Genomic DNA, 288,358 nt, shown 5'->3' on the forward strand with positions numbered 1-288,358 from the left:
TAACAATGCATGACTCAGAACCTACCCCACTGGTAAAGCGGCAGGACTATAACTGGGAGAAGGTATATGGACACAAGGGCTGGGAATCCAGGGGGTTCACTCATAATTCTGTCTCCCATCCCTTTCTGAGAGCAGAGACTGGGCCTCGCATGGGTTTGTTTTTTTTTTAACTCCCTGCCTTTCCTATCACAAAATCCTCGTGATGTTTTTGTTCTGCCATCATAAGTTCTGTTCACATTCGCATGTTTCAGTGATTTCAGATTTATGTTGAAGGCTTCATAAGGTGCAGGTATGTTTATGGGCTACCTTTGAAGGGTATTAGCCAATAGCTTATCCCCAGTGGATCTGAATTAGCATATGCAGGGTGAAGCCAGGAAGTTGCATTTTTAAACAGTAAATAAAGCAACAAACAGCAAGTGCTGGCAAGGATGTGGAGAAAAGGGAACCCTCGTGCGCTGTTGATGGGATTGCAAATTGGTGCAGCCACTATGGAACACGGTATGGAGGTTTCTCAAAAAGTTGAAAATGAAACTACCTTGTGACCCAGCAATTCCACTCCTGGGTATCTATCCATAGAAATCTGAAAAACTAGTTCAAAAAAATATATGCCCCCCCCTATATTTATTGCAGCACTATTCACAATAGCCAAGATATGGTAACAACTGAAATGCCCATTGATAGATGACTGGATAAAGAAACTGTGGTACATTTATTTATACAATGGAGTATTACTCAGCAATAAAAAAGAATGAAATCTTACCATTTGCAACAACATGGATGGACCTAGAGAACATTATGCTAAGTGAAATAAGTCAGACTGAGAAAGACAAAAAACATATGATCTCACTTATATGTGGAATCTAAAGAACAGAATAAATGAGAAAACAAAACAGAAATAGACTCAGAGATATAGAGAAGAAATCTGGTGGTTGCTAGATGGAAGGGGGGCTGGGGATGGGGAGAAAGTGAAGGGATTAGAAAGTACAAATTGGTAGTCAGAAAATAGTCACGGTGATGTGAACTACAGTATGGGGAATATAATCAATAATGTTGTAAAGATTAGGTAAGGTGCCAGATGGATACTGGATTTGTCAGGGGGATCACTTCATAGACTGTGTAGATGCCTGACCACTGCGCTACACACCTGAAGCCGAAGTTGAATAATATTGAATGTCAACTATAATTATATATATATTAAATACATATATATGTTTATATAGACATGGGATGTAAAGTACAGCATAGGGAATACAATCAATGCTATTCTAACAGCTATATATATGATGTCAGAGGGGTAGTTGATTGGCAGGGATTATCACTTTGAGGGGGGTGTAAATATCTAACTATTACATTGCTTTGTACACCTGAAACTAATATAAGAAAAGGGAAAACAACAACAACAGTACCATGTGAGGGTTAGGAGGTGGATAGTCCACAGGTCACTGGAGAGAAACAATTCTTAGAATGTATGTGCCTTGAAGGGAGAGGCCATTTTTTCCAGGGCTGCTGTGAGGCATTGACGGCACAAAGTATATAAATCTCCTGGCATTTAGTAGGAATGCAATAAATGCTGGTCCTTTTTTCTCTCTCTCTAATATCTAGCACCGTACCTGTCCTGTGGAGTGCACTAAATAAATACTAGTTGAGTGAAAAATTAATGTGTGTTACTAAGAATACTTTTAACTGTAAGACGCAGAAAACCCGACTAGCAGTGGTTTTTAAAAGCCACTTATGTTTTTCCCCACAAATAAGCTGTTTGTAGGCATATTGCTGCTGATACTGGTTCATCAACTAAATAATATCAGGGCCCTGGGCTGGTACCTCTGTGATTCTTTCTTTGTTTAAAGTTGTGGTGTTTTTCAAATCTCTATTGAAATATAATTTACATATCATAAATTTCACCTGTTTAAAGCATACAATTCATGGTTTATAATATAGTCACAGAGTCCTGCAATGATCACCATAATCTAATTTTGGAAGATTTTCATCATCCCCAAAAGAAACCCCCTACCAAAAGAAGGAAAAGAAACCCCGTACCCATCAGCAGTCAGTCCCCACATCTCCTCTCCTCCCCTAATCCTAGGCAACCACTGTTCTCCTTCCGTCTCTATAGATTTTCCTATTCTGAATATTTCATATAAATAGGATCATATTGTCACAGAAGTGACAATGAACACATTTATCTGAAAGAAAGACCAAGAAAGGTAATCTTGAGCACATTGCCATGCTGAATAAAATAGGGTCCTATTCCTAAGGGGGGAAAACAAAACCAGAGGGAAGAGATGCTGGACTGGCAACCAGCCTCCCAGTTACTGTTTACTGTGAATCAGTCTCAAAGCCTAGTCAACTACTTAGGGGGAGTTCCTCATTTTATTTTCAGCTTAATTTAGATTAAAGACAAAAAGGATGAGCACAGTTTCTGACAGCCTCTCTGCTTTTTTATCTTATTTTATTTCCACAGTATCCAATGGTTTCATTAAGCCCATTTGATAGATGAGAAGGTTACATCTCAGACTCAAGTGGATTTTTGCCCTAGGTTATACAGCTAGGTACTATAAGATGTCTTGACTCAAAAATCTAGTGTTCTTTATACTGAGTTACGGAAGCAATCAGGTGAATCTGTATGAAAACAAATGGACCCCGTGACAAGGAGCTATTTTGAGTATGGACGTTGGCAAATACGTATAAAATACCCTCTGTTTTACTTGATTATCCAATCTTACATGTCCATGAGCTTTTTCTTCCACGGCTAAGTTAATGATTTTGCATCCATTCTTCCAATGCGAGAACAGTTGGTACGACAGCCAAGACACAGTGGTGTATTATTGTGAGCATGGCCCAGGGCACTTTTTGCAAGGCATTCTTAGCTTTAGGCCATGGATTCTGTGTCAGCCCATTTGTTATCTAAAAGCCAAACACTGATGTATATTTTTAGCAACATGATCATGCCTCCTCCTCAATCCGAAGAAGCTGATCTCTTTGCTGTTATAAGACCTGTTAGTTGACCAGCTACCATACGAGCTCTGCTCCTGTCATCAGACACATTTTTCTTTCCTACGGTCGTTTTTAGAGGTGCCATCCTCTCCTGAAGCAACAGAAGTTTTACCAAATAATATACCCGAGGGAGATGATGCACTTGTATAATCATTGTAAACCTGATTAAAGTTGGTACAATGAAGATTTTTTCTTTGTTTGTGTCTTGAAATTAACATCATTAGATCCAACTCATCGGAGAATAAGTGGATCCTAACCCACTTTAATGGTAAGTGTCCTATGAACCAAACACGTAATTATTTGTATCAAAATAAAAGTATCCCATATATATGACCAACATCCAGTGGTACTGGCTTCTGAACATAATGGAATTCTTCTTCTTTAAAATATTTAACCAGTGAACAAACTGATGGCTGCCAGAGGGGAGGAGGGATTTGAGCGGCTGGGTGAAAAAGGTGAAGGGATTAAGAAATACAAAATAGTCACGGGGATGTAAAGTACAGCATAGAGAATATAGACAATAATATTCCAACAACTATGTATAGTGCCAGGTTGGTACTAGACTGATCAGGCGAATCACTGCATAAATTATATAAATGTCTAATCCCTATGCTGTACACCTAATATAAAATATAAATATGAAAATGAAACTAATATAAAATGAAACTAATATAAAATAATACTTAATGTCAACTGTAACTGAAAAAAAATTTTTTAATGGTTAAAATGGAAAATTTTGTTATGTATATTTTACCACAATAAAAAAGTAAAGCATTTTTTTTTAAATTTTAAAAATAAAATATTTAAACAGTATATAGAAACCTGCCCTAGTTCTGATGCTCACTTGTTTTACTTTCAGTAAAACCAATACATGTAATTTAGTGACTGTGCTAGTGGTAAATAACCGTATACAGATCTTCGTAAATCAATACTTAGCACAATTTCATCAGTCTGCTTTCAGGAAATTTATGAATCAGAAAAATATTTGGACTTGTCTAGAATAAAGTGATTTGTTATTTCAATTTCATCCCCAGACAGCCCGCTGATGGCCTCCCTTGCAGACCCTGATTCGGTCATTTTGTCATCATCTCTTCCCTCCATCTCTGACATAACTTGACTTCAACCCACACCATTTCCTGTTTCTCCTTTTCTTTGTGTCATGCCTTCTGTCTTTTGTCTGTTATATCCTTCCCTGGGGTCTTCCCCACCACAGATGGACCTTCTCAAATCCTACCTCCTCTGCAATGCTTTCTTTGATCCCCTAGTTGTAATTAATTTCTACCTCTCTCATTCCCCCAATGCCCCATCTTAGATATAGTTTGGCTATTACCAGCTCTACCTATTTCTTCCCACACACAGACAACAAGGAATATGTTGATTTCTCTTTTCAGCTTTCTATCCTTATAGCATTAAAACGGAGCTTTCAGTTAGCTGGTGCTGAACGATTCAGCATTGAGTCAAATTCTGTGTTTTTTTTTGTTTTTGTTTTTTTTCTTTATCAGCTCTGACCAACAAGGATTCAGAATTCCATCATATGGTTTTTGTAGATCTTGGAGTTAGAATGGCCTTTGAGCAACACTGGGAGAATGCGTCAATGTGTAATTGGGAAACGTAGTTTTTCGACCAGGAGCAAGATCACTAAATGAGCAGTGAGCCCCACATCCCAGAGGGAGTTGGAAACCATGCAAACTCATATCCCTTCAGAATGGACTAGTTCAATCCTGTCTTCCTCACTCTGTGTTAACGGTGATTTACTGTCCAGCACAAAGTGTTGGCCTTCTCAGTAACTTCATGGGTGACTGCTGGGCAAGGGGATTAAGTGGGAATTTTCCCCACAGCAGCTGTTTTTTGTCCTATCGTACATGATTGTTCAGTAGTTATACCACTAGTGAGTTAACAATGCTAGTTGATAATGCATTAAAGTTTTATTTTATAGTAAGTGATTTAACCTTTCCAAATCTCAGTTTTCTCATCCGTCACATAGGGTACTAGTAACTTTTCTAAACTTCAGTTGCTAGGATGATCAGAGATAATGTTTGTAAAGTGGCAACTTAACAACATCTGCTCTCCTGGTTCTTAGGCCATGGAACTCAGACTGGGGCTACAATTTGCTGTCTGAGTTGAGTCTCCAATTTGCTGACTCACCCTCAGATCTTGGGACTTGCCAGCCTCCATAATCACATGAGCCAATTCCTTATAGTAAGTCTCATTTTATATATGTAGCTTTTGAGTGTCACTGGGATATAAATATATATATATATATAATTTCTACTGTTGGTTCTGTTTCCTTGGAGAACCTTGACTCTAGGTACTATCTGAAGTAGAAAGAGACAAAGATTAGAAGCTCATTACCCATTGAAAAGAACAGGGATCATAGTTAGGAAATCCACCAGTGGCATTTAGGCAATCAGGAAATAAAGGAGTGACAGGATCCTGTGGTGAGTCATACAAGAGGGTGATTCCCAGCAAGCTGCCCAGAACTGCTGGCCATCCTCACTTCTGTCGTCTGTGGCAGCATCAACAATAGGCTGCCAGGGGTTGGCCGGTTAGCTCAGTTGGTTAGAGCGTGGGGCTAATAACATTAAGGTTGCTGGTTTGATCCCCGCATGGGCCACTGTGAGCTGGGCTCTTCTTACAAAAACAACCACCACCACAACAACAAAACAATAGGCTGCCAGTGCTGCAGGAGCAAAATGGCTTCTGTTTTGCTCTCATTTTCAAATATCACACCAGCACCTCTCATGGGAGGACTCTAAACCAGAACTCCACCAGTAAGAATGAACTTGGGAAATACAGTCTTTTGGCGTCCAGCCATTCTGATAAAGGACGAGCTTAGAAATTTTGTTTAAAAAAAAAAAAATCATAGAAAAGAAAGGAATCTATGAGATAAAATTCTGTTGACTTGCATAGCAATGACACAAACATTGTTCTTCCTCCCACGCAGCGAAGGGCCTCCAGTTTAGCTGTGATGGCACTAGCAGCGGATGTGCGGTCTCCTGCCTGTTGACTCTCTGAAGGCCCATGATTCCGGGAACCCAGCACTCTGATTCAGTGGCAAAGCCACCTTCTCCAGGGGGTCCCTAAGACATGGGCGAGTTTACTGTTCCTAGGTCAGTGCATTGGACCAGATGCCACTATGTTATCCTGATACTAACCACCAAAATGAATGTTAACCAAGTACAGAAAAAGAAGTCGAACAGAGAGGCCAGTCTAGGCAGAAGACTTTGCATTCACTGAAACAAGGGGACAAGTTCCTGGTTCTTGTGAATTAAAAGCTCACTTGTTTGAAAATAATATGCAAAACTACTAAAAGCACGCTCCAGCATCCTTTCTAGTGTTCAGCACATCCACAGATAGCAATTACTTCATTTACACACATGGTATTTAATAAACTCATGGTTAATAAACTCTGTTCATGACTAGAATGTGGATTTATAAGGCTCCACAAGTATTTATTAACCAAATATTTTAATGGGGTATAATATCACCATAAGAAGCATTGTAAAAGCTGTAGTATTTAAGACTCTAGAACTGAGAGGTAACAGGCAGTTCAGAAGTCAAAGCGTGTTTGATGGTCCTGATTTTCACGTCAGCTGATCATGAAGAAATCTGTTGACTGATCAATGTCCACCATGTCAGTGTTCGGCTGTTTTATGGTATCTAAGCAACGCTTTTTACTTCCTCTTACAGAGTGAATTAGCCAAATGATGTAGGTTAAGCTATGTCACCAACGATGCAGACATGAGAAAATTGGCGGGAGGGCGGGGGACTGGAGAAAATTCTATTCTAGTTAAACAAGCATCTCATTAACTTCATGAAATGACCCTTTAAGAAGAGTATGGAATGATATTATCCCAGTTCCACAGATGGTTATACATGGGCACAGATAAGAGAATTACTCACCAACTCAGAAGACCTGGTGTCGTGCGGGAGACCCTGCTCGCTGCGCCATTTGTCCTGCGGGGCGACCTGCGGGGTCTCTGCTCCCGCTCCCCACACAAGAACGCAGGATATGGTGAGGCCAAAAAGGAACACCCACGGAGCCATAGGTAGGGGAGTCATACCACTATGGTCTCACTGGAGGCTGGGCCCACCAGACGCGTGACCTGCCGTCAGCCTTTCCGCCAATCGACTGACCTACGACTCTCCTCCACTCTCCTCGACTCTGTTCCTCTCTCCCGCTCTCCTCCGTAGCCGCAGCAGTTATACCAGCGGCCAATCGGCTAACCGGCCACAGCCGACGGCCAATCAGCCACAGCCAAGCCAGCACCTTTCCACGTGAGGCCGAGAGCCTGTAAACTACTCTCTGGGGCTCTGTCCCCACACCTGGATTTGCACCTGGGTGTGCCTGACTCTGAAACCCACATTTCCAGCTTTATTGGTAAGAGGAAAGTACATTATTAGCAATGAGGGGGACTGTTAACAATGAGAAAGCACCGTGAACAAAATTCTAAAGTAGCATTCTTTTAATTATTCTTCTGGGGAGATAGGTGTTTGTTATTCAAGCACAATCACATATTCTTATTAAAATTGTCAATGTGTACATAAATAATACCCTGGAGAGAACTGCTGCAAATGTCAAGATGGATGAAATTTAAACATCTTCAAGGAAATTCGAATCCAGGATCATTTTGTGACACTCACTAACTATGGTAAGGAAGATTTGGAGGCCAAACTTGTGAGCAGATTTAATGATACCGGAGCCTGTCCTGTCTCCTCCCCTGCATTCTGGATTCCATAAGGTGAGAGACTGTCCTTTCTTTTTGTATCTAACACTGGGAGATGGGATTCCAGTGGACAGCACTACTACTGAATCGCATGGCGTTCCTTGTTTACACGCAGTGAATGTCAACCAAAGTGCTTCCGGGGCCCAGCTGGCAAGGAAGTGAGCAATGGAGGGAGGGTGTAAAATAACACAAAGTGGGGAGAATGGTGGAAAACGCCACAGTGATGCCCAGTCTAGAGAGACCAGCAGATACACCGCTCAGTTCAGTGTTGCCACAATGAATCATGGCCCATTGATATCAGAGTTTTTCTTTTTTTAAGAAAAGCTAGAAATCTACATTGTACATAAAATTATCTGACTTTTACAGGTTGACAGTTAACTCCACTTTTTAAGATTATGGGTGTGGACCAGGCTCTGAAGCCTCTTCTCTCAGTGTCAGTTCCGGCATGTCCGTAGCTCTGACTTTTGTCTGTAGACTGTGCTCAGGGAGCCTGGCAGCTGTAGGAATGCTGAGCGCCGCGCTGAAGCCACGCTGTAGCCCCGATTCTGAGGTCCTATATTGGCAGGGCTGATGGGTAGGGCCTTCGGACAGAGTGGGCTCCGTGGTCCTATGTGCTCAGGCCCGTTACAGAGTGGTCATTTGCCCACAGTGGACGGTAGTCAGAGTTACAGAGGCTTCGGCTAAAAGGGCCTTGGTTCACCTGCCCTTAACAATGAACACTGAGACCTGATGGGTTCCAGCACTTGCCCCGTGTCTCCACCCTGCACCCCTGGCTCTTCCCACCACCACTAGATGACATATTAGATCACAGAACTGGACACTCAAAAGCCTCCAGACCATATGTTTAAGAACATTTTTTTGTCTGTCAGGTGAGTTTGGCAGGGGTATAGTTAACTTTGTGAGAAAGACATGTACTGTGTAGTGGTTCATACCATCTCTTGGTAGAATTACTCATAATGATCTCTTTTATACAAACGGCTTCAACACCTGCTTCTCTCCCTAACCGAGCCTGGCCAGTCAGAAGAATTTTAAAAGAACAATAGAGCTTTTTAAGTAACTACCTGGGTGGACTCGGGCAGTTAGTCAATTTTTGTCTATATTGTTGTAAGTTAACCACCTGTCTAAGTTGTTTTTAATTACAAAACTAATACATGTCTGTGAAAATTCAAACAAAACTCAAGTACATAGAGTAAAAACAAAGTTCCTGTTAGCTCCTGTCCCATGCCAGATGGTAGCTATTGTTAGCAAATGGTATTCCCCCCACCCTTTTTCTATTTTGCATATGCACGCACATGCACACATATGTGTGTATTTTAATATCTTAACCATAAATGGCAACATGTTATACCCTTGCCCCATATTATTCTCAGAGTTGCCCTGTTTATTAGACAATGCACGTGGGAGGTGAACGTGAAGTTCTCCAACCACCTTTTAGCTTATGGATTTTTTTTATGAATTTGAATATGTGCATGAAGCATAACTAAAACACTTTATTCAGAATTAGAAGCTTATCCATAGGTAGATGAGGTTTTAAAATTTTGGTAACTAAGTGGTACAGCCCTACCCAGCTCTATGTAATGAATACAATCTTGGAAAGTATTATGTTAACTGAACTTGTAAATTGAATCATATTATAAAAGTGTCTAGGAAACTGGTTATTGCAAAGGACTCGACAGTGAGTGATATTAATAGGAAATGTTCTTTAGGAATAAAAGTGACCATCCCTAGTAGACCACTTGTGAACAAATACATTTTCTTTGTCCTAAGTTGGGGCACTCTGTATGTGAGCTTGACCAATCCCAGTGCAAGTCTGATGGAATTGCAAGAAATTCCCTTTTCTTTCTTAGATGTTTTGATGTTTTATCAAAGCGTAAGCCAGACAAAGAGGACTGACTTTTAAAAGTTGGTTGGCATAAGAGATCTCTCCCTTCCCCCAAGCTCTTAGGTACAGCTTGCTAAACTCTAAAACATCTCTTAGAAAGTGGTCCAAATCCATCAAAACTCATTGGACAAAACTATTTGGTCTCATATGATTTGATTCACCTGGATTCAAACCAAAGAAGTCCTGGCTAAAAGGCAAACTGTTAACCAATATTCATGGTTGTGAAAGCATGCAAACTGGATCATTCCTTGAAAATTTCCTGCAGGGGAAATCCAAGACTCCTACCTAGTCTGTCTTCTTATTGCTTTCCATCTTTCTGTCCCCGTTTGCAGGAGCATCCACCTGCAACTGTTTTATTTTAAAGCAAGGTTTTAAGCAGACATTGTTCTCAGCCTGAAAGGCTTTTTTTTTCCTTCCCTCAAAAACAGAATTTTATTATTATGCTTCATGATTTATTGAAAATGTCCAGATAGAAAACAAATGTCTTTCATTAGTTAGAGAAAAGAAAGGGGTTGCACCTGAACACACAACTTGAGTTCTGTGTTTTCCATTTCAAAATTTCCGTGAACTGGACAGTCCATGGAGGCTAGGGCTCTGATCGGTTTATCAACAAATATTGTCTCTAGTCTGTGAAAGCTATGAATCCTCAGGTACTTTGCATAACATATATGCAAAGATATAAATTAGCATTAAAAAAAACCCTGCCAGAACCAAATTCATATACATGTAGTTTGTAAATCCTGAAAGTGTTGTGTGCCCAAAGTTTGCTTGGATCGCAGAATGAATTACTATGTAACGTGACTAGATTTCTGGCAATTCCCAGGAAGCAATTTGATTCATCATGAGACGAAACATCGTCCACAGTTTCACTGAGTTCCAGAATCTCTTAGGAAATCTGGACTCTGCAGCCCTCTCCAATACCCCAAGGGGTGGGTAGGAACTGGTAATTTCTATGGCAGCAAGAAGCCTCCAACAGCAAGAAGTGGGTGGGGTTTTGGTGGTCCTGTGCTAGTGACATAAAGGTGGGAAGCTGCTCAGGTTTGAATTCTAGACTCTCAGTTTCCGTGTTCTGCCAGTTCCTGGCTGGCTGAGTTAAGCCTCTTCAGGTCACAAGTAACAGAAGCGGGAAATTTCTACCAGGGATTCAAGGGGATTCAAGGGTAGCTAAGGAACCCAGGGCAGGAAGAACCTCACAGGACTGGAACCAGGCACCGTAGGTAGAGCTGTCTCTCAGCGGTCATTCACGCACCTTGCCTGACTTCTCTGTATGTCTGCTTTATTTCTCCCTTGCTAAGCATATGGCAGAGTTGTCTGCCCCCCAGTGTGGTCTACAGTTTTGTTTTTCAAATTTTTGTTCTCTTTATTTTAACAGATACTGACTGAGGTCTTTGAATCCAAATTCCCCAAAAGAAAACATTTGATGTGTATAAATTTGGTCAAGTGTCCAGTCCAGGGTCAATTAGCCTTGGCCAGGGGTCTCAAACATGGCTGCCAATATCCTTTCCCATCCTACAGGTAGATAGTGGGTGCAGGAGGAAAGAAATTCTCTCATAAGAGCAGTGTGAGATAGCAGAACCCACAAAAGTACCTAATACATTTTGTAACTTTGGGGAAAATCACCTCACATCTCAGAGCCTCAGTTTTCCTCCTTTATAAAATGGAGAAAAAAACCACTTGCTTCCCAGGGTGGTTGTAGAATCTACATGCAACAGTTTCAAAATGGGTTGTTAACTCTAGGAGCATTAAAAACCTGTGAGGTTTTGCTTAGTCTAGAACAGCATTCACTGACTCAATATTTATTGAGCACTTACTATACACTGGGATTACTTTTCAATACAAAAGTAAAAAGTAAAGATCAATTCTGGGAGCAGAATGTATTTTAGTAATAAAGAGAACAAGTATTGGAGTCAGACAGATCTGGGTTGAATCATCCTTCTACTAGTTATTAGTTGTGTGGCTTTGGGCAAGTTTCCTATCTCTGAGCCTCAGTTTTCACAACTGTAAAGTGGGAGCACTATTTCCTATTACAGCCTATGCAGCCCTACTTGATCTAGCTGCAGCCCACCTCTCCCAAGTCGATCCCTGTCCTCAAGTGTCTCTAGCCATATTCACCTGCCTCCTTGTGGTTCCTCCATCATGCTGAGCTTGGGCCGGTCTCAAGGCCTTTACAACTGCAATTTTCTCTGTCTAGAATGCTCTTTTTCCTGATCTTGGTAAAGTGAGCTCCTTCTTTATTTTCAGGTCTCTGCACAGATATCCGCTTCTCAGATGTAACCATGTTACCTAAATACGTCTCCCCTGTACCCCATCCACCGTGCTCCCCTCTCTCCAAAGCACTTATCACTCCCTAAAAGCATATACTCATTTGATTTCCTATTAGCTGTCTCCCTTACTAAAATACAAGTTCCATGATGGAGGGGCTCTGTTCTGTTACACTGATGTTCCTGCAGGCCTAGAATAGAGCCTGACACTGTGTGCATACTGTCAAATACATGGATGACGAGTGGTTCCTTCATAGGGCTGCTGGGAGAAGAGGTGCTTCAACTAGTCATGGTATGAAAGTACTGATCACACACCTGGCACAGAGTAAGTACTAGTACTGGGTTGAATAGTGTGCCCTTCCAAATTCATGTCCATCCAGAACCTGTGACTATGGCTTATTTGGAAATAGAATATTTGCAGATGTTATCATGTTAACATGAGGTCACACTGGATTAAGAGTGGACCCTAATCCAATGACTGGTGTCTTTATAAGAAGATGGAGATTTGAACAGAGAATCACACAGGGAGAATACCATTTGACAACAGAGGAGGAGATCGAAATGATACTGCCATGGGCCAAGGACTGCCACACATAACAGCCTTATAAGGAAGATAAGAAGTGAGGCTTATTGCTTTATCAAAGGAAGAAACTGAAACAACAGTCACTGAAGCTGAAGTCAGTAACTGCTCCTCCATGGAGATAAAAATGCATTGTCTGAATATACATTTATTAGGCCTTATGTGACATGTGCCATGTTTTTTGCTTTGCATCTTTTTCCTAATTGGGAAAAAGGAAACTTGAAGCATCAAATTTGGGAGACACATCACTCAAGTGTCTTCCTGGAAGAACATGTTCCTTTACCTCAGAAAAAGAACAGTTCCTGACCTTCTGCAACTCCAGCTTTTAAAACTAAGCCACAGGGTTTGGTCCTAGTGGCTATAAATGACAACAACGTTGGGGAGAGACACCTGTGCTTCCAGGACTAGACAGCTCTGTGTGTCACTGTCATGCAGGAGACCCTGCTCGCTGCGCCATTTGTCGTGCGGGGCGGCCTGCGGGATCTCTGCTCCCGCTCCCCACATAACGCAGGATATGGTGAGGCCCAAAAGGAACACCCATGGAGCCATAGTTGGGGGAGTCATACCACTATATTCTCATTGGCAGCACTATACTCTCACTGGAGGCTGGATCCACACTGTCCACAAACCGCCATCCATGCTTGCCAGCCCAGCCGCCATCTTCTTGCTAGCCCCCATTCTTCTTTACCTCTTTCTGCTAGCGTAGCCACAGCAGTTATATTAGTGGCCAATGGCTCACTGGTTACCACTGACGGCCAACTAGCCACAGCTGATGGCCATGCAATCACAGTTGATGGCCATTTACTACCTGAGCCAGCACCTGTCTATGTGAGGCCGAGAGCCTGGAAACTACTTTCTGGGGCTCTGCCCCCACAGTCACACAGCTGGATTGTGACAACAGCTCTGTGCTTCTTCTGTAAGTAGAAAATGGTGTCTCCCAAGAGTTTCATTGCTCTCTCAGCCACCTTCATCTTGCTCTCTAGATGGGAAGGAGAGCGGAAACTAAGACATGAGGGAGACCAAATCATCCTTGAAAGCTTCATCCCAGAGACTTGTAGACTAAAAACCCAACTGGATAAACAAGGTAATGGCAGGTGTTTGTTGACAGTCATTTGTGTAAGCAAATGCTTAGTTCGCTACCAGGAAACGCACAGCCTTCTGCTGCAAACAGAAGACGAGGACTGAAGTGCTCTTTTGTTGCTGGCTGATGAGCTGGGCCCAATTTGTTGCCTTTCACTCCTTGTGAGAAAGCGCAGAGGCCCTTGTGTGCGATCTCAGCGCCCCTGCAAGGAGATGCTGGGGAGGAGGGAAAACCCGCCCGGAAGAATGTTTTCTTTGCAGTACTGAAATGAGCCCTAAAGTAGGCGCAGGTGCGGTGAGATGTCAAATCCTCCACCCTATCCTTGATCACCTTGTTCTCGAAAGATCTTGGTCTGTCTTACCCCTGCCGTTGTGTAAATGCAGGCAGAGCGGAAAGAAGAGGGAGGAGGGGCAAGCGTCACCTTTCTTAATGCAGGAAACCGAGAAAGAATCGGTTTTCCTACCTACGCGTCTAAAATTGTTGCCCAGTTGCCACACCACAAAGGCAGGGGAATGCAGAGGAAGACTCAGGGTCTACCTTGAACTGTGGCTCTTAAGCCAGGTCGAGAAAGTTCGGGACTTCCGCGAGACGTTGCATCACGCAAAGTTTGCAAAGAACTTAGGGATTTTCCCTAGGGGGCTCACTCTACTTGCCGGAAACGGTCAAAGGCAAGAGCAGAGAGCTGGGTGCGGGCAGCAGGAGGAGAAATCAGACCTCGTTTTGGGCTCAGGAGTGAAAGGAAGGTCACTGAGCGACCAGACGGCGAACTGCAGGACGGACACCCGCAGGCCCACAAGAGCTCCGCCGCTCCCCATTAGGTGGCACGTCTGCACCAGCCGGGAGCGAGTGGGGGCGCGGTCGTGCGCAGGGGGCGCGGTTTAGACACCTGTGCTCCTCCGCCCCGATCCGAGGTGGCAGACGTCCGGGAGCGCCCGAGCCCGCCCGAGCCCGCGGCGGGCGGACGTGGTCGGAGCAAGGTGGAGGCGGACACCTGAGCCTCTGCGCGCGAGGTGCGGACGCCAGGACTCGAGAGGCGCACCTATTGGCGGGCGCCCGGGGCCCCGCCCGCCCTCCGCCCCGGGAGCCTGACCGGCAAGTGCAAGGGCGGGGGGGCAGTGCAACCTAAAGGCACTGGCGCGGCGGCGGCGGACCCGGTGCACCATGGCCGAGCTGCTGTGGAGCCTGCAGGATTCCCAGCTCGTCGCCCGCTTCCAGCGCCGCTGCGGGCTCTTCCCGGCGCCGGATGAAGGTCCCCACGAGAATGGCGCGGGCCCAGCGGAGGGCGCAGTGCGAGCGCCGGAGGTCGGACATCACCCTGAAGCCAACGGCAAAGGTGGCTGGGGTCCGGCCAATGGGCTGCGGAGAGCCCCGGCCCCGCAGGTAACCGCGCGCCAGGTGTTCGCCAGGGTGGAAGGGAGGGAGGGGGCAGCTCTTTCCGCTGCCTGTCGACTAGCTGGTTCAGGAGACTCCGCGACTCCGGGACTGGAGTACGCCGCGCCTGCGGGGCCGAGAGGGCGCCATCCCCGCCAGCGACCCGGATCCCGGAGCTGTGTGTGGAGGGGAGAGGGAGGGCCTGGAGAATCCAGTCATTAGATGCCACCCTGTAACGCTGCCAGGTGGCAACCAGGTCTATTCAGACTTACAGTGCGCCTCCGAGCTTTTAAATGCAGTCTATTTAGAGATCTACCTTCATAAGTAGTTAAATTTATTATGTTCATGTATATTCTTCAAAATGTGCAAGAGTTACGTAATTGAAAAGGAGGGGAGACGTCCTTGGCATTTTCACTAGAGGCTTCCCTGGGGAGAAAATTTGAGAATTACCCCAGGAGTTTCCGCCCCATTCCCCCTTTCCTGACCCACACTAATGAGGTGGAGTGGGGGCCCTCAGTGTGCTCTTCCCCTTCTTGCATCACCAGCTCTAAGGACAGAACTTGAGGGTTAATTATTGCTCCTGGAGAGATTTGCAAACCTTACTGCCCTGTCCCCCCCCCCCCCCCCAGTGATGAGATCCTAACAGCGCTTCTCCCTCCTCCCTTCCCGAAAGTCTTGGGGGCCTTCCTGTCTGATGGGTCTTGTAAATTGGCACCAGTGACTTTCAACAGATGCTGTCAGGAGGGACGCTCACTACGCTCCCCTCTAGGCGGCCCGAAGTGTGGTTATACAACTCACTGCGGCAGTGCACAGACACTCCGGGCGGGAGGGACCAGACAGGATGCAGATGACCACGGGCCAGGGCTGCTGTCTGCCAGGGCGGAGCGCTGGCCCTGGGAAGGAGGGCTCTCTGTCGCAGTGAGATGCCCTGGGCACCCACAGAAGCTGCCCTTTCCGTGGGGGAAGTAAAAAGTGTGACACAGGAGGATAGAAGCAATGTATTAACAATCCCAGCTCCCTTTTTTGGCGGGCAGCGAAGGAAGCCACATTTTTTTGTTCCTAGAAGTTTTGGTGACAGGAAGATGGCATTTATGTGTTGATTTCTAGATCTGGTAACAAGAATTGTGAAGAACCTGGCTTCTATGTGGAGTGGAATATTGTGGGCATTGAATTACAGAATTCAGAGGGTGGGTGGGGGTTGTGTGTTCCACTCTAGAAGAATCCTCCTTTACAATGCTTTTTTTCTCCTTTTATTTTTCCTTCTCTGTCCCACATGACATCCACTAAATTATGGATGAGTTTGAGACACCCCTCCCTGCATTCTTGTGACTGGTCTTCAAAAAGTGATGGGATAAGAACTCATCGCACGCCTGAAAGGTGGAAGGGTGTTTCTGTGCACCCACTGTTTACACCCACAGATGCATGCACAGGCTGCTCTCTCCTTAAGCTTCTACTGTGTCCCTAATTCAGGAAACTAAAGAAGAGTGCATTTTACCACTGGTGCTTTGCAAACTCTTTTAAACATTACCATTGGTAACATGTTCTGGAAAAGGGCCCTCTTGCCCTTTAAAAGCATGTTAAGCAGATTTCTTGAGAGAGGTGTCTTCTTGCTGCTGGTCATTCAGTGAGCCAAATGGAAGGGCTTTTCTCCTTCCCATCCAACACACAACTCACTCACTATGGAGCAAGGAAAAGTAAGAGAGGGCTAAAAATAAGAAATCACCATTTTGTATGTGATGGAAAACAAAAACCATGAGAGCATTTGATAAAGGAGAGGTTAGTGAATATTTTTAAAGTTATGTTGGTTGCTAGTGATTTTGGAAGATTAATTTGCAAATACAGGTGGAGTTCCCCCCCCCAAAATTTCATACCTGCCTCAGATAATTGATGGGACTCGAAGTGAACAGTGGAAGAAACTTTTCTCCAACAGATATCCTTCCCTTTTGCCCAGCCTGTGGCCTGCCTGAGCTGCCTGTCCTTTCTCTACATAATTCACATTCATCCTTCAGTTTCAAAGGTCAGTTCCTCAAGAGACACCTTTACTCACCTTCCAGTCTCACCCATCTTTTATAGGTTCTCTTTGCTTCTTGGGTTTCTTCATTGGATTTTATCACACTGTGTAAAGAAGCCCTAGTGTGGAGATCTGATTATTGCCAGTGGTCTGGTGTGCTCATGATTTTCTTTCATGCCTGGCACGTGGGAGCTCAGCTGATTCTGTAAATAAATGAATGCAGATCGCAATGTAAAATCAGCCCTTTTGAAGCAAGACAAGCAGATTTCTTGCAGAGAGGTGTCTTCTTGCTGCTTGAGAATCCTGGGCCTCCCGTGAGCCAAATGGAAGGGCTTTCCACCTTCCCATCCAACACACGATTGCACTCACTGTAGAGCAGGAAAAACAGAGAGGACTAAAAATATCAAGACAAAGAATTGAAGGTTTTTCAAAATTTAAAAATAAATATTGAAAATCAAAAATTTCCACATAGCCTAGAAGGTCAGGAGACATTAGAACATTGATTTAAGACCATTTAAACAGTAGAGAAGTTATTTACTTCATTTGAGTGACGACGTTGTAGCAAATCTAATTTTCTCAAACTCTACATTTTCTTTAGTTATTTTAATTCTTAAAACAGGATGTGACTGAGTAAGGACCTTCCATTACAAATTCTCTTAACACCACATACTGCCAGCTTAAAGATTAACTACATCTTTTACAAACCAGGGCTGGTCTTGGCTTGTACAAAGCTGCCATTGAATAAGTCCAACTGGACCTCGGATACTGGTATGTCCTAGTAATCATGAATTTCACAGACAGAAGTCTGAGTTCTGAAGGATTAAATGCTTCGTTGCAAACTTACCAGATACCTGCACAGTCAGGTCTTTTGACTCTCAAGTCTAAACTTCTTGTTCTGATCAAGATGACAGAGTAGGTAAATGCTGTCCTTTCCTCCTCTCCTGACCACATCAAAATTACAACTAAACTACAGAACAACCATCATTGAGAATCACCTGAAGTCTAGCCGAACCGAAGTCCTATAACTAAGGACATATGGAAGATGCCATCTGGAGACTGGGACGTGTGGAGAGATGGAACAGGATGTCTCATACCTTCATGTGGTGCTTAAAAATTGGGACTATATCTCAGCAGTGGAGGTTCCCTCTGAGGAGTTTGGGGTCCCAGCCCCACACCAGGCTCCCCAGCCCAGGGTTCCAGTGCCAGGAAGTTAGTTTTCACAACTTCTGGCTATGAAAACCAGCAGAGATTGTGGCTGAGTGAGATGGAGGATGGCTGGAGTCCCAGGTGCTCCTCTTAAAGGCCCCACACATGGATTTACTCGCTGATGGACTCACTCATTCTGAGTCCAGTGCTGGGACAGCAGCTTGAAAGGTACCAGGGACGTATGGGAAGGAACTGAGTTGTCTGGCTTCAGGGAGAGGGGAGGAGGGGCAGCTTTGTCCCAGACAGAAGTGCTGGCAGAAGCCATAGTTCCTTTGTTGAGCCCCCCCACCACCACCTTCCTAGCATGCAGACGCAGGCAGCCACCATATCTGAGTCTCCATCAGCTTGGCTAATGCTGTTCATCCCACCCTGGTGATTCCCTAAGACCTCGCCCCACCCAAGCCACTTCCAGTGGCTTTTCCATACAAATGGCCTATCTTGGTTCATCCTAAAATTTCTCAAATGTTCACAAACCCCAAACAAGTAGCATCTGGCATTGGCATGCCCCGTACCTCTTGTTAAGCAACCCTAAGCACAGCACTGGTGGCAGCCAGCCTCAGTTTGCACCGTCAGGCACCTCCAAACCAGCCCAAGTGGCAACCATCTGCAGATCACATTGTAGCTCATACCATGTAGTCCCGGACCAGGCACAGGCAGCAGCTGACCTTGGCCTGCACAGAGCCCCTCCCAAGAGGTCCCAGAACCAACACACCTGGTGGCCAGCTTCAGACCACACCAGAATGCCACTCAACCACCTTCACAAAAAGACACACCCAAATGGCAGACTGGGTAGACACCCGAGCCCTGCTAAAGTGAATCCTGCTTTGTAGGGTCAGCCCCTACACAACAGCTTCTCCACTGTAGTCATGGCCAATCTTCACAACCAATCAGCCAGAGGGTCAATCCTCCCACTGACATGCAAACAGCAACCAAAGCTCAACTACAAGAGGAGGGCATACACAACCCACACAAGTGATACACCTGGAGCACCCAGCTCAGGGGACTAGGGAGATTGCACCACTGGGCCCCACAGGACACCTACTACATAAGGCCACTCTACCAAGACTGGGAGACATAGCAGCCCTACATTGAACATACAAACACAGGGAAACAGCCAAAATGGGGAGACAAAGAAACATATCCCAAATGAAAGAACAGAACAAAGCTCCAGAAAAAGAACTAAACAAAATGGAGACAAGTAGCTTTCTCTTCTGGTCCCAGGTATTTGGGAGCTATGAACTTGGTTGCAGACATGGCCAAGTCCAAGAACCACACCATGCACAACCAGTCCTGAAAATGGCACAGAAATGGCATCAAGAACCCCTAATAACAAAGATACAAATCTCTTAAGGGGGTGGACCCCAAGTTCCTGAGGAACATGCACTTTACCAAGTAGCAGAACAAGAAGGGCCTGAAGAAGATGCACGCCAACAATGCCAAGGTCATGAGTGCATGGGCTGAGGCTATCAAGGCCCTTGTAAAACCCAAGGAGGTCATTTGTTTACTCGTACAAATAAACCTGAGGCAAGACCTGTAAAAAAAAAAAAAAAGAGAGACAAGTAATCTACCAGATGCTGAGTTCAAAACACTGGTTATTAGGATCCTCAATGGTCTCAGTGAGAACTTCAACAAAGAGATAGGAAACATAAAAATGGAGATATAAAACATAAAACGGAACCAGTCAGAAATAAATAGTACAATAACTGAAATGAAGAATACATTAGAGAGAATCAACAGTAGATTAGATGAAGCAGAGGATTGAATCAGCAATTTAGAAGGTAGCAGAAAACACCTAATCAGCACAGCAAAAAGAAAAAAAAGAATGCAGAAAAATGAAAATAGTTTAAAGGGCCTCTGGGACAACATCAAGCGTACCAACATTCGCATCATAGGGGTACCAGAAGTAGAAGCCAGCAAGGAATTGAAAACCTAGTTGAAGAAATAATGACAGAAAACTTCCCTAACCTGGTGAAGGGAATAGACATACAAGCCCAGGAAGAGATTCCCAAACAAGATGAACCCAAAAAAGCCCACACCAAGACACATCATAATTAAAATGGCAAAGGTTAAAGACAAAGCGAGAACGTTAAAAGCAGTTACTTACCTACAAGGGAGCGCCCATCAGACTCATCTGATGTCTCAACAGAAACTTTGCAGGCCAGAAGAGATTGACTCGAAATATTCAAAGTGATGAAATGCAAGGACCTTCAAGTGTGAATACTCTATGCAGCAAGGTTATCATTTACAATTGAAAGACAGATAAAGAGCTTCCCAGATAAGTAAAAGCTAAAGGAGTTAATCACCACCAAACCTGTATAACAAGAAATGTTAAAAGGACTTCTTGAAGAAGAAGAAAGAGAAGGAGAAGAAGAATAAAAAATATGAGTACTAAAATGGCAACAACTACATATCTATCAAAAATTACTTTAAAAGTAAATGGATTAAATGCTCCAATCAAAAAACATAAGGTGGCTAAATGGATAAGAAAACAAAACACTTACATATGCTGCCTACAAGAGACCCACTTCAGATTGAAAGACACACAGACTGAAAGTAAAGGGATGGCAAAAGATATTTCATGAAAATGGAAACAAAAACAAAAAGCTGGGGAAGCAATAATTATACCAGGCAAAATAGACTTTAAAACGTTATAACAAGAGACAGAGGACCCAGTAATCCCACTTCTGGGTATTTATCCAAAGAAACCCAAAATGCTGCTTTGAGAGGACATGTGCATCCATATGCTCATTGCAGCATTGTTCACAGTAGCTAAGATACGGAGGTAACCTGGGTGTTCATCAGTGGATGAATGGATAAAGAAGAGGAGGTACATATGTACAGTGAAATATTACTCAGCCATAAAACAAGAAGGAAATTTTGCCATCAGCGACAACCTGGATGTAGCTAGAGGGAATTTTGCCTAGTGGAGTACGCCAGACAGAGAAAGACAAATGTCATATGATTTCACTTATAGAATCTAGAGAACAGGATAAATGAACAATCAAAACAGAAACAAGCTCATAGATACAGAGAGCATTTTGATTATTGCTGGATGGGGAGGATTGATGAAGGGAGGAAGGGGATTAAGAGGTACAAATTGGTAGTTACAAGATAGTCATGGGGATGTAGAGTATAACACGGGAACACTCATATAGTCAGTGGTATTGTAATAACTATGTATGCTGTCAGATGGGTACTGGATTTATTGAGGTGATGACCTTGTAAATTATATAAATGTCTAATTACTGTGTTGTACCCCTGAAACTAATATAATATTGTATGTCAACTGTAATTGAAAAATAAAAAGCATTTTTTAAAAAGTCTAAACTTATTTCTACTGTGCACCTTCCAGGGAAAAATTCTAAGGCTTCACTTTATCTGTCTCATTGAGAAGATGTGAGGTATTGGGGCTTGACTGGGAGCAGGGTAGAGATTTGGTAGAAAGAGAAAGAATTGTTTTTGGTGTGCAAGGGTAACTGGTTTGCAAGGGTAGACATTGGAGGACATTCCTGGCAGTCGTCCAGAGCAAGAGCCAAAAGCAAGATGCAGGGATTCTGGGATCGAGCTAGGAGGGCAAAGAACCAATCAGAATTGTGTTTATTTGTTTGGGGGTAAAGCCAGTCTTGGATATAATGGTATTTTGATTTTTATCATCCTTGCTTACTCAACACAGTTACATTAAGTTAGACTTTGTAGTGCTTTTTCCCATCATTACATTAGAACGAGATAATGTTTCCAAATTACACTGTGCTCAGTAAACATTCTTTGATAACTACCATGTTTCCCTGAAAATAAGACCTAGCTGGACAATCAGCTCTAATGCATCTTTTGGAGCAAAAATTAATATAAGACCGGATCTTATATTATATTACATATATATATATATATATATATATATATATATATATATATATATATATATATATATGTATATGTATATATATATGTCATATATTATATATAAAATACAATATATATTATATATATGAGATGTTATATTATATATATAATGTATATTATATACATGATATAATATATTATATAAGACCCGCTCTTATAGTAAAAAAAGACCGGCTATTATATTATATTACATTATATCATATAATAAAGACCTGGTTTTATAGTCAGATAAGACTGGGTCTTATATTAATTTTTGCTCCAAAAGACACATTAGAGCTGATTGTCCGGCTAGGTCTTATTTTCGGGGAAACATGGTATTTGCTGAGACATAGTTCTAAAGTTGGGTTGGGGAGGGGATCAAAGATAGGTTATTATTAGAATTCTTTGCTCTCGAAACATGTGGGCCCCCCACAAGTCTTTCAATCTAAAAAAACCCACCCTTGATTCGATTGGCTTGCTAAAGTGCCAAGAACCATCACAGGAATCTGGAGACCTGGATCTGGCTCTGTTTCGGTGTCGTTTTGAAGTTGTCTGGATCTCAGTTTTCCCATCTGCAAAATGAGCAGAGTGGAATAGAACGATGGGTTTCTAAGTGTGACTAAATTACTGTTAGTTAGAAGAGCTTTAAAATCAAAAGAAAAAGACCAGGATTCAGGTCAGAAGTGGGGACAGAGGTGGGAAGCTCTGAATTCTCTTCTCCAGTGACCCACCACACCCTTAGTGTTTTCAGGGTAAGGTGGTGATGGCTGGAGGCAGTGATCATGGTAGCTGTGACATTTTAACTTGGTTATAACTAAACTGGCTAACTGGTTGTACTTCAAGTTTTCATTATCTTTAAGATGGATGTTCAAATTTGCATTGGTAAAATCAGCCCCTTTGAAAAGGTACATTTTCATCATCTTTTTCTAGTTACAGATATCCTTGGAAAAATACAAAGACAAAGTTAGATCTATGCCCATTATACCATAGCCAGAGATCATTACTCGGTAAATATTCAACTTGAATTTTAATGGCGATATATTATTACTTCATACCATGGATATACCGTCATTTAGTTGGCCTATTGCTGGGCTTTGAAGTTGTTTCCAGTTTTTGCATTGAAAACAATATCTTTGTACAAGTATCTTTCCACCTGTCTTGATTGTCTCTTTATTTAATTGAGATATAATTGACATATAACATTATATTAGTTTCAGGTGTACAACATAATGATTCAGTATTTGCCTATGTTGTGAAATGATCACCACAGTAAGTCTAGTTAATATGCGTCACCACACATAGTTACAATTTTTTTCTTGTGATGAGAATTTTTCAGATCTATTCTCTTAGCAACTTTCAAATATGCAATACAGTGTTGTTGACTGTAGTCACCATGCTGTACATCACATTCCCAGGACTTACTTATTTTATAACTGGAAGTTGGTATCTTTTGACCATCTTCACCCATTTTGCCGACCCCCTACCCCCTACCTCTAGCGACCACCAATTTGTTCTCTGTATCTGAATTCAATTCTTTTGTTGTTGTTCTTGTTGTTTCTAGATTCTACATATAAGTGAGATCACACAGTATTTGCCTTTCTCTGTCTGACTTATTTCACTTAGCACAATACCCTCAAGGTCCATCTCCAAGGTTGTTGCAAATGGCAATATTTCCTTTTTTATGGCTGAATAATATTCCATTTTGGTGTGTGTGTATGTGTGTGTGTGTGTATGTGTGAGTGTGTGTGTGTATCACAATTGCTTTATCCATTCATCCACCAGTGGACACTTAGGTTGCTTCCATGTCTTGGCTATTGTAAGTAATGCTGCAGTGAACATGGGGTGCATATATCTTTTTGAGTCAGTGTTTTCTTTTTCTTTGGCTAAACACCCAGAAGTGGAATTGCTGGATCATATGGTAGTTCTATTTTTAAGGTTTTGAGGAACCACCATACTGTTTTCCACAGTGGCTGCACCAATTTACATTCCTACATTCTTGCCAACATTTGCTATTTCTTGTGTTTTTGATAATAGCTATTCTAACAGGCGCGAGGTGATATCTCATTATGGGTTTGTTTTACATTTCCCTTATGATTAGTGACATTGAGCATCTTTTCATGTACTTGTTGGCCATCTGTATGTCTTTTTTGGAAAAATGTTTATTCAGATCATCTGCCCATTTTTTAATTTAATTGTTTTGTTTTGTTTGCTATTGCATTGCATGAGTTCTTTATATATTTTGGAAATTAGCCCCTTGTCTTATACATGATTTACAAATAGTTTCTCCCTTTTGCTAAGTTGCCTTTTCATTTTGTTCATGGATTCTTTTGCAGTGCAGAGCCTTTTAGTTTGATGTAGTCCCACTTGCTCATTTTTGCAATTTTTGCCTTTACTTTTAGTGTCAAATTAAAAAAACATTGTCAAGACTGAGTCAATCTTTGAATCTCGTCTTAATTTAAGTTTCCAGACTTGCAGTTGCTGGTAGAAATATGCATATATTACGGCTTTTTTTTTTTTTTAAAGATTTTATTGGGGAAGGGGAACAGGACTTTATTGGGGAACAGTGTGCAATTTCAGGACTTTTTCTCCAAGTCAAGTTGTTGTCCTTTCAATCTTAGTTGTGGAGGGTTCTGTTCAGCTTCAAGTTCTTTCAGTCTTAGTTGTGGAGGGTGCAGCTCAGCTCCAGGTCCAGTTGCCGTTGCTAGTTGCAGGGGGCACAGCCCACCATCCCTTGCGGGAGTCGAGGAATTGAACTGGCAACCTTGTGGTTGAGAGCCCGCGCTCCAACCAACTGAGCCATCCGGGAGGCAGCTCAGCTCAAGGTGCCGTGTTCAACCTTAGTTGCAGGTGGCAGAGCCCACCATCCCTTGCGGGACTCGAGGAATTGAACTGGCAACCTTGTGGTTGGGAGCCCGCTGGCCCATGTGGGAATCGAACCGGCAGCCTTCGGAGTTAGGAGCAGGGAGCTCTAACTGCCTGAGCCACCGGGCCGGCCAGAGGCTATTACGGCTTTTAAGAGGTGTTGTCAATTTGCTCTGCAGAAAGGATGTACTAGGATACATAGCAATGAATGTGGCGCTTTCCACACCCTCACCAATATTAGGTATTAACACTCTCTTTAATCTTTGGGGAAAAATAGGCCATTTCAGCTTCTATTTCATCTCTTCTTCCTTTATTTCCAGCTGACATTTATTGATCAGCAGCTGCATTTCTAGGGCAGTCCTAAGCCTTAAGGATACAAAGATAAATAAAATTTAGCTCCTGCCTTGGGAAAGCCACAAAGAAAATGGTGCAATGCAAAAAATACTGGAATGGAAGGGTAAATACACGGTCGGGGAGACAATCACAGGAGTAACTCACCATCCCTACAGGAGCCCATGAAGTCTTGAGTTGGGGCTTAAAGAGTGAGTAGGAATTAAACAGACGAAAATGGGAGAATCTCTTTGTCTGGACATCTCATGTGATAAAACATAAAGACGTTGTCATTATGGGTGAAGAGTGACAAGTTTAACTTGGGTATAGTAAGGGTCCCAGCAGGAAATAAATGGCCTACTGAAACCCTTAAAAAGTGATTAAAATGGCAAATTTTGTGTTACGTATAATTTACCTCAATTAAAAGAAAAAAAAAGAACATAAGCTCTACTCCACCTTCTGGTGAAGGAAGTGTAACTTCCCTCTCCTGAGTGTGCGCTACACACAGTGACTTCCCTCTAAAGAGTACAATAAGGAAAGAGGGAGAAAAAGAAGAGTAATTTTGCAGCATGGAAACCTGGCAGGTGTGACTTCAGCCAGGTGAGCGAGGTTAACATCAACAGGGATAAGTCATGTTGACCGTATGTGCTCTTGATGCAAATTGAAATGATATATTCTTGATACGTGCTGAAAAGGGCCCTTCACCTCTGTGGTCTCCTCCCCAAATCCCGTACCTTCAGTCTAACCACGAGAAAGACAACCAAATCCCAGTTGAGGGACATTCTACAAAACACCTGACCTGTACTTTTCCAAACTGTCAAGGTCATCCAAAATGAGGAAAGTCTGAAAAACTGTCACAGACAAGTGGAGCCTCAGGAGACATGATGACTAAATGTAATTGTGGGATCCTGCAACAGAAAAAAAAAAGAACATTAGGTGAAATGTAAGGAAGTCTGAATAAAGTCTGGACTTCAGTCAATAATAATGCATCACTATTGTAGCAAATATATCATACTAATAATACAAGATATTGGTGATAGGGGAAACTGGCTGCAGAGTGTATATGGGAAGGATGTGGAGTATATGGGAACTCTCTGTCCTATGTTCCAAATTTTTCTAATTGAAAACTATTCTAAAAAATGAAGTCTATTTAAAGTTTTTAAAGAGGGGGTGGGTAATTGAAGAGAGTTCAAAGATGGGCTCATTTACAAAGGCGTGGGCAGCACAGGAGAAAAGCAACATGGGTGGGTGAAGCATCTTGCAGCAGGCAGCTTCAGCCTAAAGAAAGCAAGGAGAGAGGCTAGATAATGTTTTGGTAACCCCAGACCCAAGGAGGGTTCAGGGGTCAGAGAGAGGCCCCTGCCAGGAGCTGAGGCCTTAAGTAGAGAAACATAGCCACTGCCAGGCTGGAGGAGGGGGGGAAAGTATAGAGGGTGCCAAAAAAAACCAAAAACGTATATATATTTTAAGAAAGGAAAAAACGATTAATTTTAATACTCAATATATACCGATAACAAAAGATGAATACAAGTTACATTTGACTTCTGCAATGACAAGAGGTGCTCAAAGTGGTTACCTTCAGATCCAGACACTTCTGATTATGATGAACTACTGCTTGAGCACAGGTAACATCGCTTAAAATGTGTATACATTTTTTTGACACCCTTGGTATATCTCAAACTCTGTATGCCCCTCATATTCTGCCAGTGCCTCCCTTTGGCCAAATTCATTCAAAACCCAGGGAACTCGGATGCCTGGCTGATACTGTGCATAATGGTCAACCTCTCTGGAGCAAGGTAGAGATTGGATCTGGAAGGACAAACGGAGAGTATCTAAGCACAGGTTGCATAAAGAATGGTGTGGTAATTTAATACTGGCTGGAATTTGGGCTTAGAAGCAGAGTTTTAGGCTGAAGACTTAGGGTGGCGATCTGCAGAATTTGGATTTCGTCCTTTAGACTGGGGGATGGCAAATCAACTTCATCCCATGTGCCAACTCAAAATTGGCAACGGGGACACTGTGAAAGGAAAGGTTCTTGGGGTGTCACTGTGCTTAATGGGAAAGAGTGTGGGATGGAATGGCGATGCCTGTATCTAGAGAGTCTGACACTGAAGCATTTCGGAAATGGTGATGTTATAGTGAAACAGCAGACAATATGGGACTAACATGAAATCAAGCCTTAATATCTGTTTTGAGATTCTTGGTGATACTTTGAGTGTCTCCCTCACCCACAAACACCTTAAGAGGTAGGAGACCACAAATGGTTTCTTAAGACATAGATTGCCATGCTCTGAATAATGGGACCCCCATCATTATAGCTATAAGCTGGTCGGATCAGGGGTCAGCCCTTGAGTCAAAGGCAGCCTTCTATTGGCTGGTCAGCATCTTCTGAAATAGCCTGGCACGAGAACTTTGTTCAACTGGGATACTGCCTAATGGAGAGTGACTAACAGACCCACTCAGATTGTTCCCTGAGGGAGTCTGACTGCAAGACCCAGACAAAGGGACATAAATAGAGTGGTGATGAACCTCAGAGACAAAGAGCAGGCCATACACAGAAGCCTTGGAGACAGAGAAAGCAGTAGGACAGCAGACTCCCGAGGTGGACAGGAGAGCAGAAAGTCTGCAGTGATGGTAAAAGCAAAAGGAAAAACTGAATGGAGAAGGAAGCTGAGTCGTGAGTATGGTAGACTCCACTTCTGAGGGACTGTTGACTTTCAGGATAGAATGGCTGGGGAGGGAGAGGGGGAGGAGGGAAACGGAGGGGGGTGGCGGCTCAGGAAATGGGGCTGGACGTGTGGCTGCTGGCACTGTTTCCTTACTTCCTGAGGAATCCTGTAGCAAACTCCTCTCACTGGAGGGAACCAGGGTGGGTATCCCCTTGCGACCAAAATGTGCTGGTCCCTACTGCCCTGGAGACTTAACACATAATTGTGATTAAATCATTAGTTCTATCTCTTTTGTGTCATTGGGAAGAGGGTGGGTCACAGGGGCCAGATTCCTCTTCCTCACCTGTGCATCCCCAGGACCTCGCATGTGCCTGAAACATGGCAGATACTTATATTACCTGTTGAACAAAACATGAAGGGTGTGCTAAACTCAACTTTTCTTTCTTGGAAGAAATGTGGTCACCTACTCTCTCCCGTCACAACTGCAGTCATTTTATACCTGCCCACTTTTCCTGACTGTGTCTTCATTTACCTTAGTTATTTATTTATTTATTTATTTATTTTTTCCTAGTGTTGGCTCCTTCCTTTTTATCCAGGAAATGATGGAGGGTTTTGCTTAATGAATAACTTTTTTATTGCTTTGCCCTCTTCTGTTGGACACAGTGAAGGGAGTTTACTGACTGCCAAAAGTTGGTGGTGAAACACCTGTCAACTTAAACAATGTAATTAAATTACGATGTCTCAGGAAGGCTGTTGACAGCAAACCTAATCTAATTTTAACTTTCTTGACTTGTAATTAAGAGGTCAAAACTTTAAAAGTTTAAAAAAAGCACTTTCACTTCTGCTTTTACACTTTGTGTTAATGATTAAATCCTCTTGATAAGAATTATGTCTTGAGCAAAGGTATTTTATCTAGCACACAGTTTTCCTGGGAGAAAATACTGTCACAGTTTCCTGGGAGCACATTTAGAGAGCTCCTGTGTGTGTTAGGAATCGGTGAGAATGCTAAAATTGAGGGCATCCACTGGTCTTTATTATTCTCCTTACCTGGTGGGATTCATTCCACATATTGAGAAAGTGAGATACTGAAAAATCCAGTTAAGACTGATTCATATTTTTCCCCCCTCACTCTTGCTTCAAACACTGTATGAACTAATTAGCAAAGTTTTAAAAACAAAGCAAAAATCCTTAGGTGTGGGCAGGGTAGATGGAAGGGGAAGGGTCAAGCACCTGAGAGCTTGAGGGCGGTGCTTGGGACTCTTGGGAAGGGAGTAATGATGTCCTTGAACTATTTTGAATATTACCTCCAGCTCTCCAAATCCTCACTGGCAGTTTCATACCCTTTAGTTTAATACAACAAAACAAAATACCAATGCATTCTTGCTTTTGTCAATGCCTGTTTATTCTGTAATTATGCCTGCGGGAGAAATGCCCTTTCTGTCATCTCTGTGTATGTTTTGATTTTTCCAAGTGGCAAAAACTTTGTTCCCATAGAATTTTATGGAAAACAGCTCATCAAAGCAGGAACTCCTATGGGTGGGAGGAAGAGGGGATGATGGTGAGAGAATAAGAAGTCTCCTGGAGGTAAAATATTGGATGTTGAGAGGCCAGGATGTTATTGGTAGAAAATGGCTTAGGTAACAACAGCGTTTTCTTTTTTTTTCTTTTTTTTTAAAAATCATCCTTTCTTGAAAGGTGACTTAAATGGTGGCCATGGCATAAAACATCAAAGATTTTGTTAAAAGCATGACAAGTGAAAGGTGGCTCTGTTAGAAGTTGGTTGGGGTTTGTTCTTCGATCTGAATTTTGATCTTCTGATGCTTTTCAGCCAGGAAGATATCAAATGTTTTAAAATTAACTTTTATAACTTTCAACTATTAAAATAATACATGCTTATGTCAGAAATGGTGGAAGACATCAAGAAGTATAAAAAAGGAAACAAATACACTGTCATAATTTTGCAACCCATAGAAAAATATTAACATTTTAGAGCACTGCTTCCTTTTATTTCTATTCAAACATAAGATATTTAAGTTATGAACATGCTATATAATATTTTAATTAGCTTTTTCACTCATGAGCTTTTCTCCGTGTCACTGAATATTCTTTAATTATATTATTTTAATTATTATGTAATAATTTATCATGTGATTTCAACGTAATGTTTTTTAACCATTTCCTAATGTGTGTATTTAGATTTTTGCAATGTTTATCTTTGTACTGCCACATAACTCTAAATATCAAATTATTTCTGAGAGCCACAAGAGAAGCTTATTTTAGAATTCTTCACACTTATACTTGACACATTAGTTTTGGAAAATGTAGTATCTCAATTTTTGCTTCTAATAGCACTCTGTATATTTGTATATGTGGTCCATCACATACAGACGTCAGTTAACATAAGCTCACAACTGATATATTTCTCATCTTTCCTCGTGAAGAGAAAATTTTTGTAGCCTGAGGGAGAGAAGGAGATAAAGAGGGATTGAGATAACTCTGAGGTATCTGTGAGTGTAGATAATATGGATAACTCATGGCTGGTCCCCTGTCTTTCTCCCTGTTCCTTCCAGGTAAGGCCCATCATTTGTATCCTGTGAAAGGTGTGTGATATTTCAGTAACTTTGGGTGGGGGTTAGGGTTTCTGAAAGGGTTAGGGAAAGCACACGGTCCCTGGCAACTCTGAGCCAGGAAGGCAATATGTGTTTAGAGGGTATTACCCCCATATTATGATATTATAATAATGAAGCAGGAAAATGAATTCATTCTGTTGTGCATTACAGACAGTGGCAGACAGCTCTAGAGATCCCACCTGAGTCCTCCCAGGCTTGGTCTCCCCATTCTGGAGGATTCCTGAGGAGGCTCCAGGAATGCCTTCTTGCTATGCTCAGTTGTATCACACATGTCCTTAAACAGAAGCAATGGAATGACTATCCTCAGTATTTATTCAGTAGTGTACTTCTGAATAACCACTACTTTTGGAGAGGAGGCACTAACATCAATCACTTTATTTTGCCTCCATCTAAACCCATCTGAAGCCACAGTCATTTTTTGTCCAAAACTTTTGACCCTGAAGAAATTATCTGAATTTTTCCACATTGGGTTATAAAAGGTCTAGCCCTGATTTCTTCATGCTTACCATCCCAGTACTGTGGTTAGGATAGAAATGGGATGTCTCACACTCATCCTGAGCACTTCCTGAGATAGACAAGCATATCTGCATAGATTATCGTGCCCATGTGTTATAATAAGGCCCCCAAACACAATACCCCCTCTTGGATTTAGAATGATTTATTTGGTAATCAATGCTTTTTCTCTCCTCTTCCCAACCTGACCCATGACCAGTTAACTCACCACATAAAAAAATCTGTGAGGGAACAATGTTACTTTTGAAAAGAGAAACTTATTTATTTAATTTTTAAAAGTTAGTACTAGATATACATTTACTATGCAACCTACAATTTCACTCCTGGGCATTTATCCCCAAGATAGGAGAACTTATTAACACAAAAATCTGTACATGATTGTTCATAGCAGCTTTATTTGTAATAACCTTCATCCAGAAACAACCAAAATGTCCCTCACTAGATGAATGGCTAAATAAACTGTGATACATCCATGGAATACTACTCAGCTATAAAAAGGAATGAACTATTGACTTACCCAATTGCTTGGATGGATCTCAAGGGCATTATGCTGAGTGAAAACACCAATCTGAAAAGGTCACATACTGTGTGATTCCATTTATATAACATTCTTAAAATGACAAAATTTTAAAGATGGAAAACAGATTAGTGGTGGCCAGGGGTTAAGAATAGGGGAATGACTATAAAGGGATTATAATGAGGGAGGTATCTGTGGTGATGGAATAGTTTTGTAATTTGATGACAGTGGTGGTTACATGAGTCTACATGTGTGCTAAAATGGCATAGAGCTGGGCTGGCCCGGTGACTCAGGCGGTTAGAGCTCCATACTCCTAACTCCGAAGGCTGCCAGTTCAATTCCCACATGGGCCAGCGGGCTCTCAACCACAAGGTTGCCCGTTCAACTCCTCGAGTCCCGCAAGGGATGGTGGGCTCTGCCCCCTGCAACTAAGATTGAACATGGCACCTTGACCTGAGCTGCCTCCCAGATGGCTCAGTTGGTTGGAATGCATCCTCTTAACCACAAGGATGCCGGTTCGACTCCCGCAAGGGATGGTGGGCTGTGCCCCCTGCAACTAGAAAACGGCAACTGGACCTGGAGCTGAGCTGCGCCCTCCACAACTAAGATTGAAAGGACAACAACTTGACTTGGAAAAAAGTCCTGGAAGTACACACTGTTCCCCAATAAAGTCCTGTTCCCCTTCCCCAATAAAATCCGTAAGAAAAAAAAAATGGCATAGAGCTATACACATACCGTTCCGATGTCAGATTCCTGGTGTTGATGTTTGTTTATAATTATATAAGATGTTGCCGTTGGAAGAAAACAGTAAAGGTATACAGGACCTCTCGGTACTACCTGTGCAATTGCTTGTGAACCTACAGTGATTTCAAAACAAAAAGTTCTTTAAAAATCAATACTGCCTTCTAAAAATTGGTCCTGCCATCCTTCCCACTGCTTTTACAGCAGGTATTCTTTGCACACTGTGCAGGAAGCCCAGGAACCACAAAGCAGCATGCGGGAGATTTTCCTCTGAGGTGCCTCTTGAGCCTGCTATGCTGCTCTATTTCTAGAGCCGACGGGCTTGGTTGGAAACCACGTGCTCACCGGCCTTGGCTGCCTGCCCAGGGAGAATATGGAGAAATGTTTGAGGGTCAGAAAAGCACATTTGCCCTCAACTTTCATTCGACTGGTTTGCATTATAGCTGCAGGTATTTTGCATTTAAAACAAGCTTTTTTGTTGTATCATGTTTTGTTCAGCCACTTTGCATTGGTGTTGCAAGTATGGCAAGTTTGCACATCAAGAACTCAGTGTCCCCTCTGTTGTCTCTAAGTCTACAATACTCTCAATATCCTCAACCCCTCTCCTTACCCACCGTAGAACAGCCTCTTTCAGCCCTAGAATCTGACAGTCTTGCTTTTCTTTACCATGAGACACCTTAACAGAGTCATCTGAGATCTACACTCTATTTCTACCTTTTTCACCCATGTGTTTTTCTCTGTGGCCTGGCTTTAGCTAGTATAGTATGAACTGAAATGAAATAAAACCAGGAGAGAGTATTTAGCCTAAAAGAATAATTTTTGATGTTTACTTTTGCCCATGTGTAATTTCCTTGAGGGTAGTGGATTAACTTTTAAATCAAAAATTATAAAACAGATAATTGTCTCTGATATACATAAAAAGTAGATTCCTCTTTATTTCATTTCTACTCTGAATGCCAGTGACTGGGGCTACGGCGGGGGATGTGGAATAGACATGCACAAATTCACATTTTAATGGCTGCTTTTTTCTGGCCTCAAGATCAACAATATCCATTCCCCAAGTGGGAGACCCACTGCATCTGTTTGTTAGATTTTTGTTCTTCTCCCACGGGTAGTTTCTTTCCATCACCGTATCTAATTTAGCAACTATCTAATTGTAGAAACCTTTTTCTTCTATGTTCTATAAAGGGAAAAACTTAATCACATTATCCAAAGGATATCTTGAAAATAATTAAAATGCCATATATTTCTAAACATGAAACACGTCCATGATATATTGTTCAACCAAAAAAAGCAAATGTATAAGTATGACCCAATTTTTAAAACTTTTAAGCACATATTGGAACATATACTTTAAAAGGATCTAGTGTGATGAACCAAATGTTACCAGTGCTTCCCTCGGGACATTTAAAAAATTTTTTCTTATTTGTGCTTTTCTGTACTTTTGCTTTTTTTTTTTTTTACAATAGAAGTTTTTATTTTTAGAGGAAATGAAACCATTTTTATTTTATAGAAAAAATTTCTCCTATGAGGATGCTTTGTACTTATGAGGACTATTAGATAGTTACTGAGATTACTAACATTGTTTTATGTAAGAATTTTTAAAAATAACCGTTGACATCTTTGTAACAAAGTCCCAGATATTAGCTGTATTGGTTATGACCCTCAGTGAGGGGATATTTATTAAACATGGAAGTACTCCCAAGCCTTCTTAAATGAAACAAAAATGACTCCCTCCATGTCTCTGCATGAAGACCCCATGTGAACAACAGAACACTGTTTCCTACTCTGTCTAAACAACCACATGCAATGTTAAGAGCCTAAAATGCACAATGTCCTTTCGCACTAAAGGGAATATCTTAATGCATGGTAGGTTTAAGCCTCAAAAGATCTGTTCTTGGCCAAAGATGTATTTTTAGGGAACTCAGGAAAGTCTTATACAAAATAGTCCAGCAGTGTATGAATCCACTATAATATGACGGAGTAACATTGGAGGGATTTGTCTCAGGGGCCCTTAGCTTCCTCCCTCCTCAGAGCAGACCTTGCAGTTTAGTGCTCACTAGTCAAAAGATTTCGATAATAAACACAGCAAGAATCAGCAGATCCGTCAGAGTGGAGCCTGCGTGAACAAACCTGAAATCAGAGTGACTAAATATTGAATCACAGTGTTATGCTAAGGAACACCTCTGGAGCAGTTGGCACCTTTGCATGTAGTGACCTTTATAAAGCACTCACACTTAAAAGGAAAATGACATGTTTAGTCGTTTCTTCCCTAACAATTGTCATAATATTAAAATGGAAAATTTATCACCAGAATGGTGATTGTTTTGTGAAGCAGAAATACTGCATCTTAAAATGAAAGTATGCCTGTCTGTGCCCTGTGAATCTTTTTTTTTTTTAAACTTTCAGCTTCTGTTTTTCCTGGAGGAAAGGCTTTATGAGGGGCAGGGCTGGAGAGAAGGGGCGCCAGGCAATGGGCTTTTCTGTTGCTCCTCTCACTGTTTCTGCTTCCTGTAGTACCTTGCGAGACCAGTGCGATGCCAGGAGCAGGGATTGCTCAAGTTTGGTTTCCGGTTTTTATTGATTTCTTTTTTCACCATTGTTTTCGGTATTGTTGACTGAGGTTGTGCTCTACCAGGATGTGGGTTGTGCCAAGCGCTGCTTGGCCGCACTTACCCCTGGCAGCCAGGCCGTGTGCTCCACGTCGGTGCTGTACTATGGAGGACACAGCGTGACAAATGGGCTTCCAAACCGTGTCACCTCCCACGCATCCCATAAGCGCTCGCGCCTTGGTTTCCTTCTCTGTGAAACTGGGGAAATAGTTGCATACGCCTCCTAGAGCTCTGAGCTCTGAGGCGGAAGGTCAGAGGGTGTGCTGAACACTTTGTGTCGGGTATCTCCTGGTAAGCCCTCAAACGCGAACTATTTTCACCATAGTTTCTTCCATCCCAAAGCCACGAGTAATCCCAGTCCTGCTAATGCCTCTGCTGCTCTTTCTATCCAACTGGGCTTTTCTGGAGTGAATGTCATGTTATGGTGGGACATGGGTGCTGGGGAAGGAGTGTTGGACCATACAGAGCGTGTAAATCTACTGTATGCCTCTTGAGCATGGCTTCTACCCTAAAATGAGGGCCAATCTTATGCTTTAAACGGTTGCATTGAGGCATATTAAGTTTTGCATTCCTTCCTTCTGATAGTTTGTGGCACCCAGTCAGTTGCTTTAAAAATGCCTTCCTGGGTCCCGCTTCCTCTTCTCTGAATGTCCCCTTATTGAGTAATGGAAAGTGTATTTTCGAGTGTTCCTTGCTCTGAGATAATACTATGTTTACTTAATATCTGTGAAATCCTTAACAATACGTCAAACCCTGGATTAGATTGTGAACACTCAACAAGGATATGCCGGTGGCCCGCTGCTCAGCCCATCAGGGGAGACAGGTAAACAGATGAAAGTAGCACAGATGGGGAAAGGACAAATTCTAAGATCAGCAAGATTCAGTTGAACAGGATGTTCCTTTCTCAGACTCCCTCATCCCCTCACTTAGAAAACTCAGAACATTTTGAAAGAACTGGCTTCTACGATTTATGATGGCACCACTAAGACGATTTGAGACTTACTGAATGTAGAATTAGGACAGCTGATGTTTTCCGATTTTAGGCAATGATAAATGTGGACATCAGATGGGAAAAAGAAATCCTTAGAGGTTTTTTTTTTTTTTATTATGGCATATGACATATAGATTTCATGCTTACGGCTAGAACAGTATAAGTTAAGGGAATTTAAAAATGGGAAAAGAAATTGTGTGCATGTGTAATAAGAAAGCTTTCAGCATGTGGGTGTCAAAACTGCTGTCAATCCCTGAGCAAACCCCCACCCAGGAGAGCGTTAACTATTCAGTGACTGGGAAAAGGAAGACCTCCACTGATTCGGTGTTCTCTTGACTATATGCGGAGTTTTGAGAATAAGGTGACTTTTATAAGTCCCCACATGGAGAATGGTCATCCTTGTGGGGTGAGGATGGTAACTAACTGCCACAGCTGGGACCCACCCTTGCCTGGCATGGTGGCCCGCCTTTCACCACAAAGCAGGGATCCAAAACCAGCACTTGGTAGTCCAAATGTCGGCCCCCACATGCTTTGTTCACATGTGGTTTTACTAGTGAGATCTTTCTAGGTTTTCTGGCTTTTGTCTTTTTAAGAAAATGGAAGATGCAGCAACTCCAGCCTGTATTCCTACACAACCATAAGCGGTTGGTTTCTAGTTGCAGTTGCTTCCTTGAACCAGAGTAGGCTCCCTCGGTCCCCACCACCCCACCACGTCTCACACCTGCAATGGCTTTGCTCGTTTATGGCACTTGCTTGACCCATGTAGGCATTTGAATTGGCTGCTCCTGGTCTAGAAAATTCCAGAGAAAAGGAGAATAGCGAGGGTTCCCAGAGTAGAAGCCCTCAGAACACTCAGAAATGGCAGGAGCAACTTCTCTTGGGTGCTGCCACAAGCTATCAGAAGGGATGCAAAATTTAACATGTCTCAACGTAACCATTGGAAGCATATGATTGGGCCACATTTCAGGGTAGAAGCATGCTGAAGTGGCGTAGAAAGGAGCGTTGTACTACCTGATGCTATCCTTTGAAAAACTGAGTCGCTAGGACGTTCAGGAGGTATTGCTGTGGGCAGCAAGGAACCATAGTATCCCAGCCAAGGCTGCACAATAGAAGAGACGATTAGAATGACCACTGTATAACCCTAGGGGGTACCAAGGTTGTTAAATCGGACACAGAACCAACAGATTATTTTTCGAAGGAGGAAACTGTGAGAAGCGGGTAGAACTAATCTTTATTACATTTTACATAGGGAGTTTTATTTAATCCTCCTAGTGAAAACCTTGTATTACTGAGTACTTACCATGTGCTGAGCTAGGCACTGGGGTTAGTAGTGAATAAAGCAGACAAAGCCCCTTTGCTGTTGAGCTTGCAGGCTTGAGAAGGAGGCGAAACAATGACAGGGATTAGAAATAAGTAAAGAAATACAACTGGATAAGGGGATGAAGAGTGAGGGAGAGAAGTGTGCCTCCAGCACCACTGAGAAGCAGCTTCTGCCCTCACCACTCTACTGCTGGGGCCACTGAGGCAGGCAGGAAGTGACCAGATGGTATATGGGGGAACCTGGCCTCTGATCCAGGTCGGGCTTCAGAACAGTCATCCAGCTAGGACTGGGGGGTGGGGTGGGCATTTACTGTCTGTATCTAAGTGGAGACCCAGGAACTTATGTAGGACTCTGTGTATGAGACGAATTCCATCTTGGCGACATCAAGCTCCTTCGAATTTTTGCACTCTCTAGCTTCTTTGCGCTACGTAAGAAACACGGCACCGATTTTTGCCATGACGTCTTGGTCTCCACCGGTCAAGTGTGTTTGTTGAAACAGAGGGGCTGTGTTCCATGCAGTGAGCTGCCCGGACTCACCAACACCAGGTTTATGTTCAGGATGGGGGGCGGTTAAAAGGATGGCAGGCTCTGGACTCCAGCTCCTTGGGTTTGAACACTTTCTCACTCGCTGGTGTCTAAACTGGGGCAAATTAGCCTCTGCATGGCTAAATTTCCTTACCTGCAAAGCGAGACTAATCCTAACTCCTACCTTAGTGCCCCTTGCGAGGAGCATCTGAGATAATGCAGGCCATGAGAGCATAAGAAGCAGTTGACAAACGCTCGCTCTGTTTATTGTTTCTCTTGGTGGCTTTTAGAGAATCTTTGCATCGTTTGATGTTACACTCACATTGCAGAGCTAGCCTCAGAAAAAGTTTTTCTTTTTTTTCCATGCAGAAAACTCTCACACATTTATAAACGATGAGCAGCCTGGTGGCATGGTGAGGGGTCGTGTTCCTGTGAGGGCACATTTCTGAGGCACACCATGCTCAAAGTTGTATCTTCCTATTTGACATGCTTTTGCAGATGGCACAATATGGAACTGGTCAGACTCCTAATTATGACAGTGGTCCAGAGCCAGAATCCAATCATCCAGTTGACAAAGAACTTGGTACAGAGAACGGTGACCAGCTGTTCCCCATCTCCAGTGAGCAGAGAGTAAGAGGAAATGGGTTTAAGCTGCGTGAAGGATTTGGGTTATTTATGGTAGGATTTCCTGACAGTGAAGGTTGCTGAACATTAGGACTGGATTAGAGGGTGAGGTTGTAGAATTTCTGTCTGTGGGGATTTTGCAAACATGGTCCTGTTTGTGCGATTACTACAGAGGCTGCCTTCCAACTGCGCTCTGTCTTGTCTCTCTCCCTTTCTACCCATGTGGTGCTGCAGCCAAATGAATCTTTTCTGGAAGACTAGGGAGGAGGAGGCTCCCAGTACCCATCCAGCTTTCTGACTTACTGATGGCAGGCTTTGAAACTTTGGGGGTAGGAGGTGTCACATGAACCATGCACTGGTTTAATTAACCTGGGACTGAAAAGCTCCCCTGGGCCAGGGAAGAAGCAAAGATAGGCAGACTTAGGACCTGGATGACTGTGGGGAACACATGCCTCATCCTGAAGAAGGTGGCACATTCTGAAAACCAGCCGATTCTCGTCACAAGGCCTGTGGGAACGTACACGGTTGCCAGACTATGATTCTCAAAAGGGGTCTGAAATCTGGGGAGCTTGAAAACCCTGGCAATGAATTTTTAAACAGCCAGTTAATGTGGGGGCCACAGTGAGTGTATCTCTGTGGGTCTTCATTCCCTGTGCAGAGTGATCCTCTGTGACGCCTGCTCTGCCCAGTCACGTTGGCTCTGTCAGCCAGGAGGAGGAGGATCTCGCCAAGCTCAAACACAGACGTGAGGCAGCAGAGTTTGTCTGGACCTCTGCCTCAGTGTATACAAACATTGAATCATTATGTCGTCCTACTGAAACTAATATAGTGTTGTATGCCAATTATACCTCAAATAAAATAAATAAATAAAATGAGAACCTCTGTATTCGTACATTGAACCATAAGAAATCACTATTTTGATGATCAAAAATGATCAAATATTGTCAATTTCATATGCTTCCATCTAAAAGTAAGCATTCACCCGCTGAAGGAAAATAAGAGTATAAACTATAAACTGCGTTCTCTCCTACAGCACTGAAAATTCTGCCTGTGAGACTAAGAGGACCCACTTATGGCTCCCAAGCCCCATGTTATGTCCTAGCCAACCCTGCCTGGCAGATGGAAATGACATCACCCATCGCCTGGGTGGCAGCCAGGCAGTGTGGAGAGCCTGCCCTTCCCAGGACTTACTGGCTTTGAGGTTGTTGACGCCCTCCTAACAGGAGTGTAGGCATTTGTGGAAACTTCGCAAAGACATCAGCCTTTCCTTCTTTTTCCTCCCCGTCTTCCACATAGCTATAGGCTGCCTTTTATTACCCATTTTGGAAATCAGTTGTTATCACTAGCCGACAAACGGATTTCCGCTCTAAAACAGGAAGAGTTCAGTTTCAGCCAGGGTCTTGATTCAGGGTAAATCAAGTTGCTTTCCGATGGTGCCATTTTCTGAAACAAAGATATTTTGGGGGAGATGTGGCTGGCAGACGTCCTGATAGGAACCACGAGCGGAGGGCCTACCTCTGATGCCGTGGGTCGCCTGCGGCCCCCAGCCTGATTCCTGATAGGGAGGGCAGTGCCCAGCCCCAATCACATTGGAAGAGGAAGACAGACAGAAGAAGGACCTTACTTTTCTCTCTGCCTTTTCCATATGTCCTAGAACCCAAACGGTGATGGAAGTATTTCTTCAATCAGTTCTGAGAGCTCTCTGAATAAATAGGGTGACAGGTTTCTTTCTATCTCCTTTCTTTCTTTCTTTCTTCTTCTTTTTTTTAACCATTTGAGGTTTATTCTGTACTGATTTATAAATATCAACCCCTTTGCATGTTTCCTTCATAACATAGAAAATGTATTTTGACCAAATGTAAAATGGATTCTTGTTCTCTTAATTAATTAGAATTCCAACTCCCCTCAGTTTCTTCACTGTTAGTAAGAAGTAGCAAATGAATAAAAACCATACTAAATAGAAAGGGGGTGTTGGGGGTGGGGCCTGGAATCAGAGACTTAACATAACTCCCCCAGTAAAACAACTTTCTAGAATTAATTTTTAGAGTACCCACGAAATCAGCCATCTGAGGGATGTTTTAAAGGAAGACATATGCCCTATTGAATGCTTAGTGTATTTTCTTCGGGTGACCTAAAAAAGAAAAAGTATAATTTACTCCTCAACCCATTGATAGTGAATACTTTGAAAGTCATATTAATATTAAGAAAACGCCTATGACCACACGTGGCCCTATCCAGCTACCTCTTTATCTAGTTTAATAAGTGTGTAAAAAATTATTTTAATGTGCCCCAAAATTATTTTGATGAACCTTCTGTGTTATCTGTGACTGACTTAAAAATTGTAGAACAGACATCTGAGGGACTGAAGAGCTGAGCCCTGAGTTGTCCCATGACCCACAGCCACCTCCAGATACAATTGTCCCTCCTCTTATTCGAGAGGAAAAATCCAGTGCTTTCTCGGTTTTCCCATTAGAGGCTTTGTGCCTTTGGTTTATGATTGATGGCATTACAAGGGCACTAAAAGAAGATAAGATCAAATTCTTTTCAATGCTCCAGAGGAAGGAAGGGAAGGAAAAGAATAATGAGACATAGATTTTAAAATATTTTTCTCATGTTCACTGAGTAGGGTGGCAGGAATACATGGAAACTTACTGCCTGGTGGTTGTTGTCTAATGCCTGATGGGATGGAACAGTCATCATTATTATCATCATCAACGACTTCCGTTCACTCAGTACTTTCTATCTGCCAGGCACTGTTCTAAAGACTTCACATGCATTGATGCCTTTTCACAACTCTGTGAGGCAGGTATTTTCTTTTTTGTAGTTGAGGAAATAGGAACAGAGCCAGTGGCACACAGCTAGTTAGTGGGTGGCAGAGCAAGGATTAAAACCAGAGTCTTACGCGCGGTGCTGTGCTGCCTCTTTTCGGTAATGGTGCCAGAAGCCATTAGGTTATTTCCAAAAGAGAGCATGCGTTTTTGTGATCATTTTCTTTTAACACTTACCACTAATTTTCCTCTGTAATGAGGAGGTCCCTTTGGAGCCTCCAGAAATGAGACCTTTGCTAGTTCGTGTCTTGTTTGCCAATGCAAATCAGGAAATTTTCTCTCTAACCTGCCAGTAATCTCAAGATAAAGAGGGAAGGACCGGGTGGCTTTTAGTTTTCTGAAGAGAGAAGGGAAAATAGACCCCAGGTAACTCTGGATGGATGCTGTTCCTGTTGCCCATTTCCAGTGTTTTCTTTCTTTTTCTGGGGGAAGTCACTGGAGAAAAGCAGCCAAAGTGGAACGGGCTACAGCTCTCTGCCAAGGTGGAAGCCTTGATATTGGGAGAACTTGGGAGAGGAAGGAAGGGCGAACAGGACTATTTTGTGATAAACTTTGAAGTGGCCTGTTATGAAAGATCCTCCCAATCCACGTGCAGTCAGGAGCCATTGAAGGGTAGAGGTTGTTTTGTTTTGTTTGTTTTTAGAAATGATTTGGTTCTCTCTGATTTACACTACTTATTTATTTATTTATTTTAGTTTCAGGTGTAATAGTTAGACATTTACACACCTCATAAAGTACCCCCCCCATCTACATTTGAATAAGTTCATTTTGGCTGCTCTGTGACACTTGCCAAGGTGGATTTATGAAATTATTGCTTGATATTTGATCACTTAGGCTTTGTTTTTTTCAATTGAGATATAATTCATATACCCCCGAGTTCACCCTTTTAAAATGCATAATTTGGTGTTTTTTGGTATATTACAAAGAGCTGTGCAATGTTGAAACTGTGTAGGTAGTATGTCGCCATCTACTTTTAGGGTTTAAGAGTAAATTGCCTTAAGTTGCAAAAATAATAATATAAGAAATCATTGCACCAACAACAGAGTGAGTGAAAGAAGGCTTGACTGGGACGACAGAGAAAACATGACAATGCTCCCAGTTCAGCACATCCAATAGAACTTTCGGCAAGAATGGAAATGCTCTGTCCTGTCCCCGTTGGCATTCATCATGTCACATGGGGCTGTTGAGCACTTGAAATGTGACTGGATTTTTTATCTAATTAAATTTAAAAAGCCACATATGGCTACCATATTGGGCAGAGCAGCTGTATGTCAACTTACAAATTTGGTCTTATCTGAGCTCATTTTCCCCCACCTCCCCAGTTTCCAAAATGATTGAGATTTTGAAGCATATGCTATACGAATCGTTATATTTAAACTTAGTCCTCACTACACAAAAAAAGCTGCAGAGTTCCCACAAGGAATCCAGATGACGAGATTGGGGTGGGAGAAAGGCCCAGGGATGGGGGAGCCTATTCTGGAAATAATATCTGAGTGGGAGTCTATTTAGTCGGCACCAGGCATGGGTGACATCTGTGCGCTCAAAGGAGGGGAAAGGAAAGTTGTGAGCTTGGCCTCAGCTTCACAACTCACAAGGAATAAAAATAATTCCCAAAGCAGAGTATTTTGAGAGGGCACAAAAGTAAGTTTGTTTCTCTTGCTAAATTGTGGGTTGTGTGTGACCCCAAGAACTAAATCCCGGCTTTGGATTCTGTCACCAAATTATTAGTTACAAAGAATCAAAGAGTCATGAAAGATTCTTTAAGCTCTCCTGGTTAAACTCAGTAAGTCCTCTTCTCCCCCTAAAATTCCATTTAAGGTGTTTCTATTACTTAACAAAAAAAAAGTATCCAGTGACTCACATTGTTTTGTTTTTTTCCTCAAGGATTTGCTTTTTCATTCTTCAGAATAAGAAAAGTAGCCCAGGAGGAACCTTAAACTTTATTAATGTAAAATATTTAGTGTCTTTTTTTATTTTTTATTTTCTGTGTTTTTTCCCCTCTTTTTTTTTTAAACTACCTTGTTTTGCAAATTTGAAGCATATGTGAAGGCAAACAAATTTAAGATGCTTCTTTTCCTGAAACTTCCTATACTGTTTTGGAGCAAAAAGAAATCCTTGGTATTTATTATGTATGAAGTTATGAAAAGATGTGATAGCCTTGAATGAATAATTAATATTTACCTATAAAATGTGACATGTTAGGGACAAGACCAAAAATACTCACTTAGTATTTTTGACAAACTTAGAAGAAACAAATAATTGACCTCTAAAATTTCAGGGTTTTAGGGCAAGTGCACAAATGGAGACAGAAATTCCATAGGTCAAAATATTTTAAAGCTGTTTATTAAGCTATCAATATAACATGTTTTAACCTCCTGCCTTGACATGTATATACTTTCATGTGACCTGGAAAACTAGGTTCAAATCTACAATTCTCAGACTTCAGAGTTCCAGCTGGAAGGTAGCAAAGTCAGGGAACCAGCCTGTTACCCATCCCCTGTCACCCATCCATGGCAGCACAGGGGGCGCCTCCTGGGCCTGGGCCAGTCCTGGGGTCTGGGGGAGTGCACACTGGTGCTGTCATCCACACAAGGGAGCACAGATATGAGGAAGAGACCTGTGTAGGCCCCAGATGCAGGCTTAGGCATTTGGTCAGGGAAAGCTGAGGCCCCTGGTGCGGTGCTGGAGAATGATCTAGAAAACTGGGCATCTTCCCTTGCTCTACGGGGAAAGACACGGCTAGAATTTTAAATAAATAAGGCATTTATTTACATCTTTCAGCTTTATTTATATAGATACAATTTGCTGAGATACAATTCACATACCATGCAAATCACCTATTGCAGTGCTTTTGCAGAGTGTGCAACCATCATCACAGGCAGTTTTGGAGCATTTTCACCACCCCCAAAAGAAACCCATAGCCTGTAGCAGTCCTTCCTCTCCCTCCCACGTCAACCCCTAATCTGCTTTCTGTCTCTCTGGATGTGCCTGTTCTTACTGAGTGTTTTTGCACTTTTCAAGTACTTAGCGTCCCCTTTCATGTGTGCATAGGCCCAGAGAGAATAGTACAATCTTATACAGTCAAACATTTCATTTGTTTTCTCGGTAGATATAGATTGGTGCTTCTCAAACTTGAGTGTGCAGCAAATCACCTGGGGCACTGGGCTAAAATTCCCCATGTTGCCCAGGTGTGGGGTAGGGCCTGAGGAATGCCCATGATGCCGGTCCGGGACCACCACACATCAAAGGACAAGGACATAGGTGATGCTGAAGTCACTGTTTTAACCAGAGCAGCATCTTTGCAGAGTGTGTCAAGGACTTGAGATGCCAACTGGCTTGGTGTGGCAGGTTCCCAGCATAGCATAGAAAGGAGGGGGGAAGGAAGCATATGTGTGCATATGTAGGTGTGTGTGTGTGTGTGTGTGTGTGTGTCTGTGTGCATGTGTGTCAGGCAGAGGACGGGTTTTGCATACATGGACCTCTGTGTACTATTCTGGAATTAGGGCTGAGACGACCCCAAACATTCTGTTCCTCTTTTCTAGTCTTCAAATCCACACTCTCCTGATTCGCCGTCAACCTTGTGTAAGCAGGCAGTTACCGCGGGTTGTTGAATTTGGTCTGGTTCCCTGCCTTGTGAAGACTGCAAACCCATGTTTCTCTGACCATCTCTGACGTATGAGGGCCATCGGTTCTGGTCACACAGTGCTTTCTGGAAATTGTGTTCTGTGAAAAGAAATGAGAACCACATTTTCCACACTCTGGTATTTTCAGTGCGTTCTGCATCCTCAGGTATAGGAACCGCAGTCCCTGTTTAGGGAAGAGGCATCTGAAGCATGGGGCCCTCGCTGGGTGACAGAGCTTAGCTGAAACCCAGTGCCTGAGGGTTTATTCAGGGTAGGTCGCTGCACAGCCTGTGGCATTCGGTGGCCCGCTGTGTGAGGACTCACTTTCTCTGGGTTTCATCAAATTGTTTTTGTTCCTGTGGTTTCTTGCTAAATAACTGTATCATCAGATCCCACATGGCAAAACCAAGACCAAAACCAGAAAGCACGCTTTCTTCATCTTCCATGATGGCCCACAGAGATGTTCGGAGCGTCCAGCTTTTATTTCAGATGTGAAATGGAGCGCAGGCAGGCTCATGCTGGTCAGCTGAACTATGGATGGCAGAGGTCGGGTGTGTGTAAACCCCTCTACGAGCACAGTGTAAGATGGGATCTTCTGGGCACGGTGCAGCCTGTCTGTGACCTCTCCTTGGATACATGTGAATCTGAAAAAGATGGGAAATCACTGAGAAAGGACAAGAATGTTAGCATAGTGGTGGCCATGTAGACCACATCTCTGATCATGTCACTTCCTGGTCCAACACTGGCTCAGAGGCTCCCCCATAACTCACAGGTAAAACCCAACCTCCTATTAAGACTTTTAGGACTTCTGTATCTCTGGTCTCCCTTACAGCCTTGCTACCTACTACTCCACGTGGAAATACCTTACGCTCTTGCTATGCTGGGTACCCTTCCGGGAACACAGTACCTTGCTGCTTCCATCCCTTCCCTCATTCCGTTCCCTTCCGCTTAATGTCTCCCTTCCCTTTCTCTTTTTGTCACAGTTCCAGTCCAGTTTCCAGGATGGCTTACCTGTCTCCTCTATGGTGTCTTTGTTTTTAAAAATCTTTTTACCTTCTTCTCGTCCTCTGTGTTCCCACCATAGCTGGACACTTCTGACATTTTCTTGTTATGTATGCTGTTTGGAAAACATTGCAAATGCAACCACCATATATTGAGCACAAACTGTGTGTTTGATGTGGCATGATTTAGTTTATATAGGTGACTTCATTTCATCTTCCTAATGCCGCTGCAAGGGCGCAGGTATTATACCCATTGCACAGGTGAGGCTACATCCACTGCACAGGTTAGAAACGTCAGACTTCCTTAGAGTTGCCCCTGCAGATCTGTCACTGGACCCAAGGCTGGTAGACACCCAGAACTTCTCAGGTTCCATTATATCCATTTATCGCAGCCAGAGGTGGCTGGAGCTGATGAAGGGGGTCTCTGGGTCATAAGAACCCCAGGACTTCCAAAGCCATGGAGGACCTGGTTTCACCTGTTGTGAGATGGATTATGGGACCCTCCCTCTGCTTCAGCACAGTGACTGTCATGCCTGTCCCCAGGTCATTCTTTGTATCTTCAACAGTGTACTCTGAGCTCTGGCCCTCGGGTGGCCTTAACTTGTATCTCCAAAGGTTTTGCAGAATCTGGCAAAGAGACTTTATGTCCTTGGGAAACAAGACAAGCAAACAGCAGTAAGACCGAAAACTGCAGACAGGTTGTCACAGGGAACATGGTCGGTGTGGATGTCTATTTGGTCAGGTTAAGGAACGAGCAAGGTAGAGAGAGAGAGTCCGGGAATGGTGGCTCCAGGAGTGCCCAGCAGGTGATGTTAGCTGTCCTGATCAGTGCTGGAATCTGCCTGAGAATGGGTGAGTGAGAAGGTGAAGGTGAAGTACAGAGAAGGAGGAACTAAAAAGTTAAACAGTCCAGCTTGACCCAAATCATGATCTAAGACAATAGTTAGGGACCTATGGAAATACTCACAATACAATAAAATAATACTTGCAAAATTAAGAGTCAGTGGAATCTCAGTTTTGCTAACATACAGGCCAGAACACACACTCGCACAGGAAAAGACCAGTGGAGATATTCAAAGGGTTTGAGTCTCAGGGGTGGGCTAATGGGGAAGTTTTACTTCGTTTTATGTAAGTTTTGAACTCCCAAATGTTCTTGAGTGAAATGTGTTAATCAGGAAAAAACGAAACAGGTGATAACCAGATAACCAGAAAACAAACAAACAGAAATGAAGTGATATTAAAAAGCCCAAACATTTAACTCAAAAAATGAAAAGTGAAAAAAAAGAACAACAACCAAAAAACCCCAACATTCACAGGTACCAAGAAATCAGAGTGTGCCAGGGACAGGCTGGGTGGGGAGGACCATTGTTCTGTCTCAGCCGGCCTTTCTTCTCAATGTCCTTTTATGTGTATACACACAATTTCAAAGCTTTTCCTAAGTTTATTTTTGTGACCGGTGGCTTTAAACTTCCCCAGAGATAGCCTTCCAGAGAGGACTACCATTTGAAAGCATGGCAGAAATTGATGGAACTGCCCATGACTATTTCGTGCAGGACAAGGCTTAGGAGGAGAGTGGAGGGAGTGAGACCTCGGCAAAATGTCCCCCCTTTCCACCTGCCCCCCCTTTATCTGTCCCATCCCTCCTTAACTCTGATGCCCACCACCACCACATCCTGACAGCACCCCAGGGAGGGGTTGCCAGTCAAGAAAGGAAAATCATTCCCGAGTACAGTGTTTGTCACCTTGGATTTCTTGAGCGCTCTGAGGCGTAGAGAGCTGTATTTAAGAAATGAGAAAGGGTAGCATTTTGCTTCCTATTTCTCCATGTACACACACACCTACTAACATGATAATCTTGGATAAAGAAACCTCAAAGCTAAAAACTCTGTGCCCATTTCACCCGATAAAGAAGAAAGATGGAAGCAGGAAAGCCTTTGGATAAAATCTCCTTGACTTCAGTGGCAAACTTGTCAGACTTCAGTTTTGTTTGTGTAATTTCAACATTCGTTTTTAAATCTTTGGACATAAAAGATCACTGAGGAGAAAACCTTACATGTGCCTGAATAGCCTTCTTATATTTTAGTGGTGCCCTTTTAAAATTTTTCAACAAACTTTTTTATTGACGTATAATTGACATATTAGTTTTAGGTGTACAACATGATTCAATATTTGTATACATTGCAAAATGATCACCACAGTAAGTCTAACTTCTGTCATCCTACATATTAATGGCTATAGAATTTTTCTTCTTGTGTTGAGAACTTTTACGCTTTATTCTCTTAGTAACTTGCAAATATGCAACACAGTGATATTAACAATAATTACTGTGCTGTCTATCATAGCCCCATGATTATTTTATTTGTATCTTTTGGCCTTCTTCACCCATATTTTTGATGGTGCCTTTTAAAGCTTTAGAAAATATTTTTTGTGACAGGAATTAGGAGTGGTGAGCTCATGCTGCCAGGTTAGAGCAGAACTGAACCAACCCTTCCAAGTTCTGAATTCTGAGTGTGTGCATAGGGGCAGGGGGTGGAATTCCTGGATTAAAACTAATGAACCCAAGTTTATAAAACTTCTTGAACATCCTGTAGCTCTTCCAAATGTCATTTTGATAAGTTAATATAAATGAATCAGGAACATCTGCACCAAAAAAAAATCCCCCTGAACACACAAGGGCTTCACAATGAAATGGAAGAATGTTTGGCACAATGTGTTTCAGGTTTTAGCGGATCCAAAATGTTTTGAAAAAGAGTGAAGTTCTTAAGACACTTTGAGAATTTAAAGGGCAGCTGGTTCTCCCACCCCCTTGAAAAAAAAAAAATGGAATGGTTATGTCTGTTACTTGTGTCGACTCCGGTTGCTCTTCTTGTTCATGGAGGAGATGCTCCTAGCAGAGGTCCCCACCTCTAGCCTCTGCAAACTGCTGTCCTACCCTTCTCCTAGCCCAACCCCAGGCTTACTTACGAGGCAGAAACTGTGTGATTCAGGCAGAGTTCTAAAAGGCATGACGAGGTGATGATGTTTTGTCCAGTTGTAGGACCTGCTTCGAGGTCCAGGTGGAGCAAGCATTGTTGCCACCATCACTGTCTCACAATTTCAAGAAATACACAACTTGTAGTCCTGGTTCGGCCTTTCTGATGGTGCCCGGTAGGAGAGCTGGCTCTTGAGGAAAAGAAAAAGAAGATAGCAGATGTTCAGAGGATGAGCTGAAATCTAATGGATTGTCAGGAGAGCAACAAAGCTCAAATTGTGGAAAAGGCTACAACGAAAACTCAGCTGTAAATAAAAGCCACATTGGGTTCAGTCCCCTCCAGCCTCCCTCTTATTCTTGGACACAGACTGAGGGACCCTGACAAATGCCAGCTAAGCAGATGAAAGTGATTAATGTGCAGTTCCCTTTCAAGAGCTTTTATTCTGAGAAGTTGTCCTTCTATTGTATCGACTTTCAGTCTTGCCATCCTGAAATTTTAATCACCCCAGCACTGAGCAGACATCAGTGAGATCACCCAACTTGTAATTCTATCTGGACTTGAAGATGAAATAAGAAACCCTTGCACGGTCTCATTCCTTCTGTTTTCCCCTTCAAGGGGTACTGTCAATCTTTCTTAGGCTTCCTAAGTGATCATCGTTTAATTTCCTTTATAGGTTGGAAATTCTTGATTCCCTAAACTTAAAAATAAAAATAAGAGTAATTAAAAGTGATGGGGGCATATTAGTAAACAGACATGAATTTAGGAAACCACGTGTCTACCTCACTGGGGAAACAATGTGACTCCATCTCAGTTTAAGTTTAGCACTGCTAATGAATGATATTTTCCCACTAAGTTTAGGGGAAAAAAAAAAAAAAAAGTTAAAGCAGGGCTTCTTCCCACTATTCCTGAGCCAAAATGTGTTTTAGTCTTGCCAGAGTAGATCAAATCATGCTCTTAATATGAAACCTTTCAGTGACGTACCGTTGTTCCCAACCTAAATCCCAATCTTTGGCCTGATCTAGTTTCTGATCTTAACTTCACCTCCTACTAATCTCTTTGCCACTCACCATGTGTCAGCACAGACCTGGTTCCTGCTGAGTGTTCCCTCTAACACTGAAGGAACCAGCTCATCTCTCCCACTGGGGTTCAGCTCAAATAGCACCTCCTCGGAGAGTGTCCCCCCAACACACACACGGTATCATATTATCCTGCTTTCATTTCATCATAGCACTTACTGCTAAACAAAATAATCTTGCTTATTGTCAACCTCCCGTCACTAAGGTATAGACAATGAATGAATGGTCTACGTAGATATGGCCTCTGTTTAAAAAGATTTGCCATTTTCAATTTTTAACAAAATGTTGGGCATTGCTTGGTTTGTACTTGGCATGTTAACATGCTATTTGGTGAGTGATAATAGCTTGGATGGAATGTTAATTTTACAAATATTCCATCTCTGTGGTGTGTAATGGCGTGTCTGCCAAAGCCTAGTCTTTCAGAGAGAGGTGGCAGAACCCCAAACTTTGCAAAGTATAGGTTCTATTGAAAGAGGCATCAAGTTCCTTCGATTGCCCTTCCTGAGCTCTAGGCTCTAGAGGAATTCTGGCTGAATATATGCAGCTTATGAGAATCAGAAAGCAAGGCAATTGTTGAGTTTTAGTCCTGAATCTCCTGCCTTTTGGGACAGATCCCCTGACCATGGAAGATGCTTTTTTCTGGGGAAAATCCAGTCTCCATAAATGGCTGTCAATCTGGAGACCATTGGCTGATACCCATCTTCTCCCACAATCAAAAGCCCATGAAGACTTTGCCTACCTTGAAAAATGATACTGGACAGGTCTGCAGGTTGAATGTATATTATTAGAGCTGTACCTAGCAGTGACAGAATTTCCCAGGTTGGGTTTAAAAAAAAAAAAAAAAAAGTTTAGAACTTCCAAAAACCATTGCTCTTAATGGAATACTCTCCTCTTAGTTTTTAATGTTTTATTTATGTATGTATTTATTTATTTATTTTTTAAAAAGGCAAATTGCCACCTTCTTCTTGGCAGAGGACACAGGGACAAATGTTCTTGCCTGCAGTCAGAGAGCCTTGTTTCCCAGCCAGGATTCTGTCAGTGATGCAAAAGCCCTTTTTAGGGAAATGAGGTTTGTTTTTCTATATCGTGATGGTCTGAGAGGCTAGGAATGTTTTTCAAGGTCCATGACCCCTTAACTAATTTTGTATTTGTCGTCCAGGAATTTATGCAAACCCTTCTCGAATGAAGGCAAGGAGCCAGACACGGCTGATTTCTTTCTGCATAATCAGTTGTTTGTTTGTTCCATCTGTGTTCTGCGGGACCTTCTGTGGTCGTGGAGCTTGCCTGGGCTCCGTTCCTGCGTTTGGACTGTTTTAGGAACTTCCATGGAACTCTCTAACTGTTCCACACTTCTGGTTTGTCACCAGGATTTTTACCTGTCGCTTGGATCACATTATCTAAATCTCTTAAACTCCTGTTGAGGCTTCCTCTAATACTGAGGATCAAATGTAAGCCTTACTTTTGTGTTTAAAAACTCTTCACTGGAGTTTTTATCCTTGATCCTTGCTGCTCAAAGTGGTCCGTGGGCTGGAAACATGACAGCATAGGCATGACCTGGAAGCTCATTAGAAATAGCAGCCCTGCCTCAAGTGAACGACATCAAAACCTGCATTTTAGCAAGATCCAGGTCATTCAAATGCACATTAGAATTGAGAAGCACTTTCTAGAAAGCCTCACTGCTACTGTCATCTACAGCTGGAGGTCTTACCGAGAAGTTTCTCCACTAGGCTGTGAACCGAGTGTTTTGCATACACTGTCAACAATATGTGATTTAAAATCTTCCCAGCCTCCCTATGTGGTACAGACTAGTATCATTCTCATTTGCGGAAGGGGAAACTGAGGTTCTGAGAGATCAAGCAGTCGCAGTGAGATTATTCAGGTAGTAAGTGGGGGAGCAGCCTGGATTCAATCCGAGACATGTTGCCTCCAGAGTGCGAGTTCCCAACCACGGGGCTCTGCAGCGTCCCTCCTCCCAGCCCCTTCTGCTGGCCAGGTCAGTTCACTCTGAATTCACTTGATACTTCCTCACCAGCCTCTAAAACGTCTCTAAAACAAGCCACTGTGAATGGAATGCTGCTGTTTGGTGTGTTCTATAAAAGAGCATTGGGTCTCATAGTTATTTTTAAGTAAGGCTGTGCCATCCCCTGTGTAGATTTGAGCCCTCTCAGCCCTAGCGGATGAGCTCCTTCTACTGTTTCCAATTGAAGAGGACTGCTTAGAGCTGCAGATGTCCTCCGGACATGAACTCCTTTCGGCTCTGTCGAGATAGAGGAGTGACCTTTGGAAAAATACTTCCTTGTATAGCTCTAATCTATAGAGATAAAATGGAGATAAGTAATAAGACCTTGCAATGACTTTGGTCCAGAGTTATCAAATCCTTTAAAGGATTTGAATACCGATACTCAGGGCCAAAGGTAAATTCTAGGAAGGTGGTATGTGAGGGCTGGCAGAGACAAAGGTCAGTGGTTTCCAAACTGATTACTGAACTGCTCTGAGGGTGTGTCCCAGAGAAGGACTGGGGGGTGGGGTGGGGGAGGCCGGCCTGGCCTGAAATAGGGGTTCCCTGGTCCCCTCCTCACTTACAATCAATTAGTACAGACTTTCAATGTTATATCATGTTATATAATAGGCCCTGGGGTAACATTTTATTCTATGGGCCTTTCCCTACTTAAACATGTTTTCGTGTATTAAAAAGCACTTGAACTAGTCCTACTCCCTCCTTTGCAGCTGAGGCCACTGACAGTCAGAAAGGCAGACTGACTTCCCCAAAGTCACACATTGTTTGGGCTTAGAGCTACTTGTTTTCCTCCTTTGAAAGCTCAAAAGATGGGCCAGCCGCCAAGTCCTCTGGGCACTCACTCCTCTGCTGTCTGGGGCAGCCCTTAGTATATCCAGTGGTGCCGACCTGGCCATATTTCCTTTGCATTTGAACTTCTTGGTGTGTGTTTAGAAAACAAAACACTGTTCAGGTGGTTGGGGGCAGAGCTGAATCAAGAAGTCGTATATTCTCAGTATTCTTTCTCTTCCCGTGCAGTCAGTCTGTATGGCTCCCTCGCTTTCCTGATTTATTTATGTGTTGAAGGCGGCCTAGCAGAGAACATGGAATATTCTGGTAACGGCAAAACAGAGCAGCTCTTCTTGCACCCACAGGTTAAGTTACTGAAAGCTCCACTTGGAAAATGTGCATCTGAGATGCTTATGACCAAAAAGGGAGGATGGAATTGGGAGACTGACGTCTCATTTTTTTTTTATTTTTTTTTTCAAATCTGTGAAAACACTTTTGTTTTTTAACTTTCAGGAAAATAAGCCAAAACATAAAGTATACAAGTGAGAATATCAGTGACATTTTGCAGTTAGTTATAATGGATACATGGGTAATTTTCATCTTACTCATCCCTTGTTTACTAGAAGCCTCTTCACGTGGCTTTGCCACAGATGATAGGCACAGCAAAAAGTATTTTATTTCTAAAAGTAAATCTCCATCCACCTAAATGTCCAGTGCCTCCCTGATCTTCTGTCTAAAACATTAGCAGCTAATCCCAGCCTGCAAAGTATGGGCCCCAGAGATGCTGATTTCAGCCCCTTTCGCCTGGCCAGTTCTACAGGAATGTAGTGTAATCAGACTTCTGAGACTTGGTTTCCTTTCTCTCAGCTCTTTCCGTTCATCTTCTCTCTGCCCTTCACTTTGCCTACCATTTCTGTTTCTCCTTTTAACTGTTCAACACAGAGACTGGAACTGAAATTCTTATTATTTCCAAAAACATATTGAAGTCCTACACACTGAGGTTTCTTACAAGGGAGACTTAGATTCTTGTTCTGAAAAAGACAAGTACTTAACTGCTTTAATGAGGTCCATATAGTCCCCAAGCATTTGAAGGTAAACGTTGGCTCTCAAGCTATTTAATCACATATAGAGAGATATTCTCTAAAAAAGTCTTTGTGTTCCCATGTATATGCTGATATTTAAAATTTCACCTTTGCTTCCTCTGTTCCTGGAAGATTTAGAGAATACTTAGCTCTCTCCCAAAAAAAGAGAATTCCTAGGAAATTGTTACAAGCATGTCTAAAGATATTTAATTAGTAATATGCAATACTAAAGCAGTGTGCTGTCATCCTTGATGGTCTTTTCAATTACTTATGAGGATTAAGATTGAGCTTGGTCTCAGGTAAATCTATAGGGTAGGGAAATGGTTGTTGTTTGAGTATTTATAATTTCAATAACACTTGGGACCCATGAAATGACACAAGGGAGGGGTTTGACCCTTGTCAGAGTTGGCAAAGGTTCTCCTCATAAAGCTTCACTGCAGGACAGGTTACCAGGTGTACGTGGTAGCTGTCAGGTTAAAATAATGAATCTTTATGCTAAACAGGCTCTTGACAGGGTTTGCCTCAAGGTCAAGCCTGTTGGATGTAGGTTTATAAAACAGAACTCACGGAGATTAGTCCTCACATTAGATAATGAGAGAGGAGTTTGCCATTGTTTGTTTGTCCCAGTCTGTGTCCTTGTTTTGCAAATCCAGAATGTTATCTTGGCAGAGAGATGAAACTATACACGTCCTTATTTAATCAGTTTTGTGCATTATAGTCTTTCCTATTTTGGATGGATCTATTGCCATTCTCTCTTATTCGAACTTATTTAGAAGTAAAGGTCATCTCAAAGATGTACTTGTGGCTTTCACCATGTGCTCGCCCCGATGAGTACCTGTCTCCAGGGTAGTACCATGCATTGCTTGGCTTGAGGCTATATTCTTGAACTTTCTGTGACTGGTTTAGATGAATCCAGATACACCTCTGGAGCCAAGGGTAGTGTCAGCTTCCCCCTGAGTCACGGGGCTCTGTGGGGGAGGTAGAGATGCTGGAATAAAACCGGGAACCTCTTTCAGAGGAGAGAGAAATGCATAGTTGGTAGGCAGCCAACAGTGTCAAGTATAGTTATATTCTTGCAATTTCCAAGGTCATCTGTTTTTATTCTTTAAGGATAAGAGTATTCTTGGCCTTTTTCAGGGCCTCAAACACAATATTGGTCCTTTAAAAATTCATTCCCCCAAATATACTCTTTGGCTGACTCCCCTACCCCCCCACCAACAATCCCCCCACCCCCACCCCCCACCAGATCAGAGCTCCTTGAAGCCAGGTGTCACGCGTGGTTCTCCTGAACATTTTTGGCACTCAGCACAGATTCGGGGATATAGACACAGAAAGAATATTTGCAGAATAAATACCTATAACATTCTCTGAATCCCTCCAGGATTCAAGGACCTCAGCCTTTGTGTAAAACAAAACAAACAAAACAAAAATCCAGACCTACAAGAGCCTTGACACAGGCACCCCGGTGCAGGGCTGCCTCTTTTCCTCCCCATTTTCGGCGTTGGCATCTTACTTTGATTACATTTGGTCAAAGTCTATGATGACCTTACGTATAGCATGTTTTATTTCCCAACTCATCACTAATATACCATAATTTTTAAATAGATTATTTATTCCTGTTTTAACTCCCTTAAGCCTTGTTTTTTTTTTTTCCTGCCTACTTCCAGGATAAGAGGGAGGGAAAGGATGATAGAAAATGGGAGTGCATTTTAGCAGACAGACCCGCATGCATTTACTGTGTTTCTCATACCATCACTGTAGTGGGTTGACCTTACTAGTTCCATTTAAAAGGTAAACTGAAAATATTCACCGGCAACTAATTTTTCCAAAGTCTTCATATTATCTAATGCCGCTAATTACCACACACTTTGTGGCTTAAACAACACAGATTTTTTCTCTTATGGCTGTAGGGGTCAGAAGTTCACAACGGTTCTTATTTGGCTAAAATCAAGGCATCAGAGGGCTGTGTTCCTTTTGGAGGCTTAAGGGGAGAATTCGTTTCCGTACATTTTGCAGCTTCTGGAGGTTCCTGCATTCTGTGATCTGAGACCCCTTCCTCCATCCTCAAAGCCAGCAATGTAGCATCTTCAGATCACTCTCTGACTCTGGACCTTCCTGCCTCCTCCTTCCCTTTTTAAGGACCCTTGTGATGCCTTAGAGTCCACCAAGATAACTCAGGATAATATTTCCATCTCCAAATCATTAATTACATCCTTCCGCTATGTAAGCTGGTAACATAGTCACAGGTTCTAAGAATTAGGAATGGGTACCTTTGGGTGTATTATTCTGCCCAGCACAGTCATAGCCCAATACGATGTCCTAACAGTTCACTTCCTCTAGTTTCTGGCCTTCTGTATACACAGGAAAGGGTTTTGGCTTTTTGTGTGTGTTCCCTGGTATTTCTGTCTGGGATGTCATTTATTTACTTTTATGAAGAACTCACACCTTATCTGTGTGGACACATCGCGGTTGCTAGGTGTTCCACAACTGTGTACACTGATAGAAGTGATACCATAAGTGATACCGTAATTATAATACATAACGGGAGGGGAGGCAGCACCTTTGCTATTGAGACCTGTGAGTTTTAGACAAGAGGTTTTATATTCGCCCTAAGGTGACATGTTCAATGCACTCACAGTGTTCATACTTTTGTCTTGTAGGCTTATGTGCAGAAGTACATCGTGAAGAATTATTTCTACTACTACCTATTCAGATTTTCCGCCGCTTTGGGTCAAGAAGTGTTCTACATCACATTTCTTCCCTTCACTCAGTGGAATATTGACCCTTATTTATCCAGAAGGCTGATCATCATATGGGTTGTAAGTATTACTGTTACTTATGAATCGTTACTACTTCTGCAATAACTACCTGCTTCGGTGTTTAAATACATTGCACGTATCTTCTTCTTCTTTTTTCTTTAATCACTTTGAGTGGAAGTTTTACCTGGTTTACTCTGGCAAAATAACAGGAAAATTTAAAAAGCTCTACTAATTGTCACCCCAATACACTTTCATTTAAAAAAAGCTGTGAACACAACTTGTTTCCTTTGTAAAAAGTACACAGGCCGGTGGATTTCGTGTACTGTGGTGTGCACCTTCCTATGGGTGAATAAAACTAGAACGAGGAGAAGTGATGTGCAGAGAAGAAACAACTTTTCTGAGAACCCAGGCAGGGCCATAAAGTGCATCCTCCCACGAGGCTCATTTTAGTAAAATTGGATCAAAAACTGAAACTAGAGGCTGTTGACTAATAATTTCAAATGCTATTAAGCAACTACTCTATACACATTGGAGAGAGAAAAACATATAAGGCAGGGCACCTTGCCTGAGGGCATGTTTCTAGTGTAGTGAGGGCAGCTGGCAGATACACAAAAACCTAGTGACAATTCCAGTTAGAGAGGTGGAGCCCCTCTCTGATGTTTTACTGGAACCCTATTGTTTAACTTTTCTCAGGACCAAATAAGTTCTAATTTTTTTCAATGGTAGGAGATGGTGGATTTTTGCAAGGCAGCCAGGCTTGTTGCCAGTGTATAGGCTGTGGGATCAGATAGACCTGGGTCCAAGGGCAGCTCAGTCACTGAACTTGGCTGCGTGCCCTTGTACTCAGTCTTACCTTCCTCATCTGTAAAATGGTAATAATGCACATCTCCCAGAATTATTGTGAAGACGTACAGAGTACACTCAGAGCTTGGGCGCTGGTACCTAGGAGGACTCTACATGTCACTACTGGAGAGGATGGTACTCCATAGTGACTAGTCCGTGAAGGTGAAAGAACCTCCAAGACCAAATGATAAGGTCAAAGATTGTCTAGCTGGGAGAGGGAGCTTCAGTGACAAGACTGCCAGCACGGCTGGTTCCGTAACTTAGATTCTGCACTGGAAACAGAAGTTCACAAGTGCTTGGTTGTGTGTAAAGGAGTTGGGGTTCTTGTACGGCTCTGCGGCTGATGGTTAGGATTATGTGACTCTTCTCTCCTTTTTCCTATTTTCTCCTTTTCTCTGTAAAACTACAAGACACTTTTTCCTTTCCCCATCCCTGCCTCTTGACCAGCCGTCTTCTGAAATCTAGCTTCTCTCTAAATGTATGATCCAAAAATCTGCAAAGGATGTCACCTTGCAAACAGAGGAATGTTAGGGCGATGTCTCTCTCCCTGTCTGAATCTGGTTTCTGTACTGCAGGGAGCAGCTGGGGTGCAGTGGGAGACGGAGTGGGGAGCAGTCCTTCCATTCTTAAGACCTGAAAGTGCATGAAAGACCCACGGTGCTTGAGTTTCTTTCCCTGCCATTTATTTTTTTGGATGGATAGATGGATGATAGATAGATGATAGATAGATAGATAGATAGATAGATAGATAGATAGATAGATATGGAAGGGAGGAAGAGAGGAAGGCAGAGAGAGAAAGAGAGAGAGAGAGCCTAACTTTTATGGTGGTTGAGTGGGGCCAATGACATTAAGTACTTTTAATAACCTGGGAATATCGTGTAATATGTACATTCAGCTCAAGGCCAGGTATCTCCTCCACTGAGGATGGAAAACTTCCGGAGGGGCCCGGAAGACCTTTAGGCCTGATGGGAAGTAGTGGTCAGGGGACTCGGATAGTCATTATTGGTTGTTATTTTCTATTTTCGTGTCCTCATTTCAAAGTGCTCAAAGGATTTCCTGTTTGAGGTAGAATTACCAGTCTCTGGTCAGAGAGTGAGTAAATATAATTGAAACTCGCAACCTTTGAGCGTGCAGTTTGTCCTGAGCTCTGGTGACTTGTGACTTGCCTTTAAAAATGGGTGAATGGCCAGGTCCACAAGGCACCCACGCTGAAAGTTACATGTTATGTGTGATCAGGTGTATCTGTAGGGCAGTGTGTGCGGTCCTGGAATTTCTGGTGGTGAAATGGAGTCCCAGTGTGTGTGTGTGAGTGTGTGTGTGTGTGTGTGTGTGTGTGTGTGTGTGAGAGAGAGAGAGAGAGAGAGAGAGAGAGAGAGAGAGAGAGATGTGAAACAGACAGATAGAGGTTGAGAGAGATTGAAAGTTGAGAAGGAAGGGAGGGTGCTCTGTTCTACAGAGATAACAATGAGAGATGCTTGGTTTGGCTCCAGTGTTGAAGGTGGACAAAGGGAAGGGAAATGCTTGGAGGTGTTAGGGGTTGGAAGGGAAGGAAAGTATGGCAGCGTCAGCTGCTGCTTCTCAGCTGCCTGCTGAGACAGCCTCTCTCCTGTAAGGGATATGCCTGAATTAGTGGCTGCCTCCTCAAGGGGGAGGATTAAGAAATGCTAATTACCTAAGAGGCAGAGCTTGAAGTCTTATAACTTGAAACATTTTATCTCACCCCAAATTCTTTGGAAGGTAGCTGCATTCAGGAGTGCCAAACCTCTTGTCAAATTTTATATTAATTCTACAGTTGTCATCGGATGAAGTCCCAACAGGTTTTATTGCTTTTAAAAGTCATTTGTTATATTAGGAGTAACTCGTATTGTCTGCAGTAGCTTAGCAGAATCTGTGGTTCTATTAACTGCTTTCCCATGACAATCATAATTGTTCCTCCCCTCTCTTGTACATCTTTTGCTTTTATTGGCATCTATGTTCATTATCTCTTTTCATTATCTTATATAATCTTCATAACAATGGGTTAGCATCATTTTCATCATTTTAGAGATTGACATGGTAATACTTCCAGTAATAATAAGATGTCGTTGAGCCCTTAGTAGGTAAGCCATTCACTGAAATAGTGCTTTATGTATTTTACCTCTTAATCCTGCCAGCAATCCTGACAACTGGTTATTGCCAGCCCATTTTACAGATCAGGAAATTGACATATAGAAAGATTAAATGACCTGCCCAAGATCACATTGGATTAAGTGGCAAAGTGGATTTGATCCTGTCCCCTTCAGGCCTTCTGTGCCAGAAGAGGGCCATCGTTTTTGTTTCTTAGAAGAACACAGCTAAATGACATGAATTCACCCTCGACTTTTTAAAGAGATGTTAAAGCTGAGGCTTTAAGCATTAAAATGACTTGTCACTGGTCGCTTCTATTGCACGTTCATTATGGTTATGGTTCAGGTTTGCCTGTGTGTCATGTTTTAACTCTATTCTATCATACAAAGCGTTTTTTACATGCCTTTGTTGACAAATCGAAGGTATTTTATCCCAGACAATTTAGATAAGTTTCTGTTAAATTAGCTCTGAATGACATTAATCAAGTCGTTATTTGCTTTATCTGTCACTTATCAAGGTTTCCACCCTGTCGTTGGATTCACCAGAATGTTGGATATTGGGGCAGAAAAGGTGGTGAATGGGTTCTCAAATTGCATAAAAAGACATTGTATGTAGTGCTTCAGGAAGAGCCACTATCCAACTGAGGGACTGTCTGATCTCTTGACTGCCATTCTGGCGTGGTGACAGCCCCAGCCACAAAACAAAACAGAGGCTTTAAAATGGTATTGTTGTGTCTTAAAAAGGTGAGAGGCAATTTCATTGAAGCTTCATGGCGTTCAACTTTGTGACATGAGGCAAAAATCTCACTTTTTGCTCAAGAAAGTTGTTCTCCATTTTATAAAATAGCAACGCAAATATTGATGCCACAATTGATGCTGGAAGGCTCATTTTCTCTGCTCTTACGTGATTTCACTTATTTATATTCTGCCTCTTTTCACAGAGAGCTCATGATATTCAAGTTGAGATGCACAAAAAAATGGGGAAAGTAGGTAAAATCAAAATTCAGAGCAATACAAATAGAAGAGCTGCTTAAGGTCTAGTCTACAGTTAAATGTAGCCTGCGGATTCAAAGCTGAGCCACGAATTTTGTTCTCAACTTGGACCCAACCAAAATGAAATGATATTATCCAGTGGGAAATAACAGGCTTATTTGTACGAGAGGAAACATTTCCTGTCACATAGGATTGCAATTGATTGCATATTGCTAAATGATTTTCCTGGAAATATTGTTTGGTTTCAGTAACCCCTCGCTTATGCAAGAATACTCATTTTGACACTTCCTCATGAGATTTGTGTGTGGTCATTTTTTTTAATCATTGCGAATTTAAAAAATGAAAAATATCTCAGTTCATTTGCACTTCATATATTTTTAGTGCAGATAAAAACATTTTTCAGATTTTTATTAGCCGTTTGTAGTAACTCTTTTGTGAATTTGTCAGTCTGCCATGTAAGTATTTTTAATTTTTAAATTAGTTTTCACCAGTTGTTAATATAAAATGATGCTGAAGTATTGATTTTCCATGTCTCAGAGGAAGTGTGTCTTTATGTATAAGATTTTTAGAAGTTGAAGACATTAAGAAATGGTATATGACTTTTTAGTATCATCAGTAGACCTAAGATAGCCCTTTAAAATTGAATTGTGATGCTTTTATACTGTGTTTACTTTAGTTTAGGCACAGACCTCACCATTCCCTGTTGTCTTACCCTTTGTGACCTCCTTGGTTCTTTTAAGGCATTTGAATTTGGGACTCCTGTCTTTAGGCATTTAGTCTTTCTGGGCTGCTCTTTCCCTGATAATCAGATAGCTTAGTCAGGAGTGACCAGCCCTTAGAATACCTGGTTGGTTCATGCCGCCTTAACTACAATAAGGTTAAAATTTGTCTCTGACTTTTTCCTTGACTTTTTTCCCATTTGTAAAAAAATTTTTTACCTAACACCAAAAGATATATTCACCAGCATCCTAACCTATGTATGGTTCTTTTAAAGTAAATGTTATATCCAAACTGTTCCCTACAGTTTTTCTGATTGTGTTGAAGGCCTTGGTAGCTTCAGAGAATTTCCAGGTAGGGTTAATCTCTCCTCTGAAAATTCATGACTTTCGATGATCTTCCTGATCGGAAGCAAAGAGTGTATTTGGGGGCGAGGGGTCTGCTTTCACCTCCATCAGCAGCTTTGAGGTTTGGTCAGAGGTTTGTGGTCCTATAATACCATGAAAGGAACACCAGGCTGATGTTTATAGGTAGTGTCTTTTGGTTTCCCGAAACAGAGACCACTCCAACTGGCACAGGAAAAGGAGGATTTGTCGTAAGGTTACCAGGAATCCCATAAAAACCACAACCTCACAGGAACTGATGTCAGTAAACAGTTTGGTTGTCTGCTCCAATTAAGCTGTCACTCCACATATCTGCTTCTTTACCTCCTATTGCCAGCTGGTAACTTTCCAACCATCTTTTAGTTCAGATTTTCAAGATAATCTGACCCAGTGCATTGTGTAGCATGACTGCATCCATCTTGGGCCAGTGTATTCATTGGTTGTACTTGGTCCAAACAGCTGTGTTGGGGGGGGGGGAGGGGAGAGACAGTTAACTGGAGCACAGAGCTGTGGGTCAGGTTGCAATATCAAGAGATTTGTACTATCATGCTAGCAGCGAGAACTTGCTCAAGGTACTTCATGATTCTGGCCTGCATTGTCCCTAGCTTTAAAATGAAAGGACCCTACTAGAGAATCCTGGAGGCTTGTAACATGGTCACGAGACTTCCTATATTATCATTATGTGACACTTAAAAGAGGTCCATCCATGGCATGGAGTAAGAAAAGAGCGGAAGTTGGACGGGATGACATTAAAAAAAAAAAAAAAGAAGAAGGCATGTCATCCTTTTGCAAACTGAATGCTAATGTGGCTTTATTTTTTTTGTGTTGTGAATCCCCTCAGTAGTAGACCGTATATTTGAAATGCATATGAAATCCATTGCTAAATAATTGTTAGATTGTTTGCTGTTTTGTATTCAACACGATTGGAGGAATGCTTTAAACGAAAATGCTTAATCGCTTGGGGAATATATATTCCATTTATTTTGCACAATCAAAATCCTGGCAATAAGGAAGCCACAAGAGCAGAAGATTTCTTTGGCATGTTCTCTATTCCTACTCTTCCAAGCCAAGTGAACTGCTGTTGGAAAGCTCAAGCTGAAAATGGATTTCACATCGCTCCCGTCGCTCCCGTTCTGATTACTGCTGACATGTACAGGACAAAGCAGACCTAAAATTTACGTTTAAATTGTGCCTACCATCTAGAGCAGAGGGGTGTCAAAGCTGCAGTCCACGGGCCAACTGTGGGCCGCAATCCATTGGTAATTGGCCCACAGCAAATTCCAAAAATATATTTAGTTTACTTAAATAAACCAGGTGAGGCAATACGTACTTCAGTGGCCCGGCTGTTTGTGTATTTTACCGCATATGGGCCTTGGTGAAAAACGTTGAAAAAAGTTTTGACACCCCTGATCTAGAGAGTGTCTAAGTCCAGCAGAGTCTAAGGTATTATTTTATAAAATAGCCCCATAAATTGGTGAAGAGGCGAACTTTGTGATAGCCCATCAAAATGCAGTGGTGTCTCTGGATGTGGGCAGGCTGCCATCTGGCTGTGTCACAGGGAAATCGAGTAAAGGAAGAGGAAACAGCCTGCCCGGTCCCTGTGATTCACGATTCCTAGACTGGGGTCAATTTTAGTGCCAAAAGATGACTTTAAATGTGATTATCTCCTAATCCTCTGTTTAAACCAGTACCACCGTTCACTTCAAAAGATTGCCCTGCTTGTTAAGTTGGTTCTTGCTTGAGATTAATGAGTCTTGAAAAGTATTCAACAATGGCCAGATTGTAACCCTCCTTGACTTGCATTGAACGGAACAGAATTAGGCGTCAGAGATTCTGCCCAGTGCCTCTGAAGTAGAATCTTGTAATTTAGTCTTAGTTAAATATTAAGTGAATGTCTCTAGGGGGTTTGTTATGCAAACTGCATTGGTTTGGTTTTGAAGCACAAGAAGGAAATCTTTTGGTTTTAGTGTAGGTTGAAAAAAAAAAGAAAAAGAAAAAGCCTTTAAACTGAACTGCCATGGTGGAATAGATAGATTTGGGTCTCTAATTATCACCATCATTACCTGAAAAATTATTCCCTACCCTCTCTTTTATGATGATGACTGGAGAATGTGCCCACATTCTTTCCTAACTCTCCTGCCACACCGCTTACTGTCCCTGCTCCCCCAAACGCCTAAGACTGCGATGGTGGTTTTTGGTTTGGTTGGCTTTGATTGAGCAGAATTGTAATCCTCCCAGATAGAGACCAGCACCCTCCTCCTCCTCCCCCTTCACGCCCCCAAGCATCTCTTCTAAGTGCTTCCCTTAATTTACCTCCTGGGTGATTGTTTTCAAGTTTAGCGAGGTATCCCATTATTGGAAATACCACCGCTGTGGAAGCAGGATGTCTTGGATCAGCTAACATGATGCAAACACTGAAGCATTTCATACAGAGTTTGGATGTGCAGATGGTCCTTTCTCCTCTCCCATTGGTTGCATTGTAGCTTTTCATGTCTTAGCAAGAGAAACAAGTTGCATTTTCAAGGTCATATCCAGACCTGAAACCAAGGAGCACCCTGGTAGGTCAGAGTAAAAGTTCAGTTTATATATGAATTCAGCTGGAGTCCGGCTGGCATGTGGGACTGAGGCTCTCTTCCCACTGCCTCCAGGGGAAGAATCAGGGCCCTAGGGATCTTTACCGAGCACCCTGGCCTGGACCTTGTCCCAGATTCTCTTCCGTTCATTTATAAAAGAAAAGGAAAGAGAATGAGCTAATCATAGGCCATGGGGACCTTTCTTTCAGGTGAAATTCTCATATAAAATCTTAACCACTCTACTTTTTTTTTTTTTTTTAACCAATCAATTCCGTTTGCAACCAAGGCTGCATTCTTGAATGGATAAGATTCTTATTGCAGCTGCTTCCTGAGCCGCCTCTCTAAGCCAGATGCTTTTCATATAAGAACCCCATTTCACAGGTGAGAAAACTAAAACCCAAAGAGGTGAAGTGACACATCTGGTAAGTAGAATAGGTATTGTTAACATCTGGTTCTGTCTCCCAATGCCATCTGTTCCTTTCCACTGTGCCATCTTGTGTCAAATAGCTAAACTCTACATACACACACACACGCAGAGTCCAATTATTCAGAAATGTGCGTGGCCTCTTCGGTTAGAAAGGCTCTATATAGGCTCAGAGTCTCATTTGCAAATGTCCTATATGTACAACAGCCATATGTCACAGATTTCCCAGACATTCGCCTTCCAATTCTCTGTGCTATGGTCCCCACACTTGTTAGACTTCCTATCCCAGACTTTTTACATTTCCCCAGAAGGCCAGGCCATCCCACGGACCTAAGAGGGTGGAGAAGGGCTGTGGTGCCTTTGTCTCAGGGCTGGAGGCCTGAAGAGAGCTGCCTGCTAATCCTGTGGTGGCTTGTCATGCCTAGGCCCACGGCTCCACTTCCTTATCCTATTTTGCAAAGCAGCCAAGTGGAAAAGAAGGAGTGAGGATAAGAGTGGCCCTTTGTCCCGTAGGAGGTGGGGATTTGACCTAAAGGGGACTGTTGTTGCCTGAGGCCACAGAACCTCCTGGGGAAGGCCCAGCATTTTTCTTGTCAATGTGCCTTGTCCTTCCCAGGCTTCTCGCCACTGGGGGCCTTCATCTGCCCCTCTCATTCCATGCCTGCCCAGCCTCCTGTGTGAGGGATGAGGAGCCTTGTATTACTTAGTAGCTCTCCGGTAACTTTTGAGGATTGGGAAGTGTCCCCTATGCTGGGAAGGGAAAAAGAAGTCTTTTAAATGCGCTACCAGTTTGCATCTGGAGAGGCCATACTTTATTTTGGCCTCTGGAATTTTCTGGAAGCTTGAGAGCTACTAGACAAAACCCTTATTAATCTAGTGGCCGTCATCTCTCCTCTTCCCTCTCCTTTTGCCAGTGCAGCAATGGGGCTTCCCCAGAGGAGCCTTTTGTAGCCTCTTCTCCCCCATGCAGATAACATGGGATACTCTCTTTAGTTAGAAGGCCCTGCCCCCAGACACCAGCTTTGACCATGCCTTTCCTTCCAGGCCCAGCTTCCACCAGACGCCAGTCAGACCCGTTTGCTCCAGTGGCCTCAGTGGGCCTGCACAGTGACCGGAGGCACTGCATTTTCTTCAGGGAGGTTGGGCCTCAGCCATCTGTGGGGGCAGAGCCCCAGAAAGTAGTTTCCAGGCTCTCGGCCTCACATAGACAGGTGCTGGCTCAGGTAGTAAATGGCCATCAACTGTGATTGGATGGCCATCAGCTGTGGCTAGTTGGCCGTCAGCTGTAACCAGTGAGCCATTGGCCACTAATATAACTGCTGTGGGTACGCTACCAGAAAGAGAAAAAAATGGGGGCTAGCAAGAAGATGGCGGCTGAGCCTGCAAGCGGAGCAATGAAGGTTGAGAATTGCTTGGCTCCTGCTTCCTGTTTCTCCTACCCAGCCACCAGAGAGAATATAGTGGTATGACTCCCCTACCTATGGCTCCGTGGGTGTTCCTTCTTGGCCTCACCATATCCTGCGTTCTTGTGTGGGGAGTGGGAGCAGAGACCCCGCAGGCCTCCCCACACGACAAATGGCGCAGCGAGCAGGGTCTCCCGCACGACACCATCTGAAGGTTAAACTGGGAAACTGAGCCTTCCTGGCTTGACTGACTACTGGAGCACCAGCCCTTTCTCTCCGGGGATCTGACCTCCCCCTGGCCATGTGCTGGTGTCAGAGGCCCAGCCCTGGACCCAGCATTCTCCTTGCTGGGCTGAGTCCAGCTCACATGATGTTATTATGTCCCCTGTAAGGTGGAGTGAAGGGTTTTGAATATATAATTTTCAGGGCACCCCAGTATAACTGCTTATGAATAACTAGCATTCTAAAATCCATAAATACACCAGCACAGGTGGACAGTTCCTCCAATGAGCACAGCCTCTATGCCACCTTTCAGGGTGACGATAGCTCAAAGTGCAGCTGTAGCCAACATTGATTGAGTCTTGAGTATGTGCTACACATGGGGCTATGGGCTTTATAAACATTATTGAGTGAAGTATGGGCACTATTGTTATTCTCATTTTCAGGGTGAGGAAACAATGTGAGAAGGCCAGCCAAGCTGACGTGTCCAGTAGGGAGCAGAGTCGGGATTTGGACCCGTGACTGATCCTAGAATCCTGGCTGTGAATCCACTGCATTCTGTACTAGTCTTTTCCCTTAATGATGTTAAATACACTCTGGCTTGTTTGTGTGTATTAATGTGCTCAATTCATTTTATTTATTTTACAAGTAGTGAACCACATTAGTATACAATTGAAAAAGTTAGTAAAGTTCCCTAAACATATGTCATTTATTGGTTTGAGGGTAATTTACTTTTTCCATCTATTTGTCTGTCTATATCTATCTGTCTGTCTGTCTGTCTGTCTATCTATTCATCCATCCATCCCTCCATCCATCATCGATCATCTATCTATCTTCTATCTATCTATCATCTGTCTATCATTTATCTGTACAATGTTTGATCACAGCATACAGTTTATATGCTACTTTGTGACAGATAGTTTGATAAAAGATTACACATGACTTGAAGTTCATTATGAATACCTAAGAAAAAGAGAGGCATGGGGTTGGGCTGACTCAGGAATCTTTTAACCTAAAAGAAATCATTGAATCAGAAGATGGCTTGTTTACCTTAAGAATTAGAAGACTTGGGTTCTAATCCAAGTGAAAATCACTCCACCTCTGTTTATTTCACATAGCACACATTTTAGTATAAGATAGAAGGAAAAGACTGTGGGGTTGGGGCGGGCTGGGATGGCTCAGAGCTTTTTCCTGCTACAGGTGTGCAGTCAGTTGTAGTCTGGACACCAGCCAAGTGATGCTTATCTCTGGGCCTCGGTTTGAAACCTATGAAATGTGGAGTTGAGCAGAATGACTACACGGCCCCTCTTATTTAGAAAGTTTTATGATTATAAAAATATTGATGGTGATGCATGTTTTAGATTATTCATTCTTTTTAGTCATATGTTCTGGCTTCACCAATGCAACTAGCCCTTTAAAATTTCCTTGGGGTGACCTTCGACTGTGACTTAGTTGGTTCCTACCAGTTTTCTTGAGGTCCCCCAAGAGGCACAACAGTTAGTGATGGAGTCTCTGTGAAAGGGGTCCTTAGGTTGGTGGTTGGACCCACTCCAGGTCTGGGTCACTAACAGTCACAGCCTTGAAAATGCAAGCCAAGGGACAGAGGGACTCAGTGAGGGTTTAGGGTTGTCCTAGTCCAGGGACATAGCAATGACAAACATCAAGCACACAGGTCTTGCTCTGAAGTGTGTGTGTGTGTGTTTGTACTTAAAAATTCATTGTTTGCCTTGCATATGCTCAGATTTAACTAGAAAAAGATGTTATGTTTTTGTTTCTTTTAAAATTAAATTTCTTCTGGCATTCACAGGCATTGAGAACAGAAGGGAAAAAAATGTTTTGTTCAATTTGAAAATGTCTTTCAAATACATAGCAATTTGACTCTAGGGCATTGGGAAACAACATCCTGAAGGTTTTCCCAAAAACTCTTAACTTGGAAATTAGCAAGTTGTGAGCAGCAGTAAGTTTGCTTCCTTTTAAACGAACACTGGTAAACAAATAAAGATTACATGAGTGAAATAGGAGACCTGATTTCTTTAGTTAGGTCATAATAGAAGGCTCAGAGGAGAAAATTGAACTCTAGATTTAATACCCCACAGTAGATAGCACACCTGTATCAGGGCTCGTGGGATGTGAGCCCATCCCAGCCTAACCGTGTCCCCAGGAGGGCTTCATAAACCTGGGCTCTGTGAAATAAAGGTTGAGGAATTTTAAGTGTTTGTCTACATAATTGAAAAAAAAAAATAGCTAAAAAGAATGGGCACAGAAGAATGGACTGAAAATCTCCATTTTTCTCTAGCCAACAAAGATTACAACATGGCTGTTTAATTAGAATTTATTAAATTTTAAAAAAAGATGGAGGTTCACTCGCTTGGGTAAGCCTTCCAAACAAATTAAATGTTCTTTGAGCTTTTTGCCTGTTAGGGACTGGATCCAGAAATTTAAACCTAAATTTGCACTGTAGAAAGCTTTTAAAATGTACAAATCTGGATTTTATTCTCTCTCTTTTTAAAAGGCTACTAAGCTACAAAGAGTATTTGACTATTTGCCCTAGGGGGCAATCAAAAGGGTGTTTCTTTAACACTGAAAGGATTAAAGCATGAACACTCTGCCCAGAACCTGAGTTTCAGAAAACCAGGTGCCTGTCTTTATTCAAATTATTATAACTGCCTAAAATGATAACTAAGAGTATGCCAGTCTGCTCTCTAGTTCTCTTAAGGATGTTAATTTTGCATAAGCTTATACATTCATGAGGAATATATTTTAAGGAAAATTTATAAAGGAGATATAAAGTCACCTAGGGCCTTTTTACGGTGTCGCCTTTAAAATTAATATATAAAGAGTCACACATGGATGGACCCTCGTTCAGGAAATATGATTGGTAACTGGAACAAAGGCTTTGTGATGGAAATTCTCCTAAAAAACCCTAGGTGAATGAACACCCAAATAAACACTGGCAATATTAAATATTATTTTGAGGTCCCCAAGAAATGTTTTACCTTTGTAACCTGAAATTCCAAGGTTATGTGCATTTAAAGACTAGATGTTGACACAAGTGAGAAGTATAGTAATCTTTTGAAGGCATCGCCTAAAACACCTTCTGAATCTGTTCTCACAGCTACATCAAGCTTAGGCCTCCACTGTAGTTTTTTGCTTGGGGGTCTTATAGCTGTGAACATAATTCATTAGTTATTACTGCCAACACCTTGTTCCTAAACTATGTCTAGACGCACCATAGCACTGTCTGAAAAAATGTAAAAGAAGATTAAAATATTCTCGTCTCTTAAGATGATGAGCTTGTATATGAATATGACTGATCTCATGTCAGCTCTTCACCTTTACTGTGAAAACAGCTGGACATAAGCAAACTCTATAGAAATAGATTCTGTAGCATTTCTGTGCTTAAAATATGTCTGGAGCATGTAAGTAGGAAAAAAGAATGTAATTTTCATGAGTTAGTCATTGTTTCTAAAAATAATGTTTAAAAAAATATATGTACAACTCCACAGATGGCGTAGTGCTTCCAAATATATTCTTATGTTACTTAATTTAACATCAAATTTGTAAGATATTAATACCTACATTTACATGCGATGAAACTGAGGATGAGATATTAATAACATCCAGATCTCATTCTCAACCCAGCCCTTTACTGACTTCACAGTACTGCATCGAGCCCAAAATAAAGACTGTCTTTGGAGCAAATGAAGACTCTTTGGAAAGGGCCCAACAGGCTAGACTGTATGTGGAAGGTGTAGAGAAAATATCCGTGGATGACTATTTCATCCCTAATGAAAGTTCAAAGATGTTGATCTTAAAAATAAAAGTTATTTTACCAGCAAATATGGGTTTAGTCAGGAATAGCAGAGAGTTGCAATTCAAAACATACAAACTATGGCAAAACCATAGGTAAGTCTGGAGAACAAAGGAGAGGACTGATCTTTTATAGAGGAAAGAGGAAGTTGGGAGGAGCTGTTGTAAACAAAGAGTCCTTTAGAGGAAACGGGGAGTTTGAAGTGTAATGGCTTTTCATTGGCTGGGTTGTGATAGTCTCTCATTGGCTGGGCTGTTGCCAGGGGAGGAAAAATCTTCCTCTTTCTGAGGTAGTAGAGTAGAAAACATCTTCCTGTTTTGGATGCAAGGCGTGCATCTTCTTGTTTGGGGCAAATCATTTATAAGAAAAAGTTGAACCCTCCCCTCAATTCCAATCTTGGTTGAAGTCTCCTTTATTTATTTTCGCAAAGAAAATCAATTGTATATCTAGTCACTATAAGGTATATCTAATCAGGATTTAAAAACATTTAAGCATTTGGTAAAGATGACGTTTCATTTTTTTAATTTTAAAGGAAAGTTTGCACCGTTTCTCTCAATACTAGAAGTCTGGCTTTGCCTAGTGTCAGCTTCTCAGAAAGCTCCTGGCAGCTTTTCTTCAGCTTGCCCTTAACCTAAGGGTTGCTGATGGTTTGAGAGCCTGAAGGGGGCTGCTAATGTCAGAGCTGATCTTAAAGTACTTTCACCAAAGCCCTTTTTAAATCTACATTTTCTCTTGTAAATCAAAATCTGATTAGATAAAGCACTCAGTGCACTGTTGGCTTAAAAAATAAAAGAAAGAAAAGAAGGTGACTCTTTTACCTGAGCCCTATATGCCAGAAAAACAGAAACCATCAAGATATTCTTTCCACCCTTTTGTGATCCTGGAAGTAACTTACTACAAGGAACCATCCTTCCCCATATAACTTAGACAAACTCACAGATGCCCCCCTTGTTTACTTCTGACAAGACCCTGCAATTCCCACTCTTTGTGTTATAAATGATTAGCTGAATTTGGTCCCCGCTGGCTCATCTGGACAAAATACCTGCTACCTTGACTTGACCAAACTTTAGTTAAGCTTCTTTCCATCCCCAAGTGCCTGGACTTTGACCCACTCTCACCCCAGCCTGCACACAGCCCCTTGTGAAGGCTCCTCCTGGGAATAAGCTGATTTCAGGATAAATGTGCTCTGATCTCCTGTCCTATCCTCCTCCCCACACTCAGGGAACATCTTTCTAACCTTGTTCGTTCCTTCCTATAGAGTCCCTTCCTGCCCAGTCTTTGAATGCTTACAAATTTCACGATCAGAGGGGTCACCATATCGCAATGATCCTTTCCCCCCCCGTTCTTGCAATAATCCTTTCAAATAAAGCCTATCCTTACCTAAATCCAGATTTGTTTTTTTAATTTGACCAAGAAGCACAGAGAATTCAATGCTAGAGTACCTCTGCATGGCTGCTCTGTAGTTCTCACTTTCCAGTATCATTTTGTGGTAAAATTTACTTTTTGTTTACTCCTTTTATGTAACACACAATCTTTTGTATTGCAGAGTACCTTCTGGGAAGGCGTTTGAATTCTTTCTCTAACCAAAGCAACATAAAAATGACAAAGAAAAGGAGAAGGAGACATTTTGTTCAGGCTAATATTAGCATACACTTGGGAAAGATTGCTACTCAAAGGCAAAGCTTCCTAACTTCACTTTTATAATTCTGAAGGACAAGCGCTGGATTTCACTATATTCAAATGTAGCTACAAAAGCACCTCCCACCACCAAATATTAAATTACTTCTTGTGTTTTCTCTCACTTTATGTATTTTAGAGCTGACTTTCCCATGAGAACCATTGAGAATTTGCTGTATAGTATTTCCTTCTCAGCTGTGTCTAGATAATCTGTTAGCTTGTTTTATCTTTGTTTCTAATAGGTAAATAGTTCACACAGAATATGGGTGTTAAGGAGTGCTATATCATTTAAAAATAATACATGGAAAATCCATTTTAATTCTATCAGGACAGCTAAGCTATTGATGAACGCCATCAAAGATGTGTTCTACTTTATGTACCGGTTAATTCTGGGGCATGAACTTAGCCAATTGTACGATCAGGTCTGTAGTAATGAATCATACAATATTTTTTTCACCCCTGTAGTATATCGTAAATGTTATAAACTAGATGTCACATTGTGTTGAAGTTGCAGAGTATTTTACATTAGATTACATTATATTAGATAATTAGATTCTTAATTATCTCCTAGCGTACAGACTTCAAGTTGTAAATCCTAGGTTATTACCAATATAAATGACTTGTTTACTCTTATTTTTTCATGAGCTTGGTAGATTCAAAAAGCAGAACTTTTCAACCAAAACTTCTAAATGATCTCCCTTAACACAGGGAGAAGTGAAACAGAAAAGCTACAAAATAAGCACAGTCAACAGACAACAACAAAAAAAATCCATGTCCCCGAGGTCTTCATTTCTGTTTTCTAAAGTAGTGGGCAGAGTCTCGTTCTCCAGGGAGCCACAGTTTGTGCATTTATTCACTTAGTACAGATTTTTATTCTATACTGGTAACTAGAAATTTACATTTCCAACATGTCTGGAAACATTGCCTCAGTTCAAGCCTGCATCACCTGTCCTCTGCACCATCCCATTAACCTAAGTCGCCTCCTTCCAGCTATTCTTCTGACCGTCAGACTCATCCTCCCACAGCATGTAGAGTGACCCATGTTCAATGCAAATATAACCATAAACCACTCTTTGAAACATACTGATGTCCAAGCACCTTAAAATTACCTTTCACAATCAGTATTCTGCCTAAATCTCTACCTGTAGCCCTTCCTCCTACCCATTCTCTTCTCTAGAATCACAGAATTCCTGATGACCTCCCACTCCCACCGCACTCTGTGCACTTTACACACTTCCATCCATTCTTGACTTTACGCTTTCTTCCTGGGGTTGCCCGCTCTCACCTCCTCCTTCCCGCTCTTGTAAGTCTCAGGATGGGCATTATCTCTAGAAAAGCCACCCTGAGCCTTGTATCTACATTCCCTACTAGATAGTTCTTTATTATTCCTTGAACCTGGCACATAGTAGCAACTCAATGATAATTACTGAGTATAATAAATAAAGGTTGTTTCTACAAAGATGACTTCAGAGCTGCCCCCCTATAGGGGCAGACATATAAAGAAGTAATTACAGTTCAGGGTGCTAAAGATACATGAGAAAAATCTACAAAGAGCTAAGGTAGCATCCTGATCTTGTTAAAATGGAATTGCTCCCCCTCCTGACATGTTTCAAGGTTTTTTCAGTATGAAAGTAGTAATTCTATGTGTTTCTGAACTGCTGAGGAATCTTTGAACCAGAAGCCAGATTTTATTTGCTTTTTAAAAAAGCGCTTCAGGGGTTGGCTGGTTAGCTCTGTTGGTTGGAGTGTGGTGCTGATAAAACCAAGATTGCCGGTTCGATTCCTGCATGGGCCACTGTGAGCTGTGAACTCCTTAAAAAATAAATAAATAAATAAATAAATAAAATAATATAAAATATTTGGGGGATAAAAAGAGCTTCAGATCTTTCTTACCTTGAAATTAGTGAACAACAACTTTTCAATGTATTCATTCATTCATTCATTCATTCATTTAACAAACATCTGACAAGGGCCCATTATGGAATACAAGTGCTAGGGAGTAAGCAATGAGCAAGACAGACTCCATTCTGCTCTCCTGGGGTTTACTTGTAGGCAAAACAGACCGTAATAAGTAAATCAATGCAGTAATTCAACATTATATGATTATTGTTTAGGTCATGATCAAGGTGAGAACAGAAACCTACTTTAAAGAAGGTGGTCAAGAAAGAGTACTTTGTGGTAGTTTCATTTAATTTAAGGCTTGAAGGATATGAAGGATCCAGCCAGGTGAGGGGTTGGGGTTGAGAGTTCCGGGCTGAAACAGGTGGAAAGGGCAAAGATCCAAAACTGTACCAGAGACTCTTCATGACTCTGGGCCTCCAACAAGGCAGAACATCCACTCAGCTTGGGAATGAGCAGATAAAATAAAAATAGGTAGTCCAAATGCAGTCAGGGTAAAGTTCTATGAAGGAAAACGAAAACAGGTATGAGTAGAGAGTGGTGACAGGCTGCTGTGTTAGGTAAGGTGATCAGGGAAGGTTTTTCCAAGGAGGTGGCATTTGGGCAGAGGGCTGACTTATAACTGACGTATAGCTCACATTTAAATGGTTACCGCAAATCTAGATAGAATGTTTGAAATGTATCAGCAGTCCTTCTGGTTGATTTCTGTTTTCATTTGGAAACCCTGTTCCCCAGAAGTCTAACAAGTGAGCCTTTTAACATAGCTAGATTTTAAAAGTGTAAGACCACTATCTTGAAAACAAAACATTTACTGCATTTCAAATCTGGTAAGACATGTCATCAAATAGTTGTTTTATAAAAACGTTTTTATTGTCCACCATCTATGGGCCTCAGCCTGAGGGTGGGATGTGGAAATTGCAGAGAGAAGGGCTCAGAGAGAAGAGCATGAATGTTGCCTGTTGGCCGGGAGGCAGACGCTGACAGGCTCAAGTCAAGCCTCTCTCATTACAAAGGGTCATGAGGAGGTTACAGCCCCGTTTCAGTCCTGTTGGGGAGGTACTGACTGTGTGATCAACGGTCCCTCCTAATAAGAGTTAATCACTCACTGGACAATCAATGGCGGCCTGTTCTCTCCTGCTTCACTTTGCCTACGCTGTCGGCCTCCTTCACTGCTCCCTGCAGTGAACAGGCGTCAGGCAGGGGACCCACGGGGCTCTTGCCCTTCCTGCTCAAAGACTGGCTCTTCAGGAGGACAGTCATCTAACTCCAGGGGGGGATAACCAATTCTTCTCTGTCTGGGAGAAACCCCATCAGGAAGCCATCCTGCCAAAGATGAGAGGGAAGCAGCAATGACAGAGGGTAAGGACAAAGGACAGTCCTTGGAGGAAAGTCATTATTGCAGCCCAAATGAAAAGGAAACGAGAGAATATTTACCTGTCTATAACCACTTGTCAAATGCAGCGCAACCTTGGTTTTTAGAATATTTTCATCTGAAGGGGTAGTGAGTGACATTTTTTTTTGATTGAGCTCTACAAGTTGGTGTCGTGATGTTTTTACCCCCAACAGGCCATTCCATAGAGCTTTCTAGACCAGAGGTCTTTTGGCAAAAGCCTAAAGAATCAGGACATCAGTGCCCTGGAGGAGAACTTAGAATGTGAAGTTCTCACCTCAGGCCTGGCTAGGGGTATGTCTGAAGCCTTTGGTTGGCAGAAAGGTGTTACCAGCAGGTGGAATTGAACCCCAGGGTCAAGGGAGGTGTTCATTTAGTCTTTCTGCCTGAGAGGTTTCATTCCTGAGATATGAGGGCCTCTCTCTGTCTTCAGGGTTTATCTACTTTCTCACATGCAGAAGAGACTGTCACAGGGTTTGGGCATTGCCCAGGAGAGAGGTTCAGTCCCAGAGCAGGGCCAGTTACTTTCATGAGTGAAATGTGAAGTTTTGGGGGACGGTGCGCGAGGGCAGGGGTGCAGTGCAGTAATGACAGTGTGGAGCCTGACTTTCACCTGCATGCGTCTGTTTTCAGTTTGGAAGGAAGAGAAGCGATACCCATAAAAAGTTGGGGGGAGGGGTACAGAGTGAGGAGTAAGTAGGAGTATTGATGAGTGTACAGCTGATTGAGGGTGTTATGGGGCTAGTATACTGGGGTCTGTAGACGGTGGGCTGATTTTGGCACCCAGCCACCCTCATTTGCGGTCATCATGTTGACAGTTGTTGGAAATGAGTCTGAGATGGGCTCTGCCCAATGTTGATAGCTCAGCCCATGACATCAAACTCAGAATGGAAATAGATGTTGTGTGAAGACATGGGAGGGTCCATTTGGCTGTTCCCCCATTCATTGAGTAGATATCCAGGGCGCCCTCACTGAAAACCGACATCATCTGCATTGTCATAAATGAATTTTCTTCCCTACCTCCTGTGATTATGGCTCCCGTAATTTTATTAGCCTGCATATTGAGTTTTCCTTCTTGTGCATTTCCTTAGCTCTCCATTTCCTTTCCAACCTCTTAGCTGGTAATTCAGTTTGCTCATGGACTGCTGCCTGACAAAGCACCTCATCATGAAATGCTGCTTCCCCCCACCTATGTGCAGTTGTTCTGGTATGGGAAAGCAGCCAGTAGTATCATTCTTTAGAGACAAAGAACACTTAAACTTGAGGGTTTGGGGACAATCCTCTACTGTTCTTATCACCAGTTAGTTAGTTCAATGTTAAATTATTTGCCAGCTAAGAGAAGTGGGAAGATTTGGGCGTATGAAAGGAACCAAATCTAGACAGGCAGAATGCGTCGAGTGTGTGGTTTGTTTGTGTGTTTGTCTTAACGTTGCTTTCATGATTAGAAATGGTTTAATCCCTGAGGGTTACAGCAGGAGCAGTGTCAGCCCACACCACAAATCCCAATTTCTTTCAGTGCAGTACAGCTAACTGGTCATGTGAAAGGCAAACCATTGAGACTAGACTGACTGTCATTCAGAACTGGGGTGCCTGAGGTTACGTGGCTTCACTCCTTGGAATCTTTCATCCAGAAAGAAATATTTTTTCTTTTTTTTTAAATGTTTCTCGTGAGTAACCACCACTCACTTCTTTTCTGACATCAGTAAGAACATAGACTGACAGCATCACTGAGGCAGCCTCCAGCTCCCAGGGTTCTTAAACCTTGAAAGCCATCTCTTTACAACATGAAATGATGCAACTCTGACCAAGTGTATTAGGAGAGCCTGTGGTGGCCTGAAAAACTAGGTGTTTTGTGTTAACCTTTTGTCTAAAATCAGGCTCATGGTCTGTCAGGTCAGCATGGTGGCCTCCACCCCCACCTCACCACATTGAGACTTCCTCATGCACAGACGATGTCATAGAAAGCAGGAGAGTGGGGGTGCAGTCATGTTTTCTCTTTTCTCAGGCTAACTCAAGACTACACACTTTCTGGGGCTAGATATAGTTCAGAGTATACTGAGCCTGGATCCCATTTTAATGATATCTACGCTTTTTCCAGTCAATAATTTTTTTTCCCCAGAAAATTGAGACATGTTATAAAAACCTAATGGTTTAGTCTGCAGACCTGTTTTTGTTTTAAGGGTTTGGGTTTGGGAATGGTAGAGATAGGAGGGGACAGGTAAAAATATTTGTTTTTATGACCAGCGCTTTTAAGACAAATGCTTTCTCAGTCTTTACAATGAACACAAGTTTTCCTGGGTACCCCTAGGATGACTCAAGCTTTAAGAAAGTTCCGAGCCGATTGTCCTTTATGTCACCCTCACAAGTTTTCTCATTGGCGAGGTGCATTCATAGGACACAAGTGATAGAATTGTGGGAATTTTTGCGAAATATGGATGAAATAGGGAAATTAGCCTAGGGAAACTAGGAGATTTGCCTGATTAAATTTAAATAATATCACCAGGAATTGGGATGTGTACATGAAAAGATCTTTGGGAAAATTTATGGGTTACAAATTGGTAATGTAAATTTAACCTACCAGTATTCCCTTCTTATTGCATCTATGGAGAAAAATAAGAGAGTGACTTGTCAAGGTCCTTTGAAGGTAAAAAATAGTGCTTTCCTGAATTACTTCCAGAGCATAGCCCATATTTGCTTTATCATATTATAGGCTGCTGTTAGCCATGCTGGTTTGTAACATCTAAACAGCTCCTGAGCTGATGTATATATAAGCAAGTGATGGTTTAGAGAAAGGCAACAGCAGTTCATTATTAATGCACTATGCTGAAAAGCTCTGGCTTCCTGTTGCTGAAGAGAAGAGAGCTGGGGAGAATGACAGCTCATTTTGGAGGCCAATGTTAGAAATGGTTAGTATTCAAAATGGTGCCACTACTGAGCGAGTGTTTGAGACTTCTTCAGTTGCAAAGTTGAATTGCCTTATAAAAATATGAATGGAAGGAAATAAATAGTTGATGTACTCTGTCTTATTTCTAAACTTGTTGTTAAATGATATATAACTGGTTTACTTCTAATTGAAGAAACGATACCCAGTCAAAGGATATCACTTAGAATATCCCTCTGCCCTAATTATCCACTCGGAAACATTGTGCTTTGGGAAGGCCTAGGGAAATATTGAAACTTCATAATCCTGGTAAAAAGATCTCTGTTCAGACTATGCAACCCTCTCAGAAAAAAGAAAAAAAAAGAAAAAAAAGGGTGAGACCCAAGAGCATTGTCACGAAATACAATGAGGGATGGTCAGGAAGTCCTGTTACAGCAAAAGCTGTATATTGAAATGATGAATCGTAAATTTCATTTAAAATATAAAATATTTCAAACTTATTAGGGCAGAAATAATATAAAGACAGGACAAAGCAGGTGGTAAATTCTTGTTTTATTTTAAGTGTTAAGAACTATAGATTTATATTGGTTCACTTACCTTCAATATTCATGTCTACCGTCAAGAGAGATGTGAGGCTAACTGTTATAGGGCTGTTCCCACTGCAAGAGGACAGAGGCCTTATGTCCCTGGTAATAATTGCTTTGGATCAGTGGATAAATTAGAGACCATCAAAGCTTTTTTCTGTGGTTGTAATATGGGGGATAATAATGACAGCAATTATAATATCTATGTTATGTGTCCCCATCTGCACCCCTACTATGCACAGCATGGATTTTATTGATGGCACCAGTGGTGCAGGACAAGGGAAGACTCGCACGTTTCCTTCTTCACTGGTCCTGGGTGGGACCAGTATACAAAAGGGTGGAAGATTCTCAGTGCATTGGGGGTAGAATTGGGGCAAGGATTCCTCAGTAGCTAAGGGCCTGTCAGGCTTTCGCTGGGGTGGGTAGTCCAGGACTCTTACTCCTTAGAGGCCATGTGGACCATAAGATCCCTATGCAGTTGCTGGGGTTATATTCATGGTCACACCAAGAAATGGGCTTGATGAGGTGGTCATTGAGGCCATATCCACCCCAGCATCTAAAGTGGGATAGTGGTTGTCACAAAGGCAACCAGTTGATGCTGCTTGTAGCCCAGGGTGCTCTTCCGAGCCCTTAACACTTGCTTCATCACCTCCTTCATCCTTGACCTTCTTGATGACCTTCTTGGTCATTGTATTTGGAACTTTTCTCTAGATAGTAAATCAAATCCGCAACAAATCGAATCCTTGAGAAGCCCCTCACTTCAGGGGTGGGGACTTAGAAGGTCAAGTCACTGAGTTTCCCATTCGGCTCAGAGATGACCTTGCACACAACCTCTGCAGGACCAGGGATGCAGGGGTAATGACCACTGATATTAGCTCACAGCTTGCCAGAGAGGCCATCGTGATCCTCATTTATGAATCTAGATGGTGGGATGTAGAGAAAAGACCATAGGATCTGGAATCAGAAACTGAAATTCAAGTCTAGCTCTTCTACACTGATTGTGTTATCTTTGAAGAGACACTCACCCCCCATAAGGTTCAATTTCCTCATCTGTAAAATAGGAATGACATGGACATTAAAAAAAAAGACATCTATGAAAATACACTAAAAAAATTACTTCACAAATATAGGGTATTATTCAACACTGCTCCTTAATAATGAAAAGGAGACTCAGCTGGTTTGAAGTGGCTTTCCTAAAGATATGCATATACTTATCTATGACTTAAATACTGATCTTTTGTGCCTTTAGTGTTTGTCTTCAAAAATTTCAGAAGCAGATTTGAGCTTGAAAAAAATGGAGCATTAGGAAGAGCAAGAAAATGTTGTAACTTCAGTATTTTATTTTTTTCACCTGGCATTTGTTGCTTTAGTTTATTCATCTTCAGTTTTAACAGAACTTGGGACTGGTTTATGATTTATGGTGTTTGCTCTGTAATTTCTTTGTTTTGATGCTTCGAGCATGGAATGGAATTTTATTTGTTTGAAATTACAATTGCTTCTCCGGAGGATTCACCACCCTCACGGCCTTCCCACAAACCCACATGACACACACACTGTAAAAGGGTCCTGAATTTTAAAAAGTAAATAAAAATAATGCCACAAGCGTGAGAGAGGGCATTCACCAGTTCGAAACACTTTTCACACTGGATGGTAAGCAGTAGTGTCTAGAATGTTCCCAAATAACCATAACAAAGAACTGCTTTTTAATTCACTCCCAGAAGGCAAAGAGGCAATCACAGAGCTGTGTGTATTCCAGGAAGAATAAAGACTGAACACTGAGTAATCAAAACACAGGCTAGGGCTGTTTCTTTTTTGTAAAACTGTTGATTTTAAAGGCCTCCACAGCTAAAGATTGCTCTTAAAATGAATTCCATACTCATGGTTTTGTGTAGGTCGATTTTCAGCATCTTTCTCCATGGCATGAATGGTCACCTCGTCAGTGCCCTGTAGAATTGGGGTTCAGGGCCAAAGCTAGGCATGACTTTTGAAGGCAAGAATATTAATAGTCCCCATAGCTAATTCTGTTGAATCAATATTTGAAAACACTGTCAATAACATTTGGAACAAAGGAGTTCAAGGACACGTAGAAGAGGTATTTCAGGACCCCTCGTAATGTCTAGTTTGTCTTTCTTTTTAAAATTGTGATATAATTCACATATCATAATGTTCACATTTTTAAAGAATGGAATTCAATGGTTTTTAGTATATTCACAAGGTTGTGCAACCATAACCACTACCTAACTCCAGAACCTTTTTGTCTCCCCAAAAAGAAACCCCATAACCATCCATACTCACTCCCCATTCCCCTCTTCCCCAGCCCAGAAACCACTAATCTACTTTCTGTTTCTATGGATTTACCTGTTCTGAACATTTCATATAAATGGAATCATACAATATTTGTCCTTTTCGTATCTGGCTACTTTCACTTCACATACTGTTTTCAAGGCTCATGCATGTTGTAACATGTATCACTACTTCATAGCATTTTTATGGTCCAATATTCTGCTGTAAGGGTAGATCACATCCATTCATCCGTTGATGGACGTTTGGGTTTTTAAACATGTTGGCTGTTGTGAAGGGTGATGCTAAGAGCGGTCATGTGCAAGTTCAGTGAGGACATGTGTTTTCCGTTCTCTTGGGTGTGTATGTACCTGGGCGTGGAATGGTTGGATGTCTGATGTCCCTTTATCCAAATCATCATATTAGTAACCTAAAAAGAAGAGGCATGAGCTTAATTTGGACAGACTAAGAAGTAGGATGGGTACATACTGGTAGAGGGACTGTGGTCTTTGGGTTACATCTCATTGTTCTCTACCCTCCAACATTTAAAGAATGATATGACTAATTCTTGACTTTTTGAAAATAAATCCATGGACAGATTATAATTCCCAGTTATTCACAATGTTTCTGCCCCATGAGACCTGACACATCCCGTACACTCCTGTTAGTCTCCTGCACCATGATTTCCCAAGGTGGAGAGAGCTATGGGCATTGCCAGAAGGAAGGAAGTTGTTAGAGTTTATCAGAATCTGTGTGTGGATGGAGGGGGGTGGGTGGGTGTCATTTAAAAAGAGCCTGTTGGTGGTCCCTCCATCCTGCAGAGGATGTAGCTTCTCTTAAAATAACAGTGGAGCCTTCATACCTTGGGATGAGGATGCTTTGTGGGGAGGAGGACAAATGGGGGACAGCCAGCAATCTCCGTGTATGAAAAATGAATGTGTGGCTTTCTTTTAAAAAACCTTGTAGCTGCTTTACTAGCAATAATGTTATTTCAATCATCTTCTGTTTTCTAAACTCCTTAGGTTTAATTTATGCTCGTGTAAAGAGTAATGTCCTGTTAATCGGAGATGTGTTTGACACGGTAAATTTGTCATTTTGGAAAAAAGGCACTTTTTTCTCTGCCAGCCCCAGATGAGCCCAGCCATCAACGACAGACCCCAAGTTGGAAGTACTTCCAGGCTGTGAGGATGTGTTTCGTGTTGACAGAATCAATTCACTAGAAAAGCCTTTTATTTGCTTGGTGTCAGCAGTAGACAATCTAGAGAAACGGATTTTCTTCCCACCTATATATTTCCTTTATCCTGTCATCAGGGCAGAAGTAAGAATTTGGCTAATTCCTCATCGGGAAATGCTACTGGGCCCCAACACCACCAGGGGATGCAGCCAGTTTGCTAAGTGTTAATGACTTTTAATTACTTCCTGCCTTACCTCCTCAGAGATTTTTCTTTTACATATAGGCCTTTGGGGCCTGAGCCCAAAGGGATGTAATAGATGATGGAACACAATTTGGTCCCTTTAGGGAGGAGGGCCCTTCAATAATACAAAACGAAGTCCTCCCTTTAGGGCAAGCCCTATCAAGTTAATCATTATGCTTTTTAAATGCAAACTATGTGGAGAAATTGTTCTCTTCTGCCATGGTTCTCTTTTTAATAGATTTCATTTTTTAGAGCAGTTTAGGTTCACAGCAAAAGTGAGTGAAAAGCACAGAGAGCTTCCATATACTCACTACCCCACCCACACAGAGCCTCCAGCATTGTCAACAACCCCCACCAGAGTGGGATGTTTGTCACAACTGACGAAGCTACATTGACACGCCCTGATCACCCAAAGTCTGTCATTCCCATTTGCGTCCTTGTTGTACATTCTATGAGTTTGGACAGATGTACAATGACGCGTATCCACCATTATAGCACCAAACAGGAGAGTTTTATTGCCCCAAGAATCCGCGGTGCTCCACCTGTTAACCCTCCCTTCCCCTGACCCCTGATAACTGCTGGTCTTTGTATGGTCTCCATAGTTTTTCCTTTTCCAAAATGTCAAATAGATGTACTCATACAGTGTGTAGCCTTTTCGGATTCGCTTCTTTCACTTAATAATATGCATTTAAGTTTCCTCCATGTCTTTTCCGGGCTTGAAATCTTACTTCTTTAGTACTGAGAAGATGGCCATCTGTAACCCAGGAAGCAGGCCCTCACTGACACTGTATCTGACAGTACCTTGATCTTCCACTTCCCATCCTCCAGAGCTGTGAGGAAGACGTTTCTGTTGCTTATTAGCCTCCCAGTCTATGCCACCCAAGCTGGCTAAGACAACCACTGTTTGAAATGTGACTGACATACAATAAACTGCATATACTTAACAGCTTTATTGAGGTGTAATTCACATACTGTAAAATTCATTTAAAGTGTACAATTGAATAATTTTTAGCGTATTCACAAAGTTTACACGTATTTAAAATGTACAACTTGGCACATTTTGACACATGTACATGCCCCTGAAATCATCATCATAGCTAAGATAAATGTGCACCACTCCCAGAAGTCTCCTCACACCATTTGTAATTCCTTTCCCCCTCCCTGGCAACCACTGATCTAGTTTCTGTCCTACGAAGTCATTTGCATTTTCAAGAATTTTATATAAATGAAATTAGTATGTACAGTTATTTTTGGTTTTGGTCTGGCTTCTTTGTTCAGCGTAATTATTTTGAGTTTCATTCGTGCTGTAATATGGTATCGGTAGTTTATTTTTGTTATTGTTGTTGCTGAGAAGTATTCAGTTGTATGATTATACCACAGTTTGTCTATCTACCACCTATTGATGGAAATTGGGTTGTTAACAGTTTGGGGCAATTACAAAGATGTCACCATGAACATCCATGTACAAATTTTTGTATGACTTATGCTTTCATTGTTCATCGGTAAATACCTAGGAGCGGCATGGCTGTATTATTTGGAATGTATACGTTTCTCATTTTAAGAACCTGTCAAATTGTTTTCCAAAGTGTTTGCCCCATTTTGCATGCAGTGGTGTCTAAGAGTTGCAGGTGCCCTCCAGACTCCCCAACACCATGCCTGGTCAGTCCCGTTCATCTTAGCAGGTCTAGTAGATGAGAAGTGGTGCACCTACATTGGAAACTCTAGTGGTCCTCACCTCCTACGAGTGCCTGCTACATACCCAGCAGCATTTCTCCAAGCCTTCGCTCATGCTGTTCTTGCCACCTGGATACCTCTCTACCCAACTCTCCTCGTAGTTCAACAGTCTTCCTTTAATGCGGAGCCTCAGTGCTCCTGGCCCCCCAGGTTGAGCCAAATTCTGTCTCTACATATACACATACCCATAGAAGTCTGTGGATAATTTTTTTTTGAAGCGTATTTGTATTCTGATGAGGTCGTCTGTTTGTGGGACAGCTTTCCCTGCTCGAGGATGGGGCCCGACTGCAAGGCTTGGCACATCACAGGTTCGCTGTAATACATGCAATGGCAGAGACAGGACTTCCCGCCCTATGAATGGTACTCTTCCTGGATGACTTGAAAAATAATAGCTCTATTTTCTCGTGTTTAAAGAGAACCACCATCACAGTGATTGTTTTTAAAATTTATTGATCAGAAACAATGTGTAGCTGTGGTCATATTTTTTAAATGGAATGAACAATTGTCCTCATTCTTAGAAACATCCTTCAAACCTATGAAGTGAATAAATGGAGTCAAACTTACTCATGAATGTCAAGGAAAGTAAATTTTGTCTGGATGAGGTCTCCCAGTCTGTCTTCACTGTATGATCTGAAGGTTTCCTATCTCCAAGGAATTTAAAGCAACTTTGCGTTAGTCATTATGCCTGTAATATTTTGCTTATGTTGGTGAGTGGGGAAGGGACAGGGTTAAAAATATATCTCGAGCAGCTTCTGAGAAAATCTTGGAAGTCAATAGCATCTGCAAGTTTTTCAACTTCCCAGATAATAGTCAGTCTGATTTGGTTTTTACAGGTTCACAGGAGGGAGGCAGAAACATAAAAGAGTGAGCTGGTTTCCAGGACAGTGGTTCCTGGTAATAAGGGGATGGTAAAGAGGTTAAATTTCAAAGTCCGATTAGAAATCGTAGCTATGGAATTCGGAGTGATTGTCACTGAGGCTTTAAAGCCTGTGGATTTGGCCTGCTGTGCACAGACAGTGGTTCTTGGTTTTTAACCCAGAGCAAAGTGGCAGTGGAGCACAAAAACACACGCAGTGCCTTCTGGGGGCTACAGAGTATGCTGGACTAATGCTCAGAATTAACCAGCAACTAAATGAGTTAAAAGAAAGCACCAGAATGTGGGAAACCCTAAGGCAATCTGGCTGACTAATCAAAATTATTTTGAAGTAGTCTTCCCATAGCGGGTTTTGTTCCAAGGCAAGGTAACCCCATCCATCCTGAGCTAAATAAAGCCCGCGTAAGATCAATACAGTCATGGTAAGACGAGAAGTTTTATGATTAAAGCCCATGACAGAGTGACCTGTGCAAGAATACAGTGTAAAGCAGGGCTTCTCAAATTCTCAAGTGCACACACCCACCTGTGAGTCTTGTGAAAATGGGAGTTCCAATTTAGTATGTCCAGCCCGGGGCCTGGGATTCTGCATTTTAAAATAGCACCTGGGTGGGGTGGATGCTGCCATCCTCAGACCACACTTTGAGTTGCAAAAGCAGAGACTTAAGTAAACGGGTTGCTCTCCCCTCTTTTATACCAGATTATGAAATGGTCCTGTAAAGCTCTCTGACAGAATAAATGAGTCTGTTGTTAAGAGTCCTGTTCGTCTCTGGAGGATATGAAAATCAATTCTGATTTCCATCTTCTGATTTAAGAAAAAATGAAGGGGAATGGAAATTTCTTTATTAATGGCACCATGAGTCATTTGAAAAAATTCCAGATTGAGTTGTCTTTATTTTAGGGTTGAAAATACCACACCATTTATTTTACTGATGCTCCTGATTACTGAATGAAGTTAAATTAAATCCAGCACATTGCCTACATATAGCAGGAATAACAGCGACATTCAAAAATGTTTAACTAGAAGTTCCATAAGAACAGTCACTTTTCGGGTTAAAATTTGTAAACAAGGGCTGTCTGATTTGAGTATTAGATTATCTCTAGTGCAGGACCATCCTGAGTTTGGATAGTTACTAGCATGTGGTTGTTTAAAGCACAGGTTTTGAAGTCAAACTCCATGGATTCAAATCCAGTGAGTCCTGCCACTTACTGACTGTATACAATGGTTGGCTCATCTGTAAAATGGGTCTGCACTCTACAGATGTTACAGGATTAAGTGAGGTGATATTTGTAAAGCTCTTAGAACAGTGCTTGGCACCCATATGAGCAATATAAATGTTTGTTAAATATATGACTAAAATAAATAAAGTGAGTTAATGTCATGTCTTAATGGCTCTGTGGAATCCAGAAGGCCTGTGTCTCTTTTTACCAATTGAATATCAGTCTTACAAGGTTATCCCAGTAGGTATCTAGGTCAAAAAGAAAGGTGATATCAGCCAACAAACAGGACAACCCAAAACAAATTCATGAAATCTAGGAGGTCATTAATTTTACTTATTTGGGTAGACTCACCTCAGTCCTTTGGTTTTGCAGCTGGTGATGTATATTGGCCAGGTGGCCAAGGATATCTTGAAGTGGCCCCGCCCCTCCTACCCTCCCGTTGTGAACCTGGAGAAGAGAGTGATGACTGAATATGGAATGCCATCTACGCATGCCATGGCGGCCACCGCCATTTCCTTCACCTTGCTCATCTCCACCATGGACAGATACCAGGTAAGGCGACCTGACACTTCTCCCTCCTGTGTATGGCTCTCCAACACTGAGGCAGTGGAAAGAGGTTTCACTTCTGAATTTTCTTTTAGAATTGCTTTGAGGGGCTTTGAGGTTTATGACAATAAAGACTATGGGAAGCTGTCAATGACCATTTCTTCCTAAGTCAAGTGACCGTATAATTTAGCATCCCAATCAGTTTGTGCCTAAGGATGAAAATGGACACCGTGCTCATGATACCAGCCTGACATGAACTGTCCAGGAACTGGGGTGTGTTGTCTCCCCCATCAGGAAGCAGTTTCACCCTCAGCCACCTGACGAGACAGCACTGGAATCGGTGTTCTCATTTTGTTTGCAACAGACACGGGGAGTTTATGACCCTCCAGGCTGTGATGATTCCACCAAGTCCCCTTGCTAGGCTCCCCAGGGCCCAAGGCAAAAGAGTCTGTGCCCCAAACTATTCCCCAAGGATGCCTCTGCCTCTGGCTGGGGCTCAACTGCTAGAAATAATGGTTCCACGTTTTCTAGAAAACTAAATGACAGAAGGTTAATAAATGTTGAAAATAGAATTTCACTTAATGAATATCTGCTTAAATGCCAGTTATAGTCAGACTTTTTAAAAGTTACTATTGTTTTGCCTGTCTTAGAACTCTTGCTCTAGGTTTGTGTTTAATTTCATACGTCTTACCTTTGCCCCGTTGAAAAATTGAGATTTCCTTGAGTCTAGCATTCTTGTTTGTGACAGTATTGTTTCGCCCTGCCCCCTTTCCCTAGAAACCCAGGGACATTCCGAATTCCAGGTTGTGCAGAAGTAGGGGTGTCAGCCTGTTATGGCTGGAAGAGGACAGGCTTGCTTAGTGTTGGGTCTTGGCTCTACCTGGTCACCTAGGGTTAGACCTTAGTTTCCTAAATAGGAAAGAGACAGGTATAAGGAATATCTCCAACTAGGTGTAATCTTGTGTTGTAACTTACTTACATGTCACGCCAGGATCAAAACATGTCTGAGCACCCCAGTACTGTTGGAATTAATTTAATGCAGACTTCTGAGCTATGTTGTGCCCAGTGTCATTTGCACTGAAGGGAGGTAGTGGGGGCCCAGCATCAGCCCCCAGCAGGCTGCTCTCAGCATCAGAGAGGTCTGTAAACATGCTGATGTTAGTTTGGGGAAAAAAACAGCACATAGAGGCTGACTGAAGGAAAACAGCTACCACTGCCACTTATGCACTCATTATAAGGCCACCTGGGCCTTCTTAAAAAATTCTTTTCAGCTCCCATGATGCAATAGTTTTCATAAAGCCTTCTTTCATAAAGCCTTCTGTTGTGGTCTTCTTTCTTATTTAATTTTTAATCATCAATATACTTAGCTATTTGGGGTACTATTCATAAATAGCTCTCTATATGGATTTGTTTATATAAATATAAAGCCCAAACTCTAATTTCAGAATGCATTAACTCATTGATTTTTAACACTCCTTTGATCAAAATATGACACCCAGTTAATAATAAATATTAAGAAAAGACCGACAGCCATGTGTTTTAGTGCTCACATGTTACATTGGAAAGAATATGCTACTCGGTTTCAGAAGATGTGGCTTCTGGTTATGACTCTGTCAGTTACCGGCTCTGTGACCTTGGCAAGTCATTTTGTCTCTCTCGGCCCTGGATAAGGTCCTCAGGATCTAATGTGATGATTGATGGGAAAGTGTCCTTGTGCTAAAGTTCAATGCTAATGTAACTTATTATCATAGTTAAGGTTTCCTCATTTGTAGAATGTGGCTAAATTATAGAACCTACCTCAGAGTCCTGTACAAAGATTAAATGAGATAGTGACTATAAAGTGCTTTGATAGACAGTTTCCTATCAGCTTTATTCTTATCACCATAGAAGACCACAGACATTAGTCCTTGAAGTACGCGGATTACATCATCACGTCTAGTTTATAAGCAGAATATCCATATTTTCTTTCTATGACTCGGCATTAGCCAAATTCTTCTGGCTGCTGTTCCACCAGCAAATGTTGAGATTTAGTAAAGTCTGGACTTTAACCTTGACATCTGTATATAAATATGCCTGTTCTTAGCTTAGGCCCATGGTCCCTGGACTTCCTCAGGAAGTCAGCTGTGGCCAAGTTTTATCAGCACAGCACGTGATGAAGTAGATGATTGGACTTCCAGATTATAGCACTGTCCATCTACCTTGCCCCTTGCTCAAGTGTATACTTCCTAAGTTTTAATCTAAGAATGGGTAGAAATAAATAATTACTCCACTGAAACTGTCAGCACAATGTAGCTATAGATGTGAGCCTTAAAGCCAAGCTCTACTATAGCTTACATTGTGACACTCCCTCCCAGAACTATACTCCTAGGCCTCTTGCCCTTTCTTTCCTCAGTTTTCCCATTTGTCAAATGTTTCAGATCATCAGAATGCTGATCTAGGGCATGCGAGATGGAGACCAGCAGTTACTGGACCAGGAATCCTGTTTCTTTCTATGGCATCTAATTGTGTATGTCTGAGAATGATCCAATGTCCTTGTTTTCTCTCCTCCCCCTGCAGTATCCCTTTGTTTTGGGGCTGGTGATGGCTGTGGTGTTCTCCACATTGGTGTGTCTCAGCAGGCTCTACACTGGGATGCACACGGTCCTGGTAAGACTTTGTGGTTGGGTTTTGGGGTGATTGTCTGAACAGTATTGTAGCTGGTGTGTCAATGTGTTCTTCACACAGTATTTTCATAAAACTATTTGCATATATATATATTTTCCATCAGGCCAGGGAGTGAACTAATTATTATTTTATGTCACATGCATCATAATAATAATAATAAGAAGAAGTCATTGAGATAATACTAAGGAGACTGAACTGGGCTAAACCCTCATGACTTTGAACATTGGCTAGAATGGTGACAGAGAGTTGGGTCATTTATTTTCATGTTGGTTTACTAATGATAAAGCCAGCAGTGCGGGAGAAACATCCAGGGTCAAGGGTGTGAGTGACTGGACACAGTTCCACTCTTAGGCCCTCACAGAGATGGGCCTGAATTTCAAGGGTCTCAGCTGCTCTTGCTGAGTAAGGGTCCCACCATGTCAGAAGAGCCTAGAATCATGGGCTCACTTTCCCCCCTACTGTTCTGGAGGTGGTGGGGGTATAGAGAGACACACATCTGCGTTTAAAGATCTGTCCATCCTTTTACCATATTAGGAATTTTTTCCAGGGCTGCCACGCTCAGCACAGTTATAATAAAATTACCTAGAATTCTATTTCCCAGTATGCCAGCCAGCTGCCTTGAAGTTCCAGAGCCTAAGGCTGGCCACGGTTCATCATAGGCATTGTTTATCATCATAATTGGTACAAGAAAGATGTCTTTAAAAAGGAATGGGCCCTTGCTAATTATGTTCCTCTCCATATGAAGCTCAAGAATTGCATTAGCAAAAGACCCTTGAAGAAATGGCCACCCTTGACTGGCCCTCTTGTTTCTACCTGGTGCCTTAGTGTTGGTTATCCTGGGAAAGGTGGTGGGGCGGGGCTGGAAGGGCAGAAGCAGCAGAGGTGAACAGTTTGAAGGGGAGAGTTTGTCAAAATGAGCAGAGGCACGGAACTGGGAGGAAGTCAGCCCAGAGAAAGGGTGTTGCACTCGATCCGAGAGTAACATCATGCTTTCTTCTTAAAAACACAAATCCTAACTCAAAGGAGATCGACTAGAGTCAAGTGAGGTACAAAATTGAAAGGACGCCAGACATCTCAGGAATCAAGATAAATCATTTTAATGCAACATTCTAAAAAACTAAAATTAATGCAAAAATATATCCACATTTTAAATAAAGACCAGCTCTGAGCCTGCATAGCCCAGCCTCTTTGCCCAACTCTAATCCTGGACCTACTCTCAGATCTTAAAAATACTACAGGAGCAATTAGGGGCCAAGTTTACTGTTCTACCTACCAAGGCATGTCCCTGCTGTCCCCATCCCATTGAACAGTGTGTCTAGTGGCTTCTTAGACAAGAGCAGGGAAGGGGAGGAGGGCGTTCTCAATTTACTACACTGCTGCTTTACATTATAAAGAGGTTCTCTCCAAATACGGCCACAGATTTAAATATGGAGCGAAGCAGAACTTGGGTGTTGTGGTATTTCTTTTATCTGGGGCTACTTTTTAATTTCCATAGGTTTTAATAAAAAATGATCTTGGGAATCAGGTTAAAATTAAAACCAAAGTAAACACAAGGATGTGGAACTACAGACATGAATAGAGGACACAGAAAACCCACCTCAATAAAAATACAGCGACATGTCTCTTTTCTTTTTAAAGTGGGTTACAGGCATGGCGAACCAGATATTTGTGGGGAAGATCATTTAGGCTTCTCATTCAGATGCAGGGGAGCCACTCTTTTTGGAGCAGCTGACCTGGGAGAAACCAGAACAAGGGATGGTAGCAACCATTCCTCCCACCCCCTCCCTCTTGTTCCACCATCGCCACCTGGGGCTTCTTTCACACACGATTTTATTTCGTAAAGATCTTAGACTCTGACTCAGGTCCAGTCCTCAGTCAGGACCAGAGGTATGGCCCAGGGTATGATGGTACCTAATTTTTAATACCAGAAGGGAACAGTTGGTTTTAATAGTAGGATAGAGTTAAATTGTGGCTTGGTAGTCTTGTTTGTTCAGCAGCAATTTAATAAGCTCCTGCCGGGTGCCAGGTTTGGAGCTAAATCTGGGAGATACTGAGGTAAACAAAAGCTACCTCACCCTCCTGAGTCTTCAAGTCTATTGATGGAGACAGATGTATAAGGTCTGATTACTGGATATGACAAGCATTATAATTAGCATGGAACAGCTGGGTTAGGCCAACTAAGGTGGCATGCCTCTCCCCTGGAGCCCTTACAATCTCCTGGGACTGCTATACACTAACAGTTCTCAACCTTGGCTGCATATTCAAATCCCATGGAAAGCTTTTAAAGAAATATCTGGGGATATTTGGACATCCCTGTTCATAGTAGCAGCATTATTCCCTATAGCCAAAAGATGGAAGCAAACCCGTGTGTCCATTGACATTGAATTGAATGGATAAACAACATGTAGTACAGATGTACAATGGAATATTATTCAGCCTTAAAAAAGAAGGAAATTTTGACACATGCTACAACATGGATGAACCTTAAAGACATTATGTTAACTGAACTAAACCAGTCACAAAAAGGCAAATATTATATGATTCCAATATATGAAGTCCTTAGAGTAGCTAAATTCATAGAGACAAAAAGGAGAATGATGGTTGCCCAGGACGGAGGGGAGGGGAGAGTGGGGTCTTGTTCTTTAATGGGTGCAATTTGGGAAGATGAATAAGTTCTGGAGATTGACAGTGGTGATGGTTGCACAAAAATGTGAGTGTACTTAATGCCAGTTATTCAGGTGGCTGCCTGTTTTATGTAAAGGGGTCTCTGTTCATAAAGAGGAAGAACAATTCATGAGGAGCTTATCTCGCCCATTAAGAAATCACTCCTGGGATTTTTCTGGTCAAGATGGCAGAGTAGGTAAATGCTGTGATCACCTTTTCTCAGGACCACATCAATTACAACTAAACTACAGAACAACTGTCATTGAGAATTGCCTGAAGTCTAGCTGAATCGAAGCCCTGCAAGTACAGACATATAGAAGAAGCCACCTCAAGACTGATAGGAAAGGCAGAGGCATGGAATGGGGTGGCCCCACACCTGTATATGACTATTAAAAATCAGGAAGGATATCTCAGTTGCAGAGGTACTCCCAGTAGGAGCGAGGGGTCCCAGCCTCATTCCAGGCTCCCCAGGGTTCCAGTGCCAGGGAGAGATGTCTCTATAACTTCTGGTTGTGAAAATCCACGGAGACTGTGGCTGAGTGAGATGAGAGTGGCTGGAGTCCCAGGCACTCCTCTTAAAGGGATCATGTACAGATTTACTTGCTGATGGACTCACCCACTCTGAGCTCCAGCACTGGGGCAGCAGCTAGAAAGCCTCCAGGAACCAAACTGCCAAACTTCAGGATAATGGCTAGAGGGGTAGCTTTGTGCTTGAGGGAGGAGCTAGTGGGAGCCATTGTTTCTTTGTTGAGCCCTCCCCTTCCCTGCATGAAGACATAGGCAGATGCCGTAACTGAGTCTCCATCATACTGGCTATCACCTTTCATCTGCCCTGCCCTAGTGATTCCTTGAGACCCTGCCTCACCCAACTTTGGGGCATACCCAAGCTGCTTCCAGTGGCTTTTCTGTACAAACAACCTGTCTTAGCTCATGCTGCAGACTTTCATAAAATCTCTCAAAGGCTCACAAAACCCAAACAAGCCACATGTGAGTTCAGCATGTCTTGTACTTCTTGCTGAGCAGCCCTAAGCCTGACATTAGTGACAGCCAGCCTCGGTTTGCAGATCAGCCTCTCAAGGCACCTCCAAGCTCACTGGTGGATGGTGGCCATCTGTGGATTACTTTGTGGCTCATACCAGGTAGCCCTGGGCAAGGCAAAGGCTGTGACTAAACTTGACCTGCAGTGGGTCCCCTCCCAGGATGCCCCAGAACTGGCAGGGCCAGTGGCCAGGTTTGGGCCAATCCAGGGCATCACCCAGCTGCCTCCAAGGACAACACACTCAGAGGGCAGACTAGGCAGGCACCAGACTCCCCACTAAAGTGAACCCTGCTCTATATGGTCATAGCCAGTCCTCACAACCAATCAGTGTGAGGGTTGATCTCTCCCATTGACATGCAAACACCAAGGCTCAATTACAACAGGGGGGCATACAGAACCCACACAAGGTACACACCTGGAGCACCAGGCTCTGGTGATCAGAGGGACTGCAACACTGGGTCTCACAAGACACCTACTATGTAAGGCCACTCTACTAAGGCCAGGAGGCATAGCAGCCTTACATAGAAACAAATACAGGGAGGCAGCCAAAATGGGTGGAGAAATATGTTCCAAATAAAAGAACAGAACAAAACTCCAGGAAAAGCAATCTACCCAACACATAGTTCCAAACACCAGTTATAAAGATGCTCAGTGATCTCAGAGAACTTCAACAAAGAGATAGGAAACATAAAAAGGAACCAGTCAGAAGTAAAGAAATACAATAACTGAAATGAAGAATATATTAGAGAGAATCAACAGTAGATTAGATGAAGAAGAGGATCAAATCAGCAATTTGGAAGAGAAGGTAGCAGAAAACACCCAATCAGAACAGCAAAATGAAAAAAGAATCCAAAAAAATGAGGACAGTTTAAGGGACCTGTGGGACAACATCAAGCGTACCAACATTTGCATCATTGGGAGACCAGAAGGAGAAGAGAGAGAGCAAAGAATTGAAAACCTATTTGAAGAAATAATAACAGAAAACTTCCTAACCTGATGAAGGAAATAGATATATAAGCCCAGGAAGCATAGAGAGTCCTAAACAGGATGAACCCAAAGAGGCCCACACCAAGACACATCATAATTAAAATGCCAAAGGTTAAAGACAAAGAAGGAATCTTGAAAGCAGCAAGAGAAAAACAGTTAGTTACCTGCAAGGGAGCTCCCATAATATTGTCTGCTGATGTCTCAACAGAAATTTTGCCAGGCCAGAAGGGATTGGCAGGAAATATTTAAAGTGATGTAAAGCAAGGACCTACACCCAAGATTACTCTATCCAGCAAAGCTATCATTTAGAATCGTAAGACAGATAAAGAGCTTCCCAGACAAGAAAAAGCTAAAGGAGTTCATCACCAAACCAGTATTACAAGAAATGTTAAAAGGACTTCTTTAAGAAGAAGATAAAAAATATGAGTAGTAAAATGGCAATGAGTACATATCTATCAACATTCACTTTAAATGTAAATGGATTAAATGCTCCAATCAAAAGATAGAGTGGTTGAATGGATGAGACAACAAAACCCTTACATATGCTGCTTACAAGAGACTCACTTCAGATCCGAAGGCACACACAGACTGAAAGTAAAGAGATGGAAAAGATATTTCATGAAAATGGAAACAAACAAAAAGCTGGTGTAGCAATACTTATACCAGACAAAATAGACTTTAAAACAAAGGCTATAAGAAGAGACAAAGAAGGACCCAGTAATCCCAAGTCTGGGTATTTATCCAAAGAAACCCAAAACATACTTTGAGGGATGAATGCATCCATATATTCATTGCAGCATTATTTCCAATGGCCGAAATATGGAGGCAGCCTGGCTGTCTGTCAATAGAAGAATGGGTAAAGAGGAGGTGGTACATATATACAATGGAATATTGCTCAGCCATGGAAGGGAATGGGTTCTTGCCATCTGCGGGGTCATGGATGGACCTGGATGTTATTGTCCTGAGTAGAGTATGTCAGACAGAGAAAGATAGATGCAGTGTGATTTCACTTATATGTGGAATATAAGAACAAAATTAACAAACAAAACAGAAACACACCAATAGATACAACAGAGAACAATTTGATGGCTGCCAGATACGAGGGGTTTGGGGGTGAATGAAAAATCATACAAATTGGTTGTTACAAAGTAGTCATGGGGATGTAGGGTATAGCATAAGGAATATAGTCAGTAATATTGTAATTATGTATGGTGTCAGATGGGTACTAGATTTATCTGGGTAATAGATGGGAGGGGGCTTGGGAGCAAGGTGAAAAAGGTGAAGGGATTAAGAAGTACAAATTGGTAGTTACAAAATAGTCATGGGGATGTAAGTAAAGTAGAAGTAAAGCATAGAGAGTATAGTTGATAATATGGTAATAACTACATATAGTTCCAGGTGAGTACTAACTAGACTAGTCAGGGGTATTATTTCTTAAATTATGCAAATATATAACCATGTGCTGTACACCTGAAATCAACATAAAATAATATTGAATATCAAAATAAAGTATAAAAATAATAATAAAATAAAATAAATATATTTAACTTAAAAAAAAAGAAATCAGTCCTTGTCAGAGGTGAATGGATTGCTGTGATGTCAGGCTCCAGCTGACTCCTGGTCAGGCCCCGGTGAAGTATGGAGAGTCATTAAACCTGCATGTGCTGTCACCATCCTGCCAAACCAGCCCTGATGCTGCCTCTATCTACCAAGACACCCAAGTAAGAAACTTGGGCATCCTCCTAGTTCCTCCCTTCCCACACCCCATCAGCCAGGTAGTCACCAAGCTGAATTAATTCTGACTCTTAACGATGTCTTAAAGCTGTTCTCACACCACTGCCAGGATATTAGTTCCCAATCTGATTATGCTGTTCCATGCATTGAGAAGTCTTTCCATTTCCTGGTGAATGTGAATGATGACACAGATAGCCCCAACTGTAAACGGCATCCATTTGGGGACACTAGGGGGATTGACCATTGAGAGAAGTCAGCATTGTTTATGGCAAAGCATGGGAATAAAACACAGGACCTGATGACATTCTTGAGCTGCTGAATGTACCATACCTGGGGCCACCCTTCCTCTAGGCTCACTATTCAAGGTGAAAAATTCTGTATTTCTCAAGCTGATTTTTATTGAAGTCTTACATTTCCCGTAGTGAAAATCATCCTAACCAAGCAATGTTTTGGTGTATAATTTCATGTTTTCTTGGTTTAAACAGTAAACCAATTGCAGCCAGCTGAAGACAATGCAGGAGGTTGGGGGGAAAAGAAAGGGTAGAATGTCTTGGAAGGAGTGGGTAGCTCCTGGAATCCAACACAGATGGAATCCAACAACTAAGCCTCAGGAAGGACCAAACCGAGTGACTGAGTATCTTCCTCTGCCTTTAGAGTGTGCCACTGTGCACAGAACCCAGCTGCCACCAACTTCTCTCTCAGATCAATACCATAACTTCCAGAGATGAAAGTTAGATTCATCCATGCAGTACCCTTGGACCAGTGAGCCTTGGCAGGGGGACAGGATCAGAGAGCAAAAAATGGGACCTTGAAAGCCACCCCTGTGGGTTACAAAGGTGTTGCCTAGAGATCAGGGACTAGGAAGACGACCCAATGAGTTTACCACTTCTGAAAATGCCCCAACTCAAGTGGTTACCATCTGCAAGAATCAGGACTCCTTGAATGCAAATAACAGGAACCAACTCAAACTTGTTTAAGCGTAAAAGGACATTTATTGGTTTTTGTAATCACAGTATAGGAAGGGCAGAGGTGCAGGTGGCCATTGGGAGAGTGGGACCCCAGTTTTACATCTTCATTGGAAGTCTCCCCCATTCGTTCCCAAGCCTCTTTCCACATGGTAGATCCATGCTTTTGGGTTGCCTTCTCTCTGAGACTAGACCCAGAGACTTCTGGGCTTAAATTCTTTCTGTTGCACTCCTGAAAGGATTCCAGTGGGGAGAATTTCAAGAAAGGAGCCTTGTGATCCAATCACAGTCCTCGGCACCCCTTGGACAGCGTTTGCTGCAGCAATTGGCTCGTAATCCAGGCCAGGCCAATTACATACCTTTCTTGAAATTCTCCCCACTGGAATCCTTTCAGGAGCGGGGGCTGTGATTGGCAGCCAGGGTTATGGTTAGTGTTAGCATTGGTATGTGGGAGGAGCAGGGTAGTTCTCCAAAATAAAATGGGTCTGTCACCAGAAGGGGAGTGCAGACAAAGCCCAGTGATATCCTTTCTACATTGGCATCATTGCATTCTCCTACTCTTTCAAAGACTCAAAAACTGGATATTATTAATATATTTGTGTTTGTGGGGAAAGGAGGACTAGAGCAAATAAGAGGGCTGATCATACTGTATTTGTAATGCCCCAAATTAATCAATCGCCACAGTCCTTTGACTCTAAATCTATCATCTCTAATATATTATCAGTAAAGTTAGCCAGAATTGTTGTTGTTAGATTAGTGAATAGTTGTTCCATTGTTTTGAACTTGAATTAGCTGAAATGCTGCTCTATTATGTGTTTCCTAAATTGTTTGATCTGTGGAACGATGTAGATATTAGGTCTTACTTGCTTATTCGTTTATTTTTTTCCCCTAAGTATCCTTTAGTTTTGGTTTGAGTTGGAGAATGTTGAAAAGGCTTCTCAAATATTAAATTATCTGCAGCCCATACAAAATTGTGTTCTGGCTTTGGACTAGAGCATTTTTGGTGTGTTTTTTTCAAGTCAAGTTCTTTGAAACTACTTAAAAAAAAAACCTTATTTCAAACTGCCTTACTTAATATGGAGAAGAAAGCTAATTGTAGTATAAATTACACCCTATCAAGCCTGACTTTCTGTTATACCCTGTTGGATAAGTTAGTTACTGAGATAAAAAGGGAATTTGGTTGTGTATCAGTCACCACAGTTTGATGCCTATGTTTTCTCTTTACCTTGGAGACAAATATTTCTACCCTTTTATAAAAATACAGAATTATTTCTGGTTTCAAAAGTAGTTAAGTACTCACAGTAAAACATTTGTCTTGTTTTTAAAGTTTGGTTTTTTTAAAGCAAAACAAGTCAATGTTAGTTAATCACCGTAGGAGAGGTTCAGACAGCCATTTGTTAGGATGAGGTAAAGGGAAACTGAAGGCATGGCATTGCATGTGGCTGTATTAGTTGAATCAGAATTAGGGCTTAGCACAATTTCCAGCAAAAACTGCTCACGTTATGTATTCCTAACAAGAAACATAAGTAAATTGATTGTTTATCTCCTTTCCCAACACTATCCAAAAAGTTACAGCTGGGCATGGTTTTCTATCTGTTCTGTAAGTGTGGGGTGAATAGACTACTGGGACTGCTCATTCTAGGAGTGGGAGCTGGACTGAGCCTGGAGTGCAGCCCACTGAAGGTGTACAAACAGAGAAGTTGGTCAAAGCATCGGAGTCCTGCAAAGGTCAGAGGTACCTACAGGGCACAGAGCCAAAATCTAAAGGGCTAATAAGCAGGCATGGATTGGTACTGGGCCAGTTGGCCGCAGACCAGAAGCCACTTAAATCCTTCCTGCTGTCATAGAACCTAGTTGGCCTCAATCATTCTGTGGCCTGGGGCCCCGGAAGCTGTTCCATTACGGCGTTTTGTCAGACCTGAGGGAGTGTGACAATTAACTGACAATTAGCCTGACCACGAAGGAGGGCAGGGGAACTCTCTGAGGCTAATGGCTAAGCAGCCAAGCCAAGCAGACCCAGCCTGCAGCTACAGAGATGGTCCCCTGAGGCTGAGTCAACAGGTGAGGTAACTCTGAGGTAGTTTATTTACCTCAGTGAGAAGTTCCACTTCTACCCCACATGGGGAAGAGGGAGCTCAGGTAAATGCTTAAAGCCTAAGTTGCACTGAGAATGCATCCACTTTCCCAAATAAATAAAAAAGCAACCACATTGAGAGATAGAGCACAGATTTGAGATCTGGCAGTGCTGTGGGTTGTGTTTGCGTTCTGGGTGAGTCCTAGTTACTGGTAAAATAAGAACAAGGGACTCGTTAAACCTTCCATAGAAGCCAGTCTCCATAGACAGAGCGTGCCAAAAAATGTATACACATTTTAAGAAAGGAAAAAATTGTCCTAATTGTAATACTCAATATATACTGAAAGCAAAAGATGAATACAAGTCACATTTGACTTCTGCAATTACAAGAGGTGCTCAAAGTGGTTACCTTCAGATCCAGACACTTCTGATTACAGCAAATTACTGCTTGAGCATAGATAACATCTCTTAAAATGTGTATACATTTTTTTTGGCACCCGCGGTGTTTCTTTCTGTTATTAGGTACTTGCTTTGTGAACTATGTAGTGGGTTACATTTTCATTGAATGGTGAAGTCTTTCTATAAGCATATAATCATATGCCTCTCCTCATGGAGAAAGGACTGTCTTCACAATTTGTGAAATCAACTTTTATGAAATGAATCAAACCTTCCCACTTATTTACTCAATTTTTAAAAAAAGATTCTTCAGCCCCTTGGGAAAATAGAAACACACATTTCTGTCATAATGCTCACTATTGCTATGACATTGTGAGAAATATTGGTGTCCATTTGCATGATTGTCATTGCAACTGTCTAAGTTATTGCTAATAGTGAAACGAAAGGAAAAAGAGATGACATGATTGGCTGTGATTCCTCAGCTAATGACGGGGGCCAGCTGACCATGTCCATCATGCTTTGGGATCCGTTTCCCATTGTCATCTAGTTTCTTCTAAGCATACTATGGAAAACTCTGCTTAGGATAATTTTCTCCAAGTGGGCGTCCTAGAGGACACGATATAACATTTTACTGACAGAAAAGACAAGAGTGTGCATTTCATGACATTTGTTTAATGTCACATACAAATATTTCTATTTCAGTAGAGAAAAGGACACTTGAGAGATTTTCATTCAAAGTCCCTAAGTCATCTTGCATGTTAATGTGTAGATACCACTTTATTAGAAGTAAGAACCAGCTGTGATAAAGGTATGTGGTTGGTTACATTCATGTCTCTTTGTCCCATTAGATCGTGAGTCCCTGGAGGCTAAGAATCTTCTTTCTTCACTTTTGTATCCTCCCCTCAATTTCCAGCAGAGAGCCCGACATAAGTGCACAGTAAATGTTGAGAGCTTGTAATGGATATCATCTGTTATCTGTTCATAACTCAGATTTTCCTCTTTTATTTCTTTGTACTTTATTGAGTCAAATTTGACAAGATTCCTCCATTAGTCTGAATATTGCATTCATCATAGGAAACCAGGCTAGATCATGCATCTGATATTTTTTAAACATTATTTTGTTTTGCCTGAAAAAATAAACTTTAATTTGTGAAAAATTTGATAGAAAGTGTCATGCAGCAGTAAATACATGCAAGCTTGGATGCTCCATTTTGAGCTTCTAGAAATCCTAGAGTTGAAAGTGACAGGTGTCTCGATGTGTAAGAAGGGACCATGGAGCAGTGGTCAGCAGCATGAAGCTGGGATTCTTTGAGAGAATCTCTCCTAGCTGTTAGGAGAGACAGAAGAATAGCTGGAGACATGCTGCTTCAATACTTTGCAGATTTCATTTACTAAATCTGGTGATGATGTAACCAGGAGGGGAGAAAACGGTTCTACAGTTCCTAATGAACTTGAGAATTTCATAAATAGAGAATCTGGTATCTGGTTCTTGGAGATAGGTGTGCAAGTGTGATGTGTGTGTGTGTGTGTGTGTGTGTGTGTGTGTGTTCCATGCCGTTGAGTTGGCTTCAGCTCCATGAATGAGTGACATCCACAATGTCCTCACAGCCCTGCTCAGCCCCTGTAGACTCACGCCTATGGCTTCTTTTATGGAGTCAGTCCATCTCATATTTGGTCTTCTTCTTTTCCTGCTGCTTTCTGTTTTTCCCAGTATTAATGTCTTCTCCAAAGAACCCTGCCTTTTCATGATGTGCATGATGGAGGACAGCTTTAGTTTTGTCATTTTTGCCTCCAGGTTTAGTTTGCTCTAGGAGATAAGTAAGCACTCCCAAGTAATCACCACCCAGGTTACTGTAAATACAGCATTACCAGTACCCCAGAATGCCTCTCATGCCCCCTACTCTGCGTCTCCCCCAGGGTACACACTTCCCAGATCTCTGGCACCATACCTTAGTTGAACTTGACATAAACAGAATTATACAGTATGCATTCTCTTGTGTTGGGTTTCTTTTACTTACTATTTTGTGGTATTCACACATTGTTGAATGTAGTTTAAATTCATTTTTATCCTTGTATAGTATTGTATGACCATTTCATGCTTTATTTATCCCTTCTATTAATGACAGATATTTGGATTGTTTCTAGTTTGAGGCTTTCATAAATGATGCTATTCTGAACTGTCTTTCATGTGCCTTTTTGAGTAAATATTTTTCCTGTTGAGTATGAATATAGAAATAAAATTGTTGGGTCATAAGGTATGTTCAGCTTTAAGGATATGCTGTTGTGTTTCTGAAGAATTATACCAATTTCCATTCCTACCAGTGGTGTATGAGATTTCCAGTTCTCCATATCTTTGCCAGCCCTTGCTAATGTCAGTTATTTTCATTTTAGCCTTTCTGGTGGGTGTGTAGCAATTATCTCATTGTGCTTTTATTTTGATTTCTCTGATGAATAATGACATTCAGCCTCTTTTCATGTTTGTTAGCCATTTCGATAAACCCTTGTGGGGTGCCTGTTTGTCTTTGACCATTTTTATTGGATTGCTTGCCTTTTCTTTATTGATTTATTGGTAAGTCACTGTCACATATATATACCTGTAGCTTGCTGTTTTACTCTATCGGTGGTACCTTTAGGTGAACAGTTCTTAATTTTCACGTAGTCCAGTTATCGATATTTACCTATGTTTCCAATTTTTTGTGTTCTGCTTAAGATATTTTTGCCTACCACAAGGTCATGAAGATATTCTCTTATGTTTGAGAAGTTTTATTATTTTGCTTTTCTTGTTTAGATCACAGTATACTTGGAATTGATTGTGACTCATTTTGTTCTGTAGGAGTATACAATCTACTCAGCACCATTTATTAAAAGGATTGTCCTCTTTTCATTTACTGAAGCATCGGCTTTGTCATAAATCAAGTGACTATTCTCTCTCTCTCTCTCTCTCTCTCTCTCTCTCTCTCTCTATATATATATATATATTCATGCCAATACGACTCTTTCAATTATTGTAGCTTTGTAAAAAGTCTTGATATCGGGTGGTGAAAGTCCTTCAACTTTGTTCTTTTTCAAAATTATGTTTGCTATTCTTGGCCCTTTAGATTTTCATATAAATTTTGGAATCACTTGTCATTTTCTCCAGTGCTATACTTTTTATTGGGATTAAATTGTATCTATAGATTGATTTGGGAGAATTGGCACCTTTTGCAATATGGAGTATTCCAATACATGGTTATAGTACCTCCTTCTATTTAGATCTTTAGTTTATCTCAGTAGTGTTGTAGTTGACTGTGTAGAGAGATCTTACATATCATACATTAGATTTGTCCTTAAATATTTGATATGTGTGATGTTGAAATTTGCATTTGTTTTATTTCTAATTATTTATAGCTCATATATAGAAATACAATTGATTTTTGTATATTGACATATCCAGTGATCTTGCTAAATTCAATTATTAATTCCATTAATAGCTTGTATATTCTTTGGAATTTTCTACTTAACACAATCAAGTAATTGGTGAATAATGCCAGGTTTACTTCTTCCTCCCCAATATTTATTTCTTTTGTTTGTCTTATCACATTGGCTTGGATCTCCACTATGATACTGAATAGAAATGGTGATGTAGTCATCCTTGTGACTAAACTCAGTGAGAAAGTGCTTTATATTTCATACTTAAGTATAATGTGAGTTTTAGGCTTTTTCGTTGGTACCATTTACCAGTGTAAGAAAGTTTCATTTTATTCCTTATTTCTATGAGTTTTTAAAATCATTAATAGTAGTGACTTTTATCAAATGATTTTTGCATTTATTGAGATCATCATATGATTTTTCTTTATTTTGTTAATGTTATAATTTACACTGATTGATTTTTTATTATTAAACCAACTTTGCATTTCTGGAATAAACTCAAGTTGGTCATTATATGCTATACTTTTTTTTTATAGCACTGAATTCACTTTCTCCTAACATGATTTTATGGACTTTTATATCTATATTCGTGGGAGAGATTGGTGTATGATATTTCTTTCTTGCGGGATTTGGTATCAAGGTTATGCTGGCCTTTTAAAATGATTTGGGAACAGTTTTCCTCTTTTTCTATTCTCTAAAAGAATGTGTATAAAGTCATGTTATTTTTTTCCTTAAATATTTGGAAGAATTCATCAGTAACCCAATTAGACCTGAAATGTTAATTTTTGGGAAAAAGCCTTTCGAGTATATATTTCATGTATACATATGAGACAGTCCAGATTTTGTCTACTTCTTTATCAGTATAAGTTGTGTTTTTCTAGGAATTTGTCCATTTTATATCAATTGTCAAATTAATTGTCATAATATTGTTTATAATAGTCTCTTATTATCTTTATAGTGTCTGTAACAATGTTTCTTTTCATTCCTGATTCCGTATCCTTTGTTGATCAATTTTATAGGGGTTTATCAATTTTGGTAGTCTTTTCAAAGAACCAACTTTTGGTTTTGTTAATTTTCTCTATTGCATATGTATTGATTTTCTTGTTTTTCTTTTCATACTTCTTTCAGAATTACTGTGCTCTTATCTTTCTAACGTATTTGAAGTAGATTTTTAATCTCTGATTTTCAGCCCTCTTCTTTTCCAGTGTATCATTTACGGTTCTACATTTCCCTCTAAAAATATGTTTAGTTGCATCCTGCAAGAATCAATAAGTTGTTTTTCATTGTCATTCAGTTAAAAATATTCTCTAGCTTTTCTTGTCAGTTGATTAGAAGTATATTACTTAAGTTGCCAAATATTGGAGAATTTTCTAATTATTGTTTTAAAAATTATTTCTAGTCTAATAACCCTATAGAGAAGATATTCCACAAGATTTCCATTTCATGAAATTTGCTTTATTTCCCCACAGACGGTTAATTTTTGTAGATGATCTATTTATTTTGTGTAATTGTTGGTGTTTTATATGTCTGGTCATTTTTTAAAATTGTACTTTTTAATCTTCTATATCTTTATTGATTTTTTTCCTGACTTCCTCTATGAATTGCTGAGAGAGGCATATAAAAATCTCCCACAGTGATTGTGGATTTGTCTATTTCTCTTTAGTTCTGTCAATTTTTTCTTCACATGTTTTAAAATACTTTGTTACGTTATTTGGTGCATACAGGTTTTAAACTGTCATCTCTTTGGTAGATTTACCATTTTAGCATTATGAAATGTCTTTCTTTGTCTTTAGTTATGTTTCTTGCCTTAAAGCTACTTTGTCGAATATTAATATAGCAACACCAGCTGTTAGTTAGCATTTGCAAAGCATTTTTCCAGTCTTTTACTTTTGACTTTTCTGTATCCTTATATTTGCATTGTTTCTTATAAGCAGTATATAGCTGGGTTTTGTTTTTTAATTTAGTTTGACAATTTTACTTTTTAATTAGTGTATTTAGCCTATTACCACATAATGTAATCTGATATATGTGGGTTTAAATCTACCATATTGCTTTTTGTTAACTTTTCCCCACCTGTTCATCTTTATCTCTTTTTTGCCTTTTTTGTGTTATTAATCAAATATTTTAACTCTACCATTTCCCCTCCTCTATTAGCTTGTTATAAAGTCTTTACAAATAGTGGTTACCCAAGGGATTACAACATGTATCTTTGACTTATAAGAGTCAAATGCAAGTTAGTACCTTTATTACTTCCTGAGAAGAGTGGGTTATTAAATGAAATTTAATTCCACATACAATTAAAGTCCACAAGAACTTATTTGTATCATTTTATACTTAGTATACATTTAGGTTCATCCACATATTTATCCTTTCTGTTGTCCCTCATTCCTTCCTACAGTTCTGTTCTTCCATCTGGCATCTCATTTCTTCAGCCTAAATTACTCTATCTAGTGTTGCTTTAAGCATGGTTCTGCTGGTAATGAATTCTCTCAGTTTTTGTTTTTCTGGAAATGTCTTTATTTCGCTTTCATTTTTTAAGGATATTTTTGCTAAGGATAGAATTCTCTGTGTCATCTCCTACAGGGTCCCTGGACTGCGTGCTTGCCATTTCCACGTGCCCACAGTGTGCAATAAATCAGTGTAGTCAGCTGGGTCATACTGGCTGTGAATTTCCAGATCTTATGCCTGCCAAGCAAGGATGACTATTTTTGAAGTTATGGATAATCCACTAGTATAAGCTTTTTGGAGGGTATTTTGTAGAATGTATTAAGATCTCAAGTGTTTGTTCATAGCCTTCTAGGCCCCTAAGCCCATTTCTAGAAGTTTGCCCTAAAGCATATAATTACAGAAGCATGAAAGTAAAAATAATAATAGCAAACCTTTATAAAGCACCTATGATCTACTAGGCACCATTTTAAGTACTTTACATACATTGATTACCTCATAAGGTAGTTAATTGCAACCCCAGGAGGGAGGTACTATTATTATCCCAATTTCAAGATGAGGCTTAGAGAGGTTCAGTAACCTAACCAAGCATATGTAGTTGGTAAGAGACTGAACTGAGACTTAAAACAAAGCAGTTGACTTCAGAATCCTTGCTTTCAATTACCGTTCAATACTAATCCTCCAGGATGTTCATTAATGCATTTAATAGCAACCAATGAGAATATACTACATGTCCATCAATCAGATCTTGTTAGTAAAGTGGGTGTTATATAACCATGAAAATACTATATAGTTCAGTAATCATAAAAAGACGTGTATGACGTTGTCAATGAAAAAAAACACCAGGATATAAAACAGCTTATACAGTCTGGTGCTATTCACTGTAAAATTGTGTGGGGGTTGATTATAGACAGAGGCCTCTGAAATGCATTTTCAATAGTGAGGCTGACTTGTTTTTGATAGAAACAATAATGCTATTTTTATTTACTGGACAGAGAATATATCTTATTCTTCCTCTAGCTTAGTATATTTCTTGGTATGTAAAGCTAACTGAAAATAAAAGCACACGATGGCTTCTGAATGAATGAATGAATGAATGAATGAATGAATGAATGAATGACTATTTGAGCTCTATTATTATTTACATGCGGACTTCCTAGAAAAGGAGGAAGATTTTAGATTGCTGTTCTTCTCTGACTGGCTACTTCCATTTCTTGTGATTTCCTCCTTTGCACTGTGTCTTTTTTCTTTTTTTAAACAACACAATGTGGATTTTGGCAATAAAACAAAGAGATGGGTTTCAAAGAGCATATGTCTTTTGTCCTTTCATTATTTGGGAATCGATTTTAAAATTTGCAAACCATTGACTTGGAAAATTCTTAGTTGCTATAACCCTACCTCCCAAAGCTAATTGAAAAGGGAACCAAGTTCTCAACAGAATTAATATCCCTTCTTTGTGGTGCTGTTTCAAGAGGAGAAATTCATCTTGAAGTGTTTAAGGAGCTGAGCTGGGCCGCGTTGCCTGTGGAGAGAAATAGCAGTATCTATTTAGCCACAAAAGGCAGATGGACTGTTTATCTATCAGCCATAAAACTGCCTGAGAATTGGTCTCATTACCAAAGTATGTCCTGTTAGTGGTCTGATGACACTGACTAGGGAGGAGCAGACAGATGTAGAGGATTAACGTAGCTGCCTTACATCTTACTCTCTGAAAATCAGCTAAAGATCTAGAACTTAACTTTAATCTCAGAACACTATTGAGGTCTGTGTTTATGTATCTCTGTAGGAATGTTCCTTAACAACATGCTCACTTGGGAATGGAAGTAAACACTTCATGTATCAGATTTTTAAATGCATAACAGGACTTCCTGTACGTGCTGTACTTTATGTGACATCTCCATAAAATCATTTCATGTGCGTAGGTCTATGGCAGTTTAGTTTCCACATCACATCCCTGAACACTCACCATGTTTGTGAAAACAAAGGGTCACCCAAGGACCACAATCTTGTACCTCATTGTATCTTAGATCTCATTTCTCCACTTTACTAAAGGTACATGGCTTTCCCTTCTTCTCACTTGACACACACTTGATGACCAGGAAGTGACACTCTGACAACTGAAGTTGTCAAGCCTCATCAAAGACATTGGATGGCCATCTTTGACATCACTAGAACAGTCTGCAAAGCAAGACTGATATTTTTTAAATGTCCAGTAATCTCCAGTTCCGAGTTTGCTCCAAAGGCTGCAAAGTATTCACTCAGGGAGTTCTGGTTTTATACAGGGAGCCACAACTCAGAGGCAGGGACGAAGGACTGAGACAGATTGACTTTTACCCTCAGTATGAGCATCCATGTTACCAGGTCTACAAAGAATTTTCAGATCTTTCTCTTGTACCTCTTCTATATCGGAATATCACTTTCAAAAATTGTGCTATCATTTTCAAGTATGGTACTCTTATAATTCAGACATTTTTACTCTCTCATGTGTGTTTCAAAAAAGCCCTGGGAAAGCTCAGACCTGCCTTGTTGCCCTCTGCGATTCAGCGAGGTGAGAGTCTTAGACGTTCACAGTGGGATCCCCATAGCCTCCGCATTACCTGGGGTGGGGGCTTGTTAGAAATACAGACTCTCAGGCCCCACCCGGACCTACTGAATCAGGACCTGCATTTTAACAAGCTTCCCAGAGGATTCTAAAGGAAGATACAGTTTGAAAAGCATTGAAACTGTCTACACTCACATCCCACCCAGCAAATATGGGGCCAATGCCAACTAAATTTCAACCTGCATCGGCTTGTTCAACAATTACATCACATTCAACATGACTTTCTTCTGTTCTCTTGTTGCTCAGAGGCCCCTCTGCCCACCCAGATTTGAGAAAAATTGCTTGAATGTTTGACAGTGTCTTTTGTGTCGTCTAGCAGATTGCCCTTCCCTGTACTTGTCATTCTTGCAAGCTGCTTAGCAATTGTCAAAGAGGATGTTATAACCTGCCTGGAAGCTTGTTTGAGTTAATGTCATAATCCTGTTGACCTGCCAAGCCCTGTGATTCATTATAGCTAAACCTGTTCATATTTATGCCAATTATGGGTGGGGAAGTTTTGTCTGTTTCATGAAGATCTACTGTTTGGACTTGTTAGATTCTGTGAAGCCAAGACAATCTAGTGATTATTTCCTAAATAATGCTGTATATGGAATAAAGTTTAGAAATATATAGTATATCTAAATATCTTTCTAGTTAATATTATAAAAGCATGCGAGAATACCTTAGTATATCATCACATTAGGAAACATAATACACGCCTTATTTACTTTTTGTTTTTAGCACACTAGTGCCATTTGAGAGAATATACAAAAGAAAACAAGATAAAAATTATAATTATTGTTGTATGGAATATGCATATCTAATCACCCAACAGTCACATGAATAAACATTGAAATAATTACCTACTTGCTAGAGTACAATCTTTAAATGGTAAAATCATAACTTTTGCCCAAATATAAAATGAATAGGTGTCAAAGATTTTATTCGACTCATTAGTGAAGGAACCAGTAAGATGTAAAGAATAAAATACTTAGACAATTTAGTAAAGAAATATTACATTAAAATTGCTGAGTTATTATATATACAAAACTGGTTACTGTCCCACAGAACAACAAACTGTAACCATTGGTGTTCTCATTTCAACTGAATAGAAATTATTCACATTCCTACCAAACAAAAATCTATCAGCTGTCACTTCACTAAGTCTGAGACCTTTAATCAATAGTAAACAGTGAATTAAACAAAGTACTTTCCATTCTATAATCCTTGGGTGGCTTTTGTCCCATATGACATTTAACTATTTTTTGCCTTATATCCAAGCTTTATATAATTGAACAAGCTTACAGAAAACCTATTTTTGTTAAAAATGTCAACCTATTTTTTTTTAATTTTTTATTGGGGAATATTGGGGAACAGGGCCCATCAGCTCCAAGTCAAATCGTTGCACTTCAGTCTAGTTGTGGAGGGCGCAGCTCAGCTCCAAGTCCAGTTGCCATTTTCAATCTTCAGTTGTAGGGGGCTCAGCCCACCATCCCATGCAGGAATTGAACTGGGAATTGAACCTGCAACGTTGTTAAGAGCTCGCGCTCTAACTAACTGAGCCATCCTGCTTCCCCTCAACCTAATTTTTAATGAAGGTTTCTGTGTGCTGAGTTTCCAAGTGGGCATCTATTTTCAAAATGCAGAAGGTGAAAGCTGGCATGCTTTTTTCCTCCCTCATATAGTTGTGACTGAGCTTCCGTGAGTTTTCAAAAAGTCTTTTTTTCGAAGTCTTCTCTTTATAATTGTGGATTTCCATACCTAGTCCTAGATTTGTGCTCAGATATCTGAGGTGGCTCAGAGAACAGTCATGACACAAAAAGATGGGCATCCATGACAGAGTGCCCAGTCAGAGCTATGAATACCAGGAGATCCTACTGTAGGTGCTCTCACCACATGGCAGGGTAAATCTGCTTCCTGCTTTTTACTGACCCCTCTGGATGTTGGTGGGTTTCAATAGGAAATTAATATTTTTGAACTTATGCATTCACTCGTCCCTATACATACGCTAATTACTGACATGTAGGTTTCTCTCTGTAATCATTTATATTCATATTCATGAACAATGTTGCTTCCCTCTTGCCATTTGTCTTCTATTGCATCTCATCTGCATGATTTTCAAATTGAATTAATTGTGAGCTAGCATGGACAAGAGTAAGTATTCTGAGTATGTTAGCTAGGAAGCATTGATCGATCACTGAAAATTATTTGGTAGAATAATTGTAGGGTTTTTGTTTTATGGGAGTTTTTGTTGATGATGTTTTAGTTTGTTTTAATGTCAGGGTCTGCTCACATCCAGAGCGTTCACTGCATCTGCAAAGAAGTGGGTCTTGGCTTTTACTCTGCCCCTGGCTTCAGTTCCCTCTGTGAAGGCAGCCAAGGGCAGAGAAGGCCCTTCACATTCTCAGCAGGGGACCGAGCAGAGGGGAAGATGCCAGAATCATAGAGTTTTCGGCACAAATAGTTCCAAGATCTGAATGCATTCCTTCCTAACAATTGAATGAATGGGTTTGTTCTGGCCCCTTCTTTCTAGTTAGCTAATCTTGTGTTGTGTTGATCTGCTCAAAAGCATTCTTTGGTGAAGATGTCTGGTGATAGAATGTAAATTTGTCGCTGTACACTGCATATGGGAATGTGACGTAGGGTCAGAATCCACAAATGCTGGGAGTTCTCAGGGTTTGGACCTGCTGTTGAAATATCTAGAGATGTTTACCTAAAAGAAGGGTGTTTTTGTTTGACTAAGAATAAAAGCACTATTTTATGTGTTTATATTAGCATTCACGAAAATTTGTGCTGACGCTTGGGGTAGCTCTGACAGCATTCTTTCTGCACACTTTAGATAGCCTATCATTATTACTGTTTTCTGTAATGAGATATAATAAATCTCAAGCTTTCATCTGAATGCTAAGTTTTATAGCTGGAAATGATAATAGATACACAAATCAAAGGGATTTAGACCTTTCTGCATTTTAACTTTGTAAAATGTTAATTTTGTGCAATGATTTTTTTTTTTTTTCAAATAATGCAAAAGGCTTCATTTAAACCATGGACAGTAAATTCAATGAAAGTCGATTATGTTTCAAACAATGTGATCTGCAGGGCGGTGCTAGCAACAGACCTGCTGTACTTTTGTTTTAAATGTTATTTACATCATGGAGGAATATGTTCATTATATAGATTCTTGGGGGCATTTCATTTTTTTTGACATGATGTGAACATTTATAAGCATTAGTTATTTCTATTTTCATCTAGTTTGAAACAATTCAGATTTTAACTCCTGATTTCTTGTCCTTGATTACATTTTGTTATAAAAATAATAGGTGTGGACTGTAGAAAATGTAGAAAATAGTGCAAAGTATGGAGAAGATCATCGTCTGTAGTAACCAAACAGAAAAAAACTGCAACATTTTAGTTTATTTCCTTCTGATAGCTTATCCATGCATGCAAATATATACTATATAAAATAAGGATCATCCTATCTGTGAAGTTTGTATTCTGCGTGGTTGGTTACTTTGAAATTAAAAAAAAAAAAAAAAGAGGTTGCAGAAATGTATCATTTCAAATGGAAAATGTCCACACTATATTATTAAATAAGAAAGCAGCCTGTATTTTTATCTCAGTTTTGGTGTACTGTGCCAGACACATAAGCGGGCAGTTCCAAAGAAATCACCTCCTGGTTTCAAATTTGCCAAAATCGAAACAGCAGATCCAATTCCAAGATGGAGCTTTGGTGAGTTTTTATAGTTTCTGTGAATTTAGTAGCTTGAAAAAAAATTAATGTAAAAAGTTGTTCTCGAATGTTCAAGCACTACAGTTCTTATTTATAGAAGCTGTCTAGAATAGGTTTGTTGTTAGAAACTTAGAGGCCCAAAGTAGAATGCTCATTTAGCAATGGTTCAAGTATTTTCCTTACAAAAGTACCTAAAACGTCTTTGTTACAATATCACCTTTTATGGCTGAAAATCCAACTGTGTGTCTAGAAGGAAAGAAACTCTACACCAGCAGCCATGTTGGCTAAAATTACTTTCACCTCAAAGACTGGGGCTGTGAACGAAAATAGTCTAGTCTCCTGATGCATTGCAGATGAACAGAATCCGTTTATAAAGAATATTCCAACAGATGTCTGGGAATATGGTAACAGCAATTACAAAGGAAGACAGAAGGAAGGAAGGAAGGCAAACTTTCTTTTATGAATGGAACAATGGGTATTAAATATTATGGACATTCAGGAAAAGACAAAGACATTGAATTCTCTCACTCACTATGACTGAATGTCTGCTATATATTAGGCATTATGCGAGGAGCTTGGAGGAATAACGAAAACATGCAGAGAACTCGTCCTTACTGATCGGAGTTTTATAATCAACTCGGGAAAAGCGTGTGAACACATAAACCTGCAGCAGAGGCAACATAAGGAAAGAGACACTGAGCAAGTGCCTTCATGTTCAGTTCAGGGAGAGTTGATTTCCAACTGGGGTGCTACATGAAGGTGCTTTTGAGTTGAGCCTTAGGTGAACTGATAAGATCTTAATAGGTGAAGTGTGCTGTACATAAAAGGAATGCAGAACCATGGTGATAAAATTGTACTAGGCATGTTTGGGGGAAAACAAGTAGACCTACTTGACTGGAGTGGAAAGTTCAAATTGGGAAGTAGTGAGAGAAAACCCTGGAACAATAGCTTAATTAAGCCCATAACGTGCTGGACTCTGGCTCTCTATCGATAGGCTGGTGTTTCTCAGAGTTTTCTCTTTGGATTTGCTACATCCACATTTCCTTGGGGTGTTAAAAAGCAGACTTCTGGGCCACATTTCAGCTCAGAATCAGAGGGCAGCTGCCTGGAACCTACATTTTCAAATCTTCCTGGGTGATTCCAGTGCACATGAAATTTGGGGAACACTTGCTATTGAAACAGCTGTCAGGAATGTAGTCAGTGGATGCTTTGGGGCAGGAGAATGGCAGGCAGGAGATGAAATGAAGGTTCGAACTCTGATGGCAGGAGCGGGAGCTTGTGAATGAAGGAGGGAGGGGTCTGTGGAATGCCTTGACTGGCCGATATGAGTGGTAAGAGGAAGAGGAAGGAGCTGTCAGATAGCACCATCAGGACTCTGAGCTTCCGTGATCAGGGAACCTGGGGTGCCATCAACAGAAATTCCTGTAATATATGAATTTCCCTGAGCACCTGCAGGATCTCCCTGCACCTCTAGCCCTCTGCAAAACTGTGTTTTACCCCCACCCCTGACAGAAGCGCCCCCGTACAATATTTCTGGAGTTTTCCAAGGGAGTCTCACCCCTAGCGCCCCTGTTGCTCTGTCTGATGACCTGGTATCAGGACAGCTGTGCTGGGTCCCTCCCTCTCTGCCCAGGCTGTGACTGAGGGCACCTTGGTCTTGCCCATGGCCCTGCAGGCCCAGCAGCTCCCTGACATTGGAATAACTGTCCCCAGCTGGTCTAGGAGATGACGCTGTCACTCTGAGAACTGCAGTTACTGCCCAGCATCAGCGCCCTTTCCTGCTGGTCTGCATGTCGCCAGCATCTCTGTGACTGTGCTGCCAGGCAAAGCAGGTCCATGCCCATGACTGTGGTTCAAGGGCCATATTGAATGATGCTGGTGCTCTGCCTTTGTCCTGTCAGGTGGTATCAGAAAGTGCCCACGTGGGGCACTGTGGCCTCGGTTACCAGTGCGAGAAAGAATGGATTCTTCCCTTTAGAAAGCCTTCTGCCAGAGGGGTTTGAAAGCAACATGCTCTAGCTCTGTGTTTTCTGGACTGAGGCAAAATGACTCTTTCATTCTCTCTGACTTTCATAGGAATCAGAGGTGAAGTCCAGGGGGGCTGCAAGGAGACAATCTGAGTGGCAGGATCTTCTGTCCCGGCTGGGAGAGGAAAGGCTTTTTGGGGTGTTTAGCTCATTGTGCCTGGCTCTCTTCCTTCCCTTGAAATGCGTGTTCCTTTAAAGCACTCATGCAAGATGGCCTGAGTCCTCAGCCCCTGCCCCATCCCCCGTGTGTACCCAGTCTGCTGCAGAGGACATTGTGAGGCTCACCCAGGATCCCCACTTCATATGGAAATTGAAAGGCAGATCCTGTTTGGAGAAGCAAAGGCTGAATTTTATTTTACCCAAATTGTTTGAAGAGGCAATATGTTCACATGACATAAAATTCAATAGGCACATAAGGGTACTGTGTATTCACATGAAAGTGTATCTATACGTTCTCCCACCTTTTTAAAATGGAATTGGTAACATTACTATACATACTGTTCTGCACCCTTTAAAAAGAGGTTTTTAAAATTCTATGTCAGAGCCTCCAGATCCTTCTTCCAGTGGCAGAACACTCCATTGTGTGACCACACCACGGGTAGGTTTACCTGCTCCCTTTAGGTGGAAACTGGCGGGTTTCCAGTCTCTTGCCATTGCAAACAAACACCAATGGACAACTTGTAAATGCCTCATTTCAGATGTGGGCAGGTGTATCTTTATGGTCCAGTCCCAGAGTGAGATTGTGGGGCAGAGGTTAAATGAACATGTGATTTTAAAAAAATATTGCCATGTTTCTCCACATCAGAGTTGTGCCATTTTGCATTCATGTGATTAATGGCCTGAGTGCCTTTTTACTCATCCTGTTTCATCAGCAGAATGTTGTCAAACTTCTAGATTGTTGTTAATGCTGATAGGGGAGGGGTACATGCTCAGCACAGTGTGTGGGGGAGGAGCGGGCGTGGTGGGGGACAGGACGTTGGAACCTTTCAGCATCCAGTGCACTGCTTTACACACAGCAGTAGACGCTCAACAATGTTTTTCAGTGGCAAAACAAAGAGCCCACCAGCTTTCACATTTTTGTTTTAAAATGTAATTTTTAAATTTATTTTTTAAATTAACAGTAAAATTGACTGTTTGGGGTATATAGATCTGTGGATTTTAACACCCCCACAGTATAGAACAGTTCCATCACCCCAAAAAACTCCCTCATGCTCTCCCTTTGTAGTCACACACTGCCCCCACCTCTAGACCCTGGCAACCACTGATCTAGTCTCTATGTCACTATAGTTATATCTTTTGGAGAATTTCATATAAACAGACTCATACAGCATGTAGCCCTTAGAGACTGGCTGTTTGCGCTCAGCATAATTTCCCGGAGATTTCATCCAAGCTGTTGCGTGCATCGGTAGTTGGTTGCTTTTATTGCTGAGAAATAGTCCATTGTCTGCTTCTAGCAGAGTTTGTTTACCCATCCACCCACTGAATGACGTTGTGGTTGCTTCAAGTTTTTGGTGATTTTTAGTAGAACTGCTGTAAACATTCATGTACTGATTTTTATGTGAACATAAGTTTTAGTGTGCCCTCAGCATAGTTTAATTTTCACTTCTTATTATGAGACAATGTAATACGTTTTCATATGTTTAAGTGGCATTCATATTTCCTCTTCTATAAACTGCTCATTTCCTTTACTCATTTTAATTTTTGGTTATTGGTAATTTTTATTTTAGATAAGTTGTGTTGAGGGGCTGACGAGACACCTGGATGAAAATATCTAGCACTCTGTTAGAAAATATGGGACGGAAGTTTGAGAGAGAAACACCTAAACACATAGATTTGACTCATACTGATACTGAGAATGTAGAGGTGAAGCCATTGACCTATAGAAACTTCAAGGGGGAAAACACACAAGGACAGAAACTGTGGAAATGCCCTTATTTAGAATGTGGAAAGAGAACAAAGATCTAAAAGAGAGACTTCTTAGAGGTCAGAGAAGAGCCAGGGTGGTGAAGGGTAACATTAATATAAGATGATTATTAAAGGTCTGCTAAATAAAAGGTATAAATCCACAGGGCACAATGTTCAGAAGAAGAACATCTCTTTCCAAGAATTCCAAGCAAAAGCCCTACACATCCATCTGATTGTACTAGCTTTGGTCACATGACCAGGAAATCCAATGCATTGATTGGCCTACCTAAGTCACATGCTCTGACTCCATAATTTCCCAGAACCTCATGGATCCCCAAAGGCAAATAGGCCATTGTGTCACAGACATAGATGCTGAAGAAATAACCAATGAATGTCTAGAAAGTGGCCTTTGAAAATGGTGTATCATCTAAGCCTAGGAGTTTAAACAGCACTTGTGTTTCAAGTTGAAGAAGTAGAGGCAACAGGTATAGAAAAGTCAATCCAAGAGTGTGGCTTAATTTTGGTAACCAGGAAGCTTCAATGAAGGACTTTTCCTTTTTCCAAAAATAAGGCAACATCAGTGCATACTCACAGGCACAGGAAAAGGAACCACGGGAAGGGAGACAATGGAGATTCTGAGGCCTGCTTTCTCGAGGGATAATTGAAGAGAAGGATGGAAGTAAGAGCAGGTGAAGCCCAGGGTGCCGCAGGGAGGTCATGTGGAGGCACAGGCTTCCCCTGAGGAGGCAGGTTGGATGCCCCACCCCCTCTTGTTCTCCCCACTCTGTTCTCCTCACTGCAGTCAGACCGATGCTGTTAATATAAAAGTGAAAGTCTGGTCGTGTCCGTACCCAGTGAGAGCTACTTCTGTGGCTCTGCGTTGCTCCCAGGAAGTGGACTGGACTCTCGGGCCTTGTAGGAGGTGACTCCTGCCCATGTTTACTCTCTACTCTGCAGCCCCAAAGGCCATCAAGAGTGACATGCTACCCTCTTTTCCTCTTAAATCACGGAATTATCTGTCTCTCTGCTAGACTGTAAGCTATTTGTTGAGCTCGTTTGGGATTCTCTAGCATTGTGTCGGGCGCACAGCAGGCGCTCTAGGTGGTCACTGGGACAACGAATGGATGCCTGCTAATCTTGAAATGTGCTGTAGCCTCAGTGATTATTTCTGTCTAAGTCTCACCCATAGTTTACTGAAATCAGATCTCATTGTATTAGAAACTAAGGAAGAGAAATAATGAAGTTATTACAAAATGGAAAACCAAGCTTTTAGAATTCTCGTGTGTGTGTGTGTGTGTGTGTGTGTGTGTGTGTGTGTGTGTGTGTGTATGAAAAAAGTGGAAGGCAACTGCCAAAATGTAGACAGGGTTGACTATAGGTGGAAATAAGGTTCTATTTTTTTCCTGTAGTTTTCAGTGTTTTCCAGATTTTCTGCAATTCATATGTATTACTTTTTAGTGTTGTTCAGATTTTCCAATACATTGGGGGAAATGTTTTAAAATTTTCAACTGCAAACTTTTAAAATAATCCAGATGACTCTTTGTAACAAAACCACAGTAAACTCCTCATTCTCTGACTTAGATGTATTTGTCTATTAATTACACTGACTTCATCTAATAGATTTTGCAATGAGAACACTAAAGGGAACAGAAAATGGATGACATTAAGGAGTTAAAGATATCCTAAACAGGCATTTAAGGAAGAAAGGAAAGGAGGGAGAGAGATAAAAAATGGGGAAGGAGAGAGGGAGGAATGGAGGAAGGAAGAAAGAAACCACCATAAAATGTTCTAAAGAAGGATTAATTAAATCAAGCATGGTACAGCCACTCACTGAAATTATATGCAAACTGTTTGAAATACTGTCACTGCAGACAGACTGGTAGTGCGAAGGCTGGCATGGGGGAGCTTTGGCACCACCTCATGCAAAGCGTCTTCTCAAGCCACCCCAAAATAAACAAGCCCTGCAAGCACTAATGGCATGACTGTGATTCTCCCAGAAGCTAACTTCCTCCTCCAGCCAGTGGCAGCCCCAACCCCTGCCTTCCAAGAAAGGATGATGCCACTTCTGTGAAAATTAGGACAATACTTGTCATATGATCTTAAATAAAAAATAATAGAAGGTTGAAGAAACAATGTGATTATAGCTATGCATCAAGAAAACAAATATAGTACTTATTCCAAAAACAGAAAAAACTGGAAGAAAATACGTAATGGGAACAGCATGATTGTTGCTTGCATTTTGCCTACTTTCAACTTTTGACTCCTTTACATTTTTGAAACCTGTATTATAAAGCAATGTAAAAATTGGATTTTCAATGTCAAATCAACTCTATCTGACCCAGAATGATCCCTGCGGACAGGGAAGCCCTCAATGGCTCACAGCATCCTTTTCTCTCCTTTCCGTAGGATGTGCTGGGTGGTGTCCTGCTCACCGCAGCCCTCATCGTCCTCACCCAGCCCGCCTGGACCCTTATCGACCAGCTAGACTCAGCCAGCCCTCTCTTCCCTGTATGTGCCATCGTGGTGCCCTTCATCTTGTGTTACAACTACCCTGTGTCTGATTACTACAGCCCGACCAGAGCAGACACTACCACCATTGTGGCCGCCGGGGCTGGGGTGACCATAGGATTCTGGCTCAACCACTTTTTCCAGCTCATGTCCAAGCCAGTGGACTCTCTCCCCGTTGTTCAGAACATCCCCCCGTTCACCGCAGACATGTTACTTTTGGGTCTGACCAAATTTACGGTGGGGATTGTGTTGCTCCTTCTGGTCCGTCAACTTGTACAAAATCTCTCGCTGCAAGTGTTATACTCGTGGTTCAAGGTGGTCACCAGGAACAAGGAGGCCAGGCGGAGACTGGAGATCGAAGTGCCTTCCAAGTTCGTCACCTACACGTCTGTGGGCATCTGTGCTACCACTGTTGTGCCAATACTCCACAGGGTTTTGGGATTACTCTGAGCCTCAAATCACTGGAAATTAGCCCACTGGACAAGAACCAAGACATTGGGTGAGCAAGTCCTGACACAGATTTATTTTCTTAAAATGAAAAAAACAAATCCTTAAGTCACGTCCGTTTTGCTGATATCTGTGATAAATGCTGCTGCTGTGTGAAAGGGGAAAATGTCTCATAGGAACCATTAGTCTGTAAGGGTCAGGATGCAGGTGAAGCCAGGCTAAAGCCCAGTCACATTCTTTAAGGGTTCCTCACCCTGTCTGTGAACTCGGACTTTGGCAGGAATTGAGGCCTGGATTTGGAATGGCCACAAGCCCCACTGGGCTCTGGGAGCTGGGCAGGCTCTGGAAAACCGGAGGTGGGACATTTCTTTTCAATTACCACCTTTCCCAACACGGATTGAAACTTTGGGCCAGGAAAAAGGGTGGCACCAGGTAAAACTACATTCCTCAGACAGGATGGCTTTCATGTCTTTACGATCAAATTAGGCTGCCCCACTGGGAGGTGAGAGCACTGCAGACCTCACTGTGAAGCCATGAAAGGCGGGGGCTAAGCTGGGACGTCCTGGGCGAGAGCCTGCTGCACTTACACGTCCCAGCCTCTGCAGGTGTGAATATTGAAACAGGGATCTGCTCTTCCTTGTTTGTACATTTGCAGGATTCCAGGTACCATTACTACTTTCTTCTGAACCATGAAACAAACTGGCGGCCCCCACCGCACCAGGCAGGTGGGGGTTAACCTCCTGCTTCAGAGTGACTGGGGATAAGCCCTCAGCCGGTCTTCAGCTTTTTTTTTTTTTTTGGCTTCCTTACAATTTGGGAAGGCATTGTTGCCTGCATGTGAAAGTGTATCAGTCGAAGAACAGGTGAACTGAATCCTTCCTGGGCCTGGCAAAGACGGACTAGACCTTGGGACATTACCTGATCCTGACAAGGCCTCCCGACATTGCTCCTCCACTTCTCAGTTCCCTTCTGTAAAGCTATTTCTCAGCTACTAAATAGAATCAGGGGCTCCCTTTCTGCCTTCCCACCTCTCATCTCTTGGCAATTTTAAGGGTAATTAATGCGGGAATAACGTCTGCTTCTTTTGGGAAAACAAGCCAACCAAATACAACACTCTTGACACCAGGGGTGTGTCCTCTTAGACTAAGGAAAGCAGTCATGATGCTAATACCTGTGGATCCGCTCCCAGGGCTCCTGCTCAGTCATTGAGAATAAGGTACAAGTAGCAACAATTTTCTTAAAAGTTAATGTACGTAATTAGTTCACAAAGTATCTTCTGGGGTCCAGGGCCTGAGCCACTGAAGCAGTGATTTATCAACGTAACCCATCATCAGCACCCACACACGTTAGGGGAGAATCAGCCTGCCTGGCAAGTTAGGCTCTTTACCTGTAACCGCATCCAGAGTGAAAACTGAATACGTCTGTGGGCCTTGTTGCTGGGATGACCTTTGGGAGTAGACGGAGTGCTCCAGTTTCCTGAGAAGAAGAATTTTTAGTGAAACATCCTGGTTTTCCTTCAAATTCTTCTCTCATTTTTTCCATAGTTAGAAAACAGGGATGAAAATGACCAGCCATTTGAGTATCTAGTAGCTTTTACTGCCTGTCTCTTTAAGTCCCGCCAATAGAAAGGCCAGTCAGCGGAACTGACGTATTTAAGGCTGTATTTACACAATTTGTATTGAATATGGTATATTAGCCAGAGCACACTAAAGAATGACCATAGGATTTGCCACGGTGGGTCACTTTATAAAGTATCTTGTGACACCAACTGGAGAATAAAAAGTATATACAGGTGAGGGCAAGCTTAGTTTTTGAGCTCCTGCTTTGCCAGCCCTGTCCATTCATTTCTCACGTAGCACTTCACTGTAGTTAAGTCTTACACCCTCTCAGTCACTAGTTCATCGGCACACCCGCACATGTCCCTGTAGTTTGGGTTCCCTTGAGACATCTGGGTTTTCTCTCTGGGGAAAGACTGCCCCCTGCTGGTTCACCTTCAGTCTTGGTGCAAAGCCCCTCTCTTGATCCCGAGTCTTGGAGATGAAGAACTTAAAAAGTCAAGCTCACTGTGATGTATCCAATATAAGTTGAAGATTTATGGTGTCGTCAACCCTGCATTTGGAACCTGTGACACCAAAGCCCTCAGGAACAACATGCCCCTTTTCTAACTGTCCTCGTGGCCCAGGGCGTCCATTCTGTACCCACCGTTCTAAATAGCAGTCATTTCATGCCAGTTTTGCTCAGACCTACTCCGTAACACAATACACAGAAGAAAAAGCCATAGAAGAGACTCCTGAACTAAACCCTTTAAATGGGGGTGGTTGAAATCCCAACTTGCCTGGTGGTTGCACTGCAATGTCGAATTTTCTTGCCCAAATAGGGGACAGATGTTTCCCAAGTGTTATCAAGCACGTGGTGTTTCAGGGCCATATACTCTGGGTTTCTATTTTGGAAGCTTTCAGCTGTCTTGCTTATGTACCATTATGTAAATGTATTCTTTTCAAAATAAAATCATTTTTGTTTGATTATGACTTCTTATTAAGTGCTTTAAAAGCCAGTGTTCTGCTCCCTTGAATTTTTTTTTCCCCCCTAGATTTTTTTTCTCAGGGTTCGTTGGACCTGAGTGGCAAAGAGGGGACAGAAAGATGCAGCAGGCCATCTAATTCTCTGTCGCCATCGTAATTCAGCAACATGCGAGTGTTGGTGAGTATCACAGCGTTTACAGATGTGACTAAAAGTGTCACATGTTTGCATGCTCAAGTACCCTCCTCTCACTCCTGACACTAAAGAGTATCCTTTTACCAATTCAGTGATAAATGGCACTGCGTTGAAAGGTAAATGTTACAGGTGTTGCTAGTTAAGGTAACTCCATGGTTTTCACAGGTGTGTACCCTATTTGCTCAACCAAATGAACATGATCCTGTTTCACATTCACCGCTTTACAATGAGAGGCTCTGCCTTCAAGCCTCACAGATTCGCCATTTGCAATGGTACAGAAAGCAGGCACTCCTATTTGCAAGGCCAAGGCTAGGACCCTAGTTGCACTTTGAACAGTATGTATTTGATGCCGAATATGCTGGGCACCTTGGGCATGTGTGGCTGGAGGAGACCTGACCTGCCCTGGGAATGGGAACATGGGCTCCGAGAATCTTAGTTCAAGATCCAAAGTGTTAAGACTGTTGGGAAAAGAACCTTGCTGTGGGGATGTAGAGGCATGGCACATTAATTCCAGCTTGGGATGGCAGCAACTCAAGGAAGGCTCGAGGGAGCAGGAGTGCATGAGCCAGGCGTACAGAACAGGTGGAGTTTGCACAGGGATGTGATGGGCCGTAGGCGGGAGGTGATACTCCACGGTGAGGGCACAGCTTGTCAGTCGCGTCCCCAGACACTCCAGCATTTACAAGGAGAATCTAAACCACACCAGTGCTGGTGATCATGTGTGGGACAACAGTGGTGGCAGCGGTGGAGCAAAGGGTGAGCAAGTGGCTTTGACATTGCAAAGCCAAATCACAAGAACAGGAAGGAAGTGTGAGAAGCCCCTTCGTCCATTTCCTTGAGTCCACGTGGGACCATTCCAGAGGAGATGACATCTTCTAGAGGTAATTTCACAGTCTCCTTTCAGTGTGTCTTACTCGTGGATTTGACAGTTGGCCGTGGGTATCTCCCCTCCTGTGATCTATGAGCCTCTCATGCACAGCTTCATTCCCTGTCCTCTTTCGGGTCTCAGCAGAGGTGACAGCAGCCAGGAACGGGGTCCACGTCCTTGGTGCCTTCCTCCCTCCTCCTTTTGCTCAGATCCTCGAACTCGTCCTGTGGAATTTCATTTAAAAAACCTTTTGCCATGAGCCTGGCTCTCTGAGGGACCTGTAAACACTTCATGTCTCTAGTGATTTTGAATGAAACCCTGGTTTGCTAGTAAGAGGCTAAGTAGAACCAAATGGAACAGGGGTGAATACACATCTCATTTGAGAGAATAGATGTTTTCCTGAAAGCGGCCTGTGTTCAGAATTTTTAAACTTGAACTTTAAGGCGACCGTGGGTTTGCTGTTTACAAATCATGTGGCAATTCTTCATTTCTGAAAACATAAGGCTCTTTAATGGCTTACTGTGGATACACCATGCAACCATGGTTTTCTTAAAGTGGAGAGCACCTGTAGTCCAGACTTGACTATTTACTGGACGCATGGGAAGAAATGAGTGTTGAATGTGAACCATGAATAGAATGTTACATTCTTAAAACTGTAGCCACATCAGACAAGGGAGTTACATGAAGCCAAACATCGTTTCTCCTTTTTCCACGCCTGTCTGTTTGGCATGCAAAAATAAACAAGAAAAGCAAGGATGTAGCTAGGAGTTCCGGCTGTAAGACTTCTTTAAGGCATACACTCAACACATCTGCTGGCCTTGCTCTTTGTTGCTAAGATATCGGGGTCCCCTTGGTTAGAGCACAAGGTTCTTCCCCAGTGGAGGTGTTCAGAGAATGTCAATGCCTCTTGACAAAGCCAGCCTCAAATCAGTGGGGGTGGGGCAAGGCGACTGTTGGTGTCACCTCCCTGCCGCCTACCTCTGTCTTTGAGCCTAAAGTGAGGCCTTCTGCCCTCCCAGTCTGTAGTGCCTCTGTTACATGGGGACCAGATGGATGGCACTGTAAGAAGAGCCAATAATGCATAGGGCACACAAAACACAGAGCATTTTAGCTGTCTTAATTAGGTACCGATAAAAATGTTTGGCTAGAAAGCTATTTTTGTTGTGGGGGAAAGAAACCACAGCCTAATGTAAATTTTTCACAAAGTCAATCAACTCTGCTATTAAATAAGTATTAGTAGTATTTTCATCATTCTTTTCGTTTTTATCTCAGACATCATCGTTTTCATCTCTAGGAATTCAAAACATACATCTTCTGTGTCTCCACTTGTTCAGTCTTTGCTCTGACTTCTTGAACATATGGAATATTGTTGTAATATTCTTGTCTATTTTATCATCTATACGATTTTTGAGTTCGTTTTTGATTTATCCCCCCCCCCGCCCCCATTAAGGGCTGTACTTGCTGTACTTCCTGGCTTCTTTGCTGCCCTGGTAATTTTTTATTGGATGCCAAGTACTATGAATGCGACATTGTTGGGTGCTGGGTATCTTTGTGTCACTTGAACTATTCTTACGCTTTGTTCTGGGAGGCCCCTCAACCTTTGGAAATAGTTTGGTTCTTCTGGGCCTTGTTTTGAAGCTTTATTAGGTGGAACCAGACTAACGTTTAGTTTAGAGCTGGTTTTCCCCAGTGCGGAGGCAAAACCCTGACTACTCTCCGCATGGCCTCGTGATCCCCGAGGTTTTCTAGCTCTGGCCTGTATGAGCCCCATGACCGATTCCTCCCTCTGTTCTTCGTGGATGGTCACAGGTAGTCAATCCCCTCTGTCATGGGAGCTGCCTTGCGTGCATGTGCAGGTCAGTACTCGACTTTAGACTCTCTGTGCAGCGCTTTCATCCTCCCTGCCGACCGTAACTGCCATGGCCGGCGAGCTGCATCTCCTCAGCTCCAGGAGACCTCCACACTCTGCCTGGGTCCCCTCCCTGCACCGCAGCCTGGAATCTCTCCAGGCAGTAAGCTGGGCGGTCACAGGGATCCCCTTGCTTTTTCTCTCAGGGATACTAGCCTTCATTGCTAATGCCCAGGGTCTTCAAAATCATTGTTTTCATCTGGATTTCTAGGAGGGTATGCAAAGTAGGAAAGTGTTCCTTGGGAAGAAAGAAGGAAAGAAAATGTGTATGGATCAGCTAGATGCTGAAGTATCTTGAGGGTCAGACAGGAGTCATGTCTAGATGACCCAGGATTGTTTTCATTACGCCCAGTATAAACCCGTTCCAGATGCCGTGTTCCCCACAGGTTCTCAGCTACACCATCTCTCTCTCCTTATAGCACGGTTTGCTTATGGGGCACCTTTTTACTATAGGCTTATCTTGCTTCGTCCACCTCAGGGTCATCCCAAGTGCTCCTTATTTAAATGTTCTGCCCAACACTCACAGCTCAGAAGTCTCTAATTAGTCCCACCCATCTGGACTGGCCCATATGTACCCAGCCCCATGTGGTTGTTTACCTGGCTTTGCATCCTTTGCAACTGGTTTCTTGCCGGCCCCAACCAAGCAGGTGTTTATTTTAGGGATGGGCGTATTCTCATTCCTCATGACAAAGTTGCGACTTGTGGAATGTAGGACATTTCTTTTGCTGTAAGGTTTGGTATCAAACAGGCACCTATCATTAACATCTTCACTTTTCTGTCTTAAAAAAAATGATCGATTTGCTTTGTATGTCTGACAAGTTCTGTGGTAATTTGAATGCTGTAGACCAGTGCCTCCTGACACTGCGGGACTTTTCAGTGTTTCCTGACACAGAATCACCTGGTGTTCCTGATTTCCTTAGAGACCGTCAAGGCCCAACCTTATGGATGGAGTGAAAAACTTGAGTATAGGCCTTGGGCGTGTTCTTACCACACTGCGTGGGTCACATAGGAGAGAAAAAACATTCAGGGCTTTAGCAAGACGTAATTCAACTAAACCCTTTGCTGGAGATACTTGTTCAACCCACTTTCTCACTACAGCATCTACAGCACCCTTTCTGTTGACTGGAGAGTCAAAGGAGAGAAGCCTGTGGCAGCAACGGGGACTAAAGTTCACTCTGGGTCTGCTTCCCCTGCTTGTGACCCGATTGTTTGTCAAGCCTTGGCCCGTTAGCTCCTCTGCCTTTATCCAAGGAGGCCCATTTTCCTGTTGGGGGTCTCAAGGGGCTGCTGAGAGACTGTCAGAGGTGTGCTGCTGCCTTGAATTTTATTACAGATGGCAGCCTCTTTTTTTCAATAATATAGTTCTTCTAACTCCTTATAACAAGTCATAACTTGGAAGAGAACAGATGCGTCAAATGCTTTTGTTGTTGACACATTTGGCTGAAGGCAGTTGTGTCCTTTTAAGGCCACCTGTCTGCTTTTGGAGAAAATGAACAAAAGAGCCAAGTCAGTACCCAAGCACTGGGGTGAAGTGATGTGTATAGAAAATCCCAAGCACAGAGGCAAAGGTTGAGAAGCAAAATTGTGAGCAATGCTCTTTACCGACCCGATGGGCCCATCGCTGCTGAGGGCAGAAGCAGCAGTTCGGTGAGCTGGTTAGTTAGACTACTCCTGTTTAAAAGGTAAGGGTGGTCATTCCACATTCCTACATGTGTAGGACTGCTACTAAGATAAAACATTGCTCAAGCACAAAAGTCACATCTAAGAGATAGCTAAGTAACTGCAGGCCTCTGGGAACTTGTGCGTCAAACACCAAATGTTGATGCTTATAGTGGTGCAGCCTTTAGGACTGGTTTTTTGTGGTCCCCTAAGCCCGTGCTATTGTAGGGGGAGGCACATCGGCGTCAATTGGAGTGCAGTTTGTAATTGCAGATCTGAACGTCCATCAACAGAATGTCCACAGAACGTCCATCAACAGAGGAATAGCTTAACAAATTAGAGACATCCATACAATAGAATACTGCATCATTTACAAAAACGTCTGTAGGGACTGGGCTGGAAAAATGGGACAGATTAAGTGAAATGGCATGAGATATAGTAGGTAAATTAAAAATCAAAACTTGCTGCAAACCAGTAAGTAGAGCCTGACTCACAAACTGTGAGCACATGTGTAGCTGACTGCCCAAACAAGGGAAAATGGCAGCAACAACACACACTAAATTGTTAACAGTGGTTACCTACCTTGGGATACTGGGGGAGGAAGGGCAGATTAACTTGGGAAGGGCTTATTTTGTACATTTTAAAGTAGTGGCATTAAGATTTTTAACTTTGTGTTTCTTGGTATTTTTATATAACACTCATAAAAATCTCAACACATTGATTGGGTAAATGACACAAAACACTGAGTGATCGTGGACTCCAAGTCTCTCTTATTAGGTGTCTCAATCCCACGTATTATTAGCCATGAGACTCCGGGCACAGATTCATCTCTGAAGGTGGGCTGTTCTCCTATGAATCGGGGAGAATTCCTATTCTAACTACTTCTTACAATTGTTAAACCAGAAAATTAAAATGTTGAAATAAGATCACATGTGAAAATACTTTATAAACTGCGGAGTCATGCAGGAATGCCAGGCTGTAGGAGTTATCTGTGAGAACAAGGATCTCATTTCCCTTTGAATTCTAGGGCTCCCAGTTTTTGCTAAGGTGTGTCTTCCCTAAAGGCTGCTCGGCAGTGCCCAGACTGCTTTGGCTCTGGTTCAAATGCCTCACCCGGGACAAGTGTAAGACGATCTGCCTGCAGAACCTTGGCTCGTAAGCTGAGGGCTCCTTTCTTCTTCTAAGGTACCGACATTGTTTTTCTTCCTACTGTTTCCTGCTTCAGAGGGCAGAAACAGCCACATGATGGACGGCACTGATCTTTTCCCCTTTCATGCTGGGATAGACAATTAGGTATTAGTGGGTTTTCCCTTACAAGTAGTTTCTGACCATCCCCAAAGTACCCAGGTGGCTGGCTGCTCACAGAACAAGTGGCTCCACCTACTTCAACAGTGGCTCTTGTGATCCAGGAACCATGAATTCTCCTGAAATAAGGGGAGGTCTCATTAATGGTCATGGACCAGGACGCCATCTTGAGCAGCCATGCCTATTCTAAAAGTCACGCTTTTTAACCCTATCCATGCATCTGCTGGGGTTGTGTAAAATTATTAAAATACTACGTTGTATTGACTTTTCTTCTTCCAGGTTTACTGAGGTATATCCTACACCTTAACTACCACCTCAGTTAAGGTATGGAATGTTTCCATCACTCCAGAGTTTCCTCTTAACCCTTCGTAGTCAGTTCCCTTCCACAACCTCTAGTCTTGGACTTTTCTCGAGCTGTATCTAACTGGAATCACATGTAGGTTTTTGTCTCTGCCTTCTTTCACTTAGCACAGTGCTTTGAAGTTCACTCATGTTGTTCTGAGTATCAGTTCATTCCTTTTTGCTGAGTATTCCATAGTACGGATGCACTATAACTGGTTTATGCATTCATCTCTTGATGAACATTTGGGTTATGGCTACTATGAGTGACACTTTGTGGATATCTGCATAAAAATCTTTGTGCGGCCATACGGGTAAACCAAGGAGTTGGCTGGATGATAGGTGTGTGTTTCATGTTTTAAGAACTTGCCAAACTGTTTTCCAAAGTGGCTGTATCATTGTACATTCCCACCAGCAGTGCACAAAAAGTTCTAGTTGCTCCGATCTCACCAATACTTGGTATGATCAATATTTTACAATTTTAGCCATTTTAACTTGTATTGTGATTTTTATTTGTATTTCTCTGATGACTAATGATGTTGAGCATCCTTTCTTGGGCTAATTTCATTTATCTTCTTTTGGGAAATGTCAAATCTTTCGTCCATTTTTTAAAAAATTGGGTTAAGTTGTAAGAAATCTTCATGTATAGTGGATACAAATTTTTTGACAATTACTTTTTATGAGCATATCTCATTTCAATTTTTAAATGTAAGGATCTGCTTACAACAGAACTGGGAAGGAACAGATGGGAGCCTGTGTTCACAAATCTTGCTAAGTTGGACACTAACATGATTGTGTTTTTTTCTTAGAAGTAGGTTCAGCAGAAACAGAATTCTTGTTTATCTTTGTTAGCTGTTTTTACTGGACTTATTGGCAAGTTTTATATTTTATTGTTTCATAGCATCTCAAGAGTAATGGAGCACTTTTCTCACACATTAGACCCAGCATTTATCAATAGATGGTACCCACTGGATGATTCTAGATCAAAGTGTGAAAGTAGATTAAGTAAGCTAAGGTAGACTGGCAGAGATCTAATACCTCCCTATAAAATAAGACAGAAACTAGTAGCTCAATTTATTACTTAAAACCATGATTTTCTAATGATTAGGGTGAAATGTATGGCCTACGGCAAAACAAAGATTTTCACTGTTTTCTAGTGTTCACACTGCACAGACTCCAACATGTCCATGTAATTCTTCCAGCAGGATGGATCTGTGCTGTGTGTCCTGTAACTGTCTCAGTGTCAGATAGAGTAAAAAATCACCTACATACTCTCAAATATTCTGAATACTTATGTTGCAGATTTTTTGTTCACTTTAAAATGACTTCAAAGGCTGTAACTACGAGACTACCACTGCTTCTAGAAAGTTTCCAAAAATACTATTTTATCGTTTCCCAGTGATGAACACATGTCAAATGTAGTTAATAAAAACTAAAAATCCTTCCTTATGTCGCACTAATGCAGGTGTGTTCTAATCAACCATCTTGTCTCATCCGTAGGGAAAGAGTGGGATCCTGCTTTGCAGGAGGAATCAGTGTGTGATGCTCGGAGTGTCCCTGACTCAGAAGGGGACGCATTTCTCTGGCACGCCATTGGACTTTTACCAGACAAGGAAGCTTCACCCAGGCACATTTGTATCTGCACAAGCTGGCCTAACACGGCGGACGGGCGGTATTTACCTATGGAATCAGACAGTGTTCTCTGCTTTATTAAAGCACAAATGGCTTTTCCCTGTGGGGGACGACTGAGGACACCAGGGGAGGAGAAAGGGGCACGTGGAGAGAGAACCACAAAACAGAAACCCGTCTTCACAAGAAGGGCTCAATATTGATTTCCAGGGAGGAGCAGGGCATAGTCAGCTCAAACTTGGTGATAACTTCGGGGTGAAGGACCCCCAGCTTCCCGATGCTCTGACCCCTGGCTAAGATTTCAGCACATCGCCCAGGGAAGAAAGCAGGGCCTGAAAAACAGTGAGAGAAAAATAATCAATGTTTCTCCTGGCAAAAATATCAACAGACATTTAACACTAAAAGCTCACTAATCTACTATAAAAATAACTATTCTTTAAACCGTGGGCTCTGAAATGACAGTGCTTCCTTACACTTTCTAGTCGTAAAAAGTATTTGGTATTACATCACGAAACTCTTGTAAGGAAAAGGTTGGGGCAACTATGAAAGTCAGGGACCTGTGTTTTTTATCACAGGGGTCCAAGCAGGAAGGACGAAGAAGAGGAGGCTGCAGGGGCACCATTGGGAGAATCTTAGGGGAACGGGTCCTAGAAAGGACAAAGGAAAAAATGAGATGTAAAACTGATGACCTTTGCATGGAAGAACCTGTTCTGAAACAGGTTTTTCCATAGTAATCCTCGCTGGATAAAAAGTCTCCACTGAATTCATAGATGATTCAAAACATCCCTCTTTTCTGCCTGGTTACACAGAGAAACACAAGCTGCACACCATGAGTAGGCTTCCAGAATGCGACCCACATTCTTGTCGGGAAAGGGGCTTTCTAAGCAGCTCTGAGCATCTGCTGTAGAACCACAGCAAAGGTGGGAAACCCAAGAAGTCTGGGTTGACCTCTGATTTACTTCAAGACAGGCAGAAAGTTCTCTTCATTTGCATGGCTATGTCTTACCAAACCAGCAACAGTTCTTGAGGTTTGAACAGCTGAAAACAAGCAAATGTATAGTCCCACTCCACTTTCTGTGAAGTACCAGTCCCACAGGAGTTTATTTACGCTCAGTACTCCACTGAAGTTAACAAAATGCTGACTCATTTCTCTCACCACCAGCTTGAAAAAGGATCAGGCCCACAGCCCCTGACTGACAACCTAAACGTTTACTGGCACGAACTATAAATACGCAGCGGGGCTGGGCTGCTGGCCTCCAGCATGCCATTTCGAGGACTGCATTATTTATGAAGGCGTGAACTGCTGAATCTCTACTAATGGCTCCAAGGTCAGCGTAACGAAGAAATACAGAAAAAGGGTGGGGGTGGGGAGGCTCCTGTCAGGTTAGCACCAGTAATACCACAGAGACATGGGACCATTATACATATTTCCCGATCAGCACAGAAGGCTGTTTGTTTATATTCCTGAAAAACAGTTTGGCATCCTTAAATAATCCCAAAGCAACCTGGATGGAATATAAAGTGGTTTATTTTTCACATTATTCACCCCAAACTAAACAACTCTGCTTCACTGTCTATTAAAGCAAGAATTTCACTGAGCTGCATCTGAAGGTGATAATTATTTGGTTATGTGCACTAATCTACACTTGGGGAGAGGGACGGGGAGGGGACTCAAAATAATACAGAAACCAAACTGGACTGAGACTGTGGAGCCTGATGTGAATGCTGTGAAATCTGATGAAGACTAAAGACAGCATATTTTAATTCTATCAAAGTGAAAACCTAACTTAAAAGACAATACCAGTTCCCCCTCCAAACTTCAAATGACAAAAAAGTGAGGTTTGGATGAAGTATTGATGGTAAGCAGTATAACCAAGAATCACAGACCTGGAAGGACTGCTGAGAAGTCATTTATTCCATCACCCACCACCCCTGGCTCCCTTTGTATAGAACCATATCTGAACAACCTACACTAGCTGAAAAAGACACCAGCCTATTTTTAAAGGCCATTCAGAAAGGAAGTTTTCAGGACCTTTGCTGATAACCTTGCTATGTTCACAATCCTCATTGTACCAAAATCCTTCCTTTTATCTATCTCCACATTCCAATTTGATTGGATTCATTTGAACTGAAGCATAAAACCAGACTATTTCAGAATCTAAGCCAGATGTGCTAGTTCTGACAGTGTTAGCAAAATAAAGCCTAAGAGATAAGAATGTAGAATTTTTTTACTTCATAAAACAACTTTTTGAATCAGAACTTTCTAGCAAAATTCAGTTCCATTCTTCTTTAGTTCCCAAGCATGATAATGCCAGCCACACCTCTCCAGGAGTTTGGACCAAACTTTGCTTTAGTTCAATTAACTGGTGAGGTACTCAGTCAAACAAAAATATTCCTATCACTAAGTATAATCTTTCCAACGAAAAGCAAAGAGAACTGAAATTCCTATTATGTATTGTTTAAAACATACCCAAGTATGAGACTATTCTAAATGACATAAACATCCAAAGCTCTCAGCCCAGCACGTGGGCCCATCCGGGTCACTGCAGCACCCTGCACTGCCCCTGGGTCAGAAGGTCCCCACTGGGCAGGAGCTGCTTCCACAAGGTCCTCTCCTTCCCACCCACGTGCAAAAATTAAGCCCAATAATGGGATTTCTGTATAAGCTTCACTGTACGGGAAACTGTACACTTAAACTGTGATGGCAATTTTAACCTTTCCTGCTATTTCTCATTTCTAAGAAGGTCGATTATGATATAAACACTTCTTACGATTTTCTTATTGGCTCTTCTGTTTCCTTAAGAGCCAGGCTCAAGTTCTCTTCTCGAGACACACATTGAGAAACACACAAAAGCGCCTTCAAGTTTGTAAGCAGTACGGAGAGAACCCCAAAAATGTACCACTTGATTGATGTATGTGAACTAGAAATACTGAACGAAAGTTTAAAATTACAAAGACACCAGCATTTCTTAGCACTTTTTAGAAACCTTTATGGGTCGAACCAAACTTTGCAGGCAGAAGTGAATCGCTTCAGAGAAGGGCAAGAGGAGACAGAATGAGAGAATCGCTTCACTAGCAACGGAAAGGGAACACACCCACGAAGGCAGCAATTAGGCCCCAGTTCAAAGATGAGAGCATCTCCCCATCGGCGGGAGGGCAGTTTAGCTCAGAACCAGGGAGCTCAATGGGACCATCCTGCTCTAACTAGAACTGATGCAACTCTAATCGGAGTCTTTCCAGAAGGAAAAGAAGTCACATAGAAACAGAATCTAAATAGGGGTCCAGGCTTACGAAAACTCAGACCTAGAGAATGGCCAAAGGCGACTTTTGTCTCATCCACAAACAAGCAAAAACATATTTTTGGACAAAGAGCAGCCTGCTGTGTCTAGAGACATAAAGTCGCCAATTCAAAGAAAATCCCTGTGAATGGGAAATCTAAAATTCAAATTCCACAAAGTGCATTTTTTTCCTTTGATTCACATGTCTAAGCCCAAACAGAGTCCCTGGCACACTGCTGTACCAAGAGGCATGAATACTACAATTTTCAACCTGTGCCCAAAATGTTCCCCAGCAAAAAGCCTCTCGGCCCACCCTCCACCTAGTTCCTTAACGCCGATTAAACCCTCAGCTGGGGTAGTGTTCATCACCGTCAAATGGCTTCCACCATGAAGCAGATCTGGGGGCAACAGTGCTCTCTGTGGAAATCCATGTGGAAGCCCAAACAAAAGAAACATCAGCTAAGCACAAACAAGAATTTAATTTCCAAATCGTAGTGGGGTGTAAGTAAGCCCCTTAATTAAAGCTTTTGTAGCATCTCCTCAAGGTCTGTAATTGTCTCTCTGTGCTCAAACGGCTGGACCACTTTGAGGACCTTGGGGGTAATTCCTGGGCCAGGAATCCAGCACAACACCCAGTCTTTAGCACATTTTCTGGCTAATTGACCTTCAAAGAGTTTGTGAGCCCCCTCTCTTGCTCGTTGCCAAACACCTTTCACAGTTTCTTTTTGCCCCTGTCTTTCTTTCAGAGTAATGTTACAGGACCAAAGCTTGGGTAAGCTTTCCACAGAGTCATTCCTGTAATTTCATGAAGCGTCGGAAGTGGAAGCTTAAGGCAGTAACTGAGCAGACCCCTAATGTGAAAAAGCTCGGTTGTTATGAGGCATGAAGCTCTTAACTCCTTCATCTTAAACCCCCCGCCGTGAGTTATAGTCAACAAATTCACTTGGTACTTTATTTAGGCCACCTCTGAAATTCATCTAGTCATACAATTTTACTTTTCCCTTTCTGCACATCACTAATACAGGCTTTGGGGTTCCAACCCATATATTGTAACTACCTGCAATCTGGTACTTTACTGCCCAAATTTTCTACCATAAAAAGAACAAAATAAAAAGGAGGGCAGGGAACTTTGGAAGAGGAATCTCCGTGTGTCACATATGTTATATACAGCAAATAGCAGAAGCCACCATCATAAGCTTTAATACAAACAACCATACAGGGACCCAAATTCAGGGACAAAATACAAAATGCAGAATGATAGATGTAGCAAAGCCCTTGGGCCAACTGCATGTATTTTAAATGTGTTCTAAATGACTGGTTATGTCATACGGGGTGGGAGAAAGGAACAATCATTTCACAGGCTGACTCGGGCTGGCATCTATCCAAACCCCACCCTTTCCTTCCCCAAATCCCTAATTCTAACACAGTTAGGTACATATATAAAATAATGCATTCCATGTGCCAACAACCATCCTAGGAAATCACACAAAGGACAAAAAAAGAAAAAAGAAAAACGCCCCCGTGTTCCATTCTGGGGTGACACTGACGGAGTAGGTGACAGGGCAAAAAGTGGAATGGGGCTGAAGACAGAACTTGCTTTGTAGGATTTTCTCCTCCTTTCCCTCCCGTGTCCTGAGAATGTAACTCTGCTGCCAGCACATCAACCTCACTTTCCTTTTTAAAATCATGTTAATTTAAAAGAAAAGACAAGATATAAGCCTTAAAAAAACCTGAACACACTCTTGAACCATACATGTGAGCATGGTAGCTATCACTCTTTAAAGCAGTTGTTCTCAAAGTGTTAGAACCAGGAGTTTTTTTGAGCGCACCAATGGAATTACACAATGAAGGAGAACCCAAGGGGGGAAAGGCACAATGGAGGTAAGACATCAACTTATGAACAGAAAGAAAAAGTTTTATAGGAAGATGGGGAGGAAAAAGTGGCATAGCTCCCGAGATATAAGCACACATTTTTTTCCAGATCTCCGTACACTCAAGGTCGGAAGAAAATTTCTCTGCAAAGATCATTTAATTGGTAAGTGGAGACTGAATAATTTCTAACTGGTAATGTAAAACACCCATTTCCCCCAGATGTATACAATTCTTCACTTTACATCTGAAGTGAAATATTTATGGGAACTCAAGTCTTTAAAGAAATGGTACCTAATCCCTTGAGTTTAATGGCTATCTTTCACCGCTTTCTGAAGATCAAAAGAAAGCAAAACCCCTTATACAACTTTACAATGCTAATCCCGACACACCTGCAGACATCATTAACTCTTACAGCAAACGCAACTGGACGCGGGAGAGGCGAGTTAGCACCTCCTTAAGCCCACAGCACGGCCCTCGGCCCTCGGAGAGGGAGCCTGTCTGTGCTCACAGCAACATTCGCGTGGCAAAGCCGCTACTGCAAGTAAGGACGGGATCACACAGGACTTGATTCTCAAAGTCATCAGCAAAGCCCAGGCTACCTAGTCTTCTAACTAATGCGAAAATGTCTTCAATAAAGAAGGTTTGGGAAATAGATCAGTACAATCGCCTTATGACTAAGTATTTAAAATCGTAACTCCAAAATTTCCCAGTTGGACTTTGTTTAGAGAACTCTGTAGCTTATTTCCGTGGCTATCACTTTTTAACATTTCGTAAGATCTATTTTAAAGTTTAATCTTAACAACGTGTCTCTCACACACACATATTCATACATACTCATATTTCAGAAGCTGAAGGTCAGAAATGTTACAAGAATTTAGATGTGATCCATCTAATTGCAATTTTAAATCAGTCTCAAATTAACTCATGTAAAACCAAAGGACTTTTTAACTCTAGGTTAAAAAGTGCCCTCACTAGCTATTGGTTTGTTTTGAAAACTCCTATTCCAAAAGAATGCCATCGCCCTACATTTGTCTGATACATCATTTCCCCCAAATTTTCATATTTTAAAAATATTGACAGGCCAGATTTAGAATAACTTCAAAAATAAAACCTATGGATCATCCTGTATTCCTGGACCAGTAAAATGATTTTTCCTAGTCTTTCACCTGATGAAAACTTTTACAAGGACTATTTCTCAAACCAGATATGAGCAACTTACTCCTTTCTCCACAATTAAAGTGAAACAATTAAGAACAAAAAATAATAATGAGAGTGTTGTAGGGCTAATTAAAGAAAGAATAGAAATGTTGTAGTAAAGGACATTATATCTATAATTTCCCAATTAGTTAATTTATTCAATTGAGACCTTTGGCCAACTTGGAATAAACATAATTTCACACATTGATTATGACAGATGTGCTTTAGTTTCAGAATTAGATTTCAGCTGGCAAGTCAGGCATGCGGAAGAAAAAGAAGAGAATGCTGAGACTGTGCAAACGTAGTACCCTGCTCTTTACTTCCTTCCTTCCACTGGTCCCAGGCCCAGCCAAGCCCCCAAGGACAGGCAGTTACAGATGGGAAAAAGTGAAGCACAAGGAGATTAGGGGACTTGCCCAAGGCAAGCAACAGAATAGGCCAAAGAGCAGCAAAGGTGAGGACAGCCACTGACAGGGCACCTTTCTGTGTGTGGCCCAGAGGCACTCATGGTGTGGGATTTGGATAGAAGGCCTGCAGGAGAAGGGTTTCAACATTTTGGTCAAGCTGTCCATTTTCAGGTTTGCAAACTACTTCTGGTTTAAAATTAAATAAATAAGCAAAATTTAAGGGGGGAAAAAAGTGAAGAAAAAGAGCTGATATGTTAGAGCCTATGGCAGACTGCTTCGGAAGCATTTAAACTCCTGCAAAATCTTAAAACTGGAAATGACCTTGGCGGCGATCTTGTCCATTCCTTTATTTTTAGATACAAGCAAATGGATACCAAAGAGGTTAAGAAAACCATGCAGCCAAGTAATACCAGAGCTAAGATTAGAACCCAGGTCTTCTTGAACCCTAGTCTGTGACTCTTATCTAACACCAATTTCCTGAAGGGCACATTTGGGTAAATCTACCTTGACTTGACCCATTCCAAAATGCTTTCCCAAATTCTTACATCTGCATCTCCCAACAACTCTGTGGCACGGACAGGGCCAATGTTACCATTCTGATTTTACAGAGGAAGAAACTGGCATGAAGGGATTAAGTCCTGTATCACATGGGTTACAGCGACAAAACATGGAGTGTAATTTTTACTATATCACAGTTGATCATGCAGCCTAGGGTTTAACAAAACGTACTCTTTCCTATCATTTTAATTAGTGTCTACACCATCTTGGGATCTAGCTTTTTCAACTTAGTGTATAGTCACAGGTCTAAAGATATTTTTTTCATATATTCCATTATATTTATATGTCATAGTTTGCCAAATGTTTCTTAAAGCATTTTTATGTTGGAGTTGTTTCCAATTATTCACTATTATAAATAGGGTTTCTATAACATATATACTCTTTTTTGTTTTCAGTTTCTTCCCCTCTACCAAACGTAGTACCACACAAGTAAAAAAAAAAAAGAATCACTGTATAGATCATTATCAAAATGTTAAACAATGGACTTCTAGCAATGGTAGTACCAACAAACCACAAACTTAGTAGATTATACTGATCTCATCTTGTATGACACTGGTTAAAAAAATACTTTTCCTTGCAGAGTACCAACTACCACCTTTTTTTTTTTTTTAGTTCCACTGGTAGGGGGAAAAAAAGACTCAAAGCAGCCTAGGAAAATAATTCTAAGACGAAATCTTTGTTCAGAGAATAATTCACAAACAAGCTAGGCACCTTTAGGAATTAAGAGAATGACCAGAAACTTCTCTCCTGGAAGGTGAGTGCCAAAGTCTAGTGGCCGAGCTAACAAGACTGATAAACTATTTAACAGGCACTGATGAAAATTAGGCACATTGAAAGCAGTCCCACAAAACAGACACAGGAGTCCTGGAGCTGTTTAGAGCAAGGCCTCTTATCTGCACTTTCTAATCAAGTGTCCGCTCTTTATGGGCTTCTACATTGCTCAGAAGAAAAAAGAATATTGTAACTGTATTCACATGGTTTATCACCTAAAGTAGGCGAGTAAATAATTACCACCTGAATTGGCTAATATATTGGGCACTGTTGTTGTTCCCCACATTTCTTCTTCCACTTCTTTCTCAATATGCTCTTTCCACATAAGGACGGCCCCCAAGTGTGTGCGGCTGTCAGCATGGTGTGGTTTCAGTGGGTGGGCAGCTTTTTCTATTCCACTGAATTTGCCCCACCCTTTGTGTTCATACCTGACACTTTCATACAGGGACCAGAATGTCCTCCTTTCACAATTAGAAAGAAGGCTAAAAATTAAAGCATCTTTTACGTTCACACTGATAGGTATCAACTGAAACTGAAGTCAGATCCTTTCCTGAAAAGAAATATTTTTTTAAAAAGGCAGAGGGGAAAAAAAAAAAGAGCCCTTGGTCCTGAACGGGGAGGAGTAGAAGAAGGAACAACTACGACACAAAAAGGCTACAATGGCTGCAAGAGGGGGAGGCCTGGGGGCCCTGAAGACCCGCCGCCAGCCCCACATTCGGCCTGTTCGGCCAAGAGTCATCCATCCTCTGCAGGAAGGTGACCTTCCTGACTCACAACCCACCTGAACCAGCAGGTGCTTCAGAGGCATTTCCAGAGGGGGATGGGTTGCCCAAGTCCCCATGTGACGATTAGCATTCATTTCTCAAACAGGACAAGATTAGGCACAGATATTCAACACCGAAGTACAGCAGAATACACACCAAGGTCAAAACTGCAAATGGGACCTCAATGAAATTAAACTGTCTGCCTATCATTTACATAAAAATATTACTATCATTTATATAAAAGTTGCTGCTGGGTTTCTATAATGTTAGAACCACAAGTCCTATAGAGGGGTGTTTGGCAGTATCTAGCGAAATACAGATTTACCCTTTGTTCTAATAATCCCATACCTTTAGGAATCTGTCCCTAAGATACACTAGCAAAAATACCACTCAATATATGCGCAAGGCTATTTATTATAGCATTATTTGTAACAGCAAAAGATTGGAAATAGCCTGTGTCATTTATAGTGAATTAGTTGAATAAAATGTATACTCCACACAACGGAATACTCTGCGGAAGTCAGAACCATCTGCTGCCAGAGTGGTCTCCAGTGTAGATTTTACAGAACTGTATATAAAGTATCAACTCTTCAGTTGAGAAAGTGGAGAAGAACATAAATACACACAGGCTTATACTTAAAAAAAACACACAAATTATAGAAAAATAACTGAAAACTAACAAAAATCATAAGCTAGAGAGGCAGGGAGGGAACAGACTGAAGGGAACAGAGATGGAAGCTGGAATTCTCAAACATACTTTACTTTGCAGGATATATCCTAAGTAGAAAAAGAACTAAAGGTAATGCTTAAACTGTTTTAACACTCATATTGTTAGTAATAATACTGATATTTTTGGACACTAAGATAGAGATAGAGCAAGCAAACCAGTAGTAGTGTAAATTCGTTAGGAATCAAGATTTCCAATATAAAGAAAAGAGCTATAAATATTAAAGCCAAACATAGTAAAAACCCTCTAATTCTGAATATAAACGGGAAACAGCCACATAAACTCAAATTTTTTCTTTAAAAACAAGTGTTTCCCCAGCTCTGCATACTAAAAACTCCTAGGAACAATGACTCACTCGAGAGCAAGGAGCAACCCTACCACTCTGCTTGAGATCTCAGTTTGATTTCCCGTTAAAAGGAACAGGGGCCACTTGGAGACACAGCTCATTCCAAGTCTGAGGCACAAAGATGAGACCAGAAATGTATTTTTGACATTAACACCCGCTTCCAAAAAGGATCCCACTATATACACCCATTGAACAAGAACCACCCTACCAACAAAGGTCTCTGAAGACTTAGAAAGTCTTTTCCCCTTTTCTTCCACAACAATTCAGCTCTAAAGAGGCTGAGGAAGGCAGAAACCCCCACCTTGGGCGTGGGGAGACAGGTAGGGACTCTGTGTGTCCCAGATCAAGGCAAGAAAGTCAGCACAAGCCTAAGGGATCAGGAAGGACATCCACAGGTAAGCAGGGGACAGCCCTGAGAGGCAGTAGAGTCAGAGTGATGAGCAGGGCAAACATGCAGGGGGGCAGATGGAGTTCAGGTTACAAACGGGGCCATTGATCAAGTAATTTCTCACTTGAATTTCTCCCGACTAATGGGAGCCAGGCTTCTCACTGTTGGAGGAGAGAGGTACACATACGAATGGGAGAAAACTGGAATGAACCCTGAAGGGCTGGGCTGGGCTGGGCTGCAATGGAGGTATTATCATGGACTTATGGTCTTCAAACTATCTGCAGATGCAGAAGTAAATATGTGTGCATGCATACACGCACACACACGCGAACAGCAATTCTCAACCCCTAACAGCAGTAAGCACACCTTAAAGCTTGGCGTTTAGACACCATTCCCCACTAAATGGACCCTGGATGGAGAAATGGAGCAGCAGCAAGTTCCAGGTAAGCCTGGTATGTCTTTGAGTGCTAATTGTAAAGAATAACAGGAATACTAAGAGGACACAGACACCAGCAGAAAGGGATGCCCACTCACTGGCCAAACTGTGGACCTGTGAGCACCAGACGAAATAATAACAGTAATGGCTTAAAACCTGGTGTCTAAAATAGGAAATATTTAGTAAGTTCACACTGATATAAATAGAAAGCCAGGTTAGAAACAGAACATTTACATAATTTCAAACTTCTTCCCACAAAATGTTGAATTATACTGGAGAAATAGCTTTATAGTAAAGAAGCCTAGCAGACAGCACTGTCATCAGGTGATCACAACACCATCGGTTGTGAGATAGAGGGAAACTGTGTCTTGACAGGACACTTGATAGGATGCATTGAGAAGAAGCATTACTTCTGTAACATTCTTCCGAAGATGCCTAACCTGAATCGAATAGTGAGGACACATTAGGCAACCCAAAACTGAGGGATGCGCTACAAAATAAATGGCCTGTAATCTTCAAAACGTGTCAAAGTCATGAAAGTCAAGGAAAGACTATTCTAGAACTCTCCAGAAACGAATGAGACATGACAGCTAAAGGCAACAAGTGATTCTCTGATATAAAGAACAACTGATAAAACTTGCACAGGGTCTGAGGATTTAGATGGTAACACTGACATGAGTGATAGTTTCCTGATTTTGATGATTATATTGTGGTTATGTAGGATGACGTCCTTGTTTGTAGGAAATACACACTGAAATATTCAGGGGTAACAGGATATTAGGTTGACAATTTACTCTCAAATAATTCAGGAAAACATTCTTCATACTATACTTCCATTTTTTAATAAGCTTGTGACTGTTTCAACAAATTTTTTAATTAACTAGCAAAATGGGGTTTAAGTTATAGGAGTTGCTTAAAAGATGCTTCCATCCAATTCTTTAAAAATAAAGTAAAAAATTATTACCCTAGTCCTCCTATACCTTGAATGAAACGGAAATACTACATGTGAATACATCCAGGGAAAAAAGACATTTTGCAGATAGATAAATCCAATCAATTTATTTGTTTTAACACTTCAAAAGAAGTAAGAGCAGTTATCTGTTTTAAATCACTCCCAATTCTCTTAAGAACTGATCCTTTCTTTTTCTTTAAAATCTGTTTTTAAGGTCACTCGAATAGATAAATTGTTTCCTTCCTTAAGATCTATCCATTCATCTGTCTATCTAAATACATGCATAATTATGTTTTTTTTCTCAATCACAGTATTGCCCATTCTTTTTGGAAATGCAACAGCCCACACTTATTTCATTTTGTTAGCTTACCCTGACAAAGTATTAGATACCATACATTCTTATAAATGACTAACTGTATTGAGGACTTTCAGAAACTTAAAAGACTAAAAAAAAAAATCAGTATCATATCATATTAACTTGTATCATTAAACTCTTCTTCAAATTACTGAAGAGAACTTAAGAAATATGAGTTGAATTACCAATGTTTTGGCGGATTTTCCCTTTCAAGTCAGTGTTAATGAAAAATAATCACTATTAATTTTTCAGTATACAAAATGTGAGATGCTATTAAGTACCTGGTGTTATATCCAACTGGAACTAGAGAACACCCAAATGCTGACGTGTAATTATTGCTGCTCTATGAAAGAAGAGTGAGATCTCATCCTCATCACTGCAGCATTCATGAACTTCCTGGTTCTCTATAAGGGTGCGTTTCAAACTCTTAAGACCAGGGACCCTTTGTTCAAATCTTACTTAGCGGTATAGATACTTTCTCTCACTTTCTCTCTCTCTCTCTCTCCCCCCTCCCTCCCTCTTTTTTTTTTTTTTTTTAAATGAAAGCCCAGAAGATATTTTTAAAGCCAATCTTCTAAAACATACTCCCTGGGGCCTGCCAACGTCTTCATTAGCTGTAAAAATGCAAACTGGAAATAAATGCCAGTGATTGGCAACTATATCGCCTTAAAGGCAATCGGATACAAGTATGTCCATGAAGCTAATATACATGAAGGTGGTTGGAATAAAACCACTGCATATGCGGATGAGTGAGCCATCGAAACTGTGTTCAAAAGTCAAGAGGAAAGGGACTGGGGGTGGGGGTGGGGGTGGGGGAGGGAAAGAGAGGGAGAGAGAGAGAGAGAGAGAGAGAGAGAGAATGAATGAGAGCAAATGATTTTACTAAATGTTAATTTTAAAATTACTTAGAAGTTAGTCTGAAACTTGAGTCAGTTATCTTAGAGCTGGGTAGCATTTTAATACTGCCAAGTAGTTCAGGCAGGTAGAAATTAAAACATAACTTGTAAGTTAGCGTTAAACCTTGACAATATCTGACTACCAGCTATTTCCTCTCATCAAGGAAAAGTTAAATTCACTAAAAATTATTTTTAAGAAGTTTAAATTTTCAATTGTTTTACTCTTGCTGAAAAATAAGTTTTGAATGTTTTAAAAATTTTTTGGTTATGGTTATTGTGAATTTAAATTAATTGCTATGTGGTACCTAATTTGATACACTACAATTTAAATAAATAAATAACATTAAAAATTATTCAGCAGATATAGTAAAGTGTTATTAGTTTTTAAATTTAACTTTTAACTTAAAATTTTTTACTTATTCTTAACCTTGAATTGAATTTTTAAAAAGCTTATACTTATTCTTTTTATGTATAAAGCACAGCTATACAGATGGTGCCAAAAATACGTATACACATTTTAAGAAAGGTAAAAACTGTATTAAAATTGTAATACTCAATATATACTGATAACAAAAGATGAATCTGAGTGATGTGTATATATTTTTAGGCACTCCCGGTGCATACAGCACATAATAAATATGCGGTATATCTGTGGCATTAAAATTTTATGGAGGGGCAATTAAGAAAAAAGTCTAAAAAGGACCCTTACGGGAAAGATAATTTTTAAAAAGGTTAAGAAACACTGTGTTATGACAATATCTACCAGAAGGGAAACAGCTGACCAAGTCATTCCAGTGGGGCCTGGTGTGAAGCACTCTAATTTACTGGGTACTAAAATGTCAAATAAGTACCCCTTCCCCCAGAAAAAGAGTGAACATGAGTGGCGAGAGCTTTGCCTTTGTACACATAAGAAAAAGTGGGCAAGAACAATAAACAGGCTCAACAACAAGGCAGGGCTAAGTGAATTGTGTGGCAACTGCCGAAGCTTTTATAAATACTGTGGCCCCAGGTTACACCGCTGTTTTGAATGTGGTCATCACTGTAAATGTGTTTAATATTGCTTTGAGTCTTTTAATCCCTTCAAAGGAGGTAACAAGAATTGTAGTATTTGAAAGCTTGCCTCACACACAATAAACAGAGAACCAGAGGGATACAGACTGTTTTTACACACAGTAATAGGGCCAGGAAACTTAAAAACTTCCCAACGTTTTTTCTTTTAAACCTGATGCCTTAACAGAATAATGTCTGTGCTGATGGTAACTAAAGGTGGGTATGCCGTGCAGATCCCCCTTTATTCTAGTCCAGAACATTCTGTGTAAATCAAACCATAAATGGAACGCCTTGACTTCAACAAGTTGTTCGAGCATATATTCTCAAATATTTCCAAGCTCACATTACGCTAAAAACCAGTGTGAAGACCAGGGAAACATCACAATTTCACCCATATTTTTTTGCATCTGAAGTCTTTCAAAGGTGTCCTGAAAGAGGGAAAAGGTCATGACCTACAGGTCAATCAATGATCATTAGGTGTTACTGTAACAGAAGGTATCTAAATAACCACTGTCGGTACATATGGTGCAGGATTGAATGTGCATATTACTTACAAGGTTATTTTTCATTTCATAGAATGAATTCTGAGCAGCATGAAAACTAGAATTGTCAAAACTCAAAGTTCTAAATAAAACTTCTGTCTCTCCACCAGGACTCTTGTCTCAAGTTATATTAAAATTTTCTGTAGAATTGTAAATAAGCAAAACTGAAACAGGTAACAAATTCAAGGGGAAAAAGTACACCTGGAGTCAATGCAGCCAATCCCACACAAAGCCCACTCACTAACTTCTTCAAGAAAGGATGTTTGCCACTGATTTGCCCAGGAACCACATAACTGTTCTAAACACAAAAATGTTGAGAATTCTCCTTGCCCAGAAGTGGTTTTTGAAAGGGATAAGTGCATTTTAACATACATAATTTAGTTTGCAACAAACCACAAAAACAAGGGGCAAGAAGCTTGAAAAAGAGCATCTAACGTGTGCTATAATAAGCTGATCCAATGCCACTAAAACATTCTGAGTTAAACCTTTTTGAAACCCTCAAAACACTCTACAGCCTGCGAAAAAGTTAAAGCTTCTTGCCTTTTTTCCACTCAACAGTTGACCTTATTCTGTTAGCAACTCGCCGTTCTGTCTCACCTATGTTCTTAATTGCAAGGGTGCTCAGCAAATGAGAACTATGGAAGACCAAGCGACCATAGCTTCTAACTCAGGGGTCTTACAAGCCTCCGCAGAGGCTCCCCAGGCTGCAGAGGGCTGCTGCCTGAGTAAGAAGGTGCCACGCCAGTGTCACAGAACTCCCTGGGAGCAATGTGATGATCAATCAAACGAGCTTCCAGATTTCTCTTACAATGGACAGGGCCACGTTTCTCAAAGGGGAATCAAGTTCTGCTCCACTCATCCCTACCTCCAAACAAAGCCACACAGAAGGAAGCTGGCGGTGTCCATTAGAAAGGACAGAAGAAATTAGGTATAATGGCCAGGGGACTGACATTAGCAGGAGTCTCTGGTGAACAGATTTAGCTCAACTGTAACTGCAAAGCCACCAGGGATTTTTAATTATTAAAAGGTAAACCATATGCCGGAGTAACAGAAGACAGCTCAGTAATCAAGAATGGCAGGAAATGGTACTTCTTAATCTGTTTCTAGGGTATGCTTCTTTGATACTCAGAAGGCCCTTTCTCAGCAGAAAAAGCTACGTGCAAAATATAAATTTGAAAAAAGTGATGTAGTTAAACACACCCCAGCAATCAAATTCCTGTGTTCACAGATTTACTTAGGAGATACATAGCTATATGCTTATGTGTGTGTGTATAATATATACCTATACATATAGTATATATAGAGAGGATGCCAAAAAACTGTATACATATTTTAAGAAAGGAAAAAAACTACTAAAATTCTAATACTCAATATATACTGATAACAAAAGATAAGTCACGCGTATACATTTTTTGGCAAGCCTGGTATATAATATATATGAAATTCATATATATATGAAATTTCAGATGAAGACCTAATACCAGCTTTGCTTCTTATTTTGACAAGCCATTTCTATGGGTCTTGATTTCTTTAACTATAAGAAACAAAAAAAACGATAATTGTATTTGTCATTAGATAATCAAAATAGACTTGGAAATCCCTGTGAAAAATGAGGAACTATTATTTATAATGACACTAATTCTCTTTGGCTTGATGGCTCTTACAGAAAACATCCTGAGAAAAATGATTTGGCCAAAGCTGGTGATAGGGACAGTGAAAGTAAACCTCTCTCTCTCTCTCTCTCTTTAAAAAAAGCCAGTTAGATTTATTGACACATGTACTGATCCAGGCCACCCATATGTATAAAGAAGTTGTACCAAAACTTCTCACGTTCATAAATCTAGGACATGTCACAGATGTAAAAACTTTAAAACCTTACAATATTCTATTATGAGAACCAAAGTAAATCCAAAAGGAAACATAACCCTGTCCTCATACTTAATCAAACCCCACAGTAACAATTTGGCCTAAAAAACTGAACAAACATATCTACAAACACATAAGCAGTTACAATTTATGAATGTATTTTCTAATAGAAAAAAAATATATTCCAAACGAAAATAACAGACATCTACATATTAGGGAAATTAAATTCTAAGTATTATATTGTTTTGGTGCTAAAATATATAGCATTCAAATGATAATATCATAGGTTTAGAAAGATAAAAATCTGACTTTTAAAAATGTGATCAATATGTGTTAGCTGTATCATAGAAAGTTCCAAGCTGCATGTATCATGAACTCTTCCAAATGCTGACTGCTAGAGCATCTCACCTTCCTAAGGTTTCTTAAATCAGCCTTCTCCTTCATTTAGCTATGGCCAACATCCAAGTTTAGTTCCTCATTCTAATTGCTCTAGATACACTATACAACCATCTCTTCACCTCTACTCTATGCCACTCCACCTCACCTTGCTGCCAGATTAATTCCTCTGAAGTACAGATCTAATCACCTGCTTAAAAAAATAAAGCAAGAAGGAACATCACTATTTGCCCCTAATTAGCTAAAATCCCATATTCTAGCATTCAGGACTCTAAACATAGTCCTAAGCTCTTTCCTCACCCTGCAGTCAAACCAAACTGCACTAGGCCGCAGGAGTATCATTTTTGGCTTTGCTCATGTGGTTTGCCTTGCTTCCTGTCTCCACTTTTCCCTTCTTTCAAAGGCCTATCTCACTTCCCAGAAACTCACAAAAGCGTTCCCAGATGCCCTCAAGAAGGTGCACTATCTCCTGTATAGTTGGCCTAACTTAAACTCTCCAACAGAGATTTTCCTGTACTTTGGCTTTAAGACAGGATTCCCTCCCTTCTTCGGGCAACTTTATGATGTGACTAACATGTGAAGTCTTAACTTTGGAGGGTTTGTTTTGTTTGTTTGTTTATTTGTTTGTTTTGGCCTTAAAGGCCTCAGACAGGTGGCTTTTGAGTGTAAATCATCAGTTTAGGTTTCTCTCAGTTTCCAGTTTGGACTTCTGGGTTCACCATGGTGCTGGTGGCTTGCTGGTGCCAGGAACTAGGGGTTACCCATGCTCAGCTAGAACAAAAGGATATTGTGCAGTGCGACGAGAACTCTGAAAAGTGTTTTCTTAAAATGTGGGAGAGAAGTGGCATATTTTCTAGAAGATACTGAGTGAGGCTCTATCTCCTGCCTCCCCCCCAAATTAAAACCAAAAAAAAAATAAGTTATCAAAAATAGGGCTAGGTCTCTTCATTACATTACCACTAACTCTGGATTCAGCTGCTCGGTCTTACCTTCTGACGCTTTGATCACATATCCTCCCTTCTTTTCACCCGGAGGCACATTGAGCAGCTGCATAATTCTGTCCAGTAGCCCGTGGATTATCTCAAACCCAGGATTCTTATTGTAATAAACGGCACAGAGATGCCTGTAGTTTCTTGCACCTACATCTGAAAAAAGTAAAAGAATTAGTCACAAGGCCACACTGATCACTACTTAAGAACGGGATTTACCCCAACACAAATTTGGGCCAAATCAACAAAAAAGAAAACGATTCGTAAATACATAGAGACATTCAACCTTAGAAATTCAAGATATGATAGTTTTTTCAACCATCAAATTCCCTGAGGTGCTTTTATTTGGGGGAGGTGTGGAAAACCCTCAATGCTGACCCCGGAACAATAAGGCCTCATGTGGTATAAACTGATAAAACTCTCTGTTAACAATTTAGCAACATATATCAGAGACTTAAAACTTCATACTGTTTTATTCACAATACTGTACAAATACACAAAAGGCTTCATGTATAAAGGGTGATCAAAAAATATAGTGAATGCTGAAATAAAACTTTATTACAGTAAAAAGACACATTGCCATTCATCCCCCTCAGAATACTCCCCCTCGCTTCAAACACACTCATCCCATCGTTCTTGCCACTTTCTGAAGCAGTTCTGGACATCCTCTTTCATGAGTGTCTTCAGTTGCACTGTCGTGGCTGCCTCAATGTCCTGAATCAATTCAAAACGTTTACCTTTAATGGTCATTTTGACTTCGGGAAAGAGCCAGAAATTGCAAGGTGCCAGATCCGGTGAATAAGGACACACCATAATGTTTTTATTTGACAGAAATTGCCGTACCAGAAGCGATGTGTGACATGGAGCCTTTCTGTTGTGATCAAAAAATATGGTGAATGCTGTTGCCGAGTGCCATCCAACAGAAAGACAGGGATCTTCAATATAGGAAGCGTTGTATCAAACCTTAGTAACAGTGTGTGACAAGTTTCAACTTGTTCGGTGCAGTCAGTCGAGTGTGAGCTACAACTGAGAGAAGATGTGTTTTAAAGTGTGCCGTCAATCATCCTCCATCATTTCAACACTCCATTGTCACACATTGTTTCTGGTATATGGCAATTCCTGTCAAATAAAAACAATACCGGTGTGTCCTCATCCACCTTACTCACCAGATCTGGGACCATGAGACTTCTGGCTCTTCCCCAAAGTCAAAATGATTCATGACATCGAGGCAGCCATGACAGCGCAACTAAAGACATGAAAAAGGACTTCCAGAACTGCTTCAGAAAGAGGGAAGAATGATGGGATAAGTGTATTTGAAGAAAGGGGGGAGTATTTTACTCTTAAATTAATGGCAATGTGTCTTTAACTGTAATAATTTTTTTTATTTAAACATTCACCATATTCTTTGATCACACCTTGTAGAAAGATATTATTTCTACATAAAGCATTATTTCCAATAGTGAAATCAGAAACCAACTAAATTGGGGAAAGGCTACATAAAGTACAGTACAATGACTCATCAGAATACCATGTGGCTAAAAAGCATCTTTATAAAACATTTATCATAATAGAGCTACAGCAAATATTTAAAATAGTAAATGAAAAAACCCAGGAAGCCATGAAGTTCAAAAACAGTCAAAACTAAATTATATTGTTTAAAGAATATACGTAAGTTAGAAAACTATGAAGCAAAGACTATCACAAAAATTAGAATAGTGATTATTCTAGATAAAGGGAAGTTGATTTGGTAAGGAAGAGTCTTACAAGAAGTTTAAGATACAAGAAATATTCCACTTCTTAATTTGGATGCTTGTACTAGTGTTTGTTTTATAGTAATCTTCTCAAACCATATTTTATATACACTCTTTAAAATTAAAACATTTAAAAAAGCAATACATGAAGAATCACAACTATATAAATATAACCATAAGACAAAAAAAACCTCCATGCACAGGAAAAAGATGGAAGAGAAATACACCTACATGTTGACAGAGGTTATGTTTGGGCAGGGGTAATTTTTTCAATGTTTCATCTATTTTCAATTTTTTTTCCCTGATTAGTATATATTATTCTACTTTGAAATTCAGAACTTACAAAAAGTAATATTTTAAAAAAGTCAATGGTGACCATTTAACTTTATAATAGTATATACACCTGTGGGCCTTTAATAAATTCTGGAGGAGACCACTGCTCTAATACAAACACTGAATAAATGTTGGTTTCATTTTGCTTTTCAAACTAGGAAAAGAGAGAATAAGCTCATGCCTATCTGGGGGAACAAACTGAAAATAAAAACCTGCTTCATGTTAGCATGTATTGGGCAAAAGCCCTTCCACAGGTTTATTCTCAGAAGAAAGAATTCTGAGATGTCCTACATTAGATTACAGCAGCCAGAGAGTGGGAGAAGAGACAAGAGAGGTTAATCAGTTAACAGCCAAAGACCCAAACCAACAAGTGACAGCTCACACTCCTCAAAGTACGCTGAGACTTCACATTCACGTCCAGGTGGCTATTTCCTCGATTAGACAGACAGTTGAACATCAGAAGCCACCGCATCCTGGTTACGGAGATCTTTCTAGACTGTTGCCCACAACCAATCCAAAAGCAGCAAATACACTTTTCCTACAGACCACGCCCCTGTCCCCCACTTCTCCTTCTCCAGCCACCTTTATCATAGCCAATGTAAATTCTTTCAAAACAACTTACAGCTTTCTTCTCCTAACTCATTGTGTAACACAGCTCTGTCAATCCCAGGGCGGCAGGCATGTTTGTGTTCTCCATTTCGCCCTGCTGCTGGCGGCTTGCACTGCATGCCCCAGGACCTGGTCCTTTTTCTGGCTAGCACATGGCTCAATAAATTCTTGCAGAAAAACTTCTGGCCTCCAAGGTTTTTTTAATTAACAATTCCCATTGCTGTAACTGACACGAATTATAGAATGCCCTTTACCTTCCAGATATCCAAATAAAACATGGGTATTTTAAGACACTGTACTCAACTACTAAAGTAATCTGAAAGTGAGAAAGCACATGAATGGGGTGAAAGGAAAAGGGAAGCTAATGTTAACTGATTATCTGCCATGTGCCAGGAACTTAGTACCTACCTATCAATTTATCTAGAATCTTATTTAATTCTCAAAACAATCATATATATGGTAAGTTTTACTATCCCTACAAAACAGAATAGGGAAAATAAAATGGTGAAACAAAAGCTCAGAAAGATTTTGCCCAAAGTCAAGCCAACTGGCTGGAGCTAATTATTATTAATTACATAGCTAATAAGTTACAAAACCAGGATTTGACCTGGATCGTCTGACTCTAAAACCCATCCACGCTCTTTACACTATACAGGGGCTATCTCTCAATCTCCAAAGGATTTAAGTAAAATCTCCAAGTCTCTAATGGATTTAGATGAAAACAAATAAGATAAGGGCAAACTTATGTATGGATATATACCTACTTAACATGGTCAAAGCTGTGCATTCTGGAAATGTTTCTGATATAATAAACAGATGTTTGAGTTTTGAAAATTTTTCATGATATGTAAGAATTCTAGTTAAGCAACTGGAATAAATTATTTTTAGAAGTCAGTTAACCAAAGTTTCTACCCATAAGCAGTATTGTAACTCATGGAAAGTGTATTCTAAGTTAAAGGCTGACTGAACACATGTGGAGAAATAACTGTTCTTGTCATGTCACATTTCTTAGTACCTACTATGTTCAAGGCACTACACTCTTAGGTATCTCCTAGAGGGTAAAGGTCGAAGCCCGCACAGGGCCTGCACAGACAGAACCCTCAACAATTACTTTCTGAATCAAGGAAGAAAGCCTGGAAAGGGAAGTAAGCACACAAAAATTTAACCAGGCCGGACCAGACAGCGGGCCACATTCTAAGTCAGCACAAGAGTCAGCTGATGGAGGAAAGTAGGACTGGACTATGTCACTCTCTAGATCATTTCCATTTGCAAGGACACAGAAATTTGGTGTCTAGAAGCTTTAATTGAAGGTGTAAGAATAAAGATTAATATTAAAATCAAGCAGGCATAAAACCTCACTAAACTAACCACATGCATAAATTAAAATGAGGGCCTCATTCCTCTGTAGGATCTCTCTCTCTCTCTCTCTCTCTCTCTCTCTCTCTCTCTCTTTTCCTGAAGGGAATAAAATGAAATGAAACAGAACTAAATTATCCCTTTCATAACACTGACTTGCTCCTGGGCATCTCTGCCATGTGGTACCCATTTGTCGGTGTCACATGCTTCCACTTTAACATACAGACCCGTATTGAAACTGCTTTGTTGTCCCATTTTTCGCTGTGAGAGGAGAGCACAACAGTCATGCCACCATTCAGAGAGCTTAGCAACATAAACTAGAAGCTTTATTTTGGTAACCTTTGCCTTGGAATACTTATTTCCTGATCTCCAAATTATGTAAAACTTACCTTTCCGATAAGAAGAGCAACATCTGGTTTAAAGACTTAGAATTCAAAAAAAATAAAAAATAAATGATTTTGATGATCAGAATAATAAAGTTACAATAACAAAAAATATAGAACTTTAAAAACATTATATTGCAAGAAAGGCTTCAGGATGTCAGAGTACACACACACACACACACACACACACACACGATAATGAGCTATATATTTTTAGATTCAATTTGCAATGTTTTTTAAAAAGGCCACTGACTTTTAGCGCTTTGTACTAAAATCAGAAGAATTACATTGAACTCCTTATTTAGGTGGCCACTCCCAACTCCCACCATTGATGGGCTGGTTTTTCACATCTCCCTAGTGCTACCACTCCCTCTAGACTTGCTTCCTCAACATCTTGCTAACATATTCCCTCTGTGGCCGAATTGAAAAAAAGAGAAAATTACCACATACTCAGCTCCATCCATTCCTCCTTGGAGAAACTGCGAGGTATAGTAAAATTCCCATTTCCTAGTATTTTGCACTGAGGGACCACATTACATCACAAAGTTCACTGACTGCAAGCCACAAAATAAGAACTATTCCAATTTCATGCCAAAACTAGGGTTTGTTGGAAATGACTCAGTTCTTTATAACTCAGTTAACAGACCTCTTGTGTCATGCCATCAAACAATTCTGCTTTTTAACTTGGCTTGCCAAGTATGTCAGCCTAAATTACCAATATATTTCACAGACTTCAAAGTACTGCCTGGAGAGGCTGATCTAAACCACCCAAAGGAGGGGCAGCTGGCTAGGATTCTGTAAGTGGAAAGAACATGCCAAATGATTTTTTTAAAGAAGAGAAAGTAAAAAAGAATAGTACATGGTGTCCCTTAGTAGATAACTACTGCATACAACTCAATATTTTTTTTTTTTTAAATTGGGGAATATTGGGGAAGAGTGTGTTTCTCCAGGGTCCATCAGCTCCAAGTCACTGTCCTTCAATCTACTTGTGGAGGGCGTAGCTCAGCTCCAAATCCAGTCGCTGTTTTCAATCTTTAGTTGCAGAGGGCGCAGCTCACCGGTCCATGCGGGAATTGAACCAGCAACCTTGTTGTTAAGAGCTCGCTTTCTAACCAACTGAGCCATCCGGCCGCCCCACCATTCAAATTTTGAGAATAGACTCTTGTTTGGTATAGATTCTCTTTCACCAAAGTACCAATGATTAAAAGCACATTCATCTAGAAGCCCAAATAGAGATGCCAGGAGAAAGCCTAACTGGGACCCAAAAAGGCTTCCAGGGTAATCATTGACCTTGAAATGAGTAGTCTGGCCAAGCTCAGAAAATAAAACAAAGCACCTTGATTTGTAGTCTATTCCATTCAATAAATTTTTTTAATATTGGTCCGCAATAGACTGAAGCTTATACATATCTCTTGAAAAATTCCAGTGTAGTATTAAATAATTCACCAAAGCTAAAAATCCTGTAAAGACATACACTTTAAAAAATTATACCTAATGTAGGAAAACAGGCACCTTTATATATTCTTAGCAAGACTGTAAATTTGTACAAAATCCTTTTTGGAAGAGAATCTGACAAGACAGCAAACATTTAATGTACATGCCTATGAACTGACCAGTTTTATTTCTAAAAAAATAAATTGTGTAAAAGTATGAGGCCATTCATTGAGACAGACATATTTTAACAAAAACCTGGTAGCAATCTAAATATTCATCATTAACAGTCTGAGTAAATAAATTATAGGGCATCCATATAATTGACTATTATGCAGCCATTAAAAAGAATGAGGTGGACAAAATGTGTTTGTAGCAAAAAGCAAGGTTCATAGGAAAAAGAGGACAGGTAAAGCATAATTCCATTGGTGTAAACAAAAAAAAGTATCTATGCATATCCATGGCTATATATAGAAATGTAAAACATATGGCTACATATGCATAGAAAATGTCTGGCAACTAATTGTAAGAGGAGGATTAGGGAGAACTTGGATATGTGCATTTTTTTTTAGTACCAAAAGAAAAGAATTGCTTTTGAATAGGAAATACATATTTATGAAAGTTCTTAAGAATACTACAAATATATTTTCTACAAATAAATTTTAAAAACAAACATAATAAAATTTTAAGAACAAGTTTCCTTAAAAGGCATCTATCTATAGTATAGCACTGAAATACAGCTTTTTCTTTTTTAAATAATGCTGAAAGCCAAGAAAAAAAATGCAAGGAAAAAATCTATGACCTTTTCCATGCATGCGGGAAAAAGTTATATCCTCGTAGGTTGGCTTTTATTTAGTTAACAAAAAACCTGGAACGGATTTTTATCTATTAAAAAAAATATAATATGCAACGCATGACAGAGCACATTATACTCACGTTAGCAGATCTTAACTATGTGGAACCAAATGTACTAAAATAACTTTCTATATTAAAAATGATGTTATTTACACAGTTAAGATGCCATCACATATGCGAATGATGCTACTTCAAATATTGTTAATGTCAATGTTCCTTACACCCATATTTTTTGAATTATTAATTGGAAATTCTACATGCCAAAAATATGAAGTAGTAAAATTAAATTAATCCAGACTGATGACATAAGCTCTCTTCAGAAAACCACATTCCACATGTGGATGCTAGATAATCTGCCATTATTTGATGGCTGCAGAATTAATGGACAACTTTTCAGAGCTGAAGTATTTCAGAAGCTCATAATGAAAACGCTTTTATTGGACTCTTTATTAAGCAAAGAGTTATAAAAAAACTATAAAGATCTGGCCCCTGTATTTTAGTAGGTTACAATATAAGATATACATGAATGGTACAAACCGACAGCAAATTGAAAGAACTAACGAAATCATAAAAGAACAGTGAGTTCTGTTCCATGCAGTTACAGTAGCCCAGGGAGGAGAAAGGAACACAAATCTTCGATATATATTACAAATAAAGTTAAAAATAATAAATTCTGGGACTCCATATCCAAACTAGTCGAGGTAAAAAGTAGATCATTCTCTGATTTAGAAAAACTTCAGAGAGAACACAATTTTAGAAACTGTTTACACAATGATCTGGGAAGCAGAGGAAATGCAGCTTGTTCCAGGACTGTGGCAGCACTTTGGAGAAAGTAGAAATGGTCTGAGAAAGAGGTGAAGGCTTGGAGGAAGTGTGCTTGCTAAGAGAGAGGTAACCAGAGCCCTCTGAGTGGTCAAGGCCTTCCATCTGTTCCATCTACTAAAGTAATTATTAAAACCCCCAATTCTTTAAATGCAGTAGTTGAAACTAACATGCATGGCAATTTGATTATCAGGGTTCCCCACAGATATATGTCAAATTGACAACAGGATGGCTGTTTTGTGCTAAATCTGCCTCACCCTATATACACTTTACAAAGCCAAACTAAGTCATCTTTCACAGGCTATGGTTCTTTTAAACTTAAACTCAACCCAGTGATGTGTTTTGTCTTGCCGTTTCAGTGAGCTTCTAGGCACACTGGCAGCTTCAGTGACCATCATGGGATAAATGGCGATGGCAGGATTCGATCTGCGTTTAATAAAAAGCCAGAATGTTGGACTTTGTAAAACAGAACTGCCTGGGCATAAAGATTTATTCTGGGCATAAAGATTAGCAATTCACAATTAGGTCCTCTGCTCCTCTAATGTCAATTTTTACTATTTTGTTGATAGTTTAGTTACCCTTGACATCGAACAGAAAACACAAAAGTATTAACCACTGGAACCAATCAATAACTCACACAGCAACGTGAGCTGATAGCTTCAGCACTGCCCCTACTGACGTCCCCGCCATGAAGCTGAAAATTTACCCCACAGCAGACAGCATTAACTTCTCGTTCCACAGACACATGCTACTCTGCTCAGCAAAATGGATAAATCAGCTTAGTCCTTTGAGTCACGACTAATTTTTTTAAACGCTGCAGCCACTTTGGACCTTAAGACTCAATAAATGCAGAGGCTGGCACAGCCTCAAAGAACTGGAATGTGTCTGAGTCAGAGCGGAAGTCTTCCCACTTGAGAAGTGCGCCTGACCTAGTCACTAAACAGGCAGCCAGCCCGACAGCCTCACAACATAGACGGCCAGTCAGAAAGTCCTCAACAGCCTAGGAAACTGTCCAATGAGGTCAAGCATGAAACTTGGGGCTAGCAGTCTTTCATTGACTCTTACAGGAATGCAGGTCAGACACATTTGTGGGAGGCATATTGAAATCCAGTACAGATTGCTTTTGCATTTCCAGTTTGGGAGATACGCTTGCCCACACAAAACTGACGTGAGGCTGGTAGTGTTGGGTTTTCCCGAAGTGTTACAACACAAGTGAGTGGCAACTGTCACTCCCTTCTCTGTGCTATGAGGGCACCTTGTACATTCCCTCAGAGCGCTATCTGTACAAATTTGTTCCCTGGCCCATCTCCCTCAAGACTGGTAACTCTTTCTCCTATATGCCAAACAGTCCCTAGCAAAAAAAGGAACTCAAAAATTCTTTATTACCAGTGCAATGAACGAGACTGTCTTGTTCACTCTTGCCACACACTTCTACCTCTTTTGAACCAGTAGTTTGGGTATTGCCCCAACTAATAAAAATTTGGGACATTTTCATTATTAACTGGAACACTCCTTTATCATTTCACTTTTGATCATCAACACTTTTTTCTCTTCAAAATAGTTTCAATTATTTAGGAGGAAATGGCTAATGTAAATCCAACAGAAAAATGTTTACTGGTTTGAAAGGCAGTTAAAACATATGTGCTCAATTCATTAAAAAGAAGTGGGTGGTGTATTACTGAAAAAACATTCCTGTTTTTTTAAAATTCCCATATTAGTACATTTCAGTTTTCTTATCCTAAAAAAAAACCACACAAAATAAAACAAAAAAAACACCAGTGCGCAACAGAAGAAAAACCAATTAAGTCAAAGGTTAGGATAAAAATGAGCCCCAAGTGCCTCAGCAAGGCGACATTAACCCTTGAATGGCCCACAAAGGTTATCAAGTCATCCTCCTAGGAAATTACCAGACCAGGGTGCTACGTCTCTGGCACTGGGAGTTGCTATAATAGTAGTTGCTATAATAGTACCCTCATAGTAAAAGCAGGCACCAAACCTTGCTTATTATGTGACTGCAACTTTTTCAAATGCAATTTCATTTAATCCTTATAATGAATCTAATGAATAAAGTGCTATTATTATTCCTAGGGTACAGATGAAGAAACTAAGGCACAGAGAGCTTCAATCAATTGTCTACGTTAAGCGGCTGGTACATGGCAGAACTATCACTCAATCCCAGGCCCGCTGGTTGCACAGTCTCTTCGGAACCGTGGTGCCGTGCTGCAGGTCCTATAGCGTCCTCTATGTACACCAGATGACAAGTAAGGGGACCACATGTATGTATTTAGAACAATCCATCAGAAAAGCCACTTTTGTTAGGAAATAAAAGCCAGGCCTACCTAAAGAGGAAACAGAGTCCAAATAAATTAAAGCAAACCTATGTTTTCAAGATGGTAAACTTACCGAGCAGATGTACCTCCTCTCATTCCTCAAATCCCACTGATATGATAGAAAATTTTAAAGAAAAATGGTGCAAGACAACAGGTAAAAGTAATTACCAGATGGAAATGGCTCAATGAGGAACACAGCGCAGAATAATCACAACTGAAAACAGGAACTAAAGACATCGGCTACAGAGATGAGCACTATCTGCCTCAAGAAACAAAGTGCAGCAGGAATCTAGCTTTTGAGTAAACAAGTACATACATGGACTGGGTTCCTGGGGTTACCACCAGGGCTGTTTGCCAAGTGACGACTGCAGCGCTAACACTTGAGACCAGCTGTCTCTCAATAGGGGAGGTTATCGCCAAGCATGGGCCCTGAGGCAGAGTGGAGTCTATGCCTGGGCCAGCCTAGGAACACAGAGGAAAAGAGGAAACAGTACAGGCACCTCTGCCCAGGATGGCAGGACTGTCAAGTGCTCCCAAGTGCTCCGTGCCAACAGCGAAACCTTCCTTGTGGCACTTGTGGGGACTCCAGCTCTGAGCTGCCTGCTTGCAAGCAGGCCCAGCCATGCAGTGAAGGCAGTAGCCTACTGCGGAAATAGTGTTCCAAAACTTTTGAGGATTAACCTAATCCTGTATTTACAAATGTGTCTGAATCGCCAAGGATTGAAACAATATAAAACTCAAAGAACTAAGATAAAGAAAACAAGTCCAAGTTAATAGAAATATCTGACATTGGAATTTTAACCAAGTCTTACTTATCTATACCATTGGGGGATCTGAGGCAGAAGAACCCTCAAAACTATTTACAGCTGGCACTGAAAATGTTTTCAGATTTCTATCATAGTAGATTTATCACCCAATGAACATTCTACACAGACTGATATTAAAATGAACTTTCATTCTCTAAGACCAAAATTATTCTCACCCTAGCTCTAAGTCCAATATTTACACAGCCTTGGGTAAATAACTACTTTTCAGTCTCAATTTTCCTATATTCTAAATGGGGACAATTTTTTTTTGCGGTTGTTTTTTGTTTTTTTCTATCTCATCTGCCTAAGAGATGATTTCACAATCAAAAGAGAAAAAGTACATTAAAATTTTTTTTGAAAAGTAAAATGCACCATACAAATGCAGGGTGATGCTGGTAATTGAAAACAGTCACATACCGGGAAGCAGATGGAATCAGCGTTGGCTAAAAAGTTCACTATGGACAGTCCCCAGACAGTCATAGTGGACATACATCTGTAATGCCTATTTCCTCTGATAGGTCGATTCATAGCGATTGTTCTTGACTGCTTTCGCTGGTTAGAAAGATGCCATATTATCGTCTTCAGGAGCAACTGAGGAAAAGGCCTCTCTGCTTTTGTTAACTGACTCAAAAGAATATACTCCAAATTCTGCAGTCTGGAGTATAACTCTCTGAATAAGCACTGCTAAGAGTTGAACTGTTAAATCCAGAGAACCAGGAAATACTGACAACAATTTAGTCAGCTGAGAGCACTGCTCACTAAGAAGTGACCTCTTACACAGCTCGAAACAATCAGACTTGTATAAACTTGGAAGACATGGGGAAGTCTGAATGAGACAGACTTCCTCGGAAATCAGGGGTAAGTACTCAGTAACTGTATATTTTTTAAACAACCACTGCGTTCCAAATGCTGGACCAAGCAACTTGCTCCACTAACAAGTCCAGACCACACTCAAAAGAGGCAAAAACGGCTAAAACACATTCACAATGTCTAGTACAACAGTGGTGGTGTACAGTCACTTGACAAACTAGGAGGACAAGATACCAAATACCTTAAAATGATATTTACATAAATCACGTGATATAAGAAAAAAAGAAATGTTCCATAGTGCTGTTCAAGGTGAGGTTTTAACAGGGCTCGTCAAAAATATTAAATTCATTGTTAAAATTTGCTTTCTATTAAAAGAAATGAGAGCTAGAGTAACCAAATATCTGGACCTTGCTTGAATTGATTCAAATAAATTAATCATGAGAATTAAACTTATTAAACAATTGGGAAAATCTAAATACTAGCTAGATATTTGATAATAGGATAATGGTACTGGGTTATTTAAAAACAAAACAAAAATGGTAGTCTCTTTTAGAACTACACACTACAGCGTTTGCTGATGAAATGATATGATATCTAGGAATTACATTAAAATAATGTGGAGAAGTGAGTTAGCTATGTGTTGATAATTGTTGAAGCTGGGTCCTGGATTCACACAGCTAGTTATACAATTTACCTTTATATACAGTTGAAGTTTTCATAATAACAAAATGCTGTAAGTATACAAATTAAAGGCGACTCATTCTTACCTCTGCTAGAATCTTTTACTACAATGTCAGAGATTTCAAACAGTTTCAGAGGAAGGGGCATCTTCCGATTTGCTGCTATGGTCTTTAGGAGGCCAGGAAGAAGGGTAGTGCGTGCCACCTGCAGGACAAGACATGAAATTGCACTGAGCAAATAGGAACCAAACAGACCAACAGCAGATTCCCCCCTCATCTGTGGGGGGAGAGGCTCCAAGGGCCCCCGTGGATGCCTGAAACCGCAGGCAGTATCAAACCCTATATATACTATGACACTATGTTTTTTCCATACATACACACATATGATAAAGTTTATGGCTTCTCTTTGGCATAATCGAAATGCCAGCATCACTACTCTTGCGCTTTTGGGCCATTATTAAGTAAAATAAGGGTTACTGGAACACAGGCACTGCCATACTGCGACAGTCGAGCTGATACCCTAGTCGGCTACTAAGTGACAAACATGCAGATAGCATACACAGTGTGGACATACTGGACAAAGGCATGATTCACGTCCTGGGCAGGATGGATGGGATGGAGTAAAATTTGATCACGCTACTCAGAACAGCATGCAACTGAAAACTTATGAACTGCTTATTTCTGGAATTTTACATTTAATACTGTTGGAACAGGTGGACCGTAGTTAATTAAAAGTCCCGAAAGTGAAACCGTGGATAAGGGGGGAACCACTGGAATTGGTTTAAAGACAAAGCTAAAAGACTCTATGGCTGCATAGGAACACACTTCTGGAAAATGCAATGCCTAAACATCCAAGTCACCTTTAATTTTCAATTCCAGGACACTAGAATAATTGAAAATATTCTGCCTCCCAAACTTACAAAATGAAAAATCATAAATGTGATTAAAAAATAAGTGAGAAACAATTATTATAGCACACATAATTGCTTGAATCTAGGATTGGTTATTTTATTATCATTTTTAAAGTTAGCCTGAAATAAAGTTGCCTTATTTTATAAAATAATTGAAGTAGTTATAAAAAATACAAATATTTAAATAAATTAAATATGAACTAACCAAAATTTTAAAACCCACAGGGAAAATGTAAATGTAATTAAAAAACCAGGACAATGAGGAAAACAACACAAACATGTAGCGTTTTCAACTGAGTAGCCAAAGAAGTACAAATACATATCCTAGTTCTTAAAAAAGAAAGACAGAAATCAAAACTTCCCTGCTTTTGCCTGTGACATAAATTCTTCATTCTAAGATATGTGAGATATGTTAGCTTTCAACACATCATGTTACTGGAAGGGTATGGAGAGCAGTGGTATCAGACGCCAACACCACTATCTTTTGCCCAGACTATCGTATGAGTTTCTTAGGCTGATTTCTCTGCTTCCACTCCTGCCACTTGATGGTCTACTCTCCATACAGAGGGATCCTTTAAGACCTCAATCAGATCGTGCAACTCCGCTTCTCAAAATTCTCCAACAGCATAGGGAATAGAGTTAATGGAATTCTAACAGCTGTATGCGATGTCAGAGGGGTAGTAGATTGGGGGAGGGGGTTATCACTTTGCGAGGGGTGTAAATGTGTAACTAGTACATCGTTTTGTCCACCTGAAACGAATAAAATAATCTCCGATAGGTTGCCATCTAATTTTGAATAAAATCCATGCCCTACATAGGGCCCTATATGAACCTGGGCCTGGTCCCTTCACCAACTTCAAGGCCTGCTCCAGCCGCACACCCACACACGGCAAGCAGGTTTCCCTCTCAGGCCTCCACACATGTGCTTTCCTTTGCCTGGTACATTCTTCTCTAGACTCACGTGTGGCTATCTAACTTCCTTCAAGTCTCTGCTCAAAGGTCGTCTCCCACGGAGGCCTGCCCTGACCACCCAAGCTAAAACAGCATCCCTCCTAGCTCCCGCATGAGTAAGAGAGTAAGCTCCTGAAAGGACTCGCTAGATTGTGGGTTGAGGGAAAAAGAGAACATCTTTCCTATCACAGCCACGCTACCAGCAAGCGGCTATTAGCCTTCAGCCTGGTGCTTTCTTAAATACCCTTTACTTCCCCACAACTTCCTCTCCTCTTTGAGAATAAGTGCCCAAACCATTCACAGAAACAAAAACCGTGATGTTAAAAGAAAGGTTAAATTATTGGAATATAAACAGCCTATTTTTGTAGATAACTTTTCTTAGTTTTTTTTTCTTTTCAGTTTATTTTATAGATAAGCCTTATTTGCTTATTTAAAAAGCTACAGCAATATAAAAAAATTTCAACTTGAATCTGATCAAGCTTCTAAATCTAATTACCAATTTACTGGAAAAATAGAGGGCCACAGGAATATAGTCAGTAAAATCCTCAATGTGAGAACTCTATGGGACAAATGACCCAGTTTCTTCAACAAAGAAAAAAGGGAGGGGGCGGGGAAGGAGGGTGGAAGAAAGGGAAGGAGGGAGAGGGGAGAGAGATGTGGATGGGCAACTTGTAGATTTAAGAGTCTTAAGATGCACATTGATCAACTCTGATGTACTACCTCATTTGAATCACAAATTAAACAAACCATTGAAAAAAATTGAGACAACTGGGAAAATTTGAACAATGACTGGATATTTGAAGATGTTAAGGAATACTATTGCCAATTTTGGGGGATGTGGTAATAAAGTTTGTTTATAATTATAATAAAATATTAGATATTTTGTCTAAATAATATTTCTCTTATTTTATCCATTCACATAATCTATTACTACTAATAATATATCTACTATCAGAAAACAGCCCAAGGTTAAGAATCATACAGGAGAGAGAACAGGCTTAGACAATAAACTGAGTTACAAGACCCTGTGCAACTTTAAATTTAATTTAACCATAAATAAATATAAACCTGTTAGCCACATTAGCAATGGTAGGACGTACCTGTTGGTAAAGCAGGAATAAAATATAGAATCTATCAAGTCTAAAAGACAAACTCAGGGGGCTGGTTGGCTCAGTGTGGTTAGAGCACAGTGCTCATAACACCCAAGTCGCTGGTTCAATTCCCACATGGGCCAGTGAGCTGCGCCCTCCACAACTAGACTGAAAACAGCAACTTGACTTGCAACTGATGGGTCCTGGAAAAACACACTGTTCCCCAATATTCCCCAATAAAAAAACATAAAAAAAAACAAAAACAGAGACTCACTTTCATCTGTAATGTATTTTATGCAGAAATATTGATTTTTAAATGTGCTGAGCCACAGCTACTTATAGTGACATTTAATGTGTTTCTGATTTGTTTTCCTTCTACTTATATAAAGTAGATTAAGACAGGATATAAACCCTGAAGAACATAACATCACCACATCTTAAGAAATCTATCAAGTTTGGTAAATGAAACTGGGAGAAGAGGAAAATTTGGAACGCACATAAAAATCCATTAAGATTTACTGAAAACTCACACTACCCAAATAAATTTGAATATATCTTATTGAAAAGAACACCATGGACATCTTTTAAAAGCAGTGGAAAAGCTAGTGGACCTCAGAAAACAAAACATAAAAACTCATTATCACAACCCCTCCAAACTAGTGTAAGGATCCTTCAAAGTTCTGACACTGAGTATGAAAAATTCATGTACTTGATGCATTTTAGTACCAATTAGTTCTTTAATTACCTCTAATCTGCCACATCAGTCGGTAGTTCTATAGACCAAATTTAGATTTTTTTTAAGGTTACACTTAATACTTATAGAATTTTTTGAAATAATCCAGCCCCCTGCTTTTACAGAAGTGAAAACCAAGATTCAAAATAACTATCTCAAATCAGAGTACAGATACTATTTTATAATAGCATTAACTTTTTTAAAAGCATTTCCCTCCAATTCTAAATTTTGCCTTGATTCTCGAAGCCGTGATTTTCCTAAAGCCTAGATTTTAAAAACCATATAGAATTTGTATATACAAAAAAAACAAAACGAGAGCTTATTCGTATGAGATGAGATTATCTGAAGTTATTAATAAGCCAAGATATTATAATCTTGAAATATTCTCTGTTTATAATGAATACCCTACACTGTAATTTAAGTCATTTAACATTTGCTATTAAGGTAGCATCATTCTCATTTAAACATTCCTAAACATACTATGAAACGGTCCGTAAACTAGACAATTACTGAGAAAGACCCAACAACATCTAATTTCAAAGTGACTGACTTAAAAGGTACTCAGAACAGGTGTTGATGCATTTATGAAAACGGGTGGAAAGGAGATGAAATCTGAAAATAATGTTAAAAAGTCAACTATGAAATGGAAAGTTCAGACTGGGTTAGATAGCACAAAGCAAGTAAGAACCAGCTATAAAGTTAATCGAGAAAAGATTATGAGACGTTTTAAGAATTTTTGTCAGCAAAGTATGTGAGAACCAACTGTAAAACTTACCCAAGAAGGGATTTTTAAAAAGCTCCAAAGTTTTTGCCATCTGGGGTAGAATAATTGAAGAGACTTTACATAACTCATGTACTACACGGGAGTTTTTACCTAAATTCTTATCTACTTAAAACTCCTACCTGGAACTCAGCTGTCTTTGGATTACCGATGTGCACTGCCTTTGTTGCAGAGATATCCAGACGAAGTTTATCAGCAATATCTTCTTGGGAGCACTGAAAATAAATGCAACATAGATCAACATGGAATAGCGGTGACCAAATGGAATATAATAAATGTTTAATGCTGGAAGTCAACTTATGGTCTCGTAGCCATGTCGATTCTCTACATATGAGTTACGAATAAGCTAAGAATAAACATATCAATTAACCCAGGCCCACAGCAGATGCAACTTAACATTGACAGTTCTCTTCTAAGGAGTTCTCGCGGTGACTCAGAGCTACTGTAAGTTTTTCATATGGAGATGGTGGCATAACCTGTATTCAGGCCCTTCTCATAAGCTCTTCCCATTCACTTTACCAGTCTAATTGCCTACAATTCCTACCCATTCCCCAAACCTTACACTTTCCCCCGCCTTTACCTGAAATAGTCTCCTGCCCTACTTGCTGCCATCCCCCAGGCTCTACTTAAAAGATATCTCTTCTGCCTCTTCCATAAAACTATCTCTTATGACTCTAGGCAGTTATTCTCTCCCTCCTCGGTATTCCTATCGCTTTTTGTTTCGACTATTATTGTAATCTCTGCTAAATCCACAGATTGTGGCAGAATAGTAGGCCTGAGAGCAGAATTTACATGGCCTGAATTTTGCCCAATGTTCTTTCTACTGTATCATTTAACTTTCGTGCTTATATGCTTGCTAAAGCTCCAAGGCATAAACAAACTGCTAAGCACTCATCCACCAAAAAGAGAGAGATGCTTATCGTCCTCAAACACTAGGATGGGGGGGATGGCCAGTGAGCTCAGTTTGTTAGAGCGTGATGCTCATAACACCAGGGTTGCCATTTCGATCCCCACATGGTCCACTGTGACCTGCGCCCTCCACAAGTAGATTGAAACAACTACTTGACTTGGAGCTGATGGGTCATGGAAAAACACACTTAAAATAAATAAAAGTTAAAAAAAAAAAGTGTTTTGTGGTTGGGTTGTTTCCAATTTGTGGCTGTTATGAATAAAGCTCCTATAAACACTAAAACAAAACAAAAACCCAGGATGGTAGGCAGAAGTTGTGAAAATAAACTTACTAGTAGACACAGCAAGTCTAATAATAAATCAGATAACGCAAAGTGCTTGGCACAACTAAGTGATCAAAAATATTAAAAACGGTAATAAATCTTTACTAAGAATAAGCAATTATCACATATATTAATACTAACTTATTGAAAAAGAGTTTAAAACTTAACATGCAAACTGATGTACCATCAGATCACTGTACTCTTTTCCAACACTGGGTGACACTGCTCACTACACTGTTGTACAAAATGGTCTTCAAAGGCTAGCTGGCCTGTATTTACCTTAAGAAAAAAAATGGGGCCGGCCCGGTGGCTCAGGCGGTTAGAGCTCCGTGCTCCTAACTCCGAAGGCTGCCGGTTCGATTCCCACATAGGCCAGTGGGCTCTCAACCACAAGTTTGCCAGTTCAATTCCTCGAGTCCCGCAAGGGATGGTGGGCTCTGCCCCCTACAACTAAGATTGAACACGGCACCTTGAGCTGAGCTGCCTCCCGGATGGCTCAGTTGTTGGTTGGAGCGTGGGCTCTCAACCACAAGGTTGCCAGTTCAATTCCTTGATTCCCCGCAAGGGATGGTGGGCAGCGCCCCCTGCAACTAAAATTGAACACAGCACCTTGAGCTGAGCTGCCGCTGAGCTCCCGGATGGCTCAGTTGGTTGGAGCCTGTCCTCTCAACCACAAGGTTGCCGATTCGACTCCCGCAAGGGATGGTGGGCTGCACCCCCTGCAACTAGCAATGGCAACTGGACCTGGAGCTGAGCTGCGCCCTCCACAACTAAGACTGAAAGAACAACAACTTGAAGCTGAACAGAACCCTCCACAACTAAGACTGAAAGGACAACAATTTGACCATTGTTCCCCAATAAAGTCCTGTTCCCCTTCCCCAATAAAATCTTTAAAAAAAAAAAAAAAAAATGGGTTTAGATTCGCTTTACGCCAATGCCAGTTCTAACGATTCTTGCCATGCTCTCTTGGGAAGGATCGTGAAGCCACAACCAGGCACAGCAGAAAAAAGCGCCCTGGTCTGCCAGGGCTGCGGAGATAGAGAAAGGTGGCAGGCATGCTAGGAATAACCATTTTGCCCATAGCACAGAGGAGTTTTTATAACAAGACTTGAATATAATGTGAGCAATTAATTAGGAAATGTGTTCGATTCTCAAAGAGAACTAGTACTGTCTATATATAAAAAAAGATTCTACAGACACATGGCAATGCAGCTAGGTATCTTAGTGAACTTTTACTTTTCAATGGACGATAAGGCGTGGAGATAAGAAGCAGTTTAAATCAAGGTATCCTGCAGTGGCAGTAGCTGGTATACAGGAAGGAGTATTTTTTAAATGTTAATATTGCTGTATTTATTTTCAAGTGTTAGAAAAAAATATAATAAGTAAATGAAGCCCATAATTTTTACAAATATTTTTATAATAATTGTAGGGACAGAGCCAGGAGTGCAGTTTCCAGGCTCTCAGCCTAACGTGAAAGATGTTGTCTCAGGTAGTAAATGGCCATCAACTGTGATTGGATGGCCATCAGCTGTGGCTAGTTGGCTGTCAACTGTAACCAGTGAGTCATTGGCCACTAATATAACTGCTGTGTCTATGCTAGCAAACAAATGGGGGGCTAGCAAGAAGATGGTGGCTGAGCTAGCAAGAGCGGGTTGCAGTTAGCACGGAGGATTGCAGCTAACAAATGAGGTTGGTTGGCTGACAGAGAAGCAGACAGCAGGTTGCAGGTCGTGTGGATCCTGTTTCCTGTGTCTCCAACCCAGCCACCAGCGAGACTATAGTGGCATGACTCCCCTATCTATGGCTCCGTGGGTGTTCCTTTTTGGCCTCACCATGTCCTGTGGTATTATGCGGGGAGCGGGACCAGAGACCCCGCATGACACTCTGCATGACAGTAAAACTAAAGTAGATAGCTTTAAAAGTGCACTAATAAAAAACATATTATAACTAGTATATTACAACTAGTACACAGATATAACAAAAATCATAATGACAAGTTGTGAATTACACTTGGGAAACCAAGGGGTGGGTTTTAGAAAAAGCAGGGCTATCACTCTTGTGCAAAAGGAGATATAAGGCTCAGAGATGTTTAGTCTTGCTTAGAAAGTATGTAACTTTATAAATACCTTTAATGTTAAAATTCCTGTAGGGAAATCATTACTGCAAATCTGAAACTCTCTAACACCTCCCTCCTTTCCACTCTGGTAATAAATCACGTGACGAAGTGACTCGAGACGGCTGAACAGACTGGCACTTTCGGTGGGAGATATTTCAGTCATAGACCTTGGATATAGACAGACCTGGCCTGGAATCCCTGGTCCAGAGCCAACTGGCTGAGTGGAGGGTGGCCAGTGACCTACATGACCTGCTGTGAGAGACAGGGACACCCATTTCCCAGGGCTGCACTGAGAGGTGACATCACGTACATAAAGCCCTCAGTGAGGGATGAACTCTGCACAGCAGCTGCTGGCCAGGAGGCACACAGTTACAAAAGAAATCCTGTGCCGCTGAAAATAATTTAAAAAATACATTTCTCAATGCTATCATTTTGTAGTTCATGTTCCATAAAATCACTAGGGCTCACAATATGTACCTGTGTGTATGTGCATGGCATGGTACCAGGAGCCTAGCATACCCAGGAGGAGAAAACAGAAAAGCACCGCTCCACTAGTCAAAAGGCCAGGATTCTGCTCAGGTCTCCTGCCATCTGGGTAAACTGTTAGGTGCTCATCATCTCCTGTTGTCCTCAGGCTTCCTCACTGGGACAGTGCCTGGCATACAACAGGGGCACTATCAATGTCGCTGAACGAACAGATGATAACTGAATTAGACAACAGATGGTGGGGAACGAGATCCATAAGTTCCCTTCTGATGTTACCATCCCATGAATTACAAATACTCAATAAAGTGACGTGAGAAAGGCGGCATCTCCTGACCTGCCCTCTGTATACTGGTAGTAATTCCACGCCTGCCTTCTACTCTAAAAGATAGAGAATTTCGGGCTGGAGTTGAGTTGAGGGGGAAAAAAAGAAGTCGCTTTTCTGGTTGTCTTTGTCGTGCTTTGCTTTTTGGCCCACGTCATTCAGTTGAAACCTCCTTGAGTACTCCGGAGCTACACTGTCAGCACCACAGAAATGTGCAGCAAGAGAAAAGGGAGCTACAAGTTGCACATTTCATTCTTTTCAAATGGTCAATCTGGTGGGGAGGGGGATTTCCTTCTGATTTTGTAATAAAATTCATTTCCTGATTTAGGCCTTTTATGTCAGCTTTTCAACTCAAAACAAATGTTTGTGAACATGTTCAAAGACAAAGAAATAAGTTTAATGTGGAACAGTCCCCAAGCCCTTAACCAGGGCGGCATCTAGTGGACACAGCCACAACCAAATTACGACGCAAGATTCTAACTTAATAAATTTAGTATGAAATTCATTGGGAACCCTCAACACTTATGTGAAACTATACTATACAATACAAAAGTGTCATTTAAGACACCTTTTAAGTCACCACTTCAGGTTTTTCTGTGACAAAAAAAAAAAGTCGCCCAACATTTCTTTACCAGAAATTGTATACCAAATGACAAAGTTATTTTTCTAGAACCTGGAAATTTCAGCAGTCTAGATTTTATAAATTCATATGAGGAATCATTGAATAAATAATTCAGAGATTCAAAGTAAACAATCAGCTGAGCAAAAAAAGCATACCAGAGCAAAGGTAAGTGCCTCAGTGAATCCAGCGGCTGCCATGTCATGTCTTAGAAGTTCGGTGAGCTTATTAAGGGGAAGCTGGAGGGAAAAAAAGGTTTTTCCTTTATTTCACCTCAATAAAATTTCCAATTTTGAAAAAGAGTTATACAGAACATGTCAGTAAAAGGAAACCACCCTTCCATCATTACTCATAGACTGTTTATACCACCCTTTCCCCACCAACACCACCACCTCACTCCCGATACGTCTACACAGACATACACAGCCCACTTTCACCTCTCCCACACACAGCTTCTGCCCCCAGGCCCAGGTTGAGAAAATGAATCTCCCCGTTAGAGATTCAACAAGAGCTCCACACCCAAAACCTGTCTTTCTTCAAAGAACTAGTCATCACAGGTTTTCAACTTACTCTAATCCATTGGGCATCTGTTTTGTATCCTCTCCATAGCAAATGCCTCCCATAGCACAGCATGTCCAAATATTGCTTAATTCCTATGTTCTGGTTTTCTCGAAACCCTCCTGGCATTCAACAATCCGTTTCTAACAATAAGGAGTGTTTATTTAAGGGTGCAATCTTACTTGATTAGCTATGGTGTATGTTTTCGGGAGAATCAGCTGAATGTTGTTATATCCATAAGCAATAGCTGCGTCTTCCACAATATCACACGTGTGGATAACGTCAGCTCTTGTCGGAGGGATTTCAATCTCAATCTGATTCCCATCGCCAATGACTTCTGACTTTAAGTACATCCTGGTCAGAAGCTTAGCAAGATTCTCTGGAGTTTCTCTGAAATAGGAATGTACAAACCATAAACTTCACTGGATTATTTAAAACATGTTTATATTTTGTTTATATGCTACTACCTGAAATAGTAACCCTTCTTTTGGAATTTGATTAGACACGAGACATCCTAACTGATGTTCTATCATCACTTAACCCTCTCCAAGCATCCTTTCAGGAAAAATTAAATAATCTTGTGGGCACTTCACCCTTGAATTATCTCCAACCGTAAACAAATAAATGAAGTTTTCTGGACATACCTGATTCCAACTTTTTTGTTAATTAGATCGGCTCTCACCATCTCCTTTCGGTAAGCCAGTTCCTGAAGAGCAAGAGTTTGAGAAGCTTAAATCCTCCGTCAGATACAGCGTTAGCCTCTTTCTACTTGAACTTGTCATGAGTTTTATCACCCTCCCAAGAAACTGTCACTAGAGCAAGACACTGAAAATAAACTTGGAGTTTCAAAACATTACTGTAGAAGAATACATTTGCTACATTATATTCATACCCATATATGAACATTCTACTTGCTACACAATTGGAACTGCTCAGAAATAATATAAAATGCCAAACATTTTTCTCTTTCAGATGGTCAATCACCATTCTCTTCAGTAAAACACCGGTGCATTACATCATTTCTAAAATGCTTGTAAATCCTGAAGCTTTTCAGCCTCATCTCATGCAAGAAGGTGTTTAGGACCAAGAATGAATAATTCATGTGTCATGATGTACTATCCATCATACTAAGCCTAAGAGTGTTATGAAGACATTCCTTTCTCATCGTTTTTACCTGTGGGGAAATGCAGCCATGCCTCCAGTCGCAGCTATTGAGCTGCTCCAGGAGACAGTACGGCTGGGAGCATCTCATGAATTGGTACTCATTCGCCTTAGAACAGTATATAACTTCCATGTTAGGCAGGAACAAACACACATAAAATGCAGACTTTTCAGCACCTTTGGAAACACATCTGTGAACATTTCTTATCACTAAATTACTCTCAAAAGTATCACTGCCACTACCAAAAAGGCTGTAAATTTACAAACCCGTTTGGACTCAGGTAAGGACAATGAGCCTGAGCCTTGCTAGTCAAAATGTAATTCTCAGGCAGAAGTAGCACCACCACCTGAGTGCTTGTGAGAGAGGCAGACTCTCAGGCCTTGATAGCTAGTGGCCGTTACACCCGACGCACTGAACCCAAATCCCAATGTTACCAAGATCCCTAGGGGAAGTGAATACACATTAGAATTTGAGAAGCACTGGACTGGATGCTCATGTTTGCAATAGTGGTAACAAACCTGTACTGAATAGCTAGTATGAGCTCAACAGTACAAGACGCTCTTTTAAGATAATCTTAACCCTCAGAACAGATACCACTCATATTCTCATTTGACAGATAAGGAATCTGAGTTTTAGGTTAATAAGTAGTTCCAGAGCACAATGGTAAGCTGCTTAACCCTAGTGCTGCGATATTCCCAGTGCCTGGAATAATGCTTTTTAGATAATAAGCACTTGTTATACAGTTAATGAATATAAGCATGCATGCACGCATGAAGTAACAAATAACGAATTAATAAACAACTCGAGGGAGCTTAATTCCAAAGCTCACACCATTAACCATTAGTCTCTCTGACCATCTACCACTTTTGTCCCCTCTGGTTCTCTTATTCCAAACTCTATTCTTTTATATGAAATAACAGAAGACTAGGAAAGAACTTTCAAGTGTTTGAAAAATTATGCTATGTCGTATGAAAAAGAATCAAGTTTTCCCCAGAGGATCATTCTTTTCTGGGAGGACAATCTGGGAAGAGTTGTTTTCAACTAAGTTTAGAAACAAATAAATTGACAAACGATGAATCACTGGGGTAGTACTCCTTCTCAGAAGGCCCATTTCGAATTTATGAAAGCTTTTTATAAATGATTTCAAGGAATTATCAACACGAGGAGAAAAGTGAACCAAATTTTAAGATAGGTTTCTTTTTCTTCCCAAAAGTACATATTTCACTTTTATTAACACTTAACAATTCTTCACACTGAAAAGAAAAATTGAACTTTCCAAATTAGAATTATTTTAAAATAGACTACAAAGCCATCTCTGGCTAATCCCAAATACTGCTATGGTAAACTGTACAAATGGCCACAAATTCTTCCTGCCTCTGCATCCATGGCCTTGGAGTCTTCTCCCCCGTCTCAATCTAGCAGAATTACTGGCTTTGACCAAACAAGATATTTGCTTAAAAGCACTGGACGTCCTCTCTTGCTGTTGGGAATCCCGCAACCCCCATCAAGTACTGAAGACCAAGCTAGCCCCTTGGGTGATAGAGACACCTGACCTGCTGACCCCACAGCCAGGAAGCAGACATGTGAGTGAGGCCATCCAGGTATCCGGCCACTAGCCTGCCAAGCGGCTGACTCCACAAGAGCGAGCCCAGCAGAGGTAGGCCAAGCCGGCCCAGACCAGAAGCACTACCCAGCTGACCAACAGAATCAGGAGATGAACAAATTGTTGTTAGTTGTTTTAAGTCACTAACTCTTGGGGCAGTTTGTTACGTCACAAAAGCTGGTAACAGACACTAAAATCAATTTGAAAAATAAAATGATACTGCCCATAATTTCAGTCATGCTTTTTACAGTTATACATTTATTTTGAATTATAGTTAATACTCTAGAATAAAATAGAATGCTACATGCTAATGTTATCAGGAAAGGGAAGGTTTTGATCTTGGCAGGTTTTATCTACTTTAAAAGCGACTTAAATAGTAGAAACTATTCTAGATGCTGTTCATTTAATAAATAACAGAGAAATAGTGAAAAACCCAGAGAAAAAGAGCTCCAGGAATGGCCTCACTGAATCAGAACCATAACTAAAAGAGTGGGAGACTGTCGTGAATTATAATGGCATTTTTATATTTATAAAGCCATCTTGGGGAAAAGAGCCTAGACAATTAAGAATAAGCTGGTTCAGATTTTTTTTTTTTTTCACCAAGATCCTATATCTTCACAATAATTGTGCTGTTAATACGTTTGGAATTATATATTAGTTACAGTGATGGCCTTCAGCAACTGTTAATTCAAGTGTGAACAGACTAATTAGGTTTGGATGGCTGAGTAATTTTAAAGGGGTAAGACTATAAATTACCCAGTTAACTAGTTAATAAGAGAATAAATCTCAGAAATTATGGCCATATAATGCTGTGGTATAATGTAGTGTGTTGGGAACTGAAGTCAGACTGTCTGGGCTTAAATCCTAGCTCCACTATTTAATAGTAACAGGCAAGCTATTTAACATGTCAAGGTCTCCCTATCTCCACCACGAAAAGGGCATAATAACAGCACCCACCCTCACAGGGTTAATGTGCGGATTAAATCCATCTAATGCACATCTAGTGCCTGACATGTTGGTGGATGGACAGACAGATCACGAGCAATCTATAGCTATTGTTATTATTATTATTATTATTCTATCAGCATCATCAGAACCATCATCAAGTCACTTCTTAAATACTTACTGGAAAGGTATATGATTTTCCATTAGGAAAAACGACCTCAGCTGCTTCAACCCTGAAAAAATAAAATAAAATACTTAAGAAAAAAAGGGTCCATAAAATCTAGAAATGTGTATGACTATCAAATCTTTCACTTCATCTACAACTGTAGCCTCCACACATTTAAACTATTCACCTTCCAACACGGGTGTTTGGATTCATCCTCCTAAATACAACACGACTCTACTATTCCACTTCCTATGGCTCCGTGTCTGCTCAGGTGGCGCCCACCTGATACGTTTGTTTCCCAATACAGCACATCACGCATCCTGCACGGACTCCTTGTCAATAGTGACACACACATTCCAGGTTTTACCGGGGTGTGTGTTACACAACGCAAGCTGACTGACACAACCAGTAAAATGCAAATCAATAATAAAGAAAAGAAGCAACTGATACTGCCCATAAAATTTCAGTCCTGCTTTCTACAGTCATACATTTATTTTGAATTATAATTAATACTCTAGAATAAACTATGATGCTGTGTAAGGGCCATATAGGTTTGTTGAATACATTTTTTTAAATTAAAAAATAAGCTTTGGAAAAATTATAGTAATCTTACTGATATATATATGGGATGTATGCTTTGCTCTTATATCTGCTTCTCTGCCCTTGTTTTGCTGTTCCTCCATGTTTCCATTCTCAAATTCAGTGAACCTTAAACACAGTTTAAATTTCACTGCCTCCGTAAGGCCTGCCCAGCTTGCCTCAGGTAGCAGTAACTTCCCCTTACAAACAGCCAGAACATCACTGAAACTTTTAAAAGTACTTATAACTTTTTTATTTTATACATTATTCATGCACATGTCTTAGCTCCCCACAGAGATTATATGTTCTAGTTATAGGTACACAGTTTTCATCTTTATATTTAGCACAAGTCCTTAGTGCTTTGCCTTCAGAACAACAGGCCATCGAAGAAGGTGCCAAATGAACTTACGTAAATTGATTCTCACAATATTCACTGAACATGGTGACAATAATATCAAGAACTATTTTTGCCTGCAAAGGAAAAAGACAAATGTTATGCTAATCTATAAATAAAACACATTCCCTCTTTACTCAGGTGGAAGTGAATTAATATTTAACATAATTTAGTCCCCAAACATCTAAAAATGGGCCTTTAATTAGGTTGGTGCAAAAGTAATTGTGGCTTAAAAGGTTAAAAATAATTGCAAAAACCACCATTACTTTTGCACCAACCTAATATATACATTCTAAAAAGGGGGGTGGAATAAACACTTGTGAGCTAAAGTAGGCCTGTCCTTATCTTCAAGTGTTCTGCATTTATTTGGTGCCGAGTTACAATCCATGACCAAGACAAGTCATTTGCTTCCCCCACCCTCTCCCTTGGGTTCACCAAGTGTCGAGAGAGACATATGGCCAACTACAGGGTACAATTTATCAATCTCATAAGTCTCTGCAGCCAGATACCTGACTCATGGCTCAACCACTTACCAGAAGTCTGACTATGTGCAAGTGATTTACGGTCTTTGTACCTCAGTTCTTCATCTAAGTGGAGATAATAAAAATTCCTACTTCATTTGGTTTTTATGAGGATAAGTGTGTGTGTGTGTGTGTGTGTGTGTGTGTGTGTATCACAGAGAGCTATACCTGACACATAGTGAACACCACAGAGATTTGTTAAAAAAATTTTTAATTGAAAAAAATGCTTAGGAAAAATACAGTAACCTTATTGGGATATATACTTTGCTTGTATGTGTACTTCACTCTTACACCTAAGCTTCAATAAAGAAGGTCTGCTAATGTATGAATTTTAAGAAAAGTTTTTTAATAGGAACACTACTCTGACAATATTTTCCAAGGCAAATATGGTACATAAAGTTATAAACGAAATACCTTGCAGTGGACTCGAATTCTGTCAGATGTATGTGATTGCCGTTTGGCTGTCCTACTTCTACATCACAGCCCTCTCCTGCCACCCACATTTACCTTTCTTAAATTGCTTAACTGCCACCTCACTCTATGCTTTACTCAACATGCGTAAATAACTCATATGCTACAGAAAAAAACTTTCATACCAATCCAATCCAACCCATGTGGTGGCTGAAAGTGAGTGAACAACTAGTATTCTATATATTCTAGATACTGTGTGCATAAATCCTTTATCAATTTGCTAATAAAGAAAACTTCTTTATAGCCAGTTGGATTTTTGTTGTTGTTTTTTTCTTTTCAGAATTTATATTTTACTGTCAGGAAAATTTGCTACAATTAATTGTCAAAAACTTGGAATTTATATATTTTAAATCCCATGAAATTACAGAAATTCTCATCATTTGAGATTTTTTAAATTACAATGACTTAAAGTGAAGATTAAAGGACTCTGGGTCATAGAAATCTAACAGTTGTTCCCTTGTTTGTGTAATATTATCTCATACAGCCAGTTGGTTTTGAAAAATTTTTTACCAAGTACACAAAGGTACCAAATTACTCAGCATTTAAATTAAGCCAACTAAGATAAACAATTGATACAGATCCCATTACAATACTTATCCCATTCTCTGTTTTACAATTAGGTGTATGCCTTATTTTCCCACTAACCTATGAATTCCTTGAAGTCCAAGAACATGCAACTCATTATTAAATTTATGGCACTGGAAAGACAGTAGGTGCTCATTAAACATTTGTCAGTTGAACGAAGGCACCATAACCAAAGTACAGAAAATCTGTATATTTTAGAAATTTTCTAATTTTCTAAATCTCTAAAATATGTTCCCACTTTCAAAATAAACACAATTTAAAGTTTTGCCACATAGTCTTGGTCCAGATGTAAAATCTATTCTGTCTGACAGCACACACACAAAAAAAGCGTTATTTACCTTAGTAAAGTCAGTTCCTGTGCATTCAATAAATATATTTTTAGTATTTATTGTTATTTTGGAATGATTTCCTATAATGAATGCAAAACAAGAACAACAAAACAGTCAGTTTCAGAAATGTAAGTACATAACATAGCTCTGTAAAATAGAAACTATATTTTGATTTAGAACACGATATAAACTAACACCTCAAGATAAGGGGATATACAACTTTTATTTTAATCCCCTTTGCAACCTAGAGAATAAATGCAAGATAACAAGCTTTACTGAGTGCATTCATCGTGTCAGGTGCTATACCAAGCACTTCACAGAGACTGTCAGCTCATCCTCACCACAACCTATGACAGACTTTTAAGTGGGACAGCTAAGATTCAGAGATGAATCTTATGACCATGACTGTGATCACAAGGTATAAGCAGCAAGGCTAAGATTTGGGTCTGGATCTGGCTAACTCCGAAGCCCAAGTTCTTAACCACTGTAACTACTAGTGGCCAAGACCCTGAGAAGGCAAAGACTCTCCTTCCCATCGTGAATCAACTAAATCCCCTTCTCACCTCCAGAAAAGCAAGTATCTATGAGTTCGATGTCATTAAATTTTGTAAATATGTCTAAGTTGCCTCATCAAAAAGCCTTCAGAAAGTAGTGAAGAGGGTAAAATTCAGCTTAAAAGCTTTGGTTTAAAAAAACAACAGACCAAACAGAATTTGACCTTGAGTTTACCCAAGTGAATTACCTGCTAAAACCAAAAGATTAACACCCTTTGGAGGAATATAACAGAATCCAGAGACTGGCATGAGAGAGTATTTATAAACTTATACATATTTACACATTTATAAATTGTATAAAAATCCCAAGTAAAATGTTGTTGAATAAATAAATGAAAAGAACTATTGCAATATAATCTACAAAACATCTGAGATTCTCAGATTAAAAGTTATTTGATTTAATTCAGCCAACTCTATTGAGAATTCTACAGAAATGCTGAGGAATAAGAAGAGACAGCAAAAAAAAAAATCTATGATGCTTAAGAAATAACTCACCATTGATGATTGGAGGCATTGAAAGGACGACACCATTGCTATCATAGATAACTGGGTACAGGGGTTTATTTTCAATGATATGTAAATAATGTTTAAGGTGGTTGTCAGACTGAGAAAAAAATCAAACAAAATTAGTTTTTATTTTTATCAATGTAATTAGTTTACATACTTACCTACTATGAAAAGATGGGGGGAAGTCAGGGAAAAAAAAAGCCCCAAAATACAGAAAGTTCTAAGTTTATCAAGATTTTCTAATATATAATTAATATTTCAACATCTTTATACAGTCTTATCTCCTACTGTGGACAGATGAGAGCACAATTGAGCCATTTTTCAAAAGTGAAAATAGATTTGCACTGGTAAGGCTGAATCATCTCAAATAAAACACACACCATCACAAAATATTTAGATAAATCAGAATAGATCACTGGCAAATCAGGCCAAGATGAACAGCTGCTTTTTTCAAAATAAGCACTACTATTTGTTATGTGCAATTTAAAGTGACTACTTAATTCATTTTCACTGCTGGAGTCTAAAATGTTAATAATGGGAGGCAGACACTTTGTAATATTGTTTCCCACAAAGAAAACCTAGCTAAATCTTATTGTTCTTTATACTCCACTGAGTTTAAGTATAACCAAGTATAAATATTACAATGTGGTGTGGTCTACTTCAGTGGTTCTCAATTCTAGCTGTGCACTGAAATCATCCAAGAGGACAAAAAAACAAACAAACAACCATAATAATAAACAAAACTATGCCCAGACCCTGCTATTTTTTTTAAAACACTCATTACATTTCTCTTGATATCCCAAGACCTGACTTTGAAGGAATGTCATGATTTATGCAGGGCTATTGCACGATATAAAAGACCAATTACCTTGTATATGTTCATCATTTCACAGGCTGTATACTCCTTTGTCTTATTTAGAGGCTTGAATTTGATATCTGAAGGTCGCTTCGCAGTATAAGTAAATGGGCCTGACAAAGTGTCCAAATCATGGGCACCGATAGCAACCAACGTTCTTTTCCTAAATGTTGACAGGGAGGGAGAGAGGAAGAGAGAAGAGAGAAAAAGAGATTTGTATATTCCAAAGTAGAAATTATAAAAATAACATAGACTATATATTTTAAAAAATTATTTTTAGACACTTCCCTAAAATTGCCTGTGGTTACATGGCAACTTCAGAGGAGTATATCCTTATACTCCTCTCCCAACCATTACAAATAATGAGAAATAAAGCTACTAAAAACACATTATTTCGGTAGCTGAAGTAAATTCCTTGCCACTATGCTTTCCCCAAACTGTTAACTAGGACATTTTCAAAGTCAACATTCCCTCTACCTTCTTTCAACCTTATTTCCTCTTAGTGTCCTCAAGTGAACATAAATGTTTTATTAAAATAAACTACCAAATTGCTTTAGTTTTTGGCTTTTCCCTATTTTCCTAAAGTTTCTGTCACATAGCTGTATTATCTTAACAATAGAGAAATTTTAATTTTAAGAACTGTGAATTACATTTAAAGTTTAATGTGTAAGGAAAATTCAAAAGCCATTAATTTCATTTGTTCTGCAGTTTATCTATTTAAGGTAATTTTAGGAACTTACAGTAAGTTACAAATTAGGAGAGAAAGAAATAGAAGTAGAGATATAAAACAGAGCCAGGAATGATGTTAATACTAAATTAGAATCTAAAGGCCCACAGTCTTATCACAAAGAGTCACAAATTTGGCTCTAAGCTTTCGAATAGACAATTCTAAATGACAAACTTGATCAGATTTGACGGTGTTTCTAAGATTTCTTAAAATTTGTTTTAGATGTATCTGCACACATATTTATATATTTATGCAGAACCACATAGACATAGCAAACAAATAAAATGCATTAATAACCAAAGATGTCATTAAAATCCATGTTACATGAACTATGAAAGTTTTTAAAATTTGTAAGAAACCAGTTTTGGTCAATCTCTAAGACCGATGACTAAAACTTTAATAAATATGGTTGAACTGAATAGTATTGTTGACAAGCAGAAAGGAAGTGTTACTTTACTCAATGAGTTATATACTTATGGAAGATAATCACCCCAGAACTACCACAAGTTGAAATATATATGGTTTGATAAGTTTAAATAAATTAACAATTGACAAATCCGTGGGTAAGAAAGCCTGTGCTTCCTTAGATATTGATATTGGTCCCTTAATCCTAAAATAGGATCTCAAGATGTCCCTAAATTTCAACTTCAAACCAATCATAAAAAAAATGAATTTCAGACAAATCAAAAAGCTACACATTTTGAAAAACAAAAGACAAAAATGTACATACACACACACAACAGAACCCATAAAAATTAATCAAAGAAATATAGGAGAATAATGCTTAACACTGTGGAACAGGATACCTTCTTAAGTTAGACACAAAATATAAAATTCATATAGGAAGACTGATAAATGACTACACGCAAATTGAAAATCTTATATATCCAAAAGACCCCCAAAGTCAAAAGACACACTAATAGAGAAGGTTTACAACATATATATAGAAAACGGATTACTATCCCAAATATATATAGCTATGAAAACCAAAAATAGTTAGAAATCAAGATTTTACCTATCATACTGGCAAAAATTTTAAAGTATTGCTATGAAAAAGCAGCAGGTAGGAGCTGAAAGGACTAGTAGAAAATTCAGGGGCTGCCAACTGCAGAGGTCTCGTCTAGCCAAATGTTTCGAGTCTGAGTCTAGCTAAATATTTGGGAGTTTTTGCCTGCAAGAACAAAACCACTCCTCAGAGAAACAGAACAAAATCAAGAGCCTCTTCCATCACATAATATTCTATATGCAATCAAAAAGCAGTGGGCATGAGAAGAAACAGGGAGGTGTGACTCATAGACTCCAAACAAAACTTGTCCACGCACAAAAAACAATAAAATAAAACAGCTTTCAAATCACTGGATTCAAAGCTGCTAGTACAAAAACTGTTCAAGAATTACGGGCAAAATATACACATAATGAAGAAATAGCAGCGGAAACTTTAAAAAGGGAACGAAATGTATTCTAAAGATGAAAAGGAAAATAACTGAAGCAAAAAACTGGACACTTCTAGCCACGATGGAAAAACAGAGACTAGATTTACTCTCTTGCATGAAATAACCATAAATGGGGCAAAACATATGAACCAATAGTTTTCATGGCTGGCACTGGACACCAGGCAATGAAGGGCAGCCATTCCTGAGAGACCGGAAACAGCTGAGGTGAGCCCCACGATTTCCCCAGCTTATTGCCTGGAGCGGTTTCCAAACTGCAGGACAGGAAAGGGGAAGGGGAACCCGATTAGAGCCCAGAGGACTCCCCAGCTTGAAGAGACATAGCTGACTGTCTAGGGAGACCAAGATGGCTGGAGTTCAATGGACAGAGTATTGGAGAGGAGATAGCTACAGAGAGAGCGAGCTCTGGAGATCTGCAGAGGACCCTCCTCAAGTATTCAGCCAAGTATTGATCAGCTCCTGTATGTGAAGAAATGACCCCAGGCGACGGGGAAGAACCATCCAAGGTAACTCGGGGAAACAGGGCTCATACAAATAGAAAACCTCACTACTCATGTGGAATAGGTAAAAGAGGCAGGAAGGTCTTGCCTCAGTAGCAGCAACTAATTAGCCCTACACAGATCACTGCTTAATCAATGAGAAACATAAACAGAGGAAAAGAAAGCAGAGAAAAGTCAATGAAACCAAAAGCTGGTTCTTTGAGATCAATGCAATGGATAAACCTTAGCCACACTGATCAAGGGAAAAAAGACACAGAATGAAAAAGGTACTATCACTACAGATACTACAGATATTAAAAGGATAGTAAGAGAATATTACAAACAACTTTAAGCCAATAAATTTGATAACTCAGACTAAAATGAATACATTCCTTGAAAACCACAGATTTCCAAAGTTCACTCAAGAGGTTAATCAGGATTTACTGACAAGTACTCTGGCGTACCAGAGTATTAAGACAAGTACTCTGGCGTACCAGAGTATTAAGACAAGTACTCTAGCGTACCAGAGTATTAAGGATGTGATTTATTCCTCCCCTGAGTAAAAGCTCCTGATTTCCAAATGCAGCAAATAAAACAGAGCTTAAAGTTGAATTAAGTGAGGAAATGCCTTCTGATTTAGATAATAGATTCTTCAAAGAAAGTATGTCCGGCATAGATAATCTGGCTCAACCACTTACTAGCTATACCTATCCTTGTCAGAAATCTTATAACTTGTTTATTTTGAAATAATATTTAAATTCTTATTGTTTTGCTTAATGATGACCTATTAGCAAGCTAACAAGTAGACTCGTTATGAAATGTTAATTGGAATCAGAAGAAAAAAGTTTCTTCTACCACATGAGCAAAGATGTTTCAGGAAAAAGACTTCAGTGAGCTTAACTACAGGTGTGATTTTTATTCTTAAGTATTTCTCACCCCGTAAGAAAACACGCAGTGTCCCCCTCAAGCCTGTCCTAGCCCATCACTTACACACAAGTCTCTTCCAATCTCCATGGTTTACCAAAATGCAATTACTAAAAAATAAAAATTCCTTTTTTTATTTGTATTCAAAACACACACATACATAACTATTAATCATACCTTTTGATCAGAATGAGATAACTTGTTGATATAGTTCAAGACCAACACACAAATACCTGACACGTTAGCTAAAGCCTGATGTTTCTTAGCATCAGTAAATAGGATTGTTGAACTATTAAAATTAGTTCAAGGACTCCTACTGTTACCTTCCTTGACCTTTAAGTGCTCACGAATTTTTTAAGTTTGAAGATCACTGCACTAAAAAGACTTGGTATGGGGCATGATGTATATAGTAATGTCAGCGATACTAAGAAAATGCAATCATTTAAAACTCTCAAGTTTTATCTGTCAATTTATAATTATACTCATTCAAAAACTCAGTTGACGCCAAAAAAAGTTCCACTTTAACATGACAGATCATTTCAAATTACCATGGTTTAATATTTAGTAGTATAATCCACTACTAATGATTTGAATCAGAAAACAAAAAATAAAACCAGGAAAATCTCTAGGACTAGATACTTCGTCTCTATATAGTAATTAAAATATATCTCTTGTTTCTCCACACACACACAGTTTAGCAGTAACACAGTTCTGTCTGGTAAAGGAAACTTAAACTCTTATGACTCTTACATATTATTACTTTAGAAATGCTTTGAAAAAATCTACATTTAAAAAATAAAGGAAGAAGGGAGGGAAATATGAGGCAAAGGAGAAAGGGAGAGAGAGTGAGTGACGGAAGGGATAGGGATGAAGGGAGAGTAGGGAAGGCAAGGAGCAAAGAAGATGCAACCGCAAACCTGCAAATGTTCTGATGTAATTTCTCTTGAAGTTCAATGAAGCTGTCATATCGATCTTTAGTGAGCTTTATATTTCGGAGAACTGCTGCTACAGCATAAGGGCGTATTTTAGCTGTCTGAAATTCATCATATCATTAGAAATTGTAAATATTAAAGCTCTTCTTTGTAATAACATTTTGTAATATTAGGCTGCTGCAAAAGTAACTGTGGTTTTTGCAATTGTTTTTAACCTTTTAAACCATAATTACTTTTGCACCAACCTAATAGAAAGCTGCACTCTTGACATTGTCACACATTCTCATCCTAACAAGTATATATTCATTCATTCAACCAATAAGCAATCGTGATGAGAGAAAATCACTGTCCTCATGGAATTTACATTTCAGCAAGATTTCTGAAAATTTCTGAAATAACTGAGAAAAAATTAACCTTTAAGTAGTTTGTTTATCGTTGATATTTTTTAACCAAAATAACCTCCCCCCATAGTATTTCTTTTTAAGTTTATTACTATACCACAATTTAAACAATTATATCTCAAATGTATTTTACATAAACACTTGGATGTTGTTTTCCAAAATTATTCATGGAAAACAGATGCTTTGTTCCCTTTCATTTCTTGTAAAAACAAATTGACTATTTGTAAGAGCTAGAGATTAAATATATAGCCATTTTAACAAATGATCAAACAAACTACATTTGGCAGAAGGGTCAGCTTTGTTCTTTTTCCTCCCCTCCTTATAGACATTTACACAAAAGAGATTTGTTTTCAAAAGGAAAATAAAATTGTATCCTTATTACCGCTTCTGTGATGATCAATTTCTGCATTTCTCCATTAGGCATCACCCGTTTAAACACTGGGGGCTTTATCCTGAAACAATATTGAAACAAACTTTCTCATTATTAATCAAAACATTTGATAAATTAATTATATTCTCTTCTGTGTAAGGAAAAGTAAACAAAATGAACAATCAGTTGAAGTTACAACAAATCTAATTTGAACTGAGTTTTTTAAAAAAGCAAAAATTAACTTACTATTGTGTTTCCCCGAAAATGAGACCTAGCCGGACCATCAGCTCTAATGCATCTTTTGGAGCAAAAATTAATATATTATAAGACCCGGTCTTATATTAAAATAAGACCGGGTATTATATTATATTATATTATATTATATTATATTATATTATATTATATCATATATTATAAGACCCGGTCTTGTATTATATTAAAATAAGACCGGGTCTTATATTAATTTTTGCTCCAAAAGACACATTAATGCTGATGGTCCAGCTAGGTCTTATTTTCAGGGAAACACGGTAACATTTAACGTTGCCCCAAAACAGTACAGGATGGCTCTGGTAATGAACATCCTGTTAGTAGAGGACAGAAAACATTAACTAAACAACTGTATGAGGGGCATTTAAACATCAGCTGAGGGGCTGGATTAAACAACCTTTAACTTTTATTCCAAGCATGAGATTCTGAAAGCCTAAGAAAAATAGGGCTTATTACAAATACGGATCTGGACCTACTGAATCAGGATATTCAAGGGAAAGGGCTGGTAAGTGGTACATATTAAAGGCACAATTCGGGTAATTCTTAGCAGGAAATGTTGGACTATTTTTTAAGTCAGTGCTTCTCAAACTTCAATCAGCTGGGGAATTTGCTTACAATCAACTGGGGAATTTGTTAAAGCACAGATTCTGAGTCAGTAGGTCCTGGGCAGAGGATGAGATTCTGCAGTTCCCACAAGCTCCCAGGTGATGTAAATGATGCTGGTCCATGGGCCACACTTTGAGCAGCAAAGCTTTTAAGTCACTTTCCTAACTGTCTGATCAGAAAAATCAAATGTGCCTGTTAAAAACTGAAATTCTAATCGGATAGGTTTGGGAAACACTCTAAGGGAATGTTCCTGACCCTAAAATTTCAGCATCACATTAGCATGCAAGAAACCAACTTAGTAAAGCCCAAATTTTAACCACCTTAACCAAATGTCCAATTACCATCCTTTCACCAACACCCATCACTCACCATAGTTTCAGAATCTAGCCCATCAGCCAGAAGCTCTTATTCTTTTGCAACTGACCAGATAATGTAGGAGTATAAGTAATCAGAACCAAAATAATTATTTTTGATAGGTGTTGCTTCACCTCTTATTCACGTTAATATATTACGTTCTATATTTATTACATGGAGGGTTGGTAGCCGACTTTAAGATCTTCATGATAAATGAGGAGATTGAAACTCGAGAGGCCAATTAACTTGCCCAAGATCAAACAACCATCGTAAGATCTTCAGTTTTCCAGTTAGAAAGCTCCACGCAAGCTTCCTTAGAATTCTCAAGAAAAAAGCATAGAAAGTTTTGTCACCTCCACTTTTCCTCCCAACCTTTATAACAAATCCAGTGAACCACCTATTCCAATGGGATTGCCGAGGGAACTCCCATGAACCCACTAAAGAATTTTTTAAAAAGTCATAAAATCCCTGACCACTGCAGTTTTAAAATATGCTCCCAAAACGAAAGGCCATGACTCAATATGCAGACAAAGTGCTAAAGGGCCTTCCAATCGTCCATCCATGCAAACCTGGAGCTGTGTACCTGTCCAACAAGGCTTGTTTTCTAGAAACTTAAACAGAGTTGCTGATAACGACAGGAAAAGAAAAGGAATCCAATGTGGCAAATTATTTAATGACCGTATCCCCTTACCTTTCCTTAAAGACTTGAAGTCCTCGAACCAGTCCTTCCAGGCACAGGAGATCATATCTATTGGCGGGGACGTCAATTTTGTAAAGAATAATATCAGATGCCCCCTCTGCCTTTTCATTCCCTCGTTCCTTACTTATAATTTCCTTCTCGGAAGTCTAAAACAAGGACAAAAAATAAAATAAAACTAAGTAAATCTAAATTCTTTTGAAAAAGTAGTCAGCCCTATAAAGCAGTAACTATATTATACATGTTTTTTTCTGCGATAAAATATGGGTTTATTATATCTGCAACAATAATAATATAAAAGTGACTGTTACTGAGTTCAGACATCTAGCATCCTCCTTCATTCCAAACAACACAAATCCATCTAAAGCAAGGCTCAGCAAACGATGGCCTGTGGCCACATCCTATCTGCCACCTGTTTTTGTAAACACAGTTTTATTGGAACGTCACCAGGCCCATGTGTTTACTCTCTGGCCCTTTAAGGAAGTTTGCCAGCCCAGATCTAAACTAAAATGCAAACACCACCAAGAACGTAGGACAACAATAAAAACAGAAGTGGCACCGAGGCAAAATAAATATGATTCATCAAATAAAAACTTTAAATTTCTGATACGGTAGTAACTCTAAAAGCCACATCTTGTGGACACCCAAGCCTGGAAGCAACATAAGAACGAGAATAATCATATAAAAACAAAAGCGTTTGAAGAGCTCATCAGCTGTGGTGTAAATTAGAAGGGATTATAGGTACAAGCGGAAGCAATCTAGTGACAGTAAAGGTGTGGAGCAGCAAAAATGAAGGGAGAAGAAATACCACTAGAATAATTTCAACACAGTGGCAAAAAACTGCGAGTCTCTCAATCACATTACAGCAGAGAATGAGAACAGGTTTTCTTTAAGATAACCACTGACAAGAAGTTAAGTTCTGTTCCCTCCCACAGCAGGGAAATATACATACATTTAAAATTTTTTCAATCAAAATCCTCAAGAGTTATATTCCCACTGTTTATGTTACCCATTAATTATCTGGAAACCCCACATAAGCAGAACTCCCCCTATTTCTATCACCAACAACCTGCTAAAATAACTGATGGATTCCTATCAAAATACATCATGATTTTTGTTTTACATGATGCCCTCCCACTGCCACAATATGAGCAGTTCAAATTATTGCCCCCAAAAGAATGAAAGCCCACATTTGCACAGCACGCAAAGGAATTCACTTTTGGTCAATAAGCTAGAGGTTAAGTCACACTTTACTATGCGCCCAAGTCACACGTGAGGTACCACAGAGGTCCATACCATCCTGGGGCTGTGCAAGGCTGTGCTGGGCTCCACAAAACATCCTACACTGGGCATTTCAAACTTAGGGGGCATATTTTCTAAATGACAGAAGATGAAAAACTAAAAGAAAAAGAGAAAGAAGAGGAAGAGGGAACAGGAGGGAAGAAAAGAGATGGGGAAATGAGGGAGTGTCAAGAGAAGAGGCAAGAGGAGGAGAAAGGATACTCAGAATTTATTTAAATAGAGTTCCGTCAGATGGCTGTTTTTTAGTGAAGAAAGATGAGTCACCTCAGAGGGGATGCTGGATTTCAGGAGGGGGGAAAATGTGGTCAGAGAAATGAAGGCATCTGAATAGAAAATGGCCTAACTCCTTTGTTAAAAAGACACTGCAGCTTAAATCTTTCATTTTTAGCATCTCAATTGCAATGACCATATGTGAAGAATGGGTTTGTCAGTATAACAAGACTCTTATGGAAATCAAAGATCACAGAAATTTCAGAGCCAGAAGGGATCTGTGGGGCTCATATAATCCAAGCTCCGTATTTCAGATGAAAAGGAAACCCAGAGGGGTTAAGTAACTGTCCAAGCTAGTGAATGTGGGAGCTCCGACTATCACTCAAATTTTCTGATGTCCAGTATAATAACTCTTAGATATCACATTGCCTCAAACATCATTTTCAGGTCTAATAAAATTATTAATAACAACTTGATATAAACTACAGATATCTCAGTCAAGTTGTCAAGCATACAGATGCTCATTAATATTTAAAAAACTTCCTGTAATATTAGTAAGGCAGGAGGAGAAACAAGGCAAGACAATGTACATCTTTGTCAGCCTGAAGATTTTTTAACCTTATAGTTATAAAACACTGACTAGATCAAGACGATAAAAGGTTTAAGGAAAAAAGAACACTAATTACCAGAGAAACACTAAATTATCTTTTTAGTTTTAAGTTCCAGTGTCTTTAATGCATACCCATTATTAGGTAATTTATTTTGCAAATTAATTAGTTAATTTATTTTGCAAATAAAGCCATTTTTTAATATTTTAATCATTATACAATCAAAAGACTAGGAAAATGCTTCATAATCATTTTTAGAAGCAATTCTTCAAAAATGGTATATCATTTTACAAGATCAATGTACTCGTATACAGTAATGAATTAGGAATGAATTAACGCTGGTTAAATAAGCATAGAGGAAGGTGGGGCTGGGGGCAAAGGAAGTGAAGGAGGGGGAGCCAGAGGCCAAGGAGACAGCAACTCACTCTGGCTAAAGCAACATTTCCACTGCTTCCCTGGCCCCTTTCCATATGGTTAATCTGTAATAAGGCACCTCTCTGCAGGGAGCTCACTTTGATTCTTGAGATACCTGAGATGGTCTACCCATCCCCACAGCACTAGCCTGATAACTTGAAGTGACTGCATACAGAATAAAGCATGACCACCTTTTTAGGTTTTAAGCAAAGCAAGACACTCTCAAAACCAGAACTTAGCCCCTTACCACAGAGAACACGGACATCACCATGGCCCACAAGTGTTTCATCTTATTCCACCATAAGGTAACAAAGATAAGCGATAGTAAACCTCTGAAAAATGTGCTTATATAGAGAACATTTGAAAAATAAATATATGATACATACGATTTCATCAAGTTCCAGGCCAAATTCAAAACACAGTTCATCAAATTCTTCGTCAGCTAGAAAAAAAAAGATTGCTAATTTTAATCTGATCAGCACAAATGAAATGAGTATATATGAGGTGTGATTAAGAAATACAGTAAATGTTTAAGTAAAAAAATTTATTACAGTAAAAGACACATTGCCATTATCCTCTTCAAAATACTCCTCCTTGCTTCGAACACACTTACCCCATTGTTCTTGCCACTTTCAGAGGCAGTTCTGGAAGACCTCTATCAAGAGTGTCTTTAGTTGTGCTGTTGTGGCTGCCTTGGTGTCCTGAATCAATTCAAAACATTTACCTTTCATGGTCATCTTGACTTTAGGGAAGAGCCAGAAGTCACACAGTGCCAGACCCACTGAATAGGGTGAATGAGGACACACCGTAATGTTTTTATTTGATAGAAATTGCCATGTACCAGAAGGTTTGTGTGACATGGAGCCTTTCCGATGCGATCACAAAATACAGCGAATGCTGCTGCCGAGTGCCATCCAACAGAAAGGCAGGGATCTTCAATACAGGAAGCGGTGCATCGAACCTTAGTAATAGTGTGTGACAAGTTTCAACTTGTTCGGTGCAATCAGTTGAGTGTGAGCTACGGTTGAGAGAAGATGTGTTTTAAAGTGTGCTGTAAATCATACACCATCATGACAATGCTCTAGCACACATCGTTTCTGGTATATGGCAATTTACGGTGTGTCCTCATCCACCTTATTCACAGGATCAGACACTGTGCGACTTCTGGCTCTTCCCCAAAGTCAAACTGATTCAGGACATGGAGGCAGCCACGACAGCACAGCTAAAGACATTCACAAAAGAGGACTCCCAGAACTGCCTCAAAAAGTGGCAAGAATGATGGGATAAGAGTGTTTGAAGCAAGAAGTATTTTGACGGGGGTTAATGGCAATGTATCTTTTACTAAAATAAATGTTTCTTTATTTAAACATTCACCATATTGTTTGATCACACTTCATAAGTTGCATTTTCTTATTAATTGCCTTATACCAAGCATACTAAATATCAGCCATGAGATACCACCATTTAAAAACAAAACAAAAAAAGCTTGAACAAAAAAAATTAAAAATAAGAAAATGCACACAAAACTATCAAAGGACTGATTCATCTAATATCAACTACAGAATTAGTTTACCAGCACTGGGAAATTTACATTTACTTATAAGAAAAACATCTTATTAAGTAGGGATTGAATGTAAAGTAAGCTCCAAATCACAGATCCAACATAATGGAATAATGTCATATAAATCCTACCATTCAAGATTCTCTGAGGCAGCCTGCCAGCTGGCTTTGGAGCCAGGGTAATCAAAATGAATTCTGACTATCCCACTTACTAGTTCTGAGAGCTTGGCACCTTATGTAAGCTTTCTAATTCCTATGCCTCATCCATAAAGTGGATCGAAATGCCTCATTCATAAAGTAGCAGTTTACAGCCATTTATTTATAGCATAAAACTGTTGGAAAGATTTAAATGAGTTCATGCAGACAGTGGGCCTGGCACAGTCCCCTGAATGAAATGTAGTAGGTCTGCAATAATTAATGGTTCTCTTCTTTATTTTTAAATTACATTCTACTTTGCTTTGCTACCTGATACAACATTTTCAGGGTTTTCGCATTACCAAAAATTGGACACAAACCATCATTACCAATATATTATAGTGAAAAGCTCGTCTTAAGATTCCCAATTCCCATAAGAAAAGATGAAATGTAACTTGCAACATGGATGAATCGAGATTATCATGCTAAGCAAAATAAGTCAGACAGAAAAAGTCGAGAACCATATGATTTCACTCATGTGTGGGATATAAAATTGAAAGCAACAAACAAACAAGACAAACAAAAACTCATAGACACAGACAACGGTTTAGTGGTTACCAGAGGGTAAGGGGGGGTTGGGGTGGTAGAAGTTAGTAAAGGAGGTCAAATACACGGTGATGGGAGGAGAACTGACTTTGGGTGGTGAGCACACAACGCAACATACAGATGATGTACTATAAAATTGTACACTTGAAACCTATATAATTTTACTAACCAATGTCACCCCAATAAATTTAATAAAAATTTAAAAAATGAAAAAAAATTCCTGATCCTGACATTGAACTTCAATTAAATTCAACAAACATTTATTGAGCACCTACTATATGCCAGCACTGCACTGCGTGCGAGGGCTGCAGAGATAAACCAAACACAATTGCTGTGTTAACTCCTTCCTAAAGTTGTGAAACAACCAGATGTGTAAATCTAGTGGTGCTAAGTGCAAGGTACAGAGATGGCACAATGTAAGTAAAGAGCTCCACTTAGGGTCAGCTAGGTCTTCACAGAAAGGATGAGTTCATTAGGCAGAGATTATGAGTGAGTCAACAGCATGGCAAATTTGGAAAGTTCAGTATGGATGAACATTAAAATTCAGGTCAGGAAGAGATACCATGGAACAAGTAGAAGTCAACACATGACAAGCCAAGGGATTTGCCCTTTCCTTGGGGAAGTTACACTGAGTAATTTTCAGCTGAGCAAAAGCATGATCTGCATTTTAAAGAATGATGGCAGAGTAGATAAATGTCTAATCACTATGCTGTATACCTGAAACTAATATTGGATGTCAACTGTAATTGAAAAGAAAAAAAAAAGAATAGTGGCAGGGTGGTGCATGGATGGGGCAGGGGAGCTACTCCAACAGTACAGGTGAGACAGTGAGGATTCAATTAAAGCATCAGCAACGAATATGAGTTAGAAGGAAGAGTGTGAGCAACGTTAGCGGCAAAATCTGTAAGACTCAGTGAGTGAATGGGAGTTGGGAACACTGAGTGAGGAGTCGAGATGACTCCTTGGTCTCTGGTGGGGGTACCATTAACGGGGGCAGGGAATACAGAGGTCCCCAGTGATCCCTGCCTCCTGGCATTCACACTCTTGTGTGAACTGAGGTCTGAAGCAAGCCCATGAGTGAGTTTAGGAGCATATTCTCCAGCCCAGCCCAACCTTGAGCTGACTGCAGGCCCAGCTGACAGCTTGACAACCTACGTGGTGACAGACCCAGAGCCAGAACCAGCCAGCTAAATCCCTCCTGACTCCTATCTCTCAAAAAGTATGTGAAATAATAAAGGCTTGTTGTTTTACACTCCTTAGTACTGGGGTAATTTGCTGTGTAGCAATAGATAATACAGACTTTAGTCCCTGGAGTGCTGTCGTAGCAGAACCGGGGAAACATGGGAATGGCTTTAGAATCAGGAGGTGGGCTTTGAGAGTGTAAATGAAAACCGAAAGTGCCTTGAAAAAGCCTCACAGTCTTTGAAAAGGATAAGGAAGAAAGTGAGGTGGTGTTATTGGAAACTGACAGAAGGGGAATCCTTTTTACGTACAGGCAGAGAGTTTAGCAATTCTGTTGCCGACAATTTTGTGGACTATAGAAAATGTACCTAACCAACTGGGTAATGTAACGGAGATTTCCAATCAATGCTGAAAGTGTCGCCTGGTTTTTTACTTGCTGCTTAGAATGTGAGAGAAGAGATAAACCGCAGGAAAGAAGTCTAAACAAAAAGAAACCAGGACTTGATGGTTTTAGAAACTCTCAGCCTCTCCAGATGTAAAACAATGCTAAAATTAAGAAATGAGTTCTGAGCAAAGAGCAAACCCAGAGCACTCCCAGGAAAACATGGTCCAAAGGTGAAATCTAAGATATGACTGTAAAATCTGAAGACTCAGAAAGATCAAAGGTACTATTCACTGAGAAAAGTAAAGGGTGTGCCTCAAAATTCACTGTCACACCGCTGAGCTTAACAAAGGGCATGGTGTCAAAAGCCCAAGGTACAGAGATTTGTGGGCGGTGTGGCTTTTGACTAATGAAATGGAAGCCAGTAAAATTCACCACAGACCCACGAAGTTTGCTAAAAGAAATACATATGCAGAAACACTGTGAGCTTGAGCTGAAAGGGACAGGAAGAGGACAAAATGACGTCTCTGAACCCCCAAAATTCTAGTTGCTGGCAGCAGCCTGAGAAAACTGATCAGCTGTAAAGCACCTGTTTTCTTTCACCTAAATAAATAAGTAAACAAATAAGGGTCACTCAGAGGGTGGAACCAAGAGCCTCGAGGGGATCCCGTAGGGCCAAGAGCCCTAGGGAATGATCCTAGGCCTTGAGACCTTCGCGAGAACATCCAGCATATGCCAGCTCGACTGCAGAACTGCCACAGACCAGTGGCTCTTTCTGTCTCCCATTTCTCCTGCTTCTGAAATGTCTATAATAGTTATCCTATGCCTGTCCCCCACTGTATGTCAGGTGTGGGAGGGGCAGATAGCCTGTTTCTTTAGCCTCTAGGCCAACAGTAACTGTATTCAAGCAGCTGTGCTTAAGGAACCACACTGGAAGAGCCTCAGCCACACCTGGCCCTGATTTAGATGAGATTCTGGATTGTGAGCTGCTGCTGTAATAGGATGACACTTCTGGGGACCTTAGGAGAGGGGGAGCATATTTTCAGTATCAGAGGAATATGAATCATTGGGGACCAGAGGGCAGACTGTAGCAGTTAGCCTCCAAGAATACCCATCTCCTGTTCACGCCCTGTGTAGTACCCTCCCACATGGTGCCAGAATTGGTCTCTGTCACCTAGAGAATATGGCAAGGGATGGCATTTCATTTCTGAGATGTCACTGAATACTGTGGCTTCCCTTTCGAGCATTCTCTCAATTATCTGTTGTCTCGGACCTCTCACTCTGGCACAAACAAGCCAAGTTACAAGCAGTCCTATGGAAAGGTCAAGGTGGGAGACACTGAAGTCTCTGACCAAAAATCAGCAAGGAACTAAGAGGCCCACTCGCTGTGGGGACAGAGCCAGGAGTGCAGATTCCAGGCTCTCGGCCTCTCAGGTGGAATGGTGCTGGCTCAGGTAGTAAATGGCCATCAACTGATTGGATGGCCATCAGCTGTAACCAGTGAGCCATTGGCCACTAGTATAACTGCGGTGGCTATACTAGTAGCGAATGGTGCCTGGCAAGCGGGGGATTGCAGTTAGCAGGGCTGATTGTGGATTACGGATTGTGGATTGCAGAGAGGCGGATTGCAGTTAGCAAGTGAGGTTGGTTGGCAGAGAAGTGGAGGGCAGGTTGCAGATCGTGTGGCTCCTGCTTCCTGTGTCTCCAACCCAGCTGCCAGCGAGACTATAGTGGTATGACTCGCCTATCTATGGCTCCATGGGTGTTCCTTTTTGGCCTCACCATGTCCTGCGTTCTTATGTGGGGAGCGGGACCAGAGACCCCGCATGACACCCCACGTGACACCCACCAAAAACCACTTCAGTGAACTTGGAGTTATTATAAAATAAAAAGTGTAGAGAATTAGAGCTGGGTTTAGAAGGCAAGAGTATTACCTCTATTTTCAAGGGCTTATGGCAGAACTCTTCAGGAGATAACATGTCAAGAATACATAGTACCTCAAAGAAGAACTTTAGAATCATCTTTAAAAGCTAACTTTCAGTCATATCGTATTCTACAAAGCAGTATCTGTTAAACCGCCTAGGGCTTTGTTACCATATTGAGCTCTAAAACCAAAGATAACTCACACATCAATGACTACAGCCTTTATACAAGCTGATAATTATGGGGCGGGCAGATGTAATCTCAAATGCTACATCTACATGGCAACTGATAATTGTACTTAATATTGCCCCTCGTAAAATGGTAGAACTGGAGAAAAGATGAAACATAGCATGAATACTAAGCCCACCGAATACACTCCTACTCATTCAGGTCTCAGTCCAATTGTTACCACCCTGTCTAATGCTATTCTCAGCACAATAGCTCTTTTGTTTCCTTTATAGCATTTAACACTATCCGAAATTATTTACGTACGTGCTAATATTTACTGTTTACCTCCCTCATCAGAGTGTGATCGTGGACCTTACGTGTCATGGGCACCGCTGTATCCCCAAAGCGCTTAGAACGGTGCCTGGCATACAAACAGGCGCTCAATAAACATTAATAAAATAAAACAGAATACTGTCCCCCACCTCCTGCTCAATCTTCTCCCACCCCTTCATAAATGGAGTTCACATATTGCTCTTATTGCACTCAACCCGTTACACTTGGGATGCAATTCCGTCCCCTGGCACCAGGCACGCAGTACGCACGCCACGCGAGATCGCTGAATGAATGGCGAGCCAGGCACGTGCGTGTGATGCAAAGGCAGCTGCGGCGAGAGAGCTTCCTAAGGCTACATCTACCCAGCTCGGCCGCTCCCGCCGTCAGCAACCCCCCTCCCGACGACCGCCCAAGGCCAAGGCTGCATGAACGTTATCACGATGCCCGTTTTGTTTTGTTCTTTGTGTGTGGGGGGGTCCCTGTCTCCGAGGAGAGCCACCGTGCCCAGGTTACGGTGCCTGCACTCACTGTAAGTCCGGCCCAGGGCTTGGAACAGCAGATCGCGCTTCACGCTGACAGTCGGCATGGCGAGTAGGGACAACTGCGCATGCTCAGAGCGCCAGCCCGGGCTCAGAGACAGAGGTATGTAGGACCAGGTCCCCCTCGTGCGGGCTGTCTTGCATAGTGGCAGTCTGCTTTCAACAGCTTCTACTTTCGTTTTCATCTGAAGGCAAGTAAATTGCCACTATTAAGCTCGGTAAATCCAGATGCGTTGCATGAATAACCTACAGGTTCGTAAAGGAGACATAATTGGATAGACTATGCGAGGATTTGATGGGCAGTAAAATGGACAGACTGTGAAGGCCCTCAAGCCACCAACGCACTACGGACGGATGACGCCCAACCAAGTGGGCAGGGCAAGAGGGGCGGGTGCGCCGTAGGGGGCGGGGCCTCGAGATGGAGATGGAGAATCGTCACCAGGAGGTGGCGAGAGTGTGAATGGGCAGGACTTAAGGCGTCCGGGAGAGAAGGATGTGCAAATCCGAGTAGTGGGAGCAGGAAAACTGTTAACAGACCTCAGCTTTCACTTCATTCTTACACACAATCTCCCTTGTACATTTCTAAGTGTTATACCTGTGCTTTGTTTGACCCTTACAGCAGCCCTATAAGGGAAGTTTCACAAGACCTCTTTTGAAAAGTAGAAACAGAATCAGTGCTCTCTACTGGCAGATGCTGTGCTGGCATTATCCTCTGCTGGCATTAGCATATTTCCTCCTTTAATAACCCTGAATGTAATAGGCTGGATAAGCCTCTCCCCACCAAAAATATTAGGTCCTAATCCCTGGAACCTGTAAATGTTACCTTCAGTGGAAACAGTCTTTGCGGGTTAAGGGTTTAAAAATGGTGAGAGTATCCTGGATTGTTAGAATGGTCCCTAAATGCAATCACGTGTCCTTACAAGAAGGAGGCAGAGGGAGATTTGATAGCGAAAGAGGGGCAGCCATTGTAACCGCGGAGGCAGAGATTGAAGTGATGCAGCCCCAAACCAGGGAATGGCAAGAGCCAACATAAACTGAAGAGGCAAGGAATGATTCTCCCCTAGCCCTCTGGAGAAGGCCTGTAGTGTTCTAGACACTTTGATTTTGGCCCAGTAAAATTGATTTTGGACTTCTCCAGAGCCATGAAAATAAATTCCTTTGTCTGAAGCCACCAAGTTTGTGGTAACTTGTTACAGCAGCCGTGGGGAACTTACACACCGGGGTAGGTGCCACCATTACCCCCATTTCACAGATGATGAAAGTGAGGCACATGCTATCTGAATCACCCAACTCTCAAGGCTGAGTCAAGGTCCTTCCACGAGGGAGGCTTGCCCTTATTTTTTCTACTGTACAATGAGGAAGGGCCTCCAAGGCCATTCCAAAGAGGAGCAGTTGCTGGGTTGGATTTAAACCTCCATGATTGCCAATCAAGCAGTTTTTCATTATATTAGCTTCCCTCCATTGCTCCTGCAGTGCCTTCCCAGTGCCGAACATAACAGATTGGCAGAGTCCCCATTAATGGCAAACATCTTCAATGCCAAATAAAACTCTCTCCCCAAATTAGTCTCTGTTCAATTAATGAATAAAGGACTTCCTGAATTATTGCATGCTGACCTGCTCTCCTCTGGGCACTCCAAAGTGTTCTGTGGCCTCTGAACCTCCGTTTCCTTATCTATAAAGTAGGGATAATAATACACATCTAATAATACTCATAAATGACTAGTCTAGTTCTTATGTCATAGGTCCTGGAAACTGGGCAGCTATAATTGCTATCTATTCTCCTATTCAGTTTCCTGATTATTCTTGAACCAGATATTCTCAGACCACCCAGGGGCATTCTGTTTCACTTCCCACTTACCCCAACTCATCGGTCCTGCTTTGTGCCTTTGCGCGCGTGCACACACACACACACACACACACACACACACACACAGGTCTTCTGTACCTTCTCTATAACTAGCTAAACTGTTAAAAGATTCTGATGGAAAAGGAAAAACTAGGCCACAAGTGCCCATCACAAATGGCATCGGCTGACCGATAGGAAAGATACTTGGAAACGGTGAGATAGGGTGTCATAAAATGTAGGTAGGTGCTTCTCTCATCTAATTTTAGGCCAACCTGAGAGCAAGAATGAGATGGCAGCATTTTTCTAGACATGAAAGATGAGCTGGCTAATAAACATTAAAAAAATCCTCCACTCATTAGAAATTAAGGACGTACAAATTAAAATTATAGTGAAATATATTTTCATAGCCACCAGACTGATCAAATGTGAAAGTCTGATAAAATAAGATGTTGGCAAGAAAGTGAGAGTATAAACTGATAACAACCACATTGGGAAATATGGCCTTCCCTAGGAAATCAGAGCATGTATTTGCTACCCAGCAGTTATATGCCTTACTACCCAGCAGTTACAGTCCCAGGACTATTCTCCAGGCAAGCCCCTAGCCTTGTGCACCAGAAGACCAAATATTAAGACTGTTCATAGTTATATTATTCACTATAACAAAAGCAGGAAACACTCCAATGTCTATCAATACTAGAGTTGATAAACCATTATGATAAATTCATACAATGCAGCACATACAGCTGTGAAATGAATAAACTACAGCTGTATGTATAAACTTGGATAAAAAAGTAAATCATGGAAGCATATACACAGCATGGTGCCATTTATATAAAAAAGAAACACAGGCTAACCTAAAGAGGATATTGTCTAGGCACACATAAATAGATATCACAAAAGGAAAGTGGAGGATAAACACAAAATCTCAGACTACATAGTTCTGAGTGGGATGGAAAGGATGCAGCCTGGGGAGTTGAGATACCAAAAATATTTCAGAAATATTGGTAATGTTCTATTTTACCTAGTATACCTTCATGGATGTATTGCAAGAAAGTGAAAATGAAGGTGAAAAACAAGAGATGAAAGTGGCACTCTTTTTTGAGTAGGTAGACAAATGCTTGGTGACCTATAGCTGAGTAGAATAGGAATACTCAATATTTCACTTTAAGTTATTTTTTTCATAAAGAGCTGTTTTTCAAAGTTTTAGTCTAATTTATAATTATTTTCCTTTATGGAGACTGGGTTTTACGATACGTTTTAAAAGGTCTTTCACCATCACAACATTTTTTTTTAATCATGTATATTTCTTAAAGAACTTGAATGGACTCTTTTTTTTTCCTTCCCCGTTTAAATCTCAGATCTTTCTGAAATTTGTTTTGGAGCAAGTGAATGAACCAGCTTAATTTTGTTTTCAGTGATCCAGTTAGCCCAACACAACTTATTAAACAAGTTTCTTTTGCCCACAGATTTGAAATACCTTCTTTAGCATATATTAAATCTTCATATATATTTGGATCTATTGCTGAACTATTCTGTTACCAATACCAAACTATTTTTAATTATTAGAGCTTTATCATACATTTTAATATTTGAAAGAGTTAGTGTACCTTCAACAATTTCTTTTTCAAAAATATCCTGACTGTTCTCTCATGTTTATTTTTCTAGATGAACGTTAGAATTTTGTCAAGTTCTGAAAAACATTCTGATATTTTTTTTAAGAATCAAACGTAATTTATGGGTTAATTTAGTGATCGTTCTATCCAAGAACCACAGCCTCTATGCAAGTTTTTGAACATGCCAGGGAGCGACCCACTTTAGAGCCTTTGAACCAGCAGTTCCCTCAGCTAGTCTTCTCCGAAAGACCTATCCCTGACTATACTATTTATTATGGTTATTAGATATAAATGTCTCTCCCTGCTAAAGCAAAAGTTCCACAGAGCAGAGACTTCTTGTGTTTTGTTCACTAAAATATGCCAAGAGCCTCAAACGGTGACTGGCACAGAGCAGACCCTCAATAAATATTTGAAGTTTTCTTTTAATGATAGGTATACTTGGTATATTATCTTTTTTATAAAAACATATACTTCAATAGAAAATAAATGGACAAAGGAAATGAACAACCAATTCGTTAAACACAAACAGAAAACAAACAAAAAGTGAGGAGGAAAGGAGAAATGCAAATCAAAACAATGAATGCAGGCATGTCTTCTCCTGAGATACTGGCAGAGCAAGAAAGAAATGATACCACCTCGTGTTGGCAAAGATTTAGGAAGCTGGCACTCTTAGACACACCTGTCATGAATATAAATAACAGTTTGACAATATGAATCAAAATTTTAGACATGTATCCCCTTTGAATAAACTGATGGTTGCCAGATGGGAGGGGGATTGGGGAGCTGGGTGAAAAAAGGTGAAGGATTAAGAAGTAAAAATTGGCAGTTACAAAATAGTCATGGAGATGTAAAGTACAGCATAGGGAATATAGTCCATAATATTGTAATGACTATGTATAGTGCCAGTGGGGACTAGACTTATTAGAGTGATCACTGCCTAAGTTGTATAAATGTCTAACCACCATGTTGTACACATAAAACTAATACAATATTAAATGTAAACTGTAATTGAAAAATTTTAAGAAAACTAAATATGTATTCTCTTTGATACTGAAATCCAACTCTTGGAATTATTCTAAGGAAATAATCAAGGAAGTATTTTTCTGTTTGTAATATAGAAAATTTGGAAACAACCTAAATGTCCAACAATATGGGGCTTGATTAAATAAAGTCTGATACCTCCATACAATAGAATACTATGCAAATATTAAAAATAATACTCAAGAACTACGTTTTTTAACATGGAAAAAAGTCCACACCATATTATGTGAAAACAAATTACTAAACAATATACTTAAAATGACTGATTTTTTAAAAAACACATGTATGTATATGAGTGTGAACAAAAGTAAGACAGCTGGTAAGACATACACCAAAGCATTAACAGTGGCTATGAGGGAAAAAATAACCCAATAATGCGTTGAGTTCCCCTCCTGGCCTTATCAAACAATGGCAAACAACCCAACTCTTTCACCCACATAGGCCAAAGCCTGTGTAGCTCTGTACAATCATGATCAGTTTTGCCTGTAAAACATGTGACACATAGAAAGTTTCTTAAATGATTGTGCCACTTTCCTGCAATGCTTGTGGGTTGGGTAGCAATTGGGAAAGAGACGTTGTCAGGTCTGAAATCCTTCCATATTTTAGGTCCTAAAAATGCAATACTGTGTCTGATGACATTTTACATGGGAGCAGGCAATAGTTTAAAATGGTACACTGGTGTTATGTGTAGTTCTTTCCTGTCCATAAACAAACATTGTTCACTCCCAGCTTCAGTGCCCTCATCCCTAAAATGGAGTAGGATCTTATCAGGTGGTGGTGAGGATAAAGTAGGTGGAATCAGATGCAAACCTGCAAAGTGCCCTTCAAATATTAGATATTTATACTCAAGGAAACAACCCCAGTGATCCAAGACTATAAATTCTCTCTGATATTAACCTTAGTAGAACTTGGGTTACTGTCTCCAAGAAGATGAAGTAGGGCTGTAAACTCGGGTGATAAATAATACAAGTTACTATAAGTGGTCTTGTTTTAATTGCTGTGTATCCCAAACTGGTTCTGTTCTGGTTAAAACCTGTTATGCCTCTCCTCTAAATTTTCCAGGGCACTCTATTCCCTTTGAAGAGTACCCTGAAGCTCTTAAGACATGGCTAAATTTCAGTTATCTTCTTGGGTTTCTATTGATGGATCTGTCTGGAATGAGGAAAGTCTGCCAGACCCATCAAGAATCATGTTGAACAGCTCTGACTTCCTCATTGTCAAATCAATGGCCATTTTTAATTGAATCTTTAAAATAAACTTGTTAGACATTATATATTATTGACCATTCCCTCATTCTTGAAATTCTCCTGTCTTCATTTTCCTGACTCAAGACTCCTGTATTTAGCTCTCTGGATTTTTCTACTATCACTATGTGAGAAGCAATACAATGCAATGTTAAGAGTTCTATAAATTAGTCACAGATTAAAATCCTGTATCTACTGCTTACTGAGACCTTGGACTAATTACTAAATACTGATAAGCCTTGGTTCCTTATAAAATGAAGATAGTAATAATACCTACCGCATAAGTATACCATAGGATGGTTGTGTAAGTTATTTCTTTTTTTATTTTTTTTCATTTTTTTTTAAATTAAATTTATTGAGGTGACAATTGTTAGTAAAATTACATAGATTTCAGGTGTACAATTCTGTATTACATCATCTATAAATCCCATTGTGTGTTCATCACCCAGAGTCAGTTCTCCTTCCATCACCATATATTCGATCCCCCTTACCCTCATCTCCCACCCCCCACCCCCCTTACCCTCTGGCAACCACCAAACCATTGTCTGTGTCTATGAGTTTCTGTTTCTCATTTGTTTGTCTTGTTCTTTTGTTGCTTTTGGTTTATATACCACATATCAGTGAAATCACATGGTTCTCTGCTTTTTCTGTCTGACTTATTTCGCTCAGCATTACACTCTCAAGATCCATCCATGTTGTCACAAATGTTCCTATATCATCTTTTCTTACCGCCGAAAAGTATTCCATTGTGTATATATACCACAACTTCTTCATCCATTCATCTATCGAAGGACATTTTGGTTGTTTCCACGTCTTGGCCACCGTAAACAAAGCTGCAATGAACATTGGAGCACACGTGTCTTTATCTCTAAATGTTTTCAGATTTTTGGGGTAGATACCCAGGAGAGGGATTGCTGGGTCATATGGCAATTCTATTCGTAATTTTTTGAGGAACCTCCACACCGCCTTCCATAACGGCTGCACCAGTCTGCATTCCCACCAACAGTGTATGAGGGTTCCTTTTTCTCCACAGCCTCTCCAACATTTGTTACTATTTGTCTTGTTGATGATCGCCATTCTCACTGGGGAGTTATTTCTTTTATTATTACTTTATTATTATTATTTATTTTTTTTTTTTAAGGAGGGCACGGCTCACAGTAGCCCATGCGGGGATTGAACCAGCAACATTGGTGTTATTAGCACTATGCTCTAACCAACTGAGCTAACCGGCCACTCCTGGTTGTGTAAGTTTCAAGAGAAGTAGTTCATGTTGAGGTTTGGCACATCATGAACACTTAATATTAACTCTCTCACAGCCTCTTCTACCTCCTATACTACCATTTCCCTGCCTCCAGTGGGGCACCCTCCAGAGTTATGTTTTTGATGATCTTCTCAAAATATCTCAGCTCCCACTACCTCCTAAACACAGATGGCTCCCATTCTAATCTCCAAACTTTCTCTCTCTTCTTTGCATATTTCTTACCAGCTTCTGAACATCTGCACCTGGATATCCAACAGGCTGGCATCTCATACTCAACAAGTCAAAAACTGAACTTTCCCCTTAGTCCTAAAATTGTTCTTCCCCATGTATTCCCTATCCTTTTCAATATACCATTATCCACAGAGTTATCCAATCCGTAAATACTGACATCAACCTAACGCCTCCTCTTTCATTTCTCTCTCTTAGCTAATTACAATTGAGGAAACTTGGGATCATCTACCCAGCATGCCTTTCCCCCCTTTGCACAGAGCAAACCTTTGAGTCACCATATTAGAGCAAAGGGATCCTGTATCTCATGCCAGTGAATTGGTCCAGGGGTAAGCACCTGATCCAAGCTGGATTTTGGGCTTGGTAGCACATGTAACTTAAGTTCCATTTTATTTAAAGGTGGAAGCTCTCACGTGTAAGTCCAAAGCCATTGGTGGCCATGTTTCTGACCACACAGAGAACACTAGTCTACAGTGAGATGAGATTGATACTGACCCCAAGAGAAAAGATGGTGGAGAGAGACCTAGAAGCATTTAAATTTCTGGTTGTTCTGAAGACCCAGGTGTCCCCTCCTCTTCCTGAAACTTAGTTCTTCAACTGAATGAAGTTCAGATGGCTTAAAGCTTAGAGCATGTGAGTTAGAGGGTTGAGCTGAGACTCAGGAGGAATATAAATGCTCTATAATGCAGGCTCCAAAACTATAATAGAGATTTGGACTTTATCTTAAGAGCAATGGGAAGAAATGCAAAGATCTTAAGCAAAGAAATGACATGATCAGCTTGGCATTTTGGAAAGATGACTTTAAGTTCATTGTGGAAAAAGGATTAGAAATGGTAGTTTGAAGGGCAAAGCTCAAGGCACGGAGACCAGTTAGGAGATTGTAATAATTCAGGGGAGAAATGATAGCCGCCAGGACTGGGGAAATGGTATGAGTGGAAAAAAAAAAAGTAATAGTAATAGACCAGAAGACTCAGCAGGTTGTATACCAAGTAGCCATAAACAACTAGAAAAATATCAACAAGAGTGCAAGCCCATCCACTGGATTGGACCTTCTTGGAAATTGGAAGTGATGGAGGCTGCTTTCCCACACTTCCAAAGACACTGCTGTTTGAGTTGTTGGCTGCCTCTTTCAAGAGCCTGCCCTGGACCCAGGTTGGGTACAGTAGGCCTTCCCAGTCTCTTTCTCCTCATTCCTCCCTGGCTTGAGTTGCTGGGGCCTCAAGCAAGGCCCTAGGTCAAGTGCAAACAAACGTGGAGGTGAGGGTCATGAAAAGAGAAAGGACAATTAATATATATTAGTAATTACAATAATAATTTATAAGAGTAATCATCATAGTGTTATAATTACTCAAAGAGCACCTATTTTGTAGAGCAAACATCATATATTAATATGAACTATGGAAAGGTAACAATTGAACATAAATCAATGGAGCTTTCAAAGGAGAATGTGAAAGGAAGGAAGCCTTGAATGGTGCACAGAGTCTGAGACCTTGTATTTGCTCATAGCAACTAGCAAATACGGAGGAAAGGCAACCTTGGACTGTAATCATGTTGGCTATAAAGCCTCACTATCTCAGGCAAGACTCCTGCAACTTTGCCCAGAGCAAGCATATCAAGCCCCATCAGATTGATAAAATAGTTAATTAAGAAGACAATAAGAAAACAGTGGGGCCAGAGCAAATTTCTTGAACTTCGTTCAAAAGAACCTTGAAAATAGAACTTCTTGAAAGACATTCCACTGAAACTACCATAATGACAGGCTCCTATTTTACGCTCACCAGAGGTAGTCACTTTCAATGAGTTATGGTAACCATGACATTTGTATTCTGTGTGTGTGTGTGTGTGTGTGTGTGTGTGTGTGTAAGAATATTTACTTTTACAATCAGTGTATCCCATGATAACCAGCACAGTGAACTTTGTCCTAAATTGTCTGCTCTAGGGACTCTTAATCTAGAGAGAATATTATTTCCTTTTTAACTTAAGTTACAGTCAAATGTCATGTTATAGAAAAACATTACCATCTTGCTAGTAGCAGTTAGCTATGGTAAAATGCACAGGAAAAAAAAAATTAAAACAAGGAAGTGACTTTAAATTATTCATGTCCGAGAATTGGCTTTTGTAATCTATGAGGCAATCTGAACTGTCATCTTCTTATTCCTTAGAGTTGAGAAGTAGAAAAAGGAACCACTCTTGGTCAGTGGAATCTCAGATCTTCAAGCAGGACAGTCTGGATTCCCTGCCACCATGCCCTCCTCAGCACTTGTCACAGCAGAGGTGTTTGACACATGTTTGTTGAATTACTGTATTGAAAATATCTGTATATTTTATTACTCGTATGTGTCTAATGCCAAGCACGTAGTATGTGATTGGTAAATATTAGTTGATTGAATAAATAGCTAACCCCAACCCAAACCACGACAAATTGGGTCACCTGCATTCTACCCACTGTTCATTGACTTGTTCCTCTGTTTCAACAACATTCCCTTCCTTCCTGGTGGTATCATGTGAGAGACAGCTCAGCATGGCAGTTATTTGCTCAGGCTCTAGAAACAGACAAACTTATTTTCAAAACAACAGAAACCTGGTACTTCTACTTACTAGGTGAACAACTAGTTTGACGGTTAATAAAAGGAATAAGAGTACCTGCCCTGGAGGGATGTTGTGAGGTTTAAATCAGACTAGGTAGCATGGTACCTGGTAGGTAGTAAGCAATCACTAATGTTGATATATCACTTATGTTTTATTTTTTAACTGTAACCCCATCCAAACAAGTGTTTCTCCAAATATTAGGCTGCCCTCATTCCCCCTGCCCCCACAAAAGTGAAAAGAAAAAGAAAAGAGCAAATAAGCAGTGATTTTCAACGGGGGTTTTGCCAGACCCTCAGAATTTCTGTACCTATTCGATGTCGATTTCATTTTGCTAAAAGTACAACACCTCAGGAAGAAGGAAGATGCTGAAAGGGTGGGAGCCAGGTTCCCCATTCCTATCCAACAAGAGCAGTTTCACTTGGATTTCTTTAGAAATTGGAGTTCCTTAAAAATTAAAACAATTCCCCTGCTAAAATCAACGTTCAAAACCATTCACCCATACCACGTTTCTTCTCTTTGTCTGTTTTAGTGCTGCCGGTTGTAAAGAGACCTCGCGCTACTCCCTGCCAATAACTGCCTGGGTTATCTTCAGCAAGCCACTAACTTCTCTGCTCTTGGCTCCCTATTCCATGAAATGTGTAGTTTGAAAAGACAATGTCTAAGGCTCATGCTTTCCTATTAGTTTTAGTTCTAGAAATCAACTAAACTTATATGGATGAGTTGTTTTGAATAGCCTAATCAGTTTAAACTTCCTCACCTTTTAATTCCAATAATCATTTAACTCCAATAACCTGGGAGACAATATGTACACACAAAAAAGTGTTGATATCAAACAAGAGTGAATCAAACATGAGTGAATGAGTTAATTGTTGATTAAAATGGTGATGAGCTGTTGCGTTGCCTGAGCCCCAGTGGGTCCACGCTTTGCCTTAGTGGGCTGTGGTGGGAGAGGCCAGTTATTTTTTACAAGCTAAGGGCTCTGGAAAGTGACAAAAGCATGATTCCATCCAGTAAACTCCAAGTGATTGGGACTAAGAATTGGGTGTCTTGCTTTTCCTATTCAATTGATTGTGAATCCAATTTCTCAACCTGTCCTATCATTTACATCTCCTGTGCAGATCCCAAACCCATCCGTATTCTTCTTTGTACCTTGTAGACCAAGCCACCACCCTCTACTCTCACTCTACAATAACCTCCTTAGGGTCTCTCTACTTCCACTCTTCTTACCTCCAATCTGATCTAAATAGGTGATATCACACATTTGGTTTTATACCCATGTGGTTATTTTCTGTTTCTCCCACTAGACTGCTAACCCCATGAGGACAAAGACCTTTCTTATTCACCGCTGTAGTCCATCCCCACTCCCCACCTAGTGCCAACACATAGAAGCCTTTCCACAAATAGTCAGGGGAAAAATGCTGTGAATTCTTAAAGGCTCAGGGACCATGTCTTAAGTCACTTTTGTGTCATCAGCACCGATGCAAAGCAGGCCCTTAATAAATGTGTGCTCCATGTTCAATTCAATTGATGAAGGGATGGCCCTCCTCTCCAGGTTGTAGACAAGACTGCATTTAAATCTTTTCTACTCTGCCAGCTGTGTGACTTTGAGCCTGCACATCTTGGGCTGCAAAACTGGAAACAATGCTTATTTCTCAGGGTTGCTCTAGGATGAGCTCAGGCCTGTGAAAAGCTTTGCACAATGTCTTCTTACATGGTGTGTACTCACAGTATCCCCACCTAACACGAGGGGAAGGTTCAGGGAAGAAATCTAAAATGGAAGAAGAAATGGACTCCTCAACTAGGAAAAGAACCCAAAAAGTTTTACATGCAAAAGGTCACAAACAACTCGCTGGACGACCCAATCTTGGTTTTCATTTCCCTCAATTAAAATGTTGAAGGAGAAGGGGGCATTGCACAAATGTGACATTTTGGTCAACGAAGAATCATATATAGAACAGTGGTGGTGTAAGATTATAACAGAGTTGAAAAATTTGTATCACTTAATTAACTCCAATGTGGTAACACCATGCATTACGCAAATAATTACCATTGTGCTATAATTACCTACAGTATTTAGTACAGTAACATCCTCTACAGGTTTGTAGCCTAGGAGCAATAGGAGAACAGAATTTTCACCCCCAAATATGTCTCATTAGCATAAGGATTGTTTTAGGCTGCTTAATGGTAAGAAATAACAGACCTGGGAGAAGGTCTGAAAATCAAGTAGAAGGTAAACTTGTAAGGGAAATCTCCATTTGTAAGAAGAGTGTCTCCCTCACTGTACTGGGAAGAGGGGGATGGACTTATCTCTAGACACTCTTTATCAATGCAGAAGGCAACTAGGAAATATGTATAACAACCTTACCTTGTTTACTGTGCTTTTTCTAGTAACCTCTTACAACTGACTTCCTCCACCCCTAACACCTCTTTTGTCTTCAGTGAAAAATGGTATTTAAGGTGGTGGCTTCAGCCATTTGGGTGAGTTACTCAGTGTTCCTGGGTCTCTTCTACGTGTACAGGAGATTTACATAGTATTCAACTTCTGTTTTACTCCTATTGTCTTTTATTACAGGGACAATAATCAGATTGAATAAACAGTAATCAGATCCCGGTGGATTCTTAGCCAGGAACCCAGAAGGGTAGGGGGAAAACAATTTTTCCTCCTCTACAGAGCAATAGGCTATATGACACAGCCTAGGTGTATAGTAAGCAGGCCATACCATCTAGGCTTGTGTTCAGTATACGCTATGATGTTCACACAATGCGTTTCTCAGATGTATTCCCCCCCCCCCATTAAGTGGCACGTGGCTGTACTTTGCCCTGTTCCAACTTCGTTCTAGCAATGACTTTACAGCCTCGTGCCAACTGGAGTTTTTCAACTATATAGTCATTAACATTTATAAAGAAAATGTAGTGGGTGCTCACATCCATCTATTTAACATACATAATTGAAACCCTTCAGTGGCAAGTCTTGGGCAAAAGACTTGAACTCTAAACACAGCCTGCAAGGATCTGACCCTTGGACCCTATTTTTGACGCATCTCACCCCAGTCTCCTCCTTGTTCCCTGAACCATTGGTTTTCTTTGAGTTTCAGCCATAGGACCTTTGCCTGTAAGTTTCTCTTTGCCAGGACTAGATTCAAACTTACAGTTGGAGTGAATGTTACTTCTTCAGTGACTTCCCTGACTTTTCCGTCTAAGTCCTAGAACCTTCTTCCAGTCATTCATGGTAGGGTTTCACTTTGCAATTATGCACCCAATTGTGTGGTTATTTTGCTTATGTTGGTCACCCCCTCCCCGCCCATAATTTCTACTCTGAGAGCAGAATCAATGAGCGACTTGGTCACCGGGTGTCTCCCCAGCCCCCAGAATGGTTCCTGGCACCATTGTGTTAGGTACTCAAATGTCTGTTGAATGAATGAATAAGTGAAGATTTCCAGGACTCAGGTAGGAATCTGAGGACACAAAAGTGAGGAGGCCAGGTCCCCAATCCTCCCCTCCACCTTAGTTTGGGGGTAGTATGGGGGTCACAGACCAATAAACATGTGAGTGCCTTGCTCCCAGAGAAGCTGAATCCTGCGCCTTCCTCCAGCTGGCAGGCGATTTCTTGAACTAGCCCTTCTCCAGCAGCAGAGGGTTCAGAGGAAGGGGTGGATTGAAAGGCGGATGCTGAAGCCGAGCGCACGGTGATCGATCAGCGGAACAGTAATCATATCCCGGTGGAGATCGCAAGGCCTGGGTAAGGTTGTAGAAGCCCACGCTGCCGGGCTCCGGCGGGCGGCCAGCTGATCCCCCTCGGCGTCCCTTGAGCCCAACGACGTGCGCTCTCCCGGCGCTCCCGGGAACCAGCCAATGCGCCCTGGGCGCGCCAGCGGCTCCCCGGCGCGGGCGCGCGTGATTGGCAGCCCCCAGCCCCGGCCCAGGCGCGTCCTCCCACCCAAGACAAAGTTCAGCCCCCGCCCGCTCCAGGGCCGCCGCCTCCTTCTCCTCTCTGCTCCGCGGATTCGCCTTGCGGGGCCCGGATCTGGCCGTGCATTTCCCGCAGGCGCTGCGGAGCAGCGAGGTTCCAGGCGGCCGAGGGCTGTCCTCTCTCCGGCGGGGCCATGAAGGTCGAGTTTGCGCCTCTCAACATCCCGCTGGCGCGGCGACTGCAGACGGCGGCGGTGTTCCAGTGGGTCCTGTCCTTCCTGCTACTCGGTAAGGACCCTGCGCGCTCCCTTCCGCGCCAGATCCACGCGAAACACTGCGGTGCACCGGGCTCGGTGTCCTCCCTCCCGGACAGTCCTTGTCCAAGGACGTGCTTAGATCCTCCGACCTTTCTTCTCCTGTAAGCCAGAACGGGCAGGTCAAAGAGGGCGTTTGGAGCTAAGTTGGGACTCTCCTCTTCGGTTTCTCTCCCCATGTGAACCTCATACCGAATGACTGTTTGCCAACTTCATTTCCCCGGTGCTATGTATTTTTTTTTTTTTAACTGACGTATACCTTACCTACAACGAAAGGCAAATTATAAATGTACAGCCCGAGGAACTTTGGCAAATGTCTGCATTCAAATGTACCACGGCGCAATCGAGCTATAGAACATTGCACTTTCGCTCCTCAAAAGTTGATAAACTCGTTCTATGAATGGTCGATTTATAAATGGAAAAACAATGCCCAAATTTTAAACACCTGATTCCTTCCTCTCCCCACCCTCATGACAAATAACCGTGTTAGCTTTTCCGTGTTAAAGATCTTCCGGATGCAGAAAGTACTTGGCTGCAAAGAAAACTGCTCCAAACATTGGGTTGAGTTGGGTGGCCTCTATCTGTAAATAATTCCCCCCAGGAGCGTGGTCTAGCCGGTTCCCTAAGCCCTCGTAGAAACGTAGAAACCTACAGGACCAGTCACAGATGGGGCAGAGGAGATTTTTTTGTCTGGATGTCTGCTCTTTTTGGAGAAATGGGATGGTATGAGAGGAGAGAGGGATCATTAAGAACTTAAACTCTTCTGAAGGCTAACACCATTTGCATGCTGTAAGATCAGATCATGGGTTGTACACTGTTGAAGCAAATAACAATAACAGTAATAGTCAACTCATTGTCCCAGAGAAGTTCACGCTTTTGAAATCGTTTTACATTGTGATTGCCTGGATCAGTGGTTCCCAATGCTGGCCGCAGGTTAGAATCACTGGAGGAACTTCTGAAAGTAGACACCCAGGCTCTATCCCTAGAATTTCTTGTTCCTTTGTTTCATGATGGATCCTGTGTGTGTGTGTGTGTGTGTGTGTAATATATATTTTTAAATTATGTATAATTATTATTATTTTTTAAAACAAACTCTCCAAGTGACTAGTGTGCAGCTAGGGTTTACTGAAAAAGGAAATTCAAAACATTAACTCATTTAGTTCTTACAGGCGCAGCTGAGACGGGGTTGATAGCATTACACTATGTTTCGCTCTGGACCAAAGGACCATTGAGATACTAACAGACACACTTACTGAGGGGTTAGTGTGTGCCAGGTCCCATGCTAAGCACCATCCGCTGTTAACAGTGTCATCTTCACAGCAATCCTAGGAGTTACGGACTGTTCATTCCTGCACTTGTACAGGTGAGGGAACTACTGTGAAGTAGATTGTTCAAGGTCACCCAGTTATTGGAGGTGAAGGAGAGGAGCTGGGGGCCAACCCAAGTATTCTACCTACTAGCGTCCCTGCCTGTAACCGCTGTGCTGCCCACTTCGATGCCTTGGACTTGGAGACTGACTTCCTTGCTGATCAATCAGCACATCTCTGATTGCCCACTGTCCTTCTTTTGCATGGCACTTGTCATTGCTTGTATTCGTGTGTGTCCGTGGTTACTTGAGAAAGGTCTGTATTGCCATCCTTGTCTACAAGCTCAGTGAGGGACCACCCAGGACGTGCCTGTCCCATGGAGGTTATGAAATAAATACTTGTTGAGTGACTGTCTCCACTCTGTCACCCAGAAGGGAGGCTATCCATCCTACATGTCCCTACTTGTATTAACCCATGAAATCCTCACAACAACCCTGTGAGGTAGGGGCTACCCCTGCACTCTTTTTTTACAAATGAGAGACTTCAGAGGTGAAATAAATTGCTTAAGGTCACATGCTTCAAAGTGAGTGGTCGAGCCACAAGTGTCAAATGGGAGTGGACTAGTGACTTGGACACAGCCGATGATTTCTCCTTTGAATCCCACTATAGTAGCTCGGCAGACAATTCATTTAAATGTTTTTATTGCATGTGTTTGACGTGTGTTATCAGGAGCAAATTATTTCATATTATCATGTATTTTGGAAATTTTACTATGAAAAAGTTCAAACATACAGAGAAGTAAAGAGAAGGGTATAAATTCCCATATGTGCATTACCTTGGTTTATGGCAATTTGCCCTATAGTTTTAGCTATTATTTTGCAAAACATATTTTTAAACAAATCACATTTCTTAGATTATGCCCCAAACACTTTTATTGGTGATTTATTCGAAACAGGATCCAAACAAGACCCTTGGGTTGCATTTAGTTTGTATGAGTCTTTTAATTCTGAGCAGTGCTATCGCATTTGTTTCTTGTCAATTGAGTGTTGAAGAAGCCAGGTTATCTGTCCTGCAAGGAGTCTCAACTTTAGGATTTGTCCGAGTGCTTCTTTGTAGTGTTAACTTGTTCCCCAATCCTCTGTTTTTTTTTTCTGAAATGGAAGTTAGAGATAAAGACTTGATTAGATTTGCATGAGACCTTTTTGGCACGACCTCTTCCTAAGCTGCTGTGTGCTTCACATTGCATTTTGTCAGGATGCACATAGTGTTTAGCTGCCCCATTATTAGTGTGTAAGAGTGATCAGTGGTCCAGGTAGGAAGCAATCTGAGAGGTGGTGATGGCCTTCATGCAAACAGAAGTACCCCCTTCACCTAGTGGTTTAAGTCTATTAATGATTCTTGCCTGAATTACCTGTTTTATTTGAAACCAAAAAAAAAGTAGTTTTCTTATACTTTTTAATTCTTCACATATTAGCTAGCACTTACACAAGGAATAATTTTTCTTCATCATCTAGGACCATTTGACTGCCCTACAATTCAATTCTTACAGGAAAGGTAGGATAAAATCTTATTTATTTCCGCCTAATTATCTATTTTAAAGTAGGAAGCTGACGTAATAGCTACTTCTAATGGTGACTGGAGAGGTTTTATTAACTACATATTTTAAGATCTCTAAATCAAAATCTTGGAATGCATTTTTCTTTCCACCATCAGGAAATGAGTTTAGGCTATTAGCCTTTGGGATATGTTAAAAAAAAAAATAGCAAAATGTTTCATTTGGTCATGAAATCAAACATTGTTTCCTTGAGATAAATCTTAAGTACCTGTCATCCAATCTTATAACATTGTATTAGTTTTAGGTATACAATATCATGATTTGATATGTGTATATTGCAAAATGATCCAGACAATAAGTTTAGTTAACATACATGACCACACATTGTTACAATTTGTTTTTTCCTTGTGATGAGAATTTTAAAGATTTACTCTCTTTGCATCTTTACATCTCCAGGACTTATTTGTAAATCTTATAACTGCAAGTTTGTACCTTTTGACCACCATTCATTTGCCCTACCTCTACCCCTACCACACCGACCCCCTCCCCACCTCTGGCAACCACAAATCTGTTCTCTATATCTGTGAGTTAGATTTTTATTTTTCAGATTCCATGTGTAAGTGAGATCATACAGTATTTGTCTTTGTCTGTCTTACTCCACTTGGCATAATGACCTCCATTTTGTCACAAATGGCAGTCTTTCCTTCTTTCTTTTTTATGGCTGAATAATGTTCCATTTTATATATACGGGGGTGCCAAAAAATGTGTACACATGACTTGTATTCATCTTTTATTATCGGGACATATTGAGTATTATAATTTTAATATAGTTTTTCCCTTTCTTAAAACGTGTACATTTTTTGGGCACACTCTGTAGTTCATTGCCTTTTTGTTTTAAAGTGGTATTCTAGTGAAAAGATATATTGCAATTTGTCCATGCATCTGTTGAATATTTGGATTGCAGCTATTATGAATAACACTGCTGTGAATCTGCCTACAAGTCTTTGTATGAATGTATGCTTTCTTTATTCTTGGGTAAACCTAGGAATGGAATGGCTGATATGGTATGGTAGGTGTAGGTTTAACTTTTTAAGGAACTGCCAACCCGTCTTCCCAAGTGGTTGTATTATTGTACATTCCTACCAGCAGTGCATGAGTGTTCCAGTTGCTCCATATCTTTGCCATCACTTAATATAGTCAGTCTTTTTAATCTTTGCAATTTTAATAAGTGTGTAGTGGTTAAACATTGTGGCTTTTGTTTGCATTTCCCTAATGACTAATGATGTGGAGCATCTTTTCATGTGCTTATTTGCCATCTGTATGTCTTCTTTGTTGAAATACCTGTTTAAATATTTTGCCCATTTTAATTGGTTTGCTTATTTTCCTATGATTGAGTTTTGAAAGTTTTGTGTTCTTCTGAGTACAAGTCTTCTATCAGGTATATGCTTTGTATAAGTTTTTCCCCCAGCCTGTGGATTATCATTACATGCTCTAAACAGTATCTTTCGAAGAACAGAAGTATTTAATTTTCATGAAACCAATTTATTAATATTTTTTAATGGATTGTGTGTTTTTGCTGTTACAGCTAAAGAATCTTTGCTTAATCCAAGGTCGTAAGATTTTTTTATGCTTTCAACAAGTTTTATAGTTTTAGGTTTTACATAGAGTTCAGTGATGCATTTTGGGTTAATGTTTGCCTATGGTGTAAGTTCTAAATTCATTTTTGGGCATATGTATGATCCAATATTTCCAGTTCCATTTGTTTAAAAGATACGCTATCTCTTTCCTACTGCACTGCCCTTGTGTCCTTGTCAAAAGTCAGTTGTCCATATACGTGTGGTTTATTTCTGGACTCTGTTCCATTCCGCTGATCTGTTTGCCTATCTTGATGCCAGCACCATACTGTTTAGATTACTGTGGCTTTATAATAATTCATGAAATTAGATAGTGTTAACCCTCAGACTTTGTTCTTTTTTTTTTTCAGAGTTGTTTTGACTATTTATTATAGGTTCTTTGCATTTCCATATGCATTTTAGAATCAGCTTATCAAATTCTACAAAAAAGCCTGCTGGGATTTTCATTGCAATTGCTTTTTGATTGAGAGTAGTCTATAAACTTGGAGAGAACTGACATCTCAAAAACATTGAGTCTTCCACTGTATGATTTTATTTACATCTGAAGTTTTCAAACTTTACAGCATATTTAAGAATCACCTGAGGATTTTTGTTAAAATGCAAATTCCCCAGAGGTTTTGATTCTTTAGGTCTCAGGGAGGACCATTGACATTTTTAAACTTTTTACTTTGAAGTAATTTCAGAAACTAAAAATTCTGGAAAATTACCAAAAATTCCCATATTTCTTCATTAAATTCCCTAAATGTTAAGATTTTACTATATTTCCTTTATCTGTGTCTATCTACACACACACACACACACACACACACACACACACACAATTATTTTTTGAATTATTTAAGAGTAAGTTACAGACATGGTTTCCCTTTATCCTTCCATATATCAATACGGGGGGTGCCAAAAAAATGTATACACATAACTTGTACTCATCTTTTGTTATTGGTATATATTGAGTATTAAAATTTTAATACAGTTTTTTCCTTTCTTAAAATGTGTATACATTTTTTTTGGCACCCTCTGTATATATTTCCTAAAACCAATAACATCGTCTTATATAACCACAGTATAATTAACCAAATCAGAAGAATAACAGAGATACAGTCCTGTGATATAATCTAGACATAGATCCTATTTATATTTCAGCAATTACCCCACTAATATCCTTTATAAAAAAAAGGGGGTTCACACATCGTGTTTCGTTACGTCTCTTTAGGCTTCTTTTATCTGGAAAATTTTGAGGGAGCGCATTTTAACATTCAGTTGAGTGATGTTATAGAAATTTGTTGGACTTCCATAAACACGATTGTTCCTCTTTTATTCTGGACTATCTCCATGATTTTTAATTGGTAGCTGTACAAAGTATTTGTGCTTATTTTGTCAGTAAGGTGGTAAACATTTAAATATTAAGAATATGGGATTGGTTTCAACTGGATCCTTGTTATAACCTATTTGTCTCCGTTAAGGCAAAGAAGTAGGTCCAATAGTAAATTTGCTTTTAAACAAGAAAAATGTGATTCCCTATAGGGGAACATTTTTGAAAAGCAGTGTGGACAGACCCACATATGAGAAATAGTGGGCTGCAAATTTCTGCAAAGGGGTCTTAGATTTTTGTCTTATAGCACTGTCTTAAGAAACTCTGGGAGACGTTTCTCTTAAAACAGGAATTTTAAAAATCAGAAGTATGTCATGCTTACATTCTTATATTTAGCAGATGGCTCTGATTGGTGTTTTGAAATACAATGCCTCAGGAATAAGAATGAAAAGAATGTGGTGGTCTAAAGGATTTTGCTTGCCTCTGAATTCCATTTTCTTTCTCCATACTATGTTAAATAATTAATGTAAGTGCAGAAACGATTTTCATAGGGAGAAAAGTGAAAACTTCTTGGATACAAGTGGAAGGATATATATACAAGTTAAATATTTTCAATTATTTCCTTAATATTGATCACTAATGTGAGTAAATAAACTTTCAATAGTTTACACAATGTTTTCTAATGTAGTTTGCTCATGGAAATTTCATAAAATCATGTTAAAGATGAGATTATTCTTACATAAGTAGATTTGTTCTACAAAGTTTTGTTTAGGTTTTTTTCTTTCCTGTTAGTGGAGCCATTTTATTTCTTTAAAAATAACTTTTTGATTATAGAATAAGTCATGCTAGTTATTAGGAGAATTGGAAAATGTGGAAGAGCTTTCAGAAGAAACTAGGAAAATTCCATATTCTCACCCAGAGATAACCATTGTTAATATTTTGGCATATTCCTTTCCTCCTGTTTTTAAATTTTTATTTTTAGCAAAATAATATATGCACTGGAGGACAAATAAAATGATATATTGGGTTGAACCACATGGAATTGGTGTTTTTGAGGGTCTCAAGCCATCATTGGGGCTAATAACTAACATTTATTGAGAGTTTCCTATGTGACATCAGTGTTCTAAAGGCTTTCTGTGTGTTATTTTATTTGTTTCACTAGCCAATTACTTTTCCATAACATTATTGTCCATATTAAAACTTAGTGTTAGTGGTTACCAGAGGGTAAAGGGGGTGGGGGGTGGGGGGTGGGAGATGAAGGTAAGGGGGATCAAATATATGGTGATGGAAGGAGAACTGACTCTGGGTAGTGAACATACAATGGGATTTATAGATGATGTAATACAGAATTGTACACCTGAAATCTATGTAATTTTACTAACAATTGTCATCCCAATAAATTTAATTAAAAAAACAAAACTTAGTGTCTTAAATCTTGAAAAACCGATAAAGACAAACCTAGGACTTAAAGAAATTGATCAATTTACACACATCCGGTCTTTGACTAGAGAAATGCCTGTAGACCAAGTGTGCTATTAGGAGTAATTTTCTTTTCAAGTTCTGCTGATATTGATGGAGCATCTGTCACAGGTCAGACATTGTATAATGGTTTTTAATTTGTATTTTCTTGTTCAGCACAATTTCACTGATTGTAAGTAACCAGGTGAATGCACTGGAGTCAGGAAGGGTGGAAGCAGAAGAGGAATATCGTTGCTAAAGGACTGCAGAGATGGGAAGTGTCCACGTAAGCACTGAAGGACCGTCCACCCAAAAGCTATACACCTGGCCATCGCTCCTTGCCAAAACTCTTCAGTTCATGGGGGGGAAAGAAAAGAAATTTACATCCCTGATTTTACTAGAAATACCTGAAGGCAGCTTTGAAGCTGAAAGTGGGTTATTGCTCAATCATTCCCTCTATATATATGAGATTGGAAGTCAAGACTTTCTTGCAAATGTGGGTCTTTCTGTGAGGTTCCAACTGGTTCTCAGCCAGGCAGCAGTACTTAACCTGTTGTGCATTATTATTAGTTATGTGTGTGTGTGTGTGTGTGTGTGAGTCACACATTTCCCCCGTCTTTTTTCCCTCTCATCTTTTAATTTTGAAAATTTTCATAGAAGTATTGAAGGAATAATGTAGTAAAGATTCTTTTTTCCTTCGATTCGCCCACTCAGCATTTTGTCACATTTGCTTTCTATCTACACACACACACACACACACACACACACACACACGTTGTTATTGTTGCTGTTGAACCATTTGAAAGTAAGAAATTAAGTTGTAGACATCATGACACTTCATCCCTAAATACTGTAGAGTGTGTCTCCAGAACAGAAGACATAATTACAATCCCATTATCATCCCCAAGAAATGTATCAGTGATGCAATCATTTTATTTAATATATGGTTCATATTCAAATGTCTCTAATTGTCTTCAAATTTTCCTTTAAAGCTAACACAGTTCCCACACATTTTATTTGTTTTTTAGTCTTTTATAACTGATTTTTCACAAAATAGTCCCAGCTGATTATCTCGCAGACTGTCACCCAGTCTGGAGTTGCCTAGTTTTGTTGTCATGACTCAGGTCAAGTTCAGCATTTTCGGCACAAAGACCACAAAGGTGAAGGGGTGTATTTTCCATTAGATCATGTCAGGAGGCATACGCCACTTTGTCCTTTTAGAGGTGATGCTGAATTAATGTTGGTGCATACGCTTTAGCTGAGCCTTATTTGTTTCTGACTTTCAGTACTGTTAAAGTGGGTGGGGCACGCCTGCACTAAATAGTTGCCAACAGGTGGAAACAACCCAAATGTGCATCAACTGGTGAATAAATAAATAAATTGTGGTATATCCATCCACGGGAATATTATTCCTCCATAACAAGGAATGAAGTACTGATAAACTGCTAACATGGATGAAACTCAAAAACTTGATGTTTAGTGAAAGTCTACAAAAGGTCACATATTGGATCATTCCATGTATGTGAAGTACTTAGAATAGGTAAATCCATACAAATAATGTAGGTAGTTGGTTGCCAGGGGCAGGGGAGAGGGGAGTAGGGAGTAACTGCTTAATGGGTACAGGGTTTTATTCTGGAATCATCTAAGCATTTCAGAACCAGGTAGAGGTGGTTGTTGCGCAACATTACGAATATACTAAATGCTGCCAGATTGAGTGCTTTTAAATGGTTAATTTATATTATGTGAATTTCTCCTCAGTAAAAAATGGTGGGAGGCAGCTTCCTCAACGATGCAGAGTAAGTCGAGTCCATGGGAGTATTAGTGATGGGGGCTGGCCTGTGTTCTTTCACCCAGGATATACCCAAGTCAAGTCAAGGCAGTGGAAATGCAGGCCAGTGCAGCTTGGTTTGTGACTCTAGACAGTTTTAGCAGATGTCAACGTCAGCCCTGAGAACTGCATTTGGACTAGGCTTTGTATCTTCCTTGTCCCTTTGACCTCCAATTTAAAAGAATCATGTTACCTTGGATTGCTTAATGAGATAAAAATAGAAACTGGAGGTGATCTATTCACCTAGTTTTTATAGTGTTTTCTGCTTTTGATCCAATTTAGGGTCAAGGGATTAAACAAACTATTTTGGTACTGTTTGTGATATGAAATATAAAAGAATGTATGCAATGTGTGGAGTGGGAGTTTAAATTAGAACAACTCCTTTAGATAGTAAGGTATCAAAGTGTATCAGGGGACAAGTTGTTTCCGCTTCATGGTCCACTATTTGACTTAATGTCCTGTGGAAGCAAATCAAAATGTGGGTAAATTTTATGCAAGAGTGCGTTTGTAGAGAAAATTTGTTAGAAGCCCAAATGTTCAAAAATAAAAGTGTGGTTGTTTTTATTGGGTGACCGGAATATGGGTGAAATTTTGTCTGCGTCTACTTTTTGCATGCTCCCAATGTACAATAGTAAGCAAAATTATTATGACAATGGTTTCCCTTTGTCCAGTGCTTGCTGTGTACCAGGCACTGTAGCATCTCTATGTTTTCTGCCTCCACAGTCCTCGGAGAAAGTGCTGATATTAGCCCACTTCACAGGTAAAGGAATTGAGGCGCCAGAAGTAAAAGAATTTGCCTCAGGTCAGGCAGCTAGTCGGTGGCAGATTCCAACATAAGGAGTCCAATGCCAGGTCTGTGTCTTAACCATTAGACATGCAAAACATCTGATGAATGTTAAAGAGGTATGCAGTGTATATTCAGTTAGAGGACATGTGGTTGGGTGAATTCGTAGCTGGGGGACTTTATTTCTGGAGCTGCTCGTGACTCACTCTGTGGTTGAAGTTAAATAAATTTGGTTTTGGACTTAGTTTTCCATCATTATAGTAAAAAAGAAAAAATCAGAACATCTCATCTACCTGAATTTTATGCTTATAAACCTACTTATGTACTTGTAATAGATACTTATAAGTTTATGGTGTTATTACCATTAACTGGGTATAACTTGGTTTTGTAAAAAGCAAACAAAAAAAAGAGTGCATGGGTTTAGGAATTAGGCAGATCCAGGTTCAAATCCTTTGGACATTCAAACTGCCTGAGCCTCAGTTTCCACAACTGCAAAATGGAGACAGTAATGTGTACTTTGAGGGTTGCCAGTGGGCTATGGTCGCTCCTTCAGAACAGTTCCCTTCCTTCCCTTAGAGCTTCTTAGCTCACTGTATCTGGCTTGGAATACAGAATAATGAGACCTGCCTAAGTTTCTTGTAACTTTTTTTGCACATGTTAGTAAAATAAAATTAACCATCAGTGGTAAATTGTCAGCACTCAGATCTGGGAAGAGAGAAGTAGGGGAAGAAAAATGGAGTGATCCTGGTGGGAACGAGGGCAGAGGGCACTCTTTTGACCTTGCTTCTGGACTCATTTAAACTTTGTTGGCAGTTCAAGAATGCAAGAAAACAATCCACAGAGGGGTGCAGGGCAATGCTTCTTTCACCTTTCATGCATTCTTTTAATCTGTAACTCACCCTGGGGAGAGCAAGGCAGTCGTCTATGGGGTTCCAGTCTATGTTTGGGTTAAATCTGTATGGGAAATGTATTGATTTATATAGTTCAAGAAAAAATATATACAGAGGGTGCCAAAAAAATGTATGCACATTTTAAGAAAGGAAAACATGGTATTAAAATTGTAATACTCTATACCGATAAGAAAAGATGAATGCAGGTCATGTCTGACTTCTGCAGTTACAAGAGGTGCTCAGAGTGGTTACCATCAGCGTCATTTGAATACAGTTCTTTTCCTTTCTTAAAAATGTGTATACACTTTTTGGGCACCCTCTGTATGTACACATGTTCTTGTTCTGGAAAAAAAAAAACTACGTCTATCTCTATAAAGCAATAATACATAAAGATGCTCTTACTCAGATACCATGATGCATTGTATGGGAACAAAGCTCTTTTTTAACAAAGTTGAAAAGGAGTGGATAGGAGTTTGGAGAACTGAAGTCAGCACTAGGTTAGTGGTTGCAGCACATCATAGAAGCCGAGAGGCAATGGCTCTCCTTAAAGTAACAGTAGCAGCTGGCATTTATTGAGTACTTACTATGTGCCACGCTTTATGTCTTTATGCTCCCTCCCCTCTCATCGATGCATTTCTCTTTTTATAAATATCTTTTAGTGTAATACATAGCCCAGACATAAAAAGAAAATGTCTAGCTTAGCTTAAGTTCTTGTCTTTGCTGCCCAGGTCAAGTTTTGTCAGTTCTTGCTTCATGTATCATGAAGCTATGTCATCAGGAGCACGAATGATTTGGATTTTGCTCTGTCATTGTGACATGTTGCAAGTAATGATAGATGAGCTAAGAGGTAGGGTCCCTCCGAAGCTATTTCTCTCTCGGGCAAGAGAGTTTCTGAAGTTTGTCACTAGAACGTCCCCTCTGTGGGCATGTGAAAAATGGCTGCTCGGTCAAGGTAAATACCTGCGGCAGGAACTCCTGCATCCTCCTGACAGTTCCCCCATATCTCACGTTAGGGACGCAGGGTAGGGACGTGAACTTTGAATTTAGGTGAATCAACCACTTACATCCTGTGTGGCTTGGGCAATTCATTTAACCTCTCAGCCTCTATTTCCTCTTCTATGAAAAGGCCATTACGAGCACTGTGGCTGCTTCAATTGCCACTGTGGTTTGGTTGTATGAGGATTATAATGGTTATGATTATGATTTTTATTTGTTTGAGGATTAAATGAAAATGTTTTGGCAGAGCGCACAAGACAATACTTGGTATATAGGAAGCATCCAATTAATGTTACACGATCCTAGCTCATCGCTATCTTGTTTTATTACCCACTTGAACTGAGGCTCAGTTTAACAGTCTTTGCGTGTGTTAAACCCCCGTCCACCGGCCCATGACTATACCGCCCGGTGAGCAGACGCTGAGGCAGCCTGATTCCTGAGCACTCGCCCTTTCTTACAGCCGAGGTCTGCATTGGGATCCTTCTGCTGCTGATCGTGTACAACTACTGGTTCCTCTACATCCCTTATTTGACGTGGCTTTACTTTGACTGGCGCACCCCAGAGCAAGGAGGCAGGAGATCCAACTGGGTCAGAAGCTGGACCGTTTGGAGGTACTTTAAGGACTATTTTCCAATTCATGTGAGTAGACTTGTTTTATATCGTGTGTTTTGAGGTGGGAAAAGAATGAAACATTTTCATTACTTGTATGTCCAGCTTTTCCCCCGTTAGAGGGAGAAAGCGTGTAATTCATCCCAACTTACTAAATGGATGCTAAGCTAAGAGAAAGTGTGGAAGGCTATTGTGAGGGGCTCTGGGCTCAGGAAATAGTTAAAAATTGGGAGAACAGCTCTAACCCAGGGGAAGAAAACAAGTCCTAATCTCCATTTCCTTTTGATATAAGAATTAATCACAAATCCTTTTATTTCTTATTGGAAACGATTCAGGGAACATTTTTTTTTTATATAAAAAAATCTCAATATAAATGCGTTGTAGCTCATCAAAACTTTGGATTTGGATCCAAGTCACAACTACATATTTGGGTTTCACCCGCATGGAGTGCTCGTGGCTGGAGCCTTTGGAAATTTTTGTACAAATTATTCGGACTTCACGAAGCTGTTTCCTGGCTTTACTGCGTATCTGCATGTGCTCCCAATTTGGTTCCGGTGTCCTCTCTTCCGAGAATATCTCATGAGCAGTGGTAAGTGAAGGCAGATCGCTGCTTCTACAATGTTCTAGGGTGGCAGAACCACACAGAAGGTTCCCCCCTAAACCCAGTCAGGTTTATAGTTTTCTTAGTGTCTTTATTACGGTCTGGCACTTTATGTGCTGTTTGGATGTTTCTTGCCTCCCCCACTGCACTGTAAGTGCCCAGAAGACACCAGACTATGCCTTTTATTTTCTGTTCCACTCAAGTATTTAGCATAGTGCCTGGAATATAAGAATATTCAATCGATGTCAATTTAATGAAACAGTAAATATTTTTGCATAATTCTTTTAATGTGTTCCTTTGGATTAATTATGTTTTTAATATAATTCCGTTTAATCTCGGTAAGAGAATAAAGGGCAGAGATAAATATGTAAATCATAAAGCACCCCCTAAAAAAAAATCTTTGTGAATGTGAGTTATGGAAATTTTCAGAACTTCCTCATGTCTAAAATGGGAATAATAACCCTTACAGATAAGTTGTGATGACTAAATGAATTTTTTTTCTGTTTTCCTTTTTTCTTCTTTTCTCCCTCCTTAATGAAAGAATAAATTGATGAATGTATGTTGTGTATCCAGATGTGGCAGACAGAATCATGGATCAAATAAGTGATAAATTGCGCCTTTGGGAAGTCGCTTTGTATGCTTTTATGAGAGATGAGAAATAGCCTCTGATGTGTCTTGAAGTAATGGTAGTATATAAACTAAACATACTCAGTCTGCTATCTTTTTCTTCCCAGATTAAATATATCTTGGCTTAGAAATACTCTGAATTAGTGGAAGGCGTTTTCATTAGTGAAACCATAATTCTGAGAATAAAATTCAGCTGGAATGCTGTAGAGATACTATTTGAATGTGTACAGAAGCTAAGCTTGTGTTAATAGCTCTCCCTTCAAAGTAAAAGGCTCAGTCAGTTTGTTTGGTTTTCCAACTTGACCAACTTATTAACTAACCCTGAGCTATAGCACCTAATTTACAGAGAGAGTTCTTTATGGTTATTGTGTGGGTTAATTATTATTGTCTTTGCATTTCTTGGCTATCAAGGAAAGTCTGTAGTCTCTTTTTGAAAATTTCTGATTTCAGGATCAATAAATAGCATATTCAGAGACAGAATTTTCCATGGGCTTCCAGGTCTTCATTATTTCCTATTAATTTCCGAAGTCTCTGTTGTCATTAATACCTGGTAGGAAATCACTGAGCCCTAAAAGGCCAGGATTTTAGGTTCTGGTCTGTGTTGTTAGGTTCTGTTTACCGACCTTCTCCTCTGTAGCCCTGGGCTTTAGGGCCAGTCCAGGCTGCCTCTGAGTCTGGCCTCCAGGTGGTGCACTAAAACCCCCACACTACTGTAGAGGAAAAATATTCCTTCTCATCCTTGTTTTGCAGACATTGGATTCGAGTTTTATGAAAGGAGGAAAATTAAAGGGAAACTTAAAAAATGTGTTTAAAAATTCAAAAAAAGCGCAGAAATATATTTACAGTATACAGTTTGCTGATTTAAAGTACAGTTGTAGGTGAGTTTGGTAGTGTAATTGAGAACAGGTATTGCAAATTCATGGCACAAGAGATGTAGGTACACCCTCCCCATGGCCATGTCAGATACAAATAGTCAACCTTGAGTCCTTTTCCATATAGTGCTCCGACAGCCACTGCCATTTACTAGAGTTGGCATTTGAGGTGAAACCTGTCTGCTCTCACTGGCTTATAACATCATGAGATCATTTCCTTTGCTATGACCTAAGATGTCCTAAAGACTAAATGAAAAACATCCAAACTTATAGTCAAGGGAGGTGCAGACTTTCCTTGTCTCTAAGTTGAGTTCTCAGTCTCTCCCCGAACCCGCTTCCTAGGAGAGATCTTGGTCTGAGGCTGCCCTCCTAGCCTTTGCCTGCCTCAGTGGCTGCCACGCTAGGTGTGAAAGACAGACAGATATGTGCCCCAGACCTTCTCTGGTAAGGAATCATCAGTAGGGTTTTAGAGGCTCCTTGCTACCAGGTATCTGTTTTGCTCTTACCCGAGATTTCTGTGGCTCTAAAGCCTTGTAAGTCCCACCTCCAAACCATTCCTCTTGGCTCATTTTGGTGAATCTGTACTCAGCAGGTGTCAGCCAGAGCACACTCTGTGTTTCTAGGGCTCATGTCCCCTTCTTTCTCTCCATTTAGTCTGGGCAGGTAGTGGAGATCAGATCACAACAGCCTTGTAGACCATGCAGAGGACTTTAGATTTTATCTGGTAGGCAAGCCATGGGAACTTGTGAGGGATTTTGAGCAATAGAGGAATCTGATTGGATTTTGCATCAGGTTAGAAGGCTCACGCAGGCAGCAGCTTGGAGATAAGTTGAAGGGCGATAAGCTCGGAGATGGTGATGGTGGAAGGGGCCTATTGCAGTGCAGTGACCAAGGGAGAAGTGATAAGGGCTACACTAGCACAGTGACGTACAGAAGAGGGGATTGATACGCAACATAGTTTATTAAACAGATTCAACAAGACTTAGTGATTGATTCAGCCTCATGAAGGCAGCGACTGTAAATTGTAATCCTCAGCATCTAGCAGAGAGTCTCACCTATAACAGGTGCGCAGTAAATGCTTTTGAATGAATCAATGATGAGTCAACCTGGTGACTGAGAAGAGGGGACTACATATGGGACTCGGGTTCTGATTTGAATGACTGGATAGAGGATGGTGTCATTCTCCTCGATAGGGGATGTTGGAAGGGGAAGAACTTTGAGGAAGAATTTAATTCATTGGGTTTGGAAACATGACGTTTGAGGTATCTCTGAGCTGTCGAGGAAGAGATGTCCATTGAGCTATTGGAAGTATGGACTTGGAGCTTCAGGAGGAAGCTCATCCAGGAGATAGATTTGGGAGAACTCAGCATACGTAAGTGGTAGGAGAATCCTTGTGTCTAATAAGATGAGAAGGCAAGAGAGACAGTCAAGGAGCCTGGCTTAGTCAGTTTGGGCTGCTGTAAGGGAATTCCACAGACTTGGAGGCTTAAACAGTGTTTCTAGTTCTGGAGGCTGCAAAGTCCAAGATGAAGACACTGGCAGATGTCTAGTGAGGGCTTGCTTCCTGGTTGGCAGACACAGCTGTCTTCTCGTTGTATTCTCACGTGGTGGAAAGAGGGAGAGAGAGCATGTGTGATAGCTCTCTTCCTCTTCTTTTAAGAATACTAATTCTATCATGGGGACACCACTCTTCTGACCTAATTAACTCCCAAAGGCCCCACCTCCTAACCACCCTATTGGGGGGGGTGTTAAGATTTCAGCATATGAAATTTGGAGGGACACAGACATGCAGTCTCTAGTAGAGCCCTAAAAATAGCAGCATTTTAGGATGGGCTGAAGAAAGGGAGCCTAAAGCGCAAACTGAGAAATGCCAGGGGCAAACTAGAAGAGCCAGGTGTCTGGAAATCCAAGAGGTCCTCTTTCCAGTGGAAGTAATTCTTCCAGCTGTCACTCAGGACATGCAGAGAAAAACAGCCACACTTTGAACTCGATGAAAGTTCAAACCCATCTGAGCTCAGATTCTTTACCCTCTAACCCACCACCCCCACCTCCTAAAAGAGTAGTTGGTCATTCAGAATCCTGTGATAATTTTCCATTCCTCTAGTAATAGGAATCCACAGTAAAATGAGAATATAATCTCCTTCCAGAGATGAAGTTCACTGTCTTTATAAAGCCTAACACATTCTTTTATAACTAAAAAAAAAAAAAATAATAATAATAAATGGATAAGACCAAGAATGGAAGGAAACAATAAGACATTAAAAAGCAATTATCTCTGAAACATGGTCATGAATAGTTTGTGTTTTCATCTTTATCTTTTCCTCCAAGAGTTTAGAGTATTTTCTTCCAAGAGTACATAGTACATTTAAAATCTGAAAAGGAATCTTTGAAGTTATTTTTACATGAGAAAGCCTGATACAAAGACTGAACAATGATGTAACTTTCTTAAACAGTTTATCAAAGTCATACTAGACATTTTGGAACCATGTAGGGATCTAGCAAGTGATTAAGGTTATTTGTCAAATGTCTGATTTTTTTGGAAACTGTTTGCATTCTAAATCCGAGTTTGGAAAACAAGAATCCATATAGAACATCGGAAAACATTGTGTGTTCAGAAGACCCACAGCAACCTCTTAGAGGATATTCTTTTCAGTTCTAAGCAAAGATCTACTAGGACAATAACCAAGACTGTCATATACAACTATGCAGGTTGTGCACTGAACAACTCCAGGGGGCGTCTTTTACTTAGAATGCAATATGAATGGAGTCTGTACAATTGAACAGTGCAGAAGCCACCCAAACAAGCGGCAGACATAATGAAAACCTGATGACATTTTAGAGGCCTAACCTATCACCTGCCAAAATGTTAGATCATATTCATGGAATATATTGCTAAAGATTTGGATGTGAAAAGAATTATAAACCTGCAAAGTCCTCCAAATGTAAGCAGTGTAGGAAATTTTGTTAGGTGTTCACTGATGCCGTGGAATATTATTATGATAAAAGTGTTTTCATTTGTTTAAAAAGGATGTTTAGTTACACCTTTGGTTTTGTTCACTAAGGGCCAGTCTCAGTTTCCAAGAAAAGTTTGTCCCACGTACTGAGCAAGGAGGGAGGTGGAAACATTTCAATCATTGTGCTTGGGGGTGCAGAGGAATCACTAGATGCCCATCCTGGAAAATTCACTCTGTTCATCCGCCAGCGGAAAGGATTTGTGAAAATTGCTTTGACCCATGGGTAAGTGGCTTTTCATTTTGGGTGCCTGGGTCAAGGAAGTTAAGACATTATTAAATGAACACAAAGAAGCAAAGTAATTTTTCTGGCCCTGAAAGACAGACCCCCTCCTAACTGACCTCACCGTAAAAGCAGGTGTGGATTTTCACGGGGAATGGAATATGACCTTCCCGTTAAGGTAGCTCAATGCCACAGCATCCAGCTGTGACACTTGTCTTTAAAAGCAAAGCAAACAAAAAACATACAAAATTTCCAGCCAAGGGAACAAAGGAACCATGGCCAAAACTAAAGATATAAAGAAGCTCAGTGGAACCTTGATTTTCTGCAGCATCAAATTCCACAAATTGCTAGATTGCGGAAGTCCCTCCCCAAAGAATTTCGAGTACAAGTCAGTTTCCACGTGTGAAACAAGAAGTTAGCCGGATGAGGAAGGCTTGGGGACATCAAAGAATTGTTAGAAATTTGTTGCAAAAGTCAGCTAGGCAGAATAAAATAAGTACCTCCTTTTCACTGAAAATTCTCACTCTGCCCCTTTGTGTTTTGCAGTGCCCATTTGGTCCCTGTGTTTTCTTTTGGTGAAAATGAACTATTTAAACAAGTGAGCAACCCGGAAGGTTCGTGGCTTCGTGCCGTGCAGGATAAACTACAGAAGGTCATGGGGTTTGCTTTGCCACTGTTCCACGCCAGAGGAATCTTTCAATACAGTTTTGGCCTGATGCCCTATAGGAAACCTATTCACACCGTTGGTATGTATACTGAAGACTAAATGCTTGTTACGATGAGGAAACGTTTATCTTGCTTTGAGCAATGTTTATTGTTCTTGACTGAGGTGCTAGTGCAAGTGGCTTTGAGTAAGAACTTCCAAAAATAAGAATCCTGTAGATGTTATTTGAGCTTCATTTCAAGTTGACCTTTTATTTATGAAATGACTATGTTTTCCATTGCAATGGGAATTGATTACTTTCAAGAATACTACTATTGAACTATGGGTAGAATCCAGTTTTAGAAATAAAGTTTCTGATCCTCTAGGATGGATCTATTTTTTCTGTACCAGCAGATTATAACACAGCAATTCTATGCTGAACAAGTTCAATCAGAGTCTATTAATCTATGCAAATTTCTGTATAATAGATGTCTTGATCGTGTTCGTTTCTCATAGGCATCAGTTTCTATAGCAAAAACATTTTTTTGCAACTAGCTATATTAATATATCCTATATATTAATCCTGTATGTAATATACCCTGATTTTATTTTTTAAAGTTGCATATTTGGGGGAGAGAAGATGGGGGAAGAGGAAGACAGATCATGTTGATAGAAGGACTGAGGAAAGTAATTAGCTCCTCAAATTGAAAAAGAACTAGAGAATTGAAATGAGAAAATGATGAGTCAGGTGCTGATAGGAGAATTAACCAAAATTATATACTTCCTATGAAACTGGAAGTAATAATTTCACCATGGCTAGCCCATTAAATGAAACTCAGTTTTGGTTTTGTTTTTTAGGTCTGTTTCATTAGACTGGGATTTTACTACTGTTTATGTAAGAGCTTTGCTTTTCATATATAGTCACATGACATTATTTTAAAATACTATGTTTAACTCAAATGGAATGTTAGACTGTTGATTAGTTGGTGTAATAGAAATAACTGAGATAAATTTAAGTTTGCAATTGTGTTTTTTAGGATAAGCTGGTTACTTTTGGAGGCATATTATTAATTAGTCATTTTTTATTTCTTATGTACAAAGTACTATAATTGGTATTTTGGGGGATATAAGGAAAATTGTGGGAATGATTTTAGGAACTAAGTGTTTAATTAAGTGTAACTCATATGCACCATGAAATAAGTTGTAAATGTTGGAAACAAGGATATTTTGGAGGGTTAAATGAGTATAGTTATCACCTGGTTGGGTTAAACATATTTTTAAAAGTAAAGAGGTTTGTCATTTGATACAGCCTGGTTACACTTCTACTGACAAATAATTAATTGGTCAAGGGTCATGTGGAAATCACCAAATGTGAATTTGTTGTAAAGACTAGAAATCTACAGATCTGGCTTTGACTCATGCTTGTAGAACGTGCTTCTCTTAAAGATTCAGAAAAACGAAAACTTGCTTCGCTCCATCTTTCTACTTACCCTACAAACGATTACATAAGGAATGCCATTTCTAGTCTTTAGCATCTCCGTATCTACTATTGCTTGAAGTCTTTTGAAACCCAAGCTAAGGATATAAATGAAACATGCAAGGATTTCAATGTCTCAAGGATTCAGCTGCTGAGATCTTGTGGGGGTTGAATGGGAGTCAGATGATTGCAAGCAGCCTCATTTGTGCGGACCAGACTCTCAGACCATGTGTATGTAAAGACTTTATTGACTTGAAATAATACCAGTTAAGGATATTTTAAATTCCATAAACAAAAGCAAAGCTGTGTATCAATCAAATGCAACAGAGGATAAAACACGGTATGATATTGAAACAGTGATCTATGTTACTATGTCCATTTCTATTTTAAATCAATGCACTTCTAACCCAGAGTTGTTTCTTTGCTGATTCCCTGACACCCCAGGTAAGATTCAGGCAGCATCCAGAGCAGCACGTTATTTTGGGGCCCCTCTGCTTCTCTTTCGACTTAGTTAAGAGTTTATTGACTTAAATAATTTCTACCTCACACTATACAAACTCAGTAAATATTAGTTAAATTCATCCTAAACCATCATTTCATCTATAATCCTCTCACTCATGGGTGTCCAGAGATGCTCTGATTCTTCATACTATAAATAGTTTCCCTTCACATCTTTCAGACCCCACTTCCTTAATGACCTCAACCAGAGTGTTCATTTCAGTGTTAGTGAGTCTCTAAAACTAGTGAGAATCACTGTAAGGGTTTTGTTAGTGTTCTATTAACAACAATGTTCTATTAATTAACCCCCTTTAAAAATGTGTTCTCACTAAAATCAAAGTGCCACCACTGTTTGCATCACAGGGCTCCAGGAGCACAGGAATTGGGCCTTGTTTGTTTTCTGCTATGTTCCCAGTGCCCACAGAATGGGAGTTCAAGACACATTGGGGAAAAAACAAATTAGACAAATTAGTCTTTTGTTAGTCCTCTCTGATGTAATTCTTAAGTCTTCAGATATCTAACAAATAAATACACACTAAAAATTTTAAAGGGGACTAATATTACATTGAAGTACTATAGAGCCAGTACAGGTCGGATGATGGGACGGTGCATATTTCAACAAGAAAATAAGATCCAAGGGAAACTTGTTATTTAAAAGAGGAAATTTCCTGCATACGCTGTTTTTGATTTTTAAAATTTTGTGTTGAAAAGTTTCAAATGTTCAGAAAGTTTTTGTGGGTAGTAAAATGAACTCCTGTGTGCCTTTCTCCTAGATTCACTAGTTGTTAACCTTTTCTAAAGTTTTCCTCTCTCTAGTGGTATAATAAGTATACTTTCTGCTGTTACTTAGAGTCTGTCATTATCCTGTTCGTCATCAAACTTTACTTGATGGTTTTAATAGCCATTGATAATTCTTATCAGCATTAATTATTACAGTCATGGCTGCAAACTGGTGATTTTCTAACTCTAGCATTCCTTCTATGTTAATTAGTTGCCATTTACTATAAAGTCCCAGTGTTAGTCCCAGAATTATGGATACCCGGACAGGCTTACCAGCTGTTTACATGTGGCACAGAAAGTGCTCCAATCCCACCTTTTGTAGCCTTGAGATTGCCACTGACTTCCTGTTAACTCCCGAACCTCTCTTCTAATTATGGATGCCATAGAAGTGTTCGTTGCATTTTTTTTCTTATGGCAACATGAAAAAATACAAACAGTGCCATTAAGAGGTTGGTTCTTTCCACCTACAGGTGCACCGTGGTGGCTGCAGCTAACGCTCAGGCATCAGCCGCACACAAGTTAACACCAACATTCGGAAGGTGTTTATTACGCTTCAGCCAAAATGTACAGGAGGAAGTGGTATGGGTTTGAGGTCTGACTCGGAGTGACTTAGAATGTACCATTCATCCTCTCTGAGTATCAGAGATGCTCAGAGAAGAGGAGATGCTTATCATTGTCCTGTCATCTTTCAGGGGCACTGGGGGTTAGATGACATCAGACTGGGAAAGCACTCTGTACATCCAGGTGCTAGCGCAGTGAGAGTTGGTATGCAGAGTAGAAGTTCCCAGACCAGATTGTTGAGAGCTATCAAATGTGTTTCAGTTTCCCTGTGTAAGTATTCCTGCCAAAATGTTAATCTGAATCAAATCAGGAGGAAATAGACAAATCCAGATTGTGGGACCTTGTACAAAACAAGTGGTCTGGACTCTTCAGAAATATCAATGATGTGAAAGACTAAAAGGAGAAAGTGAATATTTAAAGAGACAAGGCAGCTGTGGTGGACTGGGGGGAAACAACTATAAAGGGTATTATTGAGACAATTGATCATGTTTGTGGATTAAGCACAAAATAAGATTGTGTGCAGGTTAAATTCTTTGGATGTGAAAGTGGTGTTATAATATAGGACAGTGTTTTTTATTCTTAGGTATGCATGCTGAGATATTTAGGGATGATTAACATGATCGAATCATTGGTATCTACAACTTTCCAATGGTTCTACAGAAATAAAAACAATAATAAACACACGTGTGTGCAAAAGTTTCAAAATGGGTGAGTCTGCAGGAAAGGAATGCAAGTGCCTATTGCATTATTTTTTCTATAGGTTTTAAAAATAAAAAAGATAGGGAAGGGATTTTACTTTATTTAAATACAACTGGTTTGAAACCACATGAGGACAACAGTAGTCCATTATGTTTCAAGTCATTAGTATATCCTGATGGGGAAAAAAGCAGGCTAAGGCATTCTCTGAAATGGAGAGAAAAAGGAAACTTTCAATTTTAATTGAAGGCTGGGATTAAAGGAGATAATAATGTTAGGGGGATTAGTATGGTGCCAGTATGAGTGTGTGGAACACACACACACACACACACACACACACACTTACATTGGGCATCTTTTGACCCTCCACAATAAGCCAGAGGTGGAACCAGTTCTGAACCCGGGTTTCATTTGGCAGCCATGTTTAGACTCTGCACAGCCCCACTTCTGCCGTGCAGCTCTGCCTATTATTTCTCTACTGTATAGTATGTAGCATCTAGAGAAAGATCATTCCTGTGTGAGATCAGAGAGATAAACTCTGTGGAATTTTCATAATTATAGAAAAGTAGAACAAAGACTACTTACTGTGAAATATCTATGCTTTGTCTCAGTGAGAAGAAAATAATTCCCAGTACCAATTTTTCTCTAACTGTGTATCCCATGACCCGTGAAGCTGCTCATTCCTTATCTTGGAAAAATATAATACAGCACCATCGAAATTCGAGCAGGAGTGCTCTGTGACAGCAATAAATGCATAACTAACCTTGAATTGTTGGATGGAATTGGAAAATGGAATAAGCAAGCATGTCAGTTATAAAAACCACTGAAACATAAACAGAAGCAACGATTCCCAATGCCACGGTAGATGTTTGCTGATTTTTCCAAAGTAAGGAGTTGTCTTTCCAACAGCAGCCTGATGCAGCTGTTTTTCTCCTTTCTGTGGTAAAATGAGAATTATGCAGCAGTTTGCGGCTAACTTAGTCTTGTGTTGAAAAGGTGTTTTTTTCTTCTCCTCAGTAGTAAAAAACTCTCCTTTTTGTGGAAAGAGATAATTCTGGTCTTGTGGGGCTCAGGGGATCCTTCTCGGATTTGCACATTTTTGTCTGTTACCTCTGTCTTTAGCTCTAAAAAGCAATTGAGAAATGTTTCTTACTCTCTAATCCAATTTCAGTGTTTAAATGAGGGGCAGGAGTACTGGGTTTAAAATCATAATTTCCTCTCGGTGTTTTGTGTGTGTGTGGTTTAGGGTCTTTCAGCATCTCACTTTCTCTGCACTTAACTAAGAGAAAGGCAAGTATGACTATGTTTCACACTTAAAGGGAAAAGTCTTATGGTGATAAATTCGACACATATGGACCTGTCTCAGCTTGCTGGAAGAGCTATCTGAAATATAATAAAACCATTAATGAGAGAAGGGCAGAACTGATGTTAACTATAGGATAGCTCATAGAAAGAAAGATTCAACTAATAATTCAGAATTCACAAGTCCTAATTAAAGTAAGCTGGGAACAACACATTTCATCATCTTAGACTAACCACTGTGTCTCTTTGTAAGTCCCAACTCCCACCCCAATAGTTGTACTTGACCTCTCTCCTTGGGACCATTTCAAAGAAAACAAGCTTTTTCTATAAAACCACAAATTTATTAGTAGATTGGCATGCAGGTTTTTCAATTTGCATGTAAATTTCTGAGATTTTCGCTCAAACAACAACAAAGTTCAGAGCTGGAAGAAAGTTTCAACATTCCAATTCTCTTTTATCCTATACATATAAAACTTAAGGCCAGGGAGGAAGTTACTTACTAGCTCAATATACTTGCTGGTGAGCTAGCACTAGACCTGGTGTAGCCTGGTGCTGTTTATGCAACACCAGCTCCCAGTTCTACCCCATCCCCACATTAACCTTTCCTGGTCCACATTTCCAACCACAACTGACAGCAAGATGGTTATGTTTGTAGTTATTTATGTTGAATTACAAAGGACTGATGTGTGTCATATATCAATTAGACATCTAAGCTATCAAAGAACTACCGTGTTTCCCCGAAAATAAGACCTAGCCAGACAATCAGCTCTAAGGCGTCTTTTGGAGCAAAAATTAATATAAGACCCAATCTTAGTTTATTATAAGACCGGGTCTTAGATCATATTATATAATATGATTATATAACTATTGCATTATATAATAATATTATAGTACTATAAGACTGGGTCTTATATAATATGATACAAGACCTGGTCTTATATTAATTTTTGCTCCAAAAGACACCTTAGAGCGGGTTGTCTGGCTAGGTCTTATTTTCGGGGAAACGGTATATATGAGCTTTTTGAGTCTACATGTGGTTAAAAACTTAGCAATTTAAGAACATTAGTGTTGCAGTTAGGATGTATATACAGATACACACACACACACACACACACACACACACACACACTCTTTATCTCCTTGGTCTTCCCTTAACTAACCACCTTCTGTTATTGACATGGATTCGAGCCTTGGATGGAGCACAGGATAACTCAGGGTAGGCCAAAGGAAATCGCCTCCCCTTCGAGTTCTATTCTGTGACCTACAGCCCCGTTCGATCTCATGCCCAAGCTAATCAAAGGTAGTAAGAATCAGTTTGCTGCCCAGCTGGTCGGTGAACATCCTGTATATTTTAAACTTGGCACCAGTAGCAGCATTAGACCAGCAGAGGGCGCGTTGAATAGTAGAGAAGACTCAGGAGAGCTGGCATCAAAGTCATGTGTACCTATCTGTATTCTCTAAACATCTGAGACAAGTAGATGAACGTTATTTATTATATAAATGCCTTTTAAAATACATATAGAATTTGCCATGTTTTTAAAAATTAATTGATCGATTTTGAGTAAAATTGATCTATATGAGTAAAACACAAATGTATATTCATTGTATAAAATTCACACAATACAAATAAACTGAAAGTTCCCCCATCTCTCCTCCCTCCCTCGAGGTAACAGTTACCAGTCTTTCCAGACTTTTTCAATATGCTAAAAGCTTACAATCTACCTAGAAATATAAATGTTTTTTTCATAAATGGGATCATGCTATATTATTTTACGTTTTTCCCATTTAATACATTTTAGACATCTGTGTATGTGCATACACACATATGATTTCATTTTTTAAAACTGAAGTATAATTGACACATAACATTATTAGTTTCAGGTGTACAACATCATGATTTGATAATTGCATCTATTGCAAAATGATAATAAATCTGGTTAACAATCATCACCATACATAGTTAGAAAAATATTATTTCATTAAAAAAATTGCTGCCTAGGATTCCGTTGAATGGATGTTCTGTGGTTTACTTAATAATATTTCTATTGAGACTTTCGGTTGGTTTTCATTTTCTACTGTTACAGACAGTGGAGTCCTTGTGGTTTTGTATGCTTTCTATTACAGTCATTTAGCTATGAAGATATTCTTTTACTTTTTTAGGATGACATTGAAAAGGGAGTAGAGCGCTGGTGCCTCATGATTCAAGATTTCACAGCCAGCCGTAATGGGTACTGTGGTCGGGCTGTCAGCTCAACCCGAGGAAGAATGCTGGTGACGCGCACACACAGCTGTGTCCTCTTACCTCCCAGCTGCAGTCAGCACAGTAGTTCATTTGACTCAAAGTCAAAACCACCAGGGTACTGACAATCCAGTGTCTGCTGAGAGCGAAAGTTATTTATTTGTTATCAAATGGGATGGTGTGACCAGTGTAGGCAGCCAGTAAAATGGAAGAGGGATTGGAGTGAGCAGGCCAGATGGATTCTGACTGGCAGATCTTTCCAGGGCTGTCTATTAGAGGCAGTGGTCTGTGGTGGAGTGGTTTGAGTTTCTGACATGTGACGTCTTCTCTGTATTTGCAGTTGGCCACCCAATCCCTGTTCGTCAGACTCTGAACCCAACCTCAGAGCAGATTGAGGAGCTACATCAGACTTATATGGATGAGCTAAAGAAATTATTTGAGGAGCACAAAGGGAAGTATGGTATTCCAGAGACCGAAACTCTCATTTTTAAATAACTACACCCTTCCACGGCATACAGGAGGAGGAGAGAATATCCCGTTGAGAGAATAAATATTTTAAACAAGTTTATTTTTTTTTCTTTGACTATGGAATCAAACTTGCAACTGAAAAGTATTACTTATAGTGACACGTGGATGTATATTTGTGGTAAATAAAAATACAAGGTGTGACTATAGGATGCGGTTAGAGATGACTAAATCTTTCAATCATCTTCCTCATTCAGGAAGGTGAAATCATTTTGTAGGTTAAGAAACGAATTATTCATGTGCTCAAAAAAAAAAAGACAGCTTCAGAAAAAATAATTAGACCCTTTTACTAAATGTCACAATAATATAAGGTGGTGTTTTCACTAAGTATGTAAGCTATGTAAACATTTAGGAGACAGTGTGTAAAATAATTTGCCATGTAGAGCTAAAGGAGATCATTTAATTTTTGTTTTGTTTGAACAGACCATTTGTTAGTGAATAATGATACTTTTAACACTGAGATCATTTGATCCTTTAGGTCATGTAAACCAACGCATTTTTATACAATAGTGCAGAATTTCTACATGGTTTTCAAAGTAGGATGAATTGACCATGTGGAAACCTATGTGGATCAGAGCATGTCTCCTCATTTCTGTTCATGCTTAGAAATATTTATCTTTGTCACGTGCTTGGAACTATGTTCATTTGCTACAGACAAGGAAGTCTTTCGGAAGACATGCTTTTGCACATGTTTTAGGACACTGAAATTGCAAAAAGTTTTCATGGTAATAGAAATGGTTTTAATTTTCTTCCCAAATGGCCTCTTTGAATAAGACAAGCTCTGAAAGAAAGTGCCCTCTCTGGTGAGATGTGTCCTGTTCTCAGTTGCCTCGGGTTGCATGAGTCTCCTCTGAACCAGATCTGTGAGAGCAGACTGATGTCCTGTGCACTGATGTGTCCCTATGCCTGGGTCAGCTCATGCCACTTAGTAGGCACCAAGTAAGTACGTGTTTAATGAATGTATTTATAGATAAACACACAAACTTCGCCATAAAGTCATAAAGTGAAGAATTTTTAAAGCTGGTATACCATAGCATGAAACCTATTACAAGATAAGATCCACTTTCAGAAGGAGATGATGTGCTATGTCTTGATTGTCCCATGCCAAGAATTGACAGTACTGCAGGCTGGCTTGTAAGGAGCCAGTCAGAAGGAGGTTTCTGATAATAAGTCACTAATGGTTAAGTAATTATCCAGTAAGTAAGAAGAATGTCTAGTTTCCAAATGATCTCCACTGCTACTGTGTTTCCCCGAAAATAAGACCTAGCTGGACAATCAGCTCTCATGTGTCTTTTGGAGCAAAAATTAATATAAGATCTGGTCTTATTTTACTATAATATAAGACTGGGTCAATATAATATAATATAATATAATGTAATGTAATATAATATAATATAATATAATATAATATAATATAATATAATAATACCAGTCTTATATTAATTTTTGCTCCAAAAGACACGTTAGAGCTGATTGTCCAGCTAGGTCTTATTTTCTGGAAAGCAGGGTAGGTGTTGCTTCTATACTTTTTTCACTCTAGGTATTTGGGGTGACTTCACAGAGTTGTTCTAACTAATTGGTTATATGTCTTCAGGCCTCTAATGTTTAAAACATCAAGCCCTGGGCTAGAGGCTGGATTGGGTTCAGCAACAGCAAAATGAAATTTTGCTGGATAATGCCGGGGTAAGAAAGCATTTCACACACAAAAAAGTGAACTTTCTCGATTGTTCTACATAAGGTTTTTGGGCCAACATCCCTCTGTCTTCACACTGAGGAATCCAGGAGTCCATTAACCATGGCCTTGAAATTAGATAATTTTTTTTTTTTTTTTTTTTTTTTGGTTAAAGCAGGGAATAAGACATGACCTATTTTATTAGATGCAGAAAAATCAACTGTAAATCACTTTTGGTATTTCTCAATACCAAAAAACAAAAACAAAAAAAATAAAAATAAAAGGAGCACCATTTACACAAAATGACAGCTCCACTGGTCAGGGTTCAATCTTTCAGAATGAACAATGAGGCCCAAATCACTACAACTAAAGGCCTTTGAGTTATTATGAAAACCATGAGTTTCCTCGCTTTGGAGAAGTTTATTAAAAACTCATGACACATAATCTTTTGCAATTTCACAAAGGTATGAAGTTTAATCTCTCACTTGGGAGTGATGAGGCCATGAACGTCAGCTGGGTTGTCCGGTAAGCAGGTAGAGCCCAGGTGGAGTAACACAGAGGCACAGAAAAATGAGAGAAGTTTTGCTCTGATGAATTTACCTAGAATTTTGCCATTTAGAAAATCTAGACAGACACCAGCAACTTTCATTTTGGCATACCTGAAATCTTATTGTTTTGGGTACATATTAGGGAGTTTTATCTCTTCCTTTCTTAGGGCCTCCAGAGGACTGAATCCAGCCAGGCCAGAAATTCTTTCATAAACTCAAAGCATGGTTGTCAATTCCACATAGTCCTACAGATTGCAAATGTATTTTTTAATGTTAATTTTTGCTACATCACAAATGTGGGCCATATATTGTCTTCACTAGAATGGTTTAATGGAGATCTTTATTTTAAAGGTACTCATCAATTCCACAATTGCACATAAAATTAGAGTAGCAAAGTCAAACAATAACAACAATGACCCCAGAACATTGGAAGAGACACTGGGCTCACCGCCTTGAGAAAATGTACATTTATGTTGTTTGATTTGGACATTTCTTTCTCCTGTTCCCTTTGCATACCAGGTGCAGGCTGAGTCATTTCCTTTGTCTGCCACCTAGAACCACTGAAGTGGTCTATATCTGGCTAAGTCCGTTATACTCATGTTGAAGGGTGCAGCTTCCATGAAGGCCAGCCAGTTTTGCTCTGTCCCCAGGGGAACTGGGCAAGGGACGCAACATGACTTATACTAACCCTTCACCATGACTGGGAAAACAATCAAAGTGTATATACTTCAGGGATGATGGCTGAGCTGTTATCGTACGTGGAGGGTTAAGAGTAAATCCCCATGCCCGGTAGAAAGTACATTTCTGTCATGGGAAGCGCAGGAAGTGGAATCTAAATGTGATGCCCATACTTACCTAATTTTACGTCTCTTCCAAACGACCTCCTAGATGCCAATTACCAAAGTCTGATGAATGTGAAAACATGTGAGGTGCATTCACTCTGTCTTCTTTTCCTCTGACGGGAGACAATGTTGATGGGATGTTTTTTGCCAATTGCCCAAGATTGCTAGTTTCTATACTGATATCTTTTTTCTACTAAGTGACAAAATGTCTATTTTTGGTGCTGGGAGACTGACTTCAAGTAAACTTTTCTATCTTTTTTAAAGAAGAAAAACAAAACAACTTGGAAATAACCAACCAATTTGCTCCCATTTCCCTAGGAAGTCGTTCTTTATATTAAAAGCCAAAGGATTTCTCAAATGCCTTCTATTTGGATTTTTGAAATCAGTCCTTCCCAAACACCTTCAGCTTTAGTGCCTTAATATCTTAAAAGAGAAGGAGAAAGTTTATCCCAATCCTTAGTTAACCTGTGGGACACTGAGTTCCTGACTACAGACGCTGTCTCGTGTGTGTTTTGAATGTGGCCCCAACAGTACCCTGCAGCAGCCTCTTAACGCATGCTTGTGGCACTAACCTCGCAGTTCGATGGACTGTGTCACAGAAGCCACCTTTTAGAGCCAGAGGGGACTTTATAGTCTGGCAGTTATTCCTCCTACAGAAGAAGCAGTTGAGCGCCAGGGAGGTGTCATGCGGATCAGACTTGACTCCATGCTCGTGTTACTCTATTCTAGATTGAACAGGAGGTGAAGCTTCTCCGTGATTGTTGCTTAATAAAACCCAGAAAGCCCCCTACAAAACAGAAATGTCAGAAAAGTTGAGCCTGATTAAAAATACACTTAAAGCAAGGGGATTGATAACTTTCAAGCAAGCTTCGTGTTACTGGGATTGAGGACATTTTTTTCTTTTTTGAGACCAGTACACCACATTGTTGATTTTTCCCTTTTGCAACAGCTATTTTGGGGATGTGTCCTGGGCAAAGTCCAAGTATTCAACCACAAGCTTAGCCACTAGAGCCTTTTGTATTGGAGCAGCGGGATAGGGCACGATGCCTATGCTCAGGATGAGTGACAGGCCCTGAAAAGGGTCTTCCCTCTCAGAAGTGTTGTGATCACTAGTGCAGGACAAAGCAATCCTGCTATTCAGACAGAGGTGGCCATAGAGCCGTCAGCTCACTGACAGCCCCAAGTCCCAAGTCCATGCTGGCTCCAGTCTCATCCAGCTGGGTTGTCACAGCTGCTTTTTTCTTTCTTTCTTTCCTTCTTTTTAAAATAGCTCTTAGATTCTGGTTGAGAATTATCTTAAGCTCTCTTGAGAATAAACATAAATCTGACCTTCCTTGTATTCCAAAGGGCTGTGTAATTCTCCCCAACTCCATTTCCAGACCAACTTGGAGCCTGGGTCTTTCTAGTTGGATTCTAAACCCCCCAGTGTGGGGGTGCAGTCATGTCGAAACAACCAGAGAACCTACCTGGCCCATTCTTTTCTACTCTCCAGGATTCTGTTTCAAAGAATCCTTTAGCCTCTGGTCCTCCATTATCTGGGTGAGCTGGGCTCAGTTCCTTCCCATGTAAATCAAGTTAGGAGTGAATGATCTCCAAGACCCCTCTGGTTCTAGCTCTGTGGTCTCTGCTGGCCGTTTTTCTGTTATCCTAATGACATCTATTTGCAGATGTAGGCTTGTCTGATGACTTGCCTCCAAGACACGCAGTGAATTCAAATGAATGTCTCACTTTCTTGGTAAATATAAAACTGAAACTGCTGCTGAAATTTCTCCAGCATCATAGTCATGATGTTGCTAACAAATAATTTTCTAAATGAAAATAGGAGAAATTCTTCCTTTATATCATTCAAAACTATGAAATGACAGTTTATTGTTAAAATCTTTATACCTAGGAGATGGTGCATTTTTGTATGTTCTATCTTGTTATATGTTGCTGCATGCATTTTTTTTTAAAAAAAGCTCTCGGTTTGTGAAGCTTCGACCAATAAATGTGTTTTCTGCCTGGGTTATAAATATGTGGGTGTGGTGTTTCATCTGAATAGGATGGGTTTTTTTTCGCACCTTGGCAAGGCTGAATTAACTTGGACTTGGGGATGAATTCAAGCAAGAAAATAGCACTGCAAATTCTATACTGAAGAGTCAGTCCTTTAAATTCTTTTGATGGGAGGAAAGTACAGAAAGGGGCAGAGCTAACTGAAAACTGCAGGTGTGCAGGAGGAAGCAAGAATGGGATGGTAAAAGGAAACAAATGAGGAAACTGCTGTGCTCTCACGTGGTTGGAATAAGGATGAAAGCTCTTAGAATCTGAATCTTCAAAAACTAGTAGAAAAATGTATTCATTATGAATTCAGTGAATCACTGCTAGTGGGTACAGGGTTTCTTTTTGGGTGATGAAAATGTTCTAAAATTAGATTGTGGTGATGGATACGGAACTCTGTGAATATACTAAAAACCCCTAAACTCTATATTTCAAATGGGGAGTTTTATGATCTGTGACTTTATATCTCAATAAAGCTGTTTTATAACACCAATTCAGTCATAACACTTGTCAAAATAATGGAAGAAGCTAAAAACTAAATTCCTTTTTTTTATAATGTATCAAAAGTGAAATTGCCGCCTTTTGATGTCAGCATTTTTAGTGTACAATAAAGTTTTGGCCTTGATTTTTGAGAACTGTTGGTGTTTCTGGTGTTCTTTATCAAAATAGGTGTTTCAATACTCTTTTTAAAGTATTTTATTGGATAAAGAACATGCTATTTTGTTATTGTGTATAGTACTGTTTGACTTTAATTCTTCCCCAGTATTTTATTCAAACTGTAGCATGTACTAAGTAAATGTTATCATATAAAAACAACAATCAGGGGTGGCCAGATGGCTCAGTTGGTTAGAGCACCAGCTCTTAACAAGGTTGCTGATTCGATTCCCACATGGGCCAGTGAACTGAGCCCTCTACAATTAGATTGAAAACAATGGCTTGACTTGGAGCTGAGCCACAGGTGGGTGACCGGGTTGCTCAGTGGTTAGAGCACAGTGCTCATAACACCAGGGTCGCCGGTTCAATTCCCATATGGGCCAGTGAGAAACAATGGCTCAAGCTTGGCGCTGAGCCGCTGATGGACGGCCGGTTGGCTCAGTGGTTGGAGTGTGGTGTTCATAACACCAAGGTCGCTCATTTGATTCCCACATTGTCCAGTGAGCTGCGCCCTCCACAACCAGATTGAAAACAATTTGACTTGGAGCTGAGCTGTGCCCCCCACGACTAGATTGAAAAAACGACTTGACATCCTGGAAAAACACCCTGTTCCCCAATATTCCCCAACAATAAAACAAACAAACAAGACAATAATTAATATTTACTGATCACCTACAATGTGCCAGACACAGGGCAAGTACTTAAGTACATTATGACATTTAGCTCTTAAAATAGCCCTATGAGGTTGGTACCATTTTTATCTGATAGGAAACAGGCTCAGAGAAGCTGAGAGCTTTGTTGAGGCAGCCCTGATGGTGGGTGGTGCCAGGGTCCTCTGGGCAGAGCCCATACCCTGAATGTAGGACTCAGGAGCCCTGGGGGGGTCTGCCATCACTGTCACTAACTTGCCGTGTGACTTTAGGTAAGTGACCTTGTATTCTTCACCTAGTGAATAAGAAGCAGGACATGATCTCTAAGGTTCTTTATGGGCCAACCTACCTGGTCATCCTGTTAGAAGCCCTCTATACTTCTGTACACCCCCCTTCCCACCCGCCCCCAAACCCAGAGGTCACAGGCGCCATCCTCAGCCCTAAGAACAACCCTGAGGACCCATTGTGAGTTGGAAAATGTTGTGTCCACCATAAGAAGGACAGAGTAAGAAGGTTTCATCAGTGGACTAACATTTGTTGTTAAAGTTAAACATTTAAAATGTTACATTAAGAATCCCTGTTTGGGCTAAAAGTCTTGATTTTTTTGGCAGCTGTTACGACATGGAGCACTAATTGGGGAAAGGTCATTTCTACAAACTGTATTTTAAAATTCATTTTATTTCTCACATGTGTGGGTTTCTCAGTATTTAAAAAAAATGTTTTTCTCTATAAGATGATTGCCGCATGTCCCAAATTTAAGAAGAAACTTCTCCTGTTTGACATCTGCTTCCGTTCCTTCTCCAGTTCCCCAACATCTTTAAAAACTCTAGATGGAAAGGAAATTCGAGAGTTTGACCCAGCATTGACATTTTATGTGTGATACTGAAATAAAAGAATGCTGTAATCTGTTATAGATTCGTTGACTATATAAGAGCAGGATCATAAAATTTCTAGTTCACTTAACTTAAAAATAATACTGAATCCATGAATGCAGACTGTTCAGTCATATTAAAGAATTTTAGTGGGACTTGAAGAAGCGTTTATATATTATATATAGAGATATTAATATATAGATAAATATTCATTACTGTTATTAAAATAATACCTAAATATAGGAAACTTTAAGTAACTTGGAATAAAAGCAAATGTGATTCATTTGGGAACTAGATATACTTTCAAACATGAATTTGATATATATTTTGAATAATATATAGTTGATGGAACTTAGTGCAATTATTATTGCAAAGAGACATGGGAGATATGACACAGTGACACCCTACGATGTTTCTTAAGGAATCAACACACTTTGCTCTTTCAAACCAGGACACAAATATATCCACTCCTTAATAATGCTGCAGCTCCAGCGGGAGGGTTGACCTTCCCAACCAGGGAGGACCTTGATCAGACAGTCACCCACATGCCTACCCTTTTGTATTATTTAGTTTTTCTCTCCAGTTTCGCTTGTGTTTTGTCGATAATCCAAGAAAAAGAAAAATCAAAGCAAGAGAAAGGGAAAGTTGAATTGCAAGAAGCAATTGAGAAACTTACCTTTTGTCAGAGGTACGGTCCAGCATGATGGAAGTAGGGAAGAGCTGAAAAGGAAGCAGGGAAATGACACTGAGGAGGAAGGAAGCAGAAGGAAGAGGAAAACATCTCATCTCATCTTTATGGTAAAGGACCTTTCACATTCCATCCATGGTGTCTCCTTGTGCTGAAGGCCCTTCATTTCAGTAATATGACAGGAACAGATCTGGTGCTGCCTGAGTGAAATGTCATCTCAGAAAATGTGCACTGCTGAAGGAAAGTGTATCTTCTTACTGGCCCGTTCTGGTCATCTGAAAGAGTGATTTCTGCATAAGAAGTTCAAACTTTCTGAACCTTTCTGGTCTCTACAATAAGGATCTGTGGTAGTCACCTGATTACTGTTAGCAAATCACTATCTCTACCTTGACAGCTAGACAGTTGAAAATGTTAGCTGAAAATTATGGGAGACCCTGAAAGCCCATCCCCACCCCCAATAGTGTGTCAAGTTGACAGATATAGCAACTAGTCCAAAGATCAAATAGTCAAATGAAAAGAGACAGGTAAAACTGTGTTTCTTCAAATCTGCATAGGCAATGTGACTTTTAGAACTATGTATTTCCACTGTTGCTGTTGAGAGTTCTATGAAAAACCATAGGATAATTTGGCTACAATTGTTGCATTTAGATGTACAGATGACAGCTTATGCAAAACAGTGTACCCTAATGGTCATCTGTGGCCAGAGAAAATAAGGAACTCTTGATATTGAACTTATGAATTACTCTGAAGCTGTTACCACATCCTTTTGGCCTGACTTTATTGCAGAAGTGATTTCCCTTTCCACATCTAGATAGGCTTAGAAACTGCCCCGGGGCCATTATTTCAGAGGAGAAATTTCTCTTCCATCCTGCCTGTGATTTCTTTTTGCTCTGGGCACTAGTTTTTGTGAAACAGGGATGCAGTGACTTCAGTCTGATCTTCTATCTGGGTTGTGTAATGTGTTTGCGGCTAATTCACTGAGTTCCGTCAGGAATATTCTTTGCCAGAATTATTTGGCAAGAATCCGCTGAAGAATTACTTTCAGCTTTGTTTGTGGTTACTAGACTCAATTGGAATTTCCTGTATCTCCTGGAGATTCAAAGATTCTCGTGGAGGGGCTGAGGCCCTGGCTGCAAGGTGTGTTTCTGCCTGTAAATGCAAGAAGTCTGGGTGCAGCGTGGAGGGAGACGCTGAGGGCCCAGTTCTTCTGAAAGCCTTCCCAGTCAATTGGACAATTTTGATCAAGCACTGACTTGGGGAAAAGTACGAAGGCGCAGGACCCATATACTGCCCTTCCAGAGCCCATAGTTAGAAAAGTATCTCATAGGAGAGAGGGAAGCACCAACCCAGAGCTTTGGCCACGTGGAGAGATGTATTCCAGCTGGAGATCTGGGAGGAGTCATGGTGGGAATGAAATTGATGGGCTTGTGATGAGGAAGTGATGAGGAAAACAGGTGAGCACGAACGGAAGGCTCAGGCAGAGGAGTCAGGATGAGGTAAGAAACTTGTCATGGTTTGCCTGGGGCTTTCCTGGTTTTAGCAGTGAAAGCCCCTGTGGGGAGAGTCCTAGAAAGCAGTTTCCAGGCTTTTGGCCTCCTCACGTGAAAAGGTGAGTGAATTATTAGATGGCCATCAGCTGTTTCTGGTTAGCCGTTAGCCACTGATGTGACTGCCGTGGCTACGCTAGGGGGTTGGTTGTTTGGCAGAGAAGCAGATGGAGGATTGTGCATTTTGTGGAGCCTGTTTCCTGTGTCTCCAACCCAGCCGCCAGCCAGAAATAGTGGTATGAACCCCCTATCTATGGCTCCGTTGTTGTTCCTTTTTGGCCTCATATCTTGAGTTCTTGTGTGGGGAGCAGGAGCTGAGACCCTGCATGACAGCCCCCATCCTGGGAACCCATCAGTTCCAGGCAAAGTGGGTTGGTTGGCCACCCTAGATGGGGAGGGATGGCGGGGGTTGGAGGGGTGGGAGGGGCTTGGGGTTTTGGCTTTTTCTTTTGTAATGTCTCAGAGAGTAGCTTTTAAACTAGTTTTTGGAAAATGAATAATTTTCCTATGATACTCTGAAATTATGTAGTCCTATATTCCTATGAAATTCTGAAATGTCTCAGGTACTGGGAGTTCAATGTAAACCTGAGTGAGATTTTGTTATGAGTTCCCTGTAATGCACTCTTTGGTCCGAATGGCCTCAAAAATAATGACTGTGAATTCCCCAAGAGTCTGGTTCCTGTGGATATAATGATTTGGTAACTGACCATCTTTTCTGGGCTTTAGTTTCTCTCGCTGCAAGGAGAACTTATTTTCTCCTATAACGGATTTCTAAAATATTTTTAATGAAGGGGTGCCTAGACCTTGGAACTTTTAAAACTGAGGATGTACTTAGAGGTCTGAAATAGCAGGAAATGCCCTACTCTTTAGATAGCATCTACTGTAATTTTTTTATTTTGTCTTGTTCTGTCTTTTACTTGTTAAAAAATATATATATATATATTTAAGTGTTTTTATTTATATCATGTTCCTAAAAGGACCATAGGTGGAATAGCTCTGTTAAGAGATTTCATCATGAAAATGGTCACTTACAAAACTTAATCAAAATGAGAATTGAATATAAAAATATCAAATTCCAATTGAGTATTCATTTACATAATAAAATTATCTCTCATATACAGAAGATCTGAGTAGTAGGAAATAGTAGTCAAGAACTAGATGCTTTTACCTCTTTGCCACAGTTAAATGAACACATTTAATCTTGGAACACTGTTCTTAAACTTGTTTTTATATCTTTTTTACTCCAAGTACCTTGGCAGATTCAACTTGAGCTGAAGTTGCATTCCCCTCAATTGGAGTCTGGGGTTACGTGACCAGGATAAAATTCCTAAAGAAACGGAAAGTTTCCCATGGGAAGCATCTGTCTAAATTATTCATTCCCCAGTGACCGATGTTGAGACTACGTTTAGAAAAACAATAGGCTGTTTCAAATCAATCCAACTCCAGGGACTCAAGAAAGCATTAGATCTTTGACCAACAAAGTAATGTATCATAGAAATACTGTAACCTCATGTTTATCTCATCATGGTGGCAAAAAATGTCACTAGAGCTCCAGATATCACATCTGTATTTAATGCAGAAAGAAGAAAGGAGTCCAATCATTTTGTTTAGTTTATTAGGAACCGTGCTTTCTTTCCCAGAATCCCTCCTGCAAACTTTCTTTCACATCTCATTGGTTGGAACTGGGCCACATGGGTTACCTCCAGCTATAAATGTGGCTGGGAAAGTCATTGACTTTCTATTCTCTACAGCAGAGGTCAGCAAACGTTTTCAGTAAAGACTAAGACAGTAAATATCTTAGGCTGTGCAGGCCATTTGGTCTCTGTCACAACTACTCAGCTCTGTCATGTAGTTCAAAAGAAGCCAGAGATAATGTGTAAATGAATGAATGCATCTGCGTTCCAATACGTCTTTATTTATGGACACTGAATTTTGAATTTTATATAGTATTCATGAAGTGTTGTTTTTCTTTTGATCTTTCTTCAACCATTTAAAAATGTGGAAATCATTCTTAGCTCACAGGCTATACATGTGTGAGAGGAGGGTGAGAATGGCTTTGGGAGCCCCCCACAGTGGTCCCACAAATAGGCTCTGTACCTTGAATACAGAATATCGGAAAGTGATGACAAGCTCAGTCTATCAAGCCAACTTTAATTTTCCCAAGATCAACAAGAAAAGTTGGCTTCCAAATCATGTACTTTGTCATGAAGAAATTAAAATTTACCAGAGATTTTTAACTCTGAAAATCTGTATTGCTGATCTGGGCCAGACCTTATATATTTTACATATTTTATTTAAAGTTGCCCTATCATAATTGTAAAACTGGATCCAACCCTACATGAAAAACTTTAGAATAAAGTCTAGAAATACACCAGAAAATTATCGACACAGTAACACAGACATTTGCATAATTATTCAAAGGTCTATTTGCATTAGCTTCATGAAAATTCGGAGATAGTACTAACCTAAATACTAGTTAAAACAGGAGAGTGATATATTAGATGTGGTGATCTAATGATTATTCGTTTTGAATATATCTCTAAAATGTTACATGTTGATTCCCTTAGAAACCTTCTATTTGTTCTCTTTTGAACTTCATAGTTAATTTTATAATTATACTGTGTGTTTGTGGATGAATTTGTATGTAGATATAAAAATATATATATTATGTGTGTATACATATGTACATATATGTACACACGATGTAATTATGACATAATTATAATATATACATTATGTATTATATATACATATATAACATATAAATATATATATGTAGTAATCAGAATATTCTCCTTAAAAAAAGAAATGCATTGAGTTACATAGATGAAGAGTCTAGGGTCTGGCATGGCTCCAGATATTCAGATGATATCATCAGAATTCAGTCTTGCTCCGTCTCTCCTCTCTTCTCCCAACTGTGTTGACTTCACTCTCTGATCCCTTCATGATGGTAGATGGGCACCAGCAGCTGTAGGCATGCATCTGACCAGGTCAGCATTCCCAGGGGAAAAAGAGCTGCTCTTTTTCCTAGGATTGGGTCTGACTGAACTGACTGGAATATGTGTCCACCCCTGAACACCACTATGGTCAAGACATTGGAATAGCTGATGGGCCTGCCTGGATTGTGTAGTTAAATGTCCCTTCCTAGAGCTGGGATATTGTCAGGTTGGCTGGTTTGTCTGAACCACAGGAATAGAAAATAAAGGATAAGTAAATCCCCAAACAAAAATCAGGGTGAATGGATCCTGGAAAGACAAAAACTATGATTCATCACAACAACATTAACATTTGACTTTTAACAAAAGAATCAGGAAGAGACCATGGAGACTCAAAGAAAACGAATGAGGAATGGAAAAACCATAAAAATACAAAGAATAAGTTTTATAGTTAATTTGGCAAGGTCAGTGTTCATAATCTTGGCAATGCATCAGAAAAATCTAGGTAGTTAAAAAAAGAAACCCCACAAAAACAGATTTCTGCACCTGACTCCAGACTGACTGAATCAAAAGCTGAGAGTGGGACCCGGGATTCTGTGTATTTTTAGATCACCCAAGGTAATAGATATTCAGTTCATCCACAGACTTGCTTTGGGAAACACTAAATGGGGTTGTGTTAGAGTATATTAGGCTAAGCTGCCATAGCAAAGGGACCTCAAATTATAGAGGCCTAAATAAGAAGTTAATTTCTTTCTCGTGTAATTGTCTGGAGGTGATGGTCCAGGATGGTGGGTGTGTTCATTCCAAGACCCAAGTTCCTTCTCTCCTATTTCTCCACCATCCCCTAGGGGGATGCATGCTTGGAGCTGGTTGCTGCCACATCCACATTCCAGCCCATGGGAAAAACAAGGAAAGGGCAGAGAAGCACTGAGAGGTATGGTAAGGCCGAGGCTCAGAAGTGCACGCATCACTTCCACTTTCATTATATTGGCCAGAACTTAGTCACGTGGTATAGCAGGCTGCAAGGGAAGCTGGAAAGTATAGTCTTTCTCTTGCCTGAAGGTCTCTAAATGCACACACTCACATATACACATAAATGGCTAAGTGGGCATATGCCCAACTAAAACTGGACACCTAAACATTAAACATTACTTCAGTTAAACATGACAAATTGAATCCTTGCATTAATCTTATTCCTTCATGAAACTCCACTGAAATGAGACTAAAGGAATAAAAATGGTAAAAAGTCCAAGAGAACAACAGAGGAGTAAGAGACAAAAGTGATGTCGGCACTATTTTGCAAAGTAGAAAACAAATGTGTGCCTTGACACACAGATGTCACAGGTGTGATTTGTTGTTGGATTTGCCTCATCCCTGGGGGTTACTTGGAGAGCTGGAGAGTGGCAGGAGTCTCTAGGGCTGGCTGCTGGAGCCCCTGGGCCAGTGAGAACGCCCTCTAGCCTGCCTTGTCAGTTTGCCCTTGATGCACTGTACAAATATAACCCTTTCCTCTAACTAAAATGTGCCAGAAAGACATGCTTTGAGATTTGCACATGAAGTTTATGTACACTATCTCTCTTGGTCTTGCAGGAGCTTTCTGAAGTTATTATTAATCTCATCTTCCAAATGTAGAAACTGAGTCCCTGGATAAGTTAGATATTTTGTGATTTAAAACACTCAGACATCCTGTGACAACGTGGATGGACCTAGAGGGTATTATGCTAAATGAAGTAAGTCAGATGGAGAAAGACAAATACCATATGATTTCATATGTGGAATCTAAACAACAAAATAAACAAACAAAACAGAAACAGACTCATAGAAACAGAGAACAAACTGATGGTTGTCAGAGGGGAGAGGGGGTTAGTGAGCTGGGTGAGAAAGGTGAAGGGATTAAGAAATATAAATTGGTAGTTACAATATAGTCCCAGGGATGCAAAGTACAGCATAGAGAATACAGTCAATAACGTTGCGACAACTATGTATAGTGCCAGGTGAGTACTACACTAATCAGGGCGATCACTGCATAAATTATATAAATGTCTAACCACTATGCTGTACACCTAACACTAATATAAAATAATATTGAATGTCCAAAAAATTTTGTTTGAATGAAAAAAAGGAAATACTTTCCCTACCAAAAATTAATTAATTAACTAATTAATTTTAAAAAACACCAGGAAAAAAAAAATCAGACATTCAACCACTAAAGAAAACTTTACCACATAAAAGTAGATTTTTTTTTTTTTAATCACCCATTCTAGCTTTGGACCATTTTCATCTTTACCTGTTGATTCCCATGACAGGCCATCAGCAAGAATTTTCTAGGTACCTGCTATGTGTTTATAGGCCTAAAAGAAGACTCTGTTAACTGAAGCCCTCTGAAAAGTAAGCCAAATGTAGCAAAGATGAGAAAAGGGTTAAGCCGATTAGGTTTGTGCCTAAATTCTTACCGTATTGGGTGCGTCTGCATGGCATGACATTCTGTTGATTCATGTGGATCAAAGAGGTGTTGAAAGGCCAGGAAGAAGTAATATTCCTCCCCAGGTCCTTTGCAATTAGCATTCCCCAAAAACAAATATTTATACAGGCAATACAGTTTACTTCTTAAGTCCAATTTTTTTTTTACCATAGATAATAGAGTGCCCCAATTGGCACAGCTATTTGATGACAGAGTCAGAATTTGCAACTAGGTCTCCAGACTCACTTTACTGCTGCAGAGAGAAGAGGCATGTTTATTATTTCCAGTTCTCCATTCTCATTTTACACTTCCCTCTGAGTCTACCGGACAATGATGAACTTTCATTGCTGAGAGAGGGTGGTGGGAGGAGGAAGCTAGTGGGGTGATGCGAAGGAAGGATGGTTTGGCAACCACAGAACTGAAAGCTGAGAGAATGAGGGTGGCTCGGCCAACTCAAATCTCTTTATTTGTGGCTTGTGAAGATGTGACAAGACCTGAGAAGCCAGAACAGAAGACAGTGGGTACATTGTTCTGTTGGACTGAGGCCCAAATGTTCTTCCTCACCGTTTGTTTCTTTGGCCTCCTGACCTCCACTAGATGGCGTTGTGCTAATCCCGGTGCCAACGGCCTATGGTGAGAAAATGGGGAAGAGTTTGCGTGGGAGCAGGCTGGGCTTGACCCAAGCGTGTGTAGCATTTTCACTTGTTTCTTTAACTTCTGGGACCGTTTGTCTGAGACTCTCAACCCTGAAGCTGCTGGTGGTCAGGATGTTTTATTTCCACTAAAAAAATGTGCGGTGTGGTTTGATACCGTTTAGGTGCTTTTAAAGAAATTGCTGATTTCCCTTTGTAGTTTAAATGTTTTTTTGTTGGCGGAAGATTTAAACAGTTGAACTCCAGAAGTTATTTCTCTGAAGCTTTGTAATGGCAGAATATACATTCCTGCTTTCCTTTCTCCCAATCAGATATTGCTTCATGACACATGGTAGCATCTAATGGTGTCATCAAGTTCTACCCTACATCATAATTATTTAACGTGTCTTATTTCTTCTTCTGGATTTTTAGGTTTTTGGAGTCAGGGGCTAGATATGAATGAAGTTCCCAATACTCATGGTGCCTAGTAAAACGTTGCATGAAGGAAAACAATCATTTTTGCTAACTGATAAAACAATTAAGAAACAATGTATTGTTTCATAGAGAACCTGAATAAATGAAAACAAAAATCAACAAACAAAATGCTGTTTCAGTATTGTTAACTAACTGGTAGAGCCAGATTGAAGAAGCAACCTGTTGTTTCAGAGGAAACTTTAGTTGCTTGATTTAGTAAAGAGACAATCTTCTATTAACATACCAATTATTTTCAAATGAATGCTTCTGACTGAACCCGGAATTAGGGCACCTAGACTGTAATCCCAGCTGTGTGACTAGCAAACTGTGGAAATTTGGCCAAGTTACTTGAGTCCCTGAATATCAGTTTCCTCTGCTGTACAATGAAGGGATTGAAGTCATTATTAGATCATCACGAAGTTCCTTCCAGTATTAGCATCTACCAAGTGTGGGCCTCCCTGTGTCATCTCGATGCGTTGAGCACAGTGAATGCTCCGGAAATGCCTGTGAGTTAACTGACGGAGTTAGTTAAGTGGTTTCACTTTAATGTTGTTTATTTTGCAAACTTTTCCTTATGGATAATGTAAACTAAATCTTAGCCAAGCTCCTCTTTACATTAGCACAAATTTCAGATTGGCAGTTTCCAAGTTACTGACACGATATTTAATTTGGAGAACTTCTCACTTTTACATCTCTCATAGCTAGTCCATGAATTACAGATTTTATTTTACATAAAAGAGATATTTAGAGATCATTTTGTCCAGGGATTCTGAATCTGGGCTCTCTAAACCGATGGGTTTTAAGGGCTTCATGTACCCCTAAAATATAGCTGTCTGAATCCTGTCACTCTTTATTGCTTTCCTCTAATTTATTTTTATTAAAAGCACTATCACTACATGAAATTATCATATATTTTAAATTTGTTTATCAAGTCTGTGCCAAAGCTCTCCATTTCTGTGGGTACATGCCCGCGCGCGCGTGCACATACACACACACACACACACACACACACACTTACACTCCCCACTAGACTAAAGGTATGGGAGGGTGGAACCTCACCACTGCATCTCAGTGTCCACAGAACGGGACCTGACATTCAGTAGTTGATCAATAAACATTTGTTGACTGAATGTACAAACCGAAAATAAAGCGTATAATTTTGGAACCAATCTCAAATCAATATCCCATACCCCAAACCCCCAAACTCAATTCAAAAATCAAAAATCCTTTAAAAATATGTAATTTCTGAAGATTCTAGAGGAAGTAACAAAAGGATGTGGGGATCCTTGTGTATCGCAAATACACATCAAACTTCCTAAAAATCCTCTTTACCCATCCATCTCTCCCACATCTCAGACAAGACAGTTGTCTTGAACTTGCTTCTCTCTTCCTTCCCAAAATTCTGACCCTGCTGGCTCTCTTGTCCTTCTTCATTTCTTCTCTTTCTCCTCTGCCCCCAAATCTATTCTTTTTAAAATTGAGATATAATTCTCACACCATAAGATTCACTATTTTAAAGGGTACAATTTAGTGGCTTTTAGTATATTCACAAGGTTATGCAACCATCACCACTAATTGCAGAACATTTTTATCAACCCATAAAGAAACTGGTACCTATTAGCAGTCACTCCCCATTAACCCTTCCCTCACCCTCTGGCAACCATTAATCCACTGTCTATGTATGGATTTGCCTCTTTGGACATTTTACACAAATAGAATCAGATAATATGTGGTGTTTTGTGTCTGGCTTATTAGTATCATGTCATCAAGTTTCATTCATATTATAGCAAGTATCAATACTTCATTCCTTTTTATGGCCAAATAGTACTCCATCATTGGCTATGCCACATTTTGTTTATTTATTTGTAAGTTGGTGGGCATTTGGGTTGTTTCTACTATTTGGCTATTATGAATAATATTGCTATGAATATTCATGCACAAGTTTTTCTGTGAACATGTGTTTTCAATTCTCTTTTTTATTACAGCCATTTTAGTGAGTGTGAAGTTGTATCTCGTTGTGGTTTTGATATGCGTTTCCTTAATGATTGATGAGACTAATGATATTGAGCATCTTTTCATGATCTTACTGGCAATTTGTGTACCTTTGTTGGGGATATGTCTAATCAAGTCTCTTACCCATTTTAAAATTGGCTTATTTGTCTTTTCATTGTTGAATTGTATGAGTCAGACATATGATTTGCAAATATTTTTTCCTATTCTGTGGATTGTTTTTCACTTTCCTGATGATATCCTTGGGATCACAAAAGTTCTTAATTTTGGTGAAGTACATTTTATCTACCCCAGATCTACTCTTACTTATCTTCTACATTAACATCCTGACCCTTAGGTAAATCAATCTAGCCTCTCTTGTTACTTCCAATTCTCCTTTCTACACATTACCCTGATCTGTATAACAAAGGCCCTGAGGAAAGTCGAAGAAATGCAATATCTTCTTTAGAATGTGAAATGAAGAAGAAAGTCTGTGACCTTCTGTATTTTCATATTATTGTCCCTTTCAGATAAACAAAAGTATTTAGGCATAATGTGCATTTTTCTGAGGGTAAGGTCTGTAGGTTTATTTTATCAGATATTCAAAGCTGTCTTTCATGCCCAGCATGTTAAGAAACATGCATCTAGCCTCATTCTCTTGTTTTATAGGAAAATGAGACCTAAAGCAGTTAAATGACTTGGCCCAGGTCACCCAGCTTATTAATGACAGTTCTACACACACATAGATTTCTTCATGTTACCATCTCCTCCCTCATCAACTCCATCCCAGTGTACCATGCTGCCTATAGAACTTCCGTATTGCAGGGAAATTCCTCTTGGAGCAGCATATTAATCCAGTGTAACATTTTATCAAATATTTTTTTTGTCAGAGACTAAGTCCACGATTGACCTGGAAGGGTATGTACGAGATGGGGACCGGGCAGGTCTTGGGAGGGTACAGAAGCTTCTCCTGAGGAAAGTCACAGAATGAAAGGTGGGGGAGGATGGTGAAAATAAAAGATACATCACCACTTTGCTTGGATCTGCTGAAAACAAACGGCAGATTTAAATCATGGAAGTACATATGCTGAGGAGTGGACAAGGAATCAGAGAAACTGGAACTTTCTTAAAGCAAAATTGGGGTGGGGGGCAAGAAAGATGGTACAATTGATAACCCTAATGATCATTTCTCTCATCTAGAAAATAAATGTCTCTATGCCACATTGAAAACAAAAAAGAGATAATTTTAGAAACTTTCTGGTCAATTTTTCACTTCTGAACTTTTTTTTTCAGTCAGCAAAGAAATTTCTAAATGATGTTTTAGATTTTGTTTATTTCTTAATGTAATACTCTTCTTCCAGACCATGCCCAGGGACTCAGTCCTTTTTCCAATTAGTAAGACACAAATGATAGCGTCTCTAGGGCAAAACACTACGCACCAATTTTTATAGAACTCTTCCCACCGCAATGTAGAAATGACTGCAATCATTTCCAATCCCCCCTCCACCCCTCTCTTTTAGACAAATAACAGTTCCTTTTTATTCTCATCACATCAATTCCTTTCATCCTGGAAAGCTGCCTCTTGGTGTGGGTCCTGGTCATGTACCCATTGGTCAGTCAAACCGTCTGTTGCAATCATTCCTCTAATTGCCAGTGATAAAGTGGTTAGGAGATGGGGCCACTACTGACTGAACTTGAGATAACCAGAACAGTATGGAATTTGCAACTGCCTTTGCAACATGAGTTGCTGTGGCAAGCTGACATGGGGAGGGGGTGCAGAAAGTCAGATTGTCAAGAAACAGAGTTTAAGGGGAGAGTCTATTCCCCCTTTCTGCTGAGGTTTTTCTGCATTTGCCATCTCTTTGTACTAAGAAGCGTAGGAGGCTCTACCAGCAAATGCTGAGCTTGTATATGCTAAAAAATAGGAAACAGACCTGTGAGCATGAGCAAAGTTGTGGATTCCAGTTTAGCATCTTCTTTTCATATCTGTTTACTTGGTGTGTTTAATTCATAGTGACCTAGTCCACGATTTCTCTGTCAAAATGTAACAATACTTAAAGATCTCTCCTCCACACATCACTGATATTCTCTTTAATCCTTGCAGCGGCCTTGTACAGTAGATAGTTAAAGAATGCCTACCTTTTGCACAGATGGAAATCTTTGTGCTCAGAGAAGGGGAGGGATGTACTCAAGGTTGGTATATTATTTTCCCAAGGCTGTCATAACAAAGTACCACAAATTGGGTGGCTCAAAACCACAGATATGATCAAATATATGGTCATGGAAAGAGAACTGACTCTGGGTGGTGAACACACCGCGTGATATATAGATGATGTGTTACAGATTGTACACCTGAAATCTATATAACTTTACTAACAATTGTCACCCCAAATAAACTTTAATTAAAAAATAAATAAATAGAACAAAAAAAAAAAAAAGAAAAAGAAAAACAGATATTATTGTTTCACAGTTCTGGAGGTTAGAAGTCCAAAATCAAAGTGTTGTCAGGACTGTGCTTCCTCTGGAACCCAGCAGAGAACACAGGTAACCCCCGTATAACATGGTTGTTAGGTTCCTAAAAATGCTGTGTTATGCGAATCTATGTTATACGAAACACAGAACGAGTACAAAAAAGGGGGTTAGGTTCCAAAAATTTTAAAAACATACTATTTTTATAATTAACAGAAATATCTTTATTAAAGCAATTTTCACCAAAAGTATAACATATTAAAAGGTATTAAATAATGTTTTCTTTTTCATCATTACTAAGTACCATTAACCGAGGGTGTTTTCTTTGTGACAAAATACTATCTTCATCCTCTGAATTTAATACTCCACGAACAAAATGGATTTAAAATTTTAATAAACTTTTAAATTCTGCAGTCAAATCTGATACGACATCCACGCTCGAATGAAAAATTTCAAATGAGATTTCTTTGGCTTGTAAAAGCTCTTATTATGCTCCATGTTGTACTAGGGTTTCCCCCAATTCTCGAACTGTATTAGAGCGAACCCATGTTATAGACATGCCGTGTTATACGGGGGTTACCTGTACTTCTAGCCCCTTCTAGCTTCTGTGCGTGGCCGTCAGTCCTTGGTGCTCCTCTACCTGCAGCTGCATCATTCTGCCCTGCCTCTGTTATCACGTGGTGTTTTCCCTTTGGGTCTTTGTCTGACTTTCCCCCATCTTATAAGGACACCAGTCATGTTGAACTAAGGACCACCCCAATGACCCTTATCTTAACTTGGGTACATCCGCAAAGGCTCTATGTACAAATAATGTTACATTCACAGACTTTTTGGTGTCTGTGTGGTAAAATATATGTACAATGTTCCATTTTAACCATTTTTAAGTGTACAACTCAATGTCATTAGTTATAGTCACAGTGTTGTGCAACCATCACCACTATCTATTTCCAAAACTTTGTATTATCCCCAAACAGAAACTCTGGTCTCATTAAACAATAACTTCTCATCTTCTTTTCCCTCAGCTTCTGGTAACGTCTAATCTACTTTCTGTCTCTATGACTTTGCCTATTCTAGGTCCCTCATATAAATGGCATCCTACAGTGTTTGCCCTTTTGAGTCTGGGTAATTTCATTCAGCATAATGCTTTCAAGTTTCCTCCATGTTGTAGCATGTACCACCACTTCATTCCTTTTGTTGGTTGAATAAAATTTTATGGTATAGGTAGCACACTTTGTCCATTCATCCACCAGTGGACACTTGGACTAGTTCCACCTTTTGGCTAGTATGACTAATGATGCTATGAACACAGGTGTACCAATATCTGTTCAAATCCCTTTCAGTTCCTTTGGGTATATATTTAGGGGTGGAATCACTAGATTACATGGTAATTCTAAGTTTAGCTTTTTAAGGAACCTCAAACCATTTTCCATGGTGGCCATACCATTTTACATTCCCACCTCTTGATTTTAAACGACCAATTATTTCCATTCTGGGAAATTATATTTATTTCATTGTTCTTCCCCATTTTTCTTAAAAAGGACATGTCAATTATTGGTTCTTCAAATGACCAGCACAGAAATTTGCTGACCAACCCAAACCGAGTTTATTAGACCTACTGCAGCAAGGGAGACTATATCTTTAAAGGTTGTTAGTTGGGTCTCAGAAGGGGGAAGTCAGGGGATAATCTTGGTGACAGTAAGGCAGGCCTTGGTAGCTGAGTCACTGGCACTGGGCAGAGTTTACGACACAATAGTTTTGGATTTGTGGGTACAATGACGCGAGGGTCTTGATGAGTAAGGCTGTTATTCTTGATAAGTAAGCTCTTAGAGTTGGCTCATAGTCTTATCTTCCAAGAGCAAAGGTTTATTCCCTGGAGTAAATAAGATAGTTTTGTTTCTTGTTTAACATGGGACAACATACCCCATCCCAGTATTGTTGAACACAGGCACAGGAAGTTATGTTGGTGTCCCTCTTCAGAGGTCAAAAGGGAAGAATCTTATCTTTTCTTTAATATCAGGTATTCACTGGGTGAGAGTCACGACAGGAAGAGGAGGGATGACAGGACTGTGACTGATAGAGCTGGGATGAGCAGTCAGGTGGGAATTGTAGTCCTTCAGGCCAGTTCTCTGAACTCAGATCAAGTTGAATTTCTGGACTCTGCACTTGCACTCTAACTAGTGAATACTTTTGTTTAATGTGATACAAACTATATATCCACACGGGGGCTTCCCAGTGTTTCTAGTCTTGTCAGCCATGCAGGTAACAGTTCTCACCTCCTTTCCTTGGACTACCGACACACACACACACACACACACACACACCCACACACACACTTCTCTCCTCCCCACATCACCTGTAACACAATTTCCACTCAGTCAAAAATTGACAAAGAGCAGTAAGAAAAACTACAGTAGCTCCATAAAACTCTGCATTGTTTGGAGAAACAGGAAAAAACAGCACATTTGTTAGCTTTTATCTGATATGTAGTTGCACGAGTTGTTTCAATTGTTACAATATATTTTGTGCACTAAAATTCCTACACTTTAATAAAATCAGATTTTTATAACCACGGAAACAAAGGTCCACAAGGATTGGGCTAGATTTTATGTTAAACATCACTTCAATGTTTACAACACTCAGTTGAAACAACCAGTAAAAAGTTAAAGAAATTTTATTAATCAGAATTCCTCTTGGGAAAGCATTTTATTTATTGGAAAGAAATATTTTGATAGGCAAGTTTGACTGGGAGAGTGGGATCCCAAGGACATGATTAAGTAGTAGCAGCAGTAGTAGTAGTAATAATAATAATACTAGTAAACTGCCTTTTATGAAAGCCGAATCCTGGTATCAAGTGGTCATTTGTTTCGTTGGGCTATGAATTGGTTTTGTCATCCATCTTTGAGCATAGAAGCAAGAAGAAAGCAGAATCTCTCTGTGTAATAGAGAAGACCCTGCTAGGATGAGCACTGCTAGAGGAAGGAGAGAGAGAGAAACAATTCTCAGACATAGTACATCAAAAGGCAGATAGAAATGATATATCAAATGTTTGCTGTAGGATGTAAACTCTAGGCCACTGTTGACCACCCTTGGGACTATTTACATTTTAGGCCACATCATTCTTTATTGATGGGGCTGTCCTGTGCATTGTGGGATGTTTAGCAGCATCTCTGGTCACTAACCACTAGATGCCAATAGTATCTTCCTTCTTCCCCCAGTTCTGACAACCCAAAATGTCTCCAGACATTGCCAAATGTCCCCTGGGGTGCAATCACCATGGGTTGAGAACCACTGCGTTGTGTCTTTAGTAAAGTGTAGTTTGCTCTGGAATGCGGTAGGCGACAAAGGCCAACAAAGGCCAAGCTACTAAGATGAATGTTCTAATAGAAAACAGGAAGTGACTATAGGCTTCCTTTACTGGAACATTTTACTCCTGTACTGACGTTGTAGACTGGAGCCAGGGCCTACACACAGTCAAGTTTCTAATACACAGTCTGATTCGTATTGCGACAGCAAGATGAGACAGAGTTTGATCTTACGAGGATTCTTAGCTCCTCTGTGCCCCGGATCAACTTTGAACCTTCCTTTGTTATAGCACATTATACTTTAAAGCCTGCATTTATCTATGGGTTTTTTTGTTTTGTTTTGGTTGTTTTTTTTTGTAGACAGCAGGCTTTTATTATCATCACTGCCCAACACAATGTCTAAAACATTCTAAGCCTGAAGTCAAAACTGGCAGCCCACTGGCCTTACTTGGCCTGCAGCTATGATGTTTTATTTAGTTCTTTCAAACATTGAGAATGTTCACACTGAAATATAGATTTACAGCTTTTCTTGAGAGAACCAGAAGATGGTTTAGTTATAAACAGGCATTGCCACGTGGCCACAATTTCTGGACCTGAGAATCAGCTTCCTCTTTAGCAGAGGGACACACCAGTTTGCAGAGCTCCTTCCATTCGCTTGGTATTGTTTCAGCCCTTTCTCTTGACTATTTTACTAGCCTGCTGCCTGAAGGTATGTGAATTTTCAATCCTAGTATAAATGCTCCCAAAATGTTTACAAAATTGGTCTTTGATTTCACATTAGGTATCCTAATATTGTATGGTGTAAAAGAAAGAAAGATGGCCACATAGCAATCTGAAACAGAGCTGAATGTATTTGTTTGTCTGACCAGGGAGAGCTGCATCACTCGTGCAAAATCAGCAGGTCTTTCTGAACAAAAATTAAAAGGATTAGATATGTGTCAAAAAGAAAGTAGAGTTGACCCTTAAACAACACAGGTTTGAACGGCACTGGTCCACTTATACGTGGATATTTTTCAATGAATACTGTAAGTGTATTTTCTCTTTCTTACGATTTTCTTAATAACATTTTCTTTCGCTTTATTGTAAGAATACAGTATATAATATGTATAACATACAAAATATGTAATCAACTGTTATCGGTAAGGCTTCTGGTCAACAGGCAGCTGTTAGTAGTTAAGTTTTGGGGGAGTCAAAAGTTAGGCATGGATTTTTGACTGTGCAAGGGGTTGGCACCCCTAACTCCCATGTTGTTCAAGAATCAACAGTACATCAAATAAATACTGAGTATAGTAAGTCTGATGGCTCATGAGGTGAACTGTAACCTCCTCTCTGCAATTGGTCACAAAAAGCAGGACCAGAGTGCTGAAAGAGAACCACAATGATCTGTGTAAGGCTTGAGGTAGCACAGGGCCACACAAATCTCTATGTACATGCTGAGGCCTGGGAGAAAGTTTTTGTTTGTTTAACAATGGTTAGTACGAATAACTATTATTTAGTCAGGTGGCTAGCTGAGTGACTGAGACAATAGGTCTCCCAAGGTTTAGTTTGATCTTCAACTCTAGCACTTTCTTTCTGGATCATTAAGAATGTCTTAGTGATGTTAGATGTAGGCCACTCAGTGTATTACAGTTGGCCCTCTTGAGTTCCACAGCCTGTTCTCTCTTTGCACCTCCAGGGACTCTATCGAGTCCTTGAATTCCCCAATCACAACACTAGTTCATTGTACCAAGTGGATTCTCACAGCTCCCAGCCCTGAAGAAAAATTAGGCCAGGCTGGGTACTTCCTGTAGCAGGACTTTTCATTTTCTCCAGCCAATGTGATAAATCAGTCATTCTCATGGCCATGGATTTTGGACATTAAGATAAGTTATTGCTCAATCAGTGGACCTGCTTTTGGGCACAGACATCAAACCAAGCTTCATTTCCCTGGATCAGTAATTGACAGGGTGCTTAATAACCATTTGACATTTTGAAAGTGAATACTCAGGCAAGATAGATAGACTGAAATAATCAGTCAGCTTGTTTACAAAGTACTTGCCTCCCATTAATATGATAATATGACTGAAGAGATTATTAAAACATCCTTTTCTGAAGAAAGAGGGAAAAAGGAACCCCTCTAAGATGTTAGTAATTACAATAGCAGTAATGGGAATGAAATTTGATATGTTTGGATAGTTTATAAAGCTTCCAGTGACTTATTAAAAATTTTACATTTCTGCCCCCTTATTATCATGCTCCTTTTAATTACTTTATTGTGGTAACATATAAATAACATAAAATTTTCCATTTTAACCATTTTTAAGTGTACATTTCAGGGGCCTATTTGTTTTTTAAGCTGTTGTTTTGCTAATAAAAAAAGTCAGTGGGTGAAGGGGAGAAGGAAAAATTAATTTAGGTCTATTTTCACGTCTGTAAATGGAGACCTATCCTATGCCACCAAAAACCCTTTTCAACAAATCTTTACCCCCTCAAAGCCTCTGAACTTAAAGAGATGAGGACATGGCCAAGTATATAGTCTACTGTTTTTAAGAAGCAGGACTTCAATTATTCTCCTCTTTTCAAATCCAAAATAGGGTGGTTAAATTATGTAGAAATAATAAGGTATTAATTTATGATTTGGTGAGAGGAATAGTGCTAGTTAAACTTGAGTGAAGAAACCATACCAAAACAGTTTATCAACTATTAGTTGATTAGTTTCAGTCTATTTATATTATTTGTATGCCTTCTAAAAGTCATTAAAAGTAAAAACTAAAACATGCAAAGCAATACTGAGTAAACAAGTATCCATTATTCACTTTAAAAATTATTACTCTCTCAAAAATAAAAGCAGACATAAGATCAAATGCATACTTTGAACTTTGAATCTTTTTTTTTAATCTTCACATAAAGAAAAGAAAAGGTCTGCTTCAAATTTATTTTTGGGCATTATATAGGCCAGGTATTTCCAAATGATGACATAAAAAACACTGGTTTAAGGAGTTGTCAATTGGTCCACTGTCAATCACTGGAAAGCTGCAAACTAAATCCTCTCCTTGGAAATTCCCAATATATGACCACAGTGTAAAGGCTCTGAGAAGTCCCATAATGAAAGAGATATCTTTTCAATTTTCCCAGTGGTTAGCCTCACATGTGCAGCTATGGCATTTGCTCTGGAGCCATGCAATATTTAATTTCGCATCAGCACCATCTCTTCATTGTCACCAAGATTAATCTTCATCAATAGAGGAGTTCTAAAAAAATATGCTGCAATTATTCAATTCCTTCAACTTCCAGTGTGGTAATATTTTACAAATTAGGAAAGGAAATTGTGGCTGTTAAGAGGATAGAAAAATGCCTGCAACTACACAAATATTATCCAATAAGAAAAGCCTTTATTTTCATTTTATATTTCAGTGGCCTTTTTTCTTCAAAGAAATAAATCCGATTTCTATCGATTATACCAAGGATGGTCTTTATCAAGTCTCTTCCTGCAATCCCCGGAGCTGCCACCAGGTGGTGTTGAGCCAGTTTGGATGCTTAGGCTCCCTTCCTAGAGAAGTGAGGGTCTGACCAAGCTCAAAATAGTTTTATTAGGGGAGGAAGGGAGGACAGCAGAGAGGGAGGGAGGGAAACAAGTGACAGGGTATCATTATAAATTAACAAAATGCATCTATTGATACATTTTTTATAAACAGAGCTCCTAGGGGCCAACTTGCTTCTCCCTTCCAATCTCCTCTGCCCTTCTCCCGGTTCACTGGCTGCTGCGGTGGACAATTCCCAGCGCAGTGACAACTTCCCACCTCAAGGGGGTCACCCTCTGCTTTTCTGTCAGGGGTTTTTCTTTGGTGAAAAAGATTTTTGGCATCTGTTCTATCTGCTCGGGGAAGCCTGGAAGACTCAGAACTCAATAATCTCAGAGGCAGCCCTCAGTCTATGAGGGGAAGTCCGTGGATCAACACCCCAGCTTCTCCCTGTGGAGGGGCCATTCTGGGAAGCATTTGTGTGGCTCCTCAGAGGGTTCCCAGCGAGACTGAGCCCCAGATGCCCCTACAGAAAACTGCTAATTTACATACCACTTACTTATTGGCCTTTCTCTGTACCCCTTCTCCTTTCCTGCTCCCTCACTGGTACTTACTGAGATCACCTCCCCAAAAAACGACTTGCCCTAACTTATCTCAAGGTCTGAATTGCTAAACTAGGACACTAGTACAATTTAACTCTGGTATTTTTTTCCGTTTTATTAGATACTATATTAATATTAGAATCCAGGCGATGGAAATTATACCCAGATTGGTACACACACACACACACACACACACACACACACACACACACACACACACACACACAGCTTGAGCGTCTTTTTTGACCCTGCTAGCTAACTCTAAGTCTGGCAAAACAATAGCTACACAAGCTAACATCCAAACGTTATTGATTTGCTAATTGCAGTTCTTAATCTGGGCTTTGCCTCCTTGTCTCTTTAGTTTAGGCTGTTGGATTTTTTGGAAACCCCTTCTTTATTAGGTCTCATTACAGCTGCAAACAAGAAAAGAAAAAAGAACTAAATCGCACACACTAACATACTAGTAGACATTGTATTATTCCATGTTTATAGTTTGGCTTTTCACCTGAGCCAAACTTTTTTTTCTTCTTCTTCTCTTTTAAGTAGTCTTTAATTTTTAGAGCAGTTTTAGGTTCACAGCAAAACTGAGCAGAAAGTACAGGAAGTTTCCATATACCCCCGGCCCCTACTCATGCACAGCCTCCCCCACTATCAATGCCAAACTGTTTTTAAATTAGATATTTTTTTGGCCTTGTTGAAACTTAAAAAATTTTTTAACACCACTGTAGGGACAGAGTCCCAGAGAGCAGTTTCCAGGCTTTCGGCCTCACGTGGAAAGGTGCTGACTTGGGTAGTAGATGGCCATCAGCTGTGGCTAATTGACCATCAGCTGTAACCAGTTAGCCCATTAGCTACTGATATAACTGCCTTGGCTGCATTGGTTGGTCAGTCGGTAGGTTGGGTGGCAGGCAGAGAAGCAGACAGCAAGTTGCAGGTCATGTGGATCCAGCCTCCAGTGAGGCGATAGTGCCTCCAGTGAGGCGATAGTGCCTCCAGTGAGACTATAGTGGTATGACTCCCCTATCTACGGCTCCGTGGGTGTTTCTTTTTGGCCTAGCCATATCCTGCGTTCTTATGTGGGGAGCAGAAGCAGAGACCACTGGCCACCTCGCGTGACAACCATATAGATTTTAACAGTAGTGACATGGTGATTTCCTAACACTGCCAGCTCTGCCTTTCATCTTTTTCTTCATGGCTTTGCATTCTCAGCCCTTGCTCTTCTGATGAAGGCAGGGAGAGAAACTCCTAGGACTCTGCATTGGGCCAGCAAATATCAGCAGAGTTTGCCCAAGCAGAGTGGAGCACGTGGATTTTCATCCGACAGTGGGAGGCTGGGAGAGAAGAAAGATCACAGCCTTTTGTTTGAGTAAAAAAAAGTCATCTGTATGAAAAATTAAAGTAGAATTCAATGAAAGGAAAGCTAAAGTTTTAAACTTTGGAGCCATGGTAACGACTGATGTGGCAACTTGCTTCAGTGTAAAAGTCAGAGTAGTTGGAGGAAAACACATAGATAAATTTAAAGCATTTGGAATTATTTCAACACGTATGGTTGAAAGCCTGATCTTCTATTGTCAATAAGAATCATCAGGTCCTCAAAAGTGACTGATTTTATTAATGCCATAATTTCATAGTAAACTCAACAAACACCTACTGGTTTACCAGCTGTATGCGAGACCCAAAGGGACGCTTCCTCAGACGCGGAGTCCATATTTGTCAGTGACGGGTCTGTGATTGGTGCTCTGCTGGATGCTTTCACGTGTCTCCTCGTTTAGTTCAAACAAGACTCTGATAAGAGACATCTTCCCCATTTTACAGTTGAGGAAAGTGAGTCTCAGAAAGTAGCATGTCTAAAATCATACGGCTTAAACAGGCAGAATTTGAACCTAGTTCTCTTTGACCCCAAAGCCTTTATTCATTCTAGCTCACCTCTTTAATTAAAAAATTAATTTGCCAACATGTTTTCTTTCCTAGATAGGGTCCTACTGCTTCGGAGTGGTTTAAAGAAATGTTTATTGGACTCCACCCCTCTCCCCCACACCACCTACCCCCACCCCCAGCACTACAGACAAACAGGATCCCCTGAGACCCCACTGGCTTCACAAAAAGCCACATTGACCTGTTGAGAACTTAAAATGTATCTAGTTCTAACTGAGATGTGCTCTAAAATACACACAGGGTTTCAAAAACTCAAGTAAAAGATAATGTAAAACATCTCCTTAATAAAGCTTTTGGTATCTACCATGTGTTGAAGGAATATTAGGGCTATATGGGGTAAAATAAAATATTAATTAAAATGAATGCCAGCTCTTTCTTTTTACTTGTTTAGTGTAGCTACCAGAGAATTTTAAATTGCCCATGTGGCTCGCATTCTATTTCTAAAGGGCAGCTCCGGGCACAGGCTGTACTTAGACCTCGTCTTTTGTTGCTTTCGTCTTAGATTAAGTTGTTCTTACTGGGAGTTGAGAGAAGATTTGTGAGGAGAGCTGACAGCTTCTCAGCGGGCCTGGATGTCAAAGGAGACCCTAATGCCTGGGCTGAACCTGGCGAAACTGCTCGAGCTGGAATTTAGTGGCCTCGGATCCTTAATAGAGTTAAGCCTTCTAGTGAGCTTTGGCTGTTGAAAACACTACCTGTCTTTTTGGATTATATCTTAAGGAACTTAAAAGAGGCTAGGGCAGTGGAATCATCAAGGAACTAAACAGTCTCACTCTGTGTTGTCAAATGCTGGTTCAAGTTCAAGTTTTCTAAATTTGCCCTGCATTTACCTGGATAGCAAGCTGTGAGCTATTTCATTGTTTGCCTCCTTGCACAAAGGAAACGCCTCTCAAGACTGTAGTCCTCTTTTTTCATGCTACAGTTGAAAGGGATGGAAAAGTACATTTGCCTTGGAGAGGCTAAGAGACAGAAAGAAACCCTGCAGGGGCTATCACATTGCCTCCTCCAGCTGGGAAAAAGGCGGCTGGCCCAAGATGGGATTTCAGCCCTGTGGTTAAATAAGCAAACCATCTAACCATGTCACAGAATAATAACAATATGAAAAGAGATAGGTAAATCCAGGTCAACTCCGCACATTCAGCAGCTGGGGCCACAGAAGCCCAGGGAGGCGACGCTGGCTGAGATCACTAAATGTCACTGCAGAGACAGCCCTACCACCGCAGGTGGTAGTGGTGGGAGAGAACTTCACAGATAATCCAGTCCAGGACTCTCAAACTGCTGTGTACAATAGAATCACCTGGGGATTGTTGAAAGTCCCCATACCCAGGGCTGCACCCCAGACCAATTAAGTCGTCAATGCTTGGAAAGTTTCCCAGAGAATTCCAGAATGCTGCCAAGTTTGAGAACGACTGATTTTTGCAGACGCTGAGACCTAGAAAGGATCAGGGAACTTTGCTTAACTTAGAAGAGCTAGCAAGTGACTGAGGTGGGACAAGCCCCTTTTTTTCTCTCACTCTTGGTTTTGAAATTTCCTCTTCATTCCCAGACCACTATTCTTAGACCACATCGCTTTGCCTTCCTCTGAAATGTCTTTCCTCCAGATCTCTGCAGGGCTATTTCCTTCTCGTTTGGACCTCAGCATCCATGCAAGGCTTCCCGAAAGAGGCCTGCCCTGACCACCTGCACCACCTCCCACGTCACCATCATCACATCACTGTTTTTCTTCTGGGCACTTATCACTGTCTGAAATCCTCCCAGGCACTGTCAGTGTTTCCCCATAACACACACACACACACACACACACACACACACACACACACACACGCCACATCTTGTTGGCCAGGTTTACAGCTCTCTTGCCAGCTCCTGCAATGGTCCCTGTGCCATTGTAGGGGATCAGTAAGTATTTGTGGACTGAATGAATGTTGAACGATTCTTAACAGTGACATGCTCCTGATACTGTCTTCTGAGGGTATCATTTCAGGGGAAACATACTTCCAATTATGTAAGTTGGAGAAAATGTTATTTAATTTTGAGAAATGGATTTTCCAGTTCAGCTCTTCCAAATCGCATCTGTTCCATCATGTGAGGCTCATCTGGGTGGCCAATCTGAATACATGTGAATGCTAAGACTCCTGGGCTATTTAAAGGGACAACATTTTACCCGTGATCCAAAAATGGACTTTGATTAGATAATGGAGGGTAATGAGAATAAGAGAGTATCCCATGACCAAATGGAAACATTTGCTGCCAATGAAGATCAAATTATAATTGTACTTCTTGCAGTTGCAGGGATTAACAATGTGGCAGTTAAAGAAAAAGCTTTCCAGGTGAATAATAATATATAGAGAAAGTAATGCAGGTGGCATTCAGTGTACTTGTGAGTCCACATACTCATGAATTCTATAAAATGGTATAAAGTGACCCTGCAAGCGCACAGAGGTCACTGTCAATTCTCAAATGCATGAATGGAAAGCTGCAGTAAACATGACCCCTTCCCACTGAAATCAGCACTTATGTTAGCACTTATTCCTACACAAAGTGTTTAGAGCCTGGTTTCTCAAAAGTGTTCTTCCTAGAGTAGCAGCAGCAGCAGCAGCAGCAGCAGCACTGTAAAAACTGGTTACAAATGCAAGATCTCATGCTCCATACCACACACACACACACACACACACACACACACACACTCTCTCTCTCACACACACACTCACACACTGTTAGAGAAGAACTGGTCTACAATCAGACTGTATACCAGTGGTTCTCACCTTGGCGGAGGGGAGCGGATTTTACTTCCCAAGGGACGTTTGGCAATGTCTGGACACATTTTTGATTGTCACACCTGGTGACAATGAGGAGGGGGGCACGTTACTGGCATCTAGTGGGGGTGCTGTTCCACATCCTTACAGTATACAGGACCGTCCCCCCACCAAGAAAGAATGACCCGGCACAAAAAGTCAACAGTGCTGAGGTGGAGACGCCCTTCTCTAGACCAACAGACTCTAGAGTTAAAAATAGTAATGTTATTATTAATAAAGCAAATTGTAGCCTATAAGCATTGGACAATGAGAACTAACCACAGGATCCATATAGCTGAAAACTTGAACAATGAAATTTGAAAATCAATAATAACTCAATAGCAAGGCACATAACTGATGAGTTCCCCAACCCCCAAAAACAGGAAAAGGAAACATATCACATTTTACTGCATAAGAAGCCACGGGGGTTAATGGTAAAAATATTTTAAAGTAAATTAAACTCACTGTCATCAACCTGACCATTTTCATCTCCTCTCTGCACCTTGTTCTAGTCCCAAGTTCGCATCCTCCTTCCTCCAAATACACTTTCCTGTATTGTCCCCGCTGACTGAAATGCCCTTTGCCCTCTCCTTCATCGGCCACATTCCTCCCTCCCCTCCCCCTGACATGCCATCACTCACGCCCCCCACCCCTTCATGGCTCCTCTCCCAGCCTCCAGGTTCTCCCCTGGCCCTGTGCACACTGCAGTGTCTGTGTCTAGCTGTATCCACCCAGTTTACCAGGGCCTGAATCCCACCCCCAGAGAGTTTCTCTTGGTAGGTCTGGGTGTGGCCCCAGCGTCAGCCATTTTCAAGCTCCTCAGCCAGCGTTGAGAACCACTGCTCTCAGATGCTGGTCAGTCTCCTTAACTCAGGAGGAACTGAGGCCATCCTAACCACAGCTTCTTTTTCAGGCTCTTTGCCCACCCTCAGCATTTTGACCTCTCTTCACTTCCTTGCCATATTCCTAAATATGCATGCACTTTTTAAAAGGTTATCTTTTTTCCTTATTGAAAAATGTAACAGTATATTTGTATACATTTGGGAAAAAGTTGAAGAATGAAGAAGATGAACTTGATTTACCTGTAATCCCAGAACAAAGAAGTAACCAGTGTCATCATTCCATATTTCCTAGCAGTACTGCCAGGGGCATAGTCATGCTTAACCTAACCCTGCCCTGCACGTATGCCTCTGCTCTTACGGTCCCTCTGCCTGGAGTGCCCTCCCCACTCTCATCCCTTAGCCTCCCAACAAGCTGCTATAGACCCCTCAGTGACTGTCACATGTACATGCTTCTCTTTTACAAAATGTTTCCTGACCAGCTCAGGCAGAGGAGATGTCTTCTCTCATATCTGTGTTTCCATTGCACTGTGCTCACTTCTCCTCATGGTGCATCTCACGGAGACCTGGGACATTGTCTGCTGCTCATTCCCCCCCCCCCCCCCCCCCCCCCCCCGCAAGACTGTGAGAACTTTTGTAGGAAGTCATGACTTTTTTTTATGCTTTTTTTTGTTTGTTTGTATTTTAATCACTGATGCATAGCACAGTGCCTGGATGGGAGAGAGACTTAGTAAATGTTTATTGCATTGGTGAATTTGCTTCTATAATTGAATGAGAGAGTAAGGTATATCCCTTGGTGAAACCACTCAGGAGGGTAGCATGCCAGCAACTGGTGATGGCCTGTTTTTCTTTTCTTGTTTAAATTTGACTTTATGCCTTTTTATGCTTAACAACATGCACTGTTTTCTTTGTTCTTGAGAGACTAAATAAGTCTACCATTTTGAGATCAAAATGACAGAGAACAACCGTAATGAATTTTTCTCTTTTATTTATGTTCTACACAATTAGACTATGTGGGAGAGGAGTGGATGGAGTTAAGGTGGCATCAAGGTAGCGCCCTGGATCTTTAACAGCAAGGAAAACATACAGCCACAGCCCTCCCAAGCCCCACAGGTGACATTTGAACTGAGAATGTTTTGATAAATGGACTTGGTTTAACCTGGGTGTGATAGTGGATTATGCTTTAGTTTTAAAGGTGCTCCAACCTTCACAGCAGGAACATGGCAGAGGGGGGCTAGGAGGACATGTGAACTTTAATAAATAGTTACTTTTGTCAAAAGAACTACAGTTATATGCATCCTTATTTGGAGCATAAGGATGCTGACTAGCGATAGCAAAAATCAGCAAACTCTACATTTAAAATATGTAATGTTTTAAATAAAATGTAAATACCTAAATTATAAATATTCTTATAATTTTTAAAAAGCAAATGGTAAAATACCAGGGAAGTAAACTAGGTAATTCAAAGCTTCAGAAGAGAAAACAAATGTTGAATTCTGAGCAAAGCAAAGTCCTTATATGAACTCATTATCATTAATGACAATTAAGATAGCAAGACTGCTCCCTAAATCTTTCCTACCAGCTTCCATTTCAGCTTATTATCACACAAACTCTGCAGTCATTGCATTAGAACTGTTTTCAATTGTGTGCTGACAATTTGTTGGCTCATAGGGGACTCAGATTTAAAAAAAAAACCAAAAACAAACTACGAACAGTTTCAATTACATTTCAACAAAAAGTGGGACACTGCTATTTGTTTCTCTCTCCATGTCAAATTCCAAGGAGCAATTTGAGGATGGGATTTGAACATGGGCTAAAGCTGACTTACTTGTTCTACATGGCCAGGCCTTTTGATTCCATGCTAAGTGAGGGCTGCCCCTCGGCCAAGGTTGGTTCTAGAACTTTTTAGGAACACAGCTTTGGAGGCAGACCCCTTCCATATGACCTTGAACCTCAGTTTTTCATTAAAATAACACATAATTATATGAGCCCATTCCCAAGGACATTTTGGGGTTAAATAAGATATTACATAAAGGCATTCAGCACCCTATTTGGACAGAGTATGGTCTCAACAAATGGCAGCAGTTATGATAATTCCACATCATATTCATTTGAATACATTTGTAAATGTCCTGGGTATCCTGAGAGGGGTCTCTTTCCAGGGTTCATTTGATCCCCCAGAGGGGCCAGATGCTCGCCCACAGTAGATCTGGTGGACTCCTCTTTCATATCTGGACTTGGGGTTCTAACAGAACTCAGAAACAGAAAGCCAACAAAAGATTAAAGGAATATTTTTTCACCAGATTTCTGGAATTAAGTAATGAGATTTCACTGTCTATCAATAATAACCTTCCTTAATAATCTCGGTGGTATTCTGGGATTACTTAGAATGAATTCTCCTAAATATTTAAGGATCCTCAATAAATACATTTCTATGTTTTCTACTGAGTCTGATTGACTGAAGTTTTTCGCCAGGAATATTGGTTCTAACACTGTACCAGAGACACTCAAAATAGTAGTGATTTAATAAGATGAAATCTCATTTCTTTCTCAAATAAAAGTCGGTATATGTAATCCATGCCTGGTACGGTGGTTCCATAATCCTCAGGAACGAGATTCCTTCCACCTTGTTGATATGCTGTTTGTAATACGAGGATTCCATTCAATATTCCAAGATGGTTGCTTCAGTTCCCCAATTCTAAACAGTGGAAATTGGCAAGCAAGGAAAATTGAAAGCATAGGTATAACTCTTTCCTTTAAGGGCAAAACCGGGAAGTTTCACCTGTTACTTTTACTATCTCATTGTTCTGAAATTAATAACACATCCATACCTACCTGCAAAGGACACTGGGAAGTATCATCTTGATTTGGGGTGGCCATGTGCCCAAGTGAAAACTGGAGAGTATGTTAGTATGTGAGAAAAGGGGACCCATAGGAAGAGATAACTAACAATCTTCATCGTGCTCACATTTCCTTCAAGCCCCCTGCTTTCAGAGACCAGTGGGGATTGTCTCAGCTGAATGAGAAGCAAAACTAGGTTGAGTGCCATCAGTGACTCTTTCTTGACTGTATTTCCCATATTCAGAAAATGTTCTCCTGGTTGAAAAAATGGAAGCCATCCCAGTCATTGAACCTCTGTCTCTGTTATAAAGGGAATTTTTCTGCATTAAAATAAAAATAAAAATAAAAAAACCACAACTGATTGTGAAAGTAAAATATAGAAAAAAATTTATTTTAAGATAAAAAATGAAACTTTATAGTTTCATCCATCTGGCAATAACTGTTAGCATTTTGGTGTACACTTTTTATATTAATTCACATGGTTTCTCTCTACATAAGTATATATAACTTTTTAATATAAAAATGAAATCATAGTGTTCAAACTATTTTAAAAATTAATTTTTCAGAAGGAGTCTGAAGACCTGAACAAATCTTCTCCTTCTGGTACTCCTATGATGTGAATGTTGTTACACTTGTTGTCCCAGAGATCTCTTAAACTATCCTCATTTTTTTGGATTCTTTTTGCTGTTCCAATTTGGTGTTTTTTGCTACCTTGTCTTCCAAATCACCAATTTGATCCTCTGCTTTATCTAGTCTGCTGGTGATTCCTTTCAGTGCATTGTCCATTTCAGTTATATTCTTCACTTCTGACTGGTTCTTTTTTATGGTTTCTATGTCCTGTTTTATGCTGGCTATCTCTCTTTTGAAGTTCTCACTAAGTTCCTTGAGCATCCTTATAACCAGTGTTTTAAATTCTGTCTCTGGTAAGGTTGCTCGTCTCTATTTAATTTAGTTCTTTTTCTGGAGTTTTCTCCTGTTCTTTCATTTGGGACATATTTCTTTGTTGCCTCATTTTGTCTGCCTCTCTCTCTGTTTATTTCTATATATTAGGTAGCTTTGCTGTGTCTCCCAGTCTTGCCTGTGGCCTCATGTAGTAGTTGTCCTGTAGGTCCCAATGGCACAGTCACCCTGGTCACCTGAGCCAGGTGCTCCAGGAGTATCCCTTGTGTGGGTTGTGTGTGCCCTCTTGTTATAGTTGAGCCTTGATTGCTACTGGCACATCACTGAGTGGGACTGGCTTTCAGGTTGATTGGCTGAGGGGTGGCCATATTCACTGCTTACAGGCTGTTGTGCTGGGGGCTTACCCCACTGAGTGGGATTCCCCCAGTGGGCTCTGGTGCCTGTTGAGACCACCTTTTGTGTGTGCCACTTGTGGGGCTAATTGGGTGGTGTTCTGCTGTGGTCTGAAGCCAACCTCCAAGTATGTTGGGTCCAGAGCCTCTTGGGAGGGGCTACGGTGCAGGCCTAGGTCACACATCACCTGTTACCAGTTGGGGACTACCTGGTAGGAGCTACAAAGTGATCTGCAGTTGTTCACTTCCTGTGCTAATGTTGGAGGCACGTGGGAGAGACCATGCTGCAAACCGAGGATGGTTGCCCCTAATACTGAATCTGGAGTAGCTCCATAAAAAGGTAGAACACTCTGAGGTCTGCTGCCCCTGCTGGCTCCCATCAGGTTCAGCCACTGATAAAGCCTGTGCGAGTTGAGTGAGGCGTGGGTCTCAGGGAGTCACTGGAGTGGGAAGAGTTGTGGTCACCAGGTTAACGTAGACTCTGTTTTGGTGCTAGTGCTGAGCCTGGAGCTACTCAGCAAAAGTCTCAGAGCACACCAAGGCCAGTTGCCTCCCACCTGGGGGCCACAGACTGGGATAGTTTTCCAAGAAAGAGTGCAATGTGAGTGGGGCTGGCTGCTCACAAGAAAGTGCCCCCAGTGATGGGGGAGTTCGGTGGGGCAGGGACCTAGCAGAGCTCACCAGGTTGGAGCAATGGAGCTTACCAGGCCAAGCAGTTTCAGATTTGGCCTGTAGGAGAGGTCTCAACACATTAAAGATGGCAGTCATCTGCCAGTTACACGGGAGAAGGATCCCTTGCAGGGAAAATGGAGGCTGTCCTCCAGCCTCCCCTAGAAACCATGTATCTCAGTCTGACCCCCGTATGCCTTCAACAACCCCTGAGTCACCGTTCCTCTGCCAGAGTCCAGGGTGAGTGCTTGGAAGCGAGTGAGTCTGTGTGGGGGCCATTTAAAAGAACATCTGGGTTTCTTGCAGCCTTCTGTCCCACCTGGGTGGTCAGAATCCCCACTGTTTTTCGCAGTCACATGTTGTGGAGGCCCCTCTTCCCGGCACCAGTACTACAGGCTGTGGAGGCCAGTGTGGGGTTGGGGTCCCATGCCCCTCTGGGGAGAACCTCCATGGTGGCCGAGATATTCCTCTTGAATCTTAGCTGCTAGACAGAGGTTTGTGGCCAGCCAATTTTGAGTCTCTGCTCCTTCTACCAGTCTCGATGTGGCTTCTACTTTATATCCCTAGTTATAAAACTTCTGTTCAGGCAGATTACAGCTGGTTCTCCAGGTTGATTGTTCTATAATTTAGTTGTAAATTTAATGTGTTCACGGAGGGAAGCAGGCACAGTGTTTATCTACTCTGCCATCTTGGATCTGTCCCCTATGTTTTCTTTCTTTCTTTCTTTCTTTCTTTCTTTCTTTCTTTCTTTCTTTCTTTCTTTCTTTCTTTCTTTCTTTCTTTCTTCCTTCCTTCCTTCCTTCCTTCCTTCTTCCTTCCTTCCTTCCTTCCTTCCTTCCTTCCTTCCTTCCTTCCTTCCTTTCTTTCTTTCTTTCTTTCTTTTTTCCATTAAAAGTCAGATGGAGTAGTAGAATGAGACCAAGGTAAAGATATTTAAACCTAGAGTTCTTGGTTCAAGTCTAATTTGCTCAAAGACTTTGGGCAAATCAATTACTGTAAAATGGGTGTATTAATTTTTAGGGCTGCCTTAACAAAACAGCACAGATTGGGTAACTTAAACAACAGAACTGTATCTCTCTTTTGGAGCCTAGAAGTCCAGATCAAGGAATCGACTGTTGATGTAAGAAACATCCAAGCCTATAAAGAATTTAATAAGAATATTTGAGCCAAACTGATGGCATGCATATACTGGGGTGCAAGATCTCAAATGCTCCCAAGAATTATAGTTTGCAGCTTCTTTTATGCATTTGAAATTAAGGAGGAAACAAAGTGGCAGAAAGAAAGGCAGGCATTGGATTACAGGATAGTTAACAAGATTATGTGCTCTCGTGAGGGTGGTTAGGGTTTATTTCAAATGTGTGTTAACTTAGATGCTCAGAAACAATGGACAGGGCTTGATTAAGGCAAAGATAAACCTTTTACTAAAAGTTACATGCCTGGGGTGTGACTACCCACCATGACATGCCCAGTTAGGAATTTATGATCTGATCGCCCTGGGAGGTTACTTTCCATACATCAGATACAACAGATTTGGTTTCTCCTAAGGCTTCTGTCCTTGGCTTGCAGGTGACCACCTTCTCGCTGTCTCCCTATGTGGCCTTTTCTCTGTGTGTCCTCATCCCTGGTGTCTCTTTCTTCTTGAGTGTGTCCTAATCTCCTTTTCTTACAAGGACACTAGTCAGGTTGGGTCAAGGCCCACCCAAATGACCTCGTTAATGTTAGATACTGTTTACAGGCCTTAGCTGCAAACACAGTCACATTTTAAGACAGTAGGGGCTTAGGGCTTTACTATGTGAATGGGGGGGCACAATTTAACTCTTAATCATGGAGATTATGATATTTGTTTTCATATCTCATTGCACGGTTGTGAGAATAAGCATTAGAAATACTGGATCTAAGCTATACCATTGTAAAGATCTAAGCATCAGGAACTGAGAATATTGTATTTCATTGCGAAGTAACTGTAGTTTTCCCCTGTGACCAGAGGCTTTTGTAAGCAATGATTTGCTTTCCATCGCAGCTACCTAATATAAAGGTGGGTTGGCCGGCAGCCTCCCCAGTGTAGATTTGAGAAGGAACACCTGGCCAGTTGCACACAACTAGACAATTGTCCTGCTTCCTGCCCACTTCATTTGGGCACAGTATCTCCTCCCAGCTCATTCTGTTATCCCAGAAATCATGATTAAAATGAGTCTGTCTTTACGTTCCAGGCCAAAGACGTTTGATACTATGTTTTGGCTGCACTGTTTATTCCCCATGGGCTATGTAAAAGACTCCCGTGGCTCAAAAAATTGAAATCTGTTATTAACTAACATAGTAAGGAAGGAAACAGTACCTAAAAAATGTAATGAGTAATCTGCACACAGATCAGATTCTGAGAATAGCTGAGATGACCCCTTCCACTGACTGTAGGCCACCTTTCCGCCCTTCCAAAGTTGTTGAGTCAAGGCAGGGTGAAAGAAGATAGAAAGGGCAGAATAAGCACTTGGTTTCTTAGGTAAAAGTCTAACCCATTGTTATTAACAACTCTCACAAACAAAAACTCACAGGCCAGTGAAGATTTGACTTCATCTACCTTTAGACAAACAAATGTGTACTTCCTTTGCGGAGAGTCTGCCATCTGTTCTTGCTCTAGCCAGAGGACCATAGTGGTGTGTGTGAGTGTGTGTGTGTGTGTGTGTGTGTGTGTGTGTGTGTGTATGCACACACACACCATAGGGGGTGGAGGACAGGAACCAGAGTTGAAGAACAAGAGAAAAATGAAAATAGGAATCATAGGGTCACCCACCTACAAGGTGACCTAGTTCACAGACGGTTTAAAAAGATGGCATTAATTCATTCCATGCCTCCATAAGGGCTCATTAACAAGCTGTGCGTGTTCCTTCACTCTTTCAGGCCCCTAGACACTGGGGATGCCAAGATGGATGAATTACAGTCCTTGGCCCTAAGCACCTCAGAGTCTAGAAAGATAGACGCACGAACCATCACAACTGGTGCAGTTCCTCCAGGCAGCTGGGCTTTCCTCTTGCACACACAGTCCACGCCTGAAGTTGAAATCATATGCTGGCACTAGTCCCCATGATCAGCAGAGCTCAGAATTCTTCAGCCTCTTCTTACCCAAGAACTTGTCTGGCCTCTCAGGATGCTTTAAGACACATGCTTCTCTGCTCAGTCTCCCCTAAGCTTTACTTCTCTGTGTGTTTAACGTGGGAAGTGTTCTCCCTGTCACCTACGTTATGGGCTGGGTTGTGACCCCCAAAATCTGTATGTTGAAATCCCAACCCCCAGCACCTCAGAATGTAACATGAGTTTGGAGATTAGGTCTTTAAGAGGTGATTGTGTTAATGTGAAGCCTCTTAGGTTTTTCTTTAAGAGATTTTCTTAAAGCTGTGAGCAATATTGTTAAGATTCTTTCAAGAAAGACTTTAGTTTTCTTTGGTCTTTGGTCTTGGTATCAATGGCAACAAAATATTATACCAAAATACACTCCTGTGCTAGAAAATTTCCAGTGGAATATAACTTGTCTCAAAATTAGAACAAGAAATTTTGTTGTTTATGTCATCAAACCAGTGATTGCTATCGCAGAAAATATGAATCTGATTTGAAGAAATACTGATGAGCTATCAGGGGGAAAGTTGCAATTTCAGCATCGTCTGTGTATTTAGAGACACATTCCCTAAGTTGGCAGCTTCGCACCTGTCTATTAGCCCTGCTTCCCACATACTTCAATTTTGATGTCCAGTCCTGATCAGGGAGATTTCTATCATATTAGTATTTTCTAACTGAATTAACTTACATGATCTACAGAAACCTTGACAGCAGGTGAGAAATATATTGGCCCTTTGGCCTATATGCTGAGTTTTGTAAAAAAAGGCGTCTTTGAAAGTTCTATGCTTTAAGCTCTCTTTATAGTGATGGAGCTAGATTTCCTCACTCAATTATTAATTCCTTCGATGTCACTCACACTTTTTCTCTCTTATGATTTAATGGCATTCATAATGAAAAATTAAAGTTATAGGTATCATCAGGGTCACAAAACAGCAAAAGGTTCTCTGGGCTGCCCAGCTGTGACCTTGGTCTGCTGAGCACCAGGTGTAGGCCGTGGGCTTATGGGCTACCACTTACAAAAGGCCTGTAGGTATGTCTGCAGTCTTTCTAGTAAAAAAAAAAAAAGGCAGATCCTTTCATCTACTGGAAATAGTTCTCTGAAGGATACTAATCGTTTTATTTCTTAAAGATGACTGAATTTAGATTCCACAAATAAAACAATTTTGTGTTGCGTCCATGAATATGACAGAAGTGAGAACTGATGACAGTCATGTTAATATATTCTGGAAATTATTGCCCAGGAAAATAAATATAAACCAATAAATAACCCTGCTTCAGGAGATCCCTGTAAACTAATCCGTAAAAACAGTTTGCTCATCTGGGAAAACAGCTCCCCTATCAGGAAATGGCTGCTCACCTGTGACAAAAATCTCACCTACAAGAGCTTACTCATCAAAACCCTTACCTTGCTGTGCCCACTAATCTGAAACTTATGTCATAAGCTGTGCCCAGTGTCAGTGGGTTCCCTGTATTAAAGAACCAGCCCTATAACAACCACTTAAGCCCCTACCCTAAATCCTAAAAACAGTCTTCCTTGAAATCCTCCTTCTGAGACAATATGGATATTCTTTCAAGTTCGTGTTTTTCTTTGTCATAGTAAATCTAGTAAAATTAGCTTTTGAGGAGTTGACGGTTAACAAAAGAGAGAAAAACATTTATTGAGTATTGGTATCAGTGCTCAATATGTGTTAAACTGCTGTAGCTATTATCCACTTTCTTTGCTGATTTGTATAGAACACATGCAAGTCAGTTTTAAGTTATGCTGTAACTTGGGCTGGGAGAGAGTCAAGTCTTACATCTGGTTATTTATTCTAAGATTCATAATGAAAAGCACTGGTCTCTTCAAGCCTTCTTTACTATGAAAAGGTTAAAAAATGATAAGACTTTAAGGCCTTAAGCAACTTGCCACTTCTCACTTTCCATGAGCATTTCCATGTACCTCTACAAATGTCACGTTCACAGAAGTGGTATGGAAAATCTTCCCTTTACACTTTTCCCTTGTGCCCAGTGTCCACCTCCTGAAATTAGCTTCTGTGGCCATTACCTTTGCTCAAACCTCTAGTATGGCCTCATAATTCTTTGCTCAAGTGCAGTGTTATAGATTGAATTTTATTCCCCCAAGAAAGATACGTGGAAGGCCTGACCCTTCAGTACCTCAGAATGTGACTTTATTTGGAAACAGAACCTTTACCGAGGTAATTCAGTTATATGGATCTTATTAGAATGGGCTATTATCCAATATGACTGATGTCCTTATAAGGGGAAGTTTGGATACAGAGACAGACACATAGAGAGTGAAGCGATGTGACAACACACAGCTAGAAGATAGCCATGTGACTGGAGTGATGCATCTAGAGCCAAGGAATGCCAAAGATTACTGGGGAAACACCAAAATCTAGAAGAGGGAAGGAAGGATTCTCCCCCAGAGGTGTCAGGGAGAGCATGACCCTGCTCATATCTTGATTTCAGACTTTTAACCTCTAGAACTGCAAGACAACAAATTGCTGTTGTTTTGTTACAGCAGGCCTAGGATACTAATACAACCAAAGTCAACATTTTAAAGGAAAGAATGATTACATAAGCAATTCATTATTTTTTATTATACAGAGGGTGCCAAAACAATGCATACATATTTTAAGAAAGGAAACAACTATTAAAATTGTAATACTCAATATATACCAATAACAAAAGATGAATACAAGTCATGTTTGACTTCTGCAGTTACAAGAGGTGCTCAAAGTGGTTACCATCAGCGTCCAAATACTTCTGATTACGTTGCTTGAGCAACGTTGACCAAAGTGTCCATTTGTACACATTTTTTGTCACCCCCACTATATGTAACTCATTTTAAACTGTTACTTAATGTGATTGGAGGCAATGTTAATGGATAAAAACGATGGGTTTCTGGTTACCTAGGTGGACCTTTTATATTAATTCCTATAGAAGTAATTTTCCTTTATAACTCTTCTTGAATTAAACTATATTTTCCTGAAATATGACTTGCGTGTATAACATAGACACCCGGATATACTCTGGGCTGCGTACTTGACATAGATGACTTAAACTGTTGATGCAGTTGTCAATACTTTTTCTGAAGATAGGAAAATATGTTGAAAAATGCTAACTCGCCTAAGGTCACATAACTGACAAATGATAAAGTCAGTCATGCCAACTTTCTGCCATCTTAAAACAAAGTCTACCTTTCAACTCTACAATTTCATTATTAAAGAAACTAATTACAAGGATCAATTTACAGTAAGGGACTAGCATAAGATCCATGCCCAAGGTCATGAAAGAGAAGAACTGTTTTGGAAAAATCAGATGTCAGTGGCCAAGATCTTTTCCCCAACCTTTTAATGAATAGTGACTATATATTTAATCTAGAAAGATTGAGTCAAATCTACTAGGTGTCAGATCCTGTACTAGATACTTTCACAGATGATAACTTTCAATCCTTACACCAACAAAAAAGTCTGTTACTATGTATTAAGATTATAAAGAGTTCATTTTAAAACAACCCAAATTAAGCCTTACTGAAAACATGGATAATTTTGATTTCTCTACCCTTCGCTTATTCACTGCTAGAGATGGATTTGATAAAAGGTTTAAAATGTTCCTTGATGGGCTTCCTTTTGTAAGCTTTTTTAAGTCGAGCTCAGTGGTTGTCAAGCTTTGACAAGGAAAAAGATCACTGTACTAGACTGTGTATGACAGTCACACCATGCATATCCCCGGAGACACAGTAGACAGTGGTCCAGGAGCCAAGGTTTGTGGTACAACCTTGCGAGATGGTAGAGATACTTGAGCAGAGATGCCAGGGTCAGCAATAGAACCAGAGGGGAGTGAATCTGGTTGAGTGGGACCAGAGCTAAGGCCAATTTTGACCACAAGTGGAAACTGACACCAACCTTGTAGCTTGATGATGTCCAAGGGCAACAATATCAAAGGAAAATGAGAGGGCACAGTTACCCGGAGGACACTGTCCTGCTTTGCCAAGAACACTGGTTTCCCAGGTAATTTGGAGGATGGACAGAAACCACATCCACCTAAGAAATGGGAGAGAACCACTGGAAACACAGCTGGGAAGTCTAGTTCATATTCCTGGAACTCTAGTTGTGGGCTTGAGCTGAAGAAAGCTCCCATTGTAACCCAGGTTCGTGATTTCTCAGCAGCAGCAGTAACAGGTGTGGCCTTGGAAATTAGGACATTGCATATCAGATATCAGGCCATTTAATAAATGTTTTTTGTGCTGTGAACTGCAACCCATTAGTAAATCATGAAATAAACTTGGTGGGTCTCTAACAGCATCTTAAACATGAGAAATAGAATAAACTAGACTAGAAAGAAAATATCAGCGTGCATTGTCTGTATAATGAAAAAATGAAAATTTTATTTGGTGTGTGTATGTGTGTGTGTGTGCGTGCACCAAATTTTCATGTCAAATATATTTCTTGTGGGCGAGGTTCAAAATATTTGAAAGCCGATGATTAAGAGGCTTGTGGCTCACTGCCTAGCTAAATACTTGATTTGAAACATATAGTCTTCAGAACATTTTGTATCCTGTTTCATTTTTATGATGAAATTAAAAGGAAGTAAAGTGATTCAGGGCACTGGCCAATATTAATTAAATGTCTCCTGATTTTGGAATAACATGTTCTGGTTTCCTATCACTGTTTTGGCTCTACAAACGTTCATCCTTTATTCAGTAAGAGTATTGTTTGTTCTTTTGCCGGTCTTACTTCCTTAGTTTCTCATTGATAATGATTTATTTCCTGGGACATTCTCTACTTCCATTCCCACAATTTTGGTCATTGATTCCAACAGTCCCCCTTTCAGGCTGATACAAATTTTCTGTTTCTAAAAATTAGACTATTTCTTTTCTTGAAATATTCAAGAGCCACAGTAGTGTTTATCACTTTACTTTCGCACGAGGACTCTATTTCTTTGATTTTACTAAGTGCTTATGAAGAAACAAACAAGAACACAGCTGCCAGAACCCACTGACAGATGCTGGTTCTAGAGGGGAAAGATCTGAGAAAGAAGGGAATGAGGTGTTCTGATTGAATGCATATTATTTCTGGAGAATTATCACACACATTGAAATAATGAGAGCGCTCTAACGAAATACTTAGATTTCTACTACAAAACGAAGTTCTCTCAAGGATCCTCCTAGCTGATCCATCTTTGGTCTGGAAGGACCACTGGGAATTGCTGGTCGGGTGATGCCACCAATGCCAGCATAGTCAGTCCCACGTCTTTTTTGTTTTGTTTTATTTGTATTTTTGTTTTTGTTTTTTTAGTTCCAGGTCTTTTAAAACTTAGCGCACCTCATGGGGAGGTGGGGCTGATAAGAAGAACTGACATTATTTCTGTTAAAAAAAAAAAATCAGCAGTAGACTGCAAGCTTTCATTGGGCCACAAAACTTACAGCCCCAGGGCATATGCTCTAAGGAGCCACCACTCAAGGATGCATTTTCTGAACTTTCCTAGGAAGCATGATCCCTGAGTAGCTGTTTTCAGTAATAATAACTAATACCCCATAGGTGTCTGGGTTTTACAAGCATTATTTTATGTCACCTTTAAAATAATCTTATTGGTGTGTTGTTTTCCATATGTTACAGATGAGGACTAAGGCTTAGTGAGTTGAAGTAACCTGCCCAAGGTTGCGTCACTGGAACATTTTAAAGCTGGGATGTAGTGATGATGGCAGTGGCCAGAGCTCAGAACTCTGTTCCAACCAGGGATATGCGTGTGGGTTTGGTAAACATGCATAAAGAAATGTGTTTCGGTATCATTCCGCAGCCTATAAACTTTATTTCCTTGTTGGCTTCCCTCCCACTGAAACTGTACATTTCAGAGCTTTAGGCAAAAGGCTAATACTCAGTACAGAAACACGGTTATTTCTCAGATTTGACTATTAGAGAATTGCATCCAGAAGCGACAAGACAATCAGCTTGACTATCAAACTGGAGAGAATACGTGAAAGTGTGATCAAGGATTCCTAAATTCCTTTATTTACTGAAGTTAGTGTATCTAGAGCCACCTCTAGACCCTAGAGTTTCTTCCCTAAAAATAAAAAAGCTCTTTTCCCCTTTGATGACTAGGAGAATATAATGCAGGAAAAGAGTGAAACCTACTTCTTCTTGCAAGTGGAAGAAGGGAGAAAAAGGAGAAGCAAAGAAATCAAAACAAAGATTTCTATCTCCTGTTCCCTGAAGGCAACCGTGTGTGTGTGTGTGTGTGTGTGTGTGTGTGTGTGTGTGTGTGTGTGTGTGTGTGTGAAGAGGGAGAGAAACCCCAAGCTAGATTTAGGGAAGCCAGAAAGCAGTAGGGCTAGTGATCCTCTTCAATGAATATGTGCGGGGAGCATCTCCAGGAGAAATGAAGCTGTAGTTTTGTAGGTCAGGTGCCATCTAACATGGCACTGCAGTGGGCGGGGACAGCTGCAGGGAGAACCTGGGGACTAGATGAGCCTGAGTCACTGCTCCTGGTTCACCAGAGCTGTCATGTGGCAAGCACGGAAATAAGACCTTCCTGCATGCCTGCAAGAGAGGGTGTGGACTTTCTGAGTCTGCAAGTGTGCCAGCAGAGGCCGGGGGCCAGCACAGGTGGGGATCCCAAGACCAGGGACACCAGGATCCCAGGTGCCAACTGGAAGAATCAGTAGATCATCCCCACGGCCAAGATGGGATCAGGCACATCTCAGCTCTCCACCGGACCAGAGAGAAGACCCACCCAGACTCTCTGCAGAGAGATCAGTGTGGACCTAGTAGACATGGTGTGGCTCCGCTCTACCCACAGGGTCCTATAAAACACAGACACGCAGTCACCCCAGAGGCCACTGTGGAGAGGAGCAGAGAAAAGTGAGAAAAGCCTAAAGAGACTCAGCATTTGTCTAAAGGAAGTGCTTAAATTATTGAACTGGAATAAATTGGACTAATGGGCAGGTGTTTCTATTGGCAACGCTGAATTGTATCTTCCCCAAATTTGTATGTTGTAAATTTGATCCCCGGTACCTCGGAATATGACTATATCTGGAGATACGTCCTTTAAAAGGTGATTAAGTTGAAATGAGGCTTTTAGGGTGGGCACTAATCCAATCTGGCTGGTGTCCTTATAAACTGAGGATATTTGGACACACAAAGAAACACCAGGGATATGTGGGCACAGAGGAAAGGCCATCTGCAAACCAAGGCGAGAAGCCTCAGGAGAAACCAAACCTGCCAAAAGCTTGATCTTGCACTTCTCGCCTCCAAAAATGTGAGAAAATACATTTCTGTGGTTTAAGCCATCTAGTCTATAATATTTTGTTACGGCAGCCCTAGCAAACTTCCCTCCCACCTCCCGTCTACCCTATAGAGGGAGGTCTTGAGGAAAACCAAACCACTCAATAAGAAAATGAAGAAGTTATATATTCTTGAACTTGTTCAAATTACTTAAAAAACTTTTTTTTTTAGAATTAAAAAAACAATTTCACCTACAAATAATCTACGCTCATTTATGTAGTCATCAAAGAAAAGGAAAGAAAACCTTTCCTTACAAAACCTAGATATATTCAAAAGCAAACCCCCATGCCCCAAACTACTACTTTAACACTTCTAATTGGATTTTTAAAAATTAAATTAGCACAGTTTATTCCAAATTAATGAAGTATACCATACTTTAATTTCAAAGTCAGTCTTACAGAATCTTGGTTTCATTCAGTCTCCCATTCAGTAAAAACGAAAGCTCATATTTTCCCACTGAAAAATAGGCACCTGAATTAACTGTAGATATACTTCTGTACAATTAACATTTACGTGTATGTTGTTCTTTTGTTCTTTGTGGTCCCTAGTTCCATTTTATATGCTCAATTTTTAAAATGGAGACCAGGAATTTCCTCATGAGTATTTCTCATCAGGGATCTAATTTGAATGGAAATAAACGACAATGGCCAGTCCTTGGTCAGGACCGCCCTTTCTCTTTGTTGATGCCCAGGCCTTTCCCCTCCTCACTGTAAGTAGGACACTTGGTGCCTTAGCCTGTCACCCCATTTAAGCTGAATTGTACAGAACAAAACCACCGCCTTTGACTGGGAACATGGTGCCTGGACACCGTGTGCTACTCACTGTGCACATTTCCATTTGTTGTCCGTGGAAATTTTTGCCAAGTCTTTAACAGTTGCAGCCGGTTAAACACAATTTCCCAACATTCACCACTTCTGTTTGCAGTAATGTAATCTAGCACAGTGCCTTTCTGACCAGTATGGGCACTGAGACCAAACATTGTCTTAACATCTGAAAGGAGGAGTGTCTAAGCACTTGCTGCTTCCCCGCGGACCACTGTGCCCACCTCTCACCGCAGATCAAATAAACAGAAAGCTGGACTTCAGCTTTGACAGGAGGATTTTTCTGGTTAGTCACAGTCCCTCCTCCTTTTCTGAGTATAGAGTTGTCCGTCTTAGAGCAGACTGTGTGGACTCAGCACAAGGTTCCCCTGGAGATATGCAAATGCAAGAAAGGAAAGACTCTTTGGATGGAACATGCCAAGTCAATAAAGATGGCGTGAGGATGTTTGTAAGATTAGCAAGGCAAAGGAGATTTGTTGTCTGAGTCGGAGCAGGAAAGCAGGTCACCCATGGAACATAGGCAACTGTGTTTCTCTTCTTTCACAATCTATTGCTCTTCCAAAAAGATTTCCTACTAATGGGAAAGTATCCCAAAATGTGAACCCAAGGTAAAAATTGCTGTGTCATTTTTTGGAAGCCCTCCTTGTGCTCTTTATTTCCAAAATAAAACTTTCTCCTTTGCCCCCTCCTCCTCCTCCTCTTTCTTCAATAAAATGTTATTTCTGGACATGGTCAACATTCAAGATGTATAAGCACAAATATTGTAAAATTGTATGTTAGTGGGATGTTAACTAGACTTATTGTGGTGATCATTTTACAATATATACAAATATCGAATCATTGTGTTATATACCTGAAACTAATATAGTGTTGTATGTCAAATATACCTTAACAACAACAACAAAAAAAACCTTACTGAAAAAAATGCTGAATACTTTCTATAAAGCATAGGGAAAAGTACAGAAATATTATATAAAAAAAAAAAAAATTCCACCTGTGTCTTCATTTCAACCTCTGATGATAGTTATTATTACCAGTTTCCTGTATATGCTTCCAGAGATATTCTATATATAAATGTATTCTGACATGTTCTTTTGAGCTCTGCAAAAACAAAACAAGATTTGCAATCCAGTAAAAGACCATCACTGTTGTTCCCAATGACAGAGGTGTGGTCATTATGTGGAGTATGTGAGATCGTGAGGCTCCCTCCTAGATTTTCTATTCCTTGTAGAATTCCCTACAACAGGAGTCTCTCTCTCTCTCTCTCTCTCTCTCTCTCTCTGTATTTTATTTTTAAAAATGTTTTATTATTAGTTTCAAGTATACAAAACAACACAGTGATTAGACATTTACACCCCTCACAAAGTGATAACCCACCAAGTCTACTACCCAGCTGACACCATACGTAGCTATTACAATACCATTGACTATATTTCCCTATGCTGTACTTTACATCCCGGGACTACATATATATTTTTTAATTATAGTTGACATTCAATATTATTTTATATTAGTTTCAGGTGTACAGTGCCATGGTTAGGCAGTTAAATAATTTATGAGGTGATGCCCCCATAAGTCTAGTGCCCATCTGACACCCGGTATAGTCTTTACAACATTTTTGACTACCTTCCCCATACTGTATGTCACATCCCCATGACTAATTTGTGACTTCCGTTTTGTACTTCCTAATCCCTTCACCTTTCTCACCCATCCCCCAACCCCTGTCCCATCTAGCAACTATCAGTTTATTCTTTATATTTATGAGCCTATTTCTGTTTTGTTTGTTTGTTTATTTTCTTTAGATACTTGTCCCTCTTTTTAGCCATCGGTCAGAAGACACTCCATCCCTGCCTAGGTTAGACATAATAAAATAAAATCTCATTCAGAGTGCTTCTAGTTCTAAATTGTGGGGCACAACAAATGAGTTATTTTGCCAGCAGCTTCTACATAGAGTTCATCTTTGGTCTACAAAAGTAAATCAGTTAGTGGATTAGCTTGGACTGCCATAACAAAATACCACAGACTGGGTGGCTTAAGCAACAGGCGTTTGTTTTCTCAGAGTTCTGGTCGCTGGACGTCCAAGATCAAGGTGCCAGGAGGGTTGGTCTCTGGTAAGACTTCTCTTCCTGGCTTGTAGATGACTACCTTCTCGTCGTATCCTCACGTGAATGTGGCCTTTTCTCTGAATGCAGGTGGAGACAGAGAGAGAGCTCTCTGAGGTCTCTTCCTCTTCTTATAAGGGCACCAGTCTAATTAGATTAGGAATCCACCATTATGACCTCACTTAACCTGAATTCTTTAAAGGCCCCTTCTCCAAATACAGTCACATTTAACATTAGGGCCTCAACATACCAATATTTGGGGCGGGGGAGGGAAACACAATTCAGTCCACAAAGTTAGCAATAGTGATCACTATTTTAATAAAATAATAACAGCTGCTATTTGAGTACCTACTATGTGTCAGGCAATGTACAGCAAGCTCTATGCATATTATTTCTAGTTCTCAAAAAAACTCATCACAGCTAGGATGATGCTCAAAATACTTAATGATTGGTATGGTTTGAGTGCTGACCAGTCAGACTGAACAATGGCTATAAACAACTGAGTGACTATTGTTCTGAAGTACATGTGTGCTGAAGGTGAGCCCCAAATAATTCCTTTACACAGGTAAAGAAGGGGAGATTTGGAGAATTGTACAAGCTCTCAGCTGGCAAATAGTTGAGCAGGGACTGGAAGTCATGTCTGTTTTACTCAACATCATTTTATCTCTTTGCTGCCTTGCCGGGAGCGATCTGCCAGAGGTATTCATATTCCTCTGCCTTCGTGAGCTTTTGAGTGTGTTCCATCATCTTCACAACATAATTACAGTGCCTGCCATAGAAAAAGTTGGCTTAGGATCAAGGTCAATTTGACCTCAGGCTCCTCTCTGAGCTGACCCAGGGCTCGGTGCAGGGGTCTTCTTCACTCTCTATTCTTTGGCTCCCATCTGGCAATATTGAAGGGTTTCTGAAACTGGATCTTTGCAATGGGCCCAGGCTGTCTTCCCCAGAAGAAATATCTGGGTCTCTGGGGTCCTTTGCCTCCTTCCATGAGTTTGACCTCCACTGTCTCTCTAGATCTGGTGTGTGCTCCTCCTGCTCATGATCCAGTTTATGCGTTCATCTAGTCCAATCTCAGGGCTAGTCCTTCAGCCTGATACGCATTGTGAAGTACCAAACACCAAATGAAGTGCTTTCTGAGCGCTCCAGTTCCAGTCTAAATCCTTCCTTTGATTTACTCCTACTTCAGCTGCTCATGTGTTCTTCCCTCCTTCCTAATAAACTCTGCTTCCTGTTTAAGTGCTCCTCCGTCTCTCCTTTTTTGTTGTTTTATTTTGTTTTTGCTTTCAGATTCTCCTTTTTCCTCTTCTTCTTTTTCTGTTTTCCCTCTATTTGGGGCTGTGTTAGCACATACTCAAATAAGCAGCCTTCACTCTTGACATTGGCGCTTAAGAAAATGTTTGTCTCCTGGGTTGTCAGGGGTTCAGAGTATCCATGGGACATTATATGAAACTCTCTATCCACCAGTCAGTCAGTGATATCTACAAGCAACCTGGAATCAGCCCAAGTTTAAGGCACTTTTATTAAGGATTAAAAGGCAGCATTGTTTATCTCAAATTTTACCACCCTTCCCCCAAATGTCATCTTGTCCAGAGGGAAAAAGGGAATGCTCTGTTATTGGTGAATTTGCTAACACATTCAGACTTTAGCTGGATGCATCCTCCGTTTCTTCAACAAAATCCCAATGTGTATAGTCTTCTTTGGTCCATAGCCTTCTGTACTCATTGCTACTAGAATCAATATTTGTAGGACAAGCAGAATTTTGCTCGAAGAACAGATCCAAAGAAGACTTAGCACTCTGATAAATGAGAAGCCATTTTTTTTGGCTTCCTTTTGTTTGATATGCACTAGATGTTGTGTGTTCTGGGTCATGCACAATGTGCGAGTTCCAGGCACTCCTTGACGAGAGCTCCCAGTGATAAACTGCCTCTTGAACATGATGCTAGAGAGATTTCCCTTCCCTGAAAAGTATCTCTCTTTGGCTCTAAAGTTCTCAGTAAGAGCGAAATCCTGACCGCTTTTCTTTTTGCACCATAAATGAGATCACAGCGAAGACATCAGTTTCTCCATATGGGAAAAATTGCCTAGGAATAGGCAGGCGAGATGTTCGTGTGCCAAAACACCCACAGTGAGGTGTGTTTTATACCCTCAGGCCTGAGAGTATAAGGCCTGCATACTTGTTTTGCATACTTGCATGACACCCAGAGATTAAGGGACATCTGGGAAAAGCAGTATAGAACTTGAACCGGAACCTCAGGAGTAGTTCCAGGCTGCTCACAAGCTGATGTTCATTCCTTTGTTTGTCACTCAACAAATACTGACTGGGCATAGCCTTTGTGCCAGGGCCCACACTGGGTGAGGATCCAGCTGTGGGGGAACCGGCTTGGGCACTGGTCTCAGGAAGCTGGCAGTCCCCCAGGAGGAGTGCCTGGGCTCTTTGCTGTGCATTGTCACCTGGGGCACTGACAGGCAGTGGCTGTGAGCTGCTGAGCTGATTACAGGGCTCCTGCAATGCTCAGTAGTTGGGCCCCAGGGAACTTCCCTTGGCCCCTGAAACACTGGAGGTGAACCTCAGCTTTTGAAATCTGGTCTTAATGAGTCAAAGGCCTTGGCTTTTTCTGGTTGGGGGAAATTTTGACAAAAATTTAAAATGGAAACCCAACCAGCACTTCCTATACCTAACATGAAGGAACGGCTTTCCAGGGTCCATGCTTTAGAGATCGTTTTCGAGAAGGTTTAATCTCATAGGACAGATTTCTGTGACTGCTTCCAGTGCTCCAAACCCTGGGCAAGTAAATACAGATGGCATTTGCTTGAGTTAATCCTACCTCAAATAAGTGTAAAAGGGTCACCATCTTTCCCCCCAACTCCCACCTTCCCCCAATAACCTTTTCTGCAGCTTATCTC

General features: G+C 40.5%; 3 protein-coding genes across 4 annotated transcripts; 2 read left to right on the forward strand and 1 right to left on the reverse strand.

Annotated features, from left to right (window-relative positions):
• Positions 1-14,441: 14,441 nt before the first annotated feature.
• Positions 14,442-120,518, forward strand: SGPP2 (sphingosine-1-phosphate phosphatase 2). Its single transcript, XM_019753681.2, has 5 exons — positions 14,442-14,905; positions 56,355-56,513; positions 86,249-86,428; positions 88,979-89,068; positions 117,448-120,518. The coding sequence occupies exons 1-5, from the start codon at positions 14,687-14,689 to the stop codon at positions 117,997-117,999; spliced, it is 1,200 nt and encodes a 399-aa protein (XP_019609240.1). The 5' UTR covers positions 14,442-14,686; the 3' UTR covers positions 118,000-120,518.
• Positions 120,519-128,484: 7,966 nt separating this feature from the next.
• FARSB (phenylalanyl-tRNA synthetase subunit beta) lies at positions 128,485-193,542 on the reverse strand. The gene is made up of 17 exons (XM_019753680.2): positions 193,408-193,542; positions 186,977-187,032; positions 184,051-184,205; positions 182,145-182,214; positions 181,347-181,462; positions 176,861-177,011; positions 175,981-176,089; positions 174,941-175,011; positions 173,041-173,102; positions 172,068-172,119; positions 168,821-168,882; positions 168,359-168,566; positions 167,777-167,857; positions 162,966-163,058; positions 158,464-158,581; positions 146,211-146,366; positions 128,485-128,752 (listed from the first exon to the last, which is right to left on the reverse strand). Exons 1-17 carry the CDS (start codon positions 193,463-193,465, stop codon positions 128,601-128,603), a joined length of 1,770 nt encoding a protein of 589 aa, XP_019609239.2. The 5' UTR covers positions 193,466-193,542; the 3' UTR covers positions 128,485-128,600.
• MOGAT1 (monoacylglycerol O-acyltransferase 1) lies at positions 193,404-233,930 on the forward strand. Of its 2 annotated transcripts, none has more exons than XM_074314004.1 (6): positions 193,404-193,521; positions 219,688-219,866; positions 220,221-220,425; positions 224,999-225,173; positions 225,717-225,916; positions 233,707-233,930. In XM_074314004.1, the coding sequence occupies exons 1-6, from the start codon at positions 193,464-193,466 to the stop codon at positions 233,859-233,861; spliced, it is 972 nt and encodes a 323-aa protein (XP_074170105.1). In that variant the 5' UTR covers positions 193,404-193,463; the 3' UTR covers positions 233,862-233,930. The 2 variants fall into 2 exon arrangements, with proteins under 2 accessions (XP_074170105.1, XP_019609246.2); XM_019753687.2 differs by lacking the exon at positions 193,404-193,521 and adding an exon at positions 207,083-207,437.
• The last annotated feature ends 54,428 nt before the right edge of the window (positions 233,931-288,358 follow it).

Source organism: Rhinolophus sinicus, linkage group LG01 (assembly GCF_036562045.2).
Source record: "Rhinolophus sinicus isolate RSC01 linkage group LG01, ASM3656204v1, whole genome shotgun sequence".
Lineage (NCBI taxonomy): Eukaryota > Metazoa > Chordata > Mammalia > Chiroptera > Rhinolophidae > Rhinolophus > Rhinolophus sinicus.

Bases quoted from the DNA above. Each gene is read 5' to 3' on its own strand.
- MOGAT1 (XM_019753687.2), top strand. From the start codon at position 207,344: ATGAAGGTCGAGTTTGCGCCTCTCAACATCCCGCTGGCGCGGCGACTG. The intron at 225,174-225,716 runs GTAAGTGGCTTT...TGTGTTTTGCAG, and splicing joins AAAATTGCTTTGACCCATGG to TGCCCATTTGGTCCCTGTGT. The intron at 225,917-233,706 runs GTATGTATACTG...CTGTATTTGCAG, and splicing joins GAAACCTATTCACACCGTTG to TTGGCCACCCAATCCCTGTT.
- SGPP2 (XM_019753681.2), top strand. From the start codon at position 14,687: ATGGCCGAGCTGCTGTGGAGCCTGCAGGATTCCCAGCTCGTCGCCCGC. The intron at 86,429-88,978 runs GTAAGGCGACCT...CTCCCCCTGCAG, and splicing joins CCACCATGGACAGATACCAG to TATCCCTTTGTTTTGGGGCT. The intron at 89,069-117,447 runs GTAAGACTTTGT...TCCTTTCCGTAG, and splicing joins CTGGGATGCACACGGTCCTG to GATGTGCTGGGTGGTGTCCT.
- FARSB (XM_019753680.2), bottom strand. From the start codon at position 193,465: ATGCCGACTGTCAGCGTGAAGCGCGATCTGCTGTTCCAAGCCCTGGGC. The intron at 177,012-181,346 runs GTTTGCGGTTGC...GTCAACATTTAG, and splicing joins TTACATCAGAACATTTGCAG to GAAAAGAACGTTGGTTGCTA. The intron at 167,858-168,358 runs GTAAGATTGCAC...TTTTCCCTCCAG, and splicing joins CATACACCATAGCTAATCAA to CTTCCCCTTAATAAGCTCAC.